This window comes from Homo sapiens, chromosome 3 (assembly GCF_000001405.40).
Source record: "Homo sapiens chromosome 3, GRCh38.p14 Primary Assembly".
Lineage (NCBI taxonomy): Eukaryota > Metazoa > Chordata > Mammalia > Primates > Hominidae > Homo > Homo sapiens.
This window is the reverse complement of record NC_000003.12, coordinates 112,977,416-113,265,773: the sequence shown is the minus strand read 5'-3', so window position 1 is coordinate 113,265,773 and position 288,358 is coordinate 112,977,416. Positions and strand designations below refer to the sequence as shown.

The window sequence follows — 288,358 nt, the reverse complement described above, 5'->3', positions numbered from 1 at the left end:
CAACAAGGGACCCTACATTTTCATTTTGCATTTGGTCCCACAAATTATTTAGCCCAGTCCTGGCTGAGCCTCTCAGCCAAGATAGCTAATGAGTTTTCTCTCAGAGAAGAGGAAGGTTTGGACTATGGGAAAGGAATTGCTTGAGCTCAACATGTTCTAGCTAAACATCGGTAACTTTGTTTTCTGAAAGCAATTCACTTAAAAAATGCAAAGGCCTTAATCCTCCTTCAGGCCAGTGCGCCCTGTACCTGCCAAGTCAGGAGGCTCCCCACAAAGCGAGCTGTGAATGATTGTGAGCTGTGAGTGATTGTGAGCTCAGGGGCATCTGGAAAATTCCTCAGGCGCTGTGAAGCACTCTCCTCCATGGTCGAATAAGTCCCAAACTACTCCACCAAGAGGTTTCTTTTTTTTTTTTCCTCCTCCTTTTCTTCACCTCATTCCAAGGAAATTTGCCTTAAGCAAAGAATATACTTAAAGCTAGCAGATCATTTTGCAAGAAAGATGTAAGGAACTGAAAGGAGTTTGGCACCAGGATGCCATCTCCATCTTCATGGCCCCAGGCTCCTGCCCATTGTAATTGAGGGCTTATCCAGGCACGGAGGGAGCATGCACTCTGCCAGGCACCCACCTCAGCAACCCAGTGGTAGAAAACACTGTCTCTTTTAATCCCCTCTTGGCTCCTGCTGCACCCTCTGACAGCTGCTCAGTTGGAGACAGAAGGCTGTGCAGTGGGGGAGCATGAAGCTGGGCACTGGTCAGCCATGCGGCCAGACAGCCCCTCTGTTCTGATGCCAACATGTGCACAACAGCCTGTGCAGGCAGGACCGAGGGCACCCCAGCTGGACATCCAGCTCCCCACAAGGGGCGACTGGCAGGCGAGCCTTCCTGGCTTCAAAACAAATAAGCAGCAGTTCGGTCCTTGGCCCTGTCCCTCCTACCCTCTATCCCCCCTCCCCCCGTGCCTCCTAAGCTTAAGCCTTAGCTTAAACACTCCCAATTTGGCTGCTTGAGTAAAACTTGAGTTTCACTAAGGGATCAAAGGCAGAATAATGAAGTGATGAATGATCTGAAAATCAGAGGACCCCTTTCTCTAGTGTTTTTGGACAGGAAGGGGGCCAGGGAGGGGTGGGGAGTTCATGATCAATAAGAGCCTAACCAGCCATCAGATGGGGCAGATGCAGAGAGGAGCTCTAGCTGGCGCATATGAAGGAAACCAGCCTGTTCCCAGGCCCCTTTGTCTGCAAAGCTGGTTTCCTGGCCGAGTCCCTAGGCTGCTCAGTGTGCTTCACTGGAAATAAGGGACAGGCCCTTCAATTACAAATAGGGTTAGCAGGCCTCCGCTGCAGAAAGATGGATCAGGTTTCATGGGGAAATGGTTTGACAGGACACCTGCCCTTGCCTGTTGGCTGGTGTGTTTGAGAAATCCATTAGAGGAATGTTTTTGCAGCTTTAATCCTCTTACCTTCCCTCCCCTCGCACCCTTCTTTTGCATCCTCTCTTTGTGCATTTTCCAGCTACTTCATTAACTTGTCCGCATTAATCAAACGCTAGTAGACCCACTTTTGTTTCTCAGCTCCCAACAGGTCAGAAGTCCTGGTCTTTGGGGCCATCTCTGAGTTTACTGACCTTATTTACTTGTCACAGAGCTTTGTGATTTCTGAGAAAGCCCATGATATTTTAGGCTCCATATAGAACCCGGCCCAGTTCCTTCCTTCTGGGAGCTCAGTTTCCAAAGGGAATACGTACACTCTGATACATCACTTCTGTAGGCTGTCTGAACACAGAGGCTACAGGGATGTGTTCAGACACACATCATGTGATGTACTCTGTGTTCTCTTCACATTCAAAGGGCACATCAGGCACAGACCCTTTTGGCTATGGGAAAAACAGAAAGCAAATTAGACTGTCAAAGGTACATAGATGTGGCTGCCATCAGCAGATCACATGTGAAACCGCAAATTGGCACATTTTATCTTGAATGTCTCTTGAATTTCTTTCTCACCACCTTCTAGTCTCTATCTTTCCTTTATTAATAAAAGGCTTGGCAGAGCTATGAATTAAATTACAGTATTTGGTGTATGTTCATGCATTCTCATAACACAAATTGTCAAATATTAATTGTAAGCTTATCCCCCAATTTTCATGGACTTTACGTGTCCAACTACAGGATGTGTTGGGTCTCAGTTAAATGCCCCAGGTGTAATCCATAAACCTATCAATCACTTCCAAGGGAGTTATTCATTCAATCTTCTCCTGCATTCTCCTTTAAGCTGCAAATTGAAGTTCGATTCTGTTTGAAGTAAGAAGAGAAGTAAGACGCCACCATCCGCTGGATGCTTCATGGAGTTACCAATATCCCCATATCCATGAGCTCTGCTGAATGCTTAAAGAAACTTTGGCCTTTTACCCCTGCAGGTACTTCTCATGCACAGTCCTGTCCTACCCTCCTGCCTGTTCCTGGGGATCACAGGACAAGCCTGCATTCCTCTACAGAGGTCTGGATGGGATCCATTAGGTCACGGGGCACCGCATGGGGCTCATGTGGCAATGCTGCCAGGATGACTTAGCAGCCTCAGGGCCACTGGCAGGTTTCTGGACTGATGGATAATTCTATTCCCCAACTGTCACAACCTCCAAGCCTCAACTTGTCCCTGTGGCAGCTTGCTGCATCTGTGGCTAATGCTACAAGGCACAAAGGATTCTGCTCTACTGGAGCACTACTCAGTGGCATGCTGATCCTTTGGTCCTTCCCTGCACCTCAGTCCCTTTTTGAGAGACACCCGAGGTGCAGGAGAAGTAAAGTCACTAAGAGTTTTCTCTGGTTGAGCTTCTGGCTCATGGCTATCAGACAGACTTGGCTGTAGAGTCTGAGAAGACAAAGGGTCCCTGACACTCCTCACTATGTTGCCCCTGGACAATATGGGGGCTCTCCTGTGTCCCAAACTGCTTCATTGATGGACAAAAAGTCCCAACACAATTCTCAACCCCCAAGTCACTTGAGGGACCATAGCTTGGCATGACCCCAAGGTTATTCCTCTGAAATAAAATGATCTGCAAGTGAAACGCCATGGCAGTTTTCTGCTGAGGATGTGGGACAACTACAGAAACAGAAGGCTGGAGCCTCATTGTGCTCTCATGAGGTCAGAAAGCCTGGCACCTGGTGAGTGGTTGGGGTTTACTGTGGGCTGGGCAGGCATCTCAGAAGCCATGCATTTGGGGTAGTGACTAAGTATTTTAGCCCTGGCACATAGACCCCCTGCAGCCCACAAAGCGGGACAAAACCAGCATTTGGTAAAATACCATCCCTCTGGTCATCATTGAGTCATTCATTTAGCAAGCCAGGTGCTGCAGAATTGTCTATTATGCCAAGCACTGCAGAAAATACAAAGAAGAAAAGACATAGCTCCTAACCACAGGGAGCTTTCAATCACATAGACAAGGCAGGACACAATAATTCACAAGCGTGGTGTTCTCCAGCGTAGTCCTCACCACCTCCACCAGCACTCCAGCCTAAGTCAACACTGTAATCTACAGAGACACTTAGAAACACAGTTGGCAGAGTGAGTACTGCTCCTCCCTTTGCAGGCAGGGAGACTGGATAAATATGTTTGCTGTCTTTGGGATTTTTTTCTGCCTGTCCAATTGCACAAATAATTTTGGCTCCCAAGCTCTCTCCTGACAACCATGGAAACATGACATGAAATTTCTCAAACACACTTTCTGATGAAAGCAAGGCATGCTCTTTTTTATTTAAAGAAAACAGTTTCCATGGGGAGGAAGAAGAAGAATTAAAAAAAAAAACAAACCTTTGTAGATGCCAAGCACATTAGTTGTTAAATCTTGTTTCTTTCTTTTCCTTTCAGTTGAGGTGGGATTTACACCCAGATTTGAGCAGTGGAAGAAAGCTGGGATTGGGGAAGAGATGAAAGAGACTGGGGGATGAGGGCTGAAAATCAAAGTCAAGACAGGAGAGAGAAATCTGGGGGTGGGCAGGAGGGGAAAGCAGGCCAGAAGGGAGGAGTGGGAGAGGAAGAAGGAGAGAGACTAAAAAGAACCTATTTTGCAATGTCATTAAATGATTTGCAATGAATTGGCCTGAGGCTTCAGGAATTTCTTGGCTTGAACCAATTAAAAATACTTCATTTTTAAAAAAGACATAAGAGAACGAGAAATGCGATTAATCCTCAAAGACAAGTCAAGGATGGAGCCATGTCTCCACTGGGTCTGGCAGCCAGATGAACACAGATGTCTGGTCTGTAGACCATCTCATCTACCCGACTTCAGGGCCGCTCTGAGGTAGGGCTGGTTAGCAGAACTGGGGAGTTTCTTTTGGACTAGATGAAGGAATGAAATAGTTAGAAAAAAAATATACTGAAGAAAGAGCAGAAGGAAAAAAAGATTTACTTGCCAGCAACCCACATCACACATATTTCTCTGATCAACCAAATACAAACTATAAACTTAGCAGTGGGAAAATTAATGTGAGTCCTGGTGGTCTGGACTCATCAGAGCCAGAGCTGGATCCTGGCACAGGCTTTGGAAGGGCTGGCAGCCTGTGCAAGAAGAGAGGGAGGAGAGAAAGCGGAGGCTGAGGAGCTGAGAGAAAGAATGGGGATGAGCACTTTGGTGTGGCTGTGATGAACAGAACTCCAGGTGGGAGAGACGGGGCAGTGGGGCCTGCTTTTTCTTCCCACACACCTGGAAACTGCATACTCCCATCAGCCTCGGTGGCACCAATCCCATCCACCCACTCCAAAATGCCCCTTGAGGTATATGTGAGGACAGTGGTCCCCAACCTTTTTGGCATCAGGGACGGGTTTCATGGAAGACAATTTTTCCATGGACCATGGGTGGGGAGACTGGGGGGGATGGTTTTGGGATAAAACTGTTCCACCTCAAATCAATAGACATTAGTTAGATTCTCATAAGGGGCGCACAACCTCCTAAATCCCTCGCATGCACAGTTCACAGTAGGGTTCACCCTCTAATGGTGAACCCTATTCTATTGAATGGTGAAAACCTGTTCTGTTCTGTTCTGTTCTGTTCTGTTCTTTCTGTTCTGTTCTGTTCTGTTCTGTTCTGTTCTGTTCTGTTCTGTTCTGTTCTATTCTATTCTAATAGAATCTAATGCCACTGCTGATCTGACAGGAGGTGGTGTTCAGATGGTAATGCTTGCTGGTCCACCGCTCACCTCCTGCTGTGTGACCCTGTTCCTAACAGGCCATGCACCACCATGGAACGGTACTGGTCTGCTGCCTGGGGGTTGGGGACCCCTGTGTTAGGTCATGGAGCCAAATTCACTGGCATCTCCCTGAGGTTCCAGAATTTCCTCCAAACATCTCAGTTTCTTTCCAATGTTGTTTTATGCTTCTGACATTCATCAATTTTTCTAAGTCTTTCTTGAATCCATTTGTATCTTCAACCTCTTTGTATCCTGAGTCCCTGCTTTATCCTTTCTTATATACTTCTTGAAAACTTTAAATATATCAGAATTTGAAAAGGAAATTCAGAAATTGTTAATTTACCCTGTGTATGCCCTTTTTCATCTTCTAGACCTCAAACATGTTTTATCTGGGAGTCTTCCTCTTTCATGACATTCACAGAAGGCCTATGGTGTGCCAGGCCCCGTGGACAGCACTGTGGACACAGATGCATAATAACAGTTCCTACCCTCCAGATAGAGAGGCAAGAAAGGGCTGTGGAAGCAAACCCAAGGTACTAAGGAAGCCGGGAAGAGAACCTACTCTAGACTTGGAAGTTGAAGGGGTCAAGAAACATTCCTAGAGAAGATACCTGAGTCTTGAAAACTGAGAAGGAATTAGTAACCCAACAGAGGTGGGAACTTTCTGAGGACGGAGATGGAGAGGAAGATGCTGCCAGCTGAGGGACCACCATTCTGAAAGCTAGGAGAAAGTGCGCGATGGAAAGTGGGCCTGAGGGAAAGGCTGTAAGCACCTCACTATTAATCACAATTCTCCCTATAGGAAAATAAATGCTGTTTCTACTTCAGCAAGTTTTTTTCCTTTTGTTTACATTTTTTCTCATTATGAAGTGATCATCCTTTAATTTGGATGTGAACACTACGTCTATTTGCAGGACAGACTCACTGTTCTATAGAGCTCAAGATTATTACCAGACTCCAAAAATGGCTGAAAGTCTAAAAACAAAGTCAAAGTAGAAATTGCTCAACTTTTCCACACACACACGAGAAACAGGGGATGCTGAGGTGTGAAGCTGTTTTTAAAAAATGAGGGAACCAAGGACTCATTTGCTCTCTTGGTTTTCTTTTTTGTTCTAAAGAAAGCATCTTGCACCATGCTCCTTAAAGGAGTCCAGTGATTTCAAGCCGGCAAATCAATCTTTCCCTTGGCTTCTGGTGCAAAAGGCTCCTCAAACTGTGTTTTGGCTCACTGAATCAACATACTACACAGCCCTTCCCTTTTCTCTTAGCTTAGAAAATGAACCCAGTATTGTATTTAAGCATTTGGCTGTGAGTGCAAAGAATGAATTGAGGACAAGGGTGGAGTGGGTTAAGAGTCCTTAAGGGTGTCCTTGGTAGAAGATGCACTATGAACCTGAGGTCTGTTTGGTAAATAGTGACCTCTGATAAATATAGAATGGGACTCCTGGCTGTTTGGGGCAGACATTTGCTGCCAAGATGCTCTGAGCAGAACTTACACCACGGATCTGTCTGGGTACTTGCACCAGGGCTAATAGGACTAGTGTAGCCAATGCCATTTGAAGATTTCACCAGAATATCAGGGATAATTCTAGTGAGCTATTAATTTCTGCCTGCATCCAGTAGAAAACAGAAAGCGTTGATGTAACTTTGTCCTAAAGCTATAAGGTATTCCTTATTCATTTCCTATTAAGATGCTCAAGTTGCTCAGGCACCTTTTAGATCTCAGCCATCTTTCAATAATTTTCTTGCCCAAGTGTCAAAGTAAAATACACATAACTTATGGTATGGAACAACTAAATTTCAAGCTGGCTCTCCTTTTCCAACTCCATTCCCCTGTGTGGAGCTGTCTCTGTCTCTCCCAGCCAAAGCAGGCTCACACTCTGCCCCAGCTGCAAATCTCCTTCCCCTCCTGGGGCAGCTTAGGAAGCCACCTGTGTTTTCTTTCCCTACAACCCTTCTCACTGCCATCCCTTCATCCCAAAGCAAAAAGCTTGTACAGGATTCCCTGATGCCCAAGCCAACACATAAATGTTTTTCCAATTTGGAGCGAATGGCTCCTCCTGTTTTGTCAGGGAGTCACTGGCTAACTGAACCAGACGGGGGCGGAAGTGGGGAGTACTGGAAAAAACACTCTAAGTTTCTTTCTTAATCAGAAAATGTTCATACCCAAAGAGAAAAGAGATGAGAAACAGTTAAGAAATGGGGTGAGCGGGGAACAGGATGGAGAGAGAGAGACAATCACCTGGTGGCTAGATTAAGAATTCGATTGAGCTCACCATGGAAATATCTCACTATGGAAATAAAACTTTCTATGGCAGTATCGGTGCCATCCGAGAAACTGAACTGGGCCTAGGTCTGAATACACAATGTTAAGAGCTGAATTTGGTTTTTAAAGGTCTGAGAAAGGTATGTGAGGACTCAGAAATTAAAAATCAAGGTTGTCTTGTACACATTCTTCAAGGCTCAACTGCTGAGTCTTCCGCAATCCCCTGAAATGGAAATGAATCCTTGCTAGCCTCCGAGCTCCCATTAAAATCTGTTCACATTTCTGGCGGGCAACTCATGGGGCTGGCTTGCTTTATGACTAATGTGTTAACAAAGTCCACCTTCTCCATTAGACTGAGAGATGTTCAATGGCCAGGACCAGATCTTACTGTGCTCTGTTAGAAATTCTAAATGTTCCCAATTCTTAGGGCACCAACCTCCAAAACATCCAAATATAGGAGTCAGCACTGGAGAATGAGTGCTTTGCTGTTTTTCAAGTGGGACTCATGAATTTTGGTCTTGCCTTATTTAATAGAAGCCTTTAGAAATAGAATGCATTAAGTTGTAAGGTATTGAGGACAAAATTAAATTAAAGAGGTAGATTGTTAATTGTAGTAAGAAAATATATTCTGGGAAGAAAATTATAATGACTGTTGGAAATGAAAGATAAATTATTTTATTAATTGAGTTCTTGCTTGCTTGTTTCTTCTCTCATCCTCTCCACCCCTACACTTCACAGAGGAGTTGAGAAAAAAAAATCTTGAGAAAAAATCAAGACATAGGTTTTATATATATATTTAAAAATCAAGACTAGGGGAAAATTAGGAAAGGATAGTCTTAATAAGATAGCCCAAATTAAACCACAATTTTGCTCTGAGACACCTGTGGCCAAAGAGAATCCAAACAATATGCCTCTGCCAAGGTGAGAGGACTTCATGAAGCTGTTTCTGCAACCAGTGAATGCATCTCTGGTAGGGGCTGGGGCAACAGGGTCTCTGTGTCTGCATCTTCCAATGGTCAGCTCCACCCAAGGTTGAAATCCAAAGCATCCAGAGGTTTGAATGGAGCTCATGGCTCCATAAAGGTTAAGGAATAACCATTGTCCTGGCAGCGTGGAAACATCTCCGTCTAAAGGTGCCATTAATGATTCTGGGAGCTGGACTTAGGGAGAATCTAATTTCTTCACATTGTCTCCAAAGAGACATATTCCAAAAGAACTCCAGGCAGGTGGTGTATTTCAGGTGGACAGTAGGGGACTGTGATGGTTAATTTCATGTGTCAACTTTGCTAGACAATCTTTTACTTTGAGAAAATAATTACCCTCCCTAGTGGGGATAGGCCTCATTTGATCATTGAGGGTATTAATAGCAAAGACATGTTTTCCAGAGAAGAACACAACACAGAAAATATGCCTGAGTTTCCTGCTTTTACCCTAAGACTGCAATATCAATTCTTACCTGAATCTACAGCCTGCATGAGCTAACTCTTTAAAATAAATCTTTGTATAATATATAATTATACATATACAAAATTAAATATATTATACATATATATATACACACACACACACATATATGTATTATTGGTTCTGCTTCTCTGGAGAACCCTAATACAGAGATAAAGGAAGCTAGAAATATTTTAAGAAAGAAATCGCTACAATGGTCCTTAATGGACTATGGACTATTCTAGTTCACAGTCAGAACCTAGGTGACCTTAGTGAAGTGTGTGATGGGAATTAGCGGTTAGGGGAGCTGAGCAAAGAGACATAGCTTCTGTTTGTAAGATTCACCATGCTGAAGGCCAGGGTCAGCCCAGCCTGTCAGTGCAAAACAACAGCTGTCTGTATACGGCAGCAGTTGAGTGGGCAGCAGTGAACCCACAGGAGCATCAGTGAGCAGCTCTGCGGGCTACACTGACAATGCACCATGACACCGTGGCTGCTCCTGAAGGCGGCTGGGGTGGGAATCTGAGTTAGAGAGCACATGTATATAAGGAACTAAGAAAGTCACAGGAATGGGTTAGTTCTCTCTTTATAAGAAGCCAGCCCTCTATTGGTTCTGGTTATGACTGGAAGCTCTGCCACCCTCTGGACTGTCTTCCTAAGGGTCACTCCCAGAATGGAACTGGGCAGTACAGGGCTGGACACGGGCTTTAGAGCCTCCAGAAAGGAGACACTCCAGAAATGTTTGACAACCACATGGGCGAACAAATAAAGCCTGGGATTTCTAAAATGCTCTCAAATACTAATATTATACATTCTCCCATTTATCCTCAAAAAACCCATGAGACTGGTGATGTAATTACTGTGTTCATTTCACAGCTGTGGCAGTCAGTCTAAAGACCAAGTGATTTGCTCAAAGTCATGGAACACTTAAATGGCAGAGCTAAGGCTTAAACCCAGAATTTAAAAATTTTTTTTAGCTTCTTGTTTTTTCCATTATACCAGTTTGGCCCTTCATTTTATTCATGGGTTAAATTAAATTATGGTAACAAAGGGCCCCTGGTCACTTTGGACATTTTCTCAAAGTCAGAGATTCATGAGGTTGAGTGGCGAGGGGGACTCCTTCCTTTCTTGTCAGCCACCTTGCCTGCTGATCTCTGATGCCAGAGACAGGACCATTCAGGAGTATATGCCTGGCCTTGGCGCTAGGAGGCCTTAAGGAGCGGTGACCGATCTGTTCTCAATTATACCGGCTGCAGCTTAAGACTTCACATTAACTTGAGGACTAAAATTCCCAAGTTTAGAATTATAGGTAGCTACCTGGTTACCACCTGTTTTATTTCCAGCTACCAGTGGGACCTAGGGATGATGGGAGAATTGGGAGAATAAAATTATCAAAAAATCTTAAAAGTTAAAAATAAACAATTATTAATGGTTGACTGTTAGAGGTAAGGGATTGAGAACAGCTTTTCCACTGCCAGCTCTGATGAGTCGGTTGTGACTCCTTGCCATACTGTGTTGAGAACAGGCCTGAGGTGGAACTCAGGGTCCAGTAAGAAGGAGTGGAGTGCTCCCTGGCAGGGTCTGCTGTTGGTTCAGGAGCAGACTGGGAACAGCTGAGCTGTGTAGAGCGGTTGGCTGCCTGGTGTGAGGCTTGTGAAAAGGGAAAGGGAAGTGAAAGGAAGGAGTTCAAAGTTAAAAGCATTTCAAAAACCAAGAATTAGACAAGATGATCTGAAGCAGGGCATTGGCAGCAAGAAAGTTTTTCTTTTTTTTTTAAAGTTTAGGTTAAATAGGAAATAAAAAACTCTTCAGAGGACAGCGAGATGGGCACCTCCACAGAGCATGCAGCAGCCATTACCCACATGGCCAGGACAACCTGGGGTGGAGGGAGGGAGAGAGTGCAGGTGAGACTCTTCAGTTGATTTGACCTCTGGCTCCATTTTACCGAAAATCAAAAGATGATGTCACCTGGTCAGGGTGAAGTACAAGTGGACCCTCCAGCTTCCAACACTGGACCAGAAAATTATTCTGCTAGAGGCCTCCCCTCCACCCCTGAATCCTCAAGCCTGGTCCTAAGCCCCATGACCTATAGCCCCATGACCCTTCTAAAGGGTGGATGCAGGAGGTGGCATCTTGCCAGGTAGGCCAGACAGCAACTGCTTTGTGCGAGGATGAACATGGGACAGCGTGGAGAAGAGGCCAGAGGAAAAGGAAGCCTACCATGCTGAGTGTGTGTGGGTGTGCATGCGTGTGCACCGGCACGCCGCTGCCCAGTCTTTCCTCTAAATGCAGACCGTGCCTTCGGTAATCCCGTCTACCACTTGGCCTCCCTCATACATCAGCCAACCAGCAAAACACAGCCCCTATTCTGCTCAGGAATGTGCTTTCAGAAACTTAATCTACTGCTGCGTCTGGGCCAGATCCCCTAATGGCATTAACCCAAAGACAGCACCCCTTTCACTTGCCCCCACCCACCTTCCCGCCACCTCGTTGCTGCCTCCTCCAAGCTTTGCAGTTCCACTCCACCAACTCCCTCTTTTTCATGACACAGCCCCCCATGCCTGCTCTCTCAACTTTCAGCACTTCTTCTTTCTAGTCAGGCCCAAACATTTTGCCTTCTGATTCATGTCTAAATGACAAGCCAATAGTTCTTGGCTTTCAAATAAGCCCAGCTCGGCTTCTGCACAAGCCCCTTCTTCTCTTACTGTGCCTTCTTGGGTTGCAACCAAACACTTCCCTTTGTCCTTTCTGCCAACCACAGATCCCCTCAAGCACCAGAGGAAGAAGCAGCCAGGAATATTTTTAAAATGAAGGCTAATAAATTGTCTCTCCTCACACAGATACACCTTGAAGCAGAAGGAAGGCTCCAAGATAAATCTTCCACTCTCCAACTCTCCCTTTCCCAAACAATAAAAGGTTCAGCCTGGCTCCTAATTAGGCCAAATGAATGGTTATGGTCTTGAGTCTCTACAGACTTGTGCTGCCCATTTGCAGATGAAACCTCCCTGTTGAATGAGCAGTGCTGCTCTTTAAGGGCACACGCATTGCTAAAAGGCGCATCTCATTTGCAATAATCAACAACTGGAAAGGCCCTAATTGTCCAGCAACAGGAAAAGGGTAGAAGGTAGATGTTCTAGGACCACTAGTAATTACGATCATAAGTACTGGTGGGGGCTGGGAGGGTGGACTAACTAGGAAGGGGCATGAGGGGACATTGGGGATGGTTACATGGGTGGATGTACATGAAAAATGTTATCAGTTGTTCACTTAAGATTAGTACACTTTGTGTACTTTACTGTATGCATTTTATTTATTTGTTTTTTGGAGACAGGGTCTCCAAAAAAGCCACATCTCATTTGTAAGAGACTGGCTCACCCCAGCCTTGCCTCCTGGGCTCAAGCAGTCCTCCCGCCTCCGAGACAGCTAGCAATACAAGTGCACGCCACCACGCCTGGCTATTTTTTTAAAAAAAATTTTTGTTCCTAGGCTGGTCTCAAAATCCCAACCTCAAATGATCCTCCTGCTTCAGACTCCCAAAGTGCTGGGATTACAGGTGTAAGCCATATTGTAATAATTATCTCTGATCTCTATGTGCCAGACCTGGTATGCATTTTATACTCAATAAAAAAGTTAACATGGTCATATGGCCAATGGAGAATGCTTATCATACAACATCAAGAGAGAGAAAAGAACTTGTATATTTGTTGTATCATTACAACTTAAAAATATGAGCAGGGATAAAGACTGGAAGGGTATACTCCAAAATGATGGTGGTGGTTATATGAAGATAGCAGGCTTATGAGAGATTATTTTATATATATCCTAAACATTCTATAATGCAATTATAATGTGGAAATATCAAAGTGGAGGTGGGAACTGTACAATGATAGGAAACGTAGTTCTGACCTCAGCCCTTCTTGACGTGATGAGATGACCCCTCTGCACCCTCTACCTTCAACACCCAAGCCTCATAGCAGCCCCCGCCCAACAAGCACAGCTGGAAGGGAGGGCCCTCTAGCCACCCACGGCCTGCCTCCCTCCCTGAGCACTCACAGGCTGCTCCCCGAGGCCAGGCACTCAGATTCCATGGGTGACCCTTCTGCCACAAAGAGGAGTGGCTCCACTGTGAGGGGGGCTCCAAGATGCAGCCCAGTGTCAGCCTGGCTCCTCAGGGAGACAGCTGAGGACACACTCTGCCTTCCCTCTGAGAAAAGGGCAGGCCTTGCTTGACTGTCCCAAGAAAAGAGGAATCCTGGCAGCCTCCATTCCACTGACCCACAGAGTGAAGCTCCTCCAGGGATCTGGGGACTGGAGGGCACGTAGGGGCTTTCCTCCATTCTGTTACTGCTTCTCCATCCCTCCCTACTCTCCTCCCAGGACTCAAGCTTCACCCACCCCAAGGACCCCAGCTTTCTTGGATAGAGGGGCATTTCAAAAGTTCGCTGCCTTAGGTAAGCCCCATGATGTAGCACCGCCAACCTCCTGGAAGCACGTCATCCACAAGGGTGATGATGATGATGATGATGGTGACATGGATGCCCAAAGCAGGGCTTTCAGGGATAACGGGGTGCTGCTGAGTCATGAGGGAACAAGCCCTGGAAATCTTCTCAAAGTTTAAATCCACATACCATTAAAGTCTCAACAAGTTTCCCTATTTTCTACACCTCAGGCGCCAGGAAAGGGGCCAAATTGGAGGCAGTTCTTTAAGCTTCCTGGCCACAGGCTCAGCATATAAGAATGGCTGTCAGGGGTGCTCTCCAGCCTTCAGTGGTGTATTGAATCCATCAAGTCTCACGTGCCCATACATACAATGAGTAGAAAATCAGATAGTGTATGTGTTGCGCCTGGGACACAGCACACCAAGTGGCAGTCACATGCAAAGGTAGGACGTCTGTTTACTCACTTCCATCTAGCCTCATACAATGGGTCCTCATAAGGTAGAATAAGTATAATGGCAACTAGAAACACCTGTCTTGGTAAGGCTCCTCTTCCAGCTATGACTATGTCAAGTCACTTGGCCTTTACTTTGCTCTGTTGAATCTTTATAATACACCCTCAAGTAATTTTGTAAAAACTATGACTTTCACAAGCATAAAAGAAATAAGAGCGGTTATTAGGACCATCCGTCAGTGAGCACATGGAAATGGAATTTACCAGAATTATTCAGTTGGGAGGGACCTTAGAAGCCATTTGGCCCTTGGTTTCCACATGTTGGTCTGAGGACCTATGTTCTTTGTCACATAATAGGAAAAAATAGAGGTCAGAAATAACACAATTTCTATATCACAAATAGAATGTCTACAGACATAATGATTTTAATAAACTATCCTATACTGAGTGTAACAACATGAATAAAAGAATGGCAAAACCAGAAAAAAAAAAGGTAGTGTGAAGTCTTCTCTTGGCATTTTCCTTGGTCCAAACTGTCACCTCATCTCTTCCTTGTTTCTTTTCTCTGTATCCCTTTATCCCTTTGCCACACAGTTTCCTTTTCATTATGTTCTAATATTTATAATCCAGGCCTTCGGACTATGCTTGCCCCTCACAGAGAGACAGGAGGCCAAGTCTGGGCTGGGTGGGCTCTGTCCAGACTACACGTGGCCCTGCCCATGTCTCTTGGTGTCCTGTCTCTCCCTGCTCCGACTGTAACTGTGGTGAGAATGGAGGGAGGGGACTGGAAGGTGTGTGAGCAGTTGGGACAGTGCACCTACAGCCACAGGATGACCAAGTAGGAAGGCACGGCACGGCCCTGCTCTGGGGCCCACGGAACAGTTCTGCCATGTCAAGTTCTGCCATGCACTGACCAATTCCCCTCTCTGTAGACACTCACTCCAGATACAGCCTCTACTTGGAGTGAGGTTTTCCAAGGGCACAAGGGTCCCCCATCACTGGGCATTACTAGGCAGCTACTGTTCTGATTTGACATTTCTGCAGTTAAGGCCCATTTTATGCTAAGAGTAACAAGAGGCAGCATGAATGGTGGGGGCTTCAGGGTGGGAGAGATGAGGAGGGACCGCACCATGGCAGGGAGGCAAAGGAGCAGACTCACTGGCTAGTGTCACAGTGGCTGGCACGCTGGCCACAGCCCCCGCAGGCATCCGGGCCACACACTGGTACCGTCCCACAGTGTGGTTGTTAAGGGCAGTGATGACGAGGGTCCCGTGGGTGATGAGGACACCCAGAGCATCATCCGAGCCATTCAGCTCCTTTCCATTCAGGCGCCAGGTTACATTCATCCTTGGAGGTTCCACCACGCAGCCCAAGATCACAGTGCCTCCGGGCTTCTGGACGGTGGACGCAGGCTGGACGGTGACCTGAGGGACCTCGTCTGGAGGAAGAACAGGGATGCAGCAATGAACTGATGCCCCCAAGAAAACAACATCACGTTTTTAGAAGCACTGCACCCAGGAAGTCTTCCAGAAGTGGCCACCAGAGAAGCTGGTCTTTCTCCGACTCTACTGCTCTTGTCCATTTCCCAACCTGCCTTTGTTCCCAGAGAGTAGATGTGGAGTGAGAATGTATTGTAAAGGCAAGAGCTTGGGCTTTGCATTTGGACAGACCTGAGTCTCATCCCAGTGCCACTACTTCTGAGCCATGTGACTCTAGCCTTGTGAAGTGTCCGTTTCTTACCTGTAAAATGAAGCTAATATTGATTGTCTCACAAGGTTGTCATGAGTCTTGCAAACGATATGTGTAAATTGCCTGCCGTGACACTGTACAGTAAGTGCACAATAAAAAGCAGTTATTATTATTACTTCTCCTCCTCCTCCGGTATAGCTTTGAAATGAGTCAAATACCAAACTATAACCAATATGATGTTGTTGTGATCATGTCTCATCTTGTGTTCTTGTGTCCCTGAAGGCCAATGGGAATAAAGTGTTCTTTGAAATCCAGGTAAAGAAGGCCTTTTTAAAGAGTTATTGTAGAATGCGGAATGTTTCCATTTGACTGTAAGGGCAGGGAAAGGGAAGGAAAGCACTCACTCAAGTCAGCAAAGCAGCCTGCTGTGGCTAGGAGGAGGCAAGCCAGTGTGACCTCAGGCCTCATTCCTCTCCACGCCGTCATCGTCCCACGCAGCATGGTGTATCACAAAGGTCTGAAGCCAACGTCCCATAAGCCGCCAGGGTCACACAAAGAGATACTGCCGTCCCTGGCAACACTCTGTTGTAAGAGAGAAAGGGAGAGCAATGGCCATGATGAGGATGCCTGGGGTGCACCTGTGGTGGCCACAGGGCTTGGCTTTGTCCCTTGTTCCCTGTTGGCAACATTCAAACTAGAGACCCGGTCATGCTGCTGGAAGACCAAAGAACACTATAGTGCCATTTCTCATCTAAAAGAAGCTTCTTATAAGTTGCCCCCTAGGGCTCTTTCTCTAGCTAGAAGGTGATTTTATTGTAGTAAGAATGCTGGAGTCTTGCCCAGTGGATGGACAGCAACGAGGAGGAGGGGCAGAGGATACAGAGAGGCTGAGGCCTGCAGCCATATCCATGGCACAGGACAGTGACTATCTGGCACAGATGCTAGAACAGATGAGATTATTCTTACCATTTGCTTGCAAAAGGCCAGCTGGTCACAGCCATGTGCCCTGCCATGTGGTTAGTGCAGACTATTGTGGGACAGCAGTGCCGTGTGTGTGATGCATACAGAACGCCCTTGCAGGGAATGCTACTAAGTGAATGAATCCTAGCATCTCAGTGACTCATGAAATATTTCCTGCTCTGATTTTCCTCACCCCAGCTCTATGCCTAGATCCCTGAAAACTCCCTTTTATTCCTGCAATCACCCTGCTCTCCTCAGCTTGTCCATAACATCTACTCCCACAGGTACAAACACAGCCCAAAGTCATAAGCCAGCCAAGACCCCTCACTTTCTCAGGGCACAGAGCCTTGTTTTCGCTTCACTCACTAGCTCCCACTTCTCTCTGCTCCCGGTGCTAGAAAATTTTGAACTTTTCCGTCTCTACAAAATCTACACTCTTGATTACCCAAGTTGTATCTCCACCCAGAACAACATTGCTTTGAGGCTCAGACCACACTGCACCTCCAGCCATCTGACAACACACCTCAGCTATCAGTCACCCTCTCTGCCTAGAACAGTAGCATCTCCTGTTCCAGAAGGCACAATTTTTTATGCCTTTCTTAAGCTATGGTCCTTACAAGATTTATCAAAATCACATGGGCAAGTGTATATTCTAACACACACACACACTTCTGTCACAGCCAAAACAAAGATTTTGCTTCTGTGCTTTTCACTGATGGGTTTATAGAACATTAACAAATAAGGATGGGGTATCAACAGCCTTATTAGGCAGGGAGGCATTGAAATGAGTTCGGATAACGTTGAAGGCAACATTCCAGTGATCTGCACGGTGGATCATTCACCTGTGGCAATATTAATAGTATATTTCTAGGAGTGTGACATACATTCAAAATGTTAACTCTTCTAGATCAATCTACCTAACCAGAGACTCTCTCGAAGATTTACAGTCACCATTTAAAACTCAGAAGTAGTTAAGCTTCTCAACTGAGAGATGTGTTGTGCTGGCCAGTCCTAGAGTTCAGGCTGCCTGCAGAGACTGCCGTAAGAAACAGGAGACACCCGACTTGCCTGACACAGGGGACTGTTGCTGTGTTGGGAAGTGCTTCGGATTAACCTAAACCTTTCCCTTCCCCAAGACCTGTGGTCCTTTGGCTTTCTGCCTGGCTGCAGAGGGAGTGAGGAGGGCCATATCCACACTGCCCAATGAGCACCCCTCCAAACCAGATGGAGGACCCCAGCCCCTAGCATTCTGTGGATGCTCAGAATGTTTTCCAAGAGTTCTTTCCCGATGGTTTGTATTTTCTCCCTTTGCCTCATGACTTTGACATCAGAGGACTCACAAGACTTCAGCACTACTCTGGGATAGGACAAGGGGATGTTTTCTAAAAGGGATTTGAAAGAACATTTTTAAAGAAGTTTTTCAAAAGTTATTTCCTGGCAAGTTAAGATAATTTCCCGTTGGTGTAGAGAGAGAGCTTTTGCTCTTTTTCAAACAATCCAGTAAATCAAAGGGTCATATTATTGGCAAAGTAAAATTCATGAAAGCTGCAAAGGATGTGAGTACAATTGGGAGGGGCTGTGGTGGTGGAAAGCTGGGGGTGCCTGCCACTACTCCAGGAACTCGCTAAGCTCTTACACAATGTATTTCCTTTAACCTTCTCATCAACCCTGCAAGGTGACGACTATATCCCCATTTTACAGGAGAGAAAATTGAGTTCCAGAAGTGAAGTTGCCCAGGATCACATAACAGTAGGCCTGGATTGAAACCCAGTTTAGGCTGATTCCCAAACTCTGTGCTTTTTAATCACAATAGTAGCCTTTTTCCCTTTTTTTTTTTTTTTTTCCTATCAGGGCTCTGAAACCAGTGGGTGTTTAGCAAACAGAGTTGATGTAGAACAGTGGGACATTTTAACAGTGATTTCTAGAGGGAAAGTTTACACCAAAAAGTAAGCTTTTGGTTTCCTCTCAATTTTCCAGATACTTGCTTTAATTCTCTAATTTGCTTTTCCCCAATGAGATAAGGTATTTATATAGATCATTGCATGAGTTCCCAGTTATGGGATTTTAGGGAACTAGCTTGTTCAAGTCATGCCCCAATTTCCCCAGGCCCTTAAGGAAATTGAAAGCAAATGTTCCTTCCATGCCCCAAGAAGGGAAGGAAGGGAGGGAGGAAGAAAGGGAAGAAGGGAGGTAGGGAGACAGAAAATGAACATAAAGTAATGAAGGGCAAAAGAGGACAAGCAGACAAAGAGGAATGGAAGGGTTGTTTCTTATCTGAACACACGGTGGCTACGGAGGTGTTGGGTTGTAACAGCAACAAATATTTTACTGAGGAAATTCAGCCCAGACCCTCTCCTGCTTAACGAGGACCAGCCAAACAATTCCTGTTACTTCTGCACCCTCGGTAATTTATAAGGTTCAAAATGGAAACAGATCCTGTTGCTGCTGCCAGCCACCATCCTGCTTTCAAAAACAACAAGGAGAAAAGAATTGGGAGTGAGAGGGAGTGAGAAGGTGCAGGTATCCAGAGAGGGAGAAAGGAGTTAACCCATTAAGCCCCACAACACAGTTGTAAGAAGTACCATTTTAAGGACCCCAAAACAGGATGCGTGGGGTCTCATTCATGTAAAAGCAGAACTATGACCAAAAAATATGGCTATGTTTGGGGAAGGTTGGGGGGCTTGGTCACTGGATGATGATTATAAATAAATAAATAAAATTATAAATACATAAAATGATGCATTTTATTTAGTATCTGGGGAAAGTGAGTTACTTTTTGAACCAAGTTACCTAGTGAGTTTGGTTTAGAAAGATAATTCTAGAGATTTCAGTTACCTGAGAACTTTATTTTAATGTTTCGGGAAAAAAGGCAAGTAACGCTTAAGCTGGAGAACCTAATTGCAGTGTAACGTTGTCCCATTGTGAAATGAACAAAGTACAATTTCAAAGTTGGGTGAAGGCAACAGTAAGGCCTATTATTTTTCTTGGCAATGCAAAATATATCTAAGATCCTTCTTATTTTCCTTAGTCATTTTCTGAGACAAAGCAGAGAAATCAAGAAAAAAATATCAAAATCATTTGACACCTCATTGAGGCCTAGGTACTTGACAGTTTAAAGGGTTATTTGGACACACACAAAAAAAGAAAGAAAATGGGTCTGAAACATTTAACTGCTGACACACATGTTCTCCACTGAAATAATCTCTTCCAAACAGATGTTTTTGAAACTTTCCAAAAACAACAACAACAAAACACACTCTGGGGTTAAGACCAATCCTGAGAAACTGTAGCCTCAGAGTATTTATTTTTTGAGAAAATTACAAACAACTGAGAGTCGATCATCATCAGGAGGAGGCCAGCTCCACTTCCTCCCAAGAGGGCTGGCTGACTAACTGGATCAAGAGTGAGAACACCACAAAAAGCCGTCGGCTCATCCCCTGGACGCCCATGCCACGGCAGCTGTCAGAAAGGGAAGCTTCTATGATCTAAAACACAAAACATGCCCTTTGGATGTCCTAAGACCAATAACAAAGGTGAGCTGAATAGGAGAGAGTGTGATGTAGCAGATAGCACAAAGAGACTTTCTTAAAAACATTCTTCAAGTGGCAAGAATACGATCTGACAAAGTCTTTTGTTCCATTGGTAGAGAGGGACTAGCTACATGAAAAAGAAAAAAATCCTGCTCCAAGTTACTTTTCATTTTGCATGCTCCCAGTTTTCTAGAGTAAGAATCACCTTTCCCAATTGTCTTAAAGGCAGGGAAAGCTTTGCTCCTAGAAGGTGATGCCAAGTGTCTGGGGTGCAAGTGTTGGCAGCCCCCTATCTCAAGAAAGAGGGTAGTACTCCTGCACAGAAGAGAGGCATTGAAGCAAATATTGGGGAAATAAGTGAATTTAATTTTCAGAGGGCTGAATATGTGAGTTTAGATAGACTTAGGAGAAGGAATTAAGAAAGAAAGGTTTACTGAGGAGGCTGAGGTAGGAGGATCACTTCAGCCCAGGAATTTGAGGTTGTAGTGAGCTATGACAGGCACTGCACTGCATTCCAGCCTGGGCAACAGAGCAAGACTCTGTCTCTAAAAAAAGAGAAAGAAAGCTTATCAAAACATCAGGTTGTATACCTTTAAATATATACAAAAAACAAAGGTCATTTTTACTTAAAAAGTTGTATTTGACACACAGACCTAATTTAAAAAATTTTTTTAATTAAAATTTTTTTTAATTCGGAGGGACCTCAGAGAAAATAAACAAGTATCGTAGAGTAATGCCTAATGTGTTTTGAGTGTTATGAATAATGTGTCAAGGCTGAATGAGTCTAAGTGATTTGTAGAAGGTCTCCCAGCTAATTCAGAAGGGAGACTTTGGGCTACAAGTCAGGTCTTCTCACTCCTAGTCCAGTGCTCCTTTTACTATCTTAACACTACCTCCTAGCAAATTGTTTCTGGAGCCACTTTAATCAACTGGCTAGAAACGGTTTCAAAGCCAATTTTAGAATGTTTCTGAATTTACTTCCTTATACATAAGAATAATGTTACCTGGATCATTATCTATAACAGTAACTTTCTGTGTGATCATTTTTATCCTTTCATCATACATTCTAATCTATAAAAATCTCCTACTGTTCATTGCATAAGCCCCTTCCGTAGAATTTTCTGCAATGATGGAAATATTCTATATTTGTGCTGTCTAAAGCACTAGATAGCTACTAGCCACTCAGGGCTATGAAGTTCTCAAAATGTGGCTAATGTGACTAAGACACTGAAGTTTTAATTTTCTTTAAATTTAACTTAAATAACCATACAGAGCTAGTGGTTGCCACATTAGACAGCACAGTTCTAGACTAATATCTGGAACATCTACCCAGAACACTCTGATGTCAAATAGGGGAGAAAAAAAACAACGGTTTGATGTTTTTAAGTATAAGTCATGCTCTAGCCAGCCTCTAAGTATATTTTACCTTATTCCTCATCCAAATTTTGTGAATGAGTCTTCTGTTAACAAATGATGTGTGCCTTGGCTTTTAATTATTAATATTACTGGGAAGAAAAAAATATTGCTATACTCTACCACATACAACACAATATGCAAGGTACTGTGAGTATTAGAAAATGGATTCAGTCCTTAGGAGCTTAAAGCAATATTTGGGACATAAATTCACTAGCACCCAGCAAATATCCACAAGCTCCTCTTCATTTCCTAGCCTCCTCTGCAGTGAGCTTAGGGCCATGTGACTAGTGCTGGCCAATGAACATGTGTAAGTGAACTTCACGTGTCACTACTGGGCCATGGCGGTTAAGAGATTGACAGCTGCTTCCATCTTTGCCTCACCAGTCTGGTGACCATATGTCACATGGTTCAGAAGGCACAGCTATAAGATCGAAGCAATTAGCTCAAGATGTGACATGAGAAGAGGTTTGTTGCACAAAACCACTGAAATTTTGTGATTATTCTCCTGTAACAACTTTAGCATTCTTTAATACTTTCACTGATCAGTTCAGTCACCAATGTGAAGTGGCAAATGAGAGCAGAGGCAGAAGTTTTCAGTTCAGGTCTTAAGGGAAGGTGTTCTGGAAATGGGATTTGAAACTGGGCCTCTTGAGGTATGTACAAGCAAGGGGGATGAGGGCACAGCAGGAAGGTGATACTGACTTGGTGGGAATGCTAGTCTTGTGTTTGCAGGGTGGGGAGGGTGGTGTGCCAAACAGTTGGGTTTATCTGTAACAGTGGTCTCCAAACTTCCCTAATCCTACGACCGCCTGAGTGAAATATTCCGGGCAAACATCCCTAATATGTGCATACTTCTCTACTTATAAATCAAACACATGCACTGCAGAACTAAAATGTTAAAAAGAGTAGGTAAAAATGAAACCATATTTTAATAACTCCTTAACCATGATTGTCTTAAAATATCATTAGCTAATACCTTAAGGCAGAACGCCTATTTAGGATTAGTATCATCACTAATGATATGGGTGTAATCTCTTTCAAATAGTCTGCTTGACTGTTAATTATTTTGTTGACTTCTCATCAGAAGTGATTCCATTATCATTGTTTTTACTCCCTCCTGTGGCTTGAAAAGGGTCAGCTCTGCTGTTTTCTTCCTGTTTGCATGTGCTTGGATTATCAGCCTTCTCTTCAACCCAGTTTCTTTGTAGCAATCTCTTTAAGCCACTTGTCCTCTTGTGAGAGTTAATTTAGTTAAACTAAATAATATAATCTGTAAATCCACTTAAGGGAGAACAGGAAAACTGGGGAGTGAATGAACGAGTGAGGCCCCCACACTGTCAAGCCGTTTACCCATGGAGATGCCTGGGACACTGTTGTGACACATGACAACCTCATGTACAGACCGAAGGCACCACTGCCAACCCCTATATTAAATATTAGCAAAGCTGAATTTCTTTCCTATTCCTTTTTTAGGTAGAAAAAACATTAAGGGAATCTCTACTGTTATCTTACAGTGCTCCAACGGAATTGCTTATATTTTTTCCCCTTGGCACTTGCACCCCACTTTGGAGACTTACGTAAAAGAACGAAAAGAGACAAGGTAGGACACTGAGATTGGGTCTTACTGTGGAAGACCAGAGAAAAGAGTTTAAAATTCATACCACAGAAGGAGAGGAGTTAGTGATGGTTTTTGAGCAAGGGAATATATAATCAAAGTGGCATTTTGGGGAGATTAGCAAAACCTGGGTTCCTCTCACTGAACCCAGAATTTATAACAAAGTGCTAACAAACAGAGCCTATTTCCACTCACCATCAAGGCAAGCAGAAAGGGAAGGAGCCAGGATACAGCATCTTTCCTCGGGGAGGAACCTCTCCGAGGAGAAGCCACCTCTGCCATCTGAGTCAAGGAGAAGAGGTCTTATCTCTTGATTTGCCCACAGAGCTTCTGCTAAAACACGTCTAATCCTCTCCCTGCTCCAGCACTGGAGGAAAAAGTTACTGGGGAGTTTTCTTTGTCACTCATACCTCTTCCCCAAAATGACCTCATTTCTTTTAAGAGATTTCAAAAAAAATCTACAAATCTACCCACAGTGTGGGGGGTTTTATTGCTAAACTGGAAGACCGAAAGAAAAGGAAAACCACTTCCTTTCTTCTACACTCCCGGCTCAATTCCCCCACTCCTGTTTCATATAAATTCAATTTGACAACCCTGCTAATTGGATAAACGCAGCTCCTACACTCCTAGAAGGCCGTTCTCTTTTCTTTTTTTTTTTTTGTTTTTGGAGGGCTCAAAACAGGGTGATTGTGCTGTTCTTTAACACGAATTCCATCTGCTTTATTTCTCTCTCTTCATTCAGAGCTCCTCTTGAATATTTATGAAGCCTTCCCTCCTCGCCTCTCCCCTTTCTACCCCACCTCCACCTTCCTTCCTCCCTCAACCTCCCTCTCTCCACCCTGCCTCCAGCCTCCTCCTCCTCCCTTCTCTGAGTCAGGACAAAAACCTTTCAAATGGCACCCCCCTCCTTGCTTTAGATAAACACAGGCAGTGTCAAGTGTGAGGAGTAGGGGGAGGTGGGGAGGGGGTTCAACTGCCAGTCAAGCCACTGGCCTTCAATGCGGCCCTGGGGCCTACCCTAATCTGCTGCATGCTTGCCATATGGGGGCTGTGTTGCCCCGGGAAACACTAACAGGCAGAACGGAGCTTAATAGAGTCCATATTCATTGTAATGCAGTGAGATAGCTGAAGGCACCACTGCCCCTTCCCGGTTTCATTCTTCTGTTTCCCACTTTCTTTCTGTTTTTCCTCCTTTTTTCTTTCTTTCTTCCTTTCAAAAGGTCCTGGTACCCAGAGAGTTCTAATCTAGAGAGGTTGGGGCTGGTGGAAAGGCTGGACTTTGGGGTTAGGTGTGAGGACTGCCATGGTGGTGTTGGGGGCTGGGGAGAAGTGAGAAGTAGGAGTTCCCGGGAGAGCAGAGGGGGAGAGGGCTGCAGCATCCACACAGGGCCAGGAACACTTGATGTTGTGTGTGCAGATGTGTGCAGGTTTGAGTCTGTGCACATGTGTAAGGGAGTATGGGTGGGTGAGTGTGGTCTCTGGAAGAGCACCCAACCATCAGGGCCTTTGGGGACAGAAACCTTCATATTTAGCCACCTATGCCTAGGTATTTCTGACTCTGTCCCTTGAATCCTCACTCCAGCCCTATCTCAATCCCAGTCAATACAAGGTCATTAAGGCCAGTGACATCTACCTTCCTGGGGTATCAGGCCTGTGGCCAATTCTCAGCTCTCCAGTGGCCTTGAGAAGTCACAGATGTGGTGCTGGGATGAAACCACTTTAGAAATAAACCCCTACAGGGGCAGAGGACGCACCAGCCTGCCAAGTCTGGGCCATTTCCTCCTCTGGTTCATCTGGCTCTGGCTGAGAAGGAGGTGAAGGTGTGGTCTGCCACAGCCAAGCTAAGGGCATTAGGCGCCTCTTTGCATTACGGGAGTGGGCTGTCCAGTAGGGTGGGCCTTGTCACAAGTATATCTGCTGGAAGTCAGGCTTGGGGATCCCTGAGGTCTAAGGGCATCTTCCCCCGCCAGTGCTCAAAAAGGAAGGAGGAGCAGGGAATGTAGGAAGGAAACACAGTAAACTTCTCCCATCTTTGCAGCAAAAATAAAATTCATAACCAAGATATGATAGAATTCCTCAAAGGATAGTTTTTATAAGTTGTAAAGCCTAAAGCTATTTGTTCTGTGATTGTAAAAAATCACAAATTTAAATCAGGATAGAAAAAAAGGAAAATTAAAAGAACTTTCATATATTTCCCTATAGTTGAAACTTTAATCCTATGGTATTTCTAACACATAGAAGGAGCTCAATAAATGGTTCCTGAATGAATACATGCTCCTAGAGTTTTACTACTGGTGACAAACAACTTGGAATGCTCCCTGACAACTACAGTCAGGGTTGGGGCAGATGAAAATGGCTTTAGGAGAAGCAAAAGGCTCCTACTGTATGTGTGGCAATAACCCTGACAGAGTGGTGCGAGTATCTCACAGGTGTCCTTTGTTATCCCCTCCTCCAGTACCAAAGCCAGGTAGGCTAAGTCAGCTGAAACTGCTAAAACCAAGGCAGACACTGTGCTCGTTGTTGTTGTTTTTTGCCTTCCAAGCTTGATACATTCCACATTCCCTGTTCTTACCCACTGCTGAGATGCATCATCAATCTCTAGTTTCCTAGCTCAACCCAAGGCCATATATCCCAACAATTTTGCAGGGAATGGTACACTGGCTATTTCAGAGGCCAGGTACAATTTCAATTCCTGGCTCTCAAACCTAAGTATCATGCAGTTATCTGAAATGCTATCCGGAAGCCAGCCTCAGCTCCTTGGTCCTCGGTATGAACTCCCTGATGACTCCTGGAATCTTAGAAAAGCCAGAGTCGGTGGAGACACACAACTGAGTTGGGTCTAACGGGACTTTGTGAACAGTTAGCCTCCCTGTGGAAGCTTCCCTGCAATTTCTTTTTTCTGTACAGCCCTACTCTAGGTTACTGTGACCCAGCATATTTCATGGTTTACAGAGGAGAGCTCCACACAAGGGCAAGCAGAGATATCTGGAGCTCTCTGGCAAGCCAGTCTTGGAGCACTCTGAGGGCACCACGGAGAAGCCAAGCTCTTCCCAACCTTCCCTGCAAAGAGCACATTGGTCAGTAATCTTTCACTCTAGAAGCTTCTGGGCACCAAGTATGCTCTGAACCTGGTGACAAGCCCGCCATGTGGGCTGTAAGCATATAGGAGTGGGAAGAAGTGTCCCTAACAAGCCTGTGCTGGAATGAAAGCATGTACAGTATGTGACATGGAAGGAGCCTGAATGGCCAACTCATAAGGAAGGCAGGGACAGTTACTCTAGTCTAAACCAAATCCTTGCCTTTTATGTCACTGCTCAGAGGACACCCATTAACAACCTGCTTATACAAACATAAACTTGTCTACTCTCCTATCTTCCCTAAAGCCACGAAAAGATTTGCTACCTACTTGGCTGTCCAACCTTGGAGTCATCTTGTCTCCTGCTTCTCCCTGCTTCTCCGCCCCAGTATCTGATCAGTTGTATGGACTCTACCTCTGCCATGAGCAGTGTTGTCCAACAGAAATATAATTCCACCCCCTATGTAATTTTAAATTTTCTAGTACCCACTTAAAAAAAACAGGTGAAGATAATATAATGTCTTTTAACATGATATATCCAAAATTTATAATTTCAACATGTAATCAAGATAAAAATTGAGATGTTTTTACACTTTGTTTGATGCTGTCTTCCAAATCGAGTGTATCTGTTGTATTTACTGCACATTCAATTTAGACTAGCCACATTTCACGTGCTTAACAGCCACATGGGCTAGTGGCTAATTTATTGAACAGCATTGGTCTAGAGCCCTCAAACTAGCTCTCAGGCACTGTCTTCTCTCCATCTAATCAGCCTCTGCATTGCCATCTACCTTCTTTCTAAAACATTAAGCTCAACCAAACAGTAAAAGGTAACTGGGAAGCTACTATTCCTTGAGCAAGCACCTCCTATAGGCCATTGTCAGAATTCATCGAATTTTATATTCTCACAGTAGCCCTGTAAGGTGTGTGTATGGTCAACCCATTTCATAGATTAGGAAACTGAAGTTCAGAGTGATTAAAATCTTGTCCAAGATCACACAGATGATAAATCTCAGGGTGAGGATTTGAACCAGGTCTGCCTGATCCTAAAACCCTTGGTTCTTTTCACTCTACCATGCTGCTTTCTGTAAATTATGGCATAATAATTGATGGACTATTACGTAGCTATTAAAATGATAATTATAAAGCTCAAGTAGCAACATGAAAATAAATGTTTAAAAGATGAGAAAAGTAACATAGATCCCATTTCGTAAAAAGCAAGTGAGCATCTGGGTGAGGCCTGAAACATTCTAAAAAGCAGCTGAGTTAAAAATGTGGAGGAATTATGATTTTTTTTTCCTATTTGGAGTTCAGTTAAAGAAAAAAGAGAATACGTGAACAGACACAACTCTGATTGCTCCCCATCTGAGTATGATTAAATAAAGTTCAAATTCCAATGCAAAGCCTTCCAGGCTTTTTGTAACTGGGTTCCAGTCAACCTTTCCTCTGTCTGCCTCCCGTAAGCCCTAAAATCTGGGGAGGCTGCATTTTCATACTCTCTGTTCCTTCTACCGGAACCACCTTTCCCTTCTCCCTTCATTCCATGCATGGAACTCCTAATTATCTTTAAATCTTACCTCAAATGTCACCTCTTATGAAGCCTTCTGTGGCTGTTCCTCATTCTGGTTCCCGTAGCATCTCACACACCTTATATAACATTTCTACAGGGATTTCTGGGTTTTGATCATGCATCTGTCTGTCATATACCTCTTATCTCTTTCTTCTGACCCCAGACAATAAACTCATTGAAGGCAAGGATGTGTCCAATTTATCTTGGTAACCCTAGCACCTAGAAAAGCCTTGGCACATCATAGGTGCTTTTTCAGTGTTTGCTGGATTGAAGGGTTTGGTCAAATTAGAAATCTAGGATCGAGAAAGAACGTTAGCCTGACCAAGGACATGTGTGGCATACAGAGAGAGACACACTGTTATTAATGGTGGAACCAATTTTTTTTCCTGGGGGGAAAGGACTATAAATGTGACCTGTATTTTTCAAAACCAAAAGGTCCCCACGTCAGTGTGGGCAATCCTGGAGGGGAGTTGAATGTTGATGAGGTTCTAAGCACTTTAAGGACAGAAGGCTGTGTCCCTGCAGATGCTCCTGTGCCTTGAGGTTCCATTCCAGAAGCTTCTTTTGTTTTCCTTCTCATCTCATCTTCCAAAATGAACACCCAACTAAGCTTGTGGCTTCAGGCGTCCTATAGCCACTGGGCTGCAGGAGAATCTAATCTAGGATGAGACCATGCCTGTGCCACCATCACCATGGCCCTGAGTTGGAGGCTGGGTAGAAGAAGGCAGGCAAAGAGGATGGGAAAGGGAGAAATAAGAAAGTATGGAGTGAGAAAGACGACAGGTTCAGGCCTAAGAAGATCAAGAAAAGAGCATGAGAAGGGCAGGGGGGATGGGAGCAGAGATGTGAGAAAGGCACCTAGTTTTACCCCAGCTCCCATGATGTGCTGAGCCCACGGCTGGCTGCTTCATATCCACCAACACTTTTAATCTTTACCACCCAGAGAGTGTTCCTAGCTCCATTTTATATGTTATCAAAACCCTTCCTGATGTTCCATCACTTAAGGGCTTTAGGTCTCATCTCAAATTTTATTATAGACAAAGCTTGTCTACTAAGTGACAGCATTGGAGCTCAGCAGGATCAGGTACTGAAGAACCATAAGCCTTGGCTTCTGAAACTCTTCTACCCTTCACAGAAGATCACCTTGAGTGAGTTACTTAGTATCTTTGAGCCTCAGTTTATACTTTGTGAAAATAAGAATGGTAATACTTTGATGAGCTATTTAAAAAAGTTAGTAAGATAATGCGCAAAAGCAACCTGGCATATACCAATCATGCAGTAATTCGGGAGTCAGGGGTCATGAAACTTTTCTTCCAAAAGCCATTCACTGGATGCCTGATTTAATGCAGTGGCAATGCCACCTTTTTGGCTTATAGATCAACATCCTTTAAGACCTAAAGACATGCTCCATTTTTTAAAAAAATGTTCATTGCTCATCTTTTATTTAAAAATTTTTAAAACTTTTTGTAGATTTGGGGGTATAAGTGCAGTTTTGTTACATGGATAACAAAGTGAAGTGTTGTTACATGGATACATTGTGTGAGTGTAAACATCACCCAATAGTGTACATTGTACCCATTAGGTAATTTCTCATCCCTCACCCTCTTCCCACCCTCCCACCCTTCCAAGTGTCCAATGTCTATCATTCCATACTTTATGTCTATGTGTACACATTATTTAGCTCCCATTTACAAGTGAGAACATGTGGTATTTGGCTTTTTGTTTCTGAGTTACTTTGCTTAAGAGAAAAACCTCCAGTTCTATCTATGTTGCTGCAAAAGACATGATTCCATTCTTTTTTATGACTGAGCAGTATTCCATGGGTATATATATATATATATATATATATATATACCCATGGGTATATATACACACACACACACACACACACACACACACACACACACATATACGTATATACACGTATATATATACCATATTTTCTTTATCCAATCATATGTTGATAGACATTTATGTTGATTCCATATCTTTGCTATTGTGATATAGTGCTGCTATAAACACAGAAGTGCACGTATCTTTTTTATGTAATGATTTCCTTTCCTTTGGGTAGATACTAAATAGCGGGCTTGCTGGATCATATGATACTTCTATTTTCAGTTCTTTGAGAAATCTCCATACTGTTTTCCGTAGGGGTTGTGCTAAGTTACATTTCCAACAACAGTATATAAGCATTCCCTTTTCTCCACATCCTTGCCAGACATAATACACTTTAACAACTCTAGACACACATGATTTCATCTCTTTGCTCTTTCCTATACAAAATTAAGCAATGGGCTGATTCTCGTACCCTACACACCTGCATCAGAAGTTCAAAAAATATTCTTCGTTGTTTTAAAAACATATTCTATATAATGTTTTGTAGACCCTTGAAATAGGTCTGGGGAATAGGGATCCATGGAGAATGCTCTAGTGTTCCCAAGTTTGTGGCAAGATGTAGTTCCTAATGTCTCCATCTCTACCCAACACTAGTCAGCATTTAATATCACTTAAGCTAATAACCTCTTCACCTTCCCCCACTTATGCCCTCTCTGCACTCTTGATGATAATGACAATAATCATCATAATTTCTTCACAGTGTCTCTACTTGCTCAGAGGGAAAAAGGAAAATATCCTCATCATCATACAGTAGGTCAGTTGAGACAAGACGTTGTGGAGAAGTGTTTATATAAAGGAAAACATACCCCTATAATCCCTCCTGGACTCCCACTCCCAGCCCCAGAGAGGAGCCCACCTCTGACCTCATTCAGTGAATGCTCAAAGCCACAACAAAACCACCTGTTCTTTTTCTCCATCCCTCTTTCTAATTACAACATATGACCAGGGTTATACCCACATAAGTCATGTAAAATGAACTAAAACGCTAATATAGTGGCTGGAAAGGAAATAAGAGCATCTACTTCCCAACCTTTAGGTGCTCAGAGTTGACAAAATAACCCATGTAAAAGGAAGTGTTTAAAGCCTGGGTGGACAGTAGCCAAAAGGCATGTAAACAAACAGTCCCAGGACCTGAACAGCACTTAAAGCAGATCTTAAGAGCTTAAAGTCCTATGTCTTACACAAAGGAAAACCAATCCCATTTGACTAGCGACCAGTGTGTGAACACAAACCTTACTATTATAAACAGGCTCAGAGGAAGACTGGAACACTGACTCCAGCTGAAAGTGCCTATGGGAAACAATGGAGCCCTGAGAAGAACACAGTGTATTATCCCAGGAAGCGCTCGAGGGAGCAAGCCAACCCTCAGCCTGCAACACATACGGAACCACAGACAAGGAATTTCCCCCGAATCATCCAAAAAGGCAACAGGATATGGCTCCCAAGTGCAGTAAAAACAAGGCACTCTGCTTAGTGTTCATGCTGAGAGGAGCAGATAGAACAGCTGGCAATCCCAAAGTCATTCCTGATGAGAGGTGCAGGTCCCTGGTGGGCACTGGGCGCAATTCAGTGCTGACAGTAAGCACCCTCTAGGTGCCACACACTGTACAAAAGGCTTAGGGGATGTAGAGGAAAACAAGGCACAGCCTCCAGTCTTCAATGAGCTTAGGACCTAGCCCCCATCAGCTTTGACAACATCTTTCTATTATACCAAAATTGAAATGTAGCATGGCCTCAAGAAAGGTTAAGCTACAAGATAAACTGTGGATTTTATTAAGAACAGGCAGGGAGCCAGAAACACTAACAAAGGCATCAGGAGAATGATAAAAGAAATGTACACAGGTTCCTACACACATGTGTGCACATGCCCATGTGCACACATACACACACACAGGCCGTCCTCAGTACATGGGAAGGTCAGTTCTCCAATGTAGCTTCTTTCACAAGTCTTAAAAGAATTCCCCTTTCGATCATCTATATTCATTCCTCACACAGTCCTAGAAGATTTGTCAAAGTCTGTCAGTTAAGGCAGGAAAAAGCCCTAGAGCTAACAGAAGTCTATGTGTCAGCATCGCTTAAGCTTCAGCTTTATCATCTACACTGTCATTTTCACACTGCAGTGTAACTTACTTGTTTATAAGTCTCCCACCTCAACATATAGCAGGTACTCAAAGAATGTTTGCTAAGCTGTAAAGACCTCCTACCTCTAAGGTCTTTTCCAGGCCTAACTAGTCCATGGAGTTTGGATCTGATGAATCCCAGGTGGGACTCCGGCTGCAAAGTGGAGCTTGAGCAGGGGAAGGTGATACGTGAGTGTCTGATATTCCCGTTCCTATCTCCCTTAGGGATTTGGTTTGGGAGCCCGCCGTGGTTCTTAATTAGTGGAGAAGGCAGGCAGGACATAAGACCTTCCAAGCATGGGGTGGGTGGGGGTGGGCTGAATGTGGAGAAGAAGAATGTAAAGAGAAGTAGGCGCCTGACGAAGCTCAATTCCATTCGATGGGCAGGTCTCAAGTACCCATTCCATGTCAGGCAGCCCACTAGGCAGCGGTGAGGTCCCCAGCTCTTCATGCCCCCAGAGCCCAGCACACTGTTAAGTGTTTAGGGTTCAACTGACCGTTAGACCAAGGACTCAGGAATAGCAATGAATTCACCTGAGATGCCAAGGTGAAAGGTCATGGTGGAGAGAAGCGAGCACTGTAGTCACATAGACTAGCGAGGAGCTGTTTTCTTGGTATGAGAAGCTGGGCATTTAGGGAGGTCTGGGGGTTAAAAAGACTCATTTTGATTTCCTCTGTTAGTTAGGCAACATAATTACTACCAATTCCAATTAAGCTGTCACTTGCAGTCATTCTCTATGCCCCTTCCTCGTGATGATTAAGCAACCAATGGCCCTAGGCCCACATTTATACCCTCCACATGACTCAAAATAGGTCTCAGGTGCTGTGACCCGGACTGAATGAGGATCAGGCTGCTGCATCTTGGCCTGTCTTTCTCTGGGGCTGATTCAAACAGATGCCAGGCAAAGCCAGCTCCAACCCCCGACACACACACACACACACACACACACACACACACACACACACACACACCCCAATCCTTTACATGCTCATGCATGCTTGCAGGAAATCTGATGCATTCAAATAAAAATCTAGGCCTTGGGGTAAAATAGCTGAACTGCTGAAGTCAATGACAAGATGGGAGGTGAGAAGCTACCATTCTTCAGTTCGCATCTGGCTGCACTGCGACATGGACAACATTCCTCCTAGACTTTTATGCAAGCAAGAAACCCTTACCCCGAACTTTAAAAGGAACAGTTTGGCACAGGACAACAAAATCAACTCGCATAGGGATGCTGAAGGAAAAACAGATCACATTAGTAAACATCTATAACAATGACTGGCACTAAGTAGGTATCCCATAAGTGACAGCAACTTAATAAATCTGAATAACTCCTTTTAGGGTTACTTTTAGGAATATTTTCATTAGTCTAATGCTTACTGCAGATTCATCCCCAGTACTTCACAAAAAATATTTAAGAAGAGGCAATATCTCAGGGGCTGGATACCTCCCTCATAGGGTGGCCCAGCATCCTGCCTTGGACATGTGCATTCTCCACCTCTAAGACAGGCAGGCATGTGCACGTGTGCACACACACACACACACACACACACACACTCGCACAGCAAACAGCTCCAGCTCTAGCTGCTAAGTATGCTTTGGAGTCATGACAGTTTACTTTCTTTCCCATCTGACCTCATACAAACTCACTTTCTTTGCCACCTCCCTGACCCCCAAATATACACATTCAGTCCCCAACTTCATCCCCAATCCTTCCTTTCTCAATTACAAAGTTCTTTTAAATCACCTAAAACTTAAATAAATATCAATTTGGAAATCTGAAGCATGCTGCAGTTGGTCTGTCAAACAGTCCCTGCCTTCTGCTGGAAGCCCCCAGCCCCAACCCCTGCCAGCTCTCCCCAACTTGGGAAGCTCAGTGGCCTCGGTGCAAGGCTGGCACATGCAGAGAAAACAAACACATGGAGCCTTGCCAGCTGGATCAGGCACCACTGTTTACAGCAGGAGCAAAGTGTGGGGAATTGGAGAGGCATGAAGAAGGGAAGGAGCAGAGGGGGTGGGGATAATTCTAGCCTCCTGCTCTTAGGCTCCACCAGTTGCAAAGAGGATCCCCCTGCTGAGGTTCTGCCATTCCCAGGTACACACAGCACAGCCATCCACCATGACTAATGATGGATGTGACTAATACCATCACTATGCTGCAGGCAAACAGTGAGAGTCCATGAGAGCAGAGAGCCTTCTATGTTGTTCATTCACATATCCCCAGCATCAATCACAATGCTTGGCACATAGTAGGAGTGCAGTAAGTATTTGTTGATTAAATGAACAGATGAGCTCTTTTCCTGCCTATCTCACAAGGTTACAGTGGCAGAGGGGTGGGGATGTAGTGGTGGAAAGGAGATTAGTGAGGAATATTCTAAAAACCTACCAGATATTAAAATATGCCACCGAAAATAATTTAGGAAAATGCTATATTAAGAAAAGCTATCAGATTTCTTTACTGCAGGCCTTTTCTGAGCCTTTAGTATGCTATTATGCATCATGAATCACCAAGAGTGGGAGAGAGTATGCACTAAAGTCTGTACCCACAGGCTTGGACTCACTTGACCACAAACCTGGACTCATTTGACAAAACTATCCTTTTTTCTCACAGTACCATTAGTGATGAGACCTTCACCAAATACTCTTTGAGAAATACTGGCCTAAGAGGTTCCTGAAGAATGTCCTTAAGCAATTTGCAAACCATCATGATCCCATTTTATAATTTAAAAAAGTTACTTATGAATATGTGGTGTGTAGTTATCTGGGTTGTCATAGAAAAATGTCAGGAGACACTTAAATTTTAGTATCAGTTATCTCTGAAGATCAGGGGATTTGCCCTTTTAGCTTTAAATACCTTGGAAATTTTCAAACAAGGTATGTAGCATCGCTTTTGTAATTAAAAAGGCAAATTTGAAAAAAAGCTATCTCCAAATATTCTCATGCCACCACTGATATTTTATCTTCCCATCTTCCCATAGGCCTCATTTCCCAACCACCCCTTCAACCATAAAATGTTGTTCCTTGCCCCATTATCACATTTAAGGAATATGCTATGTCCATATTCCTTAATCTCCAGCAATCAATTCCTCCAGCTTATAAAGAACACTTCCCCTAATTCCAGGATTCTGTTGCATTCACACAATGTGGATAAGTATTTTTGGGGAAAAAGAAGAAAATACATTTAATATTTTGTTAACAAACTTTACAGATCTGAAATTGCTTTGTTTAGTAAGTTATATAAAATATACCATCTAATACTTAGTTTGCTGAAATAGTCATGTTGAGCAAGTTAACATTTAAAGATTGCCTTTTTTCCTGCTAAATTACTAATTTCCTACTGATTTGTAAATACAAGTTAAAAATCACTGAGATTTATTGAATGTACTACACTAGATTTTGTTGCAACATGGGATTGAGGCATATATTTACAACAAAAAGAAACTACCAATCTTAAATAAAATTATTTGACCACTTGTTGAATTAACATGTGCAAGATAATGAGCTAATACATATGAATGATCTTGTCTAACTACTAAACAACTATATGAGGTCGGTAGTATTCTCATCCCATTACACAGATGCAGCAAGTGAGACTCAAAGAGATTAAGGAACTTGCTTAAGTAAAGGATTCAAAGCCTAGACTGTCTGCTTCCCCTGCTTGCTGGTCTTGGGGTCCTTGGCAGCTTAAAGCAGTTATACAACAAAACTGTTTTCAACAAAGGAATTAAGAAAGGCAGAAAACAAAGTAAGTCTGAGTTGGAATCATGCACTAGCCACCATGTTTCAGGATGGATTGGTTTGGCAGATTCTCACAATGTACTCTGCATACGTACTCCTGAAGATGCATTTGCACCTGCAGTCCCGGAAGTTCTCCACACCTACAGTCGGTCCTGAGTGTCTGAGTATTGAAATACAGCCCAAAGATTGGTAGCAGCGCTTTGAATCTAGGATCCAGGTGATATGCACCACTATGTACTGAGAGACAAGAAGATGCTTCTCATTTCTTAACCTAGGTTCTCTCATTTTCCTTCTGTTCTCTGATAACATTAAATGTGTAGCTCCCAATTCTGACTGCACAGGAGAATCATCTGGGGATACTTTAAAATATAACAATGCCTGGGCAGCACCTCAAGCAAATGAAGTTAGAATCTCTGGGGAGATGGGAGCTTGACATCAATATTTTCACCACTCCTTCCTGGAAATAGTAATGTGCAGCCAGCGTTGAGAATCCCAGTGCAGGTGTCTCTGCCGTGGATTTTGGGGTCATTTTGGTAAGGAATATCTGCCAGAAATGTTCTGTACTGGATACGGTGTTTGAAATTGAACACTTTGCATAAAGATGTTCCTTACTGTATCATTTCAAAGAAATTCTTATAATTTTTAAAGCTAAAATACATATTTTTTCTCACACAAATTAAATATCTTAATACATTTTAAGGAAGAAAACATTTTTCCCAAAAAGCTTCTCTCAGATTTCCCCAGATATTTTCTGGATTTTCAGATTCTTCATTTTCTCTTCTTTGCACAGAAATAAAGATGAAAGAGGAGGCCGCCATTGCAAAGAACATCTACTTTGGGGGCCAAGGCGGCCTCTACAGTAGCAAAGGTGACAAACAGGTCCCTGAGCCATAGTGGCTGCTGCTGACTGGGGCCAGGAACAATTGCTTCTAGGGGCAGGGATAGGATGGCCCTAAGGTAGATGCTAGCAGAGGTGGGATGTTTTCCAAGCATGCGCAAATTTAAGCGTTTGGACATCAAAGCCTGAGAAGCCACCAATGACTGCTTTAACAAGGCCAGCAGCTTCCAGGGACTCAGATCACTGAGAAGTAGAACAGCCGTTGGCCATCCAAGGGTCCCAACATCCTCTTAATACCAGATCAGACCAGAGGGCTTTGGCTCCACTGAAACCAGCTGTAAAGGGTTAACAGTGAGCTTCTAGCTCCTGGCCTTCCCGAAGGAGTCGATTTTCAGTTTGGTCCCTACTGGGGGAGGAGACAACCCTCTACCCCACCTCAGAGCTGCAGCCGCACTCCTTCCCGGCCCTCCCAGTCCAGGAATGAAGCTGCCTGCTGCCCAACATATACCCAGACTAGTTTAATCTCCTTCCAAATCCATCTTGTGTCTTAACTTCTGCCAAGAATAAAAATTAAAACACACACACACATACATCATGCATGTATGGGAGCGGAGGAGCAGGCTGGAACTTTAAACTGAAAAAGACCAGGCAGGGATGGGAGGGGCAGGTTGCCTGCTGAAAGTCAGGGCCTTGGAGGCACCCTGCCTGAGGCCTCTGCTACACCCTGGGATCAGATCAGAGGGGAAGGGTTTGAAGTGTCTTCCCTCCTGTCCCTACAACACCCTATTTCATACCCTTTAACTACATACCCCACCCAGCCCTGACCCAGAGGAGCTCAGAGCAGCTGGACTGCAGTGCACTCCAGAGACAGGAAGTGGACCCCACTCCCCCAACATTTGGAACAGCCCCATTCTTTGCCTGCTTTCTCCTGCCAACTTTAAAATGAATAAAACAGTCACTGGAATGGCACATGGGGCCTGGTAGTGCAGGCAGCTTGCAGGCTGCTTATGGCCACCCAGAAAAAGGGTCTGGAGATGGAGTCTTCATTCTCATAATCCTGACCTACCTCACCCAGGGCCTATTAATGACTGAATCTGGGGGCCAGGCACAGAGAGCAGTTCTGCCCCAGTCTCTCCTATTCCTCCTTGCTGACTTCCTCCTTCTCAGCAAAATCAGGAGCCCTGTACTCCTAATCCTTCACCTGAGAGGCTCTGTCATTCCCTCTCAGTGTCCCCTAGGATTCGAATAATGGGCCCCACCTCAACTCTACACCATCATCTGCCCCGTCCCCCCAGGATGGTGCGCTAAGCACTAACTTACTTATACCTGTCCAGATGGAAAGCCAATGTCTCATGAAATCACTTGCCTCACAAGTCAATAATGCTTATTGAACATCCATTAAATACTCGGCTCTGGGAATCCAAAGGTAAAATTCAAGCTCAACATATGGTAAAGGAGATGCACAGAAACATCTCAGAGCACCAGGGAACAATCGCAAATCAAACCCTAGTACCTGGGCAATGCTCTTTCCTTTCACTTCACTGTTGGAAGGTGGTAGAAAAGCTGGATTACAGACTTCTTTTGGAAAGAGTAACCTTGTGGCATCCATCTTTGACCTATCCTGCACACAGAGCACAGTAATGAAAACAAAATCATACTAAAGAAAAAAAAAAACCCAAACACTTGTTTGTCTTGATAACTGCTGAATCTGGGTGATGGGTACATGGGGTTCATGATACTATTCTTTGTGCTTTTATAGCTCTTTGAGTTTTTAAAGGGTAAAGTTTTTTTTTTAATTACAAAATAAAACACTTGTTTTCAGTCGGATAACTAGAATAAGTTCCTCTCAAACCTTCCCAATCCTGCACCAAGGTGCAGAAACCCCCACTCACCCAACCACCCAATGTCCTTTCAATTAAGGCAAGCTGCATTGTCAGGCAGGTTTCAGTGACTGCCCAGGTTTTGGTGGAAAAGAGGGTTCTGCAAGGTTGGGCCAAAGAGGGAGCCCTACTCCTGAAAAGAGGACTGCTGGTCACAGCCAGAGGAAACCTTGAGGGGCCTATCTCCCTGAATCTCTGGACTCAATACTGGGAGCCATCTGGCTCTTCCCCACTTCCATCTTTCTGGGGCTTCCCTATCCAGGAAGGGCTTTTCCCAGGACTGTGCATATCTCACCAATGACAAGCTGCCAACTCTGACTGGCTTTTCCCTGACTGTAGAACCAACCATGCGCAGAGGCCTTGAGGTCCAGGTGCAGACCCATAAAGGAAGCCAGCTTGGGCTTATGAACACAGTACTTTTCCTTGTGCCTCCACTTCTCTACCTATACAACTTACCATAATTGACAAAACTCTTCAAATAGACAAATTCTCCAAGAATATGGGTTCTTGTGGGAGAATTATAAATCAGCAGCTCATCTCAAGCTAATAATAATGATGATAATAATAGAGACCATCAAAGCCTCTACCCTAAGCCAAGCACTCTTCTAAGGAGATTATATGGATAATGCAGTTCAAGGCAGTATGACCTCTTGTTGTGATCTGAGAAATATTCAGAAACTAGAATATAGATGTCTTGAAGGCAGTAGGCATAGTGCTCAATATCTGTTAACTGGTCAATTGAAAGGCCACCCTGATGGCTACAAATGTCTTCAGGCCCCTATGGCAATTGACTGAAGAGGCATGAATGTACTGCTGTCAGGCAAGGCTTATTGTTGATATTCGGATAAGCAGTAACAGTTCCGTGCTAAACCTCAAGTGACTGAGGAGAGGCAGGCTACAGTAGGCATCACAAGCTTTAGTGGGTAGCATTATTTCCACAAGGGAGACAGGTCAGCACCCCCTAGCCAGTTCATCTTGGCTGAGATGCACAGAAATGAGGTCTCACTACCTTTCCCCCATCCAGATTAAGGGTATTAACACTGGCATTTTGGTTAATTTCTCATGTGGGGAAAGTTAGTTCTGCCTGCTTAAGATTCCATCTCAATTGGACACGCAGTTCCTCTTTACTTCCTGACTTTCAAGGGATCTGGAACTTAGTTATTAAGGGGTCTCCCCATTCCAATGGCTTGGAGGCTGGCTTTTTCTGGAGAGGGACATGGAATGGTGGTCAGTAAAACCAGAAGCCCACCCTCATGTCTACAGGTTGCTCTGGAGAGAAAGTACTAGAGAAGACCCAGACCACACCAGAGACTTCTTTCCACCAGCACTGGCTGAAGCACCCCACATGGAGAAAGACCCATTCTGCGCTCTCTGCACCTCCTGCTCTGACTGAAGACCACACCACTGGGAGGTTCTGGATAAGCCTACTGTACAGAATGCCACTCCTTTTGATAAAGGTGAGTTTTTTTCATGTATTACAAGATATTTATAAATTAGCCTTTCTGAGATTCCCCCATTCCCCCCACATTAGGAAAGAAAAGAACAATAACAAAATGCTTTTTCAGATCATACATTTGTCTTTTGGTTCAGAAAATATGGCCCCTGCTCATAGACACACACTGGATACCTGGTGTGTATCCACGGAAGCCAGTCTGGGATTCTTTCTTGGGACTATCACTGTACCTACTTGTGGGGCAGAATGTAGGAAGTGAGATTTAGAAGTGAAGGCTGGATTTGATAAGGAACATGGGTCCCACACTTACACAGTTCAGTAGTTCTTTATCATCTGCCTCTCCAGGTAAACTGAGGCAAGGGCCAAGGCTTCTAGATGAGGTAATGGTTAGTAACCACCGTTACAGCCTTCCAGGCTCTACAGTTAGACCTAAGAAGACAGGGGCCAGGAGACTGCACCCTGATTCCATAATTAACAAAAGCAAGGCTAGCTTGCTGGTAGAGTGTACTTCTTTCTCTGAAGAGCTGAAAGGGCTTTAAACACTCCATTGCATTAGCATTCACAGTCTTAGGCACAAACCTGGGACATGTAATATTAGCCAGGCAAATATATAATACTGCACTTACATGGGGTAGGCAGAGCCACTGAATGGCAGCCCAGCACTCTTAGTGAGTCACTGGTCAGGCTATAGATTGGAGAATGGGCCAGATGAAGAAAAGAAAACCAGAGGGGGAGGTGGTGTGGACTTGGATCTTCAGCATGGAATTTCCATAGTCCAAAAGCTGACTTTCTGACGTGTGCTGTGAGTCTCATTCCTCCTTTGTACAGAACTCTGAAATACCTGGCCAGTGTCTTTCAGCGTGAGAAAGTACTGGCTGGCCTCAGCTCTCTATTTATTCCAAACAGAAGTTGGGGTTTTTTTTTGTTGTTTTTTTTTTTGACAAGGTCTTGTTCTGTCACCCAGGCTGGAGTGCAGTGGTGCAATCTCGGCTCACTACAACCTCCGCCTCCTGGGTTCAAGTGATTCTTGTACCTCAGCCTCCTGAGTAGCTGGGATTACAGGCGTGCACCACCACACCCGACTTATTTTTGTGGTTTTTTGTTTGTTTTTGTTTTGTTTTTGTTTTTGTTTTTGAGACGGAGTCTCACCCTGTCGCCCAGGCTGGAGTGCAGTGGTGTGATCTCAGCTCACTGCAAGCTCTGCCTCCCGGGTTCATGCCATTCTCCTGCCTCAGCCTCCCGAGTAGCTGGGACTACAGGCGCCCACCACCATACCCAGCTAATTTCTTGTATTTTTAGTAGAGACGGGGTTTCACAGTGTTAGCCAGAATGGTCTCGATCTCCTGGTCTCAGCCTCCCAAAGTGCTGGGATTACAGGCGTGAGCCACCATGCCCGGCCTATTTTTGTGTTTTTAGTAGAGATGGGGTTTCGCCACGTTGGCCAGGCTGGTCTCAAACTCCTGGCCTCAAGAGGTCTGCCTGCCTTGGCCTCTAAAGTGCTGAGATTACAGGCATGAGCCACTGTGCCCAGCAGGTTTAAATTTAAGTCCCTGCTCCTCAGGGTTGGAACCCTGTCTACCTTTCCTCAGCCCTGAGAGCTTTTCAGCCTGGATCAGATGGTCCACGTGACCCCCCACCCCCACCCCCTCCAATTCACATGCACTTTCCTTTCTCTTAAATGTGGTCCAGAGTTGGAGTGGGCTTGGAAGAGATTCCTCATTCTATGCCTTATAAAATCCACCATCATCACCTGTCCTCCAGAATGCCTTGTGTTGAGAGTGGCTGGTGAGTGTTCTGAATCCTGGGGGTTCTGTCACCAAACTCCAGGGAATCCTAGTCTTCGAGGCTGACTCAAGAAAGAGGCACTTCTTTGCAGGGAAAATGCTCTCAAACTCATTATGCCTTACTGGTCTTCCTCCTCAATGACCACAAAACAGGTCCCTCAATCATTCTCAGGGCTCAACACAGACACCACTGGAACCTGGGCGGAACCAAAAGCAGAAACTCTAGAAGCTAAGGGATCTGTGGCCTGCCACCACCACCGGATGTGGATGTAGGCGTGCAAGAGCGCTGCCTGCCCAGGGGACGCTCACTTCCCCACCGCTATCCGCAGCTCCAAAGCAAGTAAAACAAACTATCGAGGAGGAAGGCAAACAGCCCATGTGCTCCTCGTGTCTTTCTGTTTAGGGACGGGATGGGAAGGTCTGCACAGCTGATACTTCCAGATGTGGAACCCAAACACAGGCAGCTCCTGACAGTTTACCAGCCTGGGCTAAACTCCAGTAGCGCCAGGGCCGGCATGCTCAGTGGAAGCTGATAAAGGGACCACACTGCAGACCTGCAGGGCTCTGGTTGCGGGCGAGGGGTCTCAGCGCACAACTTTGGGCTCCTTTTTCAGTCTCTGCTCCCCAGCTGGAAGTGTGTATGGGGCAGGGAAGGAGAGAAAGCCATACTTAAAACTGAAGGGGATTGCCAAGTGAAAGAAGCTGATCTTGAAAAGGCATAGGCTGTGTGATTCCAACCGCATGACATTCAGGAAAAGGCAAAACTAGAGAGACAATAGTAGATCAGCGGTTGCCAGGGGCTGGGGGAGGGAGGGGGAGATGAATAGGTGGCGCACAAGGGATTTTTAGGGAGTGAAACTATTATTCTGTATGATTCTTTCATGGTGGATATATGTCATCACACATTTTGTCAAACCCAGTAAATGTACAACACAAAGAGTGAACCCTAATGTAAACTACGGACTTTACTTAATAATCATGTGTCAGTATTGGCTCATCAATGGGAACAGATATACTGCACCAACGTAAGATGTTAATAATAGGGGACCCTGGTGGGGGTTAAGTGATTGGGGGAAATTGGAACGACAAGTCTGTATAGGACTTTTTTGCTTAACCTTTTCTATAAACCTGAAATTGTTTTTAAAAAGGGCTACTAATTAAAAGCAAAACAAAACAAAACAAAACTGGAGCTGGAGGCTTGGGCTCTTCTCCCAGTTCCCTGAGAGGCTTACATGTGGGGTTTGGGATTTGCCTGTGTAATTTCTCAGGCACATCTGTCCACCTTTGGTGTCAGCATAAGACCTCTTAGGATCTTTATCCCTATTTTTATTTTTTCTCAGCTTCCAAATCTAGAACCAAGTCAGAAGTGACTGAGACACAATTTAAGTCAGATCTGTCCCCCTCTGGGTGAACATCCCAATGTGCAGTTCCTTACTTCCACGGCCTGTGGCTCTCCAATGGCAGGGACCGTCTGTCACCTGTGTGCCTGGCACAGGGCCAGCCCTACCAGCCTCTCTGGTGTGTGGGGAACTAAACTGTTTTAAAATTCACCCCCTGTACTTGGCTTGTGGTTCCAAACCAGATTCAACGGAAGTCCAATCAACTCAGGTTGCTAAGGGAGGAGGGCGGCAAAGTGGATGGCCCAGGCACACTCAGGAAATCCCAGATAAAAAACAGGACTGCAAACTGCTGGTGGTATGAGAGTGTGAGCTGGGCACCCCCCTGCGTCTCCTAGCCAGGCCTAGCACAGTGCTGTGCACAAAGCAGACGTTCAACAGATTCCTCTTAAGTGAATGATGAGAAAGGCAGACAGGGCATCCATGCTTACATCCCCCGACACGGAGCAACCGGTACACCCACGGACATTCCTGAGGGCAGTTACCTTGAGGAAGAGAGAAGAAACTGGGCTCTTTCTGTTGCAGCCTTGCACACTGCTTCCTGGCTTCTCTGAAACAGATACTCTTAACAGTAGCATTCTCGGGACATCTCTCCTATTTTCCCCCCATATACATATACTCCAGAATGCATTTAATGCATTTTCTTACATAAATCTATATGTAATTATTTCATTTTGTTTGAAACTCCTATTACATCGCTTTTGAGATTCAGAAAAGGCCTGCAAACTAGCAAAAATGAAAAAAAAATGTGAGCACCACTTACCAACCCGGTTCTATTTTAGGCACTGGGAAGACAGTGAGGAAGAAAACAAAGTCCCTGATTCCACTGATCTTCAGTCTAGAGGGGAAGCAGGCAGTAACCAAAAGAACAAATAAACACGAGCCAGGAGGTGATAACATGGAGGAAAAGAAATTAGGTTGAAGGGAGAGAGAATGATGGTGGGAGTGCTGTTTAATAAAGTGCGGTCAGGTTTAGGTGACCATGAAAGCAGGGGGCCTGATTGAAATGAGGGAGGGTGCTGTGCAGGCATCTGGGGAGAAGCCTTCCAGGCAGTGGGCAAATGCAAGCACACAGCCCCTGGGAGGAGGCTGCCCAGCCAGTGTGAGCAGCAATCAGGAGGCTAACATGGCTGTGGGAGTAGGCAAGGGGGGAAGGGAGGCCTCAGAGGGAAGGGGTGAGGTGAGGACCCCTGAGAGGGAAGGAGTGAGGTGTTTGGATATTTTCTCTTAATCAAACAGGAAGCCATGGAAGTTCTGAGCACAGAAGTGACCTTCTCTAGCTTTTGTTTCAAAAGTGTGACACTGATTTTTCTATGAAGAATGGGTGGAAGCAGAGAGAACACTTAGGAAGCTTATTTTGATAATCCAAGCCAGAAATGTTGATAGAAGACAGGGCGGTGAGAAGGTACAGAATTCAGGAAACATTTTGAAGGTAAGGCCAATATTACTGGCCAATTTAAAGTGGAGGATGAGAGAAAGAACATAGTCAAGGATGACTCCAAGATTTTTGGCACACCTGGTAGAATGGGATACACTGAGTTGGGGAAGAAGCAGAGGGGAAGGCATGGGGGGTTTATCTACCCAGTGACCAGGACCAAGGACTGGCATCGAACGGTGCACCTGAGGCAGGGCCTTGCCCCTCCATGTGTTCCTCTATCTCTCCATCCTCACATTTCTTTCTCTCCGTAAACCCTGAGCCAGTGAGGACTCTATCAGTGGGCTCTCCCACCTGCTCATCCTTCTAGCTGCCCAATCCTACCAGCAACCCTCCTTTCACTCTGTTCCTCTTTCCTTCCCTAATAATAACAGCTACCTTCTACAGACTGCTCCCAACGCATTTCGTGTGCTTTATGTGAATTATCTTGCCTCTTCTTTGCAATAACCCTAAGAAACTGGTTCTCAGTGTCTACGTAATTTGCCTAGGGTCACATACCTATCGACTGGCAAAGCCAGAACTGAAACCCAGGCTTGTCTGGTTCCAAAGCCTCCCCTCAACCAGGATGCTGCACAATCTCAAACTTGGAAGTGGCTCCAGAAATATGGCTCCTTCCTGCAACACAGCCATCTTTCCCAGCACTCCACCCTTCTTCTAATAAGATTCATTCCTGACTTCTGTTGTCTCAGATGGGAACTCCGGAAACTTCACAGATGCCTTCTGTTCCTTCCTCTCTCAAAAAAGAATGTTAACCAGAATTATTTGGCCACGAGTCCTTTTCCTCTCTCAATTCCTCCTGGACCTGAGACCCTACATTGCCCGATCCCACAAGGCTGGGAAAGGCAGCTTGTCTGGAGGGATCCAGGAGGGTCTCTGACAACACGACCAAAATGCCTCTAATCCAGGCTCCTGCCCTGAGAAATAAAAACAGAACCACAGAAGCAGATGAATCCCTTGTCCCCAGACTCTAACCTCTGGCCAGTTCCCTACAATTTCTCATCTCCTAACTCAACTTGGGTAAGCACAGAAGCCAATGGCCTTGGGCTTCTGAGGTGAGAAGGCACTTCTCACGTTTAGAGGAACGCCTCTCCCATTTCACTGCTTCCTCATAATGTTCGAGTAGGCAGCATATAAAAACAGGGAAATAAAGTCACACTGAGTTTCCATGACCTCATTTCCATTACCCAAGTAGCTGGTCACATAATTATATCTTAAACCCAGGTGTCCTGTGTGCCCCCAAACCCAGAAAACCGTGGCTTCAGGTTTTCCATGTTTGTTACAAAAAAACAAGGAACAAGGGTAACTAACTACATGTCCTTTGCAGCCAAATTGCCATCACTCTCCTAAGCCAGTAGAGAGGTCTGCGTTACTGTTCTGCAGGTAACTGCCTGTCGAATTCTTTCTGGTGGCTGCTCTATGAGTATTTGCCTGGAAGGTACCATCTTCTGTCAGTTACCTGTCTGTCAAAGCTGCTACTTCCTTCCCCAGGGTGTTTTCTGTACAAGCTGCCACTTCTCCTGACCAGTAAAAAGTATCTACTGGGCCAAATATCTTCTCCCCCTCACCCCACCAAGAGCATGGAGGACCTGCTTGATCAGACTTGCAGAGATCCTAGGAGCAAAAGGATTCATCTGGCAGATTAAGAAGCAGCAGACTCAGGACAGCCAATTCAGACAACATCCCAGGGGAGGGGGGAAGAAATAAGAGACATATTCTGAGATGAAACCTAAGTTGGAGGTCGCTTTCACCACTAGCTGCGAAGTCTGACACCAGCTATGCCACAAAGCCATTGGCCGCAAAGTCTGACACCAGCCAAGCCACAAAGCCTGGCTTCTCTTGTGGGGCTGCTGCTGAGCCATTCAGAATCTCCTAGCTGTAGTCCCAGTTTTAAATTTGAGTCTCTTAACAGCAAGTCTTATAAAGACCCTCACCTACCCCTTACACTTTGTTAGCTGTAAAAGACAGTTTTCCCGAAGCTAGAAGAGCTCTGCTTTGCGGGAAAGCTTGCTTCGTTTCTTTTTCATGAAAAACTTGAGTTTTGGACTCGGCAGACCTGCAATGACATCTTGGCTCTGCCATTTACCAGCTGTGAGACTAGAACAAGTCCCTACAATTATTTAAGCTTCAGCTTCCTTATCTGTGGAATAGGATAATAATGCCCATTTTCCCAGGACTGCTGGGGGATTGCAGGGATAATGCTTGGAGTGCTTTAACACAAGGCCTGGCACACAGTAGGTGCTCATTAAATGGCAGTTACATTCTCTCCATCGCTGGAAGGGCAGTGGAGGCAGGTAGCTCTGCCTCTTTGGCACTGACAAACCAACCTCAGTTTGCCCTCCAGGTCCACCGTTAATTCCCTAAGCGATGGGGTGAAAGCCTGCACCGGGAGGTTTGCGTCTCCCATGCCAAGTGAGAATAATAATTCTTCCCTCACACGATGAAGGGTACCTGCTGCTTGTGTGTGCTCCTTCTCTTGGGAGGGAGGCTTGCCACATAAACACAAGGCTTCATTTGTAAAATCTGGAACACACATTAACCCCATCACAATACCACCTTTGGACAACCTGTTCAATTCTTTTCACCCACACTCAAGACCTATATGGTGTGTCAGTGACAAAGGGACTGGTTGCCAATGCAAAACCCACCTATAGAAAGCCACCTTGTTGTTCCTCTTTGGGGAGGAGAGCTGAGCTCCCCCACCCCCCTTCTCCCATTGTTGAAGACCACCCAGTGACACTTGCTGGCAAGCTGCCACAGTCCAGACAGGCAAAGCCAGGCCTAACTTCCCAGCCTCCAGCTCTGCAACAGAAGCCTATAGAATGAAAAGCACCTGACTGTGGGGCCTTCGCAGATGGCAGACCACAAAAACTCTGAAGGCAGGGTTGCAGGTGATTATTTCAGAAGTCTGTACATTGGATGATCCATTAGACTCTTGGCTATAATACAGCAGATTCATATATAACTTGTTCACTACAAAACATCCATTCATAATGACAGAGGTAAACAGCTGTGAATTTCCATGACTTGATGTGGTCTCACTTGCAAAAGAGGGCACTGTGTTGACTGACTGCATTTTTAAGTCTCTCTCACTTGGGCACAGCTATGTAAGAGGGAAGAGCTCCCCTCACACCACTATGAAATGATAGTCACAAGACCGAAAACAGAAAGACAGAGCAGCCTCTGCTTTCACAGAAAAACGAATAAACCCAGAACTCCCCAATTTTCCTCTCCAATTAACTGTGACCCACACCTAATAAACCTGCTAGGATTGTAATATTAGGTGAGCTCAGACTAGTAAAGGCACTTGGCTGGGAGTAATCTGGAAAAATACTGGCAGAGCCAGGGAAGGTGGGGGAGGGCTCTCTTCCGAAGTCCAGTTCCAACGTAGACTTGGTGGCGGGGGCTCCAAGGCCTCCACGGCCAGCCGGTTCCACAGGCTCCGCTTTCCTCACCTGTAGCTCCCATCCTGTGTGCTATCTTCCTCTTAGCAGTCAAGGAAGTTTCTGGGCAACTTGAGAGCCCGGCAACTTTCACGTCCTTAAAATAAATGTCTCCTCACTTGGTACTGTGGGAATGATTTCAGAGCCACAGACGGTAAAACAAATGGCAAATGGAATTGAAAGGTAAAAAGCTGAATTCAGGCATGTATTTCTAGGATTCTCAGCTAAAATCTCATGTAGATGAAAATTTTTACAAAAACACACACTTCTCCTTTTCTCCCCGAAAGCCACTCAATAATTGGTTTTAGGAACTTAAGACCCAGATTTCTGCGTTTTTGCACAGTTAATGCTGATACCAGGTTTTAACTTTCCAAAAAGTATTTTAAAAAAAAACTATGCTGAACATGAAATGTTGTGTCTCAAGCATACTTAGGCCTACCATTCACTGAGGAAAATGAGTTTTAGGGAAGAAAATAATGAACAACACATACAAGGAGAGATAAAAGAACACTTTGGTACTATTGGTCCCATCTCTGCTTTTAAGACTTTGCCTGAGATTGCAACTCCTCTCTCTCTCAAGAAGTCCTCTCCCTCTCCCATCTCCCATCTCTCTTTCTTTTTTTTTTTTGAGATAGGGTCTCACTCTGTCACCCAGGCTGGAGTGCAGTGGCACCATCTCAGCTCACTGCAACTTCAACCTCCTGGGCTCAAGGGATCCTCCTGCCTCAGCCTCCCAGGGAGCTGGGATTACAGGCGCATGCCACCACGCCTGGCTAATTTTTGTTTGTTTGTTTGTTTGTTTGTAGAGACAGAGTTTTGCCATGTTGCCCAGGCTGGCCTGGAACTCCTGGGTTCAAGCAGTCTTCCCACCTTGGCCTCCCAAAGTGTTGCGATTACAGGCATGAGCCACTCTGCCAGGCCAAGAAGTCTTTCTTAACGGACCCATTCCAAGCACTTCAACCCTAGAGTTTGCATGGCAGTGCTCTGCGTTTCCCTTCAGGCCAGTAATAGGATTCTGGATGGCGCATGGGCTCTGGTATTAATTCCTGCCAGCCCACACCTGATGCCAGGCACACAGCAAGCATTGTTGAAAGGATGAAGGCGCCAACCTCCACCTACTTCACCACCTTCATCTTGTCCAATACTGTCCAAACTCACTTTGGAGAAGAATAAACATTCTTTGCTCTACTTTCCACTGCTCAGCTTCGGGTAATTTTTCTTCAACCCTACCCACCCTACCCATATTATGCACTTTCCTTTTGCTAACCAGCAGAACGGGTTGAGACTTTCCTCAACATTTTCTCTGGCAACTGAATTAGGTTAACTGTGTCTTTCTGCTCTGATTTCCTCTTACTGCCCAATAATCCTGTCCCAAACATCAAAGGCCTTCTTTGAAGAGAAGGCCAAATTCACTATTAGGAAAAGAGAAATTATTTCCTAACTTTATTTCAGAAGATGGGAAGAATCACAATCCCGCTGATTTTTGTGAGATAAACATTGCCCAGTACATCAGACCACAAGGCATTTGCTGTGATACCACTGACAGAGACATAAACACATGGCTTTCCTCACCCAAACCTACGCGGGACTTTTTCACAGCAAGCTTGGACTCCAAATCCCATAGTAAACGGTTTGTATCTAACATGTCTGACAGAGCTTGCCACAGAGCAAGGGGGTTCACATAGCCATCACAGGCTTTGACTAAAAGAGCATATGAACCGAGCTAGAACTAACCTGAAGTTTAGTCCAGATTCCACTCAAAGTTGGACTCCCAATACTTGAGGATGAGAAAAACTATCTCTAAGTGGTAACACAAAACATGAACAAATGGCTGACCTAATAGGCCAGAGCTATCAGACTGAAGAGAAAACCTCACCCACTTCTTCTACTTTCGAGCTGCTACCCTCAGACGGTATAAATGTCGACAAGACTTCATGGGTCATGGGTTCCAGGAAGCTTGTTCTGAAACTGAGGAAAAAGAGAATTATCTCATCTTTTGAACAAAATAAACAGTTCTGAAGTATTTGCTTTTTACAAGGTGCATTGATATAAACCATAGTAAGTCCTTATCAATACATTTTATAAATAAGAAAACAGTAGAAAAGCGATTTTTCTAAGACCATAGGCCTCCCGAAATGTCCAGTTTCCTGGCTCCCTGCTGAAATGAACAACGGATTAAGAACAATGATTGTACTTTACAAAACCATTACCTTTATGTTCAGCAGTCCATTTTCATCAATAGTCATCAACTATTTCTTAAGAACACATTATAAACAGGCCTCATATAAAATCAGTCAGGCTTACATGGAAGGGATTTGGGGTGATAATACAGAGGGCAAGGAATGAACTCAGCAAAAACCAAGGGTCAGCTGCTAGATTGGAGAAGGTGGCTCCTACTGAAGTAATACTATCATGAGGTAGGACAGAGCTACACAGCAGAGCTTTAAGAAATTAGGGTTTTAAACCTAGGTTGTTTTAAAGCTGGGTGGTGACTTGATTATAGGACTCATGGAGAATGGGTGGGATGGTCACAGGTTGGCACTGGGGGCCCAGCCACGTGCCAGCAACAATTGTCAAGGGCATCAACAAGTCTGGTGGTGGCAGGAATGAAAAAGATGGTGGAGTAATAAAAGGAAGGGCAGGAAAGAGCAGGCAAACTTGGGGAAGGTGTCTAACTGGGTGGCAGTAGAGATGTAGGAATAGATTAGTTCAGTGGTTTGAGTCAGTGTGAATGGAGTTCACAGGCAGAGCTTAGATTCCAACCCCAGTTTCCTAACCCTCCTAAAGGCAGTGCCATTTGAGATGGATCCTCTAAACCTTCCTTCCTGCATTCCACCTCCTCTTCTCTATCCGTTACCAACCCTGAGGGCTCCAAAGAAGCAAAACCTTCTTTAGGCAAGCTTTTCATAAACACGGGTTTATAGATTAAAAACAAACACCCTCTCCCATCCCACCCCCTAACCCCAAATATTTGAGTCAACCTCATAAATTATGAAAATGTTACATGTTAAGGCTCCATGTGGGAGCACACTTAGGATTTGGGTCTTTCCAACCAACAGCAAAGTAGTTGGCTACATCTGTTCTCTGAGTCTTTAGTCAAAAATGTAGAGACACTTCAGGGCTGTCTGATGACAAAAGTTCATACTCTTATCACAACTATGTCAAAAGTATGCATGCACATGATGAGCAACACAAGTCCATAGGATTGTGGATAATTTAAAAAACATTTTCTTAATTACAAGTAGATGCTTGTACAATAAATAAAAACTGAGGAGGAACCATCATTTGACTAATAAAGCTTACTTTCCTGGGACAAGGAAGCTTTCAGCCTGGTGCCTGATGCACTAAAAATGTTTGCTGAATTGAAGTATGGAGATGACAAGAAGTTACATATGTTAGAGTAAATAGATTTTTCTAAATGGAACATATTATTTTCTTTCCTCTCCCTCTCAAATTTCGATTCTTTTCTCCTGTCCCATATTTTCCCAGACAGCAAGAGGGCTTAGAGTTTGGAGGAAAGAAAGCAACTTCCAAATATATAATATCTTTTGGTGCCAAGTTAATATTTTCTTATTCAGAGGCCACAAGGTATTGGATAGCAATTATTTGGTGCACCTGAGTTTTCTGTTGTAGTTTGAAAGACACAGAGATAAACCCTAATTCATTACCCACATCAGTGGCTTTGCCGAAATTTGAACCCAGACCCCCTAGGGGACACGGAACACTATGACACATCAGGCTCACTTCTTGCTCTCCTTTTTCAAACCGTGGGGGGTCCATGTGAAAGTCAACTGAATTATTTCATGGGTAAAATCTCTTATTCATTCTTAGGGCATGGAAACCATGTTGTTGAAGAGAGCCGGGATCCCAAACACTTGAAAAAGCACTTCAAAAAAAGGGAAAATCTCTGGACCCATTTGGAGGGTGGAAAGGAACATAAATCACACAGCTTACCAAGAGTTGGCTCACCAATTAACAGCTAAGCAGAGTCCTCTCTATTTTTTCCCCACACCCTCCCTCTCCAGTTGTAGTCAAAGAATCAACCATTCTGGCTTCTAGCAACCTCTTTTCCCAAGTAAAGCCAGTGGCCTATGGCGTGGGGGACAACTGCTCCCTAGCGAATGTCTCTTGCAGTGAAGCATTTCTGAAGTATCTCGATAGAGGATAAAAGAGACAGTGTCTGAGGTCTCAATCCTCAGGCTTCATAAATGTGTAGACACCCTCCAGCCTCCTCAAGGCCCAAATTCTGAGTGACAAATCTATACAGGGGAGGACAGTGTCAGCAAAGTGGCCCAATGAGGCAACTCTTCTTTCTTTCATTTTACCTCTTTGCATAAACTCATTTGAAAAACTCATAGCAGGAAAATAATAACTCTACTGCTGTTTCTGCCCGGCCTCTGTCCCACTGACCCCAAGGTGCTTTCAGATCACCACGAGAAGCTTCTGGGTCTCAATTATGAGACCATTAAAAAGTACCAATTATAAGACCTCAGAAATGTTTCTGGGAAACCTGTTACACACCTCAAAATGGCTAACCTCTTGCCTCAGATTTACTTTAAGTTCAGAAAACAGGTCACCCAGATGTATGGGCATCCTAGCCCCCACAAGCAGCCCAAGACTGTGGTTTAATATTTTCCATGCTGCCCTTAAGAAAACGAAGATTGATTTATTGGCTGTAACCAAAGGGATGAAAAAAACCATCACAGAGCTGGGCTGCCTGTTTAAGACCCAGTCGTGGAATAAATCAGAAATGTCTGCACACTGAAGTTTTAAAATGACATTCATCCAATGGTCAATGTGTACCGAGTTCTGGACAACAAAGAACTAGGTGACAAATGTGTGCTGGGCACAGTGCATCTGCAGGTGGCACAAGGGCCTGAAATCAAAATATAATCTTCACTCAGTCCACTCAAAGAGGTAACTCTGGGTCAAAAACTTAGGCGAACCCATTTGAACTTGCAGAGAAGGGATGAGGGGAGCAGCAGAACACCCCACCACACCCAAAAAGTGCCAGTTTGGGATTGCTGGTGTGTGGTTTCGGTATTCTTAGCTCTACTGCCACATCTCTGGAGGAGCACAACTCTGTTCCAAGCAACTCTGGCACTGCCACCCCCATCCCCAAAACAAAACTCTGCCAAACAAATCCCCGAGGCTCCATTAACTCCTTCAGGTCTGCCTGCCTCTCTCATCCCTCAGCATTCTCCCATCACCTGGAAAAGCAAATTAATACTGAACATCCTGAAAGTCAAGCAGGCCCTTCAACACCCCCATGAAAATTCTTCCTGGGTTCCCTGCCCTCCCCACAGCCCCGTCCCACTGGTTCCAGAGATTCATTTCCCACACCTTCTCACAGTTACATCAACAAAAACCCCAGGAGGACGCTGCTGGCGCGAACACGCACACACGCGCGCGCACACACGTACACGCACACACGAACTCTCTCTCTCACACACACACACACCTCTTTCACCTTTGCCCCAGCCCCTCAGACACCTCGGGCCACTCGGCTTCAGCCTCGCCCCTCTGCGCCAACAGCTAGGGATGCTTCCCTCAAGCTGCGTCGCTCCCGGTCCGCTGAGTTCCTCATTTTAGTGTTTTTCCTTTAGAAGACGCCAACTATGAGAAACCCTCACCCTCCAAAGAGGCCGAGTGCGTGTTGAGTGACTCTACGCATTTGCCGCCACGCCTCGGGTTCCCCCCACGGCCTGGAGCATGGGGCCGGGGCGCTGGTGTCAACCTTCGGTGGAAGTTTGGGAGGCTGGCTGGATCCTTCTTCCACCCGAGAAGCTTCTGGGAACCGCTGAGGCGAAACCACCATCGCCCGGCCAGACCGCTGCGGCAGGGAACGAGATGCGGCGCCCCTGGGCCCCGTAGCGGCTGCAGCCCCCGGGACCCCCGCTGCCCGCCTCGCCCCAACTTCTTCGCCCGGCGCCCGGCGCGCCCAGCCTCGGCCGCAGCTCCCAGCCCCGGGCGCCCGGCCGAGCGCTGGGACCCGGCTCCCGCCGCCGGCACGTCCCCCGGCAGCCACTCGCTGGCGCTGCCTCGGCCTGCGGCCGCCTCCCGCCCCCTCCTCTCCCCGAACCAACAGTAAACACAACTTTTTATGAAAAGAAAACAAACTTCAGCGACGTGACTCACCTCTGCTGCAGCCGGCGCCTGGGAAGGGCGAGCCGGGGCCCGGGGGCCAGCGTGGTGGGCGCGAGGGAGCCACACAGCGCCGCGCCGCACGGACACACAACACGCTCGGTGACACCGGGGACACACAACACGGGCGAGCGGCCGCGGCTGGAGCAACAAAGGAGCCGAGGACCGAGAAGTTGCGGGCCGGAGAGGGAGGGCGCGTGCGGGCGTGTTGTGGCTGTGGCGGGCGTGAGGGTGTGCGCGCCGTGTGTGCGCGTGTGTGTCTTTTCTGTGTGTGTTTGTGTGTCTCTGTGTGTGTGTCTGTGCGCGCGCGCGGCGGCTGACACCGGCGGGCCGGGGCTCAGGGTCCCCGCGGCAGAAAGCGGCGGCCGCGGGGGCGGCAGCAGGAGGACAACGCAGGGGACGCCGCGCCCAGCGCACCCGGTCCCTCCATATGGAAGAAGCTTTTTGGATGACTGAACTCGCAAACAATTCCTTCTTTTGCTTCTCCTGCCTAGGAGCCTCCCATTACCGTGCGAGGAGGAGGAGGAGGAGGGAGTGGAGGAGGCTGGGAGGAGGGGGAGGAGCAAAATGGAGCAAAGAAAAAGTCTTGGAAAGGAAGCTGGAAAAAGTCCCCCAAACTCTAGGGCAGTTTTCCCGTTAACACCCACTTTTTGCTGTGCCTCAGACCCGCGCTCTCCTCCAACTTCTTTTGCTTTCCCATACCAAAAGCACCATCTTCTCCCTTTTCCCCGAACCCAGGGGGCTCCCCTGAAGCCTTCACTTTCTCTTTAGCTTCACCTCGCACCCTTGCTCTTCCATGTACAATCCTTCCCTCCTTTCGCCTAGTCTCTTCCAAGACTTTCCTGACACCCACCTCTCAATGGTCTTCTTCTTCTGCAAGACAAACTGTTGGATAAATCATTAAAAGCAAACTCATCAGAAAATGGGACAGCGGCGGTGGAGAAAATGATAAGGAAACCAATCTCAGGGAAGCCTTAACGCAGCCTCCCCCGACCCCCTCGGTCGGTTGGGGAGGGTTTGCCGCGTCGTCCATTGACAGCGCCCTGACCTCCATTCATCATCCCAGGATGGAGCCAGGGAGGAATGGGGAGGGAGAGCTGGGGCTGGGGTTGGGGGCATGGGTTGGGGGTGCTAGTGGCCACGGAAAAGTTAGTTACCTATGCGTGTGTATGTGTACGCGCACGCGCGCGTGTGTGTTGGTCAGAAAACTTTCAGAGCTGTGGTTCTCAAACTTGATCTGCAGCAGGACTCCCTGGAAGGCTTGCTAAATCCCTTTGCTGGGCCCCACCTCCAGAGTTTCTGATTCAGTAGGTGGACCTGGGAATTTGCATTTCAAATAGGTTCCCAGGTGATGCTGATGCTGCAGGTCAGGGGCCACGTTTTAAAAACTACCTTTCCAGGGCAGTGAGAAGGCAAATGTTGAGTTGGTGGCAAATTGGATTCCCTTCTTATTTTTTAGGAATGAAGCACAGGTTGTGAGCGGTCATCCATTCCGTATCTTCATTGCAGCTGAGAAAACCAAGTCCCAGCAGGGCTAAGCCATTTGTTTAAAGTGAACTGGGAGTTTGTGCCAAGCTGGTGAGGAAGCTGTCCTGGAAATAAGACAGCCAGGCTAGTAGTAGGGTGAATGGGGGTGCTGCCTTCCCTGTGTGGCTGGACAGCTGCACTGGGAGTCAGGAAGCCACTGTGACTTTGGAAAGTCACTTAACTTTTCTGGGCCTCTGGGGGTTTTGTGTGTGTGTGTGTGTGTGTGTGTGTGTGTGTGTGTGTGTGTGTGTGTGTTTGTTTGTTTGTTTGTTTTTTGACAGAGTCTCACTCTGTCGCCCAGGCTAGAGTGTAGTGGTGCAATCTCGGCTCACTGCAAAGTCTGCCTCCTGAATTCGAGAGATTCTCCAGTGTCAGCCTCCCAAGCAGCTGGGATTACAAGCACCTGCCACCATGCGCGGCTAATTTTTGTATTTTTAGTAGAGACGGAGTTTCACCATGTTGTCCAGGCTGGTCTTGAACACCTAGCCTCAAGTGATCTGCCCACCTTGGCCTCCCAAAGTGCTAAAATTACAGGCGTGAGCCACCTCACCCGGCCCTGTTTTGTTTTTTATTAACTTGTTTCTTGTCAGTAAACATACATACTTTACACTGAGTATAGGACTCTAATTGAATCTGAACCAAAAGACCTTTACAAAGGAAACATAAATGTATTTTATTCCATATTTTGCACTATTTTTTCTCCGGTATTTAGTCATTCAGGCAGAAGCCAATTTCCTTTTTGATTTATCGAGTACTTTCAGCTCTGTGCCTGGATTCTTAGGCATGTTCCTCTGGCAAAATGGATCTGGAGGATGATGCATTTTCAGCAAGAAGGTGAAAAGGACTCTGAACTCTCTCTGTGCATTATCCACCTACATTTCCTTTTCCTACTTAATCATCCTAATTTTCCTTCCCTTTTAATCTCTAACAATCTCCCCCAACATTCTCAAAGACCTATTTTTCTTTCCAGTCATTGACTATATTAGCTTCCACTTTCTTTTGTCCTCCTTCCAAGGCACAATTCTGGACTACAAGGCCTGGGGTCCACCCTGGGTACAGAACTTTTAATTCCCCCAAGGGAATGGGTCAACCAGCTTCCTCTGCAGTGATAACACTCCTTCTCCCCAGGGACCCAAGCAGCGTATCCAGCCTTCTGTTTTTCAAAGATGATTCCAAGTACCGCTCAATGAGAACGTGATGCATGAAGGTCTCAGATTCATTCTTTTATATTCCTGTATATACTATTCGTTGCTTGACATCTCAAAGATATCTTCTACCCCTTCTGTCATCTTTCTCCTAGGACTCTCCATTCTCTTACTCTGGTCTTTGGGTCCACACAGCCCTAGGCTCTGAGTTAAGCATCAGAACACAACAGAACACAAAGAATGTAACAGTCCCTACCAGCACCATTTAGTCAGGAGAATGACACACTGCCTTGTTCCTTCATGCATGCAGGCTGCTCACCTTTCTTTCTTTCCTTTTTTTTTTAAGATGGAGTCTGGCTCTCTCACCCAGGCTGGAGTGCGGTGGCATGATCTCAGCTCACTGCAACCTCCACCTCCCCGATTCAAGCGATTCTCCCTGCCTCAGCCTCCCGTGTAGCTGGGATTACAGGTGCCTGCCACCACGCCAGGCTAATTTTTTTTTTTTAAGTAGAGACGGGGTTTCACCATGTTGGACAGGCTGGTCTCGAACTCCTGACCTCAGGTGATCAGCCCGCCTCAGCCTCCCAAAGTGCTGGGGTTACAGGCATGAGCCACTGCTCCCGGCCTGCTGCTCACCTTTCTTATAGTTTAGGCAGAATGCAGATCACAGCTTAATAAAGAGGACTTAATTCTGCTGGCGGCATCAAGCACACTGTTGGTACCTCAGATATGTTTATTGTTTTTATTGCTCTTTGTATTAATGTGATTGTGTTTATTACTACTAGTCCTGTAAGAACAACGTATCTGAATTTTCTCCCCACTCCATTTTGCCTGGAGGGTATTTCTTGCCTAATTCCCTCCTCCCCTTTCAATTAGTTTCTCTATCTTAACCCACCCCAACCCATTCCAGCATCTCTAGCCATTTCAAAACAGTTAGGTGGAGTCTGGATCTTGTAAGGTGCTTTTTGCTACTGTCCGTTCTGTTGATGGTGATTTACCTCTAGCACCTTGCTTTCTTGGAAATGTTATGGGCCTCCACCAAGAAGGAAGCATTTGGTATGGAAGTGATCATCACATTAATTTAAATGCTTGGTCGGGGGAAGGAGTGGGGAGGTGAGTAGGGATTGTAGGTCTATATAAGTCACTATGTTGCTAGGCTGTGCAGAATAAACTGGAAGGAATTCAGTGAATGACATGAAAAGACGTGGTTTCCTCTCAGTGTGCTGTAGATACTCTACCTGTATCATATAAACAGGGATCTCTTTGACTGTGAAAGATATCTGGAGAGGATTATGCTGAGAAAATTATTAAGATGTAGACAAGAAAGAAGGACTTGATGATGTTTTCCTCTGTTTTAATATAAATCTGCTTTCCTGATTATAAAATATGTGCACTGACAAAAATTTAGAAAATGTAGAAAAACACATAAAAGAAGAAAATCAACTTAAAGTTACTACCCAGGGATAACATTGTTATTAACATAGTGGAGTGTTTTTTCTAGTCATTTTTCTTTCTTGTTTTTGTTTCTCATCAATACAAATAAACACGTTATCGACACTGAGTATATGATTCTAATTGAATCAGAATTGAAAGACATTTAAAGGGAAACATAATTGGGGTGAGTTTATTCAATATTTTATACAATTTTTAATGCATCTGGTAATTCAGGCAGGAGCCAGCTTCTTCATTGATTTATCTGGTACTTTCATATTTTACAAATTTGGGTTCATTGTACATACAGGTTATCATGCTTTTAAATTTAACATTTTAATGATTATTTTCCCCATATGTAATCTTCAAAATTTGACTTAACTGCTGTGTACTATCCCATCAAAGAGAGAGATTGTTATTTATTCAACCATTCTTCTATTGTTACATATTTAGATCGTTTCCATTTTTATTATCATCCTGTATTGCAGTTGACTAAACATCTAGCTATAAATCTTTTTGTTCTGATTATTTCCTAAGGGTAAATTCATGTAAGTAGGAGTTTGGGATCAATGGATAGGATATAACATTTTAAATGCTTTTAGTTGGTATTACAAAATTGTCCTCCAGTGGTTCCAATGTACATTTCCATCTCTCAGATTATTTTAATTAAAAACAACAATGAGATCATCAAACACAAGGTCCCAAGTGAAGACTTGATTGAATTATCTAGTCTGAATGATTACACTGAACAATAAAGAAAACAACTGCCAAATATTCACTTTAGTGGAAACAACACTCCAATGGGAAGAGCTGGGCACTAATTGCTTACCCTATGAACTGCATCATATTTATGATTTTATTTAACCTTTTCAACAAGCCTCTGAGAAATAAGCTAATGTTTATTGAGCACCTTCCTCTCCCAGTTTCTCTCCTGGATTCTGTGTGTACCTTCCATCTTGAATCCCCATAATGACCTTGTGCTATATAGGTGCAATTATCTCCATTTTATAGATAAGGAAAATTAAATAACATGCCTGAGATCCCCAACAACTAAATGGTGGTAAGAATTCCAAACCCAAGATTTTTCCAGTGAAACACACTACTTCACAACTATTTCATGAATTGCAGGCTACTTCTTGCAGTAAAAAAAAACTGTTTAGAAAATGCCCAAATTTTGTCTAGCCATTAAGAAGTATTTTATGGGCTTTCCAAGGAGTGTTTTTCTTTTTTCGAAAGAGACATTCAAGTGCATTCCAAGAACTAAGGTAACTTACTAATTGTAACTAATGTAAGAGTCTAAGGATATTATATACAGGAAGAGAATGGAGTTCTGATGTATGGGTTAAGATTAAAAATGACATACCGGCCAGGTGCGGTGACTCACGCCTGTAACCCCAGCACTTTGGGAGGCTGAGGGGGGCGGATCACGAGGTCAGGAGTTTTGAGACCAGCCTGACCAACATGGTGAAACCCCATCTCTACTAAAAATGCAAAAATTAGCCAGGCGTGGTGGCGCATGCCTATAATCCCTGCTACTCAGGAGGCTGAGGCAGAAGAGTCGCTTGAACCCGGGAGGCGGGAGGTTGCAGTGGGTTGAGATCGTGCCACTGCACTCCAGCCTGGGCAATAGAGCGAGACTCCATCTCAAAAACAAAAAAAAAACAAATAAACGAGATACCAAAATTCACAGTTTTAACAATATTAGTAAATTGGCTTTTGTACACATAACTATTCTCAAAAGCTTATATTTGGATAAAGACATTTTATCTTGATAAATGATACTGGAAATGAGATATTCATGAACCCAACTTTCTGCTTTAAAATTCAAGCTGTTGAGTGTATAAAGTGTCTATTTATTAAGGCAATATCTCAGTACAATTTCAAGATGCATAACATAATCCATTAATTTATAATTAGGAAAATTAGCCCTCATTTGCTCTTGACTGGACCATTAACTAGTTATCTGAGTTGGCTTACCGTTCTATGCTGGGTATTGCAAGGGCTGCTGGAGAAGAAATATGCCCAGTTGCTCTAAAATATTTGTTGACTGAAGGAAGAATGATGAATGAAAGTATAAGATTGACCTATGCAACAATTAGTAGAAACAATGCAAGACAGCGTATAATTAAACCCTAAATTGCATGGTTCAGGCAGAACTACAGGTGAGCCTGGTATGATGCCATCTATTCCTTATACAAGTTGAACTGGCTGGGACTGACTTCTCTAGCCCCAGGCTGTCAACTCAGGCATTCCTACTGGCTATATGTTCCGTTGACTTTTAGGAATTAATCACCAGATCCCCACAAGGCTCCCTATGGACAAGTGTACCCCAGGGGGAGAATGATATTTTATTTATTTATTTAGAGACAGGGTCTCACTCTGTCTTCCAGGCTGGAGTGCAGTGGTGTGATCTTGGCTCACTGCAACCTCTGCCTCAGCCACCTGAGTAGCTGGGATTACAGGCGCACACCACCATGCCCAGTTGATTTTTTTTTTTTTTTTGACAGTGTCTTGCTCTGTCACCCAGGCTGGAGTGCAGTTGTGTGATCTCGGCTCACTGCAAGCTCCGCCTCCCGGTTCACGCCATTCTCCTGCCTCAGCCTCTGGAGTAGCTGGGACTACAGGTGCCTGCTACCAGGCCGGCTAATTTTTTGTATTTTTAGTAGAGACAGTGTTTCTCCAAGTTGGCCTGGCTGGTCTCGAACTCCTGGGCTCAACTGGTCCACCTGCCTCGTCCTCCGAAAGTGCTAGGACTACAGGCGTGAGCCATTGTGCTTGGCCGAGGATGAGATTTTTAAAAAAAGAATATTGTGGCATCAAGACAAACCTGGGTTTGAATCCAGTCTTAAATAAGCTGCATGAGCTTAGACAAATTAATTACATCCCTAAACCCTAGTTTCTGTGAATATTGGAAATAATATATATGTACTATTTCTCTCTCTATATATACACATATATATGTATACACATATATATACACATACACATATATATATGTGTATATATGTATATATAAACCCTTGGTAGGCACTCAATAAATGGAGGGAAAATTAGTAAAAGTTTGAGTGAGAGGTGAAGCTGGGTTAGAGAAATGAAAAATAGAATAGTCCAAGGCCACTTCTGTGTGCTTGATTTTGCAAAGCCCTAGACAAATAGAATCTATTGACACTGAATTCCACGTGAGACCACTTTTCCAAGATATCAGATTCTCTAAAGCAAGCACAGCCCCCTTTCGTCCTCCATGACACCCCCACCTTCCTCATCTCCCGCCATCTGTTCTTCCCCCATCCCTTCACTTGTTAGGCTGAGACAGTTGGATTCTGGTGCTGCCCAGACTCCAGCTGTTTGACATTGTGCAGTGACGGCAGCAAAGAGGGCAGGGGCGCAAGATTCCAGATGAAAGCAAAAACTCAAAGAGAACTGGATCTCAGAGCTTTGATACTAAACTCAGTGGATAACAGCCTCCGTTAAATTTGTTCAGTCAGCCATTTAAGGGGGAAGAAGTTTCTCACACATCTTGTAAGGGTTTTTAGCAATGAGATGCTTCCATGGAGGGGAATCCATATTCTGGGGACTGAGCTGGGCAGAATCTAATGCCAAAGCTGCCACTGCAAGCTTTGAGGCAGGTATTATGCCATCTTGTTTTGTTCTACATGTGTTATTTTCTTTCTCCTTCATAAGATACCTGCGATTCTCTGAGACTTTTGGCCACAGCATCAGGAAACCTAACTATGCCTGACCCTACTCCACCTTACCCCACTTCTTCAAGTCCTCCACTCACAAGCAGAATTTAACAGGGAGGCCCAAGCTGCTCTGCAGTTCTGGTCATGGAGGGAAGGTTGACCGGCCTCCCTGGACAGTGGTTGGAAGCTCTCTGTGGACCTGCAGGCAGAGCCATGAGGAAGGGAGAGGAATTGACAAGAATATAGATTCTGGGGCTGGTGGTGTTGTAGAAGCCTCCCTGCCACCTCTCTCATTGAGAATCAGAAAACAGCTGTATATTCTTTGCCTTTTATTTGTTGAATTCATCAACTAGAAAATGGAATTGTTAGAGGCTTGGTGGTCCCAATACCTTGCATGTGAAACTGTGCCTGAGATAAGGAACGACTAAGAAAGTTAATCTCACAGTTCACTGATTCCTAATTATTTAAAAAGCAATATCTATAGGCCTTGTCCTTGTTTATTCAGGAGAGATGAAGATGGGATCATTCATGTCCTTGCCTTTCTTTGATGGCTCCCCACTTCCTTTGATATAAGGCACAAGTGCTCCCTGCTCCATGGTCTGGTCCAGCTCAACTCCCCAGGCTGGCTCCTCAGGGCCCCACTAAACTGTATCTTGTGCTCCAGTATCTCCTTGCCCTTCCTCAAAGCACCACAATTTATCATGCTTTCCAGCCTGCCCACTTTATTTCCTTCTGACTTATTTCCTTTCTCCTCTTTTCCACTCATTAAACTCCTACTTACCCTTTAAGAATTTTCTCTAACATCATCTCTTCTAGGAAGACTTACTCAAACCTTCCCTTCCTAACTCGGATTGCCCTCTAATGAAACCCTTTTTTGCCTTTGCCTGGCATCTACCATGAGCATTGTAATTATAATTGTGGATCTGTCTGTCTTCTTGCTGGAATATCCTCAACTACAAAGGCAATCTGTTTCATCTTTGTATTCTCAGGTTTGGCATGATGCCTGGCACATGGTGGATGCCCAATATATAAATATATCAAGTGGATGAAGAATTAACAAAATCAAGTATCCCTATTGTAGCACGGATATATATTAAAGCCTAATGGATCTACATGGTCTGTAATGTTGAAGGAATACCAATAACTAATACGGGGCCTGGGGTGGAACCACAGGTTTACAACTAAATACCGGGCCCTTGCCTAAAGCAGGTGAAGCCTGGTTTGTCTTAGCTATAAAGCTGTCTGTACACAGTATTTTGCATTTAGATGCTAATGGTATGTTTGAAATGATAGCGTATGACTGACTTTGTTTTTTAGTTTTTATTTGAGATAATTATAGAGTCACGAGTTGTAAGAAACAATACAGAGAGAGTCTCTATGCCTTTCATCCAGTTCCCCCGACAATAGCACAATAGCTAACCTAACTATAGTACAATATCTTAAACAAATGACATTGATAAACTCATCAGCCATATTCATATTTTGCCAGTTTTACATGCACACCTATTTGTGAGTGGTTTTATGTTTTCAAACTAATTTGTGGACCTAAAGCAGTCTATGGATTCAATACAACCTCTTTCAAAATCCCAATGGCATTTTTTTTTTTACAGAAATAGAACCATCTTAAAAGTCATATGGAATCTCGAGAAACCCTGACTAGCCAAAAGAATCTTGAAAAAGAACAAAGTCAGAAGGCTCACATTCCCGGCCTTCAAAACACATTACAAAGCAATAGCAGTTAAGGCGATGCTGTATTATCATAAAGATACATATATAGACCAATGCAGTAGAATAGATAGCCTAAAAACAAACCATCTTATATGTGGCTGAATGATTTTCAACAAGGGTGCCAAGACTACACTATGGGGAAAGGACAGTCTCTTCATCAAATGGTGATGGGAAAATTGGATGTCCACATGTAAAAGAATGAAGTTGGACACTTACCTTACACCATTACAAAAAATTAACTCAAAGTTATTAAAGACCTGAAACTAAGACCTAAAACTATTAAGCTCCTAGAAGAAAACATAGAAGAAAAGCTACAGGACATTAGATTTAGCAACAATTTCTTGATTATGACATTGAGAAGATAGGGAATAAAATTTAAAAATAGGTAAAGGGGACTACATCAAATTTAAAAACTTCTGCACAACAAAGGAAACAATTGACAGAATGAAAAGCAGCCTACAGATTGGTAGAAAATAATTGCAAGTCATATATCTGATAAGGGATTAATATCCAGAATATCTAAGAAACTTTAACTCAACAACAAAAAACCAAATAACCTGATTTAAAAGTGGACAAAAGATTTGAGTAGGCATTTACCCAAAGAAGATATGTAAACAGTCAATAAGCATATGAAAAGATGATCAACATCACTAATAATTAGGGAAATGCAAATCAAAGCCACAATGCAATATTACAAGTTGGCAACTCTCAAAAAAAAAAAAAAAAGAACCCAAATTAAGTGTTGATGAGGATGTAGAGAAATTGGAACCCTTGCACACTGTTGATGGGAATTCAAAGTGGTGCAGCCATTAAGGAAAACAGTATGGAGGTTCCTCAAAATATTAAAAATAGAACTACTGTATGATCCAGCAATCCCATTTCTGGGTATATATCCAAAAGAATTGAAATCAGGATCTTGAAAAAGAATTAAAATCAGGATCTTGACTAGATAGCTGTACTCCCATGTTCACTGTAGCACTAACTGCAGCACTATTCACAATAACCAAGAGGTAGAAGCAACCCAGATGTCCATAGACAGATGAGTGGATAAAGAAGATGTGATATAACCATGCAAAAATGGAATATTATGCAGCCTTAAAAAAGAAGGAAATCCTTTCACATGCTACAACATGGGTTAATCGGAAGGACATTATGCTGACAAAATGAACCAGTCACAAAAGGACAAATACTATATGGTCCCACTCATATGAAGCATCTAAAGTAGTCAGAATCAAAGAGACAGAAAGTAGAAAGGTGGTTATCAAGGACTGGGGATAGGGTATAGGGAGAAGTAGTTTTTAGGGGGATTAGGGTTTCAGTGTTGCAAGATAAAAATGTTCTAGAGATCTATTGCATAATAATGTGAATATATTTAACACACTGAACCATACACTTAAAAATGGTTAAGTTGACAAATTTAATGATACATTTTTTACTGCAATAAAAAAATGATTTGTAACTTATTGTATAGGTGCAGACCATCCCCAGAATGGCCACAGTCGATAAGAATCTGGATCATGCTCACTTGACCCCATAAAAGAAGGACTTGAGTCTCTCCCAGAAAGCTTATAGCAATAGAATTCATCCCTGACCTGGTCTCTGCTTTACACCCTCTTTGACCTCACTGTAGAATGTCTTATTCCTCTTTTGATGGGACAAGAAAGGATCTCATTTCCTGAAAGATACATATGAGTTAGAATAATTCCATCCACCCTTTTTTTTGTCATCAGCCAACACCAAGAGTTGCTTACATGATTCACAGGGTGTAAAATAAAAATGCAGGGTCCCAGAAGGAGTAGAGAAGTCAATCTCCATTTCTCATAACCCACAGAGGAGAGGTGACCCCCAAGGGATTGTAACCTCCAGACTGAGACATGCTAAGGGGTGGACTAGAGGTCCCTGCCAAGTCACTGGCTGAACATGCCTGAGAGCTGACAGCTTAGGGTGGGAGCAACCACTGCCTTGCCCTTTTTTTGAGGAGAATGGGGTACATGCCTTATCCTGAACCTCCTCATGGTTACACCCAGGACCCTGCCAAGTGGCAGAGGGTGACTGAGGTCATGGAGTGGGGGTGGGAAGGGAGAGATCAGAGGAGGCTAGGGCACCAGGGGGCAAGGGAGTGAGAGGTTGAGAACCTGTCCCAGGGAGGAGAGAGGCAGGGGCAGGCAGGGGCAGGCAGGACCACACATGAGCTGAGGCTCCAAACCCCCAGTGAATGCTCTATTATCTCATAGAATTTCACTTTCAAAATATAAATTCAAAGATAAGTTCATTAAAAATTTCACAATGGTATCCCCAGAAATTAAAATTGAGTGCAGGACCCTTCTGAGTGCAAGGCTCTGTGCAACTGCATTGGCTGCACAACTCATGACCCTGCTGGACACACCAAACTCAAAGCTATCTGAAATTGTAATCCTCTACACTCCTTGGGACTGGGATCCTCTCCTTTCTTCTCCAGTGTGGCCTAGGAATGATGGGAATGAACAGTGAAACTTTCTTATATTTGACCCCTCCTCAATGAATTTGTGTAATATTAGCAAAGCCCTACTTATTTAGAAGAAAAACAATGTGCTTATCTCACCATGTCTGATGTTTAAAAACAAAATAGTCTTAAACAGCCTGAGTAACAACAGGATTATCTAGCTGTCTGAGAGAGAAACTTGGGAATCATTCTTGACACCTTCTTTCTCTTCATTCTTCACAGGTAATTGTCATCACTACCTCCTATAGTGCCACATCCTAGATCTCTCCAGAATCCATTACCTGAGCTCAGTCTCTTCTGCAATTGTCCTAGTCCAGACCTTCATCATTTCTTACATGGAATATTACAAAAGCCTCTTGATTAATCTCCCTGCCTCCCCTCTGCCTCCCTCACTGGTCCATTTGCACATTCCTAATGGAGACATCTTTAGAAATGGCAACTTTGATCATGTCATATACTTACCCCTAAAATTATTCATTGATATCATTGACCACTTTTAGAATGAAATCAAACTCCTTAGCAAAGTACACTAACCCTTTCATACTGATCTCTGGTAAGTACTGCCCCAGTGTGGTCTCCAACCATTTCCCTACCTGACTCCATTCCTTTCCTCACTGTACAGAACTTCTTAGGAATGTTCCAGGATATTTAGTCTGTAGGCCTTTGTGTATGTGGGGCTCTTACTTAGCTAGTTAGTTCCTCTGACTTCTTTGCCCACTGGACCTTCCCAGCATGAGGGATGACTATTACCCGAGGACCCCTATCACTTGGTGTTTACCCTTATCAAAGCACTCTCTGCACTGATCTATAATTATTTCAGGCTATCACGTTTCTCAGTTGGGGGGATGCTGTTTCCATGTGGTGTATCTTCAATTTTCCTGACCTGCTGTGAAACCCATGGGGAGGGCCTGGGTCTTAATAATCATTGTAATTCTAATGCCTTGAAAAACTTCTGGAATATGGTAGGCAATAGGTAGATGTTTGCTGCAGAAAAGAGAGAGAAAGGGAGGAAGAACCGACCAGCTGCCACCTGTAACACTTCTTTTTTTCCTAGCCCTTGAGATTTCACACATCCTCCCTCACCAGTTAGTTGATGTCTTAAGAGTCGATATAGATTGGCGGCACAGCCAATGTAATTGATTATGCAGACACAGTTGCTTAGGTGATAGAAAGTAATGATTTGACCAAATTTGAGTGGTGGCTTTATACAGACATAGCTCAGCTCCTCCTGTTCATGTGAAACGCAGAGACGCAGAACTTTGCTTCCTCACAAATAACCAGTTCAAAAGATTACCACAGGCACTTTGAAAAATAAGTGGAAGTGGCTAAAGATCTACAAGAAAAAGTTCCAGTTTTATGGACATAGAAAAACAACTTAAAATTGTATAACATACATTTGTCAAAACCCATAGAACTATACTCCTCCAAGAGAAAATTTTACTGTATGTAAATTTTTAATAACAATCAGAATAGGGGGAGGGGACTCAAAATGGAATTCAAACTGTAACAATTAAATCCAACTGTATTACAAATTATTAACATAACTGTAATTTAGGGAGCGGAGAAGAAAAAAAACTAAGTTACTTCGGAAAACAGTATTTTGACTGGATACTGTGAGGCTAAACAACTACTATACTCTAGTTAGTAAACTTATGTCTCACAGGAGTATTGATTAGCAATTCTGAAACTACTTTGTGTGTATACTACAGTTGAACTAATAATTAAATACATCATCAATAATGAAAGCCAAATTTCTCACTATCCGAGAAAAAAGTTACAAATAGGGAAAGGGAAAAGGCTAGAATGAATTCTGGTGTCATATTGGAGTCAGAGATATCGGTATGAATTCATGGTTTTAAAAATATATATACAAAAAATACAGACTTATGTATGTACCTAGTACAATCCTAGTATTCATACATATATTTCCTAGTTCTGTCTATGGAGAGGAGTTAAAAACAATGACACCCCAGTAGCAGTGAGCACACCCAGCACTCAAATCTTGGTTTCTACATACTATTCTCCAGTGAAAAAAGAAATAAGGATACTTGGAAAAGTGTTTGATTCCAGGGCTGGGGCAGGAAAAATGAGCCAGGAGTATTTCGTGATGCCGAAAAAGTAAGGAAGTACTCAAAAAATGATGGGGGCAGCTATTGAAAGGGTAAAGGAGCCCAGCTGTAGCCAAAGAACAACAGTAAAATAAGTAGCAACTGTATTGGATTATAACCCATAGAACACAATAAATATTCAGGAATCCATACTGATGTAAATAAATAATTGGATAAATAAATAAAATAGAATGGCAACTCTTCCTTAAAGGAGACTTTCAAATAATAAATGTAGAAGGAGTTAGGGAAGTAGAAAATATTTATTAGAATACTACAGCAGTAATTTTTCAAGATCCATTGATTAATGCTAAAATTAGTAGTCTCAAAAGATCACCCCCAAGATATTTATTAATCACAAAGCTGAAAAAAGAATTATCTTTATGACAAAGAAACCCAAAAGATACCACCTTAACCGCATGACCAATGTTAACATCACTAGTAATAAGACATATTAGCCAGGCTTGGTGGCATGCACCTGTAGTCCCAGCTATTTGGGAAGCTGAAGCAGGAGGACTGCTTGAGCTCAGGAGTTCAAGGTTACAGGGAGCCACGATCATGTTGTTGCACTCCAGACTGGGCAACAGAGTGAGATCCTGTCTCTGAAAACAAAAAAAGAAACAATAACAATAACAACAACAACAAAAAACCAAAGACATATTGACTTTAGGTGCTGTTAGTAAGATGCACTGAGAAGGGCTTATCATTTCTGTGGTATTCTTGCCTCAAAGTGGAAAACATAGCTATACTAGAATTGAGTGACATTCTGCAAAATAACTGACCAATACTCTTCAGAAGTGTCAAGGTCAAGAAAAGAAACTTCTCATAGATTGAGAAGACCAGGGAGATATGATGACTGGGATCCTGGATTGAATCCTAGAACAGAAGAAGTATGTTAATAAAAAAGCTGGTAAAATCCAAAGAAAGTCCATAGTTTAGTTAATAGTATTGTAATGATAACAATTTCTTAGTTTTGATTATTGGATTTGGTTGTTAAAGATAATAACAATAGGGAAACTGGGTGAAGGGCATATGGGAACTCACTGTACTATATTTGCATCTTTTCTGTCTAAAATTACTTAGAATACAAAGTCAAAAAAATAAATGGGGACCATGCTGTTAAAAAGGGGAAGAAAGAAGAAGGGCAAAGGCATGTATGACATTTTCTGAGAGAGGATAAAATGCACTATAAGAACAGAGGTCAGAAAAGCTCAACATAACAGAGAGGTGGAAAATGTAAAAAAAAAAAAAAAAAAAAAAAAAAAAAAGTACAGAAAACCCAAGCAGAAAAGTCACCATTGCTCATTTGAATTCACTCATTTAAAAACTGGAGGACCATTCAAGCAGCCATGGGCTAGTGCTGACCTGCACACATGTTAAGGCCCAACCCAGAGCTATGAACATCACACGCAGGATTTGCTCAGGATGTTTCAAAAGAAGTGAGTGCTTGGCCAGCTTGGGAGTCGCCTGGACAGTCTGGTGGCCTGTATGTCAGAGGCCTCACAGACATCCTAAATAGAGAGGTCCAGTTCCAGAGTTGCCTCTATAAGCTTGGAAATAACCCAGAAGGGTTAGTATTTTTGGTCTGACTATTGAATGGCATCTATTATTATGGCGAAGGTGTCTATGTCACTGGATCTGCAAGGATCAAGTTGTCGGGATGTTCTTCCCTATGCAGAGCTCACGTGAATTCTACCACATTTTCTTAGACATATTAAGATATGCACATCTTACAAGGTTGAGAGACATTCTACCTCTAAGGTGACTTGGAATATCTCTTATTGTCTGTTAGAGCTAACTATATTTTACTTATAGGCAATCTTGTTTTCAGGGTTTTGAGAGATACTTTAATTACAAAGCATTTGGACAAGCATCCCCAACAAGTGACAGTCTCACCATCATTAACTGTACAGTCAACCATCAGTGCATACATGATGCCAGTTACTCCACCCACCTCATTCGCTGTCATGGATATTTGAAATGAACAAAATGTTGATGGCACTAGCAGTGGAGCCCAGCTATAGCATACTGTGAAGATGTGAGGGTGATATCTGACATATCCTCATTCCCATTCACTTCCAGAGTTCCTTTAGCAATTACGGATCTTGGGATCAGAAGACCTGAGACTGGCTTTTGCCCCATAATTTCTCACTGTGTGGCTTTAAACATGTTATGAAGCTTACAGTTTGTTTTCTCATCTGTAAAATGAGGATAATGATAACAACCAGCTCACAAGATTATTTTGAGAATCAAAGGTGTTATTACATGAGAAAGTGTTTATTAAAGACTAAAACACATTATAAGTATGAATTTTAATTTCACTGCCCCAATACAATGAAACATATGGCATTTTTAAATGTAAAAAGAACCCCACAATGCATAAATTTTTAGAAACAAATAATTTTAGTGAAAAAAAACCCACTTTTTAAAAAATCTGAAACATCTTTTCCAGCACTTTGCTGCATAGTCAGATGCTTGAAGCAGAAATTCTTTTCTATAATGTCCTTAGCAGTGTGAGCCCAGTCTGGTTGCCAGGCCCATAAAAACAGAAAGCTGTTGATCATTAGTCTGTGTAAAACATAGCACTTGGGCATCTCACTTGGAACTTGCTTTTTAACTTGTTTCAAGAGGTGGCGCTTAGAACTGAAGAGAGTATTGTATGGCTGAATGAGTGCACCAAAACACCAGGCCAGACTGGGGTGTGGACACCCACTTATGTGTGCAACTGCCTTTTTAACTAATTAATCCTCTCCCTGCAAGCCTGAACGCGGCCTGTGAACTTCACATTCCACTGGTAACTGGAACCCTGGATCCTACAAAACCTGGAGGCTTTCATGAAATGTTATTTGTTCAGGGCGCTTGAAGCAATGATATCTAATGGAGCAGAAGCAAGGAGAAAATGACCTGAGCTTTAGTAAAGAATGGTTGATTTCCATCACAGATCTGGCTCTGTCTCTACTCTGCTTAGAAACCCTGGAGGGCTCCCTTCCTGGACAGACTCCAAACTCTTCTCAACCAACCCTGGGCTCATTTTTCCACACACTCATACCACTCACCCCCCTTTCTCTGCCCTCCAATCTCTGTGCTTGTGTTTCCTAATGTATAGTTTGCAACAAAATAAACTGGTAGTGCTTGTTTAAAATGTAGATGCCATTGCTGAACTTCAGGGCTAACGAATCAGAAATTCTGGGTGTAGAGACCTCAGGAATCTGCTTGTCAAAACTAGTTCCTCCAGCAAATCTTGGGAGACAATGACCTGGCCACACTTAACCACTTATCTGTTCCTTAAATTCAGCATGCATTTTATTCCTCTGTACTTCTGCCTTCCTTTTCTTTTCCTCTCCACAAACTCGCTAAGCTTCCTTTATCGAATAACTTCTGTATACCAAATGCAGGCAGTCCATTAAGGCTTCAAGGCCCAGCTCTTATTTATGGCTTCGCTGGTACTGTTCCTGATTCTTCTCAATACAAAATTAACTGAGCACCTACTAAGTATCAGGTATGCAGAGAGGACATAGACATGAACTAGATTTTGTCTTTGTCCCCAAGATGCTCACTCAGAGTGACAGAGACCTTATGAATCTGTGCCTCTACTCTCTCTAATGAGAAGCTAGACTTTCAGAACCACAGCACTGGAAGAGCTGATGTATCAGCCAATCTAGACAGGGAAGCTCTTTTTGCCACTGAGATGCAAATGCACCTTCCTAACTAGAATTCATTGTATGCTAAGCTAGTCGTCCTTTTTCTTGCCAAAATATCTTTCATCAAGAGAATGCCAAAGTGCTTTTCTAGTAGATTTGAATTGGGTACCAGATTTACTGATAGCAAAATCAAGATTCTGATGTATTAAATATCCTTCTTTAGGCCTTAGAATAGCTTATGGCAGAACTGAGCACATGAGAACTTCTCCAATGCGTCATAGCATGGGGTCTGCACATAAAAGGGCTTCAATAATGTGGCCAATGAGTGGTCAGTTTGCTTTATAAACTTCTAAAAATAGAATGAACTTCCTCTGGCAGTGCCAGCCTGGAGCTTGAGTCTGTCTGTGCTGGTGTTGAATGCCTCTCACATTCTGGGACTTTGGATTTACCCTTTTTTGGGTCCCTTTTTTGCTTTCCATTTTAGATTTTTTTTATCTTTAATTTGTGCAAATTTATTTTGCTCCAATTTTTCAAATTAGTTATTTTTTTTTCTGCCTAGGTCTGCCACTTGATACTTCCAAAGTTTCTTTTTCTCTTCTCACCTTATTTTCTGACTGTCCCTACCCCCTCTGTCTCTCTCCCCTCCTTTTCTCCTCCCCACCCACCTTCCTCCCTGTGGCCCACATCCTGCGTAAGAATACAGGCAGGATTAATCCAGCAGGGAACACAATGTCTGCGAGCCACGACAGACGCACTAAAGCGTGCAGTGGTGATAAAAGGCAACTCTGATGGGCTCTGTCAGGAATCCTCAGAAACACTGACGGGAAACATTTGCTAACTCTCTCCTGGCTTCAGGCCCCCGGGCCCCACAACAGGATCATGCCTAGAAAAGCCAACGGAGAAAAGTAGTGAAACTAGAAAATCTCCTTGCCTCCCAGCACCCCATGCAAGAAAATTTTCCTCATAGCCAAAATTCTCTAGCTGTTTACCTGAAAGACCCTGGGTTAAAACTGTGAGTGGCCTCAAACTTTGATTTATGTCCTAAATCGTTGAAGGAATGCTGTAAGCCATCTTAGGAGAGAAGACTGAGTAACCTACTTCTGCCTTGCAAAGAGAAAGATGAGCAAAAAGGAAAAAAAAAATCCCTTTAGTGCTGTGAATGGCTCAATGTCCAAGGATGTGTGCAGATATGTGACACGTGTGTGCATAAACATGGCAATAATACATGTGCATTTGGGTTCAGTTTCCCTCCAAGTACATTCAATTAAAAAAGATTTCTTGTCCTACATACCCATGGAGTCTGTGGGTATATAGGACAAGAAATAATATTTTGCTTGTTACCTAGTGAATTTGATCTACTAAACACCACAAATTTGTACCCAAGTTGACCTATTAACCAAACAAATAATAATTGCTACCCCTTTGGAGAGGAGGTATGAAGATCAGGATGATTCCCAATATTAATTCATGTTTACTTTACTGTTTGTTCCCTTTAGACTTGCTCTATTCCGTAGGCCCATTTGCCATCCTGAAAGTCTCCAAGTGTAGTCACTACTTCTGTTTGGACAGCGATCATTGTCCTTGTGTCATGGGGCTGCAGTCTTGTCATTTAAACATAGCCCCCACTGATGTTGTCTGTCTCTGTTTCTTTCCCTTTCTCTTCATGACTTTTGGTTTCTCCCGCTCCACTATCCAGGTAGGCAGGGGCCCCAGTCAGACTAATGGCTGGCCCATTAGTCCATTGGGGTCTTCAGGGATAATAAAAGTTAGGTTTCTAAACAGCCTTAGTTCAAATGCTCACCACTTCCTGAGAGCCTGAATTTCAGCCCTTTCCCATTAGTACTTTAGCATAAAGCAGTTTATCAGATTCAGCTGGTTGATTCTAAGGTGATAATATGCAGGGCTTTAAAGTTTCCCTGGAAAAAATCAAGGTAGCAATAACATTCATTCATTCACCAAATAATTTTCTAATGCTGTCATGTGCCAAGCACTAAATGCAGTGAGCAGAGGTCCACATGGCAAACTTAGAAGGGGGTTACTTCTTAAAAAGACAGAAAAGCAAATTCAGTTATTTTTCTTGAACAAATAATTCCTGAATTCCTATTTTGTACCAGCCAGTCTGCTTAGTTGTGGAGACACATGGTGAGTCGGCAGGCCTCTACCCTCAGGAAGCTCATATGACTTTCTATAACAGATGCTCTGAGAGAGGCTCAGCCGGTGTTTTGGGAGAGCCTGAATTTCAAGGACACTGGGAGAGGAATGAGAAGGGGATGCAAAAAATCAAATAAGTCTTCCAGGAGGAAGTAGCTCTTTAGCTATGTTGTGAATAAATTAAATAAAGAATAAGACTTTACTATAATTAAAAAATAAAAAAATAGATGTTGGTGTGGATGTGGAGAAAAGGGAACATGTTTACACTGCTGGTGGGAATGTAAACTAGTACAACCACTATGAAAAACAGTATGGAGATTCCCTGAAGAACTAAAAGTAGAACTACTGTTTGATCCAGCAATCCCACTACTGGATATCTACCCGGAGGAAAATAAGCCATTATATGAAATAGACACTGGGACACACATATTTATAGTAGCACAATTTGCAATTGCAAAAATATGGAACCAGCCTAAATGCCCATCAACCAAAGAGTGGATAAAGAAAATGTGGCATATACATATATCACAGAATACTACTCGGTCATAAAAAGGAACAAAATAATGGTATTCACAGCAACCTGGATGGAATTGGAGACCACTATTCTAAGTGAAGTAACTCCGGAATGAAAAACCAAACATTGTATATTCTCACTTATAAGCGGGAGCTAAGCTATGAAGGCACAAAGGTAAAAGAATGATATAATGGTCTCTGGGGACTCATGGGAAAAAGTGGGAGGGGAGAGAGGGTTAAAAGACTACACATACACTGCTCAGGCGATGGGTGCACAAAAATCTCAGAAATCACCACTAAAGAATTTTTCCATGCAACCAAACACCACTTGTTCTCCCAAAACTATTGAAATAAAAATAAATATTCAAAAACATAAAATTTTAAAAATTTTTCAAAAGAAAAGCATAATTTACCAACAAATATATTTACAAATGTCTTGTTTGGTGATGAGAACATATATATATTATAATGTAATTTGCAGATATCTCTCATATTAAAACATTACAACTCAAAAAGAATATGGCTTTAAGGCCGTGGAAAAGGGAGGCAGGGCCATTCTAGGAGGAAGAAGCAGCTGATAAATGACACAGAGACAGGACTTTTGAGGGACAGATTATTGAGAACTTCGAATGCCAGGCAAATTTTAACTTTTATTTTGCAGTCATTGGAAAGCATTCAGGTTTTTGAGTAGGAAAGTGACATCATTTCATTTATGTTTTATGGAGGATGGTAGAAATATCAAGCTAGAGTTGACTTGTTAGGAAGTTATTTGTAATAACCTCAGTGAGATGTGGTGGGAGTCAGAATCAGTTAGTGGAAGTGGGAAGGAAAAGAATAGGTGAATGTGAGAGAGATTAAGCTCTAACTGATATGTGCTGTAGGTAGTGGTAAAATAACGTTTGAGGCTTTAGAGAGTAATGATGTTAAGATTAAACCTCTAGTTTAAAATGATTGATTGAGCACACACATCTATGCCTTCCCTCCTAAAAATTTATTAGTGATTCTAAATAAATAATAAAAAGTTATCAATGCTTTTTAACCAAGATGGAAAAGGGGGGGCCATCAGTGCACAAGAGAGTCAACATATTTAGGGAAGACTAAAAGTGGACAAAGAAGTAGTGACTGATGTAGCAGAGTGGAAAAGAGCTGAGAATACACAGAGAGGTGGCTACAGCCAAGAAGGAAGTTGGTCTGCCCTTCCAAGTCCTTCCTGGTGAAGCTCAAGACCTCAGGGGAGAGACCAGGGCCTAGATATAGGGAGAATACGGAAATATGTATAGATACAGCAGTCACCATCCATATATCCCCACTGACCATGTGCAAAATGCCAGGCAGTCAAGTTATATACCTAATAATGGAAAGAAAGGAAATCTTCTCTAAAGATATAGACTAAAGGATACCACAATATGCCACCTCAAAATGTGCCTCTTTGGCATATGGGTTATTTTGAACTAAAGACACTTGATGACAGTAGACAAAAACAAAACAAATCAAAACAATTTACCTCCCCATAACAGCCTAAGAATAGAGTATATAATTTTTTCCTTTGGTGAAGAAATCTCTATTTGTAAAGGTATCTCTATACCAGGAAGAGAGTTATTCCTGGAGACAACATTTATCACATGACAGACTCTTATCTGGATAACAAGACAACCAATACTTACCATATATTTTCTCGCCTCATCTTTCCATAAGTTGCCTTCCCCTGCCCAGAGCCCAATACCCCTTTTCCTCTGCTTAGCCTATGATGGTATAAGCCTCAATCTTCTGGCTGCCTCTTTGAGTCAGATTTTCTTGTTTCTTTTTTTTGAGACAGAGTCTCACTCTGTTGCCCAGGCTGGAGTGGAGTGGAGTGATCTTGGCTCACTGCAACCTCTGCCTCCCGGGTTCAAGTGATTCTCATACCTCAGCCTCCCTAGTAGTTGGGACTACAGGCACGAGCCACCACACCTGGCTAATTTCAGCCACACTTTCCTTCTGAACTCTCATGTCTGCACATATAAGCAAAAATTTTTTTTCCTCATGTTTATCTGTCCTTTATTAGTTTGATTCAAAGACCTCTGCCATCGAACCTAGGCAGGGAGAGGGAAAAGAATTTTTTCTTCCCTACAAGAGCAAACTATTTGGGTAAAACCAGCCACTGTTATAGTGTTGGCACCTCCAGCATTTAGGGATCTCAGCACATGATGGCCTGTTTACCATCCATTGAGCCCTGGAGTGGAAAATCCCTGTTGATCTGCTCCACCAGTGCATGAGAGCTTACAATGAGGCTACCTGTTGCCTTATATTGCAAAATGAGTGAGGAATCAAAGATCTTAAGTCTATAATATGAAACAGAAACATGAAGATAAGCTAACATAAAAAGATTAGAAGTAGAAGGGAATTCAGAGAAGCAAAATAGAACTATAGAAATAAACTACAAGCCTTGTTTTGTTCTGTTAATTTCTCATCTCTTCTAAGAATGTAATTTGTTATGGTTTAAGCAAAACAAGAAGAGCATTCTATTTTTAAAACACTTAAAACTATGACTGCCTGAAAAAAATACAAAAGTAAATTTATCTTCTGAAATGAAAAGTAAAATAGAGGAAGTCTCCCAGAAAGTATATTTTGAAAGATAAAAATATATAAAAGATGAGAGAAAAGATAAGAAAAGAATTTCACAAAGCTGAAGGACACAAGTCCTCATATTTAAAGGTACGGGGTACCTAGAATGGTGGATGAAAAAGGTGCTCACCAAGAGCTCACTGTGTTGTAAGATAAAAACGTTCTCTCTCATTGTATTTCCTCAAATGACATCTTACAAAAAAGTGCACACAAAGTAAACTTTTTGTTTGCTTGGATCTGAAAGTCTCTTTATTCAGCCCTCATACTTAATTGATAGTTTGGCAGGGTATAGAATAGGTTGAAAATCATTTTTCTCATAACGTGAAAGGATCGCTCCAATGTTCATTATACTCAAATCTTCCTTTGAGAGATCTGATGCTACTCTGAGTCTCAATTTTAAATGTTTAGTTTTTGTTCCTGGGAAGATTTTTGGATTAAGCTTTGGCTTTAAGGGAACATTGTGGCTGGTTTGTTCTTCTATCCAGACCACTAAAACTTTCTTCATGTCAGCAGTAAGGCTGCTTCACTTTCTTATCATTCATATGTTCTCTGGAGTAACACTTTTAATTTCCTCCAACTCTTTCTTTGCATTTACAATTTGACTATTTGGCACAAGAGGCCTAACTTTTGGCCTGTCTTGACTTTCCATTTGTCCTTCTCACTAAGCTTAATCACTTCTGGATTTTGATTTAAAGTAAGAGATGTGTTACTCTTCCTTTCAGCTGAATACTTAGAGGCCATTGTAGAGTTATTAATTGGCCCGATTTCAATATTGTTGTGTCTCAGTGAATAGGGAGACCTGAGGAGAGGCAAAGACATGGAGGAATGGCTGGTCAGTGAGCATTCAGAACACATACCATGTTGACTGAGTTAGCCATCTTATATGGGTGCAGCCCAAGGTGCCCCAAAGCAATTACAATAGTAGCATGAAGGATCATTGATCACAGATCACTATAACAGATATAGTAATAATGAAAAAGCTTGAAATATGGAAGAATTACAAAATTTGGCACGGAGACACAGGGTGAGCACAGGCTGTTGGAAAAAGTGGCACCAATAGACTTGTTTGATGCAGGGTTGCCATAAAACTTCAATTTGTAAAAAATGCAATATCTGTAAAGTACTGTAAGAAGGAGTGCAATGAAACAAAACATGCTTGTATATTACAACAGAAGCAAGAAAGTTAATATAGCCTTGAGCATACTACATGAATATCTTGGTCGTTTCACATGAACGCTAGCTATTTTTGATCTTCTTTTCTCATTGGGATTGAAAAGAAGACATTCACCAGATCAGTGACCACATACCATGTACTTGCAGCTGTATTCATCTGTTCTAGGAAAAATCTTATGTCTGTCACAGCAGCTACAGTGGGGGCTACTAGTCCTTGCAGGAGTCTACAGTCATTCTTTAGGATTAATTCAGTTTCTGCAGAGGCCAGAATGGTGACATAAATGTGGATATGATGGGGGCTATCACTTCTGTCTCCTTCAGGACTTCAATGAGGGGAAATAGTCTCTGCTCCTCTCCTTTCCTAGAATATATTATGTTTAATTTCCTATATTGGCCCAGCATTGGAGGTGGTTAGAAGAAGGTTCAGAAGTTCCCGTTTGGCCTTCCCCACTATGATAACTCTACTCAACAGGCCAAGGACCCCATCAGGGGGCTACTCCAACTGCAAGCATATCATTTCCAATGATATGCTTAGGCATTGAGGAAATGACTCCTGGGTGTATTCACAGACTCAGTGTGCCCACTGTGAGCCATACTTTAGCCAAGACTCCATTTATTACTTGGTTCCTGTAGTCCCCATTCTAATGGTGATGCTTTATGTCTCCAAGTATCAATTTCTACTCAGACCCTGTGTCCAATAGCACTCAAAATATCAGAGTACATCTCTTTCTGCATTGTACAGTCACTGGAGTAAATGACTACACATCCCTTTGGGGAAGAATGAGGGGAATGGTCACACTATATATTTGTTATGGTATGGCATCTCGTGACTCAGTGGGTTCTAGATCTGAAAATCAGCTCAAGTCCGGGAACTGAGCAGATCATGACTTTTTATTGGCTTGACCGCCCTCAGCCTCCTGCTCCTCCATTCTTGACTGTTTTTGATGATCTTAAGCAGTATCCTTGTAGGCTGCCTATCTACTTTGCCCCGGGGACACCATGGTCTATGAACCATCTCCACAGCTCCCTGGTTTCTAGTGCATAACTGCCACCATCTGGCTCTATTACTTCAGGCCCCATTAGCTTTGGAATGACATTAACAAGCCCAGCTGTGTGCCTCAGCTACCATCAGCCCTGTCTGTAGGAGACCTTCACAGCGATGCTGGTATCCACTCTCCAGCACATTGTGATAGCCTTGCTGAATGCTGGGTCCTCTGAGCCTTCCCGAGGACCCATCCCTGTAAGCCCACTTTCTTTAGCCTCTTTCTTTCCTCCTGAGCGTGGGCATTTGTACGCCACTCCACACAGGCCACCACTTTCTTCCAGCCTCAAAGAGTCACTCCACATACAAGTTTTCTTCATTTCCTGGAGTCCTTGCCAAGATGTTAAATCCTATGTCCCAAAAAGTGTCCCAAAGTCAATAAAATCTTGGTAATCCAGTTTTATATTCTAATTCCCTTAATCAAGCACCTTAAAAAAATCCAATCAGTAATATTCCCTTGGCTCCTCGTGGGACATGCTGGCTAATTCTTGCAGCTTCTTTCATATATAATCCTGATTCTCCTTTACCAAGCCTAGCACTTCCCTAGCCTGGCTATGCTGGGATTTAACCTAGTTATTGGCATATCAGTCTGGAGGGAGGATTGGGGAAAGTTCTGGAGAGAGTAGGTCCCCTGGGAAAAGGATATCTGCAGTATCTTCCAGCACAGGGGTAATGTTACCCTCACTAGGAAGCGCTGAGCCACTTCTGCAAACTCTGAAGGTTTAAGGGGGAGGTAGCTGTAGAATCAACGTCTTCAGAGACATCTTTCCTGATGATCCCATCCCTTGTTTCAGGGTCCCAGTATTTTCCAACCAGAGCCCTGATTTTAGCATAGCAGTCCTACCTTGCCTTAATGCTCAAATGTTCTGGAGCTCTGCAACTTTATCTATCGATTTGTCTTTTCCTCATTCTATTCTTAGCTGCATCTTTGTAAGCTACCAAAGAGGCCTTCTGGCTCTCACATTTAGTCTTCAACTGCTTATTAATGGCCCTTGTTCCTTATAATCTCTCTGCAGGGAGTCAGTACATTTTAGCTATAACTGGACACCCCACTGTCTTTGTAGACACTGTTTCCCCCAAAGTTTTTCAAATGCTTGACTCATTGCATCTGCCATGACATCTCCCTTCATGGAGACATTTTCCAGTGATTAGATCACCACTGCATGTTGGAGACCATCTGTGCTACACACAACATTCAGGATAGTGTCCTCTTTGCTCACTTGTCTTTTGGGAGTCAGTCTCAGAACCTCATTTTATTGCCCCTATTCTCAGACCACTCTTGGCACCACTGTGTTAGTTCAGGTCTTCCAAGGAGCTGATGTCAAGGCAGGATAAGTGCAAGAGATTTATTGGGGAACATCTGTGAGGGAAAATGGGGAGGGAGGTGGAAGAGCCCAGGAGACTGAGTCTCCTCTGGAGACCATGATGCAAGTCTGTGAAAGAAGGAAGGTTGGGTAGGAAAAATGTTAGATGTGGTGCAGTCTAAGGAGGTTTCAGCAAAGCTGATGGACAGTGCTCAAGCCAAAGTTGCTCTTCTAAGGAGTCCCTCATCTCCCAAGAATGGTCCTGCCTTAGTATCCCTCACACCCTTGAATCATGGCCTCTGTGTGTGGGGATGGATTTCAGAATATAGCACTGGGGCCCTTGGTCAATCACTCAAATACCTGAGAGGCACGTGTTCATGGCAAGCACACATGGTCCGTTTTGCACTTTTTTTTTGGAATTTTATTTAGCATGTACAAATTTTATTTAAAAATGAAAAACTTATATAAGCATATTATCTGAAATATGGAGATAACTACCAGAAGAAAATGTTAAAAATAGTTACTTTTGTAGAGTAAGGCTCAGTTTGAAAAGGGTGAGAGATGTGACTCTTGCTTTTTATCATTACCCCTTTAGTATTACTTTTTTTCTTAATCCATGTGAATTTATTACTATGATAATTTTCTATTAAGAAAAAGAGAGTCAGAAAGGGGAGTTGGGAGAAAATAGTAGGAATGAGGAAATAATAAGCTCAATTCTGAAAATAAGCTAATAACATTTCTTGAATACTTTATGATCACTAATCATCAAAACATTTCTAAGAGTTAGGAAATATTATTGCCATTTCACAGGTAATGAAACTGAGAGTTAGGATTAAGTCTTAGGCTAAGGATTTTGCTAAAGACTACATGCCAAATAAGTGGCAGAGTCAGGATTTGAACTCAGGTCTAGGTCTATGCTGTTTCCACAAGTAAATGGAGAAGAGGCGTCTGACAGATGAGGGCCATGTTGGGGTGAGTCATCTCGTGATCCTTGGCCCATAGGCCAGCCTAAACAATGCCTTCGCCCAAGGGAATTGCCAAGTTGTTGAAGGGGCCAGTGTTAGTCATTGTTTAATTACATTATACATATTTAGCCTTTTAAATCTTTTCTGAGAAATCATTTATTTCTACTTTGTTAATTATTCTTGAATATCTTCTTATAATAAAAATGTGTAGAGGAGGAAGCCTGTGGCCGAGAGCTGGGACCTGTCTGGGAAAGGACTGGAAGCTGGATGAAGTCAGCAGCCTGTTTTTGTTGGAGGTGGACAGAGCACGGACTCTCCAGCCTCGTGCAGACGCCCTGCCTAGAGGTCAAGCTGGCGGCTCCCTCTGTTTATCCTATGGCCTGGAAAGCACTCTTTGTAGACAAGTGTTATCTTTTCTGATAAACATATCAGTTTTCTGTCTCAGCTCAGTGGAAATGATCCCTGGATTTGTGATATGAGCTTTAATAATATTTTCTGTTTCTATGGTGCCTTTTCCTGGGTTGGCTTAGACAATAGAGGAAAAGTCAGAGGGAACCAGTGTTCATGAAACTGTAGCCTTTGGCCTCGGGATGAGTGAGATAGGAGTGAGATACGCTATTCCACAGTAATGGATGGGCAGATGACTGCCAAGCAGGCCAGTCTTATGGCTGAGGAAGCACTGCAAAGGGAGAATGAGGAGTAAGTATCCTGGGTAAATCGACGAGGGCTTGACAGAGACCACCCATTTCAGCTCAGCTCCACGACTAACTGCTGCAAAATCCCGGGCACCTCTGAGCTAGAGGTTCATAGTTATAGTGTCCCTCTATTAGAATAAATAATTATCATCTAATGATAGGAGAGAAAAGTAAACTGTGGTAGAATCATAATATTCTTGTGAGAATTAAATAAAATAAGCAAATTAAGTACATAGCAGAGTGCCTGGTGAGCATTCAATACATGTTAGCTCTTACTATTCAGAAACCTCCTATGGTACCTTAGAGGATGAATTTATGTCTACAGGACTTTTGAAATACAAAAGTTTGAATCTGTATGCAGTTAGATCCATTTGTCTTTTCTTCCTTGACTTTTATGCTTCTCTTCCCCTGTAAGTATACTTTTTTACGTTTGCTTTTTCACTCTTCTGGAATGTAGAGCAGGTCCTTTACTTCAACACTGTTTCATTTATAACACTGATAAGAAAAAAAAAATTGATTCCCCACCAGGCCACTGTTTGTGTAGAGCTGGCATGTTCTCCCCATGTCTGTGTGGGTTTTCACCAGGTAATCCAGTTTCCTTCCACACCCCAGAGATATGCATGTTGGATGAATCGGTGTGTCTAAATGGGCCCAGTCTGAGTGAGTGCTGGTGGGTGTGAGTGCACCTGTGATGGAATGGCGTCCTGTCCGGGGCTGGTTCTTGCTTTGTGCCATGTGCTGCTGGGATAGTCTCCAGCCTCCTGCAACCCTGAATGGAAATAAGCAGGTTGAAAAATGAATGGATGAATGAATATAAATTATTATAAAATAAAAATTCATAAAGTCTATAATAATCACACAAATGCATGACAATAAACAATGTGGAATGAAAGTGCTCTGCGAGCCCACCTTGTTTATTATTGTTTATTTTTGAACTGCGTGGTGGTAAGAGGTGCTCCTTACAATTTTTGTTTTGCAAACATTTCCTGATTTAACCCACCAGCACTAGGACCATCACTCATTGATTCACTAAAAATTGGATAAATAATTCTTGTTTTCATTAATCTTTCTTAAACATATGTATAGCTCCAATTTATTTCAATGTTTAGTATTAGAAGTGTTTTGGGTCTTTATTTAGAAGTTTATTTAGATGTTTTTGTAGCCAGAAATATGTTGTAGAAACCTAATTCTTGTTTATATTAATTAGCCTATGATAAAATTGATTTTGTTATACATTGCTTCACTTAAAGTCTCAGTTTCCAAGAACCTATCAACAATGTTAATTGAAGACCATATAATCCAGTATATGGTATGATATAAGGAGATAATTTAAATTATAATTTTTTTCCAAATAAAAACTTTTTCCAAAGATATTTAATGATTTGAGAATACTTTTCCTTAAACTGATTCTTACATATATTTGAGTCTACATATTTTGAAAGAATTTCTATTCCTAATATTTATCAATAATTTTAAATTAATTATTTTCCACACTAAGGATTTCTGTTTACTATTTTACATTTAAAATCCTGCTCAAATTATCACTGCTTCTAGAATGGATTTCATATATTGCTGGCAAAAGAATAATATAGACAACTTTCAGGAAAGTAATTTGGTTGGAAAATGTTTATGCATCAAATAATAGTTTCACTTCTGGCAATTTTTCCTGAAGAAAAATAAGCAAATCAGAAAATATTTATATATATGTATGTATTTCTATGTATTTATGTATAAAGCTGTGCTGCTATCTTCTGTAAAAGCAAAAAGTTCCAAAGTATTCTTAGACGGTATTGTTATGCAAATTATATTACATTTATAGATTACTATAAGATCTTTGAAACTTAAAAAATTAATAACATAGAAAATGCATTTTCATACTAAGTGGAAATACAGCATGAAAATTTTTATGTGTAATATTATCTCAATTATATTTTTAATTTCCTTGAACAAGCTCTTTCCAGCCTCAGGGAGTTTGCATTTTCTGGTTCATCTCCTTAGAAAGAATTTCACCTGTTCTTTGTAAGAGTGGCTCTTTTTCATTCTTCGGGTCTTGGCTTAAATGCATCATTTCAGGGAAGCTTTTTAAAACTATCCTATTAAAAGTAGATCAGATCCCCTCCCCAACTAGTCTCAGTAGTGAAGCACCTAATTATCCTTTGGGTGAATTCTGCCGCTCCATTTGGAAGGTGTCTTAGTCTGGTTAGTGCTACTATAACAGAATACTTGAGGCTGGGTAATTTATAAAAAGCAGAAATGTATTTTTCACAGTTCTGAAGGCTGGGAGGTCACAGATCAAGGTGCTGGCAGGTTTGATACTTGGTGAGGACTACTCCGTCTGCTTCCAGGATGAGCGCCTTGAATGCTGCATGTTTCAGAGGAGGGAATGCTCTTCCTCATGTGGCAGAAGAGCTTGGGAGTGAGCCCACTCCAGAAAGCCCTTTTTATAGTGGCATTAATCCACTCATGAGGGCAGAGCCCTAATGACCTAAACACCTTCCATTAGGCCCCATCTCCCAACACTGTTGCATTGGAGATTAAGTTTCAATATGAGTTTTGGAGTGGACAAAAACCTTGAAACCACAACAGAAGGTTTGATTCTAGAGGTCTAGGATCATACTTTTTGTATTTTATCTCCAACGTGCCCATTCCTGTAATCTGAAGGTAAGGAATATGCAATGAATATTACTGACTATATTTCCCAAATCATATTTCCATTTCCTAAGAATTTTTCGCTACATGATATGTTCTTAAAATAAGCATCTCAGTGTGTAAGCATTATTACAAGGACGAACTATGCAAATGATTAACTTGTTGATGATAAAACTTAAGGCAGATGTGGAATATGAAATAGTAATGTATTTCCAGGTATGTGGGTTAACCAGGATCCCCTCTTCCACTTGGTTCTTTTAAATTCACTTCGGAAAGTGGATGAGACTCTGGAGAGGATAAAGTCAGGCTGGGAATCAGAGCAAGATGCACATTGTCTTCTAGGTAGATGAGATCTTGGATAATTGGAACCAGGTGTGTAGGAGAGGGGCCCCAGGGCTTTGAAGGTGAAATCAAGCCTATTTTCCTACAATTATAAATAGCATGTGTCCTTCAGTGTTAGAGCTCTCTGGGCCTCAAATCTGACAGTAATCTTCAGTTCCTCCCTTCAAATACCTCTCATCCCCCCTGCTGTTTCCTACCACTCATTTCCCATGGCCTTTGTTCTTCCTGCTGCTGAAAAGGACTCCCCCAATCCCTTCTCCAACCCCAGAATCAATCAGGTGAATCTCCAGCCATGAAACCCAGTATCAAGGATTCTTGAAGTGGAGCTGCAAATGGGCAAAGCAATGGAGTCCGGGCCCTCTGTGAGGATGGGGTTTCTCCATAACAGTCCTGGTGTATCACAAAATCATAGCAGTCAACCCCCAGCACACATCATAGTGATTGTGAAGCTCCTAGCACAATGCCTCGCTTACTGTAGTTCGCAAAAATCACACAAGGGCTGTTATCACAGCAACGCTTGGCATTTACAAGTTAAATACTTGCAGTTTTGACAATTCTTGACCAACCTTCAGAACCCATGAAATGTCAACCTTTCACTTTCTGAAGACCCAAATTTGAATTTCCTGTTTGTGCAGGTAATGGGTGAGGACTAGTGACAGAGCTGGATCAACTGCTCAGCATCCAGGTTCCAAAGAAACCTTGTATATTTCCTCATATCACATGGGCAGAAGCTCTCCATAGGGGGCATAAGGGATTCCTTCATGTTTTCACTTACACCCCCCTGTAATTTGTGGGGGAAATTATATGTTCTAGAGTTCTGTACAAAATAGGAGATCCATGAGGGACAAATCCTTGTTGATTTTCATGAGTCTGTTGTAGTTCTTGCATTCTAACTCTTCCCCTAGAGTTTTAAGATGAAGCAAGATGAGTTCCAGGATCTCACCAGACAAGGCTTATTTAGTGTCTTTAGGCTGCTCAAGGGTCAGTACAGGGGATTAGGAGAGTGTCTATTTCACAGACCTTAGCCACAGAGATAGGTAATGTGTGACATGCCCTCGAACTGCATCCACAGGGTCACCTTCTGTAACCCAAAGGGAAGGAAGCTCCTGTTGCAGCCTGTGCAGGGGTCAGTTGTAGGCAGTCCAGGTCAGGCCTCCAAGGGCCCTGCTTCCCTTCCCCTCTTCACAAGCCCATGTGGGGTGGTTAATGCACGGCTGCCTCCCCTGTGGAGAATTAATTGGAAATGCTACACCTCAAGAGGAAAAACAAGAGTAATGGAAAAGGCATCTGTGTGTGACCAAAGCCTTAACTGAAAACAGGCTTTCTCTTTTCCCAGTCTGGGAACAAGAGAGGAGAAGCAGTCAGGGAGAGAGCAAGTGCAGATGCTTATCTGGGGATGGAATGATGTAGGATGTGTGCGTGTGTGTGTGTATGTGTGTGTGCACGAATGTGTGTGTGTGTGTGTGTGTAGAGGCACTGGCATGTGTGAAGGAATTGGGAGGTTTGGGGGAGTTGGGGTTGGAAGGCAAGGTTGGTGTGAAGAATGGGGAATGAAACAAGGCTGTGGTGGGCAGTTGAGGAGAGGAGGGAGATTCTTCTGGGGTTGAGGAAGAATGAGTGATGAAGGTGGATTTTTTTGGGGAGTAACAGGTTTTATCTAGTTCTGTCTAGTTTTATCTAGACATTTATCTGAGATCACTAGATAAAAACCTAGTTGCCCTCCAAGGAAATTGGGGGCTTTTGATTAATTAATGACTTAAGTAATTCAACAAATATGTATTCTGTACTGGTCTAATTGTATTTCCTACTCTCTTTTCTAAACTCATTCCTATCCAGATGAGGCCACCCCTTCCTCTGCTCCCTCCTGTGCTTCTCTTGGCTGCTCTTCTATTTACCCCTGCCATGCTGACCTTATTTTTTAAATAAATAACCATTTTCCTCATACCAAACGTATGGGGACCGTACATCCAAATAGCAGAAACAGAGACTCCTGGTTTGGTATGTCTCTAAGCCCAGTTTATTGTTTTCAAACACATTAATTCATTACACATACAGAGCTCATCTTGGCTCAATAATTGTGCCAGGCCCTGGAAATAAATCGAGACATAGTCACTTTCTTCTAGACTAGCAAGAGAAATAAATGAGTAATTGGGACAAAGGTGAAAAAGGAATCATGAAATTCTAGAAGCAGAGCATCGGACCCAGCCTTGGGAGTGGCGAACCCTTCTTGGAGATAATATTTGAACTGATTCTTGAAGGGTGAGTGAAAATATTCGGCCAAGAAGAGGAAGAGGGGAACTAGGAGACAAACTTGGTTCACACCCTTCTTCTGCTTCTTCCAAATTGGGGGAGCCTCAATTTGGTCACCTATGTAATGTCTCTAGGAACACCCACTCCACTGGGCAGCTATGAAGATTATAAAACAACAAAACTACAAGTGCTATGTGTAGCTGAGCCTTCTGTTTTCTCAATCTCAGTGGCATTCATCTACACCCTCTTCTCCTTCAGCACCCACCTGGGTGACCACACTGCAAACCTCTCAGCCCTCAGCTGCTCAATCTCTGGGATCTCAAATCATGAAAGTCCTCTATGCCTTAAGCTCTTTTCTTTCCACCTCCCTCCCACTCATGCCAGTGCTGGATTGGTTTTGTGCCACTTTGTGAGCTTTAGTCCATTGATCTTCCCCCAGCCCCAACTCAGTCTCTTTTTCTATGACTTTATTCTCCTTCCTTGCTATGTGAGTCCTCATGGTCAACCAGTAAATGGTTCTCTCTGGCCTCCCCAACACCCTTGCCTCTTGGCTTCCACTATGTATCTCCCCAACCTGGTCTCAACCACACTGTCTTTTCCAGATTCCTGTTCCTGGCACTTGAGTATGCTGGAGGAAGCCCAGACTGTTTAATTCCACTACATTTGGATACTTTCCAGTCACTACTGGGCGCTTGCTACTTCTTAGACATCTTTTTATTTATCTCTGTTGAAATAAGTCAATGTTTGTAAAGGTCCTAGTGCTTAGTCTGAAACATAGTAGGAGCCCAATATGTTCACTTCCCTTTTCTGATTTGTTATCACATTCCCAAGAGTGCCCAGTCCAAGCATTTCCATTCTTACAACATTTCTGATTTCCTTCAGCTCTGAGCTTTGGCCATTAGCTCAAGCTTGTTTTGCCTTCCTGATTCTCAGCTTACATGTAGTGATTGACAGCACATACCCTCAATCAGCTAGCTGGGTCTAGTCATTTCTCAGCCTCAGTTTCCTCTTCTGTAAAATGAAAATTATAATAGCGATGATAAAAGTACTTATGTCACAGGGCTGTTCAGAGGATTAAGTGAGATAATGTTTGTTAATGGGTAAGTTTAAGATATTTTACATGGTACACCCAATAAATGTAACTTGCTGTGATGATGATGATAATTTTTTAATGCATTCTTTTTCAGCCTCCCTGTCTCAGAGACATAGAGTTCTTCCTCCTTGCCAAGAACAAACTTGTGCTTCACATTCTATCCTCTCCAGATCCTTAAAAGACCTTCCTCTACAACTAACCTCTCTTGCTTCTTCAATCTCTATCTTCCCATTGGCTTCTACTTCTGAATCTATAAACATAAGTCTTCTCTATCCTTAAAACAACTAACATATTAAAAATCATGTATCAGCTCTGCTATCTCCTCTAACTTTCTATAACTTTCTATATGTAGAACGTACATTCTACATTCTCCCCTCACAACTCATCCTTAATTCCTTGAAAACTGGCTTCCACTCTCAGCAGTCCGCAAAGCCACAAATAGCTTTCTCAAATATCACTGACCTTTTCTCAACCTTATTCTCCTCAAATGGTCTCTGCAGCATCCTTTGATGCTGGTCACCCTGTCTTTAAGAAACCCTCCTCTCTCCTGAGTGTACTTCCTTTCTTCTGCTACCCATTTCAATTTCCTTGTCTGGCTCCTCTTCTTCTTCTACATACTTGAATGTATATGTTTCTAAGAATATGACCCCAGTCCTCTTCTTTTCTTGCTTTACATGGTTTCCCTGGACAAACTTTGACAATCACCTCCCTGATTAATTCTGCTCCTAGGCACATGCCCAAGGGAAACTCTTACATATATGTCCCAGGAGACATAGGAAAAAATGTCCATAGCTCACTGTTCAGAATTGCAAAAAATTGGAAACAACTCATATAACCAATGACAAGAGACAAATAAATTGTATATATTAATGCAATGGAATATTATGCAGTAGTGAAAATTAGTGATATTCAGCTACACTGAACATGGATAAATCTTAGTGACATAATGTAGAGTGACAAAAGCAAGTTCCAGCGGACATTATAGTGTAACCTCTTTATAAAGTTCAAAAACAAGAAAAATCAACTTACTTTTTATACAAGAATATATTGTAATAAAGCAGAAAGCAAAGCAAAGGAATGATAGACACAGAATTCCAAATCATGGTTGGTTCCTCTGAGGTGAAGGGCTGTGATATGAATGAGGACTGTGTAGATGTGAGTTATTGGTAATGGTTAGTTCTTGCGCTATAGGTTGGTTCATAGTGTTCCTCATATTATTAAAGATGAAATAAAATAAATAAAACAGGATCATGCATGGATCATTAATGAAGAAAATCTCATTCTAATCTCTCTCTAAACTCTATTTCTGTTTTTCTAACTGCCTATTGCCATCTTCACTTGAATATTTCATTCGCTCTTGACTCTCAAAATGAGAAAAACTGACTTTACCTTTGTCTTCAAATTTGCTCAGTCTCCTTAATCCCAAATGTTTATAAATAACCACCTCCTCTAAGGTGGTTTGGCCTATGGCTAGAATTCTAAAAGACCCTTCATTTTCCCCCTAAATTCAGCTTTTTGCTACATCTCACTTTAATTCCCAAGCAGATGCATCTAGGACGAAGCAGAGCCAGAATTTTGACCCATATTGTTTGTTGCCACAGCTATGTTTTAATCACCTCTGTACAGGTGATACTGGATCAAAGCAGCCCCCGGGGGATGACCTCGGGCATTGAGGCCTGAGGGTTTATCTCCCCTTCCCCACAGGGAAACTGAGGCCCCAATATGTTCTTTCCATAGACCCTACTTTCTATTGAGCTCTTGCCTCTCCAAATGCAGGCTGCTGAGCACCCATCCCCACCCCCTGAAGTCCTGCCCAGTGTTCTGTCTTTGGCAAAATTTGCCAGGCCTGCTGGATAGCTCTTAGGGGCACTCTGTAGAAAGGAGAGGTATACTAGGCTCAGTGTTGGGGGAATAAACAGCTCTTGTGAGCAGTTAGGATCAAGGTGAATCCAGCCAGATGGAGTCCCTGGATGTTTCTTTTCTTGGGTTCTGCCAAGCAGCAATCACAAAGAGCAACCACGCAGTACAGCTTCAATGAGTTCCTACAGGAGGAATGGGGAGAATAGGCTTGGGCTAGGAGGGAGAGAGGAAACCTTAAGCACAAAACGTGTTTAAAAGCCTCAACAGCCACTTCTTTGCCTGGAGAAGTGATTATTCCTAATAAGGACATAGCAGTTCCTGTTTACAATTGCTCCAAACATCCCTCACACCACAAACCATTGCAAAATACATGCCAAGGCCCAGCAGCCTTTTCTGTTTAAAACTTCTCTGCCTTTACAGCTGGTTAGGTCCACAGCCTTGCTGGTTTCTGGCCTCTGTTCCCTTATAGAATAGGCACATTCTTTACACCTCTCTTAGACCAGGTTCTCTGCTGGATGAGATGGAAAGCATCTTGCAAGCAGGAGTACTCTCTTTTCCTTCTTTTGTGTTTTCCCGCATGTCTCCCATTACAGGCTGAAGCACATAAACAGTGGACTCTGTGGACTGACTGGTGAGATCGTTAGCATTTATTCAGATGTCAGGTAACCAAAGACAGAAATTCTTCAACATGCAAGGCACGCAATTCTTAAGGATGGCCTCTAAAGGGAAATTACACAATTCAAATCCAAGTGCTTCATATTTCTGTGAGAAATGTTTCCTGGCTGGTTCTGTCACGCATTCGGAGGTAGAGTCAGCATAGATGAGAGATTTCAGCTATAGAAAGGAGAAAAAAGTATTCTTTCTCTAGCAGTTGGGGAAACCTTGCTTATTTCTGAATCACTGAACAAACATTTTTAAAGGATCTACCAATATAAAATAATACTATTTCTATAACAGTTGTTTTCAGATAACTGGATTCTTGACTACTACTCCCTTCTTTTCCCTTCCCCTTCTTCTCATCCTCTTTATCTCCTTCAAAGTGATCGAGCTCCAACCCTAAAGACTAGGGATGTTTAAAAGTACCTTTGATTACACTGAAGAACAGGAAGCTGTTCCAGCATCCTCTGTGATAGAAGCTTGGGCTCTGGAGTCAGCCAGGCCTAGTGATGCCAGCTCTGCAGCTAATTAGCTCTGGGACCTTGGGCAAGGTATCAGAATTTTTTATCTCCAGTCTAGAAATTAAAGTAGTTACCTCACAGAGTGAGGATTAAATGATACTGTATGTTAACTGCTTAGCATATTTAGCATTACAATGATCAATGAATGATGGCTATTTTTTATTAATGCCATTGCCTAATCTAACAAGAACTTGTCTAGAAACCTTATCCATCTGGAACTCAGTCAAAAACTAGACAGGAAATCAAAAGAACAAAGGTGTCTGAGCAGCTAAAACTAGTGCCTGTGAGTTAAAACAAAGATACTTTTTTTGGCCGGGTGCAGTGGCTCACGCCTATAATCCCAGCACTTTGGGAGGCCGAGGATGGTGGATCACTTTAAGTCAGAGTTCAAGACCAGCCTGGCCAACATGATGAAACCCCCTCTCTACTAAAAATACAAAAATTAGCCATGCGTGGTGGTGCACACCTGTAATCCCAGCTATTCAGGAGACTGAGGCATGAGAATCGCTTGAACCCGGGAGGCGGAGGTTAGAGTGAGCTGAGATTGCGCCACTGCATTCTAGCCTGTGCAACAGAGTGAGACTCCATCTCAAACAAACAAACAAACAAACACAAAACACTTTATTGACCATATGTGATCCTTATTTGGAGCCTATATAATATGGTATATAGAACTAGATCAAACTCACAGCAGGTGAAGAGGCAGCAAATTAAATAGGGAAGCACCCTGAGAGCATTAATGAGTGAGAGCTGAGTTCTGATGATTGGTAACCAGCACTACAAAAATAAGGGTGTTTAGAATAGGACAATTTATTGAATGTCCACCGGGTGATGAATACCCAGTTTGAGTGTATTGGGCATATTGTTTAATTTAATCCTCACAACAATCCTCTGCAGTATGTATTTTTAATCCCTGATATTATAAAGGTAGATACAGAGTTTAAGAAATGTTTCACAGAGTTTAAGAAATGCGTCCCAAAGCTGGGAAGGGGATTTGACCTCAGAGTCAGCCTGGATTTAAAGCCTCCATATTTCTGTTGCTGCATAGTCTCTCCTATATGGCTTTACATAGATCTCCCCTCCTTCTTCTCTTCCCCTCCCTTCCCTTCCTTTCCCTTCCCTTCCCTGCCCTGCCCCGGCCTGCTCTGGCCTACCTTGCCTTGCTCTCCCCTCCCCTCCCCTCCCCTCCCCTCCCTTCTCCTCCCCTCTCCTTCCTTCCTTCCTTCCTTCCCCTACTTACCTACTTGATAACTGAAACAGAAAATTTTAACTTTTTATTTTGAATAATTTTAGATTCATGAGAGGCTGCAGAAATAATTCCTATATACCCTTCTACAGCTTTCCCTAATTATACAATCTTACATAAGTAAAGTTTATTATCAAGGTGAGGAAATTAACATTGGTATAGTGCTATTAACTAGACTACAGCCCTTATTTGGATCACCAGTTTCTGCATGCACTCACTTCTCATGGAACTTATAGTCTAGTATTTCTCTTATTATAGCAGAGTTTGTAATGAGCAGTCCTCAAGTGAAATTCACCTTTAAGAAGTTAAGAAAAATATATATAACTTTGGGAGAGATTTTATTCCAAATTATTGAAATAAAAAAGTTTTGTCACTTAACAAGATAAACCCTTTGTTATCTGGAACATTTATCTCCTCAAAATAATGAATATTCCAAAGCATTCTAGATGGCCAGAGGGGATAGTGTATGATTTCTTTTCAGAAAATGATGAGATTGAACTCAAGATGGATTAAAGTCTAAAGGTAAAACCCAAAATATTAAAACCCTGGAAGACAACCTAGGCAATAACATCCTGGACATAAGAATTAGCAAGATTTCATGACAAAGACACCAAAAGCAGTCACGACAAAAGTAAAAATTAACAAATGGGTTATAATTAAACTTAAGAGCTTCTGCGCAGCAAAGGAAACTATGAAGAGAGTAAACAGACAACCTACAGAACGGGAGAAAATATTTGCAAACTACACATCCGACAAAGGTCTAATATACAGCATCTATAAGAAACTTAAACAAATTTACAAGAGAAAAACAACCCCATTGAAAATGTGGGCAAGGACATGAACAGACACTTTCCAAAAGAAGACATACATGCAGCCAAGAAGCATACGAATAAAAAGCTCTATATCACTGATCATTAGAGAAATGCAAATCAAAACCGCAATGAGATACCATCTCATACCAGTCAGGATGGCTATTATTAAAAAGTCAAAAAAAAAAAAAAAAAAAACAGATGCTGTCGAGGTTGCTGAGAAAAGGGAACAGGTATACACTGTTGGTGGGAGTGTAAATTAGTTCAATCATTGTGGAGAGCAGTAAGGCGATTCCTCAAAGAGCTAAAAGCAGAACTACCATTTGACTCAGCAATCCTGTTACTGGGTATATACCCAGAGGACCATAAATCATTCTATAATAAAGACACATGCACAGGAATGTTCATTGCAGCACTATTTACAATAGCAAATACATGGAATCAACCTAAATGCCCATCAATGACAGATTACATAAAGAAAATGTGGTACATATACTTCATAGAATACTACGCAGCCATAAAAAAGAACAAGATCATGTCTTTTGCAGGAACGTGGATGGAGCTGGAGGCTATTATCCTTAGCAAACTAACACAGGAACAGATGTATGTTCTGTTCAAACTTACAAGTGGGAGCTAAATTATGAGAACTCATAAACACAAAGAAGGGAACAATAGACACTCAGGTCTACTTGAGGGTAGAGGATGGGAGAGGGAGAGGAGCAGATAAAAATAATTATTGGATATTGGGCTTAATACCTGGGTAATGAAATAATCTGTATAACGAACCCCTGTAACGTGAGTTTACCTATAACAACAAACCTTCACATGTATCCCCAAACCTTAAATAAAAGTTAAAAAAAGAAAATGATGAGATTGTCCAAATGCTTAGTGATATGAAAATCTCATAAGGAATCTGGTCCACTGGACATAATGGCTCACACCTGTAATCCTAGCAACTCCGAAGGCTGAGGTAGGAGGATTGCTTGAGCCCAAAAATTCAAGACCAGCCTGGATAACATCATGAGGTCCCCATCTCTAAAATAAAATTTAAAAAAACAAAAAACAAAAAACACAAAACAAAATAGTCAATTATGGTGGCACAGGCCTGTAGTCCCAGGTACTTGGGAGGCTCAGATGGGAGCATCACTTTAGCCCAGGAGTTTGAGGCTGCAGTGATTCATGATCGCATCACTGCACTCTAGCCGAGGTGACAGAGCAAGATTCTATCTCAAAAAAAAAAAAAAAAAAAAAAAAGGGAGAATCTGGTCCATGCTCAAGGTGTCCACGTTTAGCCGTGGAGGGGGTGTCCCACCACATTGTTCTTCACTTTCCCGAACGCATCAGGATGCCATATTACACAGTGTGGGTGGAATATTTGTAAGTTTGGCTATCTTCTCAATTCATTCCATGTGTGCCATAGAATTTAAGTGCTATAGTCAGGCGTTTCTGAATACAGTTTTCCATATGTAGATTTACCACTACCCACTGAAGCACACACATCTGATCCAGTTTATTGGGGTGTGAGATTACTTTTTTCTTTCATTTTGAACATATTTACAGTGATTAGAAATTAGACAGAGAGATGTGCTAGTTCTGATGTAGGCGAACTCAGGCCGGAGAGCCAGTTGTCTCTGCTGGTCTCTGATGGGCACACCCGCCAGAACTTAACCTCCTCGTGAAGGGCTTTCATAATCTCTCATCCCATTCTGCTTTTCTTTTTGCTGCTGGTATATGAACTTTCCAGGCAGCCATTTTTTTCCTCCTAAAATGTACCAAGAAAGGCCTCCCTCTTCCCATTTAACAGGGTTATCCCACCAGACTTAGTAGGTAGGCTCCGAAGACCCCGTTATCTTCACATTCAACTGCCTTTCTCCTTTTGCACTCTCCATTTTTGCTGTATCCTCACCATCCTCTGGGACGCTGAGACTTGAAACTTGAATGGGTCCTTAATGTTGCCTTTTCTTTTGCCCCTCACGTCTGCTCAGGGTTGAGTGCTGTCTGTCCCATCTCTTCCTCATGTCTCCTTCTGTCCTGTTGTTTCCTTTGGCACTCTCTTGAATCTAGGGCAGACAGGAGGGAAGCTGGTCATTCTTTGCCAGACTGCGAACTGTGAGGCTGGGGACTGAAATGTTCTCCACCACTGTGGCTCTGAGACAATGGCTGTGTCACGCTTGACAGGCCCTCAGTGAAGTTCTACTGAATGGTTAACTCGGATGCTGAGTATCATGACTGGGGACTCACTGTCCAGGCAGAGCTCTGCTCGTCTCAGGCTGAGCTCCAAGGCAGCAGAGGAGGGAGGACAGTGGGGAGGCCTGGGGAAGGTGGGCCTCCTTGCACTGCCACTTCCTACCACTTGCTTAAGCCACTGCTCCCTGCCCTGCAGCTGCCTCTTGTTCTCCTCTTACCTCAAACCTCATATCCATACCTTGGAAGAGGTGAGCCTATTGTCTGGGACTAGGAAGTCATGGATCCAGACTTCCTGTTACTTATCTCAGCAACGTGCAGTCACTTCCCATTCAACAATCACGCATTGAGCTTAGGCACACTGCAATTCTTCTTCCATCAGAATCTCTTACCTTCTCTATTGCTCACTTGCTCTGGACTCATTGTGTTCATATAGGATAGTTCTATACAAACATTATGTATGTGTGTATGTGTGCATATCAGGATTGCTTTGAAACTCACCCACTCCACCCATTACACAATTTCACCTACGCGTGAATCAACTCAGAGACCAAAGTGGTGGCTCTCAGTTTTCAGGGACAATTTCAGACAGGGCCTTAACAGACAGTATGGGACATCCCACATTTCCTGCCTCGTGCCTCACCCTGAGATCAATCAGATCATTGCAAGTCTATTTCACAGAATGAAATACTTGAGCTGCATTGTGGTAGATTTTCATTGCCAGGTACTTCTTTTGAACTTCAAAAGTTGTCTCTAACACCCTGGAATTTATGTCTTATCTGCTTAAGAAGATAATCAGGCCACAGTCACACACTTTGCAGAAATACACATTGAACATGCATCTGGGGTATTTGTAAAATATGCTTGGGAGCCTGCAGACAGATGAAGTTTTGTCACTGTCAGGTATTAAAGGGTCACAGAATCAAATCAAGTGCAGAAGCCTGAACCTGCCATGCCTGAGACTTCCATCTGCGATTCACTGGAGAGATGAGGGATATGAGCTTGTGCTGTGCTGGTGCTGAACCCCTCAAGCCCTGTGAAATTAGAATGCTGGAAAGGCCCTCACGTCTCTTTGTTTTAAAAGCCGTGTGTTTTTGGAAAAGCACAACTTTCTGTTTTTTTCCTGAAAGCAAGATTTTTAAATTTCCAAATTATGCTCATAAAGTTTCTCAGATGTCAAACAGGTTTTCATAATAATTATTTTTGATGATTTAAGGGTAAGTAAATAAAAAGCATATGGATTAAATGTCCCTTAAAATATGCATGTTTTAATATTATGGGGTATGGGGGTAGTGCTTGACGAAAGCACTTTGCATTTCACACAGCCCTGATGTTTGAAAAATAGGGCATTTGATGAGTTCTAAACAAGACCAGGTTCTCCTATCTTTGGCAGAACTCTGTGAGCCAGTTTTCTGTCTTTCCAAGAGAAACGGTCTGCCCAATCCTGGGGAACAACAGCCCCCACCCCTGCAAGTAAAGCTTGGCAAACGTGAGCCGTCGTTCTCAGTTGAGAAAACAGGAGTGAAGTAATGGCCACAGCCCGCAGTTACCCCTCTGGAGTGGCCTGATTTATAACTGCCTTGGGAGCCTCACGGTATTACATCGCTTGATTTTGTACACACATAATGTCTTAGCCTTCCCACCCCACAATGTGTTAGGTGGTATTAAAGGTTTTCCACTGGGGCATATAAAATCTTGGCTTTTATCCAAGCCAAAATCCAGCCACCCCTTGAGCATTATAATTGAAGTCTAAATAGAACTTGGCATCATTCTAGGGTCTCTCAATCAATCAACTAACATTAAATGCCTGCTAGAGCAAGCCCTTACTATGATGGGGAGTGAGAGGAAGGGAGAAAAAAGGACATTAAAAAAAGTTCAGAAACACAGAAGACAAAGTCCCAGTTTCAAGCAACTAATGATCTGCTTGAGGGGCTAAGATAAGACACAGGGGAAATGATGAAATGCCACCAGGCAGGTATGGATAAGGGAGGCTGGACTGGGAAGGCTCTCTGAAATAGGAGTAACTTTTGATGGGCCTTAGGGATTGAGCTGGTTCATTCACTTGTGAAAATTCACTTGTGAAATATTTACTGAACACCTACTATATGCAACATACTGGGCTAGTACTGAGGATACAAAGGAGAGCCAGACAGGCCTGGTCCTTGCCTTTGGGCAGCTTGCCTCTGAGTTGGGAAGATAGGCATCAAACAGCTAATTATATCATTCAACCTTCCTTATAATTGTGAGTGCTCCAAAGAAGAAGATCAGGGTACTTGACCAAAGTTAAATGTCTTAAATTTTCCTAGACCCTTAAAGTGTGCTTCACCAATCAGCTTGATATAAAGGCAGAATCTCAGGCACCTCTCCAGTCCTAGTCAATCAGAATCTGCATTTTTAGCTCAATGCCAGGTGATTCTTTTGTACATTAAATTTTTAGAAACAGTACCAAGATAGAATTTTGCAAGACAGCAGAGGACTCCCGGATCACACATGTGTTAGAATATCTGGATTAAATGAATCAGACACCCCTTTTCCTGGATGATATTTATACACCTGAATTGTGTGTTAAGGAGCCTGTGTTGCTTGCGTAGATGCTGAAGAGTGGCCGAGGTAAGTTAACATGCCTCTCAACTTTGCATTATCCATTTGTATCTTATTTTCAGTTATATGTCTACTGGGTCAGGATCCTTTCACGCTCCAAAAGTAGGAGATCTATTCTGTTTGGCATCAATATTTCCCTGTGCCTCCCTCCCTACACTCTCAGTGCTGGCTAATGCTTTCCAGATGAGGTGTGAGCTGCTGCTAATTGTACCCGGATCAGTCTTGATTTGTGTTTCAGTCAGCAAGGCACCTCACTAATGGGTCTGAAACTTGGCAGCAGGCCTGGGACCAGTGTCAAAGGAAACAGATCCGAAAGGCACACCGAGAATGGCAAGGAGACAGGGAGTCGACAGAGAAAGATTTGCAGGATGAAAGGAGGGGGAGGAATCAAAGGGACAGGAGAAAACAGGAGAGCCTTTGGGGAAAAAGCAACAGAGAAACAGACCTGGGAAAGCCGGGGCTGTGGAGGAAAGGGGAGAGGGGCAAACAAAGGAAAAGGCCGGGAGGCAAAGGGAAAAGGAGCAATGCATCTGTATCTCTGAGAGGAGGAAAAAGAGAAGGCAAGATGATCAGGCTGTGTTTTGTGATGTGATCCTGAACGCTGATAATGCCTGTGGTTGCTCACAGAGAAATCCTATGTGGGGAGTGTCAGTCCCATTCCCATCTGCAGGCAGAAATCTGATGCCTCTCGCCTTTTCTCTCTGGCCTCCAGCTTTCCGATGGCTTGGCAGGGAACGCTGAACTCTGACAGCAGCCAGTGAGTGAAGGCTCAAGTTCTAAGCCTGACAGAGTTAAGGGACTCAGACACACCTTGGCTTTATGAGCTGAGGCCCGAGGCAGGGCCTCTGCTGGCTTGAGCTCCTGGAGCCAGCCTTCCTGGAATCGAGCTGGAAAGAGGCCTTCTTAGGGGAAGCTGAGAACTGAGGCCCAAGGCCTTTCTGAATTGGACACATTCACTGTACTTATTTTTTTTAATCTCCTCTATAAGAGGGGGGAAATCCACTTGCCAATATGAATTCCAAATTGTTTAAGTAGGGGAGAACCCATATATGCATGCAAATTTGTGCAGGCAAGCAGAGAGTGAAAGAAACAGGGAAACAGACTGAGGTTACCAGTGGACGGGCTAAACATTGCCTAGGACAATAGCAAAGCAGTGGCACTACCTACCCAGGCTCCCAGCAAGAAACAAATAAGCAAGCTTTGGTTTTGGAGGAAAAGTTGACACCTCAACAAATAACATTAATGTTCAAGCAAAAACTTGTACACAAATGTTTATGGTAGCACTATTCGTAATAGCCAAAAGATGAAAAAAACTCAGATGACCATCAACTGATAAATGGATAAACAAAATGTGGCATACACATATAGTAGAATATTATTTGGCCATAAAAAGGAATGAAGTACTAATACAGGCAATGATAGAGATGAATCTTGAGAGCATTATTCTAAGTGAAAGAGGCCAAACACAAAATGCCACATATTGTATGATTCTATTCATATGAAGTACTCAGAAATGGCAAATCCCCATAGTGACAGTACACAGCTCAGTTGTTGCCAGTGGGTCGGGGGAGGGAGGAATGGGGAGTGATTGCTTAATGTGCACGGGGTTTCCCTTTGGAGCAATGAAAAAGTTCTGGAACTAGATAGTGATGGTTTTGTCACATTGTGAATGTACTCAATGCCCCTGAATTTTACAGCTTAAAACGGTAAATTTCACTCTCTGTGTATTTTACCACAATAAAAACATTTTTTAAAAAGGATTGAAATAATCATTATTGTGAATATCTGAAAAAAATGTGGTCTATCCTAAACTTGATTTATAATTAAATACTGCTTTTATTTGTATTCATATTCAGAGAGTCGTTATAATATTGTAATGTCTCCAACTGTTTTAATATGACCCTGAAGGGGAATGAGAATAAGAAGTTCTAAATAAGAAAGGAAAAAAAGCGATGGAAATAGTAGGGGAAAAGACAAAGAAAGTCAGCTATCTATAGGGTAGGAAATCAGAGTAGGGATGACCTGCTAAAGAAAGGTGGCCAGATGAAGTGGGAGCAAATTAGCTTATGGTGCTTTGCCTAGGGGAGAAAGAAACTTCAGACACAAAGAAAGAGAATAAGGCAAGTCTCTGAGTGGGCCAAACAGCATGGAAAGGAAACTAGAATAAACTGAAAGAGGTCTTCAAAACAAAATAACAAAAAAAGACCAAAAAAACCCAAAAAACAAAAAACAAAAAAAACCCTCCAATTCTTCTTTTATTTCCTGTGAGATGAGTTCTTAAAGCTTATCTTAAATGCCATAGATCTGGGGCTAGGATCTGTGGGTGGGAGTAAGATATTTCCTCTCTGCAAGATGGGGGCCATTCTCCACCAGTAACGGGTCTCACTGCCCTGTTGTCTCCAGCCTGGGAAGTGATGAAGCAGAGGACAGAAGAGCCCCAGTCAGGGATGCAGTGGAGAGCTGTGCATTAAGCTGGCAGTTGGGTAAGATCATTTCTGAAATCTTTTCCAATCCTGTGTTTCTGTGTGTAAATGATTCTAAGCCATGTGCAGGTGCCTGAAAAAAGCGGGGCGTCGGTCAGTGGTTCAGGAGATCAATGTATGAATGTTTACTACATACATGTGCTCTAATTCAAAGGGGATTTGTTGGAATCACATACTGGCCCTTCCCTGTAGAGTGGCTGATGGGAAGACTGAGGTTGAGACTGTAAGTTTCTGACATTATATCCAGTTGTTTGGAATGTAAGAATTTTTAAAAATGTTTTAAATTTGAAAATATATATTAAAAAGATGAAATTAAAATCACTCATATTCTTATCACTTTCATGAGTCTATGCATATTTGCCTATGCTTAGAACACACGCACAAGCACGCACACACACATGATCATATGAACATGCTGTTTTTTTTTTTTTTTACTTTAAGTTCTGGGATACATGTGCAGAACGTGCATGTTTGTTACATAGGTATACATGTGCCTTGGTGGTTTGCTGCACCTAACAACCCATCATCTAGGTTTTAAGCTCCGCATGCATTAGGTATTTGTCCTAATGCTCTTCCTCCCCTTGCCCCCCACCCCTCTACAGGCCCAGTTGTGTGATGTTCCCCTCCTTGTGTCCATGTGTTCTCATTGTTCAACTCCCACTTATGAGTGAGAACATGTGGTGTTTGGTTTTCTGTCCCTGTGTTAGTTTGCTGAGAATGATGGCTTCTGCTTCATCCATATCCCTGCAAAGGACATGATCTCATTCTTTTTTATGGCTGCATAGTATTCCATGGTGTATATATGGCACATTTTCTTTATCCAGTCTATCATTGATGGGCATTTGGGTTGGCTCCAAGTCTTTGCTATTGTAAATAGTGCTGCAGTAAACATACGTGTGCTTGTGTCTTTATAGTAGAATGATTTATAATCCTTTGGGTATATACCCAGTAATGGGATTGCTGGGTCAAATGGTATTTCTGGTTCTAGAACCTCGAGGAATCACCAAACTGTCTTCCACAGTGGTTGAAGTAATTTACACTTCCACCAACAATGTAAAAGCATTCTTGTTTCTGCACAGCCTCGCCTAGGCTATTTCATTTGAACAACTTTCTGGTTATTAAATAGTCTTTAACAACACTATGACTTTGGTGTGTGTGTGTTTAAGAAATTTATGATAAAAACAAAACATACAAACAACAGAACTGCCTGTATTTTTTAAGGCTTCAAGGTGATTTCTGTGAAATAAATCAGCTTCTGGGGTCTGGGTTCCTCCTGTGGGCATGTCTGCTAGTGCATTTGAATCTTATGAGAAGTTTTCCAGACTGAACCTATGAATGCTTTAGACAAATCTTGTTCTTTAACCGTATGGAGAGTTGGGGGGGATGTCTCACTTCCTATGTGAGGAAGAAACTTGGGAAGATCTGCCGTTAGTTTGTCCCAGGTGGAAGAAAATGGTCATAGCAGGTCTCCTTTTAGGTTCTGTTAAGCAGAGGCCTGGTCTATGAGATGTTGAGAGGAAGAATTCAGAGATGAGGAAATAGAAGCAGTTTCCTGAATGTTCTATCAGCAGCCACTTACTGGTTCATATGGTACAACTCAAGTAGGGGCGAACACAGCCCCTACCTACAAGGTCACAGTTGTAGCCACCAGCATAGAGATGAGGAAGGCTTTGCTCAAGTGGCCTGAGATTTGCAGCGTTTGTTTATGTCTTTTGCCCAGAACTGCACAGTTGGTGGTTGAAAGGGCACAACTGTTTTCCCTGTAATTGGGAGCGTGGGGGGCACAGTCTGTTCACAGGTTAGGAGGTCAGTCCAGCACTGGAAAATCACACAAGGCATTAGAGTGGCTTCCAGGCCCTCTAATAATCTGATGAGCGTGTGATCTTCCAGTGGCCTCTCATCTCAGAATAAATTCCTAAATCCTTACTACGTTCTGCAAGACCCTATGTGACCTACATCGTGCATCTGCTTGCCCCAACCTCTGTGACCTTATCTCCTATGATGCCACCCTCACTCACTATTTCCAGCCACAGGGGTCTCCCTGTGGCACCTCACACACCCAGCACACTCCTGCCTCTGGCATTATTGTTATCTTAGCCTTGGAAGCGCTTCCCCTCAATGTTTGCACAACTCACTCCCTCACTTCATTCCAGTTCTGCTCAAATGTCACATCATTACCACCAAGTCATTCTTAGACCACCCTATCTAAAATAGCATCCTCCCTCCATCATTTAATTATCTAGCTAGCCTCTTCCCTGGCTTGATTAGCAATGATTGCCACTGTTACACACATATATATCTTGTTTATCATCTTATTATAAATGTAATACATCTTGTTTATCATCTGTCTCTCACACTAGAATATGGATACTCTGAGAGCAAGGACTTTGTCTTGTTCACTGCTATACCCCTGGCACCTTAACAGTATCTGGCACATAAGGTTCAGTGAACAGTGGTTAAACGAATGAATGGCCATTCTTTCCTTTCCTGCTGGCTGATTAACTTTACCTTTCAGTCTAAAACTTAGAGTAGGGATGTCCTGCTAAAGAAAGGTGGCCAGATGAAGTGGGAGCAAATAAGCCATTTCTCGTATGGCCCTTGGTCTCTTCTTGCGCTCAAGCCTCAAGTTGCCACCATGGTTTCAGGTAGAAACTGTCTTCAAACCATCTGAATCTTAACTCAGAGGACATCAGAGGGATCTATCTGTACAATTTCCCCTAGATATAAGTTACCCATTCAGACACAGCCTCCTGCTCAGCTTTCCTGAGTCTCCCAACTTCCAAAACCTTCCTCTATCCTTCAGCCCCCATTTCTAACTCTACATCAAGATTCTATGTCCGTGATACAGTCCATGACTTGACGTGATCTGTCCTCCTGGCACTCAAATTTATTCTGATCTCTGTGGCTACCCCTCAGTCTATTCTTCCGGACCTCTCGTATCTCCACCATCCACCTGCGTAGAGCCTAAGCCCTGAGAGATCTAATGATTGAGGATAATATCCTTAGAGTGACCTACCACATATTCCCATATCTCCACCATCCACCTGCCTAGAACCTAAGCCCAGAGAGATCTAATGATTGAGGATAATATCCTTAGAGTGGCTTACCACATGTGATTCCATGTTAGTAGAGCTTCTGAGCCACTCCTCTCAGTTTAGAATTTTGTGTAGGCAGAACATTGTCTCAAGATGCCCTAAAAAGTAAAATCAAAGGACAAATCTTTAAAGCCTGAGTGGTGCTCCTTGGCAGAAAGCCGAGATGCTCTGTAACAATGTGTGGGTTCATAAGTGGCCAGCTTTTCTGCTCTTCTGATGCTGTAAGAACACCAGAGGCTGTCGCTTCTGAAAACTTAGAAGCTGACATCATCAGAATTGCTGTTCCTGACTGGTGGGTTCTTTCTGATCTCTAGGACGGCAGCTTTTCCCACGTCAGGTAGTTGCCTGGGACACTGGCCTCATCTGAAGGAGGACTCTGGGCCCCATGAGGCTGGGGGGCTAAGGCTGGGGAAGAGAGGAGGACAGAAGAGGCAGGATGGCTGTAACTAGTTATAATTGCCTCCCTACACACATGTCTAAGCTTGGTGCCCACTCAAACACTGCTCAGTCAAGGAGTATACATGTTGACTGAGTGACTCTCCCTCCCCTTTCTCACTGCACTACACTGGGAGATTTTTTTAAAAGCTATAATGAATTTTGCTATATCTCCCATGTCATAATTAGTACCTATGAGGGCAAACAATAACAATGACATGATGGAGACAGGCAGCACCTAGCTGTCTAGCAGAAGACACAATGCTATGCTATGCAGAGGTGAAAAAATTAAAATATTCATGCACACATGTCATTAAAGCATTTTAGCATTCTCGTTTCACATACACCTGACCTGTGGCACTTTGGGCATGTTCATTTGCCTACTGCAGACAAATAGCTGGGGTGTATAGCAGAATAAGGCCAAGTGCTCTTGCATGGTGACACAACTGGGAAGGAAAAGGATTTGAATCCAGATTCTTACTGCCACACACCTCCCTCTCCCCACAACATCAGCATTGATACCTGATCATTTGCTAACTTGCAATCATATAAGAAAAACAAATGTTGATTGACATTCAAGATAATGTATAATTAGAAGATATCAAAGAACATCTCTCCTATCAGAAGGTCTTTCTAAGTATAAAACAAAACCTAGAAATCAGAATGAAAAGATGAATAAATTTGACTAAATATAAAAGAAACATCTCTGCAAGGTAAAAATCCTTGGTGGCCTGTAATCTCAGCAGTTTGTGAGGTTGAGGCAGGAGGATAGCTTGAGCCCAGGAGTTCAAGACTAGCCTGGCCAACATAGGAAGACACTATCTCTAAAAAATAAATAAATAAATAAGAAAGAAAGAAGAAAAGAAGAAAAAAGAATAGCTAGATGTGGTGTCATGTGCCTGTAGTCCCAGTTACTGGGAGGCTAAGGAGGGAGAATTGCTTGAGCCCAGGAGTTTGAGGCTGCAGTGAGCTATGATTATGCCACTGCACTCCAGCCTGGATGACAGAAGACCTTGTTTCTAAAAAAGAAAAAAAAAAAAAAATCCAGAGTAAAAGACACATGATACACTGATACACTAGGGAAAAAAATGTGAATCATGGCATCTTGTATCACAGACAAATGATTAATTTTCCTAATAAATAAAAAACTGAAAAATATCGATTTAAAGAGCCCTACCAACCCAATAGAAGAAAGAATAAATATTAATAAAGATTTAACAGAAAAGAATATACTAATAACTATGAAATGTGTGAAAGATGAACAGTCTCATTCACAACAAAATAAACTAATTAAAAATATATTGACAAACCATTTTTCACCGATTAAATTGGCAAAGTCAAAAAGCTTGACAAACTGTGTTGGTGAAGGCTTAGGGAAATAGGCACCCCCATATACTGTAAGTGGGACTGTAAAATAGTATATGTTAAGAAAGAAAATATAGCAAAATTTATTATAATTACAAATGAACAAAGCATTTGGCTCTCTTCTAGGGATTTATCTTAAAATACACTCTCATCTGTTAAATGATGCATGAATGATGAAATTCATTGCAGTGTTATTTTAAATAATAAAAGACTGGCAACAACTTAAGTGTCCATCAATAGGTGACTAGTTAAATTATGATACATTTATACAAGAAAACATTTTTCAGCTTAAAACAGAATGAGAATTCTTTTTATGTACTGACAGAAAGATTTTAAAAATATATTAAGTGAAAAAAAGCAAAGTACAAAATAGTGCATAGAGTATGCCATCTTTTGCAGGACAAAGTGGGGAAATAGTGATATGCATTTACTTGTATATATAAAATAGCTCTGCAAGGATACACAAAAAACTAGCAGTGTTAGTTGTCTTGAGCAAAAGAGTGGCTGAGAGACAGATGTGAAGGAGCTATTTTTACCTATTTTCTTTCAAACTTTCTAAGTTTTAAACAGGTCAATGTATTACTTCAAAAAAAATAGGCAACTTATTTTTGTCTTTGAGAAGTATCAATCTAATCATCAACCTCAAAAACTAAAATCTTGAATAAAGATGTCAACGAATTCGTGCAGCAAATAAGCTTTAACAAATTTTAAATTCCCAATTCATGGTTGAATAAGGGAGAAAGAGACGGAGTGTGAGAAAATGGGAGCATTAGATACCATCGAGGATACTAGAGACGGATGATGAGGCAGAAGATAAACAGGGCAAGCAGGACAGACACAGAGGGAGAGAGTAACAGAAAACAAGGGAGACAGGCAAAGACAAGAGTTGTTGAAGTAGGTGCTACTGTTGGGTTAAAATGCTGCTACTGCACTCTGGCATTCAACTCAGGGTGTGCTTCAGACCAGACTGTCCCTTGTTACTACTACTCTTGGAGATTGAGTTTATTTTTCCACGGATTTCTTGGGGTTTCTCTGTGTATAAGGAATTGACAAGGGTTTGAGAAATTTACTTAGGAAACATGGAGGTCCTCTGACCCCACCAGCGAAAATAAACAAGCGTAAAGTGGTACTTACAGGAGAATAAAATAACTGCGGCTCTAGGATTTGGCAGATTATATCAGTAATATGAATTGTGAATATTCAGTGGGTTAATGGGATTTGCCACATATGCGCGTGTCGTAAGGTGTGAGGATGTACTGAGATAAATTCCATAGAATTTACCCCAGTGTATTTTCTTCCTTGTTAATATTCATAATTATTTTGTTTCCATAACACTTTAAACAAAAACCGCACTGTAATGGGTTGCTTATCTTCTTGCATTCAGTTGATTGTAAACTTTTTGAGGGTAGGGGGTTATATCTTCATCTTTGCATTCCCAAATCTAGCACAGTGCCTGGCACAGTATAGGTAATTATTGTTAAATTATTGCTAAATCTGAATTCAGATTGCTATCAGAGGGTTATGCTTAACTACATGCAACAAAGACCAAGCAACAGTAGCTTAAACAAGATATGTATCATGTAATAAAAAGTAGAGATACCAGTTCAGAGGTGTGCAGTGTTTGCTGGGACCCATCAAGGATCTAGATTGCTTTCATATTTTGGCTTGCCAGACTAGCATTCAGTGTCCCTTCTCATGCTCCAAAGATGGCGGCTATTCTGGCCACAATCCAATCAGGAAGAGAAGTTAAGGGCAAAGAGCAAAGGCCAAAGCCCTGTGGGTTTTCTACAATAAATCCTGTCTTAGCGAATTTTGCTTACCTCTCATTGGCCAGAAGTGGATCATGTGACCACTCTACTGTGCAAAGGCATCTGGGAAGCGGATGTTTTAACTGGGTGTATTGCTACAGCCTATAATAAAATTGAGGATGTCTTAGGAGATGGGGATAATGAAATAATGAATAGCAGTATCAGTCCCAAGTGTGTAAAGGCAAAAACCACAAACACATTTTCAACTCTTTCTGTCATTTGCCGTATTTTTCCTCTTGTCTTTTAGATTCTTGATGATAATATTCTATTCTCTTGCAAATCCCAGCAGATTCAATTTAGCTATAGACCATCAGAGGCCATGGATTACTTTATTCCTACTGCCCCCACATCCTCTCCCCTGAGCCCCTGAAGTTCCTGGCATATTCAAAGACTCTAAAGTAATGTAAGTACCTGGCCCCATACGCTTCCTAGACTCCATATGCTGCTTCAGGGTTGAAGATTGGGATATTCCCCAGGGTCAGAGCTGGATGCAAATTCCTTCTCACTCTGTTGCTCTTCTGCAATTCTAGCCCCCTCTCCCCGCAAAGCAGCAATCCTCTGTGGATCATATCATGGGATTGTCTTCATTACTGGATTTCTTAGAAACATCTGGCAGCAGAGCCGGGCCTGTTCCAATTCTCTGAGTCCTCCCAGACCACAGGAGTTCTCCTGAATGATCAAGTGATCTTTCCCCTGAGCCTGTGGAGGAAATTTGTGCTGGTCTCCTGTGCTTCTCTCTGAACAGGAGAAGGTTGTTTATTCCACATAATTAATGGACAGAGAAACTGGGCCTAATTTATTTTACTCATAGGAATGCAAGTCTGTTCTTTCAAGAGAGGAATGTGTGTCTTTGCCTCACCCAAGCAGACTCACAATTTTCCCATAAAGGGTAGATACACTTGGGCCACTTGGGCCAAAGATGAGGGGAAGGAGCAATTCTCAAAAAATCTCAAAGAGAAACAATACAGTTTTAAAGAAATAATGTTTGTTTTGACCATATCATCTTAAGCACTTTTTGTGATCATTTAAAATGATTATTGAAAGGCATTTAACGAGGATTTTTTTATTAGACCTTTGTGCTAGACTGGATTCCTGTGTCCTTCCAGAATTTGCTAACTCTTCAGGAAGAAGAGTTAGAAGTTAAATGTCCTTTAATTTATCTCAAATCAAGAATACTGAATTTTACTCGCACATCCTAAGCTAAGGATGGCACATTTCAAATGCCTGCTTGCTGTTTACAGAGCAGTGTGCTAGGGACAGAGATAAATTACAAAGGCCATGGTTCTGAGACCCTGTCAAACTGCATTTGCAAAACTCTTTGCAGATGAATTCTACGAATTCTTTAGAGTACATCAGCAAAACCTACATTCTTCTCAGCAGAGGCCATTAATTAATTAATTTCATATCCCATAATAGTTATGTGTCTATGTGGTGGTAAAAGCAGACAATGGGATTGGAAAAGCATAGTTTTAGACTCAGGCCTGTGTCTGAATGCCAGCTCTGTTATTTCATACTAAGTATGTATTTCATACATAGCCTCTCTTTGCCTTAATTTCTTCATTTGTAATCCTGTCTTGCAGGATTGTTGTTACTGAATGTAAAGTTCTTGACTCATGGCAAGATGCTTCATAAATGGTAGTTATAATTAATATACAAAGTATTTTCAGTGTTTAACTTCTTCTGAAACCTGGTAAACTCAAATCAAGGTGGCCATTGGCTTCAGCATCACCTCCCAGGACGTGAATACTATTGTCACTGACTTACTGTGGTGCCTTTCCTGCTCTCTCACTTCCCATTTATTCTGCCTGGAATACCATCTTGTTTGGGAAACTTCCCCTAAGCCCCTAGATTGGGTTAGGTGTCCCAGTGCTCCTGTTGGCTCCTGGGCTCATCCCAGTGGCAGCCCTTAACAGATAGTATTCTATTTGTCTGTCTGCTCTGGGGACTTTGCTTTGCTTTGAGAGTGCACAGATCATGTTTGTCACTCTCTCTTTTTTTTTTTAATTAAACAGTTTTATTGAGGTATAATTTACACACCATAGAATCCACTCATTTTAAGTGTACAATTCAATGGTGTTGCAGTAAATTTACAGAGTTGTGCAACCATTACCACAATCTAGTGTTAAAATAATTCATCAGCTGGAAGAGATCCCTCACACTCATTTGCAGTCACCCCATTCCCACTCCCAGCCCTGGGCAACCACTGATCTACTATAAATTTGTCTGAACATTTCATGTAAGTTTGTAGATTCTTTTCTAAAGATTTGTCTGGACATTTCATGTAAGTGGAATCATACACTATGTATTTTTTTGCTATCTCACTTTTCACTTAGCATGCGGTTTTTGAGGTTTATCGATGTTGTCGTATGTATCAGTAGTTCAGTCTTTTTCCTTGATGAATGCTTTTCCATCGTATGGATACATGGGGACTGTTTTTTGTTTGTGCATTTGCTTTTTGTTTTGAAACAGCGTCTCACTTTGTTACCCAGGCTGGAATGCAGTAATGCAGTGGTGCGATCTTAGCTAACTGCTTCCATGACTTCCCGGGCTCAAGCGATCCCTCAGCCTCAGACCACAGGTAGCTGGGACTACAGGCATGCGACACCCACCATTCCTGGCTTATTTTTGTATTTTTTTGTGGAGTTGGGGTTTCGCCATGTTGCCCAGGGTGGGGACTGTGTTGTATACACTAATATGTATATTGTGGCTAGCTCAGTCCCTGCATATAGTAGTAAGCTCCGCCTCCCAGGTTCCTGCCATTCTTCTGCCTCAACCTCGAGTAGCTGGACTGCAGGCTTCCGCCACCACGCCCGGCTAATTTTTTTTTGTATTTTTAGTAGAGACGCATTTTCACCATGTTAGCCAGGATGGTCTCCATCTCCTGACCTCGGGATCCTCCCGTCTCGGCCTCCCAAAGTGCTGGGATTACAGGCGTGAGCCACCGCACCTGGCCGAAAATGTTTGTTTCTTGAATTAAATTCGTCTTGGGATATTGCAGTTAGTCTGACATATTCATATGCACAGCACAGTCCAATACCTGTGTCTTGTTTTGGCAGTGTCCAGCCATTACTTCAAAGGACTCCTTAGCAGCTTCTTACCTTGCCTTCTTCACCTTGTGTAGATTTTTTAAAATTCTAAAGTGAGAAACAACTTCTTTTTCCTTGCTGTTTTGACCTTATTTTCTTCTCATTATCCAATGCAAATTTGAAGTGCTCATATTTGTCCCAACATGTTGTAAGTATCTCATAAATATTAATGATAATGTAGTAACATATTAATAATCATGTATTGAGCACCTCCTTTACTGTGTACCTGCCATTATTTTAAGTGCTTCGAATACTTCAATGAACAAAGACAAAACTCCCCACCACCCTCATGATGAATGTATTCATATTTGGAGATCCCTAATATCAGCAGTGCTTAAGAATTTGGTCTACATAAACCTTAACATGTTTTTCAAACATTACTAAACACGAGGTCAAAAGACATGAATAAACTCTTCAAACAGGGGAATACAGAAAATTACTCAACACATAGAAAACAGATCAGCCCAATAATAATGAAAGAAATGAAAATATAAACAAACTTATATAAGTTAGTGAAAAAATTATTTTATTATTATCAAAAATAAATAAATAAATAAATAAATAAAAGGCTGGGTGCTGTGGCTCTTGCCTATAATCTCAGCACTTTGGGAGGCCGAGGTGGGAGGATGGCTTGAGCCCAGGAGTTCAAGACTGGCCTGGGCAACATAGTGAGACTCTGTGTCTCCAAAAAAAAAAAAAAATTACTCGAATGTGGTGGCACATACCTGTAGTCTCAGCTAAACAGGAGGGTGAGATGGGAGGATCCTTTGAGCCCAGAAAGTTGATGCTGCAGTGAGCAGTGATTGTACCACAGCACTCCAGCCTGGGTGATAGAGCGAGACTCTGTCTCAAAAAAATAGAAGAAAAAAAAAGAGGAGACTGCACTTTTTGATACACAGAATGTATATACAAAACAATGTTAGTTAAAACAAAAGAGTGAAAAATATTATGCATGAGCTGACATGCATACTTGTATTTGAGAATTTTTTGGTGACCTATAAAATGGAATTTAAAAACTCAGTAGCCACACTTACAATCTGCAATCTGATTTCCTTGGAAAATATAATCTCCATTTCTACCTCCTCCTTTGCCAGTTATTTGCACTAGTATATCAAAAGGACATTCTTCTTTTTAGGTGCTGTATCCAAGCCTACTTCATCAACACAGATTCCCATGAACTGTAGAGCAGCAGGGTCAGAAAGGACCCGGAGACCAAACAAGCCATACTTTCATTTTACAGAGGCAGGAATGTCCATAAAGAGGGAAGGTCTTGCCTAAGGTCTCTCTGCTAGTTAATGGCAAGGCTAGTATAAAACATAAGTTTCAATCTTCTTCAGTACTTAACACAGTCACTGGTACATAGTAGGAATTTGAGAACATTTGTGGAATGAATGACTGACTTTCATAATAGAAGACTGACATGGCAGAATTCATTGGAAAGCTCACATACTGGGAGTCTTGCTTCTGGGCACCCAGCTGAGAGTCAACATCTGAATATGAAAGATTTGGACTCACAGAGCAGAACCAAAACGGAAAACAAAGTAAAAACCAAAACCGAAAACCAAAAAACAAACAAAAAACAAGGAAGGGAAACCTAAAGCCATGGTCTGGCTTGGTAGAAGGCTACTATTTGACTTAAAATACTTGGAACATTAGTAATTTTCATGGGTGTGTCTGCTGTTCTACAGATCTAGGTTCTGGGCAATTAAAAGCTATGGGTTTATTCTGGTTTATTTTAGGCAGCCTGCTGTGGCCTCTTCCTATTGTGGTTGAGGACATTGTGTGGATGGGCAAATGCTTGGCCTCCTATTTGGATTCGAGACTAATGCTCATTATTTTATTTCAAAAGGAAGAAGAGCTGACATAAATAGTTCATGGAGAGTCCTGGTGGGAGAAGGTGATATCTGTCTTACTGCAGAACTAGGGTAATATGAAGAAAACCAACATGGAAAACCGTGTCTCCCTCCTTGTGTTGTTTTGGAGGCAGTCCAGGAAAGGAGGACGGATCTACTTTCTAACTTGTGGAGAGATCATGGGCAAGTCACCCTGGTCTAAGTTTCTTCAAGGTAAATTACAATCCTGATTAAGAGGTTCAGAGAAGGTAACAGACATGAAAGAATTTTGAAAAATATAATATGTTATATTAACTTGTGGTGGTATATGATGGAGTTGAATTCAGCATAGGAAATAATTTTTTAAAAAGCTGTGTTGTGTTGCTACTTCTTTAAAAATGATGGCTAATAAAAGAGAATGAGCAGAGAAGGCCGTGCTTATAAGGAAGGAAGGAAATAACTGAATGATGGGTTTTTACATCATAGAACAATGGTAAAAACATCTTTGGCTGCAGTTTCCTCTTGTCCACTCATCTACCTACCAGCTGCTACTAAACATTAAACATTAAAGCATGGTAAAGAGGACTAAAAAACAAACAAACAAACAAACAAATCACCACCACAACAACAAAAAACTAGGCAATAATAGACCTTTGCTAAAGTTTATCCTCCTTTTCAGCATCCTTTTCTATCAGCCTATAGCCCATCATAGAACCCTGGCAAATATTAAATAGCTGTGGTCGAACAGAAAAAAACAACAGTTTTAGAATTAAGAGTTGGGTGTGGGCCCGAGTTCCTGCACATGTTGGCTGTGTAACCTGGAGAAGTTTTTTGTTTGTTTGTTTGTTTGTTTTTGAGACGGAGTCTCGCTCTGTAAGTTTTAAAAGTCTTTCTTATCCCAGATTTCCTCATCTATAACAAAAGAAGAACAGCCTACTATCCGGGCAGTGTCCAAATGAAATAATGTTTGTGAAAACCCTTTACAAACTGTAAAGTGCATTAGAAATGCCTATATTGTTATTCCGTCTTTTTGCCTCAGTTTCTTCATTTGTAAAACACGGCCAGTGACACCCATTTCACTAGGATATTTTGGTTCCCCGTGAAGCCCTCTGCAAGTAACTGAGTCTCATATTATACCTCACCCTAGATCTACAGCCCCTTATTTCTCTACCATGTAATGGAATATTTATTTCCAGCCTGACATTTTTGTTTTCTATTGTCTTGTTAGATATCACCCTCAGAGAGCTTCCAATATACTTGATAAGTGAAGACCCTCCCATGATTTACCTGCCCACACCTCTCTTTTTACAGGGGCCTGCTACTGTAGAAAGCTGGGACCCATGTTTGACAAGAGGCTCTTGGTTCTCTCCACCAAGAGGATTTAGGCATTCACCCTTCTTCAGACACTCCTGCCATGCTGATTACAGGGAGACCCCAGAGAGGTGAAAAAGCAGAGTGGACCGTGACAGCCTGAAGAACATTAAAAAAGAGCTTGCAGACGGTGCCACTAAATGCCTGAGACACTGAGTGAGAGGAGGGGCCCCATCCACTGAGCTGGCCGCCTCCTGTCTTCCCTCAAAACAGATAGCTCTTTCCATTCACTTCCACATGCGTCTATTCTCTGCCTCTTGAGTGGGCCTGAAACTGGAAAACATCTGCACTAGTTTCGTTTGGGTGTGATTTATAAGGACTCCCTGCGGTCCCCTCTCTCCCTTCTCCTCCTCTTCACCTCTGGGGCTTCGGGGTTTGGTTTTTTTTTTTTTTTGTTTTTAAACAGGCTTGTGTTTCTTGAGACTGGGTCACCTTGATTTATTATGCCCTGGACTCATTAACAGAAGACTCTGGGACAGGTCATTTATTTTCTGAGTGGTAATTTCCTGTCCTACCCCAGCCTGGCTCAGCAGGGGCCCAGTGGAGCACAGACTTATATTAGCTGCACTGTCACCATGGGAGAACAGAATTGAGCAAGAAAAGTTCAGAGGGCAAAAAACATCTCTTAAGAGCTTTTCTCCTTACTCTGATGATTTCCTTCAGAGTCCCTTTTGGTAGCTCCCTGTCTCTCTTTTTTTTTCTCCCTTACCCCAGCAAATGGGATAAAGTTTAACAAGTTGCACGACTGCCTTCTTAAAGGAATAAACACTGGCCTTTCTTCTCTGTTTCATGTTTGAGTGATCCAACATTTATATGCAAAAATAAAAGATAGGGAGGATACTAGTGGGCACCCCAAGCTGAGGATGAATTAGATGAATTAAACAGTCCAAATTTTTACCAGGCCCTTGTTACAATAATATATTCACGTTGAGGCACTGAAATCTGATGTGTTAATTTTTAGAGAGACCAGAAGACAAAGATAAAATTACTCAAGATTTTCAGATAGGATCTTGGGATGAAGATTAAAGAAATTGACATTATTTAGCCTAAAGTTCAGAGGCTGAAGAATGATTTATTAACTGTTTCCAGGTCTCTGGAAGGTAGTTACATATAGGAATGATGGTGACCAGCTGTTTTCTGACTGCACTAAGGATAGAATGAAAGGAAGTGGAATCAAATTGTAGTAAAATGGCAGAATAAGTAGTCATAAAGGTGAACATCCATGGCTAAAGTCTATTGAGGAAGATGAGATATATCTTTAAAGCTGTAAGCTTGTTAGCCCCATTTTATAGGTTAATGAATGGAGGTTCAGAGAGGTTAAAAAACTTGACCAATGTCCATCACTGAGGAAGTGACAGAACCAGGTCTAGCTGGACTCCACAGTGTATGACAAGGCTGACTTATATGGCAAAGAAATTAACAAGAAATACAGAAAATAGTCATTTTATGAAGTGCCATTAGCCTAGATTGGCTCATGTGCAGAGGACAGGGGATTCAATTCTGTGGACTTAAGGTCCTGGGATTCTGTGCTATACCTGCCTCTGTGTTGGGAGGACAGTACCCTCCATTCACTCTCAGCCCAACAGACAGGCAGAGAGGGCAGACAAGCACTGCAGTTTCCCTGAAACAGTCTGAAGATTTTTGGCTCTGTTTGTGCTGGTCATGTCTGTTGCTTGTCATGGGCTGCACTCCCAGACGAAGGCTCTGGTTTCAGGAAGGCCATGAGGATGATGGGTTGTGGGTGTCCAGGGCACAGGAAAGACATCCCTCCTACGCACAGTGCATGGCGTCCCAAAGGTTCATCCCTCATGGGAAGGCCAGTTAGTTAAGGAGGTTCCAGAGTTTGTTCCACGGTGAGGATTGGAATTTACGCAGAGCCACCAAAGTGGCTAGAATTCGTCCGAGGAGCATGCAGAGGTGGGAGGAGCAAATCCCAGCTGTATGATTGTCCATGCACATGGGCCAGTTTGGGAATGGCCATGATGGAGGAGCAAGGCTATACGAAACTAGGACTGATTGACCGAATGGGAAGGATGACTAACATGTGCTGCATACTTACTCTGCCAGGCACTATTCAAAGTTGGTGAACTATATTAGCTCATTCAGTCTTTGTGGCAACCCTATAAAGTCAGTAGTACTGTTACCAGAAAGGGGTCCTGATCCAGACCCCAAAAGAGGGTACTTGGATCTCGCTGAAGAAACAATTCGGGGCGAGTACATACAGTAAAGTGAAAGCAAGTTTATTAGGAAAGTAAAGGAATAAAAGAATGGCTACTCCATAGACAGAGGAGACCTGAAGGCTGCTGGTTGCCCATTTTTATAGCTATTTCTTGATTATATGCTAAACAAGGGGTGGATTATTCATGCCTCCCCATAATTTCCTGACTACACCTTGGCATTTGTAAACTGTCATGGCTCTGGTGGGAGCGTAGCAGTGAGGACGACCAGAGGTCACTCTCATCGCCATCTTGGTTTTGGTGGGTTTTGGCAGGCTTCTTTACTGCAAGCTGTTTTATCAGCAAGATCTTTATGACCTGTATCTTGTGCAGACCTCCTATCTCATCCTGTGACACGGAATGCCTTAACTGTCTGGGAATGCAGCCCAGTAGGTCTCAGCCTCATTTTACCCAGCTCCTCTTCAAGATGGAGTTTCTCTGGTTCAAATGCCTCTGACAGTACTGTTGTTAGCCTCATTTACGATGAGGAAAAGAAGCACAGTGAGGTCAGTAACTTGTTTGAGCCCAGCAGCTAGGAAGAGTTGGAGCTTGAGTCCAGGTCCAGAGAGAGTCTGACCCCAGTAGCTGTATTCTTAATTACCTCAGTTTAGGATGAGGTGCTTAAGTTCCTCCCTCTCCCCCACCCCTGGAGGAACTTTTGCTCTGGGGTCACTGGCTCAACAATGACATAGCTTCTTGCTGCCTAGTTTATAAGAAGTACTAAAAATTGTAAACATTGTTCTAATTTAGGGATTTTATATTCACTCTTTCTCTGCCTCTTTCTTTATCTTAAAATAGGCTGGAGGAGAGAGAACAAAAAGTAAACATTTGTATGCTCCCCAAGTCAGGCCCTTGGGTATTCGGAGTCTGTAGTTGCTAGTTAATTAAATTCTGTAATTGCTCAGTTAACTGTTTGCAAGGTGTGGGAGGCTGGTGGAGGAGGAGGGCAGGTTTTCCAACAGTAAATCCTACAGGGAGGGGCAAGAGAAGAGCACCAACATCTGCTACCTGCAGACCTTGAGCTAAATGTTTTCCCATTAGTTACCTCATTTTCATCCTCTTAACCGTCCTTTGAGGTGGGTGTTATCAGCACAATTGTACAAATGAGAAAGGTTGTGTAACTTGCCTGAAGTCAGATTCTCTGTGAACAAAGGACCTGGGATCTGAACCCCAGAGTGTTGCCCTCCAAAGCTGTGCCCAAGACACTGTACAGTATCCACTGCTATGGACAAGACAAGCTTGACAGAGGACCCAACAGGCTTAGCCAGGAACACAACCCACAGCACGCAGGTGAGATGGTTCTGGCCACACCCTCCAGCTCAGGCTCAGCTCAACCCTTCCTCCTTCCTGGGAGCATGTCAGCCTTCCGTGTGGGGAGCAGCAAACTGGACAAACAAGAAGCTCTTTTCTGGGCTGTGCTCAGCCAGGGGCCTGGGGCATAACAGGATGGTTAATGCAAAGCTTGGCAAGCCTTCCCGTTTTAATTTAGGCCTCCTCCCAGGAGGGAATCCAGAGGCGGGAACATGAGAAAGGGAAAGGAAAAATAATAAGAGATAAGTGAGAAAAGAGAATATTTATAGGGCTTGGAACATCTAATGGAAACCAGCTGCCTTATTGGGGATGGGGGCCTCTTCCTTGCAGGGGATTATTAGGTTTTCTCTTGTACATACCTGTGTGTGGTGGGGGGTCCGGGCAGAGAGACAGCGACAGCAGGGACCAGCCTGGAGGCAGGGTGGAGGGCTGTGCTTACTGTACATTGGCCATCAGAAAGTGGCTATTCCCCTCCTGGCCTCACTCCACCCCCACCTCCTGCCTTCATTTTCAACTGGAGCTGATTCAAACCTGCTGCTCGTGGAAGGAGGCCATGAGTGCAGGCTCCAACAGAAAGATGATACGCGAGGGGATATGAGTGCGAGAGAGCGGGGCAATCAGAAAGAATGAGAAAATGAGACGAGGGAATGGAAAAGGTGAATAAACAGGGGATGATGAGGGAGGGAGAGAGATTGAAAGATTAAAATATTGGCCTGAGTGGGGAGCTTGGAAAGAAGGGAGTGAAGTCTAGAGTTGGAGCAAATTCAGAGCTGATCCTTCTGGGCCCTGTTCTCTCTCCCACAGACTCAGACGGTTGCAATAAAGATGTGTCTGTTTGAGATTTTCCAGGTCCCTTTCCCATAAATCTGTATTTCCTTCTTTCTCAAGGTCTTTGGACCAAAAAGTCTCATCCAAGAATTGTGTAAAGAACACTTAAAGGTGGAGGAGGCATCATAAATGGGAAAAGTGTGATAATATAGGGCTGGAATCTGGGGCACACATTTAGAAAGACAGCAGCCAAATGCAAAGGCACTTTCCAGAGGCCAATTTGTCCTGAGGCTTAAGCTCTGTGTCTTTTTATTTCTAGCTTTCTCTTAGGCTCTTGGTGAGTTGGAGAGGATATGTTCATGAATTGTGGAGTAAAGTTCTGTGTTTAATTGATATGAATTCAATGATATGTTAGGCCAGATAAAGCAAGAGAGAGCAAGAGAGAGTGAGAGAACACCATTTAAAGAGTAGGGATGATTTGCCCATCTTTTAACACAATGAGCAAGAATGTTAGGTGAGCTGAGCTGAGACATGTGAATCTACTCTTCCCTTGGTTTCTTTGGTCTTGGTTCTCAGATAGATCTCATAATATCGGTGAATTTATGTTTAAGGAAACAAGAATTTTTTTAAATAAAAAGTTGTCCTTTACATAAAAGTTCACTACTTTATCTCCTACCCAACTGAAGGAAAACACACAACAAGTTACGCTGCTTTTGTTGAAAAATGGTGTAGGGAAAGAAAAGTAATTTTTTCTTCAACTTTCAGAAGTTCTTAGATGGGAACCCTATCTAGACCCCTGTAACATAAGACAGATTAACAAGAGAAAAACAAACAGAAGTTTATTAATATGCATTATTTTATATATACATGGGAGATACCCAGGGAATAGTTCTCAAAGAACAGTAAATTTTTAAAGAAGTGGCAAGACAAAGGAAAAAGACTTTAAGTCTCTAGGGAAGGCAACTTGGAGGAAGGCAAATTAAAGGCTGGTTAGTAAAGCTTGTTTGTGTAGATTGCTCTGGAACCATCTCCAGGTTTATAAGAGTTCCAAGCTGTCTTTAGTGGTTAACCTTTGTTCTCTCTGGTAGAAGTGGGGTGATAGGGTGCAGGATACCTATTGTCTTTGTAAATCTATGTCCTGCTTTTAGGCAAATAGAGGAAGGGCAGAGAGCTTTTCTGCATCTGTTTCTTCTTAATTACCATCAGCTCAACAATCCTTCATATTTTGGGGTGGCATATTTTGGTCTCACACAATGGTATAATAATGTTCTTTAAGGACAATTTAGGGGATTTTCAAGCCATTTTAATCATTTGATCTGATTAAATGTTAAGTGCTTTTCAACGTCCCTTTTTAAATGTTAAGTGCTGCCTGTAGACTTCATTGTCCATTGAGGTTGGCCAATGTGTGAAAATGTTGACTATATTTGGACTTATGGTTGGATTAATGGACAGCTTTCTCCTGATTACCCAGTCCACTGGTACATAATAAATTAAGAAAGGTCCACAGGCCCCCTGAACTCAGGCAAAGCTCCAAGAGGGGGCAACAATAACCAGTGTGATGGAAGCCCTCTCCTTTCAACTGAGTCCCTTCCTCTTATCTGATCACATGCTGTCACTCCTATCTTTCGATTGGAAACAAGTACCTGTCTTGCTACCATATGACACCCCCCTAAGTGCTGGAGTGGCTCCTGAGCACTGTCAACATCTGACTAACAAAGACAACCTCTAGTCTCGGTAGTATCTCAAGGAGGTCTTCTTTTGTGCTTTTCTATCTTATTCAAAATGTTCGCCCTTTACATTAACGCAGCAACAACTTTACTGTGCCAGCAAGATTAGAGAAAAAGTCAAAGCAGTTCAAAGCCCATGCTGACAAAAATAGCAACATTCCCTTAGAAAAACAATAATTACTACTGTTTTAAGAACTTCGGAAAAAAAAGTGAAATGTTGAAACAAAAAGTGGAAATGTTTTCCCCTTTGGAAGAAATTTCTGCTCAAACTGTTGCAGCTCTGGGGCAGCCTCATCTTGCCCACAGAAGCATCTGTCTTTCAGAAATGAAGACTCTCCTTAATCATCCACAGTTCATACGCTCCTGTGATTTGTAAAAATGGATCTCATAAACTCAGTCAGAACTCTCATGATGCTGGGGAGAGAAGGGATTTCAAGAGTTCTTACATCTCCCTACTGTAACTTCCAGGTCAGACTGCTGCTGGGTCCTTATTCTTCAAGACCTGCGAGGAAAGCTATTCTCAACCTTTCAAAGTGATGCCAAAGAAAGGATGCTTTGGCATTTTACAATTTGTTTGCTGGACTCTGCTGGTTTGGTGCTTTTTGAGTCGTGATGTTCCACATATCCAGGCTGTCCTTTAGATTATATATATATTTTCAATTTTTATTTATTTCTCAGTAGATCTGGTGCCTTAAAAAAAAACGAGATATCTCTATTTGTGTCTTGATGAATTATAAAAGACATTTCCCACCCTTCCTTCTGTTCTATGATCAATTGTCTCCTTTCTCTCTTTTCACTGTTGTCTTCTCATTTGCATATATTTTACATGGACTTGCAGATGTAGGTCAACCACTTTAATTGTGTGAGTCAGAGTGTGTTGGTGGGTAAAACACAGCATAAGTCATATTTTTCAATGGCAGAAACATTATGTGTGGCATTGGCATTTGAACTTATTATTATTATTATTATTATTATTATTATTATTATTTCTTGAGACAGAGTTTTGCTCTGTCACCCAGGCTGGAGGGCAGTGGCATGGTCATAGCTCACTGCAGCCTCAAACTCCTGGGCTTGAGTAATCCTCCTGCCTTGTCCTCCTGGGTAACTGGGATTACAGTTGGGCAGTACCATACCTGAATAATTTTTAAAAATTTATTGGTAGAGACAAAGTCTCACTATGGTTGCCCAGGCTGGTCTCAAATTCCTGGGCTTAAGCAGTCCTCCCTGCTCAGCCTCCTAAAGTGTTGGGATTACAGGCGTGAGCCACTGTGCCCAGCCTGAATTTCTTATTCTCACCTCATGAGTTGGTTTAAATGGAAACATTCATTATTTAAATGACCTAGGATACCCTTATGTCAATCTGAATAGAATGTGTCACTACTCTAGAACTGGAAAATATAAACGTCCCAAGTACTATGTGAAACATTTAGAACCATGGCTTTTAAATGTCCTACATTTAGGTCCTGGAGAAAGGACCTAAAAAATCCTTTAAGTACCTCATGAGACAATACATATCCTGGGAATCTCCAGGAACAATCTAAGCTGTGCGTGATGACTTATTTTTAAGAACCCACTACCATTTATTTCCACTGGATGAATAACCCATCACAGAGATGGGGAAAACATGAACAATGGTAGAGCTGGGGGCAAGAGATGAGTACAAATTTGGTCAAGTGATTAAACCAGCTATAAATTTATTTAATCATGCTTTTCTGCAGGCAACTTTTCTCCATTTGATCTTAAAACTTCATGAGAGGTTCTGCCATATTCTTTGCAGGTAAACATTACGTGTGCCTTCTCTGATCTACCGGCTTCAACCATGGAATGGTCATCCCTGTCTAGAGACTCATAAACAACCATGGATGGAGCTGGCATGGCACTTGGAGGCTGGAGGTGGTGAGAGGTTGTTGTACAGAGTATTCAATTTCTCCAGTGAATTCATCCAGTCAGACTCTCATACATTGGCTCTCAACAGACTCTTTTATTTTCCCTTTTCCCTGCATAGTCCTTCCAACCTGAAATTCCCTTGCTTTCTCTTTGTATAACTAAATCTTAAGACTCAGGTTCACCTTCTCTTCCTCTGTGAAGCCTTCACTGAATGCAATTCACCCATAACTCCCCTCTCTTACACCCCGATAGCTGGTAGTGCCTATGTTGTCCCACTTCTTAAGTTTCCACATTGTCCAGTACTCTTTGTTAGGTTTCTGGGTATTTAAGAGCCACCAGCTGGCATTCCTTGCAGATGGATTCCAGAAGTCCCTGAAAAAGAAATTGTAGAGTCATATTGGACTCATATTGAACACAGAAGGAATAAATTGTTGGGGTTGGGTGGAGGCGGTGACTGGACTCACATGAGAATAGACAACTGATACACTCTTTCTTCATGGGAAGATATTTAGCACAGAGAGCATCCTTCTTTTCCTTCTCTGCTTCTTTCTCCCAGAGAGAGGGATAAGGAGACCTGGGCTTGAACCTGAGGAGACCAGACTGGCCTAGACTGGAAGACTGGGCTAAGCTGTGGTGAGCTGTTTGCAGTTTATAAACAAGTCCTGACATCCCAGTTTGGGTGTTGGCAAGCAATGTCTTCAGCCCAGAGAAAGTTCTCAGAGATGCACCAAGGCCTCAGGCTAAACTGCAGAGTAGGCAAAACTCTTCACCACTGTTCCTCCCACTCCTTCAGTTCCCCAGCACCCCAGATACCTCCAGCCCTCACACTGCCAACTTCGGGCATTCCTTCCTTGGTGTCTAACTGGGCTTGATCTTCATAAAGACTATATGGTGAAGTTAGCTTTTCCTCTTCCCACCAGGTACTGATCTCTTAAAACGAATAAGATGTAGGTAATCAAATTGGCTTTATCTTTCTATTAGGTATTCTAGACTAAAAGCTCCATTAAACTGATGTAATTTAGTAAGGGAGATGTTGGGGGGCTAAGGGCTTTGTCTATCTCTATCAGCTGCTCTCCTCTCCCCACAAGCTAGACTTTGGATAAAATACCAGATAACAGATTTTGTGACTTGGCACATGGCTTCCTTTCTCCCAGACTTCTTTGTGCCTCCCTCTTGCAACCAGCTAAAGAGTCATCCTTGTGGGAACAACTGGGAATTGGCACAGAGACTATTGGAAATCACAGGTGATCCTGGAACCGAGTGTCTCCCGAATGCCTTATTAGTACAAGCCTCTTGGGACTACTTGGAACCTTCCAAAGGGAATTTCACTCTCTTAATTTCATACTCAGTGCAGGATAACCTTCTATAATGTTCCCAACTGGCAGCAGCCAGCCCTGGATGAAGTACTTCCTGTAAGGAGAAGTTTAGTCCTTTCCAAGGCAGCCTGTTCCATTGTCTGTACTTGTTGGGAATCTCTTTTTGTATAAAACAGAAGTTTAGTTACAGTTTTACTTTTAAGGAATGTGGAATACATCTCTTCCCCATGACAGCTCTTCAAATTATTAAACAACAGTGTGGTTCTCAGTACCTCTCTCCCTCCCTCTCTATCCCCTCACACACACACACACACTCTCTCTCTCTAGGTTAGACATTTACATTTCCTCAATGTTTCTCATCTGACATGGCTTTAAGATCTTACAACCTCTGATTCCCTTCTTTGGACATTACACTTTGTTAATAAGAATTGGTCGGCTGGGCTCAGTGGCTTACGCCTGTAATCACAGCACTTCGAGAGGCCGAGGTGGGTGGATCACGAGGTCAGGAGTTCAAGATCAGCCTGGCCAAGATGGTGAAACCCCGTCTCTACTAACAATACAAAAAAAAAAAAAAATTAGACGGGTGTGGTGGTGGGCACCTGTAATCCCAGCTACTCAGGGCGCTTAGGCAGAGAATTGCTTAAACCCAGAGGCAGAGAATGCAGTGAGCCGAGATCATGCCACTGCACTCCAGCCTGGGTGACAGAGCGAAACTCCGTCAAAAAAAGAAAAAGAAAAAGAAAAAGAAAAAGAATTGGCTATGCTCCATTTCTAGAAATAGGCTGGAGTTGGGATTCTTACCCCCTTGATTTAATTTTAGTTAACAAGTATTTATTGAGTACCTAATATGTTTAAGGCCCACAAATCAACAAGGAACATGTCCCCAAGGAATTCTGTTTTATCCATTGGATAATTAATAGTTCCAATGAGACAGTTCACAATGAAAAACCCAGGTCTTTGCTGTAAGAACCTTCATTGCACAAAGTTTCTCAATCTTATTTTATGCAAATATAACTCACATTCACCTATGGCTTTCTTCCCTTTTGTTATTAGGCAAATATTCTTTCCTTCTCAATTATATGCTTCTCTGGAGTCAAGTAAGGGTGGAGTAACAGTTGTACCTTTGTTCATTCACTTAATGGATGTACTAGTTAGGGTAGGCTGAATTGCTGTCATAAATACATGCCAAATGTATAATGGTTTGAACACAATAGAAGTTTGTTTCTCATATAATTGCTCAAGGGAGGTGCTCCTGGCTGAAGCGCAGCTCTCTTTCACAAGGTAGTTAAGGGACCATGGCTTCTTAGACCCTGTGGCTCTACAGACCCTTAAGGCCACGTCACCCAGCACACATAAAGAGTGTGGAAGAACACAGAATAATTGACCCAGACCTGTTGAAGGTATACAACACTTCCACTTACATCTTTGGAAAGAATTTAGTTATTTAGTTACATGGCTTTACTTCACTGTAAGGAAGACCAGAAAATATAGCTGTGCTCTGTGCCCAGGAAGAAGGGGAAGAAGGATTCTAGTAGATAGTCTGCAGACTGCCAAAATGACATAATTTTATTTCTACTTTTAACCACTGTTGTTCATCGCCTTAGTTTAATTTCTACAAAACTTCCATAATTTCTTGGCTATGTTGTTGGCTGACCACTGTAGCAAAGGAGGGTTGGGTGTGTGGTTCAGCAGTAGGTGAGCAGGAAAATCTCAGAGGCAGCATCATGGCAGCTGATGAGTCTGGAGGACTGGAGGGAACTGATGGTGCAGGAGGCCAGAGGAGACTGAGAGTGTGTGGCCAGAGGCCCTGTGCGGAGGTTAATCTGCTGAATAGTGAAAGGGGAAGATGACTGAGACAGGAAGAAACCAGGAGTATGATTCATTTGGCTTTGAGAAGAACTTTTTTTTAACACCTCAGCATGGGCAAGGATATTGTATACCTAACACTACATATGTTTCAGGAAGTTTCCGAGCAATGAAGTAGCTTCTCCAGTAATGTGTTTACATTTGATCAGTGAAAAGCTACTTATTGATCTCCCATGATGTACCTGGATCTATGCTAGGCTCTCTACTAAATACAACCCCTATTCTTTTTTTTTTTTTTGCTGGAGTCTCACTCTGTCACCCAGGCTGGAGTGCAGTGGCACGATCTCAGCTCACTGCAACCTCCACATCCCAGGTTCAAGCAATTCTCCTGCCTTAGCCTCCTGCGTAGCTGGGATTACAGGCGCCCACCACCATGTCTGGCTAATTTTTGTACTTTTAGTAGAGACAGGGTTTTACCGTGCTGGCCAGGTGGGTCTGGAACTCCTGACCTCAGGTGATCTGCCTGCCTCAGTCTCCCAAAGTGCTGGGATTACAGGCGTGAGCCATCACGCCTGGCCACAAGCCGTATTCTTAAAGAATTTATAATCCAACTAGTCAAACATAACATGTACCTAAAATAACTCAATAGCATAGGAGAAAACTGAGGGCAAAATATATGGATATCAACTCTCCAGATTAAAAAAATTCAAAAGAATGGTTGATCACTGAGGGCCAAGATAGTCAAGGAAGGCTCCATAGAAGAGGTTGGAATAAAATGACTGGGATAGAAAGGGAGACAAAGAAAAGTGTACCAGGACGGGTGGAAAAGGCCAGAATGAACAGTAAGAGCGCCAGGAGAGTGGTGGGTGGGGTGAAAGGCTATAGAGGTAGGCATTGGGCCCAACCATGGGTAATTTTGAAAATCAGGAATAGGCACCTAGACTTGGTATGGTAAGAAACAGAGAAAACACAGGCCCTCTCTTTTATCTTTACCATGATGTTTTCCAGGTTAAGAAATCTACTTGAAAGCATCTAACCCTTAACCTGATAGATGTTAGTAAACATTTATTCACCCCAGAGAGTAATACATTGGCGGTGGTGTGCAGAAAATACTTCATTCATTCATTCTTCAAGCATCTACTGGATGTTTTCTACATGCCACATTCTGAGCTAGACACAGAGGATGCAAAAATTATAATAAAGTCGTGGTATCTCCTTGGGGTTAGATTATCATAGACTGGATCCTCCTATATACTGGTAACCAAGAGGTGCACAGTTCCCATACCTGTGCTCTGTTTCTACCTTGCCCCTTGTCAAGGTAATGCTGTCTATCTCGCCCACTTAAATCTGACCCCAGAGATCACTTCTTGTGTTTATCTAAAAACCAGGGTTTGCGCCCATTTCCTTATGCTCATTAGGGCAGGTTAGGCTCCCAGTGCTGAGTTGCTGGTCTCCTTGGAGCACCAACCAAAACAAAAAATATCAGCCTCCTAGGATGTCTGGCAAGAACTTCTGAGATAAATCACATGAAAGTGTTTCAAAATCTGAGGGAGGCCATCCAAATGTAATGGATAATTACTATGATCACCACCGAAGATGGCCGGTCCTCCACTCCTTGGGGCGTGGTCTCTCAGAGCTAGGTTCTCATGATCATGTGTGTGCAAAGGGCCCTACTTACTTTTGGATTCTTTTGCTTATTGACTATGCATAAAAGGCCAAGTTTGGCATCCACAAGTAACTATTTTCAGGCATATTTATCTAGTTTAGCTGGAGCTAGTTTGTTTACAGACAATGTGGTCTGCACACAAGGCTGGGAGTTCAGGTGCTAAATAGAATTCCCGCTCAGTTTCTAGCCTGCTGTATGGCCTTGGGTAACCTGCATAACTTCCTTGTGTCAATTGGTTCTTAACTGTCACCTCAGAGCCATGCTGATTTGTCTAAGAGATGTTTGGAGAGGATGAACTGTTTATCACCTCTAAACTGATTTTTAAATACTGACGTAAAGACTCCTGGTTTCCAGTCTGACACATAAGGAACTTAGAAGTCACCATTCCATTCTAATAATAAGTAAGAAACCAAGCACAGAGAGTAAAACAATGGTTACCAGGGGATGGGAGGGGTAGGAAATGGGGAGAAATAGGTCAAAGGGTACAAATTTGTAGTTATGCAGGATTAGTAAGTCTAGAGATCTAACATACAGCATGAGGACTACAGTAAATACAACCTTATCATAGACTGAAAATTTGCCAAGAGAGTAGATTTTAGGTGCTCTTAACACACACACACACACACACACACACACACACACACACACGAAGTAACTATGGAAGATGATGGGTGGGTTAATTTGCTTGGCTGGAGTAAGCATTTTACCGTGTATAGTTATATAAAAATATCATGTTGTACACCTTAAATATATACAATTTAAAAAGCCAAACAAAATACAAAATCAGCAACTCTTCTTAGATCTGTCAGAGAAGTGAGGCCACAGGGCAATCACTGGCCCCAAAATTGGAGAGACAGACAGGTGGATACAGAGCATCCTATGGCATATCCCAAGTGATCACATTTTAACACAAAGAAAAACACCAAGAAATTCCAAAATGTAAAAATAGTGCAGAAGGCATTTTCTGTTCATGATGTAATATAGCCCGATCTTAATAATAAAACAAAATAATAAAACAACAAGATATTCTAATATCTGGGAAAAAAACCCCAAAACTCTTTTTAAAGCAACTCTTGGATCATAAAGAAAATCAAAATCAAACCTAATATTCAGAAAATAAGAAAATGTTTAAATTTAAAATAAAAATATGTTTTAAGGAAAGATAGAAGATAGAAGCTATGAAGCTATATGAAAAAGAAAGCAAGGAAATGAAAAAGAATTCAGCATGATCTTTATCTCTGGTGGTTGGAGGAGTAGTATGGACAGAAGCAGAGGGAGGGAATGGGAGGGGCAATATAGGTAGATGGAGTTTATTGTCAAGACGCATTGGGTGATGGGCCCATATTTTAAAAATTATGTTAAAAAATGGAAGAACTAAACAAAAGATGGCTATGCATTTACCAATGATGAGAGTGTAACATAAATTAAGGATGATGATTAATCCAATTCTGTGCCAAAAACTAATTTAGAAATAACTATATACTAGAACCTAAGGAGTGCAATTTAAAGCAGTGCTCAGAGGAAAATTCATAGTCTTCCATATGTAGAATAATAAAAAGACTGATAATGAAAGAAGTAACATCTGACTCAAAGAATTAATAAAAAGAACTGAATGATAATAATAAACCTAAAGAAAGTAGAAACTAAAAGCAGAAATTATTTAACTAATAACAAACAAAGTGGTATGTGTAGTGGTCAGATTGAAATAAATTATGGACTATCTGTACAGTGCAATACTCTGTGGCTATGAAAAAGGGAAGAGAAAGCTCTCTCTGGATTGATAGGGAATAATTGCCAAGCTATGTATAATAGCTAAGTAAAAAAAAAAAGCAAGGTGCTTTTGTGTAACGTATGCTATCATTTGTCCTTTGTGTAAGAATCAGGAAAGATAAAGAATATCCACACACACACACACACACACACACACACATATATATGCACATATGCACTTATATATGTGCATGTGTGTATATATACATATATACACATATATATGTATATATATATACACACACCCCTGCACATATATGTAATTGCTGGTATATGCATCTCTCTGGAAATATTCATCAGAAACTTGAAGCATTGGTTGCTACTGGCTAGAAGAAAGAGTAGAAGGGACATTTTTTACTACCCTTTTGCACATTTCAAATTTTGAATCACATGAATGTGCATACTTATTTAAAAATTAAGTTAAATAATTGGCAAGTAAATTATTTCTAGTTTTTAGAAATATGGAACTGAACAAGCCTTTAAATTTAAGATCATAAAATATAGCAAGAAATAGTTTTATTTTTCTAAATAACATTTTTATTTTCTACGTATATATTTTTCTAAATTATGTATTCCAAGTCCAGTTATGAGAGAGAGATTGTGGGAAATGAAAGGAGTGATAAACCACAGGAAAAGAGAGGGACCATGGGAAATGAGACTAAGAGTTAGACGGGAGCCCAGGAACCTATGCCGAAAGAGAGGAGCCAGACAATCAGGGAAGTTTGGTGAAACAGAAAGAAGTACAGGCATTCTACAAGTTCTAGGATCAGGACAGTCGGGTAAAATGTTCTTGCAACAATGCCTTCCATCTGGGACACGAGCTTTAGAGCAAACTATCCTGTTACAATAGTCTTTGAAATCATGTGAGAATAAAATGTTTATTTTTTCCATTGAAACCTAAGGGTTTTCTCATATGTGAAAAGAATTAACAAAGGTTTAAGAGAGTCAGTTAGGAACCTAGTATGTCTTTGACATTCAAAAGTGGTCGAATTGCTTCGTCTTTGTTCACAAGAGAATATGCGTTCCACTATTAAATGTCAGGCAGCTGTATTTGAAAATAGTGTTTATTTCACCTTTTAAAAGCCTCCCTTGACCACAAATAAGTCTAACTCATGAGGCTATAAATAATGTTTTATTTTTCCAATTTTTCAATTAAAAATATCAAACTCCTGGAGGAGCCACCCTTAGAAAATGAAGCACAATATCAGCTTAATAAAAGAAAAATTTATGTTTCTGGTTACAATATCTTGGCTTGAATAATTTCATCTCAGAATGCAAATGTAAGATAGAGTGAAGTTAAGTTGGGACCCAATCAAGTTTTGAAGATTCCCATTTCTGGCGTATAAAATAATGCAAGTTTAACGTTTTGGGAGACACCATTACCTCTGTTGCCACCTGCTGGTAAACATATGTCTCATTTAATTCAGTTAATGGCTCACCCCGATTAAACACATTTTGGATCTTGGAGATAGATTTGCAGCAAAATAACTTCTGCTGCTTCAGAAGTGGTCACTGGTTTACGGATGCAGTGGCTGATGCATCACAGGGACTGGCTGTGCTGAGCTATGTCCCTTAGTACGTAGGACAGCCGAAGACAGCTTGCACTGGTATGTGGATTTAGACAGGCCTTCCTCTGGCAGGGCCTCCTGCTCTCCCAATTCTTTAAGTTTGTCTATTCTCATGTCCATCAAAACATAGGATTCTTCTCCTTAAGGAGATCAGTTTTTAAAAACACTGAATGATTCTGAGTCTTAATTTAAAAAATTTTAATCAAAGGCTTTTGACCCTCCAAATGAACATGGACCACACACATATATATACTCATGCATACAGTTGCTTCATTTTGGTTCTGAGGTTGAAGTCAACACTGATGAACAGAGATGCTTTTATTTATTCTGCATGCAGCCTTTCTCTTCCTTCTCCCACTCATATGCTTTATTCTTCTGCTCTTTCAAAACCTGCATTCCATGCTCAATACTTGTGCATTTAGCTGCAACACAAACACTCATAACTCACAGTGTGGCTAATGTTTACACATTTTCTTATAAACATAAGGAGCCTACTTTATCTGGAACCCTCACTTTATCTGGAATTTTAATAAGCAGAAGGAAAAAATATGACCATTTTCCTTCTATGGTACCACTTCATGATGCTAATTGGTCATTATGTTCCCCCAAAATACTGTAAGATTCTGATGTGGTTTTGTTACCCATTTACTTATTTAAGAATAGTTGGGTGGTTGGTTTCAAGTTTTTGGTGATTCTGACTAGAGCTGCTATAAACATGCATGTACAGGTTTTTGTGTGAGCATAAGCTTTCATTTCTCTACAGTAAAAACCTGAGGGATGGGATTATTGGGTCATTGTGTATGTTTAACGTTTTAAGGAATTGCCAAGCCATTGTCCAGAGTCGCTTTACTACTTTGCATTCACATGTGCAATGCATGAGATTTCCAGTTGCTCCGCATCCTTGTCAGCACTTGGTATTGTCAGTATTTTTAATTTTATATATAATGGTAACACATTGTAGTTTTAACGGACATTTCCCTAATAATGAATAATTGTTGAAAACTTTTTGTGTACTTACTATCATCTAGCTATCCTTTTATGTTAAGTGCCTGTTTAATTACCCATTTTTTTACATTGGTTTATTTGTTTTCTGTTGCGTTTTGAGAGTTCTGATATATTCTGGTTATGTCTTTTGGTAATGTAGTTCTTGAATCATCAAAAAATGTATGAATATTTAAAGTTTTTTATTGTAAAGTTTTTAATTATATTTACTTCTTGGTGATTTACATATGCAAGCCACATAAGTCTATTAATTAAACTTTTCCATCACCCAGAACTGTGTGTATTTTGAATGATTGGGTGCTTTTTAAGGAGGCCCAGAGGGAAAGCTGGTAAGCTGCCCCAATCAGAGTCTGGAAAGAGCCATTTGGTGGATTCACAAAGGCAAGTCCAGGGTTTTTAGTCTTTAACTTGAAGATTCAAAAATGTGACTTGGTTGAGCCAGGCATGGTGGCTCATGTCTGTAATCCCAGAATTTTGGGAGGATGAGATGGGAATATTGCTAGAGCCCAGGAGTTTGAGACCAGCCTGGGCAACATAGTGACTCCCTGTCTCTTAAAAAAAAAAAAAAGAAAAAAGAAATGTAACTTAGCCAGTGTCCCAAGAGCTGATCCCATTTGAGGACGCTTATTCATGCTAGCAAGGCTCTCAAGAGACCAAAGTGCAAGACCAGGGTAGCAGCTAATGCACTAAGGGGGCCTCTTATGTCTTCTCCTATAGCTCCATCTGATATTCACAAGGTTCCTTGAGGAGCTTGGAGTTGGAATAAAGGGGATTTAGCTGTATCAATGGTTGTGACAGAATTTTTACTAGGTCATGGTGAAAAAAATAAGCATAATTTAACTTTTCTTAATGGATTCAACTTAAAGGGCTACCCTTTATTTAGAGATTGTATCCTTTCTACAACTTTGGCAAATTCCATATGAATTTATTTTCTTAGGGTGTATTGATGACTTACTGGCCTAGAAACAATTCTGAAAGTAAAGAGCCATTTTATGTTATAATTTCAGTCCTATCACCTGGATTTCTGAGACCTTGGGAGCTACCTCCCTCCCACTTCCTCATCTATATGTGTGTAAGTCAACTGAACTTGGCATTCAAGGCCCTATACAATCTGACTCTTAGCTTCCAATTTTATTTCAATTCACCTTACCATGAGAATCCTCTCCAGGTAAACCAGTCTTCTTGAAACTCCCAATATGCTGTGCCTTTTCTTGCCACTGGATATTTGCTGTATGATTTCTAGCACACCACTCCCTCCTCCACTGATCTTCTTTGATGTCTTTTAAGCCCGAAGTGAACACATACTCCTCTGGGTTCTTATAGCACCTGTCTTCGGTACCATTCCCAAAGCATTTATCCCACAATATCTTTCATTGTGGGTGACTCATGTGTGCTTTAATGAATGATCAGATAGTGCCCCCACTGGATGGAAAGCTTCTGAAGGGGGAGAAATAAAGGCCCACTTTTTTAGAAATCTCAGCATGTCTCCCAGCAAATAGCACAGTGCTTCTCACAGCAGGTGCTCAATAAGTGTCTGTTAAAGGAATGAATGAAGACATAAATGTACGAGAAACAGTATATTTAAATTCTTGCAACAGAATTCCTCTTTTCACCCATGGTTACCTATGTATTTTGATACTTGAACACATTCTTATACACACATCCTATATAAATATACAAACCGAGGGCTCCCTTGGGCTATCTCCTCAGACGTGTGAGTCTGTGAGTGTGGCCTGCACATCAGCATGCCCAGGCAGAAGGAAAAACAAGCAGGCACTCCCAACTGGGGAAGTCATTTGCAGCTCTTCCCATTATTACTGGCTGAATCTCTTTATTTAAAACAAACAAAGAGCTGGAAGAAGCAACTCAAGTGGCCAGCTATTAGCAAGTTCAATTATCAAAACACAGACCTGGTCTTTAAACCTATAAAACAGCAAACCCTAAAAGTCTGCTCCTGACCTTTAGCATCTCTGTGGCCAGCTGAACCTCCCCTAGCTCTCTCTTTAGGACCCTTAGGGGCCACGCGTTCATATCACAGGGAGGCTATTTTTAGATCTTATTTGGCTGAGAGCATTTTCATTAATCTCAAAGGGCATCTCTCTCCTTTCCTTTGTTTCCTATGCCACAGGGCAAGGACTCCACCCAAAGGCAATCCAGCTACCATTTTCCACATAGTCTATGGTTAGTCAGAGAAGTGTCTAAGGGCTGCAGAGAAGGAAGGCCTGAAATTTAGATCCTAGAGACAAGAGGGCTACTGTAGAGCCAGCAAGAATGACCAAAAGAGGAAATTGGAACACCATCCAGGCCACAGGAGGGAGATGTGGTTCGTCTCCTGTTTCTGATGTCCACTGAGTGGTCCCATAGTCTGGCCTGCTCAAGTGCTGGCCTGTCCAAGTGCAAGCCAAAGGAGGGAAGTGTCGTTAAACATCCTTTAATCTGTGATGCTTGTGAATCATCATTGTGGTCAAGAAAATGGAAATCAATCCTAATGCTGTAGATGGAAAAGGGGTGGAAAACAGAAAGGAATTTATAGCAACCACAGGCCACAGCCTGGCAGTGTTTTGTTTGGGTTTTTGAAATAAATTAGGTCTATCACCTTTTTGTTGTCCTTTACTTCTTTCTCTTAAAAAGTAGAGTATATGAAAATACTGGTTGCGTAAGTGTTCTATTTGATTATATAATACCTACTTTATAGAGTTGCATACAATTGCATTACAGAATTATATAGTGTGATCTTACCTATACAATGAAAAAGAAAGATGGAGAGAGGACTCAAAGGAACTGTACCAAAGTTAACAGTGAGTGACACTGGGCAGTGGAATCATAGATAATATTTCCTGCTTCTTTATACTTTTCTTTCAACGTTTTCTCTAATCAGCATTTATTACTCTGAAGATCTGGAAGATGCTGATCAAAATTAAAAAAAAAAGATTATATTGTACAGAAAGGTTGTTTTCAACCTAATTTATCTTTCAGAGGTTTTGCCATTTTCTACCTATGTGACCTTGAGTAAGTTACTTAACCCTTTGAATCTTAGCTTCCCTCCTCCGTAAAATGGGGATAATAAGTACTTACTTCCATCAAAGAACTGTGTGAAAATTAAATGGAAAAACACAAACAACTCATCTAGTACTGAGCCTGATGAAGCACAGACACTCAATAGTGGGTAATCAAAAACTGTGAAGTAATATCTCTAATTTCTTATAGGGTAAGCAACTTCAGGAGCCTGTTTGGGCCAGTCTTGAAAATGGAGGGACTCCATTTATTTCCTGCCACTGTGATAGTCCACTGTATGGTTTCTTGTTTTCTTCAACTATGCCTGAGAATGGCTTGACCCAAATTTCAGAAGATTAATGAAGTCCTAAGGGCAATTATGTAAGTGTAAATAATGGAATGATGTGGTAAAATGCAGGCACATGTGCTTTGGATTTGGAAAAACCAGAGTCTAAATTTTTCTAATTACTAACTGTGTGATCTTAGGTGAGTGACTTTAGTTTTTGGAGTCTTGATTTCCTCATGTTTAATAATTCTAACATCCATTGAGTCATTATTACGTGTCAAGCACTAGGCTAAGCATTTTATGTACATTAATATATTTAATCAACATGGCAACCCCATGCCATGTAATTATTATCCCCATTTTACAGATAAGGAAGAGGTAAAGGAGGCTGCCTGTGGTCACAGAGCTGTATATTGATAGTTTGAATTTTAACTTAGTCTGACACTAGAGCCTATTTTCCTCACCACTATGCCTATTTGAGGAATTTCATACATAGCGTCCCCAAAGGATGTATGCTGGGAAAGGTATTAATATTCCAGATGTAGCATACCAATGTCTCAGGTGAATAATACTTGGGGTCATCTCTTTCTCATACTCCTTTTCTTTTCTTTTTTTTTTTTGAAATAAAGTCTGGCTCTGTTGCCCAGACTAAAGTGCCATGACTTGATCATGGCTTACTGCAACCTCAGCCTCCTGGATTCAAGCAATCCTCTCACGTCAGCCACCCAGGTAGCGGGGACTACAGACACATGCCACCAAATCTGGCTTTTTAAAAATTTTTTCTAGCAATGAGGTCTCACTAAGTTGTCCAGGTTGGGCTCAAACTCCTGGGCTCAAGCAGTCCTCCCACTTGGCCTCCCAAAGTGCTGGGATTACAAGAGTGAGCCACTGCACTCAGCCCATACTCCTTTTCTTAACACTTAGAGCATTTCAAGGAAAGGCAACAATTAAAAAAATTCTTTAGTTTGTTACACATGATCTTTTAGACATTGTGCTAATATTGGCTTATTATTCCAATCCTAACACTACTAATGACAGTTACGACTTACTGAGTACTTGTAAGTTACCAGGTACTGGGCTAAGGGCTTTGCATGCTTTACCTTAGTGCATCCCAACAATAAATTTATGAAGTAAGCTTTATTAGTCTCATTTTGTAAATGAGAAAAACCGAGACATAGAAAAGTTAAGAAACTTGGCAAAGTTCACATGAATAGTGAATGGTGGAACCAGAATGCAAGCCCAAATCTGTCTGGTTTTTAAGTCTCTGCATTTAATCATCTTATTACACTAGCTTCCCACCCTCCTCATCATGTTTTGTGTTTATCTATGTGGCTTTAGAGTAGCATGAAGGATCACCCTGGGATCAGATTATGCTGGAAAGCTATCCAGTACTGTGCTTTTTCTACTTTCCGTTGAGGCTGGAGAGGCAAGATTCACTATGATAAGGCTGAGATCACCCAGTGGCACAGCACTTTAGGCTTAGGTCAGCATGTCAAATCTGCTATACACTATTGTAGTGGTTGCTAGTGCTCTTTGCAAAATTGTTCATTTTCCTTACTTCTGGGCATAGGGAAGACTGAAATTCTTGAATTCCTATGGTTGAGTGGAATCTTATAACTAGTTATGACGTTTGAATTTTGTGTGGAAGTGACATGCAACAGACACTTCCAGGCTGGAGCCTGGAGCCTATTTGTGACTTTTTAGAGCTTTCTTTTGTCTTTGGTACAATAGCCAGCAGCATTCAAGATGGTGGCTGCTCCATCAGCCTGGGACTCCAGGTGACTACAATAAGCAAAGTTTCCTGCTTAAATGTAATGAATACGTAGCTTCAGTAAAAAAGAAACCGGCTGGGCGTGGTGTAATCCCACCTGTAATCCCAACACTTTGGGAGGTTGAGGTGGGCGGATCACCTGAGGTCGGGAGTTCGAGACCAGCCTGACCAACATGGAGAAACCCCGTCTCCATTAAAAATACAAAAATAGCCGGGCGTGGTGGCGCATGCCTGTAATCCCAGCTACTCGGGAGGCTGAGGCAGGAGAATCACTTGAATCCAGGAGGTGGAGGTTGCCGTGAGCAGAGATCATGCCATTGCACTCCACCCTGGGCAACAAAGAGTGAAACTCCATCTAAAAAAAAAAAAGAAAGAAACCTTTATTATTTAAGCCACTCAGATTTTAGAGTTGTTTGTTACTGCAACATAACCTAGTCTGTCTTGACTGATACAATCATGTAGCACATTGTGGACCATACAAGCAGCGCCTGGACATCAGTGTGCTAGTTGCCAATGTACTGTGTCCATGACTATCATCGGTGTAGGGGAGGAGAGAAAGACAAAAGGGAAGGTAGAGGTTGGGAGAGACAGAGACAGAAACAGAGACTAACTTTCACTTCTGGCAGAACCTTTTGGAAGCTGTGTCTTTTACTGTGATGAAACATCAAGGAACCACAAGGGCTGTGACTGTGTCTTGCTCAGTATTTCCAGTGCTGAATAAGGTGACGGACATTTATTAAATATTGCTGATTTCATAATATCAACGTTGGACTAACATTTTATAAACAATAAAATCTTTAGGAATACACGTTCTTGGAACATTTTACATGGTTTTGGGATTTAATTTAGCCAAAATGAATCCAACTTTCCTAGTTAGCTTTTTAAATGTGGCTAGCTTAATTCCTTTGCCTTTTGTCACTTATTGGTTCAAGGTTGCTGGCCCTGGGGTCTCAGGATACTGGGCACATGCCGTTTTTTAAAGGGGGCCTCCCTGTGCCCTTTTCTCCATCAGAAATTAACACAATCCTTACGCTTCAAAGTGAAGTGGGGAAGCACATTCATATTCAAATAAGAGTTTTCGCTCTGATTTAAAAATAAATAAATAAATACTTTAGCTCAAATTTATGCTTAATCTGAAGATCCATGATCCCTTCATGGAGTGCGGAGCTGCTCATGTAGGGGGATCGGTGGAGGTGACTCATTCTGCAGAGCAGCAGCTGCAGCCGTCACATAGACAAGCCGCCAGACCCCACAGGCCAGGAGAAAAGAGACAGGGAGAAGGAAAAGGAGGAATGAGTGCTCTTAGAGCAAAGAAACAGCCTTGTGCTTGCATGAAGTCCTGCAAGGTTGAACGCCTCTTCAGGTAATTCCCTTCTTCTTGTCAGTCATTATTCCATCATTTCTTTCAGGAATCACTTGCCAGCAAGCCAGTGTCCTACCGTCATAGACTGTGACTTCCTGGAGTGCAAGCATGATGTCTTATTCATCTCTTAGTCATCCTACCCTACACTTCATGCCTAGCATGGTGGGGGCTACGAGTAGATGTTTGAGGAGCAAGTGATACCTCAGGAGTTGGGACCATCCTGTAAACTACAACTAACTAAGTGACCCTGAAAGGGGGGCCATTAAACTTCTGCTGCCAGCCCTAACTGAGGGCGTGGGTTGCTCACTTTTCAGTTTGCACAAAAGCTCATTTGCTGCTGCTTTCATCATTTATTTGATTCCTCTGCTTTCAACAAGTTGGTGTTGGGAAAGTTCAGCTAACTATCCCCACAGCTCCCCATGTGCAGTGTGGGAAGAATGTTTAAAGCTGGCTTCATAGAAGGAGTGAAGGCTAATGTTCAGTTCGGAGGAAGGATAATAGCTGGAATGCATAGTTCAGCGTCTGTCTCTGCCATTCAGGGGCTGGGACATTGGAAGGTTTGCTTCTATCAACAGATTAGTTAAGAAGACATTGAAGGGCATAAAGGCCACAGTAAGATAAGTTCTAAGACTTGTAAATACAGTTTAAATAAGAGTTAAACCACTAAAATCCACACACAATTGATGTAATTAGTCATCTTTGGAAGTAAAGTAAAAAAATCATTTATAAATGTGTGAGCCAAGAACTTAAGGATGCCTAAGAAACCAATCAAGGTGAACTTAAGAGAAATCTCAGGGAACCAGCAAGGGCAGTACTTAGAACCCAACCAATTGTACGCATTCTGCTTGAAGAATGCTTTAGAACAAAATGTCTGGGGTGTGGGGTGGGTACAAAGAAATGATCAGTTATAAGAATAAAGAAAAAAGGGGCCTGGTGCGGTGGCTCACGCCTGTAATCCCAGCACTTTGGGAGGCCAAGGCAGGCGGATCAAGAGGTCAGGAGATCGAGACCATCCTGGCTAACACGGTGAAACCCCGTCTCTACTAAAAATACAAAAAAAAAAAGGTTAGCCGGGCGTGGTGGCTCGCACCTGTAGTCCCAGCTGCTGGGGAGGCTGAGGCAGGAGAATGGTGTGAACCCGGGAGGCGGAACTTGCAGTGAGCCGAGATCGCGCCACTGCACTCCAGCCTGGGTGACAGGGTGACACTCCGTCTCAAAAAAAAAAAAATAAATAAAATAAAATAAAGAAAAAGGTGGGGTGTTGCAGAGGCAAATGTTGGTAGACCCACTAAGGCACTATAACAGCTCTGGACAGAGTCTTCTTGTCCTTGACTTGCTGAGAGAGCCTAAAGCATCTCAATGGAGAGACACTTCTGAAGCTTAACTCACTGCCTGCATTCTGAGCCAGTGTGCTGATTTGGCCAGAGTGAATAACCAGTACTCTTATTAGTTGTATTTTTCTGGGTAAATTAACAAACTGGTGTGTGTGTGTGTGTGTGTGTGTGTGTGTGTGTGTGTGGCTTGGAGGCTGTGTCAGCACCTGGGGCATGGAGGATGCTACTCTAATGATGTCAAGAGAGTCAGGATCTGGAGTCTGAAAGGACAGTGATGAGTCTCTGAGGCCAAGGCCATCAGTGGGCCTTCTCTGCATCCTTCTGTGTCATAGGCTGAGCTGCCCATTTTCAGGTGCAAAAGAAGATACTCTTCAAAGATGATGGCCATTCCTTGGCTTCCAACCAAGGCTATACTTTTCTTCAATGCTCTCAAACTTTTTGACTATGGGGAAAGTCCCATGGCTAACTTACCTCATCTTATATAAACTACCCCCTGCAAAGCCATATTTCAATATTTGTAAGGCTTACAAGGTAGACTATGCTAGCCCGTTGTGAGCCTTAGACTCCCGTGTGTGTCACGATCCCAGCCACAGGACTTCTACTGGAATTTTACAGCAGAAGGGCACTGTCTTTCTTGGCAGTCTGTTCAGCTCTGCGAATGTGCCCTGTCTCCACTGTGTGCTGGCTGCACAAAACACCTCTAATTCCTTGAGATGAAAGTTGCCACCAAAAGCAGGAAGTGCCTGTAAAGATGGAGGGGTCAACTCTAGGGGCTGAGGGCTGCAGAAGCTATGTTTTCACTGGGAAACAGACTAGAGTGGGAAGGTGAGATCTGTAATGATGGAGTGGTCTGCTCCTAGATAATTAACATTCACACCACAGAAGTGAGAGGAGAACCAGTAGGATGTAATAAGGCCTAGCAGAAGGTCTTTCCACACACACACACACACACACACACACACACACACACACACACACACACACAAGCTTTAAATGGTTCTATAGCGATAGCAACTGTCTTTGCTCTGCTCACAAGCCTGGCCAAGAGCTCGGGCTCCCTCTGTGATGACAAGAAAAAGGGGTCTGAAGGGGCCAGACTCAATGCATAGGCAGACCCTCCATGGGGAATCTGAGATGAGTGCTGTGTAAAGGCTTTTCTGTCCCAAAAGCTCTATGTTGTGGAAATGATGCCTGGAATTATCCAGCGTCAGGAACTTGCACCTGGACCGGAAAGTCAGGACCCTTGGCTGGAAAGTATTGAGTGGGGAGAAGAAGTGGGTTTGGCCCCAGATAAAGAGCATTGCTTAGGGACAACAGCAAAGAATAGGGGTAAGATCAAGAGCAACTCAAGAGCCACCTAATTCATGGGTAAGAACAAATCAGAAGTTGGGAGAAGAACACAGAAAAGGAAAATAGCTGAATTCAAGCAAAAGAAGCATCTCTGTGGTTTTGCCCACAATCAGTTGTAGTCACAGATACCATATTTTAAAAGTAAAAACCACGTCTGTCATCAACTGGTCATAACAACTCAAAAATATTTTTTAACTCTACATCTCTTACGCATTTTTTTTAGGGAAAAATAACTGAACACAGTGAACTGTATTCTTTGTTTGCAGGACTCTCCTTTTCATTTTTATACCAGATTTTTCAGCCAAGAATATTTGTCCTAAAGCTATTTAATAAATGAGCTGGTTGAAGACCTCACAACAGATTGCTGACAGCCCCAGTTACTTCTTTAAGGCAATGCCCATGAGCTGAAATGCTAGCACATACTCATGGACACAAACTTACTCAGAACTGCCTTCAGAAAGATGCAATTTATGATAGTACAGGGCAGCAGAAGGTCACATCATGTAAAACATGGGCACACAAAACAAAGCAAAAACAAGTAATTATTAAATTTTGTGAGTCATCCTGATAATAATGGAATCTTCCAGATACTTTCAGCACCTGAAAAAGACACAGAGTGTGGCATTTAGACTAGCACAGAGAAGGCACTCTTTCCAGTAAGGTTACTGAGTTTTATGTGGCATCTTATCGCCTGTCTTCCTTCTGGCACTTCCTAAGGAAGGGTGATGACGATATGCTCATTCCCACCACCATCAGTTCAGGGACAATGATCACCCTATTGACGAAGTTGGCCCAGGTGATTATGGTGGCACACATAGGCGTAATAAGCAGCCATAAGAAACGCAACCTCAGTTTTCCCACTTATTAAATGAGATTAAGCATCCCACTTAGGCATGATGCATAATCTCAACCTACTTCACTAGAAGACTGTCTGAACATAGAACAAAAAGAAGCATGCCTAGCTAGATGTAGAACAAAAAGAAATATGCCTAGCTAGATGTTCTGTGGAAGGGCATGATACAAAGTATTGCAACTGCTATATGTTAAGAAACAAGTAACTCTAGGACCCTGAAAGGTTTTATGCAGAAGTGCATGCAAGAGTTTCATTTTGAATCTCATTAAAGCATCCCTCACTTATTAAGTGTAACATGAATCTTAACTGAAAAAAATTAAACTACTGTGTAAGCATTCCTAGAGTATGGTCTAAGTTTAAATGAAGCTCTTGTTTAATGATATCAGCCATAGTCTCATTCTGCAGGTGCCTTGTCTGCACATCTTTGTTCTCTCCTTTCTTCTGGAAACCAGTAAGCCCTCAGTATGTGTGTGTGTGTCTGTGTGTGTGTGTGGGTGTGGGTGTGCGCGAGTGCGCGCTCACGCGCCCACGCGCCCACGCCCCCACGCCCACCACTTCTTGTCTGCTGGGGACCCAGTGGGTTCAGGTCTCAGGAGGAACACAGAAGCTGTGCCTGCATTACCCAGTGAAGCTTTGATTTCTTTTGTTCCTGCTGCTGGAGCCTCCTTGGCTGATTAAGTCTGAGGCTTCTTCCAGGTTTTGTTGGTCCATGAATGGAGCCTCTTCAGTGCTCACTGGAGTGCGGTATCATTGATACTTCCTCCGCCTGGCTCCCTCCCTCTCCCAGCCCAGCAGAGCTGATGGATTAATCCTGTTGTGCGCTTGTAAGTCTCCCAGGCAGAAATGTAAGCTAGGGTAGAAAAAGATGGCTCAGGTTGGATGGGACCACAGAGACCTTCCTTTCTATACTCCTCATTTTACTTAATTAGGCTTCAAGAGGTATAGGGCAGAGCAGTGAAGGGCCTGGCCCAAGTCTCTCAGAGGGTTGGGGCAAGTCTAGACTTCCCCAGGGCTTTCTACTTTACTTGTTCCAGCACAGGCCCTTCTCAGTGGGAAGCCTGCAAGAATTTTTTTGCCCTTGCTGTAGAACAGTAACATTGTATCTACATACAGAACAATAACACTGTATCTAGATGCATCTTTTACATTTTTACAGCAAAGTGAAGGACCTGCTGACTAAAATCATAGATTTTTCATATGGGAAGTGAAGGGAATCTGTAGTACTTTCTAACAAGAGTCGGAAAACTGTCTTGTTTGCTAATAATTGCTTTGCCTATAATTTTTATTTTCCTGCCATATCCTCCAGTTTCACACATATGTCCCCAAACCCTTAAGTCTGTGGATTGCCTGTCTCCAGCATAGGAAGAGACCATGGCTTATGACAATTTTCTTCTTCAGAGACAACATTTTATAGCATTCATCACTTCCTGACATTATATATACTTATTTGTCTGTCTGCCCTCACTAAAATATAGGCCTCATTAGGATAGAGGTTTTGTTTTGTTCACTGATGTGTCCCTCTCCAATGCCTGTAATTGGAGTCTACATCAGAGTAAGCACTCAAAAAAGCATGGAGGCCAGGCATTGTGGCTCACATCCCAGCATATTGGGAGGCTGAAGCAGGAGGATTGCTTGAAGCCAGAAGTTCAAGACCAGCCTGAACAACATAGCAAGATCCCTATCTCTACAATAATAATAATAATAATGATGATGATAATAAATCAGTCAGGCATGGTAGTACATACCTAGTAGTATTAGCTACTTGGGACTGAAGTGGAAGGATTGCTTGAGCCCAGGAGTTCAGGACTGCATTGACCCATGATTGAAGCACTGCACTGTAGCCCAAGAAACAGAGGGAAGCCCTTTTTATTAAAAAAAAAAAAAAAAAAAAGGAATGAGTGAATGAATAAATGAAATCTACTTTCCCATGCACTGGCACCGAAAAGGAAAAATAGGAAAAATAAAAACATTGGCTAAATGGACAGGGAAAGGACCTGCTCTTAGCTCTGAACCCTCCCTGACTCCCTTTCCTTCCCCCTTCCCACCCAGAACTCCAATCACTGGCTTCCCTTTCTTCTCAAAACAACCTAGTAGTCCCTGCATCTTCACAAGAGACCATAAATAGCAACAGCCATTTTAAAGTAACACCTTCCAGAGGGCATTTTAGAAACACTCTAAGCCTTAAGCCAAAAGGAAGAGTACCTAATGGTAGAATTAAAGGGATTCGCTAACAGATGGGAGATGGGACCTTTGCATAGGCCATTATAATCCAGCTTCTTCATAGCCTTGGAATACCCCTGGCCACTGAAACAGAATTCCTGAGAACCCTTGCCTTTGAATGTGGAATGGTGACCAGAGAGTGGAAAAATCTCATCTTCAAATGACAGTATTTGAAAGGATATAACACAAATATGTCACTCTTACGTTGATATTCCCAGCGTAAATTGGCAAAGGCCCTTGAAAGTGCAATTTGGCACCATACCGTGAGAACCAAAAAATATTTAAGCCCTTTGATCTAGACATCTTACTATTATGAGTTTATTCTAAGAAAATAATCAAAAATAAGATAAAAGCTTTTTGCACAAAAAGTACACTGTCACATTTTTAAAAAACAAAAAGTGTATGATTGGATTGTTTGTAACACAAAGAATAAATGCTTGAGGGGATGGATACTCCATTTACCGTGATGTGAATATTACCCATTGCGTGCCTGTATCAAGTGTCTCAGTGTATATTTATATACACCTACTATATACCCACAAAAATTAAAAATAAAATTTTTTTAAAGTACAATTTTAAAAATATATTATTTCTAGTAGTTACAGCTTGGAAAAAAATTAAATGATGAATAATAGAACAAACCCACAATGTAAATTATACAACAACACATCTGAGTGACATTGCATCTGAGCTACTTAATAGCTGTGATAACTTGGGTAAATTATTTAACATCTCCAAGCTTCAGTTTCCTTTTCTATAAAATCCTGTTTCTGCAATAACAGCACCTACTTTATGAAGCTGTGAGGATTAAATGGCATTATTGCGGATAATGTACTTAGCGTAGTGCCTGGCACAATGATCGCTTATTGTGGTTATTATTTCAAAAGATAGTATTATATCTTTCTGGCCCAAAACATGCAAATCTCTCAATATTCTAGTCAAATAACTATGACAGAAACCATACTGAGGTAAGTATATATCTTCCTATCAGCATAGGTTTGGGATTTGATTCCAAACAGGCAGGACTCAAAAGTAGTTTTGCCCAGAGGTTGCCTCACATTTTTACCCCCAATTAACAAAAACAAAAACAAAATAAAAACCCTTGGCTTTGGAGAATAGGGTGGATAATTCTTTCCTTTCATCTGTTTTGCCTGGGTACATTTTGTGGAAGGAAGAGAATTGTGGGTGGAATGGGAAAGGAAAGAGGTGAAAGGGGTCCAGTTAATGAGATCGTTTCTTCCCTGTCTTTTCAGCTGTTTTTGAACTTGTTTTTAACCATGCAGCCCTCACAAAACTTTTACCCACTCCCCTTCTCCCCTCCTCTCAACTCCCAGTTCAAGCCTCTGGGCCGTAAAAGATCAAATCTGATGCTATTGCCAAGTTGTGCAGATCTGGACTCCTCAAAGACCAGGGGACGCCTAATTGGAGAATCTCTGGGAACCATCATTAAGGAGAACTGGTCTTGGACTTTGAAAAAAAAAAGTACATCGGTTCAATTTGCAAAGCATTCTCCCTTTTCCAACTCACTCTTACCCCTTTATTTACCTACTGCAGATTAGGCTCCAAATCTGAGATTTTTCTCTTTTTAACTGTTCATGGGATGGTAATTTGATCTTCTTGGCTCATTGTCTGTTTGTTTATTGTTGGGGGAAATGGTGTGTGTGTGTGTGTGTGTGTGTGTGTGTGTGTGTGTGTGTGCGTGCATACATGTTGGCCAGTATATTTGCACTGAAGTTCCTAGGGCTGACCCCTGGTGCTTGTGAATTTATGCCCGTGGACAATCAGGGGTATACTATTCTGGGGTTTAGCTTGTGTGTCTTGAGGCATAAATATCTGTCCACATTTGTATATTTGAGTATTTGGACATATTTGTATCAACTTTTATGTTAGCCAAAAAGAACAGCCTGCCAAGAGAAGCGTGTGTTTTCCACTGAAGGGTTTCTAGGATGATATAACCCCCCAAATGAATGATAGAGGAGCCTATGCTATGCAAGGATAACAGTTACACACCACACACTTTCTGGATTATTTGAGAAAACAGGCAGGGCTGCATTTCATGGGCCTTAGGTACTTTTGCCCTTGTGCACACCTTTCACCATAAAAAAGTATTAAAAATTATCTTTTATAACTCCATTGGTATAAATTATATTCATCATTTTTTCTTTTGATTTTATGATAAGTTAAAACATGTTTATGGGCCCTTAAAAGGATTGTGGGGTCCTGGCCCTGGGCTGGTGGTATCTGGTGGATGTCAGCCTAGGGCTAGGACACAGCTCAGAGAGGGACTGTGGTGAAGGGGCTCAAGATCTTTCCCACAAACATTCCACTGTGGTAGCCTTCCATTTCCAATATTTGAGAGATTAGGGATTTCGCATATAAAACCAATGACTGACATTTCTTGTTCACCAGCAGGAGATAAGCATATGGCAGTGGTTAAGAACATGGTTCTTGCAGCCAATCAGACTTTGAAGTGAATTCCAGCTCTGCCACTCACTACCTATGTGACCTTGGGCAATCATTTAACCTCTCTGAGCCTCAGTTTCCTCACCTATAGAATGGGGAAAACAATACATACCTCATAGCATTGTGAGAATTGAAGGAGGGAATGAACGTAAAATGGCTTAGCGCAGTGCCTGGCTCTTCAGGGAAGCATGCGCTAAGTAGCAGCTGTTGTAATGTATTTCTCATTTCTGCTTGGGGGCTTTGGTGCAACATGAATTTAGTCACTTGGTTCAAAGTGCAATTAATTATATACCCAGGTGAATAAAAATCAGATGGTCGTGTCAGAAAAATTCACTTGATGCTATCATTGACTAGTTCTTTACAAATGCAATAGGCAGGTAAACATGCTGGTTCTCAACCTTTTCTAGCCGAACTTTTTGCCCATTCTTCAGCTCCAAGGTGCCATGTTCCTTCCCTGGAACCCACCTAGCTCATTAACAAGTTTTCATCCTTCAGACTTTTTTCCCCCCACTGCTTCTCACACTGAAGATAAGGTTTTCCACTATAGCTGATCCACCTCATCCAATCTAAGTTTCTTGTTTCTCTCAATATTTCATTTTTCTTCATCGTTGCATATCTCCACATATCCTAAAAATAATAAATACCTTTTTTATTTTTACTTACCTGATGTCAGGTGCTACGCACACAATGTTTCTTTTCATTTTCTAAGGAACACTGCAAGGTAGTAAAAATAACCTGGTTTTGTCTGTTTGTTTTTGTTTTTTTTGCAAATGAGAAAACTGAACTTCAGAGCAGTTAAGCAACTGCCCTCAAATCAGACTGATGGGATTTGAAGCTATAACTTTCTTGTGCCGAAGGCTTAGCATGCTTTTTTCATTAATTAAGTCTATAGTCTCTTATCTACAATTTCTAAATCTAAAAAAGAGCTCTAAATATCACAAAATATTTTCTTGAAAAACTCTTTTGGTAAAAAACCTGGCCTTGGCTGGGTGCAGTGGCTCACGCCTGTAATCCCAGCACTTTGAGAGCCTGAGGTGGGCGGATCACCTGATGTCGGGAGTTCGAGACCAGCCTGACCAACATGGAGAAACTCCGTCTCTATTAAAACACAAAATTAGCCAGGTGTGGTGGCACATGCCTGTAATCCCAGCTACTTGGGAGGCTGAAGCGGGATAATTGCTTGAGCCTGGGAGGCAGAGGTTGTGGTGAGCTGATATTGCACCATTGCACTCCAGCCTGGGCAATAAGAGCGAAACTCCATCTCAAAAAAAAAAAAAAAAAAAAAAAAAGAAAACAACAACCTGGCCTTGGCCAGTTGCAGTGGCTCATATAATCCCAGCACTTTGGGAGGCCCAGATGGGTGGATCACCTGAGGTCAGGAGTTCGAGACCAGCCTGGACAACATGGTGAAACCCTGTCTCTACTAAAAATACTAAAATTAGCCAGGCATAGTGGCAGGTGCCTGTAATCCCAGCTACTTGGGAGGCTGAGGCAGGAGAATCACTTGAACCTGGGAGGTGGAGGTTGCAGTGAGCCGAGATCACGACGCTGCACTCCAGCCTAGGTGACAGAGCAAGACTCTGTCTCAAAAAAAAAAAAAAAAAAAAAAAGTTGGGGCAGAGGGAGACCTGGGCTGTAGTGATGTGAGGCTGATTATAATGTTCATTTATCTCAGCTAGTGTGATCAGTAAGATAGGGCTTCCCAGTGCACTGCGTTTTCTGCTATTAAAGTTTAAGAAAGAAGCAATGAGCCCCAGACCAGAGGACTGCCCTATCAGCTGAGCCATGTAGGGCCCCTTGTGTCCTAGCAGTGACCCTACAAAGTGGTAAGCATGTTGGAACTCTGAACCACTACCCTGAAGCTCAGCCAAAGCAATATTCCATGTGGGCTGATACTGGATTTCCCATCCAGGTCCCTGAAGGGCTGATGTGAACTGGCTAAGCAACTCTTCCCAGTAAGCAGACCCAGGCCATGCAGAGTAAAATAAATCTCCCAACTTGGCTATTGAAGGGGAGAAGATTGAATCCTGCTGCTGACAAAGGGGCCCACTGGGACAGTTCATGCAGAAAAGCAAGAGCGAAACACCCAGCTGAGTGGACACCAAATTAGGATACCAAACAGCACATGAGCATGTAGTTGTACCTATCAATAGCAATTCCTACCCTACCCATTAAAATGCCAGGATAGACAGAGGTATACTGGGTATTCAGAATGGAACTATAAGAACTCTAAGGAATCAGGAGAGAGAGAGAGAGAGAAAGAGAGAGAGAGAGAGAGAGAAGATGCACCAGCTCTGTGGACTAGAGACTAGGACCCAAGACATCTCACCCTGGAATTTCCCTCTGTAGCAAGTGATGTATTTTCTTCTTGATGAGAGGAAGTTGACACTTGGCCAGAAATACAGCCTCTCCAGGTCTCTGAGATTTGGAAACCTGACAAGAAGGTGACATGGGAAAGGGCTAATAAGGTTGAATCTGGAGATTCCTGGTGGAAACCAATTGCCAAACTCTCATCTGTGAGGCCTAAGAAGGGCTCCTCTTTCTTAGGGAACTGTCAGAAGTGAATCCCTATGAGGCTGGAATATACAAACATGCACCAATGATCCTTTCAGACTGCTGGTTGTAAGCCAGCAAAGTCTGCAGATCCTCATCCAATGAAGAGAAAAATAAGTGAAGAGGGAGCATTTTAGCCATAAATTCCTCAAAGCTTTACCAACGTCATATCTCAGCTCTCCATCCCTTTTCAAGAAATGACTAAGGATAGATATTTGGCTTCTCCCTGCTTGGGTGATGTCATTTCCTTTATTTCCTAGATTTTGCCTTTAGTGAAATGATACAATCCATCCCTCACCAGAACAGAAATAACACTTTTCAGACTGGAACAAGGCCAGATCTAGGCCCTTGAGCTTTGCAAAAGTACATTAAATACTTTGTCTTTTATTTCTGGTCCTTGACTCCGTTGAGGGTGGGGAAGATTGAGAGAGAAGGCTCATATGAAAGGTGAAAACGTTAAATGTGAGTGCTTTATTATTCATTAGGTTCTCTTGTCGCTTAGATGGAAAGGTACAACCAGAAAGCCCTTCCTTTCCAACATCTTGAAGCCCACAAAGGCACTTAGATGCCGTCAGAAACAACTGCTATTGATGGACTAAAGAGAGTTCAGAGCTGGAGAATTAGAGATTTGGAAAAGAGCCCTGGATGTCATCAAATGCTACCCCTCTAATTAAGGAATGAGAACACTGATGCCCAGAGAAGCCAAGGGACATTCTTAGTTGGTGGAAGAAACATAAATTTAGAAATCACAGGCTGGGCTCAGTGGCTTATGCCTGTAATCCCAATACTTTGGAAGGGTGAGGCAGGCGGATCACGAGGTCAGGAGTTTGAGACCAGCCTGGCCAATATGGTGAAACCCCATCTTTACTAGAAATACAAAAACTAGCTGGGCATAGTGGCGGGTGCCTGTAATCACAGCTACTCGGGAGGCTGAGGCAGAAGAATCGCTTGAACCCGGGAGATGGAGGTTGCAGTAAGCCGAGATCGTGCCATTACACTCCAGCCTGGGCAACAGCAGCAAGACTCTATCTCAAAAAAAAAAAAAAAAAAAAAAAAAAAAGAAAAAAAAAGAAACTAAGCAAGCAAGCAAGCAAGCAAGAAAGAAACCACAGTTCATGTATCTGGCTACCGGCTCAATCAAGTACCTTGGTGTAGTCCAGGCTCTGGTACCACTAGATACATCTACATCACGTTCTTCTTGATAAAAGGGAATAGAGTTCACCAGCACAATCTCTTTTCTCACATTTAAAATGAGGATTTTACATGTTGGATAATGCCAACTGCTGGCAGAGATGTGGGCACATAGGACCCTCATGTACCACTGGTGGGAATATAGATAGCACAGCCGTTCTGGAGAGCAATCTGGCTCTACTTAGTCAAATTAATATTTACAAATCATATGACCCCCTGATTTCAATCCTAGATATTATAGCCCTGTGAAATGCTTACAGTGTTCCATAGGGGATAGTACAAGCAGTGTTGTTTGTGGTTTCAAGGAGTAAGGGCCAACCTGGCGGGCTTTGGGAGTGGACAGAAAGTCCACCCTGGAGGGCTAAGCAGCAGTGAGAAGTGACAGATGAGATGAGTACATGAAGCATGCATGGCCTTAAACTGGTACTCCAGGGGGAAGAAAAGTAAGGTTAGGGTGTGATATAGACCATATTTCATCAAATCTAAATACCACCTATTGTTCAATGGACTATCAATAAAAAAGAAAAAAAGCTCTGCCAATTAAATGGTGGCATACCATTTATTGTAAGATGAATCCTGACTTCAGAGATTTAAATGTGAAAAAATGTGTTAAAATACATTTATATAAATGGAAATACATGTGCACAGAATAATATATTTTGCAAGAACACATTCAAATACACCTTAAATACCTTGCACAGGGGTTGTGGAGATGAAATGGGAATGGCGTATGGGAATAAGAGCGACTAAGCAAACAAATGGAGGAGCTTAGCATGAAACAAAGATAATCAAGGGTTAACTAGGAGCCACTGTGGGTTGAAAAAGTGAGAAGGCATATATAATGTTAATAACACCCACTCCGAGGGTCTGTGGTGAGCACTAGCCAAGATCACCCAGGCATAAGCCACAGCATGAAGGAGGGTTTGCAAGTTGTTCCCACTCTTCATCTTTGTATTTGAAGGTGCTGCCCAGCATAGGAGTTAAAGAGAAAGCCTTAATGTTCTCAACATGGTTTACTTCCTTAAAATACAGGTAAACTTAAGTTTGCTTCATGTTCAAGAGTCAATAAATATGGAAAACAATAGCAGTCTTTTGCTTTTCTGACACCGGAAATCTGCTTGATCATTTGTATGTATATATGTATGTATTTGAGATGGGGTCTTGCTCTGTCTTCCAGGCTGGAGTGTGGTGGCATGATCATTGTTCACTGCAGCCTTGATTGCCCAGGCTAAAGTGATCCTTCCACCTCAGTCTCCCAAGTAGCTGGGACCACAGGTGCATGTCACCATGCCTGGTAAGTTTTTTTTTTTTTTAATTATTCGTAGAGACAAGGTCTCAGTATGTTTCCAACGCTGGTCTCATACTCCTGAGCTCAAGTGATCCTTCTGCCTTGGCCTCCCAAAGTCCTGGGATTACAGGCATGAGCCACCATGCTCAGCCTCTGATTATTTGTTTACAGAAGGTTTTAAACATCACAATGAGAGACAGGATGATGGCAATGATAATGATGAATAAATACCGGTGTTTTTTTTTTCTAGTACTTCTATTTTTGTAGTATTTCTAGAAATACTACATTTCTAAAAGTTTTTTGGATGGTTTTCCAATTTCTCTGGAGGAGCAATGCAAAATCAATCCAAGAAGCAAATAACATCCAAGCAAAGACTCTGCTGGGGGCCATCAGGAAATGGGTCAACTTCCCTGGAAGAAGCTCATCCATTGCTGAAGAGAAGAACACATTCTTCCTGAAAACAGGAAGCACTTTCTTGAAGGAACATCAAGAAAAGGGCACTACTCTGCATAAGGTGCTCTGGGAAGGAAGAATGAGGACTGATGGGGTGCAGTGAAAAGTATACAAATTATGGCTTTCAATAATGTCCTCTTTTTTGATTCCAAAGAGAAGTATAAAATCTTCTTAGGGACTCCATTAGACCTCTAACGAATATAGCGAGGAACTCTCCCCTTTCCAAAATGAGTGATGAACCCTAGGCTTGAGGAAAAAAAAAGATCTTGATCTTTAGAAGTCAGACAATGGCAAAGTAAACATTTTAATAAAAGTGGACAAAGTTAGTCACATTGCAAGCTTTCTGCCTGCAGAGGCAGCCCTGTGACCATGTGGCCACCATGAGAAAGGCTACTGACATTGATGTCATTTTTTTCCCAGCAAAGAACACTATTCTGGATTCTCTGCACCAAGGGAGATTTAAAAAACAAAAGGTTGCCGCCCACAGTGTCTAGAAACCCACAGTATCTAGAAATACATGTCATTAAGAGGTATAAGAGAGAGAGGATGCGTATGGAGTCTAGGCCTCGGCCCCTTTACAAGGGAACAGGGATTGGGAAAGAAGCCCTAGAATCTCCAGGTTTCTAGAAGTCTTCTTTGTCTCCTTTCCTTTGCTTTGCTCTTACATTTCAGCAGAATGGCTGTTTCCCACTGGGTAAGGACTCTCTAGGGTCTCTCTGAGCTCAAGAGTTTTATCATTAATTATCTGGGGCACAGTAAAAAAGGATGTTTCTGTTCATCTCCTATATTTACAAAGTGTCATTGGACGTAACTAAGGAAAAGTTGTTTTCCTTAAATTTCCAGACTAAAGACATTCGGGGAAATTAAACAACTAGGATTTAAATCCAAATAATGACTATTTGTTTTAGTTTTGAAGGTTTTGCATTGTTTTCCCCAATGAGGACAGTCATAGCTGGTTCTGAGGGGGCAATCCCGCCGGGGAGCAACTCTACTTTTCAGGGAGAATCGGCAGGGCCTTCTGGAAGAAGGGGCATATCCAGGTAACTCATGATTTACTCATTTGCCTCCTTTTTCCAGACTCAGAGACTCTTAAAGCTGGGAAGGGCCTCACAGATTACATGGTCAGTGTTTCCCAACCTGGTGTCCTTGAACAGGTAGGGGATCCTCAAAGGCAAAAAAAAAAAAAAAAAAAAAAAAGGTTCTAAAAGCTTTTCTTCAATAATTTTCAAAGCCTAAAGGGGCTTTTAAACAAATTCCCCACCTCATGATGCTGCCAAGCAATTCAGTTGATAGCACTGCTAACTTATGAGCTTTTGAGGCCCTGGTTGGCTGATGATGACATCATGGCAAAAATATAGGAATAGTAGGCCTTAGAGATAAAAACTCACTTTGTAGTTCAGTAACTGAGATTCTCAGTGGGTTGTAACAAGTTACACAGAATGAATGACTGGATGGGATTTTTCAGAAGCTCCTGAGGCAATAAATGAACTTTCTGTTTCTCAGTTCAAATAAAGTCCCTGAATGAGTGAATATTTAAACTTCTTTTTAGGCCCAAAATTAAGTTTGAATAGGTAGCATTCCACTTTTTCACAGTTTTATTCTGCATGTATAGAATGCTGAAGAAGGAATATGAATATGAATAGCCTGCTTTTCCCAATTTTTCTTGGAGACTCAGAATTTGCCCCAAACCTTAGTTTGCAGACATGTATGGACTCATTTCCTTTTTATTGTACAGGAATATAGCAGATTCCAGCCCCCAAATTTAAAATCCTATTTGTCTAAACGGTCTGTTACTGACGTATTAAACGATGTTAAAAGATTCAGGAGTTTCTTTTGCCAGTGTTAAGCAGGCAAGTGAAGTAAGCTCCACACAAAATCCTTAGCGAATTGCTCTGTTAACCACACAATCTCACCAAACTTAAGTCCATAGAAAACAACATTTTTTAATATTGATGTCCATGTGTTTATAGGTATGTATAAGAAGGCAGGTTGTGACTAAACAGGAAAGTTAAAGGAAAAGGAGAGCTGGCCGCAATGATACCGCTACTCAGGAGGCTGAGGTGGAAGGATCACTTGAGCCCAGGAGTTCAAGGTTACAGAGGGCTAAAATCATGTCACTGCACTCCAACCTGGGTGACAGAACAAGACACTGACTCAAACACACACACACAACAACAACAATAAGCCAAAACCAAAAACAAAAACAAAAAAATCCCGGGAGAATCTATTGCTACACTGTGTTCTTCCTCTCCATCCCATCTGGGAAACCGTTTCTGTTCATTTAAATGCTCTTGACTATCAGGGAAGATAAGGTGTTCCATAAGGGCACTATAAGGCTAAGAGACATGATAGTTAGGCAATAGATTTCCTAAAAAATTTCTTTGATGCCGAGCCTCAGGTGGCTGGGGCCATGTGAAAGACGCTCGCTATGAAAGTGAATCTTTATCTTGAGGACTGTTCAAGCTTGAAAAGTTAGCACAGGTCCTAGAGAAATGTTCAAGAAAGAACTGAGCTTCTCTTACATAGTCACTTTATTACTACGAGATCTAACCATCGTTGGTCCCACTGAGATTTCCAGAACACTTGAAAATCCAAAAACAAACAAACAAAAACCACATGAGAAAGGCTTTTAAAGATAATCACTATGTCCTGAGAAGAAGCAAAAGGATGAGAAGAGAACCCGGTGTCAAGAGTGCACTTGGGTGATGGGTGCACCAAAATCTCACAAATTGCCACTAAAGAACTTACTCACTTAAACAGATACCACCTGTACTCCAATAACTTACGGGGGGAAAACAAAGCAAAAAAAAAAGAGTGCAATTGGAAGAGAGGTACTAGTCATGACTGTTTGCTTCTCCCTGGCTATAGTTTGTGCTTTTTAAAGTTATTGGGATACAATTCACATACTGTTTTACCGTTTTAAATTGTACAGTTTAGTGGGTTTTAATACATTCAGAAAATTGTACAACCATCACCACTATCTAATTCCAGGACATTTCTTTCCCCCAGAAAGAAATCCTGTCCCCATGAGCAGTCTTTCTTTTTTGAGACAGTCTCACTGTCTCCCAGGCTGGAGGGCAGTGGCACTATCATAGCTTACTGCAGCCTCGAACTACTGGGCTCAAGGGATCCTCCCACCTCTGCCTCCCAAGTAGCTGGGACTACAGGCATGTGCCACCACACCCGGCTAATTTTTTTTTTTTTTTTTTTTTTTTTTTGTAGAGACAAGGTCTTACTATATTGCCCAGGCTGATTTCAAACTCCTGGGCTCAAGTGATCCAATGAGCAGTCTTGTTGACTTGCATGTAGGCTTGCCTCAAGTATACCACACCATTCATCCCTCTGTTCATTCAACCAACATTGTTTGTTGAATTACCCCATGCCTGGAGCACTTACTAAGCTCCAGGCATGGTGTAATTTTGCCCCTACCCTTTGCAGCAGAGGCCTGCACAGCACAGTGTCAAGGATTACCTTAAGGAGCAGAGTTTTCTTTAGGGTTACAGCGGAGTGTGAGATCGTGGGAGATAAGGGTGAGTCACTGATCAATGGCTCAGTGAGAGTTGTGGGGAAGGAATTGAGGCTGACAAAAAGTACACAGTGAGGTTATATGTTCTTCAGGAAGGTTTGCTGTGCTGTTTAGGTTCCTTTTTAAAAGTTCATGGCTTTCAGGAGTTGTTACCTCCCCAGAGGAGGTGTTGGCCGGCAAACTAAACCCTGTACATTTTTAGACTCCTACACCTCTCCTCCACATTTCCTGCTCTGTCCACATCCAGCTGCAAAACTTCTTTCCATTTTTGACAATTTCCATATCCATATTCATTTCTTTCACGTGGTTGTCTTTTGCATGTCTTTTTCCAATCATTCCTGCCCCCACCCTGCTGCCCTGGTGCCCCTCACCCCCGGTGAATCTCTTCTGCTTTTGTGGTCTCTTCTTTCTTCTTCCATTTTTCTTCCTTTTTACTACTCTTTGCCCTCACACCCAAGGTATGCAGCAGGCTTGGATGAGAGAGTCACACGGAAGGGACTGTTTATACGTAAGAATGTTTGTCTTCTCTCCAGACGCACTGACACTTAGGGAGGGAAAGTGCGAACTCTACTCGCAGCCTCTCCTTTGCTCATGCCATTATTTATAATTATGATAATAGAAAATAATATTGATTTAACTTTTACTGTGAACCAGACACTGTGCTAAATTCTTTTCAGACTTTATCTCATCGAATCCTCACAACAATCCAACAAGGCAAGTACTATTATGACCTCCAGTTCACAGATGGGAAAACTGAGTCTTGGCGTGATTAAAGCACTTGCTTAATATCCTAAGCTAGTAAATATCGGAAAGTCACCCACAGCCAGCTCTGTCTGACTGCAGAGCCTAAGGTGTGACTTTACAATGCCTTACTTACTTTCTGGGCTTCTATCCTTCCTCCAACCCACCTCCTACTTTAAGTTAACTCCCTCTCTCTTCCTAAAGTGAACTCGGCAGTCCAGTTGGCTTCCTTCCAGCTTCAGTGAGCTGGGGAATCCCTGGCATGGGCTCAGCTATAAGTTCTATAGAACATCATAACTGCTGGTACTAGGGCAATAAAATCTTAACAGTCTCGGCCGGGCACAGTGGCTCACGCCTGTAATCCCAGAACTTTGGGAGGCCAAGGTGGGCAGATCACCAGGTCAGGAGTTTGAGACCAGCCTGGCCAACATGGTGAAACCCCATCTCTCCTAAAAATACAAAAATTAGCTGGGCATGGTGGCAGGTGCTTGTAATTCCAGCTACTTGGGAGGCTGAGGCAGGAGAATCGTTTGAACACGGGAGATGAAGGTTGCAGTGAGCCGAGATCACGCCATTGCACTCCAGCCCAGGTGACAGGATGAGGCTGCGTCTAAAAAAAAAAAAAAAAAAAAAAAAATCTTAACTGTCTCCACAGAAGACGACTGTAAATTCTTCTGAAGTCCCACTTTGGGTGTAAAAGTTCATGCCTCTCTTCCCCCTCCTCCTCTTCTCTTTTCCACCCCACCTCCATTAACTGCCCCAGATTTCATGAAAGGTCCCATGCATTAAAACAAGGCACAGAAATCCCAGCAGCCTCCAGCTGCAGCGGGGTTGTTTTGTCTATGAAATGTTCTAAAAAAAAACCAAAAAACAAAAAAAAACAAGGTTTCACATCAACTTTGCTCAGGATCAGGGACACATAGCTTATGCTTTTTGGAAAACTGTAGAGAAAGAAGAAGAGGCAGAGGAAAATTGCCAGTGAGGACAACAGAAGAGAACCAATGAATAACTCGGAACGCATAAGGATACCCAGAAGAAAACTTTGTGAAAATGACACCTGAGGGGCTCTGGGATTTTTCCTCTCTCAATTATTTTCATCTTGTTACCTGGGTCCTGACAAGCCAGCTGTGGTCTCTCTGAAAAATTCATTTGGCTGTCTTGAACTTAGCTGAAAAACAAGTATCAGCAGAGGTCTGAGAGGGAATAAGAGCTCGTTTCTTCCTTCTGGGATCAAGTGAACAGGTCTCAGGACCCTGGGGGGGCGGTGCATGGAGAGTAACCAAAGGGCCCCTTTTAGAGTCTCCTTTCTGCCCCAGAAATAATTGTATCACATTTAGACAAAATGTGAAAGTCAGACAGGAACCTGGGAAAGTGACCACTGGGACAGATCTGGAGGGGGCCATGTGACCCCAGTCCTGGACATCACATCACAACAATGTTGCTTTGCCTTCTTTCCCCTAGGAAGGGGAAAGTTCAGAGGGAGACCCTGGGAAGTTGAGGCTTAGATAGGTAATGGAGGTGCATGTCAAGGGTAGGAGAGATCCGGTGGGCCTGGAACTATGACAAATGGAACAAAAGGGTTTTATGTGTCCTGTGAGATAAAACCCAAAATGTATTTGTCTAAATCCCACTTCCCTCTTAGTTTCTAAACCCCTGTTCATTTCACAGGAAATTAAATGTGTTTATCAGATTCCTTTACCCTTACCTCATCGAAAGGTTAGGTTGAAGTTGGCTTATGTGCCAGAAACTGCTATGATTTTTTTCTGAAATTAACTTCTAATACCTGTCTGATCAAAATTGTAGCACAGGCAGGGCCAGCAACAACTAGGCCTATCCTTCGCTAGTCAGCTGGATGAGGACACACATGCTACAGAATGTGTGTGTGTGTGTGTGTGTGTGTGTGTGTGTGTGTTTGCACGTGCACGTAAAGGAGAGGGAGAGGTTCAGCTGATTGCTGAACCCCAAATCTCAAATTTGAATCAAATGTTTACAGACACAGTGGGAGTTACCTTTTTCTTTTCCTTTCTTCAGATGTCATTTTGGAATGGGGGAAATGTGTGAATTTTTTCTACTCTCTTCTTTTTGAAAGGCCTCCTTGAGAGCAGGAATTGTGTCTTATGCATTTCTGTCCTCTCAGAGCCTGGTGGAGTATCTGGCACCCAGTAGGTGCTCAATAATTGTTTGTTAAAGGTGACAGGTACAGGACACACTACTCCAAAACGCGGCACCTTGGAAATGGAGAAAATCACAGAGGTAAGAAGTTAATTCTCTGATCTTCTGCCTTTCTAAGAAGAGAGGGCCAGCCATAAAACAATTCTCTTACCAACTCTCCTGAAAGTAGGTCATAAGACCCTCATATGGCAAATGTCCTGCCATATACTTGGCAGAAAGGAATGGAGATACAGAGATGTCAAGAAGAATCTGAAAAAACAGGCCTAAGTTCTCCCAGCTTTGTACCATTAGATCATACCCCCTTTTGTCCAATCACACTTCTGCAAGACTGTTCATTCCTTATCAAGTTCTAGCATAAAAATAAAGTTTTCCCTGAATTTTTGGGTCTTCATTTCTGAAGTTTCCCGTCATGTAAAGCTTTGGCTAAATAAATTTGTTATGCTTTTCTGTATTTCTGTCTTTTCTCTAAAATCCGTCTTTTGTTATAGAGGCGTCAGCCATGAAACTTACATTGGATGAGGAAAAGATAATACTTTTTTATTTTCTATAAATGGAAGTAGATCCCTTAAACCAGCACCTACCTGCCACCTCCTTCAGCTCCCACCTGTGCCTCTTTTAGCCACTTGTAAATCTGAATATGAAGTTTCTCTCTGAAGCCCCCAAACTTCACTATCTTTTCTCTTTTTTGGATATCTTCAAAAAATTGTCTCTCTGCAGATGACTTCCAAATTCTTTAGTATCCACCCCTTCAGACTGCCTTCCCCCCATCTCCACCTTCTGGCTCTGTGAGACTCCTTACTGTGGGAGAAGGAAGGGGATACACATATATCCTACTGACATCTCAAAGCAATATGGCTGAGATGGCTCTTCTGTGTCCCTTTTTCTGGCAGGCTCTCCCTCTCTGCACAAGTCTAGGGAAGGAGGTTCAGACTTTTCTGCTCTCATCTGGTGACATAGTTGGGTAGTGTAGTTTGCTGAAGTCCCAGGGATAAATGAGGCTGGAGGCACCCCTGGGCCTTGGAATCTCAAGAGGGGCTAGAGGTATGGGGGGTACGAAGGTTTCCTGAGGTCTCGAGGTTTACAAGATGCTGTCTGTGGCAAGGGTTTGCAAACAGTGCTATTGTACAAGGCACGTGGTTACTGGTGAGATTTCTATCCTTTGGATGGATACTTCAGGCTGCAGTCCCACCAAATTTCCTTTCTTCCAACCCCAGACTCATAATTGTGTAAGACATTTTTGTCTTAGTTTCCTATATAGAGAGCTAAATCCACCCTCTTTCTTTACCACAAACCACTTGACTCTAAGGAGATTCTTAATTGCTCTCCAAGGCTCCAGCCTCCAGCTCTTAGCCTACCCCGGTAGTTCTCTAACTGTAGTGTGGTTCAGAATCACCTGCAAGGCTTCCTAAAACACAGACTGCTAGGTCTTACCTCAGAGTTTTTGTTCAGTCATTCTGGGGCCCAAGATTCTGCATTTCTAATAGAGTCCCAGGTGATGCTGATGCTACTGGAGGGACCAAATCAGACCAATAGGCCCACTGATCACCACTCGTCCATGGTCTCTCTCAGGGCAAATGCTGTCAGTTATTGGGCTTGCTTTCTGCTTAGGTTTTTAGATGCTTTATGTCATTTACTCTTCACGATAACCCCATGAGGTACCCACTGTTAATATTGCCATTTTAAAGAGGAAGGAACTGAAGCACAGAGAGGTGCTATATCTTGTCCAATATATGTCATGAAGCTGAGCAGTACTGATGCTGAAGCTTGTGTATTCACTCTGCCATACGGCCTGAATGGTCTAAGGATCATTCCCTCCATGGACTTCTCAGATTATCTACCTTAGAAACCCAGGGCTTTGAGAACAAGATGCCCTTTCATTCTGGACCACCCTCTGCCCAAATTTCTCTTTGCTGCTGGCTAAGTACAGCAAGAGAAAACACACATTTAATCTCCATTAAGACCTTCAAACTTTTTGGAGAGGAAGTCTAGTCTGACTGGGGAAAAAAGCCTGAATTTCTTAAAATTTTAAAGAAAAGCAGTTTTATTGCTTTCAGTAGCATATGGTAGTACAAACGAATGACTAATGAAGCATTTCCAAGAATTCCTCTTAGCCTTTTAAAACAAATGAATATGGCTCATTTACATATAAGCAACTGTATTAAAGATTATTTAACTGCTGGTTAAATTAAAAATGCAGAAGAATTTTACATCTGATTTTTAAAAGTCTCAATATGGATAAGAACTCATGCTTTGGAACATGAAGCCTTTGAGATCATCTCATCAAATAGATTGTTTTCATTTTGCTCCTAGATTCAGGTTTTGGTCTCTCAGGAGAGCTCTTCTGACAAAACCCACAAACATGCAACTGCCATGTGTCAAGGCAAAATGTGATGCATACCATGCGGGCTAGGATTTGATGTTAAATAAAGACAGTGCAAACGTCTTGGTGCTTTGCCTCAGCAGGGGTTCCCAAACTTACTGGGAGTTTGTGTAAATTCTAAATGTTTCGAGATTTTACTACAGTGTATCTGGAGGGGGCCAGGGAATCTACAACATATATATTCCCAAATTTTATTTTGTTCCTGTTTTTCTTACCAATGTGCTTGTTTTACTTTTTCTAATGTAATTCCAATGGGGCACACTTTCAGAAACACTGCCAGGCTGTGGGAAGGGACTGGGGACTGGGGAGGGAAGCATGGGGTTTTAGAGTTGCCCACCTTAGTCTTCAGACACTTTAGTCGTTCCAACCCTTGCTGCCCTTTGGATTCATCTGTAACCCTATTAAAAAGCACCAATTCCCTGGGCTCTACTCATGACCAATTAAAGCAGAATTTTAGGGGTGGACCTGGACAACAGCATGAAAAAAACAAACAGAAAAACAAAACAAACAAACCTCCTGGGTGATTCCCATGTAGGAGGACAGTGCTGAAAACCAGTAAGGCAGTCTGATTTGGAGCAACACAATGAGAAGTATATTTAGCTGAGGGTAAAAAGTGGAAAAGTCGAGGTCAAAATATGTTGAATGTGTGGGTGGATGGGTGCGTGTCTTTTCCAAATTAGAATGAACTCCTGTAGATAGAAGACCCTAAGTTAGGAAACAGGTGCAGCCCAACTAGGGAGCCTCGGTCAGCCCGTTCTACACCGTAATTCATTCTCTCTCTCCATCCTCTGCTGCGGGCCTACAGCCCAGGGCTGTTCTCTCTGGTGCCTTGGGCAGGGCCTTCACACTCACTTTCACTGGGCCTGCTGGCATTTAAGCCTCTGTCCTGGGCTGCTCTCTGGCTGCTAAAATCTGGCAGCCACACAAACCCTGCAACCCAGTGGTTTTTGAATGATATCCCTTCAGCTTCAGCCCAGGGGCTCTGGCTTTTCTGCTTGTTTTCTTTTTTCTTTCTTATTTAAGAAGCTCAAGAGAACTTAAAAGCAGATCCTTGAAAGTTAAGCATTTCTAATCACATAAAGGTGTCTCTGCAGGGCCTGGGCTGAAGAGGGTTTGTTTGGGGGCTTTCATCATTCTGTGAATCCCCTTCCTTCTTCAAACAGCCTTTCTGGGCTCTTATCCACCCAGCTTCTTGCTGGATGCCCACCCCCATCATCTCCATGTTTGGGGCCCAGAGGTTAAAGGAGAAGAGGGGGCTGGCCAGAGGGCCAGAGCGGGGAGGGAGGAAGTGGTTGGCCCCCATGCCGGGCCCTAGCAGACTTTGTGAGAAAGCCCCTCTCCATCTGTAGCCCAGCCCGGTGGGAGTCAATTAATTCTGAATAACCTAAACCGACAGAGGTATTTGCATTCACAACCTGACTGATGACCGTATAAAATTGATTTATGAATTAAAGTGCTTCCCCTCCCTTTATCCCAATTCAGTCTGTAATTGATTATACGTGCTGCAGCGAAATTAAATAAAAGAAAATTAAAAAGAAAAGAAAAAGGAAAGTGAAAAAGAGACACCCTCGCTTGGCGGTCCAGCATTCTCAGGGCTCCCCAGGATTAGCCATTCCATTCATCACTTATCATTTTTTATTAAAAAAGTTACTTCCCCCTTTGTCTCCACCCTCCCTGCACCACCCCCCTTCCCGCCCCCATCTCTCCATTGCCAGTATTCTCCTCTCCAGTTTCCTCCCACTCGCTGAAACTCTGAGGTGTAACAAGGTCCCTGGACAGAGTGAGAAGTGAGGATGGGCAAGCCTTCTCCCCAGCAGCACTTGTGCCCTCAAAAATGTGAGATGTAAGCAAAGATGTCTTCTACTTTTGCCTCCCTCTTCTGTGCTGGTCTTTCATTTCATCCTTTTTCTGACTGCTCCCCACTCTACATGCACACAAATCAAAATTTTCTTGCAGGAAATCATTTCATAAATTTGTTCTCAGCAAGGAATACATTAATGGTAAACTTTTTAAAATGGCTTATTCCTCTTAACAGAAATTTACCAAAGAATAAAGTGCTTAGATAAAGGAATAAATATCTAATTGTAAAATTTCATTTTCTTAGTAGGAAAAGGGTCTTAAGTAGGGGAGCAGAGAAGTTGAATTCAAACCAACTAGTGGCCATGCAAAGGGACTTTGGAACTAGTTGGACCCAGGCTCTAAAAATTACTAACTGCGTGTCCTTGTACAAGTCACTTAACCTTCCTTGCTTTCACTGACAATTTAAGATAACTGATTAATCCGAGGTAATGTACATAAATCCCTTTGAAGTGTGGCTCAGCAAACAAGGAAGGTACTTTGCAAACATTAGAATTAGAACCTACTTCCTTGCTTATTCTGCTTATGAAACAAGGCAGTGCTGACTCAAGAGTTTTCTGGTGTTAGGATGATCAGTGGTTTTCTCCCAACTCAAACCCACTGTGGCTATTTGAGTGACAAATGGAGAACTGTTTTCATTGCCACACCACATCTTGAGAACAAACTGTCTTCTTTACCTCTGTATCCTCAGAGATCTTGGTACATAAAACACATCATAATTAAACCATCTCACTCAATTCGTCCTCATTGCTTCTCACCTTTTCTCGGCTACCTTCTACCTCAGGACTGCCAAGATTTTATCCCTACTTTGTGCTATTTCTTTTCCTGCTTCATTGCTGTCTTTCAATGCCTGCATCCTTCCCAATCCCTTTTCTATCTTTGACAGGTACAGCATTGTCTCCTTTCCTCTAAAGCCTTAATGTACAGGTTTGTGGGTAATCCCATATTAAGTGCTGTTGCCATATTTTACTGAAAGTTCAACAAACTAGGGAGTGATTGCTTGGGCCGGGTCAGAAGAGGTCCACTTTATTGATGGGGGCATGATAGTCCCTCCCCCAGTGAGGAGCTCTTGCAAGAACAGATCCCTATGAAGGGTGAACTCCCAGAGAAGTGCCTCAAGAACACTGAAAATTGGACCCTCTTCAGGGAATGTTAACAGATGAATTATGCGATGTGAAAATTTCCAATAGATGTTGAGGCAGCTCTAAGTGAGGGGCTAACCAGCAGAGAAGGCTTTTCCTTTTCACCGTCTCAGGACAGCCAAACTGCCGCCGCCTTGAGGGGCGGTCAGGCATCTTGCAGTTTCACACATTCTAGTCTACTTCCGGCTTATCCTGGCAATTCCTTGTTGGAATGCAATAAGGTCAGGAAAATGCCTAAACTCTTTTCAGTTGTTTACTGAAAACCGTTTGGGATCATTGAGGTGACAAGAAAGCCTGAGAGCAGGTCGTGAGAGGATCCAGGTTCTGAGGTACTGAGTCCTGAGGTACTGAGTCCTGGTACTGAGGTGAGTACAGAAGCACCATAGGGTGGGTAGAAAGGAAGTCACAGAGAGTGGAGCCTGAGGAGACAGACCACCTCTGCAATTTTGCTGGTGGAAGACCTCACATTCATTGAAAAGAGAAGTAACAAAAAACCAAGGTGCATTGTAAGCGTATGTAGAAGTCAAGAGAACAGCAGATTAACATGGAGAAGGAACCAATAGAAGAAGTCTAAAATAAATGGTTCTATTTACTAAGACCCTCTCTTTTTAACTGGAAAGAATATGATGACTATTTCCCTGAAATAGGGGTTTAAAAAGACACAGGTGGAAAGGTATGAAGGGTGGGTATAACTACGGTATCTATCTAGCTGGTAGGTAGATACTGTAGTTACCTAGTATCTAGCTGGGTGTTATGGATTAAAAGTTTGTGGTTCCCTGCTCCATTCATATGGTGAAATCCTAACTCTCAATGTGATTACATTAGGGGGTAGGGTCTTTGGGAGGAAATTAGGACATGAGGGTAGAGCACTCATGATAGCATTAATACCTAATGAGAAGAAATATGAGAGAAATAATCTCTTTTGGCCTTGTGAGGATACAACCAGAAGATGGCCATTTGCAAATCTGAAAGCATGCCCTCACCAGACACCAAATTGCCTACTGCCTTGATATTGGACTTTCCAGCCTCTATAATTGTGAGAAATAAATGTTTGTTGTGTGAGCCACCCGGTCTGTGGTGTTCTGTTAGAGCAACTCAAACTGGCTAAGACACCAGGGGTGGGCTTCAGAAGATGAAAGCTGTCTGCAGCATGTGGCTGAAAATTGTATCTCCAAATGGCTTCTAGGATGGAAGTCCACGTTCTATGGGCCAGAGGTCCTAGTGGGATTGGCCCCTCTGGGTCAGCTGAGACTATCTCTCCTCTGCAATGGTGGTGTCTTAGAGTTGCTCATCTTGCCCTGGTCTGGGATCAGCTATCCAGCAATTTGGAAATAACCATGACTTTAATCTCTGCCATATTAAGCTTGGAGGGAACCAAGAACAGTTGTAAGGAAATAGTTACCAGAGCCATGGAGCAAGCCAGTCAATGAAACAGCTGGGAAAATATGGGGGCATAGAATTCTGGGGAGCTTGCTTTTCTGTTGCTTAACTTCAAAATGAGAAAAACCTGGAGCTTAAATGCTGCCAAAACTTGGAAGCAACCAAGATGTCCTTCAGTAGGCCAATGGACAAACAAATTGTGATTCATCCATACAATAGAATATTATACAGCAGCAAAAAGAAATGAGCTATCAAGCCACAAAAAGACATGGAGGAGGCTTAAATGCATATTTCTAAGTGAGAGAAGCCAATCTGAAGATGCTACATATTGTATAACTGTATGTCCCAACCATATGACATTCTGGAAAAGGCAAAATTATGAAGACAATAAAAAGATCAGTGATTGCCAGATAGTCAGGTGGAGGGAGGGAGGATGGAAGGGATAAATTGGTGGAGCACAGGCGATGTTTAGAGCAGTGAACCTATTCTGTTTGTTACTGTAATGGTGGATGTATTCTATTATATGTTTGTCAAAATCCATAGAATGTATAACAGAGAGAGAGTAAACCTTAATGTAAACTATAGACTGTAGTTAATAATAATGTATCAATATTGCTCATCTATTATAAGACACATATCACACTAATACAATATGTTAAAAATAGGGGAATCTGTGGGGAAGGAGATGAGGAAATGGGGAGGAGGTGGGGCTATGTGGGAACTCTGTATTTTTTGTTCAATTTTTCTGTAAACCTAAAACTGCTCTAAAGATAAAGTCTACTAATTTAAGAAAAGAAAGGACCCTTTTGTCATTATTGACTTTTGAGCTGTTTGTTGGAAAGATCCTATATAAATGCCAATTTATTTTACCATTCTTAATGAGAGAGCAGAAATTTCTGAAGATGTGAAAACAGCTTGCTAATATAAGCTATCTCATTTTGTTGCATTTCACTTACTATTCTTCACAGACACGGCATTTGTTACAAATTGAAGGTTTGTGTTAGCCCTGAATTGAGCAAATCTATTGGCACCATTTTTCTAACATCATGTGCTCATTTCACATCTCTGTCATATTTGGATAATTATCATATTTCAAATTTTTTTGTTATATTACATCTATTATGGTAATCTGTGATCAGTGATCTTCTATGCTACTATTGTGATTGTTTTGGAATGCCACAAACAAAATCCACATACAACAGCAAACTTAACTGACCAGTGTGTGCATGTTCTGACCGCTCCACTGAGCAACCATTCCTCTCTCTCTCTTTCTCCCTCTCCTCAGGCTTCCCTATTCCCTGAGACACAATAATACTGAAATTAGGCCAATTAATAACCCTACAATGGCCTCTAAGTATTAAACTCAAAGAAAGAGTTTCACATCTTTCACATTCAATCAAAAGCTAGAAACGATTAAGGTTGGAGAGGAAGCCATGCCGAAGGCTGAGATAGGCCAAATGCTAGGCTGCCTGTATCAGTTAGCCAGTTGTGAATAAAAAGGAAAGTTATTGAAGGAAATTAAAAGTGCAACTCCAGTGAATACATGAATGATAAGAGAGTAAAACAGCCTTATTGCTCATATACAGAAAGTTTGAGTTGTTTGGATAGAAGATCAAACCAGCCACAACATACCCTTCAGCTAAAAACTATTTCAGAGAAAGGCTCTAACTCTCTTCAATTCTATGAAGGCTGAGAGAGGTGAGGAAGCTGCAGAAGAAAAGCCTGAGGTTGGCAGAGGTTGGCTCAGGAGGTTTAAGGAAAGAAGCCATCTCCATAACATACAAGTGCAAGGGGAAGTGGCAAGTGCTAATAATGTAGAAGCTGCAGCAAGTTAGTCAGAAGATCCAGCTAAGATCATTGACGAGGGTGGCTACATTAAACAATAGATTATCAGCATAGACAAAACAGCCTTATATTGAAAGAAGATGCCATCTAGGACTTTCATAGCTAAAGAGGAGAAGTCAATACTTGGCTTCAACTTCAAAGGACAGGCTTTGAGTAATCTCTTCCTAGGGGCTAATGCAGTTGGTGACTTTAAGTTGAAGTCAGTGCTTATTTACCATTTTGAAAATCCTAGGGCCCTTAAGAATTATGCTAAACTACTTCATCTGTGCTCTATATGTGGCACAATAAGGCCTGGATGACAGCACATCTGTTTACAGCATGGTTTACTGAATATTTTAAGCCCACTGTTGAGATCTTCTGCTCAGAAGAAAATATTTCTATAAAATATTATGGTTCATTACAATGCACTTGGTCACCTAAGGACTCTGATGGAGATGTACGAAGAGATTAATGTTCTTTACATGCCTGCTAATACAAAATCCATTCTATAGCCCAAGGATCAAGGAGTAATTTCTACTTTCAAGCCTTATTTTGAAAGAAATAAATTTTGCAAGGCAATAGCTGCGATAGAGAGTGATTCCTCTGATGGATTTGGGCAAAGTAAATTGAAAACATTCTGGAAAGGATTCACCATTCTAGATGCTATTAAAGACATTCTTGATTCATGGGAGGAGGTCAAAATATCAACAGGAGTTTGGAAGAAGCTAATTTTAATCCTCATGAATGACTTTGAGGGGTTCCAGGCTTCAGTAGAGGAAGTAATTGCAGATGTGGTAGAAATAGCAAGAGAGCTGGAATTATAAGTAAAGCCTGAAGATGTGACTGAATTGCTGCAATCTCATGATAAACTTGAATGAGTTGCTTCTTACAGCTGAGCAAAGAAAGTAGTTTCTTCGTAAGGTATCTACTCCTGGTGAAGATGCTGTGAACATTGTTGAAATGACAACAAAGCATTTAGAATAGTGCATAAACTTAGTTGATAAACCAGTGGCAGGTTTGAGAGGATTGACTCCAATTTTGAAATAAATGTGAGTAAAATGCTACCAAACAGCATGTCACGGTACAGAGAGATCTATTGTGAAAGGAAGAATCAGTCAATTCAGGCAAATTTTGTTGTTGTCTTATTTTAAGAAATTGCTGCAGGCACCCCAACCTTCAGCAACCACTGCCCTCATCAGTCAGCAGCTGTCAACATCGAGGTAAAACCCTCCACCAGCAAAAAGATTATGACTTGCTGAAGGCTCAGATGATCATCAGCATTTTTAGCAATAAATATGCACTGGGAAACCCAGAATTTTTTGTGACTTGCTTTATTGTGATATTCACTTGATTGCAGTGGTTGGGAACCACACCCCCAATATCTCCAAGGTATGTCTGTATGTAGAAAAAGATATGGTGTGAAATAGTAACATTGTTGGGCCTGAGTGGCCATCATTGCAACGGTGCCTGGTCCCAAGCTCAGGTCAGTCTGCAAGGACTGCTCTCACAAGCAGAATTTGATCCTCCTTAAACAATGATTCCCTTAGAGCTTTCAGGGAGAAAGAGGATGAAAGGCCAAAACTCATACCTATGGTATGAAAGACAATCTTCAGAGAATAAATGAAGAGTTGTTGAAACCACAAAAATGAGGTCCTGGAATAAGTTCTGTCATAACAGTGCAATCAAACATTCCTGGCAAGTGACTCAGCCATCATCGCTGCTTTTCCTTGAGAATCTTCACCTCTACTGTCCCAGGAGTGTGTTTTCCATTCTCAGTGCAGACGTTTCTCCTGGACTCTTCCCTACAAATGCTACAGAAAATATGTCTTCTCTGGCCTAGAGGAAACTCAATCTTACTTCTGGGCTGTAACCTTAGCCTCAGCCTCTTCCAAAATTCTAGATGGCTTCCTCATATGGTCCCACTACGACAGGGGCCTAAGCTTGACTCCAGATCTTCTTTGCTGCTGGCTTCTGTCCCCACCTAAGATTGTCTTTCTTTATGCCAGCCTCTGGCCCAGTCCAGATCAATGTTTCTCCTATTCCTGCTGCAATATTTCATTTACTTGGCACAGTTTTCCAATCAGTTCAGTGCTTTCATACTCAGCAACCATACTTCAGGGAAATATGGCATGTATATATCACACTCTCCCTAATTCAGCTCAACAAATTTGTCTAACTTACAAAACAAAACTGTAGAATCTGCAAAAAAAAAAAAAAAAAAAACAATTGCCATTTTCCTAGGAACCTGGTTCTGAGGCTAAGATATGCATAAGGCAAATGAAGACAGAACAATTTCAAGCCAAGATAATAAACACGGGCTTGGCAGTGAGAAAGGAATAGATACCTGTGGGAAAGGCTGAGTGAAGACTTTTGGGAAAAACTGATGGGAAAATAGATTTCTGTTTGAATCTCGGGGAAAAATCATGGTAAAACAGTAAAACCAACCCAGAAAAAAAAAAGTAAGGAAAAGGTAAGGTAATAGCAAAAAATTTCACCAATCATGTATGTTTTCAATTGAGCTCGTCAGTATACTTTTCCTACTGAATCCAATAATGAAGTTTTCCAGATGACTTTAGAATACCTCCTATATTGTCCTTTCCTTCCTCTTTCATCTTGCCTTAACTTCTGGTGGTGTTGGAACATGAAATTAATAGCACAAAAATAAAAACAGGAAGACTGCAAGTGAAGGAGCCTCAAATAAGAAGTTGAAAATAGAGTGCAGAATTCAGGACAGACTAGAAGGAGAGGTGGCAGGTGGTGGGCAAGGGGGATGGGAAGGAAGAAGAGGAACCATACTGACTATGTTTTGAAAGATGTCACTTTCAATTCTGTGAATGATCAGGGATCAGAAAACGTGATCCCTGCCATAACCTCTAAAGGCTAAGAAGCAAACATATTCCAAATACTGTGTCATTAATATTCTCTCTTTGGAAAAAGGCGATAATAATACCTCATACAGTATTGTGATTATTAGATGACTATTGTGATTATTAGATAATTATTGCACATAAAGCATTTAGAATAGTGCCTGGCACATAGAAAGTATTATAGAAGAATCGACTTCTATTATTTATATATAATAAGCACACACAAAAGGTTAAAAAAGCAAACAAAAACTCAGTCAATCTTAACATGTGGTTTGTATATTATTTTTAAGTGACCACATATTTTTTCTTTCCAGAATAAATGATATCTAAGATGGAAATGAGACAGGTTAAATGAATGCTAGTCTGGGTTTAATAACAAATCCATGTTTTTGTTCAGATGAGGAAATAAACCTCAATGATTGCATCAAAATGACCTCTGATTGCCTGATATTAAGATGTCCAAAGCAGGCAAATGTTCAGCCTATTTAAAATCACCACTTTTTTTCTGATTTAAGGGTGGTTTAAGGGTATAAACCAACTTCGTTAAAAATAAGAGGAGCTTGTTCCACTAGAAGAAACTTCTTCCAGCCTCTGAGCCAATGTTCCTAACCTGCCTGAAGAACAAATCTACCATTTCTTTGAACCTCCTTGGTGGCCCCCAGTCCCTGTGCCACAACCAAGCTCTGTTTGATTTGACAAGCTCTCACTGTGTCATGGCCCCTGCTGGCCTAGCTATACAATGGTAGACACAGGGAGAAAGAAGTTTCCCCAGTGGTCCTGCGAGGCTGTGCATTTGGTGGAGGAAAGAAAATCAGGCTGGAAAACTCCTCTGTTCTGACAATTTGGAGAGGAACATTCCAGTGACTGCCTTATTTACCTTCATGAAATGGCAAAGTGGGGACAAACAATATCTTAGCTGTCTGAATGATGGCTCTTTTTACTCTGCCCAGCTCTCAACATCTCTGAGTCTAATAGATTGTATTTCTGAGGGCAGCCTATGTCCTCAGTCCCTCATGGTTACCTTGGAATGAGGAGGAGCCTTCACATCATATTGCAATCCCTTAAAAAGACACATTTCAATTCTCCAAAGTTATTTTTCTCAAAATACAGGAAGTTTGCTGATCTAATTTCCTAGAGATAGTCCCCAGGGGTTCAGAGGCAAATTTTTCGTAAAATAAGCTGGATAACACAACAGCAACCTGGAGAGAAAAGGAGTCTGTACTACTGAATGTGGACAATTCATCTCTGCAGAAGGTGATGCAAGATTTGAGTTGACGTATAATTTTAGGGAAAAGTAGTCTTGTAAGAAAAATGCACAGAAAATTTTTCCATAATATCGAAAGGTCAAAATTAATTTTGAAAGTTTTTGTGGGTGTGAGAAGTTGAAGACTTATGCAAATATTATTTTTGAAATGAAGAATAAATTCAGAAAGGTGAGGCCAATAATAAAAGACATAAAAGTCAGAACCATAGGTTTATAAACAATCCTGACTTTGAAAAACCACTTGGAATTCTTAACATTATTGCAAAATTTACAACTTCATGTGATATTAATAGGAAAAGTAACTGCTTTTATTTTGATTTCAAATATCTTTAGTATTAAAGACTACATTCTATAAAGGCATAATTTTTTTAAATATAAAAATCCTTTGGATGATAATTGACTGTGAGTTTATGGTGAATCATTCATCAAGGTGTGGTAATGGTGTATCTTTTCCCAATTTTCTTTTTGGCATAAATAGTTTTAGTCTGTCATTATCATCATTCATAGAAGGAAAAAAAATAAATGTTTTCTCTTATAAAAACATGGGGACTGCTCAGTAAATAAACTGTTATAAAATTAAAATTGGGTTTCAACTCTGAAGATGAAGTTGTAAGAAACTGTCCACTTTTGATTCTGAAGTGGGCTTTTGTAGTAGTTTTCTGAACCTCTGGAATAAAGGGGGTTGATTTGTGATGGAATCTCCAGAGCCTGCAGTCATATATTAACAATGTGTTGTAAATCCAGAGGGTACAATATAGATTTCACAGGGGGCCCTGGGGTTAATTGAAATTCCATCTGTTTCTTCTGTGTGGCAGACATAGTATCCTGGGATATTAGCTCAGGATAAGAAATGAGATTTGCAATTTTTTTTATTTTTAAGCTAGAGGAGAGGTTTGCCTAAATCTGCTCCTCCCTACTTCTACCTCCTACCTTCAATTAAGGAAAAAAAAAAGTTGAAAATGCAGCCTTTATTTTCTCCACAGCTGCCCCTGAGGCAGCCCCCCTTCTTTCCAATGCATGCCGGGTAATGCCACGTATTCTTAGACTCCCAATGGCCCCCATTACTATCAATTAGTTACGGAATGCTACAGGGATTCATGCCTGACAGCTCGGGTAAAGGCAGGAGAAATGGGCTCAGTAGGGAGCGAGGGGCCTGATTCTTTTTTGTCCACAAGAAATACCTTTCTCAGCAAGGCTTTTAATGGCCTTCCCTTCTTCTTTTCCTCTGCCCAGGCACCCCCAACGATCTCAACACACAGGATATACACATACCCTCATATATTCATACACCGACCTGTTTGTGTGAATGCTGCCCAGGACTGTGAGAACTCTCAGAGTAGGAGGCTCTGAGATGTCCTTATAACCTCTGAAAATAACAGAGCTTGAAAATTCCAGCTTATATCTTTGCTAGAATCTGATTCCTAAGTTCTCTCTTCAGAAGATTTCTTGTTACTAAGGGCCTGCTTTGCCTCTAGCTTATTAGTATATTTTCCTTCTGCAGCTCTCCTCCCTCCAAAGAAGAAACACACTCTCTTTGGTCACAGACTCCCAGTAGGGAGCCCGCTGCACTCGTGCTGGCCAGTGGCTTGGGCAGTGAATTGTAGTTGGCCATCTCCTACCACTCTTATGTCTTTCTGATTTCTTTCCTTTACCTCTTGCTCTCTCTTCTCTACTTTCCAATATTTTCTCCCTCTTCCTCCTATCATGCCTAGATCATTCCACTGACTCCCAGAGACTTGAGGCCAAGTGCTTGTTTTAGTCATCTTTTCTCCCTCTCTCCCCTTCCTTACTCACCCCAAGTGTTTATCATAACAGGATCTGCCTCAGGACCTTTGCTCTTGCTGTCATCACTGCCTGAAACACCTGTCCTAGATATTTGAATAGTTGCCTCCATCTAATCATTTATATCTGAGCTCAAATGACACAAAACACAGTTCCTCCCTGACTTCTCAAGGTAAAGGGTCACAATTTATACCCAGTTGTTCTTTCCCATTATTATATTCTTTTCATAGCCTAACACATTATCTGAAATAGTATTATTTAGCTATATGTTTATGTGTTTATTGACTGCTTCTTCCATTAGAATGAGTCTTCATAAGGACAATTTTTTTGTTGTTGTTGCACTCCACGGAATAAGAGTTTTGTTGCACTCCATGGACAAATAGGAGCTCAATAACATGTATTGAAAATGAATGACTGAATAAAGTTTTAAAAATGTGATGCTATTGGTTGTTCTCATGGTTAAGGAGAACCCAGCATCACACCAAAATGGTTTGCCTGTTTCTGGTCTGCTACCTTTAAGTACCAAGCCTTCCTTAAGATTCAAAACAAAGATACACTTAGAAAAAACCTGATGGGAAAATGACAGATCTAATAGACAATAGCAAATACAATGCTTAAAGCGATTATATTTCTCTAGATGGGTTTAAGAAAGATGACAGAGTAGGCCAGGCACGGTGGCTTATGCATGTAATCCCAGCACCTTGGGAGGCTGAGGTGGGCGGATCACCTGAGGTCAGGAGTTCGAGACCAGCCTGACCAACATGGAGAAACCCTGTCTCTACTAAAAATACAAAATTAGCCAGGCATGGTGGTGCATGCCTGTAATCCCAGCTACTCGGGAAGCTGACGCAGGAGAATCACTTGAACCCACGAGGCGGAGGTTGCGGTGAGCCAAGATTGTGCCATTGCACTCCAGCCTGGGCAACAAGAGTGAAACTCCATCTCAAAAAAAAAAAAAAAAAAAAAAAAAAAGACAGAGTAAAGGTAATAGAGGATGACACAGAGGAAAACACCATCTGGGGCAATTAGCCCCGGGGTTATACACAGTTCCAGTTCCTTTGTCTCCTGGGGCATGGCCTAGGGCAGGGTGTGTAGGGGAGTCAAGGGCAGAAGCAGTGAGACACTTCCATCGTCTCATCCAGACATCTATAGGAAGGCAGAGGAGTCCCAGGAAGAGAGTAATATGATGGAAACAAGTGAGGGGGGTAGTGGGTGGAATGTGACTCTCAGAGAGATTTCCTCAGCCCAAGGGTAAGGCGGTAGGCATGTATTTCAGGCAGCAGGCATGTATTTCTTGAAGTCTGGGGCTTTATCGGGAGGACACTGCCCAGAGCAGGACTCAGGTCTGCAAACTGCAGCTACTTTATATTGTCACCCCATCACCACCCACATAGTGCTTTAAGATTCTGACAGAATCATGAGGCTTCATATAATGCCATCTGAGATGAATTTCCAATGCTGTCTTATTATTACATCTGCCTTACTTTAGTGCTTTTCAAACTTTAATGTGTATTTGAATTACCTGGAAAACTTGTTAAAATGCTGATTCTGGGAAAGGTTCTGAGATGCTGCATTTCTAACAAGCTCCCAGGTAATGCCATTTTGCTAGTCCACCTACACACTGAGAAGAAGGACATTACCTCACCATCATGGCGAGAAATGGAGAGCTTGGTAAAGATGGATTGACTCTAACCTCAATTAAAGAAGCAAGGGCCGGGTGCGGGGCTCATGCCTGTAATCCCAGCACTTTGAGAGGCCGAGGCAGGCAGATCAGGAGGTCAAGAGATGGAGACCATCCTGGCCAACATGGTGAAAACCCGTCTCTAGTAAAAATACACAAATTAGCCGGGCGTGGTGGCATGCTCCTGTAATCCCAGCTACTTAGGAGGCTGAGGCAGGAGAATTGCTTGAACCCGGGAGGTGGGGGTTGCAGTGAACCGAGATCGTGCAACTGCACTCCAGCCTGGGTGACAGAGTGAGACTCCATCTCAAGAAAAAAGAAGCAAGAATTTCATTAGTAAATATTTTGTTTCTACATATAAGGAAAAAAATAAACATTTATATCTATGACCCTTGTATTTTTCCTTTTTGGTAAATGAGTGTCATAGGTGCTTGGAAACAGTAAATGAATTCATTACTAGAGATAGCAAAGCTGTTTGTCAAGTGTAAATTTCTATTTTTTTCCACACCACACTCTTGAATGTGTATAATAGAGGAGGAGAGAATCAGATCTATTATACAAACTTACTTTTTTCTTCTCTTTTGTATCTTTCCTTCCTTCTTTTGTTCCTTCCTTCCTCCCTCCCTCTCTCTTTTCCCTCTTTCTTTCTTTCTCTTTTCTTTCTTTCCTTCTTTCTTCTTCCTTCTTTCTTTCCTTTCTTTCTCTCCCCCTCCTTCTTTCTTTCATTCATTCTTTCTTTCCTCTTTCTCTCTCTCTCCCTCTCCCTCCTTCTCTTTCTTTTTCTCTTTTCTTTCTTTCTCTTTCTCCTTCCTTCCTTTCTCTTTCCTTCCTTCCTTCCTCTTTCTTTCTTTCTTTCCTCCTTCTTTTTCTTGTCTCTCTCTTTCTTCCTTTTTTTCACTTTAAACGGTGCAGTTACTTTGGCATGAAGAAGGAAATTAGCCACTGTATAATGAATGAGGTTGCTTGGAAGAGAACACAGCTTGCTGTCTACTTTGCTTCTCCTTTCCTGATCTGCTAAAGAAAAGGCAAAATGTGTAAGGTGAGGCTCATACACCTGTGTTTGTACTAGTGCTCTGATTTGAATGTTTGTTCCCTCCAAAACTCCCATTGAAATTTAATTGCCATATTAACAGTATTAACAGATGGGACCTTTAAAGGGTGACTAGGCCATGAGGGCTCCGCCCTCATGCATGGAGTAATGTTATAAAAGGGCAAGTTTGGTCCTCATCTTTCTCTTTGCCTTCGCCATGTGATGTCTTCTGCCATGCTATGATGCAAAAAGAAAGCCCTCTCCAGATCCCTGAACATTGGACTTCCCAACCTCTGGAACTGTGAGCCAATAAATATATGTTCGTTACAAATTACCCAGTCTGCGCTATTCTGTTACAACAGCACAATCGGACCGAGGCAAATAGGTAGCCAATAAATAAGATTTTATTTAGAAAAAAATGCAACAGAATATCCATACCTGCACATAGTTAATCCTGCTCAAGGTGTTTGCTCTTATAAACATATGGGTTTGGGACTCAATTTACAAAAACAACTTGTATTTATAAGTTCATGGAAACTCAGACAAGAACAGGCAGCATTAATTAAGTCTGAGCCAGGTGCCAGCTGGGGGATCAAATCCAGAAGAAGCAAACAATCTAGTTAGAAAGATAATGTAAGAAAAATTAAGCAATCATTTAACATATAAACTGGAATTTACATAATTTCATAAACTGTCAGTAGCTTAATGGAGTCAAAGGGAGTTTATGGGAGGAAGAGGTTAATTTAGATTGAGATGGTCAAAGAAGCTTTTTTTGAAAGGTGGTTTGAAGGAAGGTTAGGCCAGAAGAGATGGGAATATGAGGGATGGATGTAGCAGGTAGGTGAAAGGACATGAACAACTGTGTGCATATAAAGTGTTTGGGATCTTATGAGCAGAACAGTTTCACTAAACTGATTTATTTCTTTAAGGCAAATATAATAGAGGAAGAAATGGTGGGAACAACAAAGTTGGGATTAGATTAAGGAAGGTCTTGAACCTTAGGTGAAGAAGGTTGGATTTGATTCTGTAAATAATGGGGAACTACTGGATGTTTTGAGTAGAAGAGTACATTTTTGCAAAAGTATTTTAACAGATTAATTTCAATAGTTTATACATGTGACAAAAGGGTTAGAATTAGGGTGGTGGCAGAAACTAAATAGATGGGATAGAGAATAGATCTGAAGGAATCATGTACTTTAATGACTGATGGAAGATTACAATCAATGGATGGGCAGAAACCTTCAGCCTTGAAGTTAGTAGAAGAAAATAAGCAGTTTTGGAAGGGGGAATAAATCCAGTTTGAGATATCTCAAGTTTTAATAATAGTAGGATGGACAAGTAGAAAAATCCAGTAGACAACTGGAAGTGTGACCTGGCATAGAGGTGACCATAATTGAAGTCATGGGAGTGAAAATTGCCTCTAAGGAAAACCAAGCAGAGACTGAATCTCAGAAAGGACTGGATGGAGAAATAGCAGTAGCAGAAGAAACAGACACATGGAGCATTAAGGCAGCAAAAGCAAGAAGGAGTGTCAGGACCAGGCAGTGGTCCACAGCACCAAAGGCTGCAGAGAAACCATGCAAGACAAGATCAAGGACAGACTCTTCAAGTCTATGGTGCCTTTCCCAGTGGGAACAACACAGCATGAAGAGTGGAAACCAAATGACAAGAGATTAAGGAGCAAGCAAGTCATAACAGAGTTAGAATGTATGGACTTCTCTTTAGGAAAGAGAAAAAAAATAGGATGGAAACTTGAGGTAAAGCCAAAGAATGGAGAATATTTGCACTGACCATGGTATTAGGAAATTGGTAAAAGTTGAATAAAAAGTATTGCTACACAGTAGTTGAGATGAGAGTAATTTGTCAAGTCAGAACAAACACAGGAATAAGACAGCAGACAGTGGGCAAGACTCAGGGATGTCGAGCCAACACAACAGACTGGGGAAAATGAAGTGGGCAACAGAGTAACAGGTGTTGATGAAGGCAGCCTCAAAGAGGCTGTCCAGTGAGGCCACATGAGGTTAATATATCTAGACTGGGGGAATCCAGAAACTGTAGCACACCAGCAAGAGGAGGATAATTAAGAATGGTGATCCGGCGAGGTCAGGAGATCGAGACCACGGTGAAACCCCGTCTCTACTAAAAATCCAAAAAAAATTAGCCAGGCGCGGTGGCGGGTGCCTGTAGTCCCAGCTACTCAGGAGGCTGAGGCAGGAGAATGGCGTGAACCCGGGAGGCAGAGCTTGCAGTGAGCGGAGATCGCGCCACTGCACTCCAGCCTGGGCGACAGAGCAAGACTCCGTCTTAAAAAAAAAAAAAAAAAAATGGTGATCTGGAACAACTGAGGGACTATTTCAACCCTGAGCATTCCAATTTAAAAAGCACTTGTTGCAAATCAACCAAACGACAATAATTTACTGAGCACTGTATCAGCATTGGGCTTGAGCATGTCAGGGATGGAGAAGCATGAGGCAGTGTTCCAGCCCTCGAGGCACTTTAGTGTAGTTAGAGAGGAGATGAGCTCATCTGAACCCGGTGAGAGCATCACTTCGTGGCGTTGAAAAAGGACTTTAAGTACTGTGAAGAGTTGGCTGGAGCAGAGCCGGTTGAGAGCTGCCAGGGTGGCAAAATGGGAGTCGTCCCCTCTCCTGCCCTCTTTATATCCTCTCCGATCCTCATGGCCAAGCCACACAGCTGCACCTTCAAGAGACTGGAAATGGAGCCAAAAAGAGGGCAACTGTGATTTTCTTATCATGTGAGAGACCTAAAAGCTATACATCTCCCTGCTCAGAGAAAATATGAAGGCAATATCCATTTTCTTTCTATGCCTGGTGTGGGGTACTTTGCTTAGCAGAGCAAGCTGGATCAGGAGGAAGAGACAAGAAGATTTTTAAGAGGTGAGGAGAGGTTTGGAGTCCTTGATGAGAAGCCAATAGCCAGGAGCTGCCCCACAGCTCATTGATGTTGAGTGCATGAGCAACCCTCGGGAGCCTTCCTATTGCCATGGGAGAGTCTGTTTCTGGATTGCTGTCTCACTCCTATTCCCATTCCTGGGGTCTCCGCCTAGTTCAGAGCATGCTGCACAGATCATTCAAGCCTAGGAAGGAATCCTGGCTCTGCCATTTATTGGGAGTGTGACCTTGAGCAAGTTGCTTAAGACAACTGAGTCTCATTCCCGCTTCCAATGGGGTAATCGTTCTTGTAGAAAAAAATGCCTGGTACTAAACAATTACTTGAGGTTATTGTTATTTTCATTTATTCTTACCTTCCCCCTTATCTTCATTTCTTGATGATGGACATGATTATTTTTTCCTTTCTTTTTTTCCAGCCAGCTACAATGCTTGGTAGCAGAGATAGGTTTGGCTCAATTAATCAACTATTTTCCCAGCACAACTAGTGACTGTTATTTGATGAATACTCCCCTGATGTAGCTGAAGGGGAACAACTTACTTAGTTTTGAGATTTTCAAATGGCACTGTACATCAAGATCAATCTCTGTCTCTCTCTTTCTCTGACACACACACACACACACACACACACACACACACACACACACTGCCCCATTCACAGCTGCTGAAGCAGAATCTTGGGGAGATGAGGCCTGGAATCTGTTTCTAAAAGCTTCCACCCCTGGTTAAGAACGCTGTGCCTATTCAAACTCAGGCACCCTATGAGAATATATAACAATATTGTTTGAAAAATAGACGAATTATTTTCTATCAAGCTGCGTAAATTCAGAGCCTGTGGCTGCTTCAGTCATAGCCTTAGGAACAAATTGAAAGGGATTTGTCCAATTGGGGACTTAACATTTCAGAGAAGTCCACCACACACAAAAAATATGTTTGTTCTTTTCTATGCATTAAAACAGTCTAAAGTTCAAGCTGGGGTTTGCTTTGATCTTTTATTTTTGCTTTTTTATGGGTTGCAAATCAACATCACTCCATCATCCATCTCTGCTTTACCTGTCATCATATGACTCATGACTTTCTAAAGAGTCAAGAACCTCCTCTCCCTTCAACCTCTCTGGAGTTTCTGAGGCATCCACGGAGGAGAGGGGGAGGGGTGTATAATAGAGGAGGAGGGAATCAAGTCTAGGGGGCGAAGCTGGGGCAAGAGAGGCAGAGAGCAGTGGTGGAGGAGTGAATGTCCCATAAGTACGGGTCTGGCAGGAGGATAGAAAATCCAGCAAACCTGTGCAGGGGAAATAATTTTTCACACATTTCCAATGTCTTGCTCACTGTCCCACACTGGTAGGGGTGTGTGTGTGTGTGTGTGTGTGTGTGTGTTGGGGGAGTAGCGTGGCTGTATAGTTAGAGTTGAAAATAAAAAGGCTCCCTCTATTGACTGCTGAAAGGCTGAGATAAAGAGAACCACATGGGACTCATTGTGAGAAATGAGACCTCAGAAGCTAGCCTCCTTTTTCCCATTATTGTGCTATTCTCCTCCTTCCCCCTACCCCTCCCACCTCAAATGTCCCCCAGCCCCCACCTCGCCCCACCTTCCCTTTCCCTTGCATAACCCAAAGGCCCTCTTTTCAAGCTCTCACTGCTGAGGCCCCCTCAACTGAGCCCGAGACCTCCATTCAGAGTCACTGGTTTGGGTAAAATCCCTTATTCACCCCCTCCACACCCCCATGCCCCATCAGCTGAGCCTCAGTTCAGACCTCACAAAACAAAACAAAACCAGCCCATATAATTGATGGTGGCTGCTGGAGGACCCCCCCTTCACTTTCCCCCAAGGGGCTCCTGCCCAGGCAGCTTCTATTCTCCACCATGCCCGCCCTCCCTGCCCCCAGCTCCTGCTGGATTTGTGTAGTTAACAAGTGCGCACTGTTATTATTGGGCCCCCTATCATATTTATCCCCTTTCAGATCTGATCTGCACTTTTGTCAGAGGCAACCGACGCATCTTTTGACATTTTAGCCTTTCTGTCTGCTGGGGGGTGGTGGCAATGGTGGCCACAGGGGCAGCCCCTGCATCTCCAACAGGGCAGGCGGTGCAGAAAGAAGGAGAGAACAAAACTTGAAACAAGGGGGACTGGAGAGGAGAGAGAAAAACATTGTAACTTGTTAGCAACCCAATGGCAAGAAGGCAAGGGGAGGAGGCACTAATGAGTTTGATGACAGTTGTGTTTAATAGAATTTTATTTGCCAGTGAGGCTGCAAGGTGGCTAACTTTGCTATTACACCTCAGCTAAACTCATTTTCACATGTCCACTAGATCCTAGGGAAAAGAGAAACAGAGTAGAGAAAGAGTGAAAAAGAGTGAAACCCAGAGAGATTCAGAGAGAAACAGCGACAAAGAGATAAATCAGAGAGGAAGGAAAAAGACTCTTATATTTTGGTGTTCTTAATGAAATGCATAATTGAAAGGGGTCAATAGATTTGGCAAAGATTTCTTGTGCCTTTTTAAAAATCTAATCTTAGGAAATTCACAGAAACCTCAATCTTTAATGATTAGTAAACTTCCCAGATTCTTTCATATACATTTCCATTAAGAATTTCGTGGTGGTGGGATTGAAGTAATGTCTAGAAGTGTTGTTCCGACTAAGGACTGCAGAGAGTGCTGAAATATCAATAGAGAAAAACTTAAATAAAACACAGTGGCCGGGCGCGGTGCCTCACACCTGTAATCCCAGAACTTTGGGAGGCCGAGGAGGGTGGATTGCGTGAAGTCAGGAGTTCGGGACCAGTCTGGCCAACATAGTGAAACCCTGACTCTACTAAAAATACAAAAAAATTAGCTGGCCATAAGTGCTGAAATATCAATGGGGAAGAACTTAAGTGCTGAAATATCAATGGAGAAGAACTTAAATAAAACACAGCAGCCGGGCGTGGTGGCTCACGCCTGTAATCCCAGCACTTTGGGAGGCTGAGGCGGGTGGATTGCCTGAGGTCAGGAGTTCGAGACCAGTCTGGCCAACATGGTGAAACCCCGACTCTACTAAAAATACAAAAAAATTAGCCAGGCATGGTGGTGTGCGCCTGTAATCCCAGCTACTTCGGAGGCTGAGGTGGAGGATTTGCTTGAACCAGGGAGGTGGAGGTTGCAGTGAGCTGAGATCACGCCACTGTACTCCAGCCTGGACGACAGAGCGAGATTCTGTCTCAAAAAAAAAAAAAAAAAAGAAACACAGCTAATTAATTTTCACTTGACCTCCCAGACAGTGGCACATTTATTCCAATTATACAGATGAGGAAGGAAGTTGAACAGCACTGTGATTTGCACAAGATCCAAGGTAGAGCAAAAGATCAAGAACATCTGCCTGTTGGGCCCAGAGCCAGCTCCTCAAAAAACCACAGCCTTCTTGTTTCACTATTATATTTCTAGGAAAGAATGTATTTATACTGATGTGGAAATCTGATCGACAAAATTCCAACATGCTCCTTTAGGAGAGATTGTGTGTCCAGAGAACATTAAGGGAAGAGATTAGCCAGTGAGATTAGTCATCTCCTGATTTGGTTTTCTTCCCTTATAAGACAAAAAGAGGAATCTCATTAAAAGGCTATGTAGAGGGAAACAATCCAAGTCTTCTCTGATCGTGTTCTTTTGCTTTTCTAAATAATGTGTTGTATTCATAAAAATCTTGCCCTTCCAAATTTCTGAAAGCATTTACGAACATTAATTAAGCTTCAGGATAGTGGTGAGTGGCATTTGTTATTACTCTCATCTTTCAGATAGAGAAACGGGTTTAGAGAAATTAAATCTCTAGTGCATGGTAACTCAGCACGATAGAATGAGGTATAGAATCCATCATGACTAGGTTGAAATCCACACACCTTTCTGTAAGATCAATGTCATGGAACATGTCTTTCAACAAAATTTCCAACAGCTTATGTTTATCTTAATGTTCAATCTTTCCTCTCTCTCGTCTCCTTATTGTGCAAACTTTAAAAGGTGCACATTGTAACTTTTTTTATTTTTTAAGAGATGAGGTCTTGCTCTGTTGCCCAGGAGGGAATGCAATGGCATAATCACAGCTCACTGCAAGCTCCAACTCCTGGGCTTAAGCAATCCTACTGCCTCAGCCTCCCGAGTAGTTAGGACTACAAGTGCATACCACCACGCCCAGCTAATCAAAAAAAATTTTGTAGGGACAGGGTCTTGCTATGTTGCCCAGGCTGGTCTTGAACTCCTTGCTTCAAGTGGTCCTCCCACCTTGGCCTCCCAACATGTTGGTATTACAGGGGTGAGCCACCACATCCAGGCCAAGGTGTTCTAATATATTAATTAGGCCAAGGTGATTAATAGTGCTGTTCAAATCATTTATGTCTTACTAATTTTTATCTAGTTCTATCAATTGCTGAGAGAAGTGTTAAAATCTCCCACTGTGACAGGCCAGGCAAGGTGGCTCATGCCTGTAATCCCAGCACTTTGGGAGGCCAAGGTGGGTGGATCACGAGGTCAGGAGATTGAGACCATCCTGGCTAACGCAGTGAAACCTTGTGTCTACTAAAAATATACAAAATTAGCCTGGTGTAGTGGCAGGCTCCTGTAGTCCCAGCTACTTGGGAGGCTGGGGCAGGAGAATGGCGTGAACCTGGGAGGCAGAGCTTGCAGTGGGCCGAGATTGCGCCACTGCACTCCAGCCTGGGCAATAGAGTGAGACTCCGTCTCAAAAAAAAAAAAAAAAAAGACAAACCATTACAAGTGCTGGCAAGCATATGGAGAAGAGATAATTCTTTTTTTTTTTTTAATTTTTATTTTATGTTCAGGGGTACATGTGCAAATTTGTTATATAGATAAATTGCATGTCATGAGGGTTTGGTGTAAAAGATTATTTCATCACAGAGATAATAAGCATAGTACTGGCCAGACGCAGTGGCTCGAGTCTGTAATCCCAGCACTTTGGCAGGCCGCGGCGAGTGGATCACCTGAGTTCAGGAGTTCAAGACTAGCCTGACCAACATGGTGAAACCTCGTCTCTACTAAAAAATACAAACATTAGCTGGGCGTGGTGGCGTGCTCCTGTAATCCCAGCTGCTTAAGAGGCTGAAGCAGGAGAATCACTTGAACCCAGGAGGCGCAGGTTCCAGTGAGCCGAGATTGTGCCATTGCACTCCAGCCTCAGCAACAGAGCGAGACTCCGTCTCAAAAAAAAAAAAAAAAAAAAAGTGCTCACTTCAGCAGCACATATACTAACAAAAAGAAAAAAAAGAAAAAAAAATAAGCATCGTAGCTTTTCTGTCCTCACTCTTCTCCCACCCTCCACCCTCAAGGAGGCCCCAGTGTCTGTTGTTCTCCCCTTTGTGTCCATGTGTTCTCAATATTTATCTCCTACTTATGAATGAGAGTATGTGGTATTTGGTTTTCTGTTCCTGCATTACATCACTTAGGATAATGGCTTCAGCTCCATTCATGTTGCTGCAAAGGACATGATATTGTTCTTTTTTTTATGGCTGTGCAGTATTCCATAGTGTATATGTACATTTTCTCTATCCAGTCTACCATTGATGGGCATTTAGACTGATTCTATGTCTTTGTTATTGTGAATAGTGCTGCGATGAACATACACGTGCCTGTGTCTTTATGCCAGAACAATATATATTCCTTTGGATATAAACCTGGTAATGGGATTACTGGGTCAAATGGTAGTTCTGTTTTAATTTCTTTAAGAAATTATCAGGCCGGGTGTGGTGGCTCACGCCTGTAATCCCAGCACATTGGGAGGCTGAGGAGGGCAGATCACCTGAGGTCAGGAGTTCGAAACCATCCTGGTCAACATGGTGAAACTCCATCTTTACTAAAAATACAAAAATTAGCTGGGCGTGGTGGTGGACGTCTGTAATCCCAGCTACTCGAGAGGCTGAGGCCGGAGAATCACATGAACCTAGGAGGCGGAGGTTGCAGTGAGCCAGGATCGCACTGCTGCACTCCAGCCTGGGTGACAAAAGCAAAACTCTGTCTCAAAAAAAAAAAAAAGAAAAAGAAAAAGAAAAAAGAAATTATCAAACTACTTTTCACAATGGCTGAACTAATTTATATTCCCACCAGCAGTGTATATACGTTCCCAAGAGAAAAGGGAATTCTTAAACATCATTGGTGGGAATTTAAGTTGGTACAGCCATTTTGGGAAATAATATGAAGGTTCCTCAAAAACTAAAAATAGTATTACCGTATGATCCAGCAGTACCACTTCTGGGTATGTACCCTAGAGGAATGAAATTGATCTGTCAAAAGACATCTGCATTCACATTTTTATTTCAATCTTTCGAAATATATTAAGACTTATTTTGTGGCCTAACATATAATCTATCCTGAAGAATGTCTTGTGTTTGTTTGAGAAAAATGTGTATTACTTTGCTGTTGGATGAAATATTCCACATATGTCCATTAGGTCTATTTGGTCTAAAGTGTAGTTTAAATCTGACATTTTCTTACTGATATTCTGTCTGGATAATCTATCCATTGCTGAAAGTAGGGTATCTAAGTCCCTTACTATTATTGTAATACAGTCTATCTCCCCCTCAGGTCTACTAATATTATATATATTAGTATATATATAATATTACATATATTAGTATATATATAATATTATATTAGTATATATATAATATTATATATATATTAGTATATATGTAATATTATATATAGAAGTATATATGTAATATATATAAATCTATAAGTATATATATTATATATACTTATATATAATATATATAAAAATATTATATATAATATATATTATATATATTACATATAATAATATATATAATATATATTACATATATTATATATAATATTATATGTAATATATATTACATATATTATATATAATATTATATATAAAATTATATATTTAGAAGTTGTGATATTGGGTGCATATATATTTACAATTGTTATTTTTTTAATGAACTGACCTCTTCATCATGATATGATGACCTTCTTTATATCAGTTTACAGTTTTTGACTTAAAGTCTATCTTCTGTGATAGGTGTATAGCTCTCCGTGACTTCTCTTTTAGTTTCTAATTGCATGAAATATCTTTCCGTGTATTCACTGTCAGTCTGTATGTATCATTAAAACAGCTATATGAATTTGTTGATTGATTTTGAATATTGACTAACGGTGTCTCCTAAATATGATATATAAATGGAATTTCATAACTAAAGTATTTATAATTGTAAGGCCTTTTTGCTAGCAGAATTTACTCTGATAAAATTATTTACACTAGTGATGTTATATTACGTATTCTGTTAGCACTCCAAAATACCCAGAGGTAGTTTATAACATACTACACAATTGTTAATAAAAACCTATAGCATATATGCATATAAAAAAAAAATCTCCCACTGTGACTGTAGACGTTCTTATTTCTCCCTTTAATTCTGTCCAAGTTTGCTTTATGTATTTTGAAGCTCTGTTATTAGATACATACTCACTTATAATTTTATGTCTTACTGATGAATAGACTCCCTTATTATTATGAAATGTCCCTCTTTATCTCTAGAAATACTCTTATCTATTCTCTTATGCTATTTGCATGGTTTATCTTTATCTTTTTTTCCCAGTTACTTGTAACCTTTCTCACCCACCCTAAATCAATACATCTAAATTCCTGTTTATATAACAGCCTTTTGTGAATTTTACTAGTTTGAGTAAGATATTAAGAGTATGATCCTGGCCAGGCTTGGTGGCTCATGCCTATAATTCTAGTACTTTGGGAGGCTGAGGTGGGCGGATCACTTGAGGCCAAGAGTTCGAGACAAGCCTGGCCAACATGGTGAAACTCCATCTCTACTACAAATACAAAAATTAGCCGGCCTGGTGCCAGGTGCCTATAATCCCAGCTACTTGGGAGGCTGAGGCAGGAGAATTGCTTGAACCTGGGAGGCGGAGTTTGCAGTGAGCTGAGACCCTGCCCCTGCACTCCAGCCTGGGCGACAGAGAAAGACTCCGCCTCAAAAAAAAAAAAAAAAAAAAAAGAAAAAAGAAAAAGAAAAAAAGACTAAGATCCTCTCCAGATGAATCAATAAGAGGAAAACCCTGAAACTAAAAAGTCAAAATCAGGTGCAGAAGGCCCAGCTGACAGCTCTTTTGACCAATGTTAAAAACCTCATCATCTGAGCTCTCCATTCTTTCCTCTCTTCTTATTCAGACTTTCAGATAGAGAAACAAGTCTTCTCATATGTCCAATTGTCATCTTTTTCTCTTCCTCTCCAGAAATGAAACACTAGTCCATGACCTTGTCACCCCTGCCTCTGATCATTAAGGTTTTCTCCCCTCGGACATCCCTGCCTCTCACCTCTCCCACCAAAAGGCACAAGCAGAAAAAAAATCTCATTGAGTTCTTTCTTTTCTTGGGAGTTTCTCCTCAATGCTCCTTTTGTTTCCTTTTTAACCCCTTGGTTTGGTAACCTTCCCTGTATTCCTCTTGAAATCGCTCAATTTTTCATGTTCCTTTTCCTCCTTGAAATCCCTCCGTAATGTCCACTTCTTTTTCTCGGTCTCCCAGTGTTTTCCTCCTTTCCAGCCACATCAACTCAACTAGATGTCTCACTGTTTATTCAGTGTTTTGTTTATGTCTAAATCTGACAGTCAACGCCTTGGGGCTGGGGTTTCATTTTCAGAGTTCCATGCTTTGCAAAATGCCATTTGCATTTACCACATTCTATAAATAATAAATAATCAGACCAAAGAATCAGTAAACTGGTGCTAGATCACTGATTAGCATAAGTATTCAACACATCGAGTTGCTGCTGCTGCCGCTGCTGCCGCTGCTGCTGCCACCACCACAAAAACTTTTTCTCTAAGAAAAACAGAGCAACTGTTTGAAAAAGAACCTTGGAAAAGATATTTGGTCACAATTCAATTTGGAGGAGGTAGAGGACAAATTGTAGAAAAAAAGGCTCCCAGGACTTCTCATCCTGTCTCCTAAAGGAACTTCTGTGAGGACTGAGCTCTTTCTGTCCTCACAGAGTCTTATTCTTCCTTTTTACCCTGCCCCTCGCACAGCGCCTGACGTGAATTAGGCACACAACAGACATAGTTCTTGAACTGTCCCCCTGAAGATAAAGAACATTAGGGGAACTTTAGCTCACCCCAGTACCTAGCTTTGGAATAATTCTTTGAGACACAGCCTTATTCTTGACTAACTTGTAGACATATCAAATTGTCACAGAAACTGGATTACTACATCAAAAACTACATTCAATATTTAGTATATAATTTGATGTTCAAAACGCAGTGAATTATGTATAACAGGCTCTGGTTAAGAAGGCAGATTGAAGTATATACTCTCTCTATATATTTTTATTATGTATATTAACATTTTCACTTGCTACATATAGAAAATGAAAAATATGAAATATATATAAAAATGAAAAAATATATAATTTCAAAAGCCTCCAATGAAAATGTTTGATCCTGAAAGGGACATCCTCAGCTACATAGAAAATTCACATTACAGAAGTCTGACCTGAGGGCTCCAGTGGGTGGAGCTGAAATTTAACTTTCCTGTCATTATCTAGCTTAGTAGTATATCTGGCATATGCCTTTTAGCTTGTTCTAGAATCACATGGACTATACATTCTTATATGAAGTATGGAGCTGGGGTTTTCCAGCTACTAAGATGTAGTGTTCAGGTGCTCTGGGCACTGCTCTCAACACTCACATCCAACAAGGTTGATAATGAACATTCGTCCATTCATTCAGCACACATTTCCTGAGCTTCTTCTATGAACCAACTTTTTCATGAGTAATATGTGCTGCCAGGCCTTTAAGAAGACTACAGCAGGCAAGTGCAGTGGCTCATGCCTGTAATCTCAACACTCTGGGAGGCTAAGGCAAGAGGATCGCTTGAGCCCAGGAGTTTGAGGTTATAGTGGGCTATGATCATGCCACTGCACTCCAGCCTGGGTGACAGAGCAAAACCCTGTATCAAAAGAAGAAGAAAACAACTATGGCAGGGCTAAGTCCCACATGACTTGGAACATTCTTAGGACATAGCTTTACTTTGGGATGGGAGGTAAAGCTGTGGCTAATAGTAACATGACATTGGTATCTTGCCTGTATCTTCTCAATTCCAAATTTAGAAGACTCCCCTCATGTAGAACAGACCTACCACTAGCTGAGTTGATAGACAAAAACCTTGAAGGCAAACATGGGCCAGAAGCAAAAGAGAACTCTGATAAATAAAGATGGGAGATGTAGAGGAGACGAGGCATAGACAAGATGGGACACTTCCCCTTATGGGGGAAGGTGAGTTTGTATGAATCCTGTGGACACCAGGTCCATGCTGCAGGGCCCTGTGTTTGTGGGGACTTGTGCTCAACTTCTTGGCCCAAGTGGGGTCTTTCACCAGATGATGACTAGCTTGACAGGTAAGATTTAAATGGAAAAACCATGGTCAATTAGAACAGTTTCAAGCCCCTAGGGAGCTCGGATATAAGCCTCTTGTTAGGAAGGGAAGGCTAGGAAGACGATTTAGATCTAGTAGACCCTCTGTATTGTATGCTCTGCAACCACGGGTTTTGCATCCATGGATTCAACTAACCACAGATAAAAAATATTTGAAAAAAATACAAATAAAAAACAATACAGTGTAACAACTAAGTACATAGCACTTACATTGTATTAGGTATTATAGGTATCTGAAGATGATTTAAAGTATATGAGAGGATGTGCATAAGTTATATAAAAATACTAGACCATTTTATAAAAGGAACTAGAGCATCTGTGGATTTTGGTATATGTTGGGTTGTGTGTGGTGGCATGAGGCGGGGGTTGGGGTCATCCTAAAACCAATCTGTTTTTTTGAGACAGAGTCTCACTCTGCCACCCAAGCTGGAGTGCAATGATGTGATCTCGGCTCACTGCAACCTCTGTCTCCCAGGTTCAAGCAATTCTCCTGCCTCAGCCTCCCAAGTAGCTGGGATTACAGGTGCCTGCCACCATGCCTGGCTAATTTTTTTTTGTATTTTTAGTAGAGAGGGGGTTTCATCAAGTTGGCCAGGCTGGTCTCGAACTCCTGACCTCAGGTGATCCACCTGTCTTGGCCTCCCAAAGTGCTGGGATTACAGGTGTGAACCACCACGCCTGGCCCTAAAACCAATCTTTTGAGGATACCTAGGGACAACTGCATACAATTTTTGGCTGCCTAAAGAGGACTTCCTCAAGAGGACTCAGCCACCTCTTCTTTTAAAGGGCTCCGGATCTGTGAACCAAAGGAATTGGTTAAGAGGTCACAAGTTTCTATTATGGTGATTCAAGTCAGACATCCATTGAGCAAACCTGGAACTTTTCTGCTTTTCCAAATTAAGTAAAACTTCACTAGACTGTCCATCTATTCAGTGCTACAGACACTAAAATTAACTGGCCAACACCAGTGGTCTCTGAGATTTAAACCATTCTGTTTATTGCTTTGGCTGTTTATTGCTTTGCCCATTACAGTAACCACATCCACCTTGTTTCTGGTGATAAAGCCTGCCACCCCTGGATCCAATCATTCCCACTGAATTCAAGGGACCAGTTAGATAGCAACAAAGAAAAGATCAAGGATGCTGGAGCTCCCTTTTTGAAAATATTTCTTATAGACTTGGTAAAAGGAGTGTCCTCTGGACTCTCTTAGGGGATGTAGTTGAAGGGGAAGGTCTTACAAGGTAAACGTACTCTAGCATTTAGAACTCCTTAAGCCTTTGGGCACCTTCCTCTGTGGTAGCCTGTTGTGAACTTTTTGGTCTCAGACTCCTTTGCTTTCTTAAAAATTATTAAGAACTCCAAAGACTTTTTATTTATTTGAATTACATCTATTATTATTTACCATCTTAGAAATTAAAACTGAGAAGTTTAAAAATTTTTCTTTGATACTATACCAAAATTTGGTAAATATACTTTCTTAATGGTTAACTACAATGTGAAATTGAAACTATATCAGCAAAAATTTGTTTATACTGTTAAAGTCCATTATATTGAAATTTGAATGGATCTTTTATGATTTAGTAATAGCATGCACTGGTCATTTGCAAAATATTTGTCACTGAATTATGCAGATTTTCAAATGTTGACACATTTCATTCTACAAGACTAAAAGTCACAATTGTTAATATCAGAAATTTAAAAGTTGTCATATCTTATAGTGGCAGATACAAGTTTTCCATAACTCTCATTTTTACTTGAAAGTTCAAATTTTTATCATCAACAAATGATGCCAGTTGTTTTAATTGAAGTGACAGGCCCACTTTATTTTTAAGAAAATGGTTATATTTTGTCTGTCAGTCATTCTTTCAAGCAAAATATGGTATTCCATGAAAAACAATACTGGCTAGTTCAGCTCACAACTCAAGTAATCACAGATGTGCCTTTTCTTAAGATGATCATTGTATTTTTGTGTATAGCAGAAGTGCTTTATGTGTACTTTCCATTTCACTACACAGAATATTAAAAAGACATGCCTTCAAGCATTGAAATTGAATACAAATAATAATGTTTTTACTGTTTCATCAAATATATTCTTAAGGGTCACTTGCATTTCTCTTTTTATTGTGTGTGGCAGTGAAGACTAATGTGCTGGCTAATGCACTAGCAGCTTTCCCATTACTACTTTTGCATCATCAGAACAAATGAACTTAACAGATATTTACAGAACGTTCTGCCAACAACCGCAGAATATACATTCTATGCATCAGCACGTGGAACTTTCTCTAAGATAGACCATATAATAGGCCACAAAACAAGACTCAACGAATTTAAGAAAATCAAAATTATAGCAAGTACTCTCTCAGACCACAGGGGAATAAAATTGAAAATCAACTCCAAAAGGAAGCCTCAAAACCATGCAAATACATGGAAATTAAATAACCTGCTCCTGAATGATCCTTGGGACAACAATGAAATCAAGAAGGAAATTTAGAAATTCTTTGAACTCAATGATAATAGTGACACAACCTATGAAAACCTCCGGGATACAGCAAAGGTGGTACTAAGAGGAAAGTTTATAGCATTAAATGCCTACATCAAAAAGTCTGAAGGAGCACAAATAGACAATCTAAGGTCACATCTCAAGGAGTTAGAGAAACAAGAGCAAACCAAACCCAAACCCAGCAGAAGAAAAGAAATAACCAATATCAGAGCAGAACTAAATGAAATTGAAACAAACAAACAAACAAAACAATATGAAAGATAAATGAATCAAAAAGCTGGTTCTTTTAAAAGATAAATAAGGTTTATTATTTATTTATTATTTATTAGCGAGATTAACCAAGAAAAGAAGAGAGAAGATCTAAATAACCTCAATTAGAAATGAAATGGGACATATTACATTTGGTATTAGGGTGATATTGACTTCATAAATTATTTAGGGAGCAGTCTTAAGAAACACAAAAGATCATTCAAGGCTACCATGAACACCTTTACTCACATAAATTAGAAAACCTACAGGAGATAGATAAATTCCTGGAAATATACAACCCTCCTAGATTAAAACAGGAAGAAATAGAAACTTTAAACAGACCAATAACATGCAGCAACATTGAAATGTAACAAAAACATTGCCAACAAAAAAAGTCCAGGACCAGATGGATTCACAGCTGAGTTCCATGAGACATTCAAAGAAGAATTGGTACCAATCCTATTGACACTATTCCACAAGACAGAAAAAGAGAGACTCCTCCCTAAATCATTTTATGAAGTCAATATCACCCTAATACCAAAAACCAGGAAAGAACATAACAAAAAAAGGAGAAAACTACAGACCAATATCCCTGATGAATGTAGATGCAAAAATCCTCAACAAAATACTAGCTAACCGAATCCAACAGCATATCAAAAAGATAATCCACCATGATCAAGTGGGTTTCATACCAGGGATGCAGAGATGGTTTAACATCTGCATGTCAATAAATGTGATACACTACATAAACAGAATTAAAAACAAAAAATCATATGATCATCTCAATAGACACAGAAAAAGCATTTGACAAGATCTAGCATCACTTTGTGATTAAAACCCTCAGCAAAATCGACATAGAAGGGACATACCTTAAGGTCATAAAAGCCATCTATGACAAACCCACAGCCAACATTACACTGAATAGGGAAAAGTTGAAAGCATCCCCCGTGAGAACTGGAACAAGACAAGGATGCCCTCTTTCACTACTTCTATTCAACATAGTACTGGAAGACCTAGCCAGAATAATCAGACAAGAAAAATAAATAAAGGGCATCCAAATTGGTAAAGAGAAAGTCAAATTTTCTGTTTGCTGATGACATGATTGTATACCTGGAAAACGCTAAGACTCCCCAAAAGGTCCAGGAACTGATAAATGAATTCAGCAAAGTTTCAGGATACAAAATTAATGTACACAAATCAATAGCTATACACCGACAATGACCAAGCTGAGAATCAAATCAAGAACTCAACCCCTTTTACAATAGCTACAAAAAGAAAAAAGAAAACCTAAGCAAGGAGGTGAAAGGCCTCTACAAGGAAAACTATAAAACAGTACTGGAAGAAATCACTATTCTAAGTGAAGTAACCCAGGAATGGAAAACCAAACATTGTATGTTCTCACTTATAAGTGGGAGCTAAGCTATGAGGATGCAAAGGCATAAGAATGACATAATAAATTTTGGGGACTTGGGGGAAAGGGTGAAAGTGGGGTGAAGGATAAAATACTACACATTGGGTATGGTTTACATTGCTTGGGTGATGGGTGCACCAAAATCTCAGAAATCCCCACTAAAGAATTTATTCATGTAACCAAACACCACCTGTTCCCCAAAAACTTACAGGAAAAAAAAAAAAGGCTTGACTCCTAATGGCAGATGATTACCTATGTTTGCAGGTGGAAGATGAGTACGTAAGTTTTGCCTCCGCATGCCGTGAATTATCAGTATGTTGTTTACCCCTGGAAGTAGGTAAAATCTAATCAGATCAGGGTAACACTTATAGAAAACCCAGAGGCAATTCAAGAACCCGTCTTTAAAGTTTTGCTTCACTGAAACCACTCCTAGTACCAATTTTTTTCACAGTTAGTGTTTGATCAGAGATGAGAAATATAGAGTAAGAGAATTTTTTCTTTCTTTTTTTTTTTTTTGAGACAGAGTCTCACTCTGTCATCCAGGCTGCAGTGCAGTGGTGTAATCTCGGCTCAGGGAATTTTTAGCAGGAGTTAGATCTCAAACAGTCGTGGAAGCTGGCTAAGCAGTCTATTTGAGGTTACTGCTTTGTATCTAATGTTGGGCCCAAAGACACCAGGGCCAGTAGTCGGGAAGAAAAATAGACATAAGTTGAGGGACAGCACGTATTTGTTAAGTGCTTACTATTATGTGCCCTCTGCTCTTCTGGACTCACAGAGATGCCCTTTGTCCACTTGGTCACCACTGGCCTTGCAGGCATTCATTAAGGTCAGTGGCCAGCATAATACTTGCTCAGGTTCCTTTTGGCTCCACCGGGGACAGTAACCATCCCTGGCATTCTTGCCTCATCTGTGAACCCCTCTGGAATTGAGCTGAGACCTTATTATACATTTGGTCTTGATCTAGGTGGTTCCCTCTGCTGAGAGTCACCTCAGGTTGGCAGGCACTCTTTGGCAAGTTTTTCAGATAGGTTATCAACTAAATTTGAGTTATACATGCCATGGGCAACTGAAAGTGACTTAGGAAAGATAAATTTGTGTGCCTTTCTCTGCTTAACTACACTGTACAACTAGGTTTGCATGAAAGTAACACACCCCACATTAATCTAGGTGGTAACATCCTTCCAGAGGCCCAGATGAGAAGCTGGAATAAAGGTTGCTGTTGCTGGGCACAATGGCTCATGCCTGTAATACCAGCACTTTGGGAGGCCCAGGTAGGTGGATCACGAGGTCAGGAGTTCCAGACCAGCCTGGCCAACATAGTGAAACCCCATCTCTACTAAAAATACAAAAAATTAGCCAGGTGTGGTGGCGTGCACCTATAGTCCCAGCTACTCGGAAGGCTGAGGCAGGAGAATCGCTTGAACCTGGGAGGCGGAGGTTGTGGTGAGCTGAGATTGCACCACTGCACTACAGCCTGGGCGACGAAGCGAGACTCCATCTGAAAAAAAAAAAAAAAAAAGATTCCTCTCCTTGGAATTCAGTTGACTTAATTTGGTACTTCTAAAGCACTCCTGTCATTTTAGTCATAGACTGTGTATGTGTGTGTGTGTGTGAGAGAGAGAGAGAGAGAGAGAGACAGACAGAAAGAAAGAGAGAATGAGAAAGAGACAGAGAAAGAGAGAGAGAATGAGAAAGAGAGAAAGAGAAAAGAGAGTGCTTTGGAACCAAGAGTGTGCTGGTCACTCGATCTATGGGGGAGAAAAGGCCCTTGTTTGTAACATTTTCTGATTTCTGAGCAGGGTATCAATATTTGCACTCTGCTTAAAAAATGTGTGAATATTTAAAAGGAGACTTTGCTAGCCTGTATAAGCTGACTCCAGCATTCCATTGCCTGGTTCCTTTCTATATCATCTACTTTTGCTTTCCTCTCATTTGTCTCTTCTCAAAACTCCTCAGTCAGAAAGAGTGGGCTTTCTTTTCTTTCCAATCTCACATTCTTCTTCTACCATGAAATGGTGAGCCTCTTGGCTTGGGGATGATATAATTTATCATCGAAACTAGAACTTTTTTGAGCGTGAAAGGGAGCAGTTGTAATGTTTCATCAGAACAACAGGAATAAACCAGGACTGGAACACTGGAATATAGGGTTTCCCTACTCATGGTCTAGTCTTCACAATTGGGTTGTATCTTCTGTAAAATATGAGAAATACTTTATGATCTGAGTTCTCTATGCTTCCTTCCCAAAGAAATTTAGGAAACATTTCTCATCCAAGCCTGGGTTTTTAAGACTGTTTTCTTGTTAAATAGGCCCCTAGTCTGGAGAAATACAAGTAAACATTCATCTATTTAATATTTTCACACTTTCTCTGTCACTACATAGAAATATCAACAGGCATTGGAAGGAGAGTCCTGCCTTTGAAGTTGGAATAGGATATGAATTCAGATCTGCCATTAAACCGTATGTGATCTTGAATGAGTTTCTTGATTTCTTGGAGTCTCAAATTCCTAATTAGTAAATTGGAGGCAGGGGAAAATGAAGTTGCAGGACTATTCTGATTTTAAAGTTAAATGTGACATCCCAGGGGCCCTCTCAGTACTGGGCAAACTGGGATGGTTGGTCACCCTCCAACCCAGTAGAGTTGTTATGAAGCTCACCTATCATATAATAGTCTGTCTCACCTAGATGGAGCTGCTGTCCTCCAGGTATGGTGTGTGACAGAGAGGTCAGAGGGTAAGTTTGTAGTAAATGTTTTCAGTTTTGTTTTGCTCTCAGTCTCTACAGCTTCACTTTACTCCCAGCTATGTGGCGTCACCCATCTGTTTGGTGGATGTAGCTATGGGTGATGAGTCATCTCAGCAATACAGTTAATTATTAGGCACAAAGTAAGAATCTTGAAAATTGATCTGAGGTTATTCTTCTCCCCCAACGTTAGCCTCCAAAACGACCCTTTGAAGGAAACCTCTGTAATCCTCTTGCCATGGAAAGTCCACATTGCTAAAAGTCGACTTGCTGCTTCTGTTGAAATGATCACTGCAATCAGAGAGGCAGGGGAACAATCAAGCTATACATTCCATCCATCCCTCTGGGGACCAGCCTGGAATCATTCTCTCACAAAAGTTTTATTTAGCTTGTCTAAATAAGGACCTCTCTGCTTAAAATATAATGTAAGTTAAAGGCTGATAACAGGAATTGGTTGGCAAGTGCAGAACCAAATCTTCTGTTTCCCAAGAAGGTGCCACTAGTGCAGCCACAGCACAAATTTCTCTCCTTAGTCTGAGAAGTGCAACCTTGACAGATAGGAAATGGCTCTAGAGGGGCCGGTTTAGTCTCAGGGACTCCTTCCAACTCTGACACCTCTGCTTCAGCTGCTCTATTATGCTGGGAAGAATAAAATGACTCTCACAGAGGCAAGGTTTGGGATGACATCAACATTTTTCCATCTGGAAGGAATTGAAATCACCAGCTCATTGCTGGTAGTCTCTTAGGGAGTAAAGGTTGTGAGTGAAGAAATTATGACTTGGAACTCAATTTAAGACAAATGACACTTTTTTCCAATGTACACCAGATGGTACATACACAGCATCTTCATGATCAGCTCTTCAGCCCCCATCCCTTTCCTAAGTTGGCAGGCCCTTCCTAGTTGGAATTAATAAGCCAAATTATTTCTGAAACAACCCATACTCAATGTGCTGGCTTGGAGGGAGGGATTAATCAGCTTCAGTTCTTCCTTTAATTCCATGCTGCCTCCCCATATGTGTATGTAAGTTATACTGGCGTGGCAGTAGAAGAGCCAAGGTTAGGAACCAACACAGTACCTAGCATCATGTAGGGGTAATGAGTGAGACCAAGTTTCTAGCCTTGGCTGTGTCACTTAACTAGCTATATAACCTTGGTGTCATTTTATCTCTTTGGCTCTATTCCCATAGCTATAAGTAAAGGGGTTGGGTTGGGTAATTTTCAAGGCCCTTCCATCTGTAGAAGTCAATGAATTCTATGCCTCAGCAGCTTTTCTACCTACCCCTTCTTTCCTTTGTGCTCCTCTCTGCCTTTCCTTAGAAGTCTAATAGGCTGATAGGATGGCCCTGGCTGGGGATGAGGTGAGGATGGTGATTAAGGTTGGCTAGCAAAAAACACAGATTTTTTTTCCCCGCTTTCCTCGAGTCTTGCTTTCAACAGGAGCTTCCCCATGGTACCAAATGTCTTTGTCCTGTCCTGGAGACTGGCTTCACAGTGGTCACCGTGTCCTTTCTTGTGTCATTCCTTATGTTCTTTCTTTTTTTTTAACTCTTATTTTAGATTCAGAGGGTACATGTGCAGGTTGGTTACCTGGGTATATTGTGTGATGCTGAGGTTTGGGGTATGGATGATCTTGTCACCCAGGTACTAGGCATAGTAGTATCCAATAGTTAATTTTTCAACCCATGCCTCTCTCCCTCCTCCCCAGTTTCTATTGTTGCCATCTTTATGTCCATGAGTACCCAATATTTAGCTCCCACTTGTAAATGAGAATATGTAACATTTGATTTTCTTTGCCTATGTTAATTCATTTACGATAATGTCCTCCAGTTGTATCCATGTTGCTGCAAAGGACATGATGCTTTCTTTTTTATGGCTATGTAGTAGTCCAGGGTGTATATGAACCACATTTTCTTTATCTAGTTTACCACCGATTAGCACCTAGGTTGATTCCATGCATTTGCTATTGTAAATAGTGCTGTGATGAACATGTAGGTGGATGTCTTCTTGGTAGAAAAATTTGTTTTCTTTTGGATATATGCCCAATAATGGGATTGCTGCATTGAATGGTGGTTCTGTCTTAAGTTCTTTGAGAAATCTCCAAATGGCTTTCCACAGTGACTGAACTAATTTACATTCCCACCAACAGTGTATAAGCATTCCCCTTTCCCTGCAGCCTCACCAGCATCTGTTGTTTTTTTGACTTTTTAATAATGGTCATTCTGACTGGTGTGAGATAGTAGCTCATTGTGGTTTTGATGTGCATTTCTCTAATGATTAGTGATGTTGAGCATTTTTTCATATGTTTGTTGGCCACTTGTATGTCTTCTTTTGATAAGTATCTCTTCGTGTCTTTTGCCCATTTTTTAATGGGGTTGTTTTTTGCTTGTTCAACTGTTTAAGTTCCTTATAGATTCTGGATATTTGACTTTCATTGGATGCATAATTCGCAAACATTTTCTCCCATTCTGTAGGTTGTCTGTTTACTCTATTGATCGTTTCTTTGGCTGTGCAGGAGCTCTTTAATTTAATTAGGTCCCACTTCTCAATTTTTGTTTTGGTTACAATTGCTTTTGAGGACTCAGTCATAAATTGTTTCCCAAAGGCCAGTGTCCAGAATAGTGTTTCCTAGGTTTTCTTCTGGGATTCTTATAGTTTGAGGTCTTATATTTAAAACTTTAATCCATCTTGTGTTAATTTTTGTATATGGTGAAAGCTAGAAAACTAGTTTCATTCTTCTGCATATGGCTAGCCAGCTATCCCAGCACCATTTATTAAATAGGGAATCTTTTCCCCATTGTTTATTTTTGTTGACTTTGTTGAAGATCAGATGGCTGTAGATATGAGGCTTTATTTCTGGATTTTCTATTCTTTTCCATTGGTCTATGTATTTGTTTTTGTACCAGTACTATGCTGTTTTGATTACTATACCTTATAAGCATAGTTTGAAGGTGGGTAAGGTGATGCGTCCAGCTTTGTTCTTTTTGCCTAGGCTTGCTTTGGCTATTTGGGCTTGTTGTTGGCTCCATATGAATTTTAGAACAGTTTTTTCTAGTTCTGTGAAAAATGTCATTGGTAGTTTGATAGGAATAGTGTTGAATATGTAGATTGCTTTGGGCAGTGATACAGTTTGGATATTGTCCCTGCCCAAATCCCATGTTGAAATGAAATCCCCAGTGCTGAAGGTAGGGCCTGGCAGAAAGTGTTTGGATCACAGTGGGTCCCTCATGGCTTGGTGCTGTCTTCATTATAGTGAGTGAGTTCTTGTGACATCTGGTCATTTAAAAGTGTGTGGCACCTCCCTGCCCCCACTATCTCTCTTGCTGTTGCTCCCATTCTCACCATATGATGTGCCTGCTCCGCTTTGCTTTCTGCCATGATTGGAAGCTTCCTGAATTCTCCTGAAGCAAGCAATGCCATGCCTCTATGCTTCCTGTACAGCCTGCAGAACTGTGAGCCAGTTAAACCTCTTTTCTTATAAATTACCCAGTCTTGGGTGTTTCTTTATAGCCATGCAAGAATGGCCTAACACAGGCAGTATGACCATTTTAAAAATATTGATTCTTCCAATCCTTGGGAATTGAATGGTTTTCCATTTGTTTGTGTCATCTATTATTTCTTTCAAAAGTGTCTTGTAGTTCCCCTTATAGAGATCTTTCACCTTCTTGGCTTGTTGTATTCCCAGGTATTTTTTGTGTGTGGTGATTGTAAATACGATTGCATTCTGGATTTGGCTCTCAACATGAACGTTATTGGTGTGTAGAAATACTACTGAGTTTTGTACTTTGATTTTGTATCCTGAAACTTTACTGATGTTGTTTATTAGTTGCTGAAACCTTTTGGTGGACTCTTTAGAGTTTTCTAGGTATAGAATCATATCACCCCTGAAGACAGAATATTTGACTTCTTCTTTTCCTATTTGGATGTCTTTTATCTTTCTCTTGCCTGATTGCTCTGGCTATCACTTCCAGTACTATGTTGAATAGGTCTTGTTCTGGCTCTCAAGGGGAATGCTTCTAGCTTTGCCTATTCAGTAAGATGCTGGCAGTGGGTTTGTCATAGATGGTTCTTATTATTTTGAGGTATGTTCATTCAATGCCTGGTTTGTTGAGGCTTTTTATCATGAAGGGATATTGGATTATGTTGAAGCTTTTTCTGCATCTGTTGAGATGATCATATGGTTCATTGAAAGGATAAACAAGATTGATAGACTTAGCTACATTGCATGAACGCAAACATGAGAGACAGAGAAAAAGAGAGGGAAGATCTAAATAAACATAATCAGAAATGACAAGAGTGACATTATAATCAAACCCACAGAAATACATAAGATCCTCTAAACTATTATGAACACCTATACACACACAAACTAGAAAATCTAGAGGAAATGGATAAATTCCTGGAAACAGATAATCTCGTAAGATTAAATCAGGAAGAAATCGAAATCCTGATTAGACCAATATTGAGCACCAAAACTGAGCCACTAATGAAAAACCTACCAACCAAAGAAAGCTTCGTACCACATGGATTCACAGCCAAATTCTACCAGCTGTACAAAGAAGATCTGGTATCAGTTTACTGAAATTATTCCAAAAAATCAAACAGGAGGTACTCCTCCCTAGCTAATTCTACAAAGCCAGCATCACCCTGATAGAAAAACCTGGCAAAGACACAACAACAACAACAACAACAAAAAACTACAGGTCAATATTCCTGACAAACATGGACATAAAAATCCTCAACAAAATACTAGCTAATTGAATCCAACACCACATCAAAAAGCTAATTCACCATGATCAAGTAGGCTTCATTCCTGGGATGCAAGGTTGGTTCAATATGTGCAAATTCATAAATGTGATTCACCACATAAACAGAATTAAAAACAAAAGCCACATGATCATCTCAATAGATGTGGGAAAAGCTTTCATTAAAATCAAACATTTCTTCATGATAGAAAACCTTCAAGAAACTAGGCATTGAGGGAACATACTTCAAAATAGTAAGAGCTATCTATGATAAACCCACAGCCAACATCATACTGAATGGACAAAAGCTGGAAGCATTCCTCTTGAGAACAGAAAAAAGACAAGGATGCCCACTGTCACTACTCCTATTCAACATAGTACTGGAAGTGCTAGCCAGAGCCATCAGACAAGAGAAAGAAATAAAAGGTATCCCAACAGGTAAGGAAGTCAAACTATCTCTCTTTGAGGATGATACAATTCCATACCTAGAAAACCCCCCAAAGACTCTGTGAAAAGGCTCCTGGAACTGATAAACAACTTCAGTAATGTTTCAGGATGGAAAATAAATGTACACACATCAGTAATATTTATATACACCAATAACATTCAAGCTGATACACAAGTCTTTCTAAGTCTATCATCTGCAGCCTTAGGCACGGTCTATGTATGTTTACGGCAGTGGTGTGTTGCTAAGCTGGCTCCCTGAAAACAAAGTCCTGATGTGCAGCATTTGTCCATGATCATGGTGTAAATATTCTTTCGTGGCTAATTTCAAGCTAACAATGGTTTAGCAATCTGCTCAAGAATTTCCTGAATATTTGACAATATGTTCCCACAAGTGAGTCTTAGCCAATTACAGCACACCACAGACCTGGCATAAAACTAGAAGGAACCAGACCTTCTAGTTCTTCTATCAGTCTGTGGTGTCAACACAATGCCCTGCACATAGTAAGAACACAAGTGAAGCCCAGATTGACTGAATTTCTTTTTTTTTTTTTTGAGACGAAGTTTCGCTCTTTGCTCTTGTTGCCCAGGCTGGAGCACAAAGGCGCCATCTTGGCTCACTGCAACCTCCGCCTGCCGGGTTCAAGCAATTCTCCTGCCTCATCCTCCTGAGTAGCTGGGATTATAGGCGCCCGCCACCATGCCCAGCTGATTTTTGTATGTTTAGTAGTGATGGGTTTTCAGCATGTTGACCAGGCTGGTCTTGAACTTCTGACCTCAGGTCATCTACCCACCTCGGCCTCCCAAAGTGCTGGGATTACAGGTTTGAGCCACTGCGCCCGGCCTGACTGAATTTCTTTATGTCTTGACTAGAACGATCTTCCTGACCGTCATAATTTTTCTTATGGAATGTGATTATGATAATTTCCCAGCCTAGTCTTAGCTCCAGGCTCTAATTTATTCTATTTATTGTGGTATTATTTTCAGGTTACAAGTTGGTCTGGTTTTTTAAATTTCTGTTCCTTTCTTATTCTGATACTTTTATTTTTAATGCAGAAACACATACCCATGAAAACATAGTAACCTCCATGCTTCCCTGTTTCTATCTTACAAGAGAGTAAGTGCTCCCAGTGCTAAACTTTAAGCAGTGTGAACTCCAACCACTTCACATGAGTATTTTTTTTTTTTTTTTTTTGTGATCCATGTCAGTCCATGATTTGCTCAGGGGTTCCTTCTTGAAATGCCATGCATGATGGTATCTGGGAACTGATTATCATGTCAGAGGAAGATTTTGGAGACCAACCTGCTATTACTGGCAAACCAGATATTGACTATATCTTTTGTGGACCTTTTTCACTTTAATAAGTTAAAGAGCCTCCATCTGTTGGGCTCTGTCTCCTTTTAGCTCTTCTCTTATTTGACTTTTGCCCTGAGTTTGTTGTGTAGGTTCACTTTGCAGGGCTGTGCCAATTGTGGCTTTGGGACGAAGTGTTCCTTTTCCAGACAGAGATGTTTCATCTGGAGCCAGCCTTGACTTTTCTTTCTGCTATAATGTAAACATGAAAATATGAAAATGAACAGCACAAATAAGGTTTTATGGCTTTTTCCAGTAACATAAGGAGCCAAGAAAGGCAATAACAGAATTCAATCATTCATTCTCCTTTCCTATTAACTTGATTTTAATTTATCTTCCAGAATAAATATTTGACAAATTTCTTCATTAGTGTGGAGCTGAAGAAAATGCAGTATCTTTGGCTCAGGCGGGTTAATACTGCTCGACTTTGGCAGTTCTGGCCTGTGGAGTTTAGTGCTGGATTTGTGATTCCTACCAGGCCATATTGCAAAGACTAGATAAAGAAGGCAGTGAGGTTGTTGACTGGGGGTCCAAGGCTCAGGCAGCCAAAAGCAGACATGAGAGGTCAAGGCTGAGGTACTGGTAGAGACGAGCTCAAGACAAAACTGTGTGTCCACTGGTTATACTCCTTACCAGGAGTGCAATTCTTTCTTCAAAGTGGAAAAATACAAGAAGACCTCTAGAAATGGAGTGAAGCTTTCAAAAAATTCAAAGCAGGCACGTTCTTCATAGAGTTCAGGAGTCAAAACAGGTTGACTGCAAGTTAGATTAGGGAGCAGTGACTCACATGCACATTCCAGACAGGGTGCATGAGATAATTTTGAGAGGGCACAGGCAGGGACAGCCTGAAGCAAAATCATGTACTTTCCCATGGCATGCCCTACTTCTGCTATTCTACCAACGGTTATGGACTGAATGTTTGTGTCCTTCCCCACATTCATATGTTGAAATCTTAATCCCCAATGTGATGGTATGAGAAGGTTGGGCCTTTGGGAGGTAATTAGGTCATGAGTGTGGAGCCTTTATCAATAAGATTAGTGCCCTTATAGAAAGAGACCCAAGAGCTTGCTGTCTCTTTCTGTTCTCTGTCATGTGAGGATGTCATGAGAAGATGTTCATCTGCAAGCCAGGAAGCAGGCCCTCCCCAGACACTGGACCTGCTGGCACCTTGATCTTGGACTTCCCAGCTTCTAGTACTATGAGAAATAAATGTGTATTGTTTGAGTCACCCACTCTTCGGTAATGTGTTGCAGCAGCCTGAACTGACTAAGACACCATCTTGTTTCTGAAGTCTTATGACTCCCTACCACTTCCAGGGACCTGCCAACTCCACTCATAATCGTGAAACACTGAATCCTTACCAAAAAAGGAATGCTTCCAGGAAAATGTCATATGGTGTGTTTGATAATTTGGGACTCAGGCTTAGATGTAAGTATTGTATGCCTATTACTTACATGGTCCAAGTGATGTACATAAGTCTGCCTACATACTTAGAATCACTTGGATTCTAAGTATGTAGTAAAAATACTAATGCTTTCTTTTCTCTTCTCATCTTCATCTAAGGGATCAGGACAGTGAGGGAGGAGGGGGTGCTGTGGTGATGACTTGGCAAGAGGCAGTCTGATTGCTGAGGAAGACAGTGGGGGAAGATGCAGAGGTGGCAAGTGAGAGAGGCAGTTGGAAGGCTGGGGACTGGTTATATTCAGCAAATAAGTTAGTTCACTGAGAAAATATGTGAATAAATTGAGTATAGTCAGATCCATGTTTCTTATCATCTGGTACAAGAGTTATAATCATGGAAATAGGAAATCTAGGGAGATCCTCAGATGTTGGATTGAAATTGGAAGTATTGGTAGAAACTTATGAATTTTCAAATATATATAGATATAGAAACAATTATAGAAACATGTAGCAATATACACACCAAGTTCCCAGATCTTGGCTTTTAAATATCCCCTCCACAAAAAGAAGCCAAGCTCCTGGAGGAATGGCTGATTATAGGGCTAGGGCAAGGAAAGAAAAAAATGAGCCTGAATTATCTTGTGACAGAAAATAAAGAAGTGCTCAAAAAATGACAGGGACATGTCAGAAGGAGAGAGAAGTTTGCATGAAGGAGCTCCCTACTAGCCAAATCGGAGACAATCAAAGCATCAAAATAAATAATGAAAATACTGGATTGAAATTCAATGAATAAAATAAGAGTGCACAAGCCCACATGGATATAAATGAGTGAATATATAAACAACCAAATGAAGGGGAAAGTAAGGCTCTTTCTTACAATAGAACATAGACCATTTTAAATGTTGGCAATAGACGATCTCCATCTGGCAGTCAACCTACAGTGGTTGACAAAGGTAAGAGTCATTCATGGATACTCAGCTGCTGGGTGAAGGTTTGATGAGGAATAGGATATTGGTGTGACATTGAAATATGTCCCCAGAAAGTACTAATCAAATACAAAGGAAAAATGATGACTTCACAATGGCAGACACAAATTTGGCTAAGTGACCAAGGTTAACATTACCAATAGTGGGGCCGGTTGAGAGAGTAGAGCCTCCTGACGCGAAGCACTGAGAAGAGCACAGCATCATTTCTTCAGTCTTTCTGCCAGGAATGCAAGGCTTGAGTCTGAGGAAACATGGACTGGGCCAAGTTGAGGGTCATCCTCATGAATGAAAGGTCTGTCCTCTTTAAGACTGTCAGGGACGCAGATCCAGAGCCAGAGAAAGAACGAGGAACTGTTCCAGACTGAAGGAGAACAATGAGACAATAAATATTCCTGGAACAAGGAAAAACATGGTATTGGGACTGTTGGAGAAACTTGAATGGGATTACCGGATTGGAAGGTAGTGTTGGTTGATGCAGATTTTCAGACTGGAAAGGTATTACATGGTAATACAGAAGAATGTTCTTGTTTGGGGAAAGTATATGCTGGAATCTGTAGGAGTTATGGGTCATGATGTCAGAAAAAAAGATTATAATAAATTCAGTTCATTTCTCTCTTTCTCTATAAATATACACACATATGTATGAGCAAACAAAAAATATATATATACTTCTGTATAACTAGTCACACATATGTGTATATGTGTACACACATAGATATCTATTTCTTTCTTTCTAAAAGGTTAATAACTAATAATTAGGGAATCTGGGTAAAGAGAGTACTCTTGTAATTTTTCTGTTGGTTTAAAACTATTTCAAAAAGTAAAATTAGAGGCTGGGCAGGGTGGCTCATGCCTGTAATCCCAGCACTTTGGAAGGACGAGGTGGGTGGATCATCTGAGGTCAGGAGTTCGAGACCAGCCTGGCCAACACGGTGAAACCCTGTCTCTACTAAAAAAAAATAAATAAAATAAATACAAAAAATTAGCCAGGTGAGGTGGTACATGCCTGTAGTCCTAGCTACTTGGGAGGCTCAGGTAGGAGAATTGCTTGAACCCGGGAGGCAGAGGTTGCAGTGAGTTGAAATCACACCACTGCATTCCAGCCTGGGTGACACAGCAAAACTCTGTCTCAAAATCAAACCAAACAAAAATCAGAAAAATTCCTGAGTCCTACTCCAGAACAACTCAGATGAATTTTTGATCTGAGTATCTGCATTTTAAAAAAAATTCGAGGTGATTTAAAGGTATGACTAGGGTTGAGGGCCACAGCTCTAAGCCATCGGCATACTTCTCAGCTTGAACTCTAACTGCCTACTTAGGACCAAGCACAGGGAATGAAGATTTCTGAGACATGATCACTGCCTTCAAGGCCCAGACCAGAGCAGAGCCCACAGGTCATGCAGCCCTTGGACTGTTCTGAAGATGGTGATTCCATGGTGGGAGGTGAGGTTAAGACAAATGGAAACTTGGGGCATTGATGTCCCCAACTGATTTGCCTGTGTCCCCCTAAAACCAGACGGGTATGGTAGTTGACTCATCGGAGGCTAGAATCAGGGGTGGAGATTGGAGAGGTCCTGGGCACTCCAGGCTGTTCCTAACTGGGATACCCATTGGGGCTATTTGTTTGCAAAGCTTCTGATGCTAACTAGCAGTCAGTTATGAAATCAGATAAGTCAACTAGGGTTCTATTGCTCCAAGCAATGGAAGCAAACCCTGGCTAACTTAAATAACAGAGGAATGTATTGGTGGTATACTGGAGAGCTCACATAAAGGACAAGAAGCCACAGAAATCAGGGCAGGAGCCACAGAGGCTCAGGACATCCAGGTGGCAGAAGCCACACTGGTCATCGCTGCTGGAAAAAAATCCTCCATTCATTTTTCTTTTGCATCCTTGCTTTGGTCTACTTAAAATGGAAAGACCTGAGAAAAGGGTATAATTGGTTGCTCTTGACTCCTAGGCCCACCTCCTGGCTGTATTAGCATTTCAATTTCCAGTCCCATCAAGACTGTGTAGAATAGAGAAAAAATATCCCAAGAAGGGAAGGGAGGTGAAGGCTGGGCAATACTCACCCCCATTGTCTGGTAGAGTTTCTAGAATGAGTCAAAATCCATAGAGCCATGGGGGAATAATCCAATAAATGAAATAGTAACTTCTAATATTCCCCCCCTTGCTTGTTGTCATTTGGATTAAGCACACACAAGACACTGTGGACCCATTCTACCTCCTCAGAGTTTCCGAGTACCCCTCCTTGGTTGTCATATTATTGATAAATGAAAAAAATCTATGACCCTATACTATTCATTTTTATATGGATGGCTTAAGGATCCTTCAAGATCACAGTAGCATTCATTCGCATATCAAGTAATTATTGAGCACCTGCTATCTGCTAGGCCTTTTTCAGGTACCCGAGATGCATCAGTGAACAAAAGAAGTCAAATTCCCTGCTCTCATCTTGCTTCCATGTTAGGTGGGGCTTATGCGTGTCCGTCCTATCTCACTAACCTGAAAACGAAAATTGTTCTTACTGTTCCTACAGGCAAAACCTTACCACAATTCCAGGAAACCAAGAGAGGCTTTTTTTTTTTTTTTTTTTTTTTTTAGATGGAGTCTCACTCTGTTGCCCAGGCTGGAGTGTAGTGGCATGATCTTGGCTCACTGCAACCTCTGCCTCCCGGGTTCAAGTGATTCTTCTGCCTCAGCCTCCTGATTAGCTGGGACTACAGGTGTGCACCACCATGCCTTGCTAATTTTTGTATTTTTAGTACAGACGGAGTTTCACCATATTGGCCAGGCTGGTCTTGAACTTCTGACCTCATGATCTGCCTGCCTCAGCCTCCCAAAGTGCTGGGATTACAGGCATGAGCCACCACGTCTGGCCAAAAGAGGCTCTTTTAAGACACAGTCAAGTTTCCTTGGTCATCTGTATGTGCCACACTTCTGTCCTTTGGGCTGGGGCAGACACATGTGGTTTCAAAACAACCCAATGCATCTCAGCCCTGGCTCTCCACTAAGCAGAGCCACCAACTCCTGTGTGTCTGAGGCAAATCCATGTCTTCTTTTTTATTTTTTTTCATTTCAGATGGAGTCTAGCTCTGTCCCCCAGGCTGGAATGCAGTGGTGTGATCTCGGTTCACTGCAACCTCTGCCTCCAAGGTTCAAGTGATTCTCCTGCCTCAGCCTCCCAAGTAGCTGGGATTACAGGTGCGCCCCACTACGCCCAGTGAATTTTTGTATTTCAGTAGAGATGGGGTTTCACCATATTGGCCAAGCTGGTCTTGAACTCCTGACCTCAAGTGATCCACCTGCCTCAGCCTCCTAAAGTGCTGGAATTACAGGTGTGAGCCACCACGCCTGGCTGCAAATCCATGTTTTGTAGGCTGACAGAGTATTACGTCCTCTTTTGGAGCGTCCAAATATGTGGGCATGGAAGAGATGAGTACAAACTCTTACAAATGCTTGGTTATTTGTCTTAATGACCTGAGGATAGCTCTAAGAGGCCCTTCTGAAGGGGATTAATGTGGTATCGATTTAGTAGATGTGGAATATCTATGCCTTGGGCCAAATGCTCGTCCCTCTGTGGGCCAGGTTTGGTGGGAGCTGAGCCCTGGCCTTAAGCCTGACCTCTCTCTCACTGCCCTGGCAATGACCACCCCCTTATCCTGGCTGAGCTGGCACACCCAGCATAGGAAATGCATGTTGGTGAGGTTTGGGCAGGAGAGAGAGGTGTTTGGTGAGACACCCAGCTAAAGGTTTCCTTTACCACAGAGTAGACATTGCGGTTTTGCTGGAATCACATTCAGGTTTATGTGCCTTTGGTTTCATGAAAAGTCCAGGGCCATTTGCCCAGGAGTGAAATGACTTGACCCAGCTCAGCCACAAGTGATATTTTGGCTGGAGATAAGCTCCTGCAGCAAAGGGGAAACACTCTGTGGGGCCTGGGTTATACTGTTGCTCTGACGTGAATGAGCTTGTGACTGAAGATGGCCAGTGCTACTGTCCTAGCTTCAGTTTCTTCATCTGCAAGATGGGTGGGGGTGGAACGGATGACCTCTCAAAGTCCTTCCAGCTCCAACATTCTGATTCTATGCAGTACTGTCTCCATCGTTTGTGGGGCCCAGTGCAAGATGAAAATGCCTGTGCAAAATGAGAATTTCAAGACGGTAGCAGCAGAACATTAAACCAAGCACCAGACCCTCCTACACATGGGGTCCATATGCCTTCACAGGTAGTGTGCCCATAAAGCTGTCCTTGATTCTATGCATCCCCATGGCGCCTGTTTCTAATTACACTTGATGGAGTATCGTGTAATAGAGTGGACAGATATGGGTTTTCCAGTTAGAAAGACTTGGTCTTTAATCTAGGCCTTGTGTACCAGTCCAATCCTAGGTTCCTTCCCTATCTGTTCCTTGTCTCAGTTTCTTCATATGTAAAACAGGGATAATCACACCCATCTAGCAGGAAGGTTGTGAAAAATAAAGACAGACACGCAGAATACACAGTAGGGGTTCAGTAAATAGACTCACCAGTATTGCAAAGTATCACATATTCACATTAAACTGATTTCCACCTGAAACAGCATTTCATGGAGCCATGGCTTTTTAAGGCAAAGCTATGCTAGAGAGATAGCCAGATTCAAAACAGACTTTCTTTTTTCCAAAAAAAAGTCACGAGGGGCTTTTTACAGTAACTGCATCTGTGGCTCTCTGCTTTCTGGACCACACACTCTACGATTTAGGAAGTCATTCCGTTCCCAACTGAAAATTATCTCTTGGGCTTGGTCCCTTTCTTCTCTCAGTTCCCCATCCTCCCACTCTTTTTTTCTGCTATTCAGAACTGCATATGGGTTTTGAGAAACCTATTTGCATTTCAAATTCATTTCATGGCTATGATTGTTCTCATTTGCTTTGACTTCACATGTAGCCATATGTGCAGTTTTTCACTCATCTTGTGCAGCCAGAAAAGAGGACCAGACTTCCTTGGGACTCTCCCTCCTCTCATTAATGAATGATGCTATAAGCAAAAGTCAGCTTCCACCAGTGGGGAAAATATTATTCATTCTTGTGTTCATCTCTCCATTCATTCACTTGCGCTTTACCCTTTGAGCACTTAATATGTGTTAGCCATGTTCCCAGACACTGGGAATTTAGAGATAAATTATGATCTTTATCCAATTAGAAACTCAAGAACTAGTGAGAGAGACAAATGAGAGAACATAAAATGTCAAATACAACAAGGTAAATATTTTTAGAACGGTTGTGGAGTTGCAGGGAGACAGGATGACTCCCATGAGTTTTGTTTCCACCTGGGTGAGCCGGAGAAGGGAACATTTGAGCTGAGTGTTGAAGGATGCAAAGGAATTTTCTAGAAAAAGATACCTCCATCTGAAAGGAATCCTGGGACCTCACTGCTGCTTTTCAATCCTTTAAATATCTTGTCAATTCCCTGAGACATTTATCATGTGTGTGGAACTCCAGCTTCACAAACCCCATGGCCTTGGCTCACCATCTACCCTCTTGCTCCAGTAGAGTGAAAATGTCTAGAGGTGGGTCCTTTCACTCTCTTCATTGCCTTAGTTATGTGATTCCTCACTCCTAACCTGTTCTTTCCTTCTCTCTCAGGGGTAGATACCCTTATTCCTTCCAAAGGCAGCCCTTCCTCAGGGAGGCCAATCCCAGCACACCTGCAAGACTTTGCTTATTCAGTTTTCTCTCTTAGTGCTTCAAAATCTACTTTCCAGTTCCTTACCCTCCTTCAACAAGCAAGGTTCAGTCTTGCACAACCTGAAAACAAACAAAACTTTTTTAAACTCTGCAATTCCCTCAAGATATTCGGGTACCTATCACCTTCCTTTTACTAACATACTTGTTGAGGAAATTGGTTTCTTCACTCTCAGCTGTTACATTCTCACCGCTCCTTCAAGCCTGATCTAACAGCTTTTAGCCCCTGCTCCCCACTGAGTCTCATCTCCCAAAAGTCAGCAGATATCCAATCCACAAGTCTACTGGCACATCTCCAGCCCTCATACTCACCAACTTCTGCATCCTTTCAATTCTTGAAATGTTCACGTTATTGAAACCTCGTTCCCTCCTGGCTTTTGTAGCACTGTTCCTCAGCTACTCCCTTCCCCACCAGTCCGTCTTCCCTTCTCTTTTCACAGACCCTACCCCTCAGTCATCCCCTAATGATCCTTGGCCTCAGCTAGATGACTGGCTCCCAAACCCTGTCTCCAGGTCCTTCGGCTTCTCTGAGCCTCACTCTCACATTTCCAATTATTTCTGTGATATTTTCCTTGAGGTAGCTCACTGGCTTCTCAAATGCTGACTTTCTTTCTTTCTCCCCCAAGCCTTTATATTTTGATGACCCCAGCACCCACTCAGGATTGGAATGATATTATTCATTCCTCACTCCTCTCTTCCCCTTGCCCCATTTCCAATTAGGCACCCAATCCCATTTCTGTTACTCCAAAATGGTCTTTGCCATCTTTGTTATTATGGTTTCACCTTGCCCTTGAACCACCATGGGTGTCTGATGGTGCATCTTCATTATTTCCCAGCCCAGATGAGTTCATCTTTCTAAAGTTTGACTCTGCTGCTGTCAAAATCCATTCTCTTTCTGAATTTACCCACACTTTTGTCTGGATATTAACTCAGTGTTTTCAAGACAATCTCTGATTTTTCTCTTCAATGTAACAAATTCTTACTCAATACTTAGTATGAGTATGTGCAAGTCACTGTATGAGGAGCTGCAGAAGTAGAAAGAGGAAGAAGTCTTTGCCTTCAAGGAGTACAATCTAACTTTAAGAGGAGACCATTGGGGATAAGACAGAAAGTTAGGAGAGTTAGAAAAGAAGATAAAAAAGCAAGGGCTCTCTCAGAAAGAAGAAACCACAGCATGTGTGTTGCATGTGTGTTTTGTGTGTGTGTGTGAGTGGTGTGTGTGCATGGTGTGTGTGTGTCCAGGACTGTGAAAAGTAGAGGTGGTGTTTGAGGAGGATTTTGACAGGGAGAAAGGAGAGCAGAACTTTCCAGGTGAAGAAAACAATTTCCACAGTGATGTAGAGATGGGAAAATACCATGCATATTTGGAAAAATAGTAATCCAGATTTGTGGGAACATAAGGTCTAGTGAGATCTAGTCTAACCAATTAATCTACATGATGAGAACTAAAATCCACATGTTTCTTTAGGAAATATAGTAAATGGTATAGCTTAGGACTTTGTCTTACACTTTAACAAAGCAGAGTGCTGTATATATTTATTTGTCAGATCACACACACACACACACACACACACTCTCTCTCTCTGTCTCTCTCTCTCTCACAGAGACATGCATGGACAGAAAACCATGCTGGGTAGTATAGTTACACAGACCTTGCTCTTGAGAAATAGCCTCTCGGGAGAAGGAGGGAAGGGTGAATAAATAATTGCAACATCATATGGTCAACACTATTAGTACAAGTAAAGATGTGTGCAATGCCCACAGCAGCCTAGAGGAGGGAAAGTTGGCATAGATTGTAAGGAAAGCTATGTAGGATAGCATTTGATTTAGGCCTTGGAGAATAAATACAAGTTTGTCAATGGAAAGGGGGAAAGCAGGGTGTTTTAGGTCAAGGGAACAGGAGTGAAAGGTGTGTGTGGTGTGGTGGGGGAGTGTGGGTAGAGCTTGAGAAAATGTGTTCATAGCAGGGAAAGTTGTCTTGTGGGACAGAGCAGTAGTCCTCAGTGCTGGTGATTTTGCCCCCCAATGGTTCTTCATGGGGGTGATTTTGCCCCCCAGGGTACATTTGACAATGCCTACAGACATTTTTAAATTGTCACACTCTTGCACGGGGAGGGTATGTTCTACTGGTATCCAGTGGATAGAGGCCAGAGATGCCACTAAATATCCTACAATGCACAGGATAGTTCCTACAACAAAGAATTCTCCCCTTCAAAATGTCAACAGTGCCAAGGTGCAGAAACCTCTGGCTAGAATGTAGTAGTCCCAGAAAGAAGCAGAAGGAAATAAGATTGGAAAGATAGATTGGTGTTAATTTGTAAAATGCCTTAAATGCCATATAATATACTGAAGGTTTCCAGAAAAGGTAAACATTGTATTTTCATTGATTTAATTAGTCTCATTCAATTAAACAATATTTGTTTATAGTATAATTCAATAAAAAGTGATAATGCTTATAGGTGACAAAAGAGAATTTTCTTTACAAAATTCTATAATTTTAAGCCTTGAGGTCATTTGAACAGAGACTTTCTAATGGAAAAGCATCTATTTGAATCCTTTCCCTGGTTAGTAGCTGGATTCCTCTGCCTCCGGCCACTCCTCCTGCCTCCACTCAAGGTATCATGGTTATTCATTGAAGCTTCTGGCTGAGTTGGCCCATAAAGCACAGGGCTGCTCAGGCGGACCTGGTCTCTTTAAGACTGTGACTAGGAACTCATCACTTGTTTAGAGTCACAGCTAGGTGTGGGTTCTCAGGAAAGACTGGCTGTGGTCCAGGACTAATACAAGATGTTTTGAACAGAAGTCTGGGGATCACTTTTTCTAAGCCTTATTTGTGTTGGAAAAGTTGAGTTCATATTATCATCACTTAATTGAGTCCTTTTTTCCCATACTCTTCCATTAGGAACCCCTGCGTCACCCCCTGAGTGGGGTATTAGACCCACTTTATAATGAAGAGGTTGATAATTGGCAGGAAGTTACTTAGGAAATACAGTGCCATCTAAGCCTATTTTCAACCTTTTGAACAAAGGTATCCGCCCAGAAATAATTTCCCAATGTGAAGGGGAGGAAGAAGATTATAGGGCACACCCTTCCTTCAGATTAAAGAAGGCTGCTTACTAAAGTTTGTACACTAGTGGTTCTCAAATCGTTAAGCTCAGGGAACATTTTCAAAATACTGGGATTTCTGATGGCACACTTAATGGGATTAAATGGAATCCACTGTGATTATCATACTACAATGGCATTCATACATTAAAGTTAAAAGGATACAACCTATGTGCCCAGAGAGAAAGAGAGGTTACAATTGAAAAAGTCAGACCATCCTCCCACCTTTCCACTCAGAAAGTGTATGCCCCATGGTAGGTTTGCCAGGTAAAATACAGGAGGCCAAGTTCATTTTGAATTTCAGATACATAATGAATATTTTTGAATATAAGTTTGTCCCATGCTAAACTCATTTATCGGAAATTCAAATGTAACTGAATACCTTGTATTTTTATTTGCTAAATCCAGCAACCCTCCTGAGAGAGCGTTAGATGGGAGTCTTCCATTCATTCCACCAGTATCTGTGCCCACACACTTCTCCTGGGTGAGCTTCTTGCTCCTTTAGATATGATTGTTGTTAACGATGCATACAACATGGCCCCTAAATCCAAGCCAACTACTTCAGCTAGTGTCAACCTAAAGAAATCACAATCTGTGTTAATGCTGGAGGGACTTACTGAGAGACGGTATGTTTGTCTCTGATATGGTACATTCCCTAAGTGTTTTTGTTATTTGGCAAACATTAATTGAGCATCAGAAATGTTCCGGGCACTTAGGATGGAACAAGAAACTAAACATTGCTGTTCTCATGGTGCCTACATACTTGTGGGAGGAGACTGTTCGATGCTCATTTTTATCCCAGAGTTGACCTGAGTTAGATGTGAGTTCATGTATCAGCTGCAACACACTTTAGGACCTTGTTATTTGAATACCTCTGCTTTCTGCCCTGATTATGTTTTCTCGTATATTCCTGAGGCAAAGTTCTTTCTATGCCAGCATCTCCCACAGTAGACCTTATGAAGATAGACAGCAATAAATACTGGTGTAAAAGATAAAGCTTTTAGGAACATGACTCTCTTAACTGAAAACTTTTTGTGTCTTGGCATGTGTGCATGTGCTTATGTGTGTTTGTGAGTATACAGATAATGCACAAATAATGGGTTTCCTGGAAATGTTGGTTGTACAGAGACTATCTTTCTTGATCATTTTTGTCCCCAAAGCAAGCACTTGAAAGAATTCAGTAACAACTTCTTGAGCAGAAAAGATGGCCTCTGCTCAGAGCTTGGTGCAGCAGCAGACACTGAAATGTGGCTTGGCTCTGTCTCTTGGCATAGTTCTAGGGTGTTATGTTCCACGAGAGGCCTTGGAGGGAGGAGGCACTGGTACCTTTTCAGAATCTCGTCAAATCAGGCACAGACTTGCTGGCAGCCACAGCAAAGGGATCTTACTGATCTTTGCCCAACTCTCAGGAGGTAACTGGCAAGACAGAAGAAAGCAAAACAAGCAACCAAATCCGAGGCCTTATAAATTTGACTTGGAAATTTTGTCTCAAGGCTGTCAAAGAGTAGAAATAATGATTTCATTTTCTCCAAGTCCCATTCTTGGGCATTTCGTATTTAACGCAGATAAAACACATTCGAGTACCTATCAACTTTTTTTCTTTCTTTTTTTTTTTTTAGTCTAGCCGTTCTCAGCATCAGGTGACTCTGCTCCTTGAAAATACATTTAAGTGATGCCATTCCTGTCCAAAACCACCACTGACTCCTTCTTCAGAGGGCAAGCCTTGAAATCATGTGCATTTGCCTGTGAGACGTTTCTCCGATTATCTGAAAATCTTCTGCCAGGGATAAGGCGATTTGTCTCCATTCTGTCTGAGGTTGCGGATCTTGGTTTGCAGAGGAGGGCTGCAACGTAGTAGGTTCCTCCACGTGGCTTCTCACTGAAGCCAGAATGACTCATTTAGAGAGTAATCTTGGTGCGGCCTCTTGCTGCCCTCTGGTGGAGAAAACGGGTATTGAACAAGCCATAACGACTGATCTCTGAGGCAAATGCTGTGAAGTGTCAGCGCAAAGGTCCACGGGGAATAATTACACTTCAAGCTATTATCTAAATGAACGGAGTTCATCTAAATGAATGGAGTTGGAACGGTTGTTCTATGAGAATCTGATTTCTCAGCAAGAGAAGTTTTAATTCCATCCCCTTTTTATTTCTGTTTGCTGCGAACTGGTTTCTCATTTCTCCACACTTGCTCTTCCTTTTCGTGAACAATCATTTTGTGTATTTTGAGATCATTATAAAATTCTTGTACGCTCATTTTAAAACATTTCCAGAAAGTGAAAGTCAGCATGTGACCCAGGAAAATTCTAATTCTTAAAACACTCAAGACTCTAAACTAGGGTTTAGACCTATATATTCAGATCTAATTCCAAACCAAAATTCATTTCAGAAGTTTAAATAAAACGTATTAGTCTTATGCCTTCTGAGTCTTTGATTCAAATGAGAGGCTTCTTTTTTTATTTTTTTATTTTATTATTATTATACTTTAAGTTTTAGGGTACATGTGCACAATGTGCAGGTTAGTTACATATGTATACATGTGCCATGCTGGTGTGCTGCACCCATTAACTCGTCATTTAGCATTAGGTATATCTCCTAATGCTATCCCTCCCTCTTTCCCCCACCCCACAACAGTCCCCAGAGTGTGATGTTCCCCTTCCTGTGTCCATGTGTTCTCATTGTTCAATTCCCACCTATGAGTGAGAACATGTGGTGCTTGGTTTTTTGTCCTTGTTGCGATAGTTTACTGAGAATGATTATTTCCAATTTCATCCATGTCCCTACAAAGGACATGAACTCATCATTTTTTATGGCTGCATAGTATTCCATGGTGTATATGTGCCACATTTTCTTAATCCATTCTATCCTTGTTGGACATTTGGGTTGGTTCCAAGTCTTTGCTATTGTGAATAGTGCCACAATAAACATACATGTGCACGTGTCTTTATAGCAGCATGATTTATAGTCCTTTGGGTATATACCCAGTAATGGGATGGCTGGGTCAAATGGTATTTCTAGTTCTAGATCCCTGAGGAATCGCCACACTGACTTCCACAATGGTTGAACTAGTTTACAGTCCCACCAACAGTGTAAAAGTGTTCCTATTTCTCCACATCCTCTCCAGCACCTGTTGTTTCCTGACTTTTTAATGATTGCCATTCTAACTGGTGTGAGATGGTATCTCATTGTGGTTTTCATTTGCATTTCTTTGATGGCCAGTGATGGTGAGCATTTTTTCATGTGTTTTTTTGGCTGCATAAATGTCTTCTTTTGAGAAGTGTCTGTTCATATCCTTTGCCCACTTTTTGATGGGGTTGTTTGTTTTTTTCTTGTAAATTTGTTTGAGTTCATTGTAGATTCTGGATATTAGCCCTTTGTCAGATGAGTAGGTTGCGAAAATTTTCTCCCATTTTGTAGGTTTCCTGTTCACTCTGATGGTAGTTTCTTTTGCTGTGCAGAAGCTCTTTAGTTTAATTAGACCCCATTCGTCAATTTTGGCTTTTGTTGCCATTGCTTTTGGTGTTTTAGACATGAAGTCCTTGCCCATGCCTATGTCCTGAATGGTAATGCCTGTTTGAAGATGACATGATTGTATATCTAGAAAACCCCATTGTCTCAGCCCAAAATCTCCTTAAGCTGATAAGCAACTTCAGCAAAGTCTCAGGATACAAAATCAATGTGCAAAAATCACAAGCATTCTTATACACCAATAACAGACAAACAGAGAGCCAAATCATGAGTGAACTCCCATTCACAATTGCTTCAAAGAGAATAAAATACCTAGGAATCCAACTTACATGGGATGTGAAGGACCTCTTCAAGGAGAACTACAAACCGCTGCTCAAGGAAATAAAAGAGGATACAAACAAATGGAAGAACATTCCATGCTCATGGGTAGGAAGAATCAATATCGTGAAAATGGCCATACTGCCCAAGGTAATTTATAGATTCAATGCCATCCCCATCAAGCTACCAATGACTTTCTTCACAGAATTGGAAAAAACTACTTTAAAGTTCATATGGAACCAAAAAAGAGCCCACATCGCCAAGTCAATCCTAAGCCAAAAGAACAAAGCTGGAGGCATCACACTACCTGACTTCAAACTATACTACAAGGCTACAGTAACCAAAACAGCATGGTACTGGTACCAAAACAGAGATATAGATCAATGGAACAGAACAGAGCCCTCAGAAATAACGCTGCGTATCTACAACTATCTGATCTTTGACAAACCTGAGAAAAACAAGCAATGGGGAAAGGATTCCCTATTTAATAAATGGTGCTGGGAAAACTGGCTAGCCATATGTAGAAAGCTGAAACTGGATCCTTTCCTTACACCTTATACAAAAATTAATTCAAGATGGATTAAAGACTTAAACGTTAGACCTAAAACCATAAAAACCCTAGGAGAGGCTGTCTTCTTAAGACTTTTGCATACAAGTTACATTTCAAGAGAATACGCTTATTTTTTAAGCTCTAAACATGAGAAAATTCTCAAAAAGTATATCCAGGTAGAAGCATGCAATTTTAATTAAAATCTACTACTACTCTTCTTAGAATCAAGGAAAAATTTTGGAGACTAGAATGAGATATTAACACATTATGCATCAGTGTATGACTGATCTTTCAAATGCGTTCCAGTGCCCTCTAGAGCTGTTGTGCTTTTTGAATTAAGAAATTCTTCTTTTTTTTAAAATTTTTATTTTTTTGAGATGGAATTTCGCTCTTTTTGCCCAGGCTGGAGTGCAATGGCATGATCTTGGCTCACCGCAACCTCTACCTCCCAGGTTCAAGCGATTCTCCTGCCTCAGCCTCCAGAGTAGCTGGAATTATAGGCATGCGCCATCACGCCTGGCTAATTTTTGTGTATTTTCAGTAGATATGGGGTTTCTCCATGTTGGTCAGGCTGGTCTCAAACTCCCGACCTCAGGTGATCTGCCTGCCTCGGCCTCCCAAAGTTCTGGGATTACAGGCGTGAGCCACTGCACTCAGTCTGAATTAAGAAATTCTTAATGCCAGGTTAGTGATAGGTTCCTATAGGAAGGATTTTTTATTCATGAGTTAATTCATTTGGTTTTTATTCAACAAGTATTCCCTGAGCACCCACATGCCAGCACTATGGAAGATGAATTCATCACCTGCATGAAGGTGCTTACAGAGCTGAGAGTAAATGTCTTGAGAACAAGGCAGACCATGGGCAGCTCACAAGAGAGGTAGAGGTAAAACGAGATCAGAATTCAGAGATGAGGGCTGGGTGCGGTGGCTCATGCCTGTAATCCTAGCACTTTGGGAGGCCGAGGCGGGTGGATCACTTGAGGCCAGGAGTTCGAGACCAGCCTGGCCAACAGGGTAAAACCCCATCTCTGCTAAAGATACAAAAATTAGCAGGGCATGGTAACACGTACCTGTAATCCCAGCTACTCAGGAGGCTGAGGCAGGAGAATCTCTTGAACCCGGGAGGCTGAGGTTGCAGTGAGCCAAGATCACACCACTGCACTCCAGCCTGGGCTACAGTGTGAGACTCGTCTCAAAAAAAAAAAAAAAAAAAAAAAAGAATTCAGAGATGAAAGAGATTACTTCCAGTTCCAGTTTTGAGAGCAGGTGAAACAAGGGACTTTTCTGAACTAGAAATTAAAGTGTGAACAAGATTTGGATGTAAAATCATTCTACATGGCAGAAATTTGGAAATTTCTTCCTTAGGTATAATTTTTCTTGGGAAAAGAAGCTATAGTCCCTCTCCCTCTCCCTCTCCCTCTCCCTCTCCGTCTCCCCACGGTCTCCCTCTCCCTCTCTTGCCACGGTCTTCCTCTGATGCCGAGCCGAAGCTGGACTGTACTGCTGCCATCTCGGCTCACTGCAACCTCCCTGCCTGATTCTCCTGCCTCAGCCTGCCGAGTGCCTGCGATTGCAGGCGCGCCGCCACGCCTGACTGGTTTTCGTATTTTTTTGGTGGAGATGGGGTTTCGCTGTGTTGGCCGGGCTGGTCTCCAGCTCCTAACCGCGAGTGATCCGCCAGCCTCGGCCTCCCGAGGTGCCGGGATGGCAGACGGAGTTGCGTTCACTCAGTGCTCAATGGTGCCCAGGCTGGAGTGCAGTGGCGTGATCTCGGCTCGCTACAACCTCCACCTCCCAGCTGCCTGCCTTGGCCCCCCAAAGTGCCGAGATTGCAGCCTCTGCCCGGCCGCCACCCCGTCTGGGAAGTGAGGAGCGTCTCTGCCTGGCCGCCCATCGTCTGGGATGTGAGGAGCCTCTCTGCCTGGCTGCCCAGTCTGGAAAGTGAGGTGCGTCTCTGCCCGGCCGCCATCCCATCTAGGAAGTGAGGAGCGTCTCTGCCCGGCCGCCCATCGTCTGAGATGTGGGGAGCGCCTCTGCCCTGCCGCCCCATCTGGGATGTGAGGAGCGTTTCTGCCCGGCCGCCCCGTCTGAGAAGTGAGGAGACCCTCTGCCTGGCAACCACCCCGTCTGAGAAGTGAGAAGCCCCTCCGCCCGGCAGCCACACCGTCTGAGAAGTGAGGAGCCCCTCCGCCCGGCAGCCACCCCGTCTGTGAAGTGAGGAGCGTCTCCGCCCGGCAGCCGCCCCGTCCGGAAGGGAGGTGGGGGGGTCAGCCCCCCGCCCGGCCAGCCGCCCCATCCGGGAGGGAGGTGGGGGGGGTCAGCCCCCCGCCCGGCCAGCAGCCCCGTCCAGGAGGTGAGGGGCGCCTCTGCCCGGCCGCCTCTACTGGGAAGAGAGGAGCCCCTCTGCCTGGCCAGCTGCCCCGTCCGGGAGGGAGGTGGGGGGGTCAGCCCCCCGCCCGGCCAGCAGCCCCGTCCGGGAGGGAGGTGGGGAGGTCAGCCCCCCGCCCGGCCAGCCGCCCCGTCCGGGAGGGAGGTTGGGGGGTCACCCCCCGCCCGGCCAGCCGCCCCATCCGGGAGGTGAGGGGTGCCTCTGCCTGGCTGCCCCTACTGGGAAGTGAGGAGCCCCTCTGCCCAGCCAGCAGCCCCGTCCGGGAGGGAGGTGGGGGGTCAGCCCCCCGCCCAGCCAGCCGCCCCGTCTGGGAGGGAGTTGGGGGGGTCAGCCCCCTGCCCGGCCAGCCGCCCCATCCGGGAGGTGAGGGGCGCCTCTGCCCGGCCGCCCCTACTGGGAAGTGAGGAGCCCCTCTGCCCGGCCGCCACCCCGTCTGGGAGGTGTACCCAACAGCTCATTGAGAACGGGCCATGATGACAATGGCGGTTTTGTGGAATAGAAAAGGGGGAAAGGTGGGGAAAAGATTGAGAAATCGGATGGTTGCCGAGTCTATGTAGAAAGAGGTAGACATGGGAGACTTTTCATTTTGTTCTGTACTAAGAAAAATTCTTCTGCCTTGGGATCCTGTTGATCTGTGACCTTACCCCCAACCCTGTGCTCTCTGAAACATGTGCTGTGTCCACTCAGGGTTGAATGGATTAAGGGTGGTGCAAGATGTGCTTTGTTAAACAGATACTTGAAGGCAGCATGCTCGTTAAGAGTCATCGCCACTCCCTAATCTCAAGTACCCAGGGACACAAACACTGCGAAAGGCCGCAGGGTCCTCTGCCTAGGAAAACCAGAGACCTTTGTTCACTTGTTTATCTGCTGACATTCCCTCCACTATTGTCCTGTGACCCTGCCAAATCCCCCTCTGCGAGAAACACCCAAGAATGATCAATTAAAAAAAAAAAAAAAAGAAGCTATAGACAGCTCCTAAATGCCATGTAAATGACTTTCTGTCTTTCAGGCGTCTTTTGAAATGTGAGAGTTCATAACATTTCAGATACTGTCAATTCTTGATTTACCTCTGCCCTTTACACATGAGATTTCTGCCTTTTTCCTCAAAATACTCTTCTCTCACCAAGCCAAAAACAGTAAAACAAGAGAGGAGGAATAACTGTTTTATTGGCTCTCCCTGTCACTATATTCTCCTTAAGTCACCAATGCTACTCATTTCATGTCATACTCCATTCGGGCTGCTACAACAAAAATACCATAAACTGGGTGGCTCATAAGCAACAAATATTTATTTCGTACAGTTCTGGAGGCTGGGAAGTCCAAGATCAAGCTGCCCACAGATTTGGTATCTGGGGAGGGTTCATTTCCTGCTTCATAGTTGGTGCCAGGGTTCATTTCCTGCTTCATAGTTGGTGCCTTCTCACTGTGTCCCCAAAAGGTGAAAGGGGCTAATGAGCTACCTTGGGTCTATCTTACAACGGCACCAATTCCATTCATGAGGGCTCTTACCTTTGTGACCTAGTTACCTCCCCAAAGGCCCACCTCCTAATATCATCACCTTGGAGGTTAGGATTTCAACGTAAGGATTTTGGAGGATATAATATTCAGATCACAGCTTTTGATGAATTTCTTTTTTTTTTTTGAGACGGAGTCTCACTCTGTTGCCCAGGCTGGAGTGCAGTGTTGTGATCTCAGCTTACTGCAACTTCTGCCTCCTGGGTTCAAGCAATTATCTTGCCTCAGCCTCCGAGTAGCTGGGATTACAGGCACGTGACACCATGCCCAGCTGATTTTTGTATTTTTAGTAGAGACGGGGGTTTCACCATGTTGGCCAGGCTGGTCTTGAACTCCTGACCTCAGGTGATCTGCCCACCTCAGCCTCCCAAAGTGCTGGGATTACAGGTGTGAGCCACCACACCTGGCTTGATGAATATTTATTGTGTACCTATTATATGCCAGATATACTGCTGGGTACTAAAAGTCAATAATTAGCAAGCATACATGGTCCTTTTTCTTAAAAAGCTTTTACTGGCTGTAGACAGCCAATTAAGCCATAGAATACAACCCTTAATGTATAATAAGAAGAGCAGTACACCACAAATATCAACCTAGCCTTTGGTATAAGGCAATCTGGATTGAAATCTGGGCTCTGTTGAATACTTGCCATGTGACCTTGGGCTACTTAACCTCTTTACACTCAGTTTTTGAAATAAATATATTCCTAGTTCACCTAATGGTCCCAGCAGGTGTTCCTGGTGTGCAATGGCTTTTCTCCAGGCCATAATTCCTTCTTGTGATTTTGCCATCCCCTAGGGCTTCATCCTCACAGCTGAAGGGGAAATAGAGAGTGTGAAAGAGGGACAGATGTTTTTTAAAACGCACTGGTCTGGAAATGGCATCCATTGGCTAGAACTCAGTCATTTGGCCAAATGTGGTTCAAGAAAGGCTAGAAAAAGTAGCTCAGCTGTGCACCCAGGAATAAGAGGAGAACATGGATCTTGCTGAACACCTAGAAGTATTTGACACAACCTTTGTAAGCCACGTTAAGTAGTTCAGATTTATCATGGAATTAATAAGCCAGTGAAAGCAAAGGAGTAAAATCATCATATTTTTCATTTTTGGAAAATCATTCTATCAGCAGTGAAAAGAATGGCTTGGGTGATTGATTAGATAACTGAGTGGGTAGTAATGTTATTCAGTGAGATACACGAAGAGGTGTGAGTTTTCAGGGAGGAGAGTGGGAGGTGAGTTCAACTGAAGACACATTGAATATGAGGTGCTTCAAGATCATCAGATATACAGAGATGTGCTCTAGTTACATACCCTGAAGTCTAAAGTTCAGGAAAGAAATCTGAAATAGAGGTATACCTTTGTGAATTTTCAACTTATAGATGGAGCTTTGGGAGTTTGTAAAACAAACAAACAAACAAACAAAAAAAACCAAAACAAAAAAACACCAATACAAAGGAAAGGACAGAGGAAGAGGAACCAGCAAAAGAAACTGAGCAGGAGCATCCTGTAGAGGGAAAAGTGGCCAAATATGCTGCCACACATGCCACAGGAAAAGATTATTTCAAGGAGGCAGTGGTCAACAATACCAAGCAAAACACTGACTTTTATAAAAAGGAGGTTGTGGGTGAATGTTCTGGTTATTCTGTGTATCCACCATTCTCCCCTCTTCCCTGTGTCCCTGAAGGCTGAGCTCTGTAGACTTTATCACTTAGGCTCCCTTGCCCTCTAGCTTTCAGCTGGGTTTGGCCAATGGAAAGCAATGACAGATGGGATGAATGAAACAGAGAGAGCAGAATATTTTTCCCCAGTTCCATACAGCTTTAGTGTCTTATCTTAGGCAGTAAGTCCACCACTCCTTGACATCAATTCCTACCAGGTGTCCTCTTCTCCCCGGTTCTCACTCTTACTGTTCTATTTCCTCCTCTTGTCTCTTTGGCCCTAGGAATGATAATGGCTTCCTACTGTCACTGCGCTTGGAGTGCCTCACGATTCCATTTTTGATGCCTTCATCCTGCCTATATCTCTGTAAGCAGCTTCTTCCCTTGAACCATGTGGGATGAATTCTGCTTTTTGCTGGTATGCTGACTGATCTTGTAATATTAGTATTTAGAAACTAAATTGCAATTGGTAGAAGGGTGAGTATTTGGTGAAGTAGGAGTTAGGCTTTCAAGGAGTTTGGCTGTGGAATTCATCATCTCTCTCTACTTTTCTGAAAGGAGAAAGGAAGGAGGAAAGGAAGGAAAGGGAGATAGGACAAGTGGAGAAACCTTGAGTGGAAAGAGTTTGTTTTTTCCAAGATGGAAGAGACCTGTTAATGTTTAAGTACTCATAGGAAAGACCCAATAGAAAGAATTTATTGTTGATGTAAGAAAGTAGGGGACTTATTAATTGCTTGAAGCTTATGAGAAGGCAGAAGGATTTGGGACACAGGATGCAAATGGGAGGATTTAACTTGGGTGAGGGGAGGGTCACCTTATCTGTTGTAAGTGAAAGAATGGAAGACAGGATGAGTGGGAGACAAGTAAGTTTGTAGGGTTGGTGTCAGAAAGTTGAGAGAGTTCTTATCTAAGGGTTCTGCTTTTTCTGGAATCCCAGAACATTCAGAGAGTAGAATTATTATAGAGTTGGGCATTTGCCTGGCAAATCTCATGGAAGTACAATGGGGCGAGGGAATTGAGAATGCTGGCAAGAAATGGACTGGGGACAAATAAAGATGAAGGTGGGGGTACTGATGAGAGAGAAAAGGGTGCTGGGGACTGGTGATTCAGTGCAGTTTAAGATCAGATTTATAGGGTGTAACTTGAGTAAGAAAGTTGGAAAATAGGAAACTATTGTCAGAAATGGAAATGTCTGAATTCATGATTTCAGAGAAGGAACAACTCTGATTGATGCTAAGATTTGGGATATGGCTGGAGAGTGCATGCCTGCAGTGAGGTCGATATGAAGGTTACTGGAGATGAGGACACTAAAGGAAGTGGGATGATGGAGGACTTGGGATGGAGAGGAACCAAAGTCTCTAAGATGGCTGCTTCCACAAGGGGAAAAGTACATGAGGAAAACATTTCTTCCCCATCCTAGGGGTCCCTGGCATCTTCCTAGTCATCCTAATGTAACATCCCATCACCTGTCTCCTTCAGGACCATGCCTGGTGGGAGCCCCTACCCCAGGCCTGGAAGCAGCTCCCTTCCACCTCCGTGCCCCCACCATGGCAAGGCTCATTGCTGAGGAAGTCCCGGCTCCCACTTTCCACATGGTGAGGAAACTGGTTCTAGTCAAGACAAGATCTGGACCATTGAAGTGAAAACACGGTGGAAAGAGGGACCAAAATGACCTTCCCCAAGCAAGGAAGGAGACCAAACCTCTAAAAACATTCCAGCTGACATCGTCTTTGTTTTAAAGGACAAGCCACATAGTATTTTTAAGAGAAATGGCTCTGATGTCATCTATCCTGCCAGGATCAGCATTTGGAAGGCTCTGTGTGGCTGCACAGTGAACATCCCACTCTGGACGGAAAGACCATACCCATCGTTTTCAAGGAAGTCATCAGGCCTGGCATGCAGTGAAAAGCCCCTGGAGAAGACTTCCCTCTCCCTAAAGTGCCCAAGAAATGTGGGGACTTCATTATTGAGTTTGAAGTGATCTTCCCCTAATGGATTCCCCAGATGTCAAGAACTGTACTTGAGCAGGTTCTTCCAATATAGCTACCTGCATTCCCCAAGGACTAACCAGGAAGCTTTCCAGAGCTCAAGGATTTCTGGACCGTTCTCCAGTTGACCATGAGAGGACAGGTGGGCCCAGGGAAGTCTTTCAGACTGCCGAATGTTTTCCATGGACTATATTACAATCTTTCAAAGTCATGCACTAGAGTGGGGGAAAAAAAAAGCTCCCACTTTGGCTGCCAAGGCTTGTTGGGGTGGAGGGTAACACAAGATGAGGAAAGATATGCTCCTGCTATCTTGCCCTTGACCATGGAAAGCACTTTTCTGTAGCAATTCTGGGATCCAGAGTTGGTCTCTATGGAATGACTGGTAGGAATATCGTGTCTGGTTGCAGTAGAGTGGCTTTGGTGGGCTGGCCCTGGATCTTTAACATCATCCTTTACATTAATTTTGTCAGAGAATGCATTCAGCTTCAAACAATGGACTTAGAAATAGCTTTTGTAAATTAGGGATTGTGTTAAATTGCATGCTGGCCTCTGAATACCTCAGAAAATAGATTGCTATCAACAGGTGTTTCTTCTCTATGTTTCTATGAGGTTCTAGGAGTTGAGATAGGAGATGGATTGTCAACAATGATCCTTGCTAAATGACCACTTTGTGTTTATCACTGAGATATTTTAACATTTAAAAAATAATGTCATCTTATAGAGGTAATTTATGTTCACTGAACAATTCAGAAAATTAAAAGAATAGAAAATAAAACTCTTCTGTATTCCTACTAACTGGAAATAACTATTATTAATATCTTAGCATCATTTTTTACTCTGGGTACACATCCCTATTTGCCCCTTTCCCAACTTGGAGTCATCATATATAACCAGTTTTATTATCTTCTTTATTCATTTAATAAAATGTGAGCACTGTGGAGTCCTGTTAAGATGAGTAAGCAACAATGGAGAAGGGGTCCCATGTCGGGGAGAACAATTGTTCTGAGACAGCTAACCACAAACAACTGCTGGTACAACTACCTCACTCTGCACGTAGCCCCAGCAGTATGACCTCGTTTTACACATATCCCTTCCAGCACAACCCTATAAAACTTTCCTCCAGCCCCTGCCTCTTTGCAGACAGCCCCTTCTCTGCTGTGCTGCCCATTGCACCCTTGCGATGTATCTTCATACTTTCTGTAATAAATCTGCCTTTCTTTACCTATAACTGTCTTGGTAAATTCCTTTACCACCTGCAACGCCAGCCCCAGCCAGTCAGACATGCAACGAGCACTTCTCTGGGCCATTAAACATTTGTTTTTTAAAAAATGATTGTAGCAAAGTCTTCTAGTTGTTCACTATTTTTTCTTCTTTCTTCCTTTTTTCTTTATCTTTTTTTTTTTTTTTTTTTTTGAGACACAGTCTCGCTCTGTCACCCAGGCTGGAGTGCAATGGTGCTCTTGGCTCACTGCAACCTCTGCCTCCTGGGCTCAAGTGATTCTCGTGCCTCAGCCTCCCAAATAGCTAGGATTACAGGCATGCACCGCCATGCTCGGCTAATGTTCGTATTTTTAGTAGAGATAGGGTTTCACCATGCTGGCCAGGCTGGTCTTGAATTCCTGGCCCAAGTGATCCGCCCACCTTAGCCTCCCAAAGTGCTGGGATTACAGGCATAAGCCACCATGCCTGACCTATTTCCTTCTTCCTGGATATGCAACTAGACTATGTTTCCTGGCCTCCCTTGCAGTTAGGTGTAGCCAAAGGAATGTGAGTGAATATAATGAGTGTATTCCTGGGCCAATGCTTGTAAGAGGCAGGTGTGTCCTACCTCTATGTTATCTGTTCCCCCTTCTTATAGCTGGATGCAGATGATGACAAGGCCCTAGGGGATTTCAAAGTCACAGGATGGGAACCTAAAATTTGAATAATCATGTGTTGAACAAGATGGGGAAAACAGGTGAGAATAAACATCTAATGTGTTTGATCCACTACATATTTTGGATCTGTTCTTTATAGCCATTTTGCTTACCCTGTTTTTCATTCTATGGGCATACTATAATTTCTAAGAGGAAATATTTTTGTTTGTTTGTTTTTTGAGACAGAGTTTTGCACTGTTGCCCAGGCTGGAGTGCAATGGTGCAATCTCTGCTTACTGCAACCTCTGCCTCCCGGGTTCAAGCAATTGTCCTGCCTCAGCCTCCTGAGTAGCTGGGATTACCAGCGCCTGCCACCATGCCCAGCTAATTTTTTGTATTTTTAGTAGAGACAGGGTTTCACTATGTTGGCCAGGCTGGTCTTGAACTCCTGACCTCGTGATCCACCCGCCTCAGCCTCCCAAAGTGCTGGGATTACAGGCGTGAGCCACCATGCCCGGCCAGGAAATGTTTCTTATTAAACTGTAGTAGGTTGTTATAAATGGACCCCAATGAGTAAATCACATCCCCCTGTGTCCTTGTCTCTTTGTAATATTCTTAACTGCTTTCCCCAACAAGAGCAGGGGGTCTATTTCCTCATTCCTGGAGCCTAGGTTGCCCTTATGACTTTTTTGGCCAGAAGAATGTGGTGAAAGTAGCCCAGATCTGAGCCCAGATCCTAAGGGGCCTTGCAGCATCTGCTTTTGTTCAGGGTGGACCCCAGCCACTATGTAAAGAAGCCTAGATTATCCTATTTGTAGAGAGAGTCTGTGTGGAGAGATGGGTCCTAGAGGTTGAGATAATATGTGGAGAGAGAAGCCACATGGAGGAGAACTCAAGCTCTACACACATGTGTGAGCCCAGGTAAAGCCACGAGAATAAAGATCCAGGCATCTCAGTCCACCCTCAGCCATTTGAGCCATCCCAGGAGGGATGCCAGACTTATAAGGAAGCCATCTGGGAGTCTCCTGATCCAGTCAAGCCACCCAGCCAATACCATGTGGAGGAGGGACAAGCCACCCCTGCAGAGCCCTGCCCACATTCCTGACCCACAGTACTGTAAGCATTTACATAGTTATTTTAAGTCACTAAGTTATTGATTTTTAGCCAGCAACAGATAACTGAAACATGGATATTGTAGGAGAGAAAAGGCAATATCTTTTCCTCACCCATTGCAAGGTTCATGACTGACACCCCGGAACAAAAGATGGATTAACAAAGGAAACATATAAAATTTAGATTTAACCAAAATTTTACATGACATGGAACCCTTCAAAAATGATGACCCAAAAACCGAGGGAAAACTGTATTTTTATGGTAAGTCCGATAAAAGAAGTGGATAGTTGTGGAGAAACATGACTAGACAAAGGAGAGTATGACCTAATGATAATAAACAGGGATTGTGGGGGAGAACTTAGCAAGGCCTGTTTGTTCAGATTCTTCTTTATGTCTTCCTTTATTTCCTCTAGATACAGAGCAGGACACCTGTGTTGTGATGTCTTATGGCCTACTTTCAGGGGAGGTAGGTCAGATAATTCTTTTATGGCTGGCTGTCTTGCAGAACGGTGGGAGAATATGAGAGAATGACCTTGCTTCTGTGGTTTTCTCAATTTCTAGGGTCCCACACTTTGAAGCCCAACAGTATTTATATGTGTTCACATTTTTGTTACTGTAAATGACAGTGATGAACATCCTTGTCCTGAATTTCCTGTCCATCAAGAGACTCTATATTGTTGAACTTGTCTAAATCTGGAAACTAAGTAAGAAGCCATGTCTCTCCAGTTTGGTGCTCAAATCAAGTTCCTGGTTCCTTTTGTATCGATGAAGTAATATTTTCATAGGCTGCGATATATTTAATTCCTACAGACACTGTGATCAATTAGCCTCCACTAAAGTTCCTTGCTAGTCAAAACAATCTGGTTACCATTTTGTTCCTATTGTCCATTATAGTAAATGCATCAACTGTCTCTTGTAATTAATCATTGCTCATTGGTCTTTACCATTCTGGGATCCCATTGAAATCAAGGGGCCAATTTCAATGATGGTATCTTCTATCATCACTCTGACCTACAGAAGACAGCCATTGCAGAACTTTGTAAAGAAACTGATAGCACCTCATTAATGTATTTCTCAAGGCCTTAGTGGAGGGTGTGACCTCTGAGCTCTCTCAGAAGACACAGTCGGGGTGGGGTGGATGTGCAGACCACAGATTATATATCCATTCCAACATTCCAATTTTCCTAAGTCTTTGGATCCCTCCTTTTACATTAATCCAGGGAAATTCTGGCATCTTAACCTCGTTGAATGTAGGTTATAGCTGGATTCAATTTTCAATCATCAAAGAAAACTGTTAGATACACTTCTCGCTGCAAGACTCTCTAGAAACTGATATGATGACTCATATTGATACATTTGGTTTAGTCCAGTGCTTGATATTCCATCCTCTATGGTCTAATAACGTTAAAATCCAACACTACTTCAGTTTCTGTCACTAAAAATTAGCAACATTTTGCAACTATTTTGAAATCTAAACTATTTCTTTCCATATTAGACTTTGTACTTGTCCCCCTGGAGCTAACTGAGATCTGATTTTAGTTATAGCTCTAGAAGTGATGAGAAGTGGTTTGGTGGGTCTTGAGGTTATCATAGGGTCTTCATACAAGTCTCCTCAGACACAGGAAGGCAGACTGCTCCAAGATTCTCAGCTTTTCCTGAGTTCAACTAATTCCGAGGCTCAGAGTCCTTCTTGCTGCCAATCAATGCTCTAACTTTCACAGATGAGATTTGTGAGTCTATGAATTCAGTTTAGGTTGTAATTCTGCAACCCACAGAACTGAATTTTGGGTCAAGGTCAGCTATGAAACTATAAGAAATAACTGATTATTTTAGGGCCAGCATAGACGCTCCCTGATTCTCTGTGACTTGAGCTGTGTTAAATACCTAAGTGTGTCACTTTCTGTAGGCTTTCCAGTGCACTCAGAAGCATCACTGCTACTGTAACAGTCGTGGAGTCAGTGGGCTTCAGAGGGCACTTCCTCACAGTCAGCTTCAGGTGACTAAGTATGATGCTGCAGCACACCAAGGATTTCTAATACCCAATTTCCCCATCACTACTGTGTTTAAAGCTAAGGACATGGCCAAACCAACCACAGAATTTCATTTAGAGGGGCCGTTTCCTGGGACCACTTCTGGTTCCAAATATCATATCAGTCAAAGTCCATTAGTAAAACAAAATAATACCATGTTATATATTTTACCAGAAAGAATTTTCTTTTTCGAGATGGAGTTTCACTCTTGTTGCCCAGGCTGGAGTGCAAGGGTGCAATCTCGGCTCACTGCAACCTCTGCCTCCCAGGTTCAAGGATTCTCCTGCCTCAGCCTCCCAAGTAGCTGGGATTACAAGCATGCGCCAACACGCCTGGCTAATTTTTTTGCATTTTTAGTAGAGAGGGGGTTTCACCATGTGGGTCAGGCTGGTCTCGAACTCCTGGCCTCAAGTGATCCACCCACTTCAGCCTCCCAAAGTGCTGGGATTACAGGTATGAGCCACCGCGCCCGGCCACCAGAAAGAATTTAAGGTAAATATAAGGAATTAGTTAAATGAATGTTTAAGAACTAAGATGAAAAGATGATACAACACTGAAGTAACACAGAGGTAACTGCTGAAAGCAGTTACAATCCCTGGAACTGGAGAAACCAGGCAAAGAAATTTGGGGTTATCAGAATTTAGATTTTTAGAGGAAGGGACTTACGGAATTGGGACCCAGACCTCTGAGGACAGAACACCATCCCGGTGCTGCTAGTACCTCTGAGGGTAGGTCTGGGCGTGTGTCAAAAAGATTCAGGGACTGGAACCAACTGCCATTACCTGGAGTGAAGACAGTGTTGGGCAACACTGCCAGGGACAATGGAGCAGAGAAGAATCTTCTCTCCTGCTCTTGCCTTCAACCTCCCTCTAGTGGCCCATATTGGTATATCTACCAGCTAGCCAAGTAGTTTGCAGAGTCCCAGTTCCAGCATCACAGAGCAAATATAGAAGCATGGGATTAGAGCTGAAAGGCCATAGGTGAATAAGCCAAAAGATATATCTCTGAATATATTGTGCATACACATATCATATCATGTGCATGCACACACACAAACATCTTGGTACACAGCATTCTAGCATTAAAAATAATTTTTTTCGCCGGGCGAGGTGGCTCACGCCTGTAATCCCAGCACTTTGGGAGGCTGAGGTTGGGGGATCACCTGAGGTCAGGAGTTCGCGACCAGACTGGCCAACATCGAGAAACCCTGTCTCTGCTAAAAACACAAAAATTAGCTGGCCACGGTGGGTGCCTATAATCCCAACTACTTGGAAGGCGGAGGCAGGATAATCACTTGTTCCCAGTGGAGGTTGCAGTGAGCCGAGACAGTGTCACTGCACTCCAGCCTGGGCGACAGAGTGAGACTCCACCTCAAAAAAAGTAAAATAAATAAAATAATTAAATAAATAAATAAAAATAATACATAATTTTTTCTCATTACAACAGCAATACTTCTTTTTTTAAAATATAAAAAAATAAGCTCATAGAAGAAAAAAAAATCTATCCTACTGCCAGAAAAATGACCATTGTTATAACCTTCATTTAGATCCTTCTAGACCTCTTCCTCAATGTGTGGCTATGTATTTTTTTCAAGGAATGACATACAGTTTTCTGAACTGCTTAAAAAAATCTTAATGTATCATTAATAATTGCTCACATTAATACATATTTATTTACAGCAGCAAGTTTCAAACTGTTCTAGGAAATGTCTTGGGCAAGTACCTCAGGAAATGGCCCCTCAAAATTGCCTTAATGGGAGGGCCTTGCATTCCCCCATACATACTTAACCACTGCAATCTTGCTTTTATATATTTGTTTTACATAGTAGGTTTCTATATAAGATTTTGTGGGGAATAAAAAATTCCACTGCCAAAATATTAGAAAGTAATCGAATTATTGTGAGGATACAATGTCACTTTCCTTTTTTATGATTACAACAAAGGATAACTTTGCACCTAGATTTTTCGTGCAAAGCCCTAGTGACACCAGACACCATGCTTTTTACTCTTTGTCTATTTGATAGAAGCTAAAAATTATTTTAATTTGTATTTCATGAATTACTAATGAGATGGCCAAGGTTTTACATTTAATGGTCATTTTTGTCTGTGACAGCCTTTTTTTTTTTTTTTTTTTGCAGTCTAGAGATTTGTTTACAGTAGGGCCCTAAAACCTTACTTCTAATGTACATAGCCTGTGCTTTTCCCATGTGCCCTGATTCAAGGAAGCTCGGATTTCAACATCCATTGCTCATCCAGAACACCATCTCCCTGCCCTCCTCCACTCTTGGTAATGATCTCAAATCCTCCTCCATTGAGAACACAGAAGCTGTCCATCACTCCTTCCGAAATAGATCTATATCTATACTATCTTTATTTTTCTTCCTGGCTCAGATAATAAAAGGTTTTGATATTTAAGTCAACTGCTTTACTTCAGCACTTGATTCCATCCCTGCTTGTCTCTTCTGGTTCCTAGGATGGTGTCTGGCAAAAAACTGACGCTCAGAAACTTTGTTGAATGAGTAATGGGTCTTTCTCCATCAATTCTCTCCTATTTTTTTATATCCAGCTTCTTTCACACTTTGAATTCTTCCCTTTAGCCTATATATATGTTTGATCAAGTCATTTTCCATCTGTGATGGTCAGCTTTATGTGTCAACTTGGCTAGGCTGTAGCACCCAGTTATTCAATCAAATATTAGCTTAGGTGTTGCTGTGAAGGTATTCTGTAGAAGTGATTAATGTCTACAGCCAGTTGATTTTATGTAAAGGGGATTATTCTGGGTAATGTGGGTGAGCCTGATCCAATCAGTTGAAAGGCCTAAAGAATAGAACTTAGGTTTTCCTGAAGATGTGAAGAAAGAAGAAATTCCACCTGCGGACTTCCTCTTCAGCTCCTGCCTGAGAGTTTCCAGCCTTATGAATTTCAGACTTTCCTATCTGACCTCTACAATGGTATAAGTCAATTTCTTTCTGTAAATCCCTTTACATATTCTACTGTTTCTCTTTGGCTGGTGTGGGGAAAAGCAAGAGAGATCAGATTGTTACTGTGTCTGTGTAGAAAGAAGTAGACATAGGAGACTCCATTTTGTTATGTACTAAGAAAAATTCTTCTGCCTTGAGATTCTGTGACCTTACCCCCAACCCCGTGCTCTCTGAAACATGTGCTGTGTCAACTCAGAGTTAAATGGATTAAGGGCGGTGCAAGATGTGCTTTGTTAAACAGATGCTTGAAGGCAGCATGCTCCTTAAGAGTCATCACCACTCCCTAATCTCAAGTACCCAGGGACACAAAAACTGCGGAAGGCCGCAGGGACCTCTGCCTAGGAAAGCCAGGTATTGTCCAAGGTTTCTCCCCATGTGATAGTCTGAAATATGGCCTCGTGGGAAGGGAAAGACCTGACCGTCCCCCAGCCCGACACCCGTAAAGGGTCTGTGCTGAGGAGGATTAGTAAAAGAGGAAGGAATGCCTCTTGCAGTTGAGACAAGAGGAAGGCATCTGTCTCCTGCCTGTCCCTGGGCAATGGAATGTCTCGGTATAAAACCCGATTGTATGCTCCATCTACTGAGATAGGGAAAAACCGCCTTACGGCTGGAGGTGGGACCTGCGGGCAGCAATACTGCTTTGTAAAGCATTGAGATGTTTATGTGTATGCATATCTAAAAGCACAGCACTTAATCCTTTACATTGTCTATGATGCAAAGACCTTTGTTCACGTGTTTGTCTGCTGACCCTCTCCCCACAATTGTCTTGTGACCCTGACACATCCCCCTCTTCGAGAAACACCCACAGATGATCAATAAATACTAAGGGAACTCAGAGGCTGGCGGGATCCTCCATATGCTGAACGCTGGTTCCCCGGGTCCCCTTATTTCTTTCTCTATACTTTGTCTCTGTGTCTTTTTCTTTTCCAAATCTCTCGTCCCACCTTACGAGAAACACCCACAGGTGTGTAGGGGCAACCCACCCCTACATCTGGTGCCCAACGTGGAGGCTTTTCTCTAGGGTGAAGGTACGCTCGAGCGTGGTCATTGAGGACAAGTCGACGAGAGATCCCGAGTACGTCTACAGTCAGCCTTACGGTAAGCTTGTGCGCTCGGAAGAAGCTAGGGTGATAATGGGGCAAACTAAAAGTAAAATTAAAAGTAAATATGCCTCTTATCTCAGCTTTATTAAAATTCTTTTAAAAAGAGGGGGAGTTAAAGTATCTACAAAAAATCTAATCAAGCTATTTCAAATAATAGAACAATTTTGCCCATGGTTTCCAGAACAAGGAACTTTAGATCTAAAAGATTGGAAAAGAATTGGTAAGGAACTAAAACAAGCAGGTAGGAAGGGTAATGTCATTCCACTTACAGTATGGAATGATTGGGCCATTATTAAAGCAGCTTTAGAACCATTTCAAACAGAAGAAGATAGTGTTTCAGTTTCTGATGCCCTTGGAAGCTGTATAATAGATTGTAATGAAAACACAAGGAAAAAATCCCAGAAAGAAACGGAAGGTTTACATTGCGAATATGTAGCAGAGCCGGTAATGGCTCAGTCAACGCAAAATGTTGACTATAATCAATTACAGGAGGTGATATATCCTGAAACGTTAAAATTGGAAGGAAAAGGTCCAGAATTAGTGGGGCCATCAGAGTCTAAACCACGAGGCACAAGTCATCTTCCAGCAGGTCAGGTGCCCGTAACATTACAACCTCAAAAGCAGGTTAAAGAAAATAAGACCCAACCGCCAGTAGCCTATCAATACTGGCCGCCGGCTGAACTTCAGTATCGGCCACCCCCAGAAAGTCAGTATGGATATCCAGGAATGCCCCCAGCACCACAGGGCAGGGCGCCATACCCTCAGCCACCCACTAGGAGACTTAATCCTACGGCACCACCTAGTAGACGGGGTAGTGAATTACATGAAATTATTGATAAATCAAGAAAGGAAGGAGATACTGAGGCATGGCAATTCCCAGTAACGTTAGAACCGATGCCACCTGGAGAAGGAGCCCAAGAGGGAGAGCCTCCCACAGTTGAGGCCAGATACAAGTCTTTTTCGATAAAAATGCTAAAAGATATGAAAGAGGGAGTAAAACAGTATGGACCCAACTCCCCTTATATGAGGACATTATTAGATTCCATTGCTCATGGACATAAACTCATTCCTTATGATTGGGAGATTCTGGCAAAATCGTCTCTCTCACCCTCTCAATTTTTACAATTTAAGACTTGGTGGATTGATGGGGTACAAGAACAGGTCCGAAGAAATAGGGCTGCCAATCCTCCAGTTAACATAGATGCAGATCAACTATTAGGAATAGGTCAAAATTGGAGTACTATTAGTCAACAAGCATTAATGCAAAATGAGGCCATTGAGCAAGTTAGAGCTATCTGCCTTAGAGCCTGGGAAAAAATCCAAGACCCAGGAAGTACCTGCCCCTCATTTAATACAGTAAGACAAGGTTCAAAAGAGCCCTATCCTGATTTTGTGGCAAGGCTCCAAGATGTTGCTCAAAAGTCAATTGCCGATGAAAAAGCCCGTAAGGTCATAGTGGAGTTAATGGCATATGAAAACGCCAATCCTGAGTGTCAATCAGCCATTAAGCCATTAAAAGGAAAGGTTCCTGCAGGATCAGATGTAATCTCAGAATATGTAAAAGCCTGTGATGGAATCGGAGGAGCTATGCATAAAGCTATGCTTATGGCTCAAGCAATAACAGGAGTTGTTTTAGGAGGACAAGTTAGAACATTTGGAGGAAAATGTTATAATTGTGGTCAAATTGGTCACTTAAAAAAGAATTGCCCAGTCTTAAATAAACAGAATATAACTATTCAAGCAACTACAACAGGTAGAGAGCCACCTGACTTATGTCCAAGATGTAAAAAAGGAAAACATTGGGCTAGTCAATGTCGTTCTAAATTTGATAAAAATGGGCAACCATTGTCGGGAAACGAGCAAAGGGGCCAGCCTCAGGCCCCACAACAAACTGGGGCATTCCCAATTCAGCCATTTGTTCCTCAGGGTTTTCAGGGACAACAACCCCCACTGTCCCAAGTGTTTCAGGGAATAAGCCAGTTACCACAATACAACAATTGTCCCCCCCACAAGCGGCAGTGCAGCAGTAGATTTATGTACTATACAAGCAGTCTCTCTGCTTCCAGGGGAGCCCCCACAAAAAATCCCCACAGGGGTATATGGCCCCCTGCCTGAGGGGACTGTAGGACTAATCTTGGGAAGATCAAGTCTAAATCTAAAAGGAGTTCAAATTCATACTAGTGTGGTTGATTCAGACTATAAAGGCGAAATTCAATTGGTTATTAGCTCTTCAGTTCCTTGGAGTGCCAGTCCAGGAGACAGGATTGCTCAATTATTACTCCTGCCATATATTAAGGGTGGAAATAGTGAAATAAAAAGAATAGGAGGGCTTGGAAGCACTGATCCAACAGGAAAGGCTGCATATTGGGCAAGTCAGGTCTCAGAGAACAGACCTGTGTGTAAGGCCATTATTCAAGGAAAACAGTTTGAAGGGTTGGTAGACACTGGAGCAGATGTCTCTATCATTGCTTTAAATCAGTGGCCAAAAAATTGGCCTAAACAAAAGGCTGTTACAGGACTTGTCGGCATAGGCACAGCCTCAGAAGTGTATCAAAGTATGGAGATTTTACATTGCTTAGGGCCAGATAATCAAGAAAGTACTGTTCAGCCAATGATTACTTAAATTCCTCTTAATCTGTGGGGTCGAGATTTATTACAACAAGGGGGTGCGGAAATCACCATGCCCGCTCCATTATATAGCCCCACGAGTCAAAAAATCATGACCAAGATGGGATATATACCAGGAAAGGGACTAGGGAAAAATGAAGATGGCATTAAAGTTCCAGTTGAGGCTAAAATAAATCAAAAAAGAGAAGGAATAGGGTATCCTTTTTAGGGGCGGCCACTGTAGAGCCTCCTAAACCCATACCATTAACTTGGAAAACAGAAAAACCGGTGTGGGTAAATCAGTGTCCGCTACCAAAACAAAAACTGGAGGCTTTACATTTATTAGCAAATGAACAGTTAGAAAAGGGTCATATTGAGCCTTCATCCTCGCCTTGGAATTCTCCTGTGTTTGTAATTCAGAAGAAATCAGGCAAATGGCGTATGTTAACTAACTTAAGGGCCGTAAACGCCGTAATTCAACCCATGGGGCCTCTCCAACCCGGGTTGCCCTCTCCGGCCATGATCCCAAAAGATTGGCCTTTAATTATAATTGATCTAAAGGATTGCTTTTTTACCATCCCTCTGGCAGAGCAGGATTGTGAAAAATTTGCCTTTACTATACCAGCCATAAATAATAAAGAACCAGCCACCAGGTTTCAGTGGAAAGTGTTACCTCAGGGAATGCTTAATAGTCCAACTATTTGTCAGACTTTTGTAGGTCGAGCTCTTCAACCAGTTAGAGAAAAGTTTTCAGACTGTTATATTATTCATTATATTGATGATATTTTATGTGCTGCAGAAACGAAAGATAAATTAATTGACTGTTATACATTTCTGCAAGCAGAGGTTGCCAATGCTGGACTGGCAATAGCATCTGATAAGATCCAAACCTCTACTCCTTTTCATTATTTAGGGATGCAGATAGAAAATAGAAAAATTAAGCCACAAAAAATAGAAATAAGAAAAGACACATTAAAAACACTAAATGATTTTCAAAAATTACTAGGAGATATTAATTGGATTTGGCCAACTCTAGGCATTCCTACTTATGCCATGTCAAATTTGTTCTCTATCTTAAGAGGAGACTCAGACTTAAATAGTAAAAGAATGTTAACCCCAGAGGCAACAAAAGAAATTAAATTAGTGGAAGAAAAAATTCAGTCAGCGCAAATAAATAGAATAGATCCCTTAGCCCCACTCCAACTTTTGATTTTTGCCACTGCACATTCTCCAACAGGCATCATTATTCAAAATACTGATCTTGTGGAGTGGTCATTCCTTCCTCACAGTACAGTTAAGACTTTTACATTGTACTTGGATCAAATAGCTACATTAATCGGTCAGACAAGATTACGAATAATAAAATTATGTGGAAATGACCCAGACAAAATAGTTGTCCCTTTAACCAAGGAACAAGTTAGACAAGCCTTTATCAATTCTGGTGCATGGCAGATTGGTCTTGCTAATTTTGTGGGAATTATTGATAATCATTACCCAAAAACAAAGATCTTCCAGTTCTTAAAACTGACTACTTGGATTCTACCTAAAATTACCAGACGTGAACCTTTAGAAAATGCTCTAACAGTATTTACTGATGGTTCCAGCAATGGAAAAGCAGCTTACACAGGGCCGAAAGAACGAGTAATCAAAACTCCATATCAATCAGCTCAAAGAGCAGAGTTGGTTGCAGTCATTACAGTGTTACAAGATTTTGACCAACCTATCAATATTATATCAGATTCTGCATATGTAGTACAGGCTACAAGGGATGTTGAGACAGCTCTAATTAAATATAGCATGGATGATCAGTTAAACCAGCTATTCAATTTATTACAACAAACTGTAAGAAAAAGAAATTTCCCATTTTATATTACTCATATTCGAGCACACACTAATTTACCAGGGCCTTTGACTAAAGCAAATGAAGAAGCTGACTTACTGGTATCATCTGCACTCATAAAAGCACAAGAACTTCATGCTTTGACTCATGTAAATGCAGCAGGATTAAAAAACAAATTTGATGTCACATGGAAACAGGCAAAAGATATTGTACAACATTGCACCCAGTGTCAAGTCTTACACCTGCCCACTCAAGAGGCAGGAGTTAATCCCAGAGGTCTGTGTCCTAATGCATTATGGCAAATGCATGTCACGCATGTACCTTCATTTGGAAGATTATCATATGTTCATGTAACAGTTGATACTTATTCACATTTCATATGGGCAACTTGCCAAACAGGAGAAAGTACTTCCCATGTTAAAAAACATTTATTGTTTTGCTATAATGGGAGTTCCAGAAAAAATCAAAACTGGCAATGGACCAGGATATTGTAGTAAAGCTTTCCAAAAATTCTTAAGTCAGTGGAAAATTTCACATACAACAGGAATTCCTTATAATTCCCAAGGACAGGCCATAGTTGAAAGAACTAATAGAACACTCAAAACTCAATTAGTTAAACAAAAAGAAGGGGGAGACAGTAAGGAGTGTACCACTCCTCAGATGCAACTTAATCTAGCACTCTATACTTTAAATTTTTTAAACATTTATAGAAATCAGACTACTACTTCTGCAGAACAACATCTTACTGGTAAAAAGAACAGCCCACATGAAGGAAAACTAATTTGGTGGAAAGATAATAAAAATAAGACATGGGAAATAGGGAAGGTGATAACGTGGGGGAGAGGTTTTGCTTGTGTTTCACCAGGAGAAAATCAGCTTCCTGTTTGGATACCCACTAGACATTTGAAGTTCTACAATGAACCCATCGGAGATGCAAAGAAAAGGGCCTCCACGGAGATGGTAACACCAGTCACATGGATGGATAATCCTATAGAAGTATATGTTAATGATAGCGAATGGGTACCTGGCCCCACAGATGATCGCTGCCCTGCCAAACCTGAGGAAGAAGGGATGATGATAAATATTTCCATTGGGTATCGTTATCCTCCTATTTGCCTAGGGAGAGCACCAGGATGTTTAATGCCTGCAGTCCAAAATTGGTTGGTAGAAGTACCTACTGTCAGTCCCATCAGTAGATTCACTTATCACATGGTAAGCGGGATGTCACTTAGGCCACGGGTAAATTATTTACAAGACTTTTCTTATCAAAGATCATTAAAATTTAGACCTAAAGGGAAACCTTGCCCCAAGGAAATTCCCAAAGAATCAAAAAATACAGAAGTTTTAGTTTGGGAAGAATGTGTGGCCAATAGTGCGGTGATATTACAAAACAATGAATTCGGAACTATTATAGATTGGGCACCTCGAGGTCAATTCTACCACAATTGCTCAGGACAAACTCAGTCGTGTCCAAGTGCACAAGTGAGTCCAGCTGTTGATAGCGACTTAACAGAAAGTTTAGACAAACATAAGCATAAAAAATTGCAGTCTTTCTACCCTTGGGAATGGGGAGAAAAAGGAATCTCTACCCCAAGACCAAAAATAATAAGTCCTGTTTCTGGTCCTGAACATCCAGAATTATGGAGGCTTACTGTGGCCTCACACCACATTAGAATTTGGTCTGGAAATCAAACTTTAGAAACAAGAGATCGTAAGCCATTTTATACTGTTGACCTAAATTCCAGTCTAACAGTTCCTTTACAAAGTTGCGTAAAGCCCCCTTATATGCTAGTTGTAGGAAATATAGTTATTAAACCAGACTCCCAGACTATAACCTGTGAAAATTGGAGATTGCTTACTTGCATTGATTCAACTTTTAATTGGCAACACCGTATTCTGCTGGTGAGAGCAAGAGAGGGCGTGTGGATCCCTGTGTCCATGGACCGACCGTGGGAGGCCTCACTATCCGTCCATATTTTAACTGAAGTATTAAAAGGTGTTTTAAATAGATCCAAAAGATTCATTTTTACTTTAATTGCAGTGATTATGGGATTAATTGCAGTCACAGCTACGGCTGCTGTAGCAGGAGTTGCATTGCACTCTTCTGTTCAGTCAGTAAACTTTGTTAATGATTGGCAAAAGAATTCTACAAGATTGTGGAATTCACAATCTAGTATTGATCAAAAATTGGCAAATCAAATTAATTGATCTTAGACAAACTGTCATTTGGATGGGAGACAGACTCATGAGCTTAGAACATCTTTTCCAGTTACAGTGTGACTGGAATACGTCAGATTTTTGTATTACACCCCAAATTTATAATGAGTCTGAGCATCACTGGGACATGGTTAGACGCCATCTACAGGGAAGAGAAGATAATCTCACTTTAGACATTTCCAAATTAAAAGAACAAATTTTCGAAGCATCTAAAGCCCATTTAAATTTGGTGCCAGGAACTGAGGCAATTGCAGGAGTTGCTGTTGGCCTCGCAAATCTTAACCCTGTCACTTGGGTTAAGACCATTGGAAGTACTACGATTATAAATTTCATATTAATCCTTGTGTGCCTGTTTTGTCAGTTGTTAGTCTGCAGGTGTACCCAACAGCTCCGAAGAGGCAGCGACCATCGAGAACGGGCCATGATGACGACGGTGGTTTTGTCGAAAAGAAAAGGGGGAAATGTGGGGAAAAGCAAGAGAGATCAGATTGTTACTGTGTCTGTGTAGAAAGAAGTAGACATAGGAGACTCCATTTTGTTATGTACTAAGAAAAATTCTTCTGCCTTGAGATTCTGTGACCTTACCCCCAACCCCGTGCTCTCTGAAACATGTGCTGTGTCAACTCAGAGTTAAATGGATTAAGGGCGGTGCAAGATGTGCTTTGTTAAACAGATGCTTGAAGGCAGCATGCTCCTTAAGAGTCATCACCACTCCCTAATCTCAAGTACCCAGGGACACAAAAACTGCGGAAGGCCGCAGGGACCTCTGCCTAGGAAAGCCAGGTATTGTCCAAGGTTTCTCCCCATGTGATAGTCTGAAATATGGCCTCGTGGGAAGGGAAAGACCTGACCGTCCCCCAGCCCGACACCCGTAAAGGGTCTGTGCTGAGGAGGATTAGTAAAAGAGGAAGGAATGCCTCTTGCAGTTGAGACAAGAGGAAGGCATCTGTCTCCTGCCTGTCCCTGGGCAATGGAATGTCTCGGTATAAAACCCGATTGTATGCTCCATCTACTGAGATAGGGAAAAACCGCCTTACGGCTGGAGGTGGGACCTGCGGGCAGCAATACTGCTTTGTAAAGCATTGAGATGTTTATGTGTATGCATATCTAAAAGCACAGCACTTAATCCTTTACATTGTCTATGATGCAAAGACCTTTGTTCACGTGTTTGTCTGCTGACCCTCTCCCCACAATTGTCTTGTGACCCTGACACATCCCCCTCTTCGAGAAACACCCACAGATGATCAATAAATACTAAGGGAACTCAGAGGCTGGCGGGATCCTCCATATGCTGAACGCTGGTTCCCCGGGTCCCCTTATTTCTTTCTCTATACTTTGTCTCTGTGTCTTTTTCTTTTCCAAATCTCTCGTCCCACCTTACGAGAAACACCCACAGGTGTGTAGGGGCAACCCACCCCTACAGGCTGGTGGAATCCTGACTAGTAAACTATCCTTAAAATCAGAACAAAACAAAACAATACTCTTCTTGATCCTGCATCTCTCTGTCACCAATAAACTCCATTTTCCCTCCTATCTAAGCTACTAAAAATATTGTTTTATATTCATTGTCTCTACTTCAACCCTTTGCAATCACTTTTGAGCTATAGTCCCATTTATTCAACTGGTGAACTGCACATTTTCTCGTGGATAGCCATGGACAATCTCAAACTCAGTATATCGAAAGTTATCTTATCACCCTTGCCACCTCCCTAAATCTATTTTTCTTCTGAATGTCATATTTCGAACTTAAGGTGAAAATCTGGAAGTCATTTGTATTAGTCCATTCTCACATTATTATAAAGAACTACCTGAGATTGGGTAATTTATAAATAAAAGAAGTTTAATTGACTCACAATTCTGCAGGCTGTACAGGAAGCACAACTGGGGAAGCCTCAGGAAACTTACAATCATGGAGGAAGGTGAAGGGGAAGCAGGCACATCTTACATGGCCAGAGAAGGAGAGCAAGCGAGCAAAGAGGGAGGTGCTACACACTTTTAAACAACCAGATGTCCTGAGAACTCACTATCATGAGAACAGCAAGGGAGATTTCTGCCCCTACTATCCAATTGCATCCCACAAGGCCCCTCCTCCAACATTGGGGGTTATAATTCAACATGAGATTTGGGTAGGGACACAGACCCAAACCATATCATCATTCTAGACATGTAAATATGTAAATAGGTTGAGCATCTTTAAACTGAAAATCCAAAATCTGAAGTGCTCCAAAATGCCAAACTTTTTGAGTACTGACATGATGATACAAGTTACCCTGAACACATTAATTTTCACTGTATTAATGGTATATCATTTTTTTTACTATTAAGCACATATGTGTGAATAAGAGAAAAAAATGGTTGCTTAACAGCAGCATATAGGCTGGGTGCGGTGGCTCACACCTGTAATCCCAGCACTTTGGGAGGCCAAGGCGGGCAGATCACAAGGTCAGCAGATCGAGACTATCCTGGCTAACACAGTGAAACCCCGTCTCTACTAAAAATACAAAAAAACATTAGCCAGACATGGTGGTGGGCACCTGTAGTCCCAGCTACTCGGGAGGCTGAGACAGGAGAATAGTGTGATCTTGTGAGGTGGAGCTTGCAGTGAGCCGGGATCGTGCCACTGCACTCCAGCCTGGGCAACAGAGTGAGACTCTATCTCAAAAAACAAACAAACAAACAAACAAACAAACAAAAAAACAGTAGCATATAAATTCAGAGTCAGGAATGATGTTGACACCAAACAACCACAGACTGTCCACATGGGTGATTGAGATGTACACAAACTTTGTTTCATGCACAAAATTATTAAAAATATTACATAAAAGTTTCTTCAGGCCATGTGTTTAAGGTAGATATGAAACATACATACATTTCATGTTTATACTTGGGTCCCATACCCAAGATATCTCATGTATATTTGCAAGTATTCCAAAATCTAAAAAAAACCGGAAATCTGAAACAATTTTGGTCCCAAGCATTTCAGATAAGGGACACTCTCCACCCATGCTAGACATCTAAATAAGTCATACTGTCTATATCCAGTAGAAATGCTTGAAGGTTTGGGTCTGCATCATTTCTGGCCTTAGCTTTTGTAATAGAACAGATGGGCCTGGTCTCCTTACTTCCAACCTCTTCTCTCCCAAATCTGTTCTCCAGGGTGCTCTTCTTCTGAGGCAAGCTGACAAAAATTGCTCTGCCTAAGACTCAGTGAGTGACTCCTTTATCACCTATAGCAAGGACACGTCAACCTAGAGTACCATCACAAAGACCTTTTCAAAACAGACCTACTCAGAACTAATGAGTAAGAATTTTCAAGTGGGACCTGAAAATCTCTATTTTTAAGTTATCCAGGCAATTTTGATAATCAGCCAGGTTTCTGAACTACTGGTCTTCAGGTAAAAAGCCAAATTCTTCCCATGATCTGACTGACACCACTATTCCCAGCTCCACCCCTCAGCACAAATCACGTCCCAGCAGTACCAACTCAGGACTAGTGATTCTTCAAACCCATGCTGCTTAAAACCTCTCTGTAGGAATATCCTTTTTCCTTTAACTGCCTGGGGAGTTCCTATTCATCCTTCAAAAGACTCTATTCAAGCATCATCCAACCTCATATACAGCCAGTAAATATCTACTGAGGCCCTACTATATGCCAGGCTCTGAACTAAGCATTGAGATAGAAAGACCAGTTAGCTATGTCAATGGTAGTTCTCGCTTTCAGTAGGTTCATATGCCATTGGAGAAATAGACATGAAAGTAAACAAAGAAATACAATAAAGCGAGGTAAATTCTGTGAGAGAGGCTGTGGTAGGCTGAATAAAGATCCCTCCACCTCCCACCCAAAGATGTTCACATGCTAATTTCCATAATCTGTAAATATGTTACCTTGCACTGAGAAGGGATTTTGTAGCTATATAACCTTGAGATTTCAGCTGCTTGAGATTTCAGCACCCCAGCATTTTTGTGTGTGTGTGTGTGTGTGTGTGTGCATGAAATAATGAAAATTTTGAACAGGCCCTTGCTTGCTTGTACATGTTAACCACTCGCTTTTTGCCCAGTATTCCTTGTTCCCACAATGTAATTATAAACTGCTGATGTACTGTTTCTTTGTCAAGCAGAAGGAGATAACTTCAGGGTCATAAGAATAGTTTGCAGAAGGAATGAATTCCTGGAAGGACATTGCAACCAGCTGCCATGTACATACGGCTGCACAAGGTGTTACCTGAAATGGAAGAAACACAGACTTTTCCCTTGGATTCCTTGAAACTCCCTCTCCATTACTCTCTAGCTCCATAAAAACTCCCTGCTTCTTTTTTGTTACTGTGGATCTGAGAGATCTTGCTCTCTTGCCCTCTAACTTTGGTCAAATCGAATAAATATTTCTCTGTCTCCAAGCACCAGTATCTCAATATTTGGCATCAGCTGCCCATCGGGTACATGAGCCTGAATTTGGAGTTCTAAAACAGATGTGATTAAGTTAAAGATTCTGAGATGGAGTGACTATCCTGATTATCTTGATGGGCTCAATGTAATCACAAGGGTGTTTTTAAGAGGGAGGCAGGCAGGAGGGTGAGAGAGACAGAGGAAGAGGAGGAGACTGAAAAATGTCATGCTGACAATGAAGGTGGAGGATAGTGAAATGAGCCAAGGAATGAAGGCAGCCTCTAGAAGCTGGAAAAGGAAAGGAAATGAATTCTTCCCTAGAGATTCCGGAAGGAACCAGCCCTGCCAACTTCAGTCCATTGAAATTAATTTTGGACTTCTGACCTCCAGAAATGTAAAATAACTTCTACTTATTTCAAGCCATTAGGTTTGTCGTAATTGGTTACAGCAGCAATAGAAAACTAATACATAGGCCAACATAGGGCACTGTGGTAACACATTAAAGGGGCCTCTGTATCAAGTTATGGAGTGAGGACGGGGTGTTTAGGAAGAATTACCCCAAGTGACGACCCCAGAGCTGAGGAAAGGAGATTGTGTTTCCGAGGATGACCCAGGTAGAGTAGGTAGATGTGTAAAGGCGCACAGAAAGAGCATGGAAAGTGTTTCAATAAAGTAAGACTGCTTGCATGAAATAGTAGTAATAACATCAACAATATTAACTATGGTAAATGTTCATTGTTTGTATGCCAGGAGTGCCTTGGCATTTTACAAGTCTGTGAGATTGATACTATTATTATCATCTTCATTTTACCCACAGGGATACTAAGGTCTGGAGGAGGAGGTAAGTAAATTTCCTGAGATCACCGAGCTAGTAAACAGCAAAGCTAGAACTAGAACCTTGGCAGTCTGTTTCCAAAACTCACTGTTTTTCTAATACGTTACTGTGGGAGTGTTAAGAACTTAAGGGGGCATTAGCATGGCTGAGGATAAATGAATTATTAGAAAGATATTAATGAGGTAAGGATCACTAGAGCTTGGAATATGATCTTGTCTTGGAGACTGACAAAAGTGGGAATGACTGACAGGTGTCTTCCAAGTTTCTTTGATGTGATCTCGGTTTTGCTGTGGTTCAAGACATAAAGGAGCCTTCCTTTACCACTCAAAGCAAATCACTGCTTCTTCGCTACAAATTCCACACCTTGCACAAACCTCTTCATTTCATTTCTTCCTTTTTCCCCTAATGTCTGAGGCAGAGTTGGGGGTAAAAGCACCAACTCAATTCTGGGCCTCATTTTCCATATTTGTAAAATGCCTAGAAGTATTTAACAGTTCCAAACTTGGTTGTGCTTCCGAATCCCCTGCGCTAAGTTTAAACAAAACGCAGATTCCTCATCGCATTCTCAGAGATTCTGTTGGTTAGTATTGGGATGGGGCCTTTTTTCCCCCATGATTCTACGCGGCCACGTGTTGGTAACCAATATACAGATGACTGGGTCCTTCCCAGTCCCACGCGTTTACTCGATGAAGGCAGCCTCCCGCCGGGCTCCTGGCCCCGCCCGAGCCCCACCCCCTGCTCCCTTCCGGCCCGGACTGGGTCCCATCGCCCCACCTCCGGTCGCTGGACGTGCTCTCGCGTAGCTCCGCCTTTCGTAAGTCCCCCCGCCTCGCATGATGGCTGCGGTGCCGCCGGGCCTGGAGCCGTGGAACCGTGTGAGAATCCCTAAGGCGGGGAACCGCAGCGCAGTGACAGTGCAGAACCCCGGCGCGGCCCTTGGTGAGTGAGGCGCCGGGCGAGGATGGGGGAACGTTTCCGGGGGAGGCCGCCAGGCCCAGCCGGCGCATGTGGGCGGGGGTGGTACCGGGACTTCCCGGCCCGGGGGACGCTGGGAAGGGGCGCGGGGCACGTAGGGGTCGAGCGGTCCCAGCACTTTGCTGGTGTAGCTTGTAGGGCCTCTGGCTTCGCATTCCTTCATTGAACCAGCTGTGCTAACCCAGGGCTTGGCTGGAGAGATGAAAGACCAAGGCTCAGCCGTGCGCTGAGGGGGCGGAGAGAGGTGGACTCAGCTGGTGCCGGGGAACAGTGCTGCCTGGGAACCCTTGCTCACCCGGGTCTTCGGAGTCTTGTTTACCCTTCCGTCCATTTCCCCTTTCCTTCTTTTTCCTGTACCCGAGGAGCGGTGGACGTCACCTAAGCACTGGGACTCAAACTGCAATCTTTTCGGACCTCTATCTGCTTATCTGTGAAATGGAGTTAGTCCTCCTACTCCTCACAGGGGCGTTGGGAATATCTAATGATGTAATTTAGGAGACAGTGCGCTGTAAACGACGGTGTTTTGCCACCTAAATGGGTGGTATTTGTTAGGGTGAAGGGCATATAGTAGGTAGGAGCCTGGCGCAGGAGCCAGGTTGTTTGGGTTTGAATACTAGCTCTACCCTTTGCTGGAGCTTGAAGGAGTCATTGAACCTTTCTGTGCCTCACTGATCTCACTTTCAAATGGAGATAAAAGCACCTTCCTCATAGGGCTGTTTGGGGGGATGAAAGAGTTGATAATGTAGAGAAAGCATTTGGAACACTGCCTGGCATGGTAAATGAACACTCAAATGGAAGCTGTTATGAATATTAAATACGTAGCTCCGGGGCCCAAGGGAGAGAATACAGTCATGGGTTCTTTGTTTCCGGTTGGGCTGGTAAAGCCCTTTCCTCATCCCTCTTTTCACTAGAGACAAACTAAAAACCATGGCTTTAAGCTGCAAAAAGCCTAAAACAAAACAGAACAGAACAACAAAATAAGGCGGGTTGGACAAGCTTGACTTAGATCATCACATCCCCTTTCCCATATATCCATCCTACACACTTTACAGATTATCCCATCTATCCTTCCTACACACTTTACAGATTAATCTTCCCTCTTTCTCTATTCAAAAATTCTTTAACAACTCCTATTAGGCCTGGGAAATTCACCAACTCACTACCCATCCCCGAGGCAGCCCATTCTGTCTTCAGGTAGTTGTTGGGACAGTAAGAAAATTCTTGTTAGGTAGCAACCAGCCTTTACTTCCATTTAGAATGCTAGTGCTGCCTTTAGAGCCATAAATAACACATGAACTACATCTTAGGGACTTCTACAGATTTTCAGACTAGGAAGCATCTGCTGATGAGCACCCGGTGTTCATCAAATAATACGATTTCCAGTTACTGTGGTGGTTTTTCTTTTCTGAATATGTTTGTGTCTCTCATAAAGTGATATCCAAACACAGAAGCCTTGATTTTGAAGACTGTGAATTTATTCATTCTGTCTTGCTTTCGGGCATAGCGACATGGGGAGTTAGAGAGTTATTACACATGTTGTGACATGTGCCCTACCTTCAAGGTGGGGGTTAAGTGTACACATGAGGCGTAAGTGTACACCAAATGACTGACAGCAAAGTATTCATATGAAAGATTATTAAACCATGATAAAATGCAATGCAAAGATACAGCTTCTTGTTTTACAGATGTTCTCTTAATGATTTCCTGGACTTTATATCATCTGTTACCATTTTCCAACTTCTCTTATACTTAGAATCCTTACGTTCTTACAGTTGAGACTGATTACATTAGTTTTTGATTCCTTTAAAACAAATAAGGAAAGATGCTTTTTTTAGTGTGTTTTTAATATAATATACTTACTGTAGAAATACATACTAAATCTTATTAGATGTCTCTGCTTCAGACCTTTGCATTGCAGCTGTAATTAAAGAATGCCATCTCGTCATACTGTCGCTGAAGAGCCAAACCTTAGATGCAGAAACAGATGTGTTATGTGCAGTCCTTTACAGCAATCACAACAGAATGGGCCGCCACAAACCCCATTTGGCCCTCAAACAGGTGAGGAAGCCCGGTAGGTGAGACCCAACCTGTTCACTTGAAAATGTAGATCACACTGCCACTTACTATATTGCTATTTATGGAAATCTCGTGGAAATCTCAGTAAATTACTTGTGTTTTATAGGCCTATAGCCCACAGTTACATGTGCACTTTCTTTTTTTTTCCTAAAAGCATTTCAGCATTTCAAAAAGTAATTTTTGTTAGAAAAGAAGTATGTTTAGATTCTTTCCCAGTCTTGTTTCTAATAGGCAAGTAAACATTTTCTTCATTATATACAATCTATAACAACAGTGCCTTTGCCCAGCTCAAAGATAAAGTGATTTGAGCAAGACAAAATGTTGGACATTAAGAAACAGTTCCCTGGGCATAATCAGAATGCTAAAATTATTTTTAAAAAAACTTGTCTACTTATTATGGGGTACATAATCTAATTGGTGGTATGTTAGAGTAAATGGGTACATAGCAAGTTGTGGTGTAAACTGGTTTCATGTAATGTTTGGAGCTTAAGACAAAATTGGGCCCTCCAGCTCAGGGGCTATACCATAGAGTAGAGCCTCTCTTAAGCTGGCTTCCTGATATGCTCATTCATTCATTCACTTAATTCTGCAAGTATTTTCTGGAAGTTCAGAAGGCTATCCATTGTGTGACAGGGCTACCTTGCAAGTGTTTTTGAACTTTCTGTGTGCCAGGCATTCTGCTTAGTGCTGTGTATAGAGGAGTGAAAAAGGTAGACACAGTCTCTAACCTTATAGATGCATGCTTTCTGGTTAGTTTTCTACCCCTAGTACTTAAAGCAAACAGGGTGAAGATTTCATCAAAGAAAGATCTGGGACCATGGTCTTTCCCTAAATTTTCCATTCTAGGGTGGCTTTTATCTTTTTCGGAGTCTTTTTGATCCAAAAGCAAGCTTGCTAACCCTCAAAGTGAATATATTTCTCCTTCTAGCTTCTGGGTTGTGAATAATCACCCCGTCATCAAAATTTGGCATTCTCTAGTCTCTCTCTCTTACGTAGCTCTCCCATCCAGGCAGTCCATAAGACAAAACTTCCTCTGCATCTGGTCCCCTCTTCAGTTCTGGCTGCCATTTTCCTTTCTTAGACCTTGTCAACTTTTAGTTGTCTTACTATCATAACTGATGTTTCCTCCTTCAGCTTTTCCTAAGTTCTGGCATATTCTAAATATTAAAACCAGGTTAATCATCTGAAAACACAACTTTGATTTTTAGTCGTTCTCCATTGTGTCCTGAGTAAAGACCAAACTTCTTAGTTTGGCTTACGAGATCTGTGATCTGGCCTCTTCAGTCTTCTTAGTTCGGGCTTCTCTCTTGCGTTCAGATAGATTATATTCCAGCCAACCTGGACTCAACACACCTGCATGCTCACTATGTTTGTTCCTGCTTCTGAGTCTGCTTACCTGGTCCTGTATGTTTAGAATGCCCAGCCTCACCATGTCTGCCTGTTAAAGGCCTTCCTATCCTCTAAGTCCCATTTTAAGCCTTTCTGGCAGTGATAATCTGTGTTATAGTAATCTCATTTTAAGTTGTATTTTTCTGATTATTACTGAAGTTGCTTTTTTTTTTTTTTTTTTAAATTCTTGGCTATTTGGGCCTCCTCTTTGTACTTATAGCATTTAATATAGTCTGTGTCATGGTAAAGTTATTTGTGTATATATTTTATATTCCATGTGATCCCTGAAGTAGGAAACATGTTTTATGCTTATGTTACTGCTGCAGCTGCTATTACCACTTCTACTACTGCCTTACAACTGCTTAATATTTCACAGTTTTCAGAGAACTTTCATGTAAGTACTAGAATTGGCCTGTCTCTAAACATTCCCCTAAATGGAACACAGAAAGTAGTTTTGATTCCTGTTCTGTGGAGTACATGTAGGGCATGCTGGCAGATAAAGTGGTATTAGAAACTTCCCTATCTCTAGTTGCTAAAAATCTAGTAGTAAAAATAGGAAGACATGTAAAATATTTAATTAAATGCTAAAATAAAAACAGACCCTATTTAAAATTGCAATCTTCTCAGCACTCCCTCTCTGCCTTATTTGTCTTCATAGCACTTAACACCACCTGCCATTGATTGACTGCCTTTCTCTCCCAGCTATAATGTAAGCTCCACAAGGGCAATGTATTTTGTCCCTTTTGTTTACCACCATAATCCAGTTCTTAGAACAGTGTTCAGTAAGCACTCAATAGGATTTTTAATTTTTTTTAAAAAAAGTAAGAGCCATGCATGGTACAAAATGCTGTAGGAATTCTGTAGTCCTCAGGAATAACACACAAAGGGCAGCATGGGACTGCATCTAGACAGATACAAAAATTTGGATGGGCATTGATACTGGCAACAAGAGTATCTTGCCAGAGCTGCAAATATACTTCTAGAAATTGAACCAAGGTTATGGATTCTGTTTTAACAGCGGTTTTCAAGAATAATGGAGGGAACAATCCTTAAATTCTTTAGGGTCAGCTCCTATCTTTTTCAGTTTTCAAGTCTGGACACCATCCTTTGAGGGAGGTATTGACAAACCCAGATGGTAAAGCACTTGGAAAACATAGTAAGTGAACTGCGGTTCAAAAGAGAAAAAAAACCCAAGAGAGAGAAGGGAGAAAGAGAGAAGATGCAGAGGAACATAAGAACAAGCTTCATCTAATCAAAGAATATATTTGTTCAGTGATTAAAGCCAATCGTTTTCCTCATCTCTGTGGTACTTTATAGACTGTTGAAATTTAGTAGTTAATAATTTTCTATCTTGTTTTAATAGTTTCACTATTAAAAATCATGTTGTCGGCCAGGCGCGGTGGCTCATGCCTGTAATCCCAGCACTTTGGGAGGCCGAGGTGGGCGGATCACAAGGTCCAGATCGAGACCATCCTGGCAAACACGGTGAAACCCCGTCTCTACTAAAAATACAAAAAATTAGCCTGGCGTGGTGGCGGGTGCCTGTAGTCCCAGCTGCTTGGAAGGCTGAGGCAGGAGAATGGTGTGAACCCAGGAGGTGGAGCTTGCAGTGAGCCGAGATCACGCCACTGCACTGCAGCCTGGGCGACAGAGTGAGACTCCATCTGAAAAAAAAAAAAAAAATCTTGTCTTAGCAAAATTATAATCTTGAGAATAACCTATACTCGTTTTGGTCCCTTTTATGACATCAAGCTCATTGTGGCATATACTAATTTCTTAGGAGTCACCTGATTTTAAAAATGTGTTTGGCTGGATAAATTCCAAATTTGTAACTAGAAGCAATTGCTTGCGCTTTGGATTTCTCTACCCTGAAAAAAAATAAGGTATTCTGTGATATTTAGCATATTTCCATACTTTGAAAATCTAGAAGTCTTTGCTTTCCTGGTCATAATCAGTGACCCTGTCTGCATTACATACACATGAATTTGAACTGCTCTTCTTCTTTCAGGTTGAGCAATGTTTAAAGCGTTTGAAAAACATGAATTTGGAGGGCTCAATTCAAGACCTGTTTGAGTTGTTTTCTTCCAAGTAAGTAAGTGGTCCAGTTGCTTTGTGATGTGGTGGGCTGGGAACTCAATGTCTTGTGATCTCCCTTTGGATTTCTCTATGCTTGCTGTTGGAATATAACCAATTATACCTCAGCTGTATAAATTTTGTTTTAATGTGGGGTACCTGGTGTTTGTGGTAATCTTCTGACATTGATCTATGGGAGTGACTGGTGTGACATTGAAATCTGGGTCATGGTAGATTATATTAAAACATCAGTGGGCTGTTATTGTGCTTAACTACCTCAAGTTGAGCTTAAAGCAAGTCTTCACTTGAAAACTGCTATAGAAATGCTTTATATTTAAAAATGAAAGTAATGGGAGCTTGCACATAGCTGAAAATGTGAAGGGTCGCCCAGGGAGGACATGGAAGCTCTGTGCTTCTTCTGCCATACCTTGCCCTATGCATCTCTTTGTTTCAATCCTTTGTCATATCCTTTATAATAAACTGGTAAATGTAAAAAAAAAAAAAACAAAAAAAAAACCCTTTTTTTTTAAGTGAAAGTAATGTACTTTTTCTATTTTTTTCAAGTGAAAATCAGCCCTTAACTACCAAAGTATGTGTTGTCCCCAGTCAGCCAGTGGTGGAGTTGGTGTTGATGAAGGTTTTGGGAGCCTGCAAGTTGTTGCTCCGCTTGTTGGACTGCTGCTGCAAAACTTTTCTGTATCCTTGAATATCTTGAAATATACCTTCTTTTGATTTGGAATTGTTTGGATATTTTTAACAGTATTTTTGTTTGAAAGCTAACACTCCATAGGAGTTACAACCTACAGGAATTCTTAAACTTTTGCTTCTTGGCCTCCTTTTCTCAGGAATTGCCTGATGCAGCCATTGCCAGAGACTGCCTGTCACTGTTCAGCACGTATTATCCTAAGAGCATTGATAGCTAGAAATTCTTAATCTTAGAAACTAAACTTTAAGAACTAAATTTAATAATGGGAACTCTAGCAGAGTGTTTATAACCATATTTTAAAGTTTTAAATTCTTAAATAGAATGTGTTTTAAGGCTTTAATACCTTTAAGAAAATTCTCTTTACTTCCAATATATTTCTTCATTCATGATTGTAACTTACAAAACCCACATTACTTTGATTTTGTTTTCTACCTTAAATTGATTTTCCAGTTTGACTGTGAAACATCTAGGTTTGCAAGAGTTCATTATTTTAAACCTTGTGATGGTTGGGCTGGTGAGCAGGTTATGGTATGTACATACCTCTGACATCCTTCATTTCTTTCTCATCTCCTTTCAGCCTAGGTTTCTTATTAGTAGTTTTCAAACTTATTTTCTTATGGGGTTATGGAAGGTGCAGGTATTCTCTTTCTTGGTTTGATCAGAGTTTTTTGAGGGTAGATTGGGAAGCCGAGTGCTGATGGCTGTATCAAAGGAGTAGGCTTTGTATCTCAATCCACAAGATCAGCCCAATCACTGAACAACTAAAAAAATCGGGAGTGACTGGTGTCACACTGAAATCTGGGTCATGGTAGGTTGTAGTGAAACATCAGTGGGCTTTTACTGAACATTAAAAAAATTAATGCCTGTGACTGGGAATTGCAGTAATAAAAAATTGTTGGTAGTAGTCATATTGCAACAGGCCGTTTAAAATGATGCTAATCCTGGGCTGGCTGTATCACTTGATTCTTTCTGTCACTCGGTTTCTAATTTTTAATGGCAATGATAAATGCAATTTTTGACCTTCTTATGTGCTAGACTATTTTCTTCCATCTCAAACACCACTGCTTTTTTGAGCATATTTAGTTGATGTATGCTGGTAATACTTGGAAACTAAAGAGACATCTCTTTCATGTCTCTCAGTACATATTGTGAAACTGATCTGATGGATAATTAGAATTTGCCCGTATCTGTAAGAAGGCCTGTTTTGGGCCATTTCAAACAATTAAGATTATTAGTTCTAATATGAATGTAAGAAAACATTGGATGGAGAAAAGAAAAAAAGTTTCTGTGTTTAGAGATTGAAAACCTTGCTTTGATATCTTAACCTGGATATCTCAAATAGTATTTCCTATTGTTTTATTTTTTATTCTACTTATTCTTAATCAGAGGTAACAATGTTTGATTACTAATCATATTATTTTAAAATGCTAAACCTTTGATACTCTCTTCTGTAATGAAAATAGCTTTAATTTTTGCTGATTATAATACATGCCTGTTTTAAGAAATTTAAAAAGAGAAATGTGAAGAACCTGAAATTTGCCTAAAATCTCACCATCTACCACACTTAAAACTTTGATATGCATCCTTTTGTACATTTCTCCATGTAGTACTTTTTGAATATATATATATCTTTCCTGGTAGACTGTCTTACAGTTTTTTGAGTAACATTTTATACTTGGATTTTTCTGTTGGGTTGGACTAATCTGGCTGTTCGCAAGTGTGCACTATAGTGTTTTTTATCTGTACTGGAGGACCTTGATAGCCATTTATTTTCAGCTTTCAATCTTGCAGTTTATTATGTAATCTGCAAATTGTAATTACTGGCTAATTAATGAGCTCCTATTTCTTTCTCTAGGGTTCTCTATAAAGGTGTCTTAAAAAGGTTGATTTTGTTATATGAGCCTTTGTTTGGATTGCTTCAAGAGGTCGCTAGGATTCAACCAATGCCTTACTTCAAAGATTTTACCTTTCCTTCTGATATCACTGAATTTTTAGGACAGCCATATTTTGAAGCCTTTAAGAAAAAAATGCCTATAGCTTTTGCAGCTAAAGGAATAAATAAATTGCTAAATAAACTGTTTTTAATAAATGAGCAGTCACCAAGAGCCAGTGAAGAAACCTTGCTTGGAATTTCAAAAAAAGCTAAACAAATGAAGATCAATGTACAGAATAATGTGGATCTTGGACAGCCAGTAAAGAATAAGAGAGTCTTCAAAGGTAATTTGCTTTGATACAGCACATACTCTAGTAAAACAAAAAACAAATAAAAAGAAACCTTTTGAAAGTAATAGTCATGCATTGCATAGAAAGAAATTCAACATCTCACATCTTAATTTTGACTCATATTGATTAGAGAGGTATGGTAATACCTGTGCTTTCTAAGCTTGAGTACTTTAAGTTGTTTATTTGTTTCTGTAGTTGCTTCCTAGTTATTTGCTTGCTTTATTCCTTTATTTTGTGGTAATTTGGCAAGAAATGTCATGCACTTAAGAATTTGTTGTAGATTTGAAAATAGTATGCCTAAGGTTTTGTATCTGCAATTTTTCCACCTCCACAGAAGAGTCATCAGAATTTGATGTGAGGGCTTTCTGCAACCAGCTGAAACACAAAGCTACTCAGGTTTGTCTGGCTTCATTAAATTTAGCTTATGATTTCTGCTAATTTGTAGAGGATGCTTCTTACCAAGGGCAGAGATTGAATCTTTTCATTTTATCCCCAGCTCTAAGCTTAGTGCCTTCTTAGTTGTCAGTGTGTGCTTCTGAATGAATAGAGGCAAGGGATTTTTAATACATCTAGTTAATTCAGTTAATAGAGTACCTTCAGAAATATTTTAGTAGGAGTTTCTCTAGAATTTTAAAGTAACCGTAAGATCTGTTGTTAAGTATGGATTGTACTGCAGCTTAAGAGTATAGGCTTTGCAGTCAGACAGTTGGTTTGAATCCTGGCTTTGGTACTAGCTGTGTGACCTTCTGTGAGTTTCCTGATCTCTCCGTACCTCTATTTTGTAATAGTAATATGTGCCTCATAGGGTTGTGCTAGTTTTAATGCATGTAAAGCGTTCGGTAGTCTGGAGTATGGTAAGCATTTAATTGGAGTTAGATGTTATTAGCTACGGTCATTTTGGTCATCATCCTCATCATTTTGTCATGAAGCTATTCCTTTACTCCTGTTGAGGTTCAAGTTTTAACATGATTGATTAATGTCTGTAAATTCTGTTTGTTCTGGACCTAACAGCATATAAGTACATCGGCATTACTGTTTTACTCAGTAACTTGACTTTTTTTTTTTTTTAACCCTGTCTTTGCAAAATGTCTACTTCTGGTATTTTTCATGGGTTAGTTTACTTCTTTTATTTAAGAATTCTTAAACATATTTTCTTGAACTTAAGGACTCCAGCTTCCATTGATGTTCTGTCCAATTTATGAATTCAGAGTGAGGAGTAATACTTTCTGTGCCAGGCATTGTTCTAAGTGCTTTTATATGCATGAAGTCATGTAATTATATCACAAAAGCTCTGTGAGGTGGGCATGCTTATTACTGTTTTCATATTTCAGATGAGGAAACTGAGGCATAGAAAGGCCAAGAAACTGCCAGGCCACATAGTGAATAAATGGTAGAGCTGCGATTTGAATGCAGGCAGTATGGTTTCATAGTCTTTCTTCTTTACTATTCACCAGTCCCCAGAACAGTTTTTCAACTGTATCTCAAGAACTATGGTGCTTTGTGAACCTTGAAACTTCTGCAGCCTGTGCACCTGTTTGTAGGTGAGCTGGCTTTGAAGTTGGTGGGTCAGCATCCCTCTTACTCAAAACTAACTGCTACTATATTTTTAGCAAATAGCACTAACTTGCTTAGCTTTAAAGCAAACTACTTCTATTGATCACCAAACATAAACTATTGACCTGGGTCATTACTTTTATATTTTCTACTTTTTTTTAAAGTTCCTTTTGAGTGTAAGAAATTTGGAAGAAGGTAAGCTTTGAATGAAAGAGCAGATCATCTCGTAGGCAGCATATTTTCATAAAGAAATAGTAAACGTTAGTAAAATCCAAATGTGACTTGATATAGAAAGAAGGGGTTGAAGAAGTAAAGGTGCCTTGTCAGAAGATGGTTGAAGTAGAATTGGAAGTGTTGCTCAATTGAGCATTTTTAATAGATATTCAGCAGGCATTAACTGATTAATGGGCTTATTCTGCTGGGCACTCTGCAGGGCCCCATATCTTCCCTGTTTTCAGAAACATTTCTAAATTGAGGAGGTTTGCCCAGGATACGGAAATAAGTGAAAAACAAGTCGTGATAATCTGGTGGTGTAGCGAAGAGGGGCCTTTCAGTGATCCCCCAACCCTCTGCAATTAGGCTTTGACCAGTATTTAATCATGTGGGGTTTTTTTATTGTGTATGTGAGATATGTGTGTTAGGATATTTATGTTAACTTTCCTATGTCAATCTAATTCAGCTGCAGATGGGACCTGTCCTGGTACAGAGGGGGAACAAAACAACTTGTATTTGGAGCAGTGGAGAAAAATTCAGTTTTTAAAGACATAAGGAAAGCTTAGTGAGCAAAAAAATTTCCTTACAGACTGATTTTTTTTTTTTAATTTTTAGGTTTTGTGGGTACGTAGCAGGTATATATATTTATGGGGTACGTATTTTGTTATAAGCATATAGTGCATAATAACCACAGGGTAAATGGGGTATCCATCACTTCAAGCATTTAGGGACTGATAATTCTAATTTTTAAATTTTGATTGTGAGCTAGCTTTCCTTGTTGTCATATAATTACAAGTCAGTAACATGTCCAATATATTTTTCTCATCTTTCCACGTTTCAGGAGACCAGTTTTGATTTTAAATGTTCTCAATCCAGACTAAAGACAACCAAGTATTCTTCTCAGAAAGTGATAGGAACTCCTCATGCCAAAAGTTTTGTGCAAAGATTCCGAGAGGCTGAGTCCTTCACACAACTTTCTGAAGAAATCCAGATGGCAGTTGTATGGTGCAGGAGCAAAAAACTCAAGGCTCAGGCCATTTTTCTGGGTAACAAACTTCTTAAAAGCAACCGGCTTAAACATCTGGAAGCTCAAGGTACTAGGTAGGTATATTGCAAAAATTATGTTACTTTACTTTTTCTGTTGTTGTTATGAGTAAAAGTATTCAGGTCACTTTTCTTTAAAATGTGATGTCCAGCAGCCGCAGCGGGGCTAAATTGGGATGTACTCAAACTGCAATTGCATTTGCTGCTTTTATTGTAAGAGCAAAGCTGTATCATTGGAGGAAGAAGATAAACAAGTTAATTGGACTTCAGTCCCCGTTATGCTCTTCATCATTTCCATCAGCTCATTCAGGAACCATTAAGAGTGTCTAGTGTGCTGAGCCTGAGGATACAACTGCATAAAGACGTGACTTGGTCTTCAGGGAGCTCAGGGTCTTCTGGGAAAGGCAGCCCTTCTGCAGACAGCTTCAGTGCAGTGCAGTGGGATAAGGGCATGAGAGCAGAAGCAGAAGGTGCCTGCCTTCCATGAGGCCCACACAAGACTGCTGGGGTGTTGTACTGTTGCTACTTGCTACTGTTTGTAGCAGCTGGACTCTATCTATATTTCTTTTCTGTGATTTTTATATTCACAACTGTTTAAGGGTGCTTATCTTTGCTTGTGAACCAGTATTGCATGAAGTATTACATGAATTTAGACATTAGACACTTCAGGGCTTAACGGTAATGATTTCAGACACAAATATGTATTAAGAGCCTATTCCACCTTCACAGAGGCAATTATTCTGACCTGTTTTTTATTGTATTCTTTAACAAATATCCTGTGCATGCCCCATAATTTCTTATCCATAGTTTAGAGCTATTCAGGGATTTAAAGTTCATTCCTGGGGATGAACCACGTATTGAAAATTTGTTAAATTTTCTTTTAAAATTTGCATAAAATATATTCCTGTTTTAGAAAAAAAAAAGTATACAGTGAGGGTTTTGTAACACATTTTGATTAAAAGCTATGGGGAAAGTGGTTGAATATTCCTGAGGGATAAAGTGCTTGAGGGGTTTTTACATTGAGATGGCTCCTCTAAAGGTCTGTAATAATCTAAAAGTGATGTATCCTATGGCTGGAGACGCAGCCTGAGATGGAGAGAAGCATTCTGTTTAAAATTGGGTTTAAAATCAAGGGTAGATGAGGCAGAGGTAACAACTAAAAGTTAATGAGAAGGGTAGCAAACTGGTGTTTATTGGTTAAACCATTACTCAGTACTCCCCCAGATATAGTGCTCCTTCATAGATTGCCCTGTTTTGCTGTTTCATTAATATATTTGTAGTAAACTTTATAATTTATTTAATGTCCATAATAACATTGTGAGGTAGACAGTATTATTCCCATTTCATAGATGGGTAAATGGAGGATTTTGCTCAAGGGGTTAGATGTGGAACTCAGTTCAGGCCCTCTGTTTTCCTTTCAACTCTGAAGTACACCCACCTTCTCCCCACTTAAAAGCCACTGCTTATAGTGAGATAAGAAAATGGTATGGAAGCAAAGATCATGATTTACTTTATTATAATGGGCTTCCTCAAAGTTTTATATCCATGCCCGTCTTTTAAAATCTATCACAAACAGTGAAACAATTCAGCAAGGCACTGATGAACCTTGTGGCAGTGTACCGTGTGTGGAAGCAAAACACCTAAAATGATCAGCTGTTTGATTTCTGAATTTCCAAACTTGAAGATGACATATGAATCATAATTAGGGTAGCTTAAGGCTGTCTGTGTATCTGGGCCAGAAGCCCTGTCTTCATATTGTTTTATAAACCCCTCTTAGCCTTTATTCCTTTTTCCTTGTTCATTTCCTGCCACAGCATGAAGCTGATTATCCAGATTCGGATTAATACGTACTGGCAGATTTTTTCATTTGTGATGTTTCCTCATGTCCACTCATTACATTATGAACAGATTAGCAGTTATGAGGGAAAAGCTCTGACACTAAAGTATAGGGTATCTCGCCATTCAGCTAATTGCTAGGCGGCTGTACTTTTGAGAGTTTGAAAGCAAAATGGGGACACATTCGTCTACACTTCAATCAGAGGGCATTTGTGCTCTCAAAAAACAGACTTGGGGTGAAATTTTTCGATGTGGTTCTGGGATTGTACACAGGCATAGGACTTGTAGATAAGTTGTGTATTTTTCTTTTCAGTTGGTAAATTAAAAGTGCTTGAGAATGTTTTTCTCATCTTAAGCCCAGATTTTTCCTCTCTCTGTCTTTTAAAGTTTGCCAAAGAAACTAGAGTGCATAAAAACGTCTATTTGCAACCACCTTCTTCGTGGCTCAGGTATCAAAACTTCAAAGCATCATCTGAGACAGAGAAGATCACAGAATAAATTTTTACGGAGACAAAGGAAACCACAGAGAAAGTTGCAGTCGACTCTTTTAAGGGAAATTCAGCAGTTCTCTCAAGGGACTCGGAAGAGTGCTACAGATACCAGTGCTAAGTGGAGACTCTCACACTGTACTGTGCATAGAACTGATCTCTACCCTAACAGTAAGCAGCTCTTGAATAGTGGAGTTTCAATGCCTGTCATACAAACTAAGGAGAAAATGATTCATGAAAATCTTAGAGGCATCCATGAAAATGAAACTGATTCGTGGACGGTGATGCAAATAAATAAAAACAGTACATCAGGAACCATTAAGGAGACAGATGACATTGATGATATTTTTGCTTTAATGGGAGTTTAGATGTTCGTTCATATGTGAGACTTTTAAGTGATTAACAAGGCTAGTTCAGTGTTCTAAGTAGAACTGCTAAGATCTGGAAGTACCACCTGGACTCACAGAGGAGCTGCTTTAGTGCAGCATTGCACAGGAGTTCATTTCAGTTCAGTCTACATTTAAAGTAGCATTGTGTCATTTCATCAACAAGTATTTCTTTTTTGGCTTCAACTACATGTCAGGTGTTAATATGAAAAATCTGCCACAGCCTACCCTTGAGAAGCAGATGTAATTCCTTGAGTGAGGCTAGTAAGTCTCTGAAAAACTGAATAATTTTATGACTTACTAGGCAATTTAATAATCGTTTGCAAAAACCATTGTGTCTTGAGGTAAATGAGGAGCGGGGGTGGGAGATAGCAAGGAAACACCTGAAAGGTCAATTTGGTCTTATTGGCTCCATTATACATAGGTCCGCCTCTGAATACTAAAGTTTGTAGCTCCTGACATTTATGTTTTCTTGTTTATATGTTGGAATTGATCAACAAGGTTTGCCACTGCTTGTATTACCAGGGACTGGTTACAACCATTATTTCTCTTCATTTGCTTGGCTTATCTCATATTAAAGTGAGTTTGGAGTTCTCCAAAACGTTTTAATTTTATTTATTTGGGTACCAGTGATTGATTCCAAATAAACCTTTTTACAAAAAGGCAATAAGGTGGTTTATGGTTACATATGAAATATAATAGGATAACAGGTAGATGAGAAAGTAAAATGAAAAAATGAGGTTAGGAGATACAAAGTAGACCCAGGAATGAGGCTAGAACATTTATAATTTGGTGTTGATGCTGTCATCTGATAGGGGATGTTGCTCGTACTGTTGCTCTGAGGGGAGTACATCTTGAGTATTTTCAAATAATGATGTGAAGTTTGAGGTAGGTATCTTTCCAATGTTCTAACTTTACTAGAATTAGGTTATTAAGCTTCTCTAGTGCCCTTAACTTTTGTTACATAGAGATTTAAAGAAAAAGAAAGTAGTACCTTAGTATGTACCGCATCCTTCTTTTCCTCAGCCACCCTATCATAACAGAAGTTATTTCCCTTCCATTCTTTATTTGGCTTTGTTCTTTCCCTGTCTGCCTTCTCCATTTTCTCAGTTATCTCTACCAGTGGTTCTCAAACTTTAGACTTTTTGAGAATCACCTGGTGGGTTGCTAAAAGATGCAGATTAGCCCTTTCCCAGAGACTGATAAACAGGGGCCAGAAACCTGCATTTTTAACATGGAGCCCAAGTGATTTTGATCCAGGTGGCCCCCAAATCCAGTTATATAAACACTACTTTAGCTTCTCTCCTGAAGCCTTAAGTAAACTGGTTTAATTCTTAATCTGTAGTCAGTTTTCATATTCCTTTTGGCTTTCTACCAAGTGGTAGTATCCATTTAGTGCCTTAAAATACAGACAATACCAAGGAGATTTCATTCTAGACAAGTCTAGAAATGGCCATTAACTTCTAAGTGTCCTTGTGTTCAATGAATATCCTTTACCTATTGGGAAATAGAAGGTAAATTAGTAAGAGAACTGGTGTATAGCTTTGTGGACCATAGGGCTTATTTGCTGAGAGTTGTCTATATTCATGCACCCAGTCCCCTAAGTAGCCTCTTTTAATACTTCATTTAGCTGATTCAGAAAAAAACTCCCTGGGAATTAGGAGATTTAAGGTTCAGTCTTGCTTCTCCTACTTGTGGCTTCACTGAGCTAGTCAGTTTCCTCAGGCTTAGGTTTCTGGATTTGAAGTGGAATTTTTTCAAGAATGAAACTTTTATAGCTGAAATAAACTTTGGAGCTTATCTTTCATTGGAAAAACCAGGGTGGTTCAGTGAGTTAAGGACAATATAGCATGGACTGGGCTGCCAGTCTAGCATTTGTTTCCAAATTCATTCATGTTCTTTTGGAGTATCTTCATCTCCTCTCATTTTCCCATCTTCTGCCCTTTACTATTCTGGGAAAATGGCAAAAAAGCTTCACATGTGTCCACAAAATGACAATTTGTATGTTTATAAGGAATTCAGTATTCTGTATCAGTTACTTTTTCCAAATAAATCCAAATATTTAACATTTAAAAAAATGCAATCTAAAGTATACCAAACTGTAACTTACCTAGTAAATGAGATTAGAAACTATTGTCAGGGTCATCGTAGTGAATTATTATTATTATTATTTTTTGAGACAGAGTCTTGTGCTGTTGCCCAGGCTGGAGCACAGTGGTATGATCTCAGTTCACTGCACCCTCCACCTCCTGGGCTCAAGCTATTCTCCCACCTCAGCCGCCTGAGTAGCTGACACTATAGGCACCACCATGCCCTGGCTAATTTTTTAAAAACTTTGTGTAGAGATAGGGTTTCACCATGTTGCTTAGGCTGGTCTCAAACTCCTGGACTCAAGGGATCCACCCACTTTGGTCTCCCAAAGTGCTGGGATTACCCACATCCTAGTACCAACTTTATCACTTCTGATGGCATTAGGACACACAGGCCATTTATAAGAGCAGTGTTTGAGACCTCCTGTGTGTCACTTCCAATCCTCTTGGCCTTCATACTAAAGTCACTGCTGTGGCAACCAGTTTCAAGCAGGGCTGAACCTTGCCTCTTGCTCTGGGGATGTCTCACTTCCTGCCCCTGGGCTTCTCACCAGCTACAGGAACTGCCTAGCACTTGGGTATGTACAACCTGGAAGAGGTGTGGGGCCACCCCATCCCCTCCTCAAAGAAATTCACAGGCACAGTATGAGGCTAAAGTAACTTCCATCTTGGATGCTAATCTACCATGTTGACTTCTGATAACCAGTTCCTGGAATGCCCTCTAAGATTTCTACTTTTATCTATTAAAAGAACACACACACACACACACACTGTAAATCCTGGCCTTAAGCAAGTTATAGGCTAAGTTGTAAACAGCATTCTTGCCTTTCCCTGAGGAGGTGACTTCAGTGTCTCACATGTTCCTTCATGTACCCCCTTTTCTCTATGGCATATAAGCCCTGGGTCGGGGGGTAACTGTGGGGATCACTGCCTGAGACATGGCTTCTGTGCATAAGTCCCTATTAAATGTTTCTTTCTGACAAACTGGATTTGTTGGCCTCTTTCTTTGGCATCTCAGCACTCTCAGCCTTTGGGGGTAGGTTGCATAGACCTGGTCACTATACAACACATATTTCCTAGGACTTGTCACAAGTTCCCTCAAGATCTAGCACTAGTGCCTATGTTTTGGCTAACTCAATGAATATGTTGTTAATAGGCTTGTCTGTCTTGTTTCATTTTGCCACTGTTCCCTGGGATCACTTCCCAAATTTACATATGTAAGCTTTTGGCTCAGGCTCTGCTTATAGGAGAACCAAGGATAAATCAAAGCAGTGAAGTAACACTGGCAGACAAAAAGATGACTTCTAAGATAATTCTTTTGTTACTATATATTTTATGAATGTCTATATTAAAAAATCTTTTTTTTGGCTGAAAACATTCCTGCTTAGATTAGACCAATTCTGTCAACTATAAAACTGACAATATATTCAGATTGTTTTCTAAAGAAAAGCCACGAAGTTGGTTTATAGCTTTAATTTGTTATCCAGCAATACAGCTATAACCTTTTAATATTAAGCTTCACTTTGAAAACCTAAGCCACTTACATGAATAGGTTAGTGGCACCTTCACAAAAATCTTCTCTATTAACTTTAGTTCAAAGGCTTTATTTTTCCATTCTGAATCTTAAATGTAGCAGTCTAAACTGTCCCATCAGCTTTTTTCTCTTGCCCTTTACAAATTAGTTTTCTCACTTAAAGCTATTTTTGTTTTTTGCTTTTTCACTAGTGAAAATGTTACTTCCCCCATGAAAGGACATTTCTTGTAATAAATCTACCTGTGAATTTTGCTATATTTCTTTGTTGGTTTGGCTTTACAAATATGTAGCTGTCTTCTCACATGTTACCTGCTGTAAAACCATTCATTTGAATCTTAATAGCTTTCACGTTTACAGTAACAAATGAATTTCCGAGAAATCAAGTAAGTTGCCCAAGATCCAACATATATAATAAACATCAGAACTAGAACTTGAATTCTGTTCTTTCGGTTGTTTCCAACATGGACTAACACATTTTATCAAGAATGTTTTCAATATTCAAATAAGGACTCAAAAAAATAGGCTTACATAGTAACTTTTATCCATCAACTTACCTATCGATGCTTAACAGAAAAGCAGCCCCCTTTTACCTAGCCCATTTTAACATTTAAAAAAAAAATACCCATAGTAGACATATTCTTTAAAAGACAAAAGCCCAATAAAACGTCAAACCCTTCTGTACATAGTTGTAACAGGTTTTCATTTTATGGATGTGCTCTTGTCAGTTTGTTAAAATAGGGGAATCAGCTAGTAGCTGTTCTAATGAACACCATAATTCAATAACTTACAAACTTTTTTCACCTCAGGCACAAATTCTTGTTTCGAGAAGGCACAGGTTTTAAAGCTCAAGTGATCCTCCTGAAGTTACAGATGCACAACATTTAAAACAATGTTGAAATTCTTCTAGGTATTTAACTCCAGTTAGCATAAAGCTTTTTTTTTTTTTTTTGAATCTTCAGCTAAACCGGGAACCATTAGTCAAGACTTCCTGTTACACTGGCTATAAAGCATCTCAACAGGTGGATTCCAGAAAAGGTCACAGCACTGTGAAAAGAAAAGAGAAATAATTTTCTTCCTTTCCTCAGATATAACATCTGAATTCATCAACTTAAAAAAATTTACAAATTCTTATGATTTCATATATGAAAGCAGAACATCTTTTAATGTGTTCTAGCTTTCTTCTCTTCCCCCAGCCGCGTCTTGTAGTATTCTAAAATCTGATGATCAATATTATCTGATCCATTTCCTTCATGATTCCAAAAATTTCACTATATCTTCTATTTTGCTTTGTTTTCCAGAATAAGTCTTGATCTCTTTAGTTTGTTCTTTTTGTAATAAATATTCAATTACCTTGTTAGACTTTTTAGGTTTTAAAAAAATTACCATCACCATTATTGTACATATTATTTATCTATCTGTCTTCCTATATCCATCTGTGCGTCCGTCTGTCCGTCCGTATGGAGATCAGCCAAAATGTTTCTCAGGTATGGATATACTACAGTTTTTTTTGGTGGTGGTGGTGGTTTTTGAGACAGAGTCTCACTCTGTCGCCCAGGCTGGAGTGCAATGGCGTGATCTTGGCTCACTGCAACCTCTGCCTCCCGAGCAGCTGGGATTACAGGCATGTGCCACCACATCTGGCTAATTTTTTTTTTTATTTTAATTTTTCTAGAGATGGGGTTTCACCATGTTGACCAGGCTGGTTTTGGACTCCCGACCTCAGGTGATCTGCCCACCTCGGCCTCCCAAAAATGCTAGGATCACAGGCATGAGCCATGGCACCTGGCCTTCAAATGTCTCTAGTTTTAAGTGACACTTTAAGAAACACTGATAATATTACAGGTTTTCAGTACATAACGTTATAAAAACAATTCAACTAACAAGTGGATAAAGAAAATGTGGTATTTATGTACCATGTAATACTACTCAGCCATAAAATGGAACAAAATAATGGCATGTGAAGCAACCTGGATGGAGGTGGAGACCATTATTCTAAGTGAAGTAACTCAGGAATAAAAAGCCAAATACTGTATGTTCTCACTTAGAAGTGGGAGCTAAGCTATGAGGACACAAATGCATAAGAATGATATAATGGACTTTGGGGATTCATGGGGAAAGGTGGGAGGGGTGAGCGAAAAAAGACTACACATAGGGTACAGTGTACACTGCTCAGGTGATGGGTGCACTAAAATCTCATAAATAACCACTAAAGAACTTTTCCATGCAACCAAAAACCTGTTCCCCAAAAACTATCGAAATAAAAAAAAAACCCACAACATTCTCAAGATTACTTCATAAAAAACAAAAAACAAAACAATTCAACTCTTACCTTACAGGAAACAACTGAGGAAAACATCCTTGAGTTTTCATGTTAACAAATTTCTGGATCTGAAGCACTTGTTTTAAAAGATGTCCCTTGGAAGATTTGTCAATTTTTGTTAATACAATCTATAAGAAAACAAATTTTTATGCATTAGAAATAAAGTGGTTCTTAATAATTTTACACATTTTAGCTATAATTTTTCATTTACAACTAGGTGACCCGTGCAAATTTATCTCTGTACCTATTTCCTCATCTATAAAATAAAAATAATGACCCATAAAGGGGTAGCTGAAAAGATTAAATGAGCAAATGTGTGAAACACATCAAGTATACACTGTATGTCTGCTGCTTAATGGTGCTTTAACCACATAGGGCCACAATATCTTGGAAAGATCAATGAGAAGGGTCCTGGAGTTATATTTGCAATTGTTCATATGATCACAATATACCTGATAGCTTAAGATATATAAATGAATATTGGGTTTATCTATACAAAATTGCCAATTTGTAATCATTTTTTGACCTATACTCTAAAGAAAAAAATCAGAAATCAGGCTATTTGTAGGTTCTATCTACTAGTTATATTCCAAGTAAGTCCAGAATTCTACTTGTCCAGAGACAAGTAACATAGTGCAGAAAGGTCAAAGTATGGGTGATTATTACAAAAATCAATTAAAAATAAAACCTTAATCCACCAGATATTCCTGGTGAGTTTCTGTAAAATTAAATTTCCTGGCAAATCATGCTTTTTAGTCATAAAAGATGCTAATGGCAGGAGTGTGGTGTCATGATACATATATTGGTTTATGTCCATGGTTCCTTTCTCATAACTCCCATAGCCCTTGTTACGATCATTTGTTATAATGTTGGATATGTTAGGCATCAGGAAACAAAATCTCTCTGACCTCCTGCCTTCCATTCACCTGCTCCAAGACAAGACTTGTAATCTTCTCTCACCTTTCTGATTGTGGTCATATGACCCTCATTCCAGAGAGGGTCCCACCTCATACCCTGGGGGAAGGGATGCTGATGTTATGAAGCTTCCATAAAAGCCCAGGAAGACTGGGTTTGGAGAGCTTCCAAATAGCTGAACACAGGTAGGTTTCCAAAGGGTGGCATGCCCAAGGAGGACATGGAGGTTCTGTGCATCTTCATTATATCCTTTGTAATATACTTTATAATACCATCAGAAAACATGTTTCCCTGAGTTCTGTGAGCCACTCCAGCAATTAAACCCAAAGAGGGGGTAGTTGGAACCCCAACTTGAAGCCAGTCTAGATATTCTAGAGGCCCAAAATTGTGACTAGTGTCTGAAGCCGGGTGGGAGGAGTCGTCTTGGGGACTGAATCCTCAATCTGTGGGATTGTGTCCACTGGTTGTTGGTGAAGACAAAAACCCCTACACATTTAGCCACAGAAGTCTTCTGTGTTAATTGTTGTGGTATGAGAGCAGAGGAAAAACATGGTTCCAGTGTTTTTCCCACAGTGAGAAGCAGAAAGTGTGTGGTTTCTAATGACTTGTGAACCCCTCCGCAAATGGGAGTCTTTCCTCATAAAGGCAAATGTTCTGATATTTAAAAGGAGATACAGATATAACTTTTCTATTCCAATTCCTTTTCCAACGAAGAAAGTAATATTTCCTTTCAGTTAAAATTGAGGAAAATATATGATTTCATAAACTAGTATCTGCGATACCAAATAAAGAATACTATTATTTAGTTTGGCAATATTTAGGCATTTTTACTAGGCAGACTATCAATCCTTTGACTTCTCATAACTATAAATCATCTCTAATGCTTCATAGGGCTTTTGCAGACCCCAAGAATTCCAAGACCCCAAGAATAAAACAAAAGTGGCTGACTAGTAATTTGGTGTGATTTGTACTAAACTCCACTGTTACATATTAGTGGCTGACATCTTTTTGAAAGCAAATTAGTTATTGGGTTCTTCACTTTTCTTTGGAAAGAAACTTTAAGAGTGCCATTTTTTCTGGAAGTCTCACAAAGCAAAATTAATGTGGATACCAATCTACAATTCTGGTATTCTAGTCTAGGTCAAAAGACCAAGAATACTGGTAAGAAATTCCCAGAAGAAATTTTGTTTGCTTTAAAAATATAAAAATCCTACTTGTGTGTGCTGGAGGCTGCTATGTTCCTGGAACAATTTTAAAGTTTTAAATTAGTTAAGCAACTTTTTAAGTTGCAGTTTTATTCACATTCTTATAAGTACTATCTGCCACGCTGCTGTTAAAGAGCTACTAACTTTTTCTGAACAAATGTTTATGTTGCCATAAAAAGAAAAAAATATGAACAGTATCTAGGAACATTAAATGAACAGCCTAAAGAAACCTTTACTTTGACTATAATTTTCAAAACATAGCTGAGTGACAGAAAAGAGAATAAAAGTGCCATAGAACTTCTTTTAATATTAATGGATGATTAATTGAAAAGATTATTCAAAAGGCACTCTCCTTTATCTTTTGAGGCAACACAAGCTCAATTGTTAAAAGGTGCATGTTCACACAGATGCACGTAGAACTGATATTTCTAATTGCAACCATGATTCAAAGGAAGTACTTACCACATAAGGTAATGCAAATTCTTCACACATTTCTATGGCAATATTGTCTGTTTTTTGAATTCCAACAACGCTATCCACTAATAAAAATGTTCTCTTCAAGCTATAAGCATGTAGAAAAGAAGATTAATGGCAATATAAAATATACCCATTCATTTATCCCCTCTTCCTTACTGTACTAAGAAATTCTTCTTTGAATAATTCTCATTCCAAAATTAAAACATTTCTTTAGGCAACAGGAATTCTCAATTTGCCAGAAGTTTATCCTGCAGTCCAGTAGGTCTCAATGCTATTTACTTTCAATAACTAAATTCACTAAATATTAATTTAAATCAATAAGGATATATTGGATATAAGACATTCTGCCTGGGACTTGATATATAATGAGTGAGTTCCCTCCTCTAAAAGCTTAAACTCGAGGAGGAGAAAGAGATACAAATCAAATTAACCATAAATTACAGATTATAAATTATAGGAACCATAAATTATAAAAAATTAACCATAAGTTATAAATTTTTTTTTTTGTTTTTTTAGACAGAGCCTCATTCTGTTGCCCAGGGTAGAATGCAGTGGCACAATCTTGGCTCACTAACCTCTGCCTCCTGGGTTTGAGTGATTGTCCTGCCTCAGTCTCCTGAGGAGTTGGGATTACAGGCATGTGCCACCATGCCTGGCTGATTTTTTTTTTTTTGTATTTTTAGTAGAGTTGAGGTTTTGCCATGTTGCCAGGCTGGTCTCGAACTCCTGACCTCAAGTGATCCGCCGACCTCGGCCTCCCAAAGTGCTGAGATTACAGGCGTGAGCCGGCGTGCCTGGTCTATATGGGAATTTTTAAATATTACCCTAACACTAACAGATAACAGAAACCAGACACATTATATCTTGCATTTTATGTAAATATTTGATTTTACCCCTTATGTAAAGCTACAACAAACAAGATACATTTTTTTCATTTCAAAAGATTAACATCAATTTTCTATATATTGTGCAATTCTTAGAACTATCACTTGATTACATAAGGAGACAAAAAAGAGATATCATTTGCAGCAAATGTGATGTCTGAAGTATTTTAAGAATGATCAGAATTTACTGATTTTAACCAACAATTTTCATTTTCAAAATTAGCCAGGTAAGAGTTTGGTTTTAAAAAAAATTAATGGGCCAGGTGCGGTGGTTCATGCCTGTAATCTCACACTTTGGGAGGGCAAGGCGGGTGGATCACCTGAGGTCAGGAGTTCGAGACCAGCCTGGCCAACACAGTGAAACCCTGTCTCTACTAAAAATACAAAAATGAGCCGGGCATGGTGGCGTGCACCTGTAGTCTCAGCTACTCAGGAGGCTGAGGCGGGAGAATCACTTGAACTCTGGAGAAGAAGGTTGCAGTGATCCTAGATTGCATGACTGCATTCCAGCCTGGGTCACAGAACGAGACTGTCTCAAAAAAAAAAATGAAAAAAAAAATGCTGAAGTACACTTTACTCTCAATCTCAATTTGGGAAAACACTTAAATTTAATATTAAGGGTAAGCTAAACCACAGACAGAAAACAAGCAAGCAGTATATACCTTGGTCCTAAATATTGTATTATAGAATATTATGAGAATAAAATGGACCTTATAAAATAAGTCATTTGATAAAACTGAAGTGTTAATCATGTGTATAATACTCTACTGATGAAAACATGCTTTGGGGTTAAATGTATAACTATTATAAGAAAATCTTTTCCTTACTTCCTTCGTTCTTTTAGATAGGTCTCTACCATGTCAACAAAATCTTCAGGTGCTCTAAAGCCATAACCTGGCATGTCCACCACTGTAAAATGTTTTCCAACTTTGAAAAAATTCATTTTCTTTGTGTGTCCCTGATAAAGTAAATAGAAAAAGAAAAGCTGTCTTAAGATATGTCCTCCATCTAGTTAATGATTCAAAATGTTTTCCAGTTAATCAACAAATATTTATTAAAAGCCAAGTATATAACCTTAACTATGCTGATGATGACACAGGAAAAGAAGACAGAAGGGAAATGGCTGGAGATAAGTTTAGATCATACTACTTTTCGCTTCATTTTAAAAAAAGAATCTGTATGACTTAAGAAGAACTTTAGATTCCATATTAGAAACATGTAGGCAAAATATTTTGGAGTCTTTCCTATTGCATTCACTCTTAGTGAAAAATTCACCCTGTTCTAAATTGTGACTGCATCAGTCAATATTCTCTGATGAACAATGTATCTCCACTTTAAAGAGAAACTAATTATGGCAAGGATAGGTTAAAATGTTTACCATCAGTCATACACATTTTCATAAAACCTAGATCCAAACTCTGATCGTTTCTTATACCTAGACTATTGCTTCCCTAAAATCAAGATGTTTTGCATGTTTTATTAGGTGGATTTTAGTGCTTTTATTAAACAATTTTTTACTGCATATACAACATGATAATTACAAAACATTTGTGCAACTAAAATTGATGCACAGATGATGAAAAGTGGTTTACTCAGTTTTGTGTCCATAGAACAGATATTAATCAGAAAAGATAAGATTATGATAGGCAACTTTTTTTTTTTTTTTTTTGAGACAGAGTTTCACTCTTGTTGTCCAGGCTGGAGTGCAATGGTGCAATCTCAGCTCACCGCAACCTCCACCTCCTGGGTTCAAGCGATTCTCTTGCCTCAGCCTCCCGATTAGCTGGAATTACAGGAATGCACCACCGCGCCTGGCTAATTTTGTATTTTTAGTGGAAATGGGGTTTCTCCATGTTGGTCAGGCTGGTCTCGAACTCCCAACCTCAGGTGATTGGCCAGCCTCGGCCTCCCCAAAGTGCTGGGATTACAGGCATGAGCCACTGTGCCCGGCAAGATAGGCAATTTTTAAAGTTAAGTCAATTGTTTGGATCTTAGAACAAATATTATCAAAGGAAAGATTTTTATAAATGGTGATTTTAAGTTCCCAGTCAGTTTATTTGTCTACAGGAAAATGATTTTAGAATTACAGATTGGGAATGTCAAGAATACATTTCCTCCATTGTCCTCTCACAAAAGGAAGGAGATCACTCTACTTAGAAGTGATCATTTGGCTGATTTATTTGGTGAGGCGGGGCAGGAGTAAGGATGGGAGGGTTAAGTAATGGGAAGAATCATTAGCGATGGAGCCAGAGAATCATTTTATGAAGTGAGGAGCAAGAAAAGACCTAGTGAAGTCTCATGGAAGGGTTCCAACTCAATGAAAGGGGTGTGTGTGCGTTCGTGCACGCACATACACAGGGATAGTGAACATTAGGGTTGGTGGAAAGGTTTACCATGGCCAGATATGGTGAGACAAAGTGGGGGTGATTTTGAAGAAAGGGTATCTTAGATATTGGCAGAGACTGCGTCGTTGAGAAGAAAGTAGAGGGAATTAGAAAATGAAAGAAAGCTATTACAGCAGACTGGCTAGGAAAACAAGCACATAAGAATATGCCGAATGTGTGTGTGTAACTAATCACGTACTTTATACCTTAAAAAAGATTATAGGAGGAAAAAAGCAAGAAAAACCTAAAAGCCATTTACCGTACAATCAGTGTAGAACTAGATGATCACTGTTATAGGAGGAAATATAGAATGACAATAAGACACTTTATTTGGCAACTCTGCAAAATTTGGATAAAGAAAGACTTTCTGAAGATATTGTCTAGACTACTAAAATAAATCCAGCTACACTTCCTTTTCTTCAGAGGAATACACAGGCATTAGGATGTCTTACTTTATTACTTTTTTGAAAGAAATCACTTCTCTAGGAACTTAGTAATTATGATTTCTTATACCTTCCAGCATTTATTATTCATGTTAGTTAATCCAAGAGATAGTCCAAACATATTTAAAAACTTCAACATACTGGTTTTTTGGAGACTCTGACTTCAACCTCAGGGGCCAGTGAAAATAAAGCCTTGATTAGAGATGATTTTCCAACATTGCTTCTGCCTATAAAACACACCTTATACAAGAAAAAACAAGATAAGTACGTACTAGCTGTATATGCTATTCTGCATTAGATGTAAAAAACTTCAAATTCTAACACAGCTAATATTTATTGAATGAATTAAATGTGCCAGGTACTATTTTAAGCATTCAGCATATATTTTCTTATTCATTTTTTACAGCATCTAGGAGGTAGGTGATATTATCCCCATTTTACGGATGAGAGAACACAACTAACCCAAAATTATACAGCTAGAAAGTGAAGGAGTTGGGATTTGAACTCAGGACATGTATATCTAGAATCTGTGCTTTTAGTTTCACTACGCTACTCAAGAATATATGCAACTTTTATTAAGCATTTCATATTTACAAAGCTTTTTAGAGTAAAAACTAGATGTAGTTCAACAGAACTAGATGAAAAGTACAACTACATGTTTGGAAGCACATTTTCTCAAGCACTCCCATGGTATACTGTAACACCACTGCAATTTAAAAACTTACTCTTTTCCCTTGACCTCTCTTGTTCCAATTAAGCTTGTCTCCTCTGTAGTGTGGAAAACAACAGAATATTCTCGATAATAACCATTAATACACATGGCTCTGCTTTTGAACATGGTATTGGGGGAGGGGGTACAATGCCAATCAGTTGTTCTAAATGACGGCCGTACTGCCCCTTGAGGGACATTTTGGAGATTTTAAGGGCATTTTTGGTTATCAAGACAATTGGGGGACATTTAGTGGGCAGGGGCCAGGGATCCTATCCTGGAAAATTCTGGTCAGTTCTTCAAAATTAATTGATCTGAGTCCTGCAAAAATTTTAAATGCTCTGCCAGAGCAAATCTAATGCTAATATGTAGATAAAACTGAATTTTAAAAACGAATTACAAAAAAGTCCAGTAATTTAGAAGCTTAAATAAAAAAGCAATGGCTGTCTCAAAATCATTAAATAATTGAGGTACTCTTTGAATCCTGACTATAGTTCCACATATATTTAGACGAAATATCTCTGGGCAATGGTGCACTTAGTGTAAATACATATGGAGAGTTGAGATGCCTTTTAGCAGACTTAGAACAGAATATCAATAAATTGTAGGACATGCAAGAATGCTCACTCATGAAATTTCACTAATAAACGTTGTTATAAAAATTTTTCCACATTATTGCCATCTAGAGATTATTATTTTTGCACGATAGGAAATTTAGATTAGGCGAAAGTTACTTATTGATAAGGACCATCTCATTTGTGAAACTATTATTCGTTTCCTATTCTTCACTGTCTAAATTCTGTCTAATTTGTCTGGCATGTTTTCCCTACTTAAGTTAAATAGAAGAAAAAAGGAGAGTTAATTTTTTGAATGCTTAATTTGGGTTTGAAAAGCTTTTAAAGCATTTTGAAGTCTTCTATATTCATTCCAAAATAATTTAAGCTGTATACAGGCAGTCTCTGCTTACAGTGGGTCGACTTAACGATTTTTGACTTTACCATGGGTTTATGGGTATTGACTGCATTTTGTACTTAACAATGGGTTTCTCGGGTATCCCCACGTACAGGGAGCATCGACATATGCCTATTGAGTTAAAATAATATATGCGCCAACATAAAGCTAGAAAATACAACCGCAAAATCACCCGCGAGCCGGACGGCCAGGGAAGCGGTTAGCGCTGTGACGCCGGCGCGCAGGTGAACCGTGAGAATCGCCTCTCACCTCTGGCCGCGGAAGGTCCGGGGCGTGGTCGATACGGACGGCGGAGCTGACGTAGTCGATGCGGTTCCGTTCAGTGGCCGTGAAGATGTTGTCCGCCCTGGCTATGTCCTCCGGGCTTGGGTCAAAGATACGCAGGTGAAGGTCTTGCCTCCCGTAGGGGGCGAGGAACCGCTCTACTTCCTGCAGCGGGTACAGCAGCTTCCTCAGCTGCTGCTTCGGCAGCCGCAGCACCTCAGCAAAAGCTTGGGACGTGCTATTATAGCGGCTCAGTCGCTCTAGCACCGCAGGCATTTCAAAGAGTCTTCCCGCTCCCAGCCGCAGCCCGGGCGCCGCCATTCTCCCTTCCCAGAAGACGGGCAGAGAGATTTTACTCCTGTGGCCTGGGTTGCGCGTGCGTGACTTCCCGCTGCCGCGACGCCTGCTGGGAGTTGTTGTCTCCTCTGGCCTCGCTCGTTCCGGTCTAAGTGTTTTGCCTTCAGTGCGCGGGAGGAGGGTGGAGGCAGGCGGTGACCTGCGGGGAACAGCTCACTGGGTTTCTTTAACACCGTGGGCTTAACGATTATGTCTTACTGGAAGGATGTTTAACGGTTTGCAGAGGTGAAAGACCTATCTGGCCATGTGGCCTTTGAGTCTCAAGCGAAGGACTAAAGTGTGAAGCTCCGATGCATTCCAGGAACGTTTGATTTTCACAGTTTTTGGTTATCTTATTAACTGTTGACGTTTGTCGTAAGTCCGCAGCACTAGGATAAACACTTTTGCAAAAAAGAAAAGGGCTGATGAGAAATGTGATTGTAATAGCACCTCGTTTTCGTGGAAGGGACTGTTTGTATTTCCGCCTTCACTATAGGTGCAGGAAATGTCATTAAATTTTAGAGATTTCTTATAAAAACAGTTTTGCACAGATGTTACAGAATTGTTTCGTGGACGTTTCGTAATATCATCTTATTTCAAAAGTTTCTCCCTAAAGTCGATCAGTACTGAAATGGGAGATACAGGTATCATAATGATGAAATGAATAACTGAAAAATATTCATATGTTAAAAAAACTAGGTTTTCTAAAACATCAGCAGCCCAGAAAGGGTAACTCATGGTTTCTTGAGCTATTCCCCAGGTTGTTCAGTAATTAAACAGTACAATTCTTGAATAAATATGATACAAAAATTAATGAACAGAACCTGCGACTTTGAGGGCAGCCAATACGGCAGCCTGATGTGCTGCTGGCTGGCTAATTTTTTATTGCTCTTTGCATTAGGGTTTGGGGTGCCTTTCTGTTCGCTATTCTCTCTCCTCCATGTATAAAAGTGTGTATAATACTCTGTTGTATACATCAGAAATTTGGGATTCTCATTAGTGTGTGTTTCACTCATCCATGTGAAGAGATCACCAAACAGTCTTTGTGTGAGCAACAAGGCTGTTTATTTCACCTGGGTGCAGGTGGGCTGAGTCCCAAAAGAGAGTCAGCAAAGGTGGTGGGATTATCATTAGTTCTTATAGGTTTTGGGACAGGCGGTGGAGTTAAGAGCAATGTTTTAGGGGCAGAGGGTAGATCTCACAAAGTACATTCTCAAGGGTGGGGAGAATTACAAAGAAACTTCTTAAGGGTGGGGGAGATTATAAAGAACATTGATCAGTTAGGATAGGGCAGAAACAAATCACAATGGTGGAATGTCATCAGTTAAGCTGTTTTCCCTTCTGTGGATCTTCAGGCCTTCTGGATGTATACGTGCAGGTCACTGGGGATATGATGGCTTAGCTTGGGCTCAGAGGCCTGACGCTGTGTATGTAATATACTTTGAAAGTGCTTTTATACATGCCATTTTGTTTTCAAACCTTGGAACCCCAGGTTTGGAAATAAGAGCATAAAAGAGTTTTGGCGATTCTTAGAAAGGTTTTAGAGGTGTTCCGGGATTAATAGACATTATAGTATTCATTTAATAATCATTCATGTTTCTGAATTCTAAATCATTTTGGATTTCACCTGATAGGACAAATCATTTTAGAATTATTTGACAGGACAGTTTTTGCAACAAATTGTCTTGTCATGCAAAGCTTGAAGGATCAAACGGTCTACTGGAAAGAAGTATGACTAGTAAAACCACTTGACAATTTATATATTTTTTTCTCTTTCACTTCATCTTTTAAAAGCATCTGTGTAAACAAAGCATATAAAACTTCAGGATGATTTAGAGTTAATAATACACTATGTTTTCCCTCAACATGATTAAACTCATAATTTGCAGAAGTTCAAATATGAAACATACATAGCAGTGAGACCTACTAGTGAGACAGGTGAGGGCTAGAATTGGGAGGAATTAGTTTATAATAACCCCATTGTAGGGCTGCAGTGGAAATCATCTGGTCTACAGGGAATTATCAAAGCCCAGGAAAAGAGGCTCACACCTGTAATCCTAGCACTTTGGGAGGCCAAGGCAGGAGGATCGCTTGAGCCTGGGCAACAAAACGAGACTGTCCCTAAAAAAATAATAAAAACAAAATTAGTATTGAAGGGAATCAAGTCTGGTGGATAGGATGTTGTGACAGGACTTTCTGGGTTCTGGCAATAGTACTGTGAATCTGTTGTTGTTGGCAGCATCTTGGTTCGAGGTGGTCTTTTTGTGTGTGGAGTAGGAGCTTAGCCAATAAGTGTAGATTGGGAGTCAGGATCTAGCCTGCTAGATCAGGACTAGGTCAGGGCTAAGATTCAGAATAGGGTTTTAGTCCAAGTAGGGAAAAGAAGGACTGTAGATTAGAAAATCTTGCTGTCTAATATGCGCCTCCCATTTCCTAGGTCCAAAACAGAATTTCTAATATCCTTTAATTGTCTCCTAATCTGTAAGAGACAATGGCACCTCCATTCCTCCAATTGACTTAGCTGAAAATCTTGGGAGAAAATTCTGGACTCCTTTTTCTGTTACCCCAAGTCCAAGTTGTTAGCAATCCCCTTGGCTTTACCTTGAAAACATATCCTGAATTGGATACTTTTTAGCACATCCACTGCCACCACCCTGATACAAGCCACCATTATCTCCCACCTAGATTATTGCAGTAGCTTTCAAATTGATCACCCACCTTTGCCCTTTGCCCCCTTCAGTATATTTGCAACATGGTGATAGGGAAGTGGGGCAGGGAAGTGGGGCAGGGAATTGTGAGGAGAAGGGCAGGTCCCTGGCTAGAGCTCCACCCCCGGCCTGTGCCCACGGACCTAGGTGAGGACAGGCACTTCTGGCTTTGTGCCCAAATGTTGCATTTCCCAAAGCCACCCAGGTCTGCCACACCCCCATCCTGTGCCTATAAAAACCCCGACACCTAGCAGGCAGACACACAAGTGGTTGGACCTTGAGAGGAACACCTTGGTGGAAGAAGACACGAGCTGCTGGATGTCAAGAGGACGTCGAGGGGAGCAAGCTGCCCACCAGCAGGCCATTGACCAGTAGAATGATGCAGAGTTTGGCCGGGGCGGTTGGAGGGCTGCTGAGTGGCTGAACTCCTGGGGAAAACCATCTCCCTTCTGGCTCCCCTATCTGCTGTGAGCTACTTCCAGTCAAAACCATGCACTCATTCTCCAAGCCCATGTGTGATCCGATTCTTCCAGTACACCAAGGCAAGAACCCAGGATATAGAAAACTCTTTGTCCTTGTGACAAGGTAGACGGTCTAATTAGCTGGTTAACACAAGCTGCCTATAGATGACAAAACTAAAAGCGCACACGGTAGCAGATGCCCACTGAGGCTTCAGGAGCTGTAAACATCCACCCCTAGATGCTGCCGTGGGGTCGGAGCCCCACAACCTGCCTGTCTGTATGCTCCCCTAGAGGTTTGAGCAGTGGGGCCCTGAAGAAGCGAGCCATTCCTTGTCACATGCCCTTCGAGCGGGACAAGAGTACTTTTCCCATTTCAGTGGCAGCAACCATGATCCTGTTAAAACATAAGCTAAACCTCCAAGAGCTTCCTGTCTCACTCATAGAAAAAGTTCTTGCACTAACCTAAAAAGCCCTACATGAACTTTCATTTTCTTCTTCCACTCTTGTCTGACTTCATCTATTGTTATTTTTCCCCTTTTCTACTCCATTCCAGCCACACTGGCTTCCTTGCTGTTTTTCAAGCAAGCCATATACACACACCTGCCTCTGTGTCCTTGTACTTCTCCCTGGAATGCTTACCCCAGATAATCACATGGCTTATTCCCAGTTTGACTTAGGATGTATTTATGGCCAACCTTCTGAGAAAAAGTGCCTTCTGTTTTGATAACGAGGAGGTAGTTTACCACAAAGTTAACAAGGTTTTAAAAATTTAATATGACTTTGACAGGCGTTACTTTATACATCATCCCCAGAATCAGCTTTTATTGCTAAAATTCATCTGCCCTAAATGTCATAGTTATACTCTGTCATGCTCAGCTAAGAATAGAAGGAAGATAGGTAGGACAGGATCCTCTCAATTGTTCTTACTGCGATGTCTGCCTCTATAGTGAATGGCCATTAGGTCCAGAGTGATCCCAATTTATGTCCAGGTCCTATAGGTTTCAAGCTTATGGAATCCATCTAAGACATGAAGAAGGTAAACTTTGTAGGCCTAGATAGGTAGGGGCACTGGGAACATCAGATAACTCCCATCCTAAGTTAAACATGGTTTGAATGTCCTGACAGAAGCAAGAGCAGGGACTCTAGCAAAACTTACTTCTAGAAATAGAGAGAGGGAATGGATTAGGTCTCAGTGTCTGATTTCCACTAGACCTTTCTTACCCTGACTTTTCTGCTTGTCTTAACAACAATAATGAACATTTATTGGGTGTCTGCTATGCCAGGAATTTATCTGAGTACTGATAAACTATGAGAAAGACCTGGTTACATTCCAATTAGGATATCAAACTCTTGTATTAGGAAGAAAATATTGGGAGAAAGGAAGATGAAAGAGGCTTTATATGAAGGAGCATGATATGGGAGAAACTTCCACATAAATTACTTAAATTGTGATGACTACTATCTGAATGAATGATTTAAATTTAAAATACAATTAATTATATTTTTCTTGAGTTTTCTGTGCAACATTCATTTTAAAATTTTACTTTAGATATTACCTGACACATTGACACAAATTTGTGGCACAACAAGTTTGATTTGTTCACCTAATTTCTTTCTTTTTTTTTTTAGAGACAAGGTCTCGCTCTGTTGCCCAGGCTGGAATGGGCACAATCATGGCTCACTGTAGTCTCAACCTCCTGGGCTCAAGTGATCTTCCTGCCTCAGCCTCCTAAGTAGCTGAGACGACAGGCACTCAACCACCCTTGGCTAATTTTACAAAGTTTTTTTGTGTGTGTGTGCTTTTTTTTTTTGGAGAGACAGAGTCTCACTATGTTGCTGAGGTCAGTTTTGAACTCCTAGCCTCAAGAAATCATCCTGCCTTAGCCTCCCAAAATGTTGGGATTACAGGCATGAGCCACCACGCCCAGGCTTAATTTCTTAATTAGGGCATAAATTATTATTCTTGAGATTTATTATTTTACTATAATTCAAGAACCAATAGAGACCTATTTTCCATGATTTTAGTCTTTGGAGCTCATGAAAGCATTGAGCTTTTTAAATATCTGATTAATGTGTCTTTAGAGAATATATCTAAATTTAGAGAAGTTGTTTCTTTTTCAGAGAAGTTGTTTGAGCTTTCTTTTAAGGTTGTGCCTACTGCACTGACAGATTTCTCTAAAGAGATCTGGAGATTAACCATCAGACAGTAATCATAGGTAGGAGGTGAGTTTGTAGAGTGATTTGGATTCTGGAGGAGGAGTAAAGGTTCACTTCTTTCAAGGTTGTTTTTATCAATAGAGGGAGAAATGATTGCTTTAAGTGGTCTTAATTTTTTTCATTCGTAATTTTGCATTTGGCTCTGTGTCATACAAGTGCTATTAAAATAATTTGGAACACTATTTACCATATTCAGGTTGTGTTTTTATATCAGTAACAAGCTCAGAGGGTTTTTTTAAAATTGTTTTTGGAAAATAGTATGGATTTTGCTGTTCTGACTGATTAATTCGTTAACATTTTAATTCTTGTTGTGTGTTAAGCAAGGTTATTTTAGTGGGCAAGTTTACTTTGTAGTACACATCTAGTTTATATCTTGTTGCCTTGTTGGAAGTGAATGGAATGTTCTCTAACACCCTGAGGAGATGAGGCAACATTCACAGGCAGATATATTGATGTATATTCAAATTTTTAACTTATTCATAGGTAGAGTGTGTCAGGTGTTCCCAAGACTAGCTCCCAAATGAGGCGAGCAAGGATGCACAGAACTCAGCATATAGTTGTACTTATGCCTATAATTTACAACAACAAAAGAATACAAAGCAAGCCTGGCAAGGGGAAAAGGCACTCAAAGTGAAGTTTGGAGGAAGCCAGGCACAAGCTTCTAATTGTCCCCTAAGTTGCACAGGATGCAATTAATTCTGCCAGCAATGAGTTTTAACAACATGTGTGAAATGTTGTCTACTAGCAAAGCTCACCTGAGTCTAGGAGTCCAGGGTTTTTACCGAGCGCTGTTCATATAGGCATCTAGTGCCTGTGTGACTGACTATAGTCACTGAAAGTTCAGATTTGCAGAAGGAAAGCAGCATCAGTATGTACCACTTGTTTGTTCAAATAGTTTAGATACAGTGAGCCACTCATGAATGGAAAGTTGGCTCTGTGCCATGCAAGGAAACTGTTTACCAGTCAAGTTCTCAAATGTCAGCCCAGTGCCAATCTTGTAAACAAATCTTTCTAAGGGTAGCAGCCACAGGCCTGCTATATGAACTGTTTTCTGCACATAGATTAAAAGATAAAAACATTTAAAAATGAGAAGTTTCTCACCTGCACTTATTGTGAGATTGTATACTTGTAGGAAAGATGTATTCCAGGTTCTGCTCTAAATACAAGTGATTTCTCTGGAGATTTTTGAGAAAAGTGGGACAGACTTTCTCTAGTCATTTTAATAGGACATGGCAAAACTAGAATTCTTCCTGTGGAAGGAGGTTATAATCAAAGCTGCTGTCTCAGCCACCTGTAATAAAGTATGGGGCCTCTGGAGAGGAGTGCAATGAATTGGTGATTCAACTGGTATGAACATCAGGTTTAGCTGGAGTTGAGTGCAGCAATGTCCTTGAACATTCCCTCCAACCTCCTTACCCATCCTCCTCTAGGGGCTGGACAATCAGATTCAAACAATGTTTTGTGATTACTCTCTAGAAAGGAATAATGCCTGGTGTAGTGGTACTAGGTGGTTACCTAATAGGCAGGATCTCATGGGTGGCAGGCGCACGAGTGGTTGAGCCCAGAATGCTGTGATATATCTCTCTTCTGCCTAGACTAGTGCAAGTCAGAACCTAGCCTTTCACTCCTCTCTCTAGGTATCTGTTATTTACCAAGATAGCTGATTTTTTTTAAAAGATAGCTGATTTTACCATAATAGTATAATCTCACGAACTCACATTATGAACCCACAAGCAATAGAAGAAAAAGTAAGAAAAAGATAATTCATTCTAGAAGTAATCAGAATGAATGGACTTGGTGGGCAAAGAATTTAAATAAAAACAGAAAATATCCTCAGAGATAAGGGAATATATGGCAAACATGAAACAGGAAGCTTCTAAGAAGTACCAGTTGAACATATTAGATATGAATTATATTATTGTGAAGTAAATTTCTCAATGGATGTGTTTAATAGTTGAATAATATTATCAACTCAAAGAACAAAATAGCAGGATAATTAGATTGGAGAATATTTCAATAAATATTAGGAAGGGATAAAAAATATAAAGAATTTAAAAGTTAAGAGCTGCGAAGGTGAAAAGAAGAAATTTAAATAACAGTATTGTAAGAGTTGGGCATGGTGGCTTGGTCCTGTAATCCCAGCACTTTGGGAGGCCGAGGTGGGCAGATCGATTTGAGGCCAGGAGTAGGAGACCAGCCTGGCTAACATGATGAAACCCCTTTCTCTACTGTAAATGCAAAAAATTAGCCAGGTATGGTGGTGCACGCCCACAATCCCAACTACTTGGGAGGCTGAGGCATGAGAATTTCTTGAGCCTGAGTGGCAGAGATTGCAGTGAGCTGAGATTACACCACTGCACTCCAGCCTGGGTGAGAGAGCAAAACTCTGTCTCAAAAAACAAAACAACACAAAACAAAAGCAAACCAAACAATATTATAGGAGTACTTGAAAAAAATGAAGTAAAAGGAGGAAATTTGCTGAAAATTTCCAGAATTAAAGATACTTTGACTAGGAAGCAGAGCACTACTTCTTACAGGTTTCATTGCTTTATCATATTTAGCCAAGTAAAAGATAGAAATATTAAATCAAAAAAGATCTTATCTACTTCCTTTTCTCAATACAGAACATTCAACATTCAAACGTTTTCAGCAGTTTCATATTTCCTACTTCTTCTTTTCCCAAGGTGAGATAATCATAACAGTATTCTTTAGAAAATTCCCCTACACACATTTTGAAATCACATTAAATCACTCCAAGTTATTGGTAGTATATTAGTAAGTAAAAAGAAAGCATATAAGAAAGAAAGATCACTAGTAGGAAAATAGTCATAAAAGCATAACTTAGTTGTCAATGGAGCATAAATGATTTTAAGAAAAAAGTCTTAATATAGGCCTTCAGACTTTTAAAATTCTTAAATTTCCTGTATGGAATATCTGAGCTTTTATGTTTCAACAACATAATCAATGCTACAAGTGACCAAAATAAAAACGACTTTAATAAAATGCATTTCAGAAAGTTGTGGTAAAATGGAAGCAGTCACGAAACACAAGTGTTCTGTGGCTTCTGGTATCTGTTTACCTTTTTGCTGCTGCCCGCAAGTTAAATGATACAGTATTTTAGTTTTAAAAACCATGCTTTTGAAGCTGTAACTGCATCCTTCTTTTTCTAATCCAGTAGAGTGGAGATGATGTGAAATGGTCAAATTCAGGAAACATTTTAAAGTAGAGACCAAAAAGACTTGCTGATAGATGAGGAAAAGCAAAGAATCAAGGAATTGGACTTTTACATCAGGTGATACAGACTAAGAAATTTAGATCAATCTTCCCTCTCAAGCCAACTAGAAAATCTAGACATAATCATTTTAAAAGTCTACTGGATGGCAGATCAGTGACCTAGCAAGGTAATGAAGAATTACCTCACCAAGATTCAGAAAAAGAAAGAAATACAGATTGATGAAACTGGCATTGGAACTACATTTACCCTTGAGATGTTTACTGATTGATATAGAAGAGCTAGTTGAAAGGTGAGCAGTACCTTTTGTAGCCTCTTGAAATGAGAAAGAGTGGTTTGGGATAGGATGGAGTGGACGATAAAATCACCCCTTATATAGTGTCTTAGGCTGTTTTGTGTTACTATAACATAATACCACAGAATGGGTAATTTATAAAAGAAATTTATCTCCTACACAGTTCTAGAGGCTGGAGAGTCCAAGTTTGAGGGGCTGGCATCTGGTAAGGGCCTTCTTGCTCATCATAACATGGTTAAGGGTATCACATGGTTAGAGAGGAAGAGTGTGCATGTCAGCTCAGGTCTCTCTTCCTCTTATTAGAAAGCCACCAGTCCCATCGTTGGAGTCCCAACCTGATGACCTTATCTAATCCTGCTTACCTTTCGAATGCTGTACCTCCAATCAACATATAAGTTTGAGGATTAATTTCCAACATGAAATATGGAGGACACATTCAAGCCATAGCACATAGACTGCAACCTACCTTTGAGTCATCTGATTGCACAGAAAATTCTAGTCCTTAAAACTGGATTAAGGTGACTCCTGATTGCTACTGTTTATGGACTCCTGGCAGAAGCAAATGAAAATCTCCAGAGGAAGACAAAATTTTGCAGGGCCTCAAATAATTTCCAGTTTTTCTGCAATTTGAGAAAGAAAACACAATACCTGGCACATGAGGAGACCAAACATCACAGAAAGAACCAATAGAGATTTACCCACCATTACTTCAAATATTGGAATGATCAGACAGAGACTTTAAAATATTATTTTTATGTTTCAGGAGACAAAGGACTAAAAGTTTTGGTGGAAAACTAAAGTTACAAAAATGTTAGCAGATTCGAAAAAATCAAATAGCATCTGAGAACAGAAAAAAAAACAACACAGTAACCCAAAACTAAGAGGCTGAACTGAAATTTGAACCCAGAAGTTCAACTTAGGAGCCATAACCTTAACAGCTCCTCTCAAAATTAGATAAAAAATTGTGACATTCTTAAACTCCAACTGTAACTAATTAGAGTTTAGCCAACTTAAACTATTTTTCAGTTATTCACTGAAAACATTACATTATCTTATAAAAGATAGACAGGATGGTCAAATTTGGGGACAAAATAAGCCATTGATAAAATAAAACTGTGATGGATCAACAGAACATTTATCATTTCTTTGAGAAAGGCCCAATAAAATTTGAATAAAATTTCAGGCAAATATAAGCTTCTATGACTGACATAATTTTCATGATTCATATTCTTTTGTTAGAAAGTTATATAGAACTAATTTGCTTATCAATTAATATTGTCTGAGACATTTAAGGTAAACCCACTTGGCTCAGTCTAGACTATTTCTTTTTAAAATGTTCTGCTCTTCTTGACTTTAATATTAGGGTGTTCTGGAGATCAGATGATACTTGTCTCTCTTCAGCATGCTTTGCCTTGATGTTAGTTTTTAGCCAAGGTATATGATTGGGCTTTTCCTTTAAAAAATTTATTTCCATATCTTCTGGATTTCTCAGTTGACACTTACAGATGAAAATTACCTGACTGCCTCAGGGAGAAAATATCTTAATGCAGAGCTACTTCAAGGTTATATTTTTGACAAGATTTTCCATTAATTTGGTTTCTTGGGAATGAAAGACAATTGGCTGAGTGGAATATCATTGCATTTGAGACTAGATTTAGAGTGGATTATTTTCCAACATTTATTCAATTGGCAGACAAACACTGTGGGGTACCATCAACCCCCTTCATTGAAGGACTTTGTTGCTCCAGTGTTGACAGTGTTTTCCACAGTTCAGGGATTGGCCTCTTCATGGATTTCCTTACCCAAGGTCATGGTCTTTCCCGTGGCTATAACAAATGACTCATAGATGCAGAAGTGTAAAGATCTGCCCATTTCAGGACAACAGAGGACAACTCTAAGGGGCAGTTTCAGCTCTATAGCTCCCCATAGGGCTAGCTGATTCTGGTGTGGGCCTACCATATAGTGTGATTCCCTATACCCACATCAGTTTCTGTTCCTTCTTATCCCCAAGTGATGATCTGAGGTTACTCCTTAATATAATAACAATTCTTCACATTAAACTCCGTCTTGGAGTTTGCATTCCAGGGTACCCAAAGGTGGCAATCTTTGCAAATTTTCATGCAATGAGATAGGGAATCTATCTTCTATCCATCCATCCATCCATCCATCCATCCATCCATCCATCCATCCATTTATCCATTTCTTTACACTGCTGCTTTTAAAACAATTTTTAAATTTTATAGAGATGGGCTCTCACTATGTTGCCCAGGCTCGTCTCAAACTCCTGAGCTCAAGTGATCCTCCTGCCTCAGCTTCCCAAAATGTTGGGATTACAGGCATGAGCCACCATGCCTGGCAGCACTGTTGTTTTATTAAACCATCCTGGCAACTCAAAAGATTCATTTTTGTTTTTTTCAGCAACATTTCTTCAAGGTATAATATCTGTACTATCCATCAGGTAGTCATTTGTTATGTTGCAGCAGTTTCCAAAAGATGTAAATTAAATGTATAACATTTAGGCATGTTAGCATACTTTGTGATCAAAATCTTAATGTGAAGCTATTTTTGAATTTGCTAGATAAATTTACAAAAATCTTAGCATTGATTTCACCAAATTATCTCCAGGGGGCAGCAGAGAGTAATCTTAATGCAAATAGATGATTAGAAACAGCACAGGGTTTGCTTATTTATTTAAACAAAACAGACCAATTTTGAGCAGGTAAGGAAGAAAGAGTGAATTAGTACATAAATAGAGTCAGTAGGGGTTAGGAACCTGGGAGATGTATTGGAGACAAAACAGAGTTACCACCTTCAAAAAAGTAGATAGTAAAGCAGAGACTAATTAGCCACATAGTTTAAGAAGTAGACTTTGGAGTGAGATTTCTTGGGCTTGAATCCTGTTTCTATCACTTATCAGCTGTGTGGCTTTTGACAATTTACATAACCTCTCTGCTTTGAGTTTCCTCAATGGTAAGTGGTATTTACTATATAGGATTGTTGAGATAATTAAATTAGGTAATATTTATAAACTGCTTAGAACAAGATCAGGGTGTTAAGCTTAGGGCTTGACAAATACTTGCTATGGATCTGACCAGTGAGATTTACAGTTGATATTTAGCTAAATATAAAATGTGATTACTAATTTCTCTACTCTGATTTTGCTTATTTTGATACTGCACACATTTGATTTTCAAACATCTATTTCTCAATTTTCCTTTTTGTATAATCTGTAAAATTATAATAAAAAATAATCATTAATTCCAATATGATATATTTTTTCTAACTTTTTAAGAAGACTTTTTATACATTGACGTAGATCAACCATATATTAGGAGTAAAAATTTTCAAGAAAAATCAATATAATAGTAGGTATAAAAATAGAAGTATGCATTTTTTGAGGCTCTTTTAAGTTACTGTTTAGTCTATTTAATGATTGTCCATGGAGGAAGATACAGGATTTCAGATGAGTCTTGAGAGCATGGGTCAATGAAGGTTACAGAGAGGTAAATTGGAAAATAGAAAATGGAATATGCCCAGGAAAGCAGTCTTTTTATGCAACTGTATGTTGAATTATAGCATTTCTGTGGTAATTCATTAGATTCAGATCTGTAGTTATTGTACAAGGGAGCAGAGAGGAAGTAAAGACAAGAGTGGAGTGCTGTAGAGTTTGAGTCCCTTGAAATTCTTTAGACTATTCGGTATTGTTCTTTTTACCTCTGTGAAATTGGCATGTTACCACTTGGCTAGCAGTAGGACAGAGTAGATTGAGGGAATTAGGACTAAGTGTTTCGCTAGCATATTTGTGTGAGCGTGTGTGTGTGTGTTATGTTTGTGTGTGCACACATGCAAGTGTATAGAAGGGTAAGTCAGGCCAGATATCTAAGCCAGAGAGTTCACCAAAAGTAACAGTGACAAGGCAAGTAGTTATTGGCCCATTTTGCAAGAATGCACATCCAGAAAATTCAGCTATGGTAGGAAGGGCAGGCAGGTGCTGAAGTTCTCGGCAGTCAAGACTCAAATATAAGAGGTGAATGAGTCGGCAATGGTACTGGGGAGCAAAGGGTCCCGGGAACGAGAAGTCAGGAATAAAAGTCCATAGAATCTTTGCAGTAAGTATTCAAGAGCCATGCAAATCTTCTACATAATGGGGAGGAATCCCAAGAGGAAGGCTGCAACACTTCATCTTAAATGGTTTCAGTGTGGCTAAGTCTGAATCTGACATTGGAGAGAAAGATATACACCTGATTGGAAGAAGTTTACTTCAACAACATTTATAGTTATTACATCAATTTTCAGTTTATTGCAATTGATAAATTGAGTAAACCAGCCATGCTGGTTTGGGGGCATTATGGCCTAAAGTAGTTCTAATTTACTAAAGTTTCTCTGTCTTTTTGTTTTGGCTACAACATTAACTGGCATTACATTGTCCTGTTTGTTTCTCTTATGCTATGATTCTTAACTGGTATTATTGAAGGAGAATTGGAAAACTGGTAGAGTAAAAGGTTTGGGTTTCTGGTTTGAATGACACCTGTTTCTTGATCCTTTTTCACTCTTTTGCTTTGCTTCCTGGGTCCTGTGCCCAAGGGCCGCAACCAGGGAGAATTTGGGGCCTTTAGATTTTTTAGAGAGGTGTATTTACCAGACACATCTTTCTCT

The 288,358-nt window shown here is 41.6% G+C and overlaps 4 protein-coding genes, 5 long non-coding RNA genes and 1 pseudogene across 75 annotated transcripts in view, besides 10 other annotated features; 6 read left to right on the top strand and 4 right to left on the bottom strand.

The window, feature by feature from the left end:
* LOC124909409 (uncharacterized) overlaps positions 1 to 6,009 on the top strand; it is an 8,535-nt gene extending 2,526 nt beyond the window's left edge. Inside the window, exon 2 of the long non-coding RNA XR_007096006.1 lies at positions 2,271 to 6,009. This is a non-coding gene — a long non-coding RNA (uncharacterized LOC124909409). The remainder of the gene's footprint in view (positions 1 to 2,270) is intronic.
* Positions 1 to 54,848, bottom strand: part of BOC (BOC cell adhesion associated, oncogene regulated) — a 76,534-nt gene extending 21,686 nt beyond the window's left edge. For 12 of the 42 annotated variants that reach the window (XM_047449173.1, XM_017007446.2, XM_047449177.1 and 9 more), the window contains exons 1-3: positions 49,496 to 49,589; positions 15,875 to 16,052; positions 14,941 to 15,219 (exon numbers count right to left, since the gene is read on the bottom strand). In XM_047449173.1, the coding sequence (XP_047305129.1) occupies positions 14,941 to 15,219; positions 15,875 to 15,971 (376 nt within the window). In that variant the 5' untranslated portion in view covers positions 15,972 to 16,052; positions 49,496 to 49,589. Of the gene's footprint in view, positions 1 to 13,768; positions 15,220 to 15,874; positions 16,053 to 37,743; positions 37,852 to 49,353; positions 49,590 to 53,080; positions 53,659 to 53,757; positions 54,218 to 54,616 lie in introns of those variants that run through there. The other 30 variants (NM_001378074.1, NM_033254.4, NM_001387924.1 and 27 more) reach the window with 19 other exon arrangements.
* Positions 106 to 724: an enhancer, noted in NCBI's record as "H3K27ac-H3K4me1 hESC enhancer chr3:112983897-112984515 (GRCh37/hg19 assembly coordinates)". NCBI's record gives its function as "activates a minimal SCP1, AML or CMV promoter by ChIP-STARR-seq in primed H9 embryonic stem cells {active_cell/tissue: H9 hESC(primed)}" and the evidence as "EXISTENCE:reporter gene assay evidence [ECO:0000049][PMID:30033119]".
* LOC124909486 (uncharacterized) lies at positions 50,144 to 58,377 on the top strand. Its single transcript, XM_047449436.1, has 2 exons — positions 50,144 to 50,242; positions 53,494 to 58,377. Exons 1-2 carry the CDS (start codon positions 50,144 to 50,146, stop codon positions 54,217 to 54,219), a joined length of 825 nt encoding a protein of 274 aa, XP_047305392.1. The 3' UTR covers positions 54,220 to 58,377.
* Positions 53,205 to 53,856: an enhancer, noted in NCBI's record as "H3K4me1 hESC enhancer chr3:112930765-112931416 (GRCh37/hg19 assembly coordinates)". NCBI's record gives its function as "activates a minimal SCP1, AML or CMV promoter by ChIP-STARR-seq in naive H9 embryonic stem cells {active_cell/tissue: H9 hESC(naive)}" and the evidence as "EXISTENCE:reporter gene assay evidence [ECO:0000049][PMID:30033119]".
* A 23,019-nt stretch (positions 58,378 to 81,396) lies between the features above and the next one.
* On the bottom strand, positions 81,397 to 246,256 carry NEPRO-AS1 (NEPRO antisense RNA 1). Of its 13 annotated transcripts, none has more exons than NR_186661.1 (4): positions 246,068 to 246,256; positions 203,764 to 203,987; positions 103,755 to 103,840; positions 81,397 to 82,721 (listed from the first exon to the last, which is right to left on the bottom strand). It is a non-coding gene; the product is annotated as an NEPRO antisense RNA 1 (long non-coding RNA). The 13 variants fall into 13 exon arrangements; NR_186656.1 differs by lacking the exons at positions 81,397 to 82,721; positions 103,755 to 103,840 and adding exons at positions 152,719 to 155,672; positions 157,072 to 157,290; NR_186654.1 differs by lacking the exons at positions 81,397 to 82,721; positions 103,755 to 103,840 and adding exons at positions 174,828 to 177,151; positions 192,212 to 192,286.
* On the top strand, positions 98,043 to 123,424 carry LINC02044 (long intergenic non-protein coding RNA 2044). The gene is made up of 4 exons (NR_110823.1): positions 98,043 to 98,173; positions 100,568 to 100,647; positions 112,286 to 112,502; positions 121,439 to 123,424. It is a non-coding gene; the product is annotated as a long intergenic non-protein coding RNA 2044 (long non-coding RNA).
* On the bottom strand, positions 138,308 to 142,864 carry LOC124906268 (uncharacterized). The gene is made up of 3 exons (XR_007096005.1): positions 142,373 to 142,864; positions 141,250 to 141,477; positions 138,308 to 140,374 (listed from the first exon to the last, which is right to left on the bottom strand). It is a non-coding gene; the product is annotated as an uncharacterized LOC124906268 (long non-coding RNA).
* Positions 141,203 to 141,704: an enhancer, noted in NCBI's record as "H3K4me1 hESC enhancer chr3:112842917-112843418 (GRCh37/hg19 assembly coordinates)". NCBI's record gives its function as "activates a minimal SCP1, AML or CMV promoter by ChIP-STARR-seq in primed H9 embryonic stem cells {active_cell/tissue: H9 hESC(primed)}" and the evidence as "EXISTENCE:reporter gene assay evidence [ECO:0000049][PMID:30033119]".
* On the top strand, positions 161,354 to 214,861 carry LOLI1 (lncRNA oncogene in liver cancer 1). The gene is made up of 3 exons (NR_189285.1): positions 161,354 to 161,457; positions 206,707 to 206,828; positions 214,069 to 214,861. It is a non-coding gene; the product is annotated as a lncRNA oncogene in liver cancer 1 (long non-coding RNA).
* Positions 168,214 to 173,127: an enhancer, noted in NCBI's record as "VISTA enhancer hs1685". NCBI's record gives its function as "enhancer in: neural tube[10/14] | hindbrain (rhombencephalon)[10/14] | midbrain (mesencephalon)[12/14] | forebrain[9/14] | limb[7/14] | eye[11/14] | facial mesenchyme[3/14]" and the evidence as "EXISTENCE:transgenic organism evidence [ECO:0001131][PMID:17130149]".
* Positions 214,071 to 214,250: an enhancer, noted in NCBI's record as "active region_20248". NCBI's record gives its function as "activates an Ori minimal core promoter by ATAC-STARR-seq in GM12878 lymphoblastoid cells {active_cell/tissue: GM12878}" and the evidence as "EXISTENCE:reporter gene assay evidence [ECO:0000049][PMID:35858748]".
* Positions 223,960 to 224,384, top strand: DNAJB1P2 (DNAJB1 peudogene 2; annotated as a pseudogene).
* Positions 246,103 to 263,330, top strand: RMP64 (ribonuclease MRP subunit p64). Of its 12 annotated transcripts, none has more exons than NM_015412.4 (9): positions 246,103 to 246,232; positions 248,172 to 248,326; positions 251,742 to 251,821; positions 252,371 to 252,502; positions 252,963 to 253,040; positions 254,368 to 254,729; positions 255,070 to 255,131; positions 257,344 to 257,603; positions 259,770 to 263,330. In NM_015412.4, exons 1-9 carry the CDS (start codon positions 246,127 to 246,129, stop codon positions 260,236 to 260,238), a joined length of 1,704 nt encoding a protein of 567 aa, NP_056227.2. In that variant the 5' UTR covers positions 246,103 to 246,126; the 3' UTR covers positions 260,239 to 263,330. The 12 variants fall into 12 exon arrangements, 11 of the variants coding, with proteins under 11 accessions (NP_056227.2, XP_016861591.1, NP_001306041.1 ...); XM_017006102.3 differs by having other exon boundaries at positions 259,744 to 260,857; XM_047447904.1 differs by lacking the exon at positions 246,103 to 246,232 and adding an exon at positions 246,365 to 246,708.
* Positions 246,315 to 246,424: a silencer, noted in NCBI's record as "silent region_14605". NCBI's record gives its function as "represses an Ori minimal core promoter by ATAC-STARR-seq in GM12878 lymphoblastoid cells {active_cell/tissue: GM12878}" and the evidence as "EXISTENCE:reporter gene assay evidence [ECO:0000049][PMID:35858748]".
* Positions 246,585 to 246,654: an enhancer, noted in NCBI's record as "active region_20247". NCBI's record gives its function as "activates an Ori minimal core promoter by ATAC-STARR-seq in GM12878 lymphoblastoid cells {active_cell/tissue: GM12878}" and the evidence as "EXISTENCE:reporter gene assay evidence [ECO:0000049][PMID:35858748]".
* A 474-nt stretch (positions 263,331 to 263,804) lies between the features above and the next one.
* Positions 263,805 to 274,790, bottom strand: GTPBP8 (GTP binding protein 8). 3 transcript variants are annotated; one of them, NM_014170.4, is made up of 6 exons: positions 274,439 to 274,790; positions 272,650 to 272,748; positions 270,509 to 270,639; positions 268,783 to 268,882; positions 266,210 to 266,328; positions 263,805 to 264,924 (listed from the first exon to the last, which is right to left on the bottom strand). In NM_014170.4, exons 1-6 carry the CDS (start codon positions 274,772 to 274,774, stop codon positions 264,855 to 264,857), a joined length of 855 nt encoding a protein of 284 aa, NP_054889.2. In that variant the 5' UTR covers positions 274,775 to 274,790; the 3' UTR covers positions 263,805 to 264,854. The 3 variants fall into 3 exon arrangements, with proteins under 3 accessions (NP_054889.2, NP_612494.1, XP_047304002.1); NM_138485.2 differs by lacking the exon at positions 272,650 to 272,748; XM_047448046.1 differs by lacking the exons at positions 263,805 to 264,924; positions 266,210 to 266,328; positions 270,509 to 270,639 and having other exon boundaries at positions 268,840 to 268,882.
* Positions 274,533 to 274,742: an enhancer, noted in NCBI's record as "active region_20246". NCBI's record gives its function as "activates an Ori minimal core promoter by ATAC-STARR-seq in GM12878 lymphoblastoid cells {active_cell/tissue: GM12878}" and the evidence as "EXISTENCE:reporter gene assay evidence [ECO:0000049][PMID:35858748]".
* Positions 274,533 to 275,248: a biological region, named in NCBI's record as "NANOG-H3K27ac-H3K4me1 hESC enhancer GRCh37_chr3:112709373-112710000".
* Positions 274,621 to 275,248: an enhancer, noted in NCBI's record as "NANOG-H3K27ac-H3K4me1 hESC enhancer chr3:112709373-112710000 (GRCh37/hg19 assembly coordinates)". NCBI's record gives its function as "activates a minimal SCP1, AML or CMV promoter by ChIP-STARR-seq in primed H9 embryonic stem cells {active_cell/tissue: H9 hESC(primed)}" and the evidence as "EXISTENCE:reporter gene assay evidence [ECO:0000049][PMID:30033119]".

Bases quoted from the DNA above. Each gene is read 5' to 3' on its own strand.
- LOC124909486 (XM_047449436.1), top strand. From the start codon at position 50,144: ATGGTCACAGGTTGGCACTGGGGGCCCAGCCACGTGCCAGCAACAATT. The intron at 50,243-53,493 runs GTAATAAAAGGA...TGGGCCCCGTAG, and splicing joins GGAATGAAAAAGATGGTGGA to CGGCTGCAGCCCCCGGGACC.
- RMP64 (NM_015412.4), top strand. From the start codon at position 246,127: ATGATGGCTGCGGTGCCGCCGGGCCTGGAGCCGTGGAACCGTGTGAGA. The intron at 252,503-252,962 runs GTATCCTTGAAT...TTGATTTTCCAG, and splicing joins TGCTGCTGCAAAACTTTTCT to TTTGACTGTGAAACATCTAG. The intron at 254,730-255,069 runs GTAATTTGCTTT...CCACCTCCACAG, and splicing joins GAATAAGAGAGTCTTCAAAG to AAGAGTCATCAGAATTTGAT.
- GTPBP8 (NM_014170.4), bottom strand. From the start codon at position 274,774: ATGGCGGCGCCCGGGCTGCGGCTGGGAGCGGGAAGACTCTTTGAAATG. The intron at 270,640-272,649 runs GTATGTTGAAGT...TTACTTTATCAG, and splicing joins TCAGAGTCTCCAAAAAACCA to GGACACACAAAGAAAATGAA. The intron at 268,883-270,508 runs GTAAGGAAAAGA...ACATGCTTATAG, and splicing joins TATCTAAAAGAACGAAGGAA to CTTGAAGAGAACATTTTTAT.